Source organism: Metarhizium brunneum, chromosome 5 (genome assembly GCF_013426205.1).
Source record: "Metarhizium brunneum chromosome 5, complete sequence".
NCBI lineage: Eukaryota > Fungi > Ascomycota > Sordariomycetes > Hypocreales > Clavicipitaceae > Metarhizium > Metarhizium brunneum.
Genome location: NC_089426.1, coordinates 2,921,114 through 3,142,029, shown reverse-complemented (window position 1 = coordinate 3,142,029; position 220,916 = coordinate 2,921,114). Strand labels below are relative to the sequence as shown.

At 52.0% G+C, this 220,916-nt stretch overlaps 70 protein-coding genes across 70 annotated transcripts; 32 read left to right on the top strand and 38 right to left on the bottom strand.

Moving 5' to 3' along the window:
• Positions 1-6,305: 6,305 nt before the first annotated feature.
• On the top strand, positions 6,306-7,355 carry adhA_0 (5'-hydroxyaverantin dehydrogenase; the record flags this gene model as incomplete). Its single annotated transcript, XM_014686188.1, has 1 exon — positions 6,306-7,355. One exon carries the CDS (start codon positions 6,306-6,308, stop codon positions 7,353-7,355), a length of 1,050 nt encoding a protein of 349 aa, XP_014541674.1.
• A 903-nt stretch (positions 7,356-8,258) lies between these two features.
• Positions 8,259-9,083, bottom strand: RSR1 (Ras-related protein RSR1; the record flags this gene model as incomplete). Its single annotated transcript, XM_014686187.1, has 5 exons — positions 8,259-8,440; positions 8,497-8,754; positions 8,803-8,831; positions 8,894-8,916; positions 8,973-9,083. 5 exons carry the CDS (start codon positions 9,081-9,083, stop codon positions 8,259-8,261), a joined length of 603 nt encoding a protein of 200 aa, XP_014541673.1.
• A 4,223-nt stretch (positions 9,084-13,306) lies between these two features.
• On the bottom strand, positions 13,307-14,023 carry G6M90_00g090140 (uncharacterized protein; the record flags this gene model as incomplete). The annotated part of the gene is made up of 1 exon (XM_014686186.1): positions 13,307-14,023. One exon carries the CDS (start codon positions 14,021-14,023, stop codon positions 13,307-13,309), a length of 717 nt encoding a protein of 238 aa, XP_014541672.1.
• Positions 14,024-16,370: 2,347 nt separating this feature from the next.
• Positions 16,371-19,870, bottom strand: EFR3 (the record flags this gene model as incomplete). Its single annotated transcript, XM_014686185.1, has 2 exons — positions 16,371-19,533; positions 19,656-19,870. The coding sequence occupies 2 exons, from the start codon at positions 19,868-19,870 to the stop codon at positions 16,371-16,373; spliced, it is 3,378 nt and encodes a 1,125-aa protein (XP_014541671.1).
• Positions 19,871-23,527: 3,657 nt separating this feature from the next.
• PRY1_1 (Protein PRY1) lies at positions 23,528-24,145 on the top strand (the record flags this gene model as incomplete). Its single annotated transcript, XM_014686184.1, has 2 exons — positions 23,528-23,749; positions 23,828-24,145. The coding sequence occupies 2 exons, from the start codon at positions 23,528-23,530 to the stop codon at positions 24,143-24,145; spliced, it is 540 nt and encodes a 179-aa protein (XP_014541670.1).
• A 607-nt stretch (positions 24,146-24,752) lies between these two features.
• GTPC1 (GTP cyclohydrolase 1 type 2) lies at positions 24,753-25,183 on the top strand (the record flags this gene model as incomplete). Its single annotated transcript, XM_014686183.2, has 2 exons — positions 24,753-25,036; positions 25,129-25,183. The coding sequence occupies 2 exons, from the start codon at positions 24,753-24,755 to the stop codon at positions 25,181-25,183; spliced, it is 339 nt and encodes a 112-aa protein (XP_014541669.2).
• A 313-nt stretch (positions 25,184-25,496) lies between these two features.
• On the bottom strand, positions 25,497-28,536 carry G6M90_00g090100 (uncharacterized protein; the record flags this gene model as incomplete). The annotated part of the gene is made up of 5 exons (XM_014686182.1): positions 25,497-25,729; positions 25,797-26,615; positions 26,688-28,005; positions 28,062-28,372; positions 28,461-28,536. 5 exons carry the CDS (start codon positions 28,534-28,536, stop codon positions 25,497-25,499), a joined length of 2,757 nt encoding a protein of 918 aa, XP_014541668.1.
• A 713-nt stretch (positions 28,537-29,249) lies between these two features.
• Positions 29,250-30,430, top strand: atp12 (the record flags this gene model as incomplete). The annotated part of the gene is made up of 2 exons (XM_014686181.1): positions 29,250-29,550; positions 29,631-30,430. The coding sequence occupies 2 exons, from the start codon at positions 29,250-29,252 to the stop codon at positions 30,428-30,430; spliced, it is 1,101 nt and encodes a 366-aa protein (XP_014541667.1).
• Positions 30,431-30,681: 251 nt separating this feature from the next.
• BVMO (Baeyer-Villiger monooxygenase) lies at positions 30,682-36,110 on the bottom strand (the record flags this gene model as incomplete). The annotated part of the gene is made up of 9 exons (XM_066131367.1): positions 30,682-30,896; positions 30,973-31,173; positions 31,238-31,473; positions 31,563-31,964; positions 32,041-33,090; positions 33,167-33,368; positions 34,386-34,703; positions 34,800-35,825; positions 35,945-36,110. 9 exons carry the CDS (start codon positions 36,108-36,110, stop codon positions 30,682-30,684), a joined length of 3,816 nt encoding a protein of 1,271 aa, XP_065987517.1.
• A 1,402-nt stretch (positions 36,111-37,512) lies between these two features.
• RED2_2 (Dehydrogenase RED2) lies at positions 37,513-38,802 on the bottom strand (the record flags this gene model as incomplete). Its single annotated transcript, XM_014686179.1, has 3 exons — positions 37,513-37,650; positions 37,726-37,956; positions 38,056-38,802. 3 exons carry the CDS (start codon positions 38,800-38,802, stop codon positions 37,513-37,515), a joined length of 1,116 nt encoding a protein of 371 aa, XP_014541665.1.
• Positions 38,803-39,844: 1,042 nt separating this feature from the next.
• On the top strand, positions 39,845-41,268 carry G6M90_00g090060 (uncharacterized protein; the record flags this gene model as incomplete). Its single annotated transcript, XM_014686178.2, has 3 exons — positions 39,845-39,847; positions 39,996-40,110; positions 40,169-41,268. 3 exons carry the CDS (start codon positions 39,845-39,847, stop codon positions 41,266-41,268), a joined length of 1,218 nt encoding a protein of 405 aa, XP_014541664.2.
• A 648-nt stretch (positions 41,269-41,916) lies between these two features.
• G6M90_00g090050 (uncharacterized protein) lies at positions 41,917-43,686 on the top strand (the record flags this gene model as incomplete). Its single annotated transcript, XM_014686177.2, has 3 exons — positions 41,917-42,218; positions 42,278-42,712; positions 42,771-43,686. 3 exons carry the CDS (start codon positions 41,917-41,919, stop codon positions 43,684-43,686), a joined length of 1,653 nt encoding a protein of 550 aa, XP_014541663.2.
• Positions 43,687-45,494: 1,808 nt separating this feature from the next.
• Positions 45,495-46,610, bottom strand: AIH_1 (Agmatine deiminase; the record flags this gene model as incomplete). The annotated part of the gene is made up of 1 exon (XM_014686176.1): positions 45,495-46,610. One exon carries the CDS (start codon positions 46,608-46,610, stop codon positions 45,495-45,497), a length of 1,116 nt encoding a protein of 371 aa, XP_014541662.1.
• Positions 46,611-47,162: 552 nt separating this feature from the next.
• On the bottom strand, positions 47,163-48,523 carry G6M90_00g090030 (uncharacterized protein; the record flags this gene model as incomplete). The annotated part of the gene is made up of 2 exons (XM_014686175.1): positions 47,163-48,411; positions 48,477-48,523. The coding sequence occupies 2 exons, from the start codon at positions 48,521-48,523 to the stop codon at positions 47,163-47,165; spliced, it is 1,296 nt and encodes a 431-aa protein (XP_014541661.1).
• Positions 48,524-52,037: 3,514 nt separating this feature from the next.
• On the top strand, positions 52,038-53,771 carry SAP2 (Candidapepsin-2; the record flags this gene model as incomplete). Its single annotated transcript, XM_014686174.1, has 3 exons — positions 52,038-52,260; positions 52,371-53,464; positions 53,541-53,771. 3 exons carry the CDS (start codon positions 52,038-52,040, stop codon positions 53,769-53,771), a joined length of 1,548 nt encoding a protein of 515 aa, XP_014541660.1.
• An 820-nt stretch (positions 53,772-54,591) lies between these two features.
• G6M90_00g090010 (uncharacterized protein) lies at positions 54,592-55,086 on the bottom strand (the record flags this gene model as incomplete). Its single annotated transcript, XM_014686173.1, has 1 exon — positions 54,592-55,086. One exon carries the CDS (start codon positions 55,084-55,086, stop codon positions 54,592-54,594), a length of 495 nt encoding a protein of 164 aa, XP_014541659.1.
• Positions 55,087-57,076: 1,990 nt separating this feature from the next.
• Positions 57,077-59,170, top strand: AKT1 (Acyl-CoA ligase AKT1; the record flags this gene model as incomplete). The annotated part of the gene is made up of 6 exons (XM_014686172.1): positions 57,077-57,116; positions 57,180-57,415; positions 57,490-57,855; positions 57,956-58,376; positions 58,438-58,772; positions 58,838-59,170. 6 exons carry the CDS (start codon positions 57,077-57,079, stop codon positions 59,168-59,170), a joined length of 1,731 nt encoding a protein of 576 aa, XP_014541658.1.
• Positions 59,171-59,873: 703 nt separating this feature from the next.
• On the bottom strand, positions 59,874-62,009 carry G6M90_00g089990 (uncharacterized protein; the record flags this gene model as incomplete). The annotated part of the gene is made up of 1 exon (XM_014686171.1): positions 59,874-62,009. The coding sequence occupies one exon, from the start codon at positions 62,007-62,009 to the stop codon at positions 59,874-59,876; it is 2,136 nt and encodes a 711-aa protein (XP_014541657.1).
• A 6,697-nt stretch (positions 62,010-68,706) lies between these two features.
• Positions 68,707-69,165, bottom strand: G6M90_00g089980 (uncharacterized protein; the record flags this gene model as incomplete). Its single annotated transcript, XM_066131366.1, has 3 exons — positions 68,707-68,733; positions 68,789-68,937; positions 69,015-69,165. The coding sequence occupies 3 exons, from the start codon at positions 69,163-69,165 to the stop codon at positions 68,707-68,709; spliced, it is 327 nt and encodes a 108-aa protein (XP_065987376.1).
• Positions 69,166-71,464: 2,299 nt separating this feature from the next.
• On the bottom strand, positions 71,465-73,456 carry G6M90_00g089970 (uncharacterized protein; the record flags this gene model as incomplete). The annotated part of the gene is made up of 2 exons (XM_066131365.1): positions 71,465-73,344; positions 73,414-73,456. 2 exons carry the CDS (start codon positions 73,454-73,456, stop codon positions 71,465-71,467), a joined length of 1,923 nt encoding a protein of 640 aa, XP_065987303.1.
• A 7,002-nt stretch (positions 73,457-80,458) lies between these two features.
• On the top strand, positions 80,459-82,948 carry G6M90_00g089960 (uncharacterized protein; the record flags this gene model as incomplete). The annotated part of the gene is made up of 8 exons (XM_066131364.1): positions 80,459-80,536; positions 80,636-80,664; positions 80,737-80,811; positions 80,887-80,962; positions 81,026-81,735; positions 81,787-81,948; positions 82,001-82,561; positions 82,618-82,948. The coding sequence occupies 8 exons, from the start codon at positions 80,459-80,461 to the stop codon at positions 82,946-82,948; spliced, it is 2,022 nt and encodes a 673-aa protein (XP_065987453.1).
• A 6,247-nt stretch (positions 82,949-89,195) lies between these two features.
• Positions 89,196-90,819, top strand: lolP1_3 (Cytochrome P450 monooxygenase lolP1; the record flags this gene model as incomplete). Its single annotated transcript, XM_014686168.1, has 3 exons — positions 89,196-89,382; positions 89,455-90,629; positions 90,700-90,819. The coding sequence occupies 3 exons, from the start codon at positions 89,196-89,198 to the stop codon at positions 90,817-90,819; spliced, it is 1,482 nt and encodes a 493-aa protein (XP_014541654.1).
• Positions 90,820-91,833: 1,014 nt separating this feature from the next.
• On the top strand, positions 91,834-92,286 carry G6M90_00g089940 (uncharacterized protein; the record flags this gene model as incomplete). Its single annotated transcript, XM_014686167.1, has 2 exons — positions 91,834-92,023; positions 92,117-92,286. 2 exons carry the CDS (start codon positions 91,834-91,836, stop codon positions 92,284-92,286), a joined length of 360 nt encoding a protein of 119 aa, XP_014541653.1.
• Positions 92,287-92,737: 451 nt separating this feature from the next.
• G6M90_00g089930 (uncharacterized protein) lies at positions 92,738-94,902 on the bottom strand (the record flags this gene model as incomplete). The annotated part of the gene is made up of 2 exons (XM_014686166.1): positions 92,738-94,340; positions 94,397-94,902. 2 exons carry the CDS (start codon positions 94,900-94,902, stop codon positions 92,738-92,740), a joined length of 2,109 nt encoding a protein of 702 aa, XP_014541652.1.
• A 3,314-nt stretch (positions 94,903-98,216) lies between these two features.
• On the bottom strand, positions 98,217-98,899 carry G6M90_00g089920 (uncharacterized protein; the record flags this gene model as incomplete). Its single annotated transcript, XM_014686165.1, has 2 exons — positions 98,217-98,555; positions 98,639-98,899. 2 exons carry the CDS (start codon positions 98,897-98,899, stop codon positions 98,217-98,219), a joined length of 600 nt encoding a protein of 199 aa, XP_014541651.1.
• Positions 98,900-101,588: 2,689 nt separating this feature from the next.
• Positions 101,589-103,658, top strand: PDH1 (2-methylcitrate dehydratase; the record flags this gene model as incomplete). The annotated part of the gene is made up of 3 exons (XM_014686164.1): positions 101,589-101,858; positions 102,158-102,935; positions 103,045-103,658. The coding sequence occupies 3 exons, from the start codon at positions 101,589-101,591 to the stop codon at positions 103,656-103,658; spliced, it is 1,662 nt and encodes a 553-aa protein (XP_014541650.1).
• A 286-nt stretch (positions 103,659-103,944) lies between these two features.
• On the bottom strand, positions 103,945-105,773 carry BGLR (Beta-glucuronidase; the record flags this gene model as incomplete). Its single annotated transcript, XM_014686163.1, has 4 exons — positions 103,945-104,496; positions 104,562-104,850; positions 104,945-105,560; positions 105,620-105,773. The coding sequence occupies 4 exons, from the start codon at positions 105,771-105,773 to the stop codon at positions 103,945-103,947; spliced, it is 1,611 nt and encodes a 536-aa protein (XP_014541649.1).
• Positions 105,774-107,062: 1,289 nt separating this feature from the next.
• Positions 107,063-108,391, bottom strand: G6M90_00g089890 (uncharacterized protein; the record flags this gene model as incomplete). Its single annotated transcript, XM_014686162.1, has 1 exon — positions 107,063-108,391. The coding sequence occupies one exon, from the start codon at positions 108,389-108,391 to the stop codon at positions 107,063-107,065; it is 1,329 nt and encodes a 442-aa protein (XP_014541648.1).
• Positions 108,392-109,592: 1,201 nt separating this feature from the next.
• Positions 109,593-110,493, top strand: ABP1 (Actin-binding protein; the record flags this gene model as incomplete). The annotated part of the gene is made up of 2 exons (XM_014686161.1): positions 109,593-109,655; positions 109,720-110,493. The coding sequence occupies 2 exons, from the start codon at positions 109,593-109,595 to the stop codon at positions 110,491-110,493; spliced, it is 837 nt and encodes a 278-aa protein (XP_014541647.1).
• Positions 110,494-111,021: 528 nt separating this feature from the next.
• CSM1 (Protein CMS1) lies at positions 111,022-112,010 on the top strand (the record flags this gene model as incomplete). The annotated part of the gene is made up of 5 exons (XM_014686160.1): positions 111,022-111,247; positions 111,320-111,497; positions 111,564-111,609; positions 111,668-111,773; positions 111,829-112,010. The coding sequence occupies 5 exons, from the start codon at positions 111,022-111,024 to the stop codon at positions 112,008-112,010; spliced, it is 738 nt and encodes a 245-aa protein (XP_014541646.1).
• Positions 112,011-113,709: 1,699 nt separating this feature from the next.
• G6M90_00g089860 (uncharacterized protein) lies at positions 113,710-114,042 on the bottom strand (the record flags this gene model as incomplete). The annotated part of the gene is made up of 2 exons (XM_066131363.1): positions 113,710-113,868; positions 113,926-114,042. 2 exons carry the CDS (start codon positions 114,040-114,042, stop codon positions 113,710-113,712), a joined length of 276 nt encoding a protein of 91 aa, XP_065987462.1.
• A 49-nt stretch (positions 114,043-114,091) lies between these two features.
• Positions 114,092-114,823, top strand: G6M90_00g089850 (uncharacterized protein; the record flags this gene model as incomplete). Its single annotated transcript, XM_014686159.1, has 1 exon — positions 114,092-114,823. The coding sequence occupies one exon, from the start codon at positions 114,092-114,094 to the stop codon at positions 114,821-114,823; it is 732 nt and encodes a 243-aa protein (XP_014541645.1).
• A 515-nt stretch (positions 114,824-115,338) lies between these two features.
• G6M90_00g089840 (uncharacterized protein) lies at positions 115,339-116,352 on the top strand (the record flags this gene model as incomplete). The annotated part of the gene is made up of 2 exons (XM_014686158.1): positions 115,339-116,093; positions 116,160-116,352. 2 exons carry the CDS (start codon positions 115,339-115,341, stop codon positions 116,350-116,352), a joined length of 948 nt encoding a protein of 315 aa, XP_014541644.1.
• Positions 116,353-117,312: 960 nt separating this feature from the next.
• Positions 117,313-118,346, bottom strand: RAC1 (Ras-related C3 botulinum toxin substrate 1; the record flags this gene model as incomplete). Its single annotated transcript, XM_014686157.2, has 6 exons — positions 117,313-117,373; positions 117,442-117,734; positions 117,795-117,975; positions 118,053-118,111; positions 118,205-118,237; positions 118,317-118,346. The coding sequence occupies 6 exons, from the start codon at positions 118,344-118,346 to the stop codon at positions 117,313-117,315; spliced, it is 657 nt and encodes a 218-aa protein (XP_014541643.2).
• A 3,055-nt stretch (positions 118,347-121,401) lies between these two features.
• Positions 121,402-122,060, bottom strand: G6M90_00g089820 (uncharacterized protein; the record flags this gene model as incomplete). Its single annotated transcript, XM_014686156.1, has 2 exons — positions 121,402-121,870; positions 121,936-122,060. The coding sequence occupies 2 exons, from the start codon at positions 122,058-122,060 to the stop codon at positions 121,402-121,404; spliced, it is 594 nt and encodes a 197-aa protein (XP_014541642.1).
• A 4,168-nt stretch (positions 122,061-126,228) lies between these two features.
• cnp20 (Inner kinetochore subunit cnp20) lies at positions 126,229-128,017 on the top strand (the record flags this gene model as incomplete). The annotated part of the gene is made up of 3 exons (XM_014686155.1): positions 126,229-127,001; positions 127,095-127,793; positions 127,855-128,017. 3 exons carry the CDS (start codon positions 126,229-126,231, stop codon positions 128,015-128,017), a joined length of 1,635 nt encoding a protein of 544 aa, XP_014541641.1.
• Positions 128,018-128,137: 120 nt separating this feature from the next.
• shy1 (Cytochrome oxidase assembly protein shy1) lies at positions 128,138-129,276 on the bottom strand (the record flags this gene model as incomplete). The annotated part of the gene is made up of 3 exons (XM_014686154.1): positions 128,138-128,237; positions 128,323-128,428; positions 128,508-129,276. The coding sequence occupies 3 exons, from the start codon at positions 129,274-129,276 to the stop codon at positions 128,138-128,140; spliced, it is 975 nt and encodes a 324-aa protein (XP_014541640.1).
• A 729-nt stretch (positions 129,277-130,005) lies between these two features.
• Positions 130,006-133,941, bottom strand: lys2 (L-2-aminoadipate reductase large subunit; the record flags this gene model as incomplete). The annotated part of the gene is made up of 8 exons (XM_014686153.1): positions 130,006-131,551; positions 131,613-132,118; positions 132,169-132,869; positions 132,923-133,047; positions 133,121-133,348; positions 133,417-133,480; positions 133,537-133,748; positions 133,814-133,941. The coding sequence occupies 8 exons, from the start codon at positions 133,939-133,941 to the stop codon at positions 130,006-130,008; spliced, it is 3,510 nt and encodes a 1,169-aa protein (XP_014541639.1).
• Positions 133,942-134,594: 653 nt separating this feature from the next.
• On the top strand, positions 134,595-136,088 carry UBX7 (UBX domain-containing protein 7; the record flags this gene model as incomplete). The annotated part of the gene is made up of 4 exons (XM_014686152.1): positions 134,595-134,673; positions 134,735-134,787; positions 134,852-135,991; positions 136,050-136,088. 4 exons carry the CDS (start codon positions 134,595-134,597, stop codon positions 136,086-136,088), a joined length of 1,311 nt encoding a protein of 436 aa, XP_014541638.1.
• A 514-nt stretch (positions 136,089-136,602) lies between these two features.
• har-1 (Hemiasterlin resistant protein 1) lies at positions 136,603-137,210 on the bottom strand (the record flags this gene model as incomplete). The annotated part of the gene is made up of 2 exons (XM_014686151.1): positions 136,603-136,849; positions 137,002-137,210. The coding sequence occupies 2 exons, from the start codon at positions 137,208-137,210 to the stop codon at positions 136,603-136,605; spliced, it is 456 nt and encodes a 151-aa protein (XP_014541637.1).
• A 713-nt stretch (positions 137,211-137,923) lies between these two features.
• On the bottom strand, positions 137,924-138,610 carry G6M90_00g089760 (uncharacterized protein; the record flags this gene model as incomplete). The annotated part of the gene is made up of 3 exons (XM_014686150.1): positions 137,924-138,115; positions 138,197-138,363; positions 138,430-138,610. The coding sequence occupies 3 exons, from the start codon at positions 138,608-138,610 to the stop codon at positions 137,924-137,926; spliced, it is 540 nt and encodes a 179-aa protein (XP_014541636.1).
• Positions 138,611-139,273: 663 nt separating this feature from the next.
• G6M90_00g089750 (uncharacterized protein) lies at positions 139,274-141,490 on the bottom strand (the record flags this gene model as incomplete). The annotated part of the gene is made up of 4 exons (XM_014686149.1): positions 139,274-139,645; positions 139,745-140,512; positions 140,587-141,309; positions 141,431-141,490. The coding sequence occupies 4 exons, from the start codon at positions 141,488-141,490 to the stop codon at positions 139,274-139,276; spliced, it is 1,923 nt and encodes a 640-aa protein (XP_014541635.1).
• Positions 141,491-145,191: 3,701 nt separating this feature from the next.
• On the bottom strand, positions 145,192-145,518 carry G6M90_00g089740 (uncharacterized protein; the record flags this gene model as incomplete). The annotated part of the gene is made up of 1 exon (XM_066131362.1): positions 145,192-145,518. One exon carries the CDS (start codon positions 145,516-145,518, stop codon positions 145,192-145,194), a length of 327 nt encoding a protein of 108 aa, XP_065987459.1.
• A 960-nt stretch (positions 145,519-146,478) lies between these two features.
• On the top strand, positions 146,479-148,071 carry G6M90_00g089730 (uncharacterized protein; the record flags this gene model as incomplete). Its single annotated transcript, XM_014686148.1, has 3 exons — positions 146,479-146,820; positions 146,900-147,221; positions 147,317-148,071. The coding sequence occupies 3 exons, from the start codon at positions 146,479-146,481 to the stop codon at positions 148,069-148,071; spliced, it is 1,419 nt and encodes a 472-aa protein (XP_014541634.1).
• A 218-nt stretch (positions 148,072-148,289) lies between these two features.
• On the bottom strand, positions 148,290-149,731 carry RTN4IP1 (Reticulon-4-interacting protein 1; the record flags this gene model as incomplete). Its single annotated transcript, XM_014686147.1, has 5 exons — positions 148,290-148,765; positions 148,890-149,021; positions 149,109-149,279; positions 149,344-149,459; positions 149,547-149,731. 5 exons carry the CDS (start codon positions 149,729-149,731, stop codon positions 148,290-148,292), a joined length of 1,080 nt encoding a protein of 359 aa, XP_014541633.1.
• A 1,326-nt stretch (positions 149,732-151,057) lies between these two features.
• Positions 151,058-152,622, bottom strand: G6M90_00g089710 (uncharacterized protein; the record flags this gene model as incomplete). Its single annotated transcript, XM_014686146.1, has 3 exons — positions 151,058-151,152; positions 151,257-151,942; positions 151,994-152,622. The coding sequence occupies 3 exons, from the start codon at positions 152,620-152,622 to the stop codon at positions 151,058-151,060; spliced, it is 1,410 nt and encodes a 469-aa protein (XP_014541632.1).
• Positions 152,623-153,166: 544 nt separating this feature from the next.
• Positions 153,167-154,855, bottom strand: terJ_0 (Efflux pump terJ; the record flags this gene model as incomplete). Its single annotated transcript, XM_066131361.1, has 3 exons — positions 153,167-153,710; positions 153,764-153,997; positions 154,050-154,855. 3 exons carry the CDS (start codon positions 154,853-154,855, stop codon positions 153,167-153,169), a joined length of 1,584 nt encoding a protein of 527 aa, XP_065987494.1.
• Positions 154,856-156,220: 1,365 nt separating this feature from the next.
• PANE (2-dehydropantoate 2-reductase) lies at positions 156,221-157,231 on the top strand (the record flags this gene model as incomplete). The annotated part of the gene is made up of 1 exon (XM_014686144.1): positions 156,221-157,231. The coding sequence occupies one exon, from the start codon at positions 156,221-156,223 to the stop codon at positions 157,229-157,231; it is 1,011 nt and encodes a 336-aa protein (XP_014541630.1).
• A 337-nt stretch (positions 157,232-157,568) lies between these two features.
• DNBP (DNA-binding protein) lies at positions 157,569-158,102 on the top strand (the record flags this gene model as incomplete). The annotated part of the gene is made up of 3 exons (XM_066131360.1): positions 157,569-157,592; positions 157,649-157,749; positions 157,823-158,102. 3 exons carry the CDS (start codon positions 157,569-157,571, stop codon positions 158,100-158,102), a joined length of 405 nt encoding a protein of 134 aa, XP_065987486.1.
• A 237-nt stretch (positions 158,103-158,339) lies between these two features.
• On the bottom strand, positions 158,340-159,092 carry COQ4 (Ubiquinone biosynthesis protein COQ4; the record flags this gene model as incomplete). The annotated part of the gene is made up of 2 exons (XM_066131359.1): positions 158,340-158,986; positions 159,044-159,092. The coding sequence occupies 2 exons, from the start codon at positions 159,090-159,092 to the stop codon at positions 158,340-158,342; spliced, it is 696 nt and encodes a 231-aa protein (XP_065987356.1).
• Positions 159,093-160,472: 1,380 nt separating this feature from the next.
• Positions 160,473-161,647, top strand: set11_1 (Ribosomal lysine N-methyltransferase set11; the record flags this gene model as incomplete). The annotated part of the gene is made up of 2 exons (XM_014686141.1): positions 160,473-160,592; positions 160,649-161,647. 2 exons carry the CDS (start codon positions 160,473-160,475, stop codon positions 161,645-161,647), a joined length of 1,119 nt encoding a protein of 372 aa, XP_014541627.1.
• A 322-nt stretch (positions 161,648-161,969) lies between these two features.
• Positions 161,970-163,154, bottom strand: G6M90_00g089650 (uncharacterized protein; the record flags this gene model as incomplete). The annotated part of the gene is made up of 3 exons (XM_014686140.1): positions 161,970-162,085; positions 162,150-162,697; positions 162,763-163,154. The coding sequence occupies 3 exons, from the start codon at positions 163,152-163,154 to the stop codon at positions 161,970-161,972; spliced, it is 1,056 nt and encodes a 351-aa protein (XP_014541626.1).
• Positions 163,155-164,407: 1,253 nt separating this feature from the next.
• On the bottom strand, positions 164,408-166,280 carry G6M90_00g089640 (uncharacterized protein; the record flags this gene model as incomplete). The annotated part of the gene is made up of 4 exons (XM_014686139.1): positions 164,408-165,209; positions 165,264-165,525; positions 165,581-165,703; positions 165,800-166,280. The coding sequence occupies 4 exons, from the start codon at positions 166,278-166,280 to the stop codon at positions 164,408-164,410; spliced, it is 1,668 nt and encodes a 555-aa protein (XP_014541625.1).
• A 765-nt stretch (positions 166,281-167,045) lies between these two features.
• On the bottom strand, positions 167,046-169,300 carry LE14B (LEC14B protein; the record flags this gene model as incomplete). The annotated part of the gene is made up of 5 exons (XM_066131358.1): positions 167,046-167,200; positions 167,279-168,407; positions 168,474-168,802; positions 168,858-169,019; positions 169,114-169,300. 5 exons carry the CDS (start codon positions 169,298-169,300, stop codon positions 167,046-167,048), a joined length of 1,962 nt encoding a protein of 653 aa, XP_065987465.1.
• A 1,678-nt stretch (positions 169,301-170,978) lies between these two features.
• On the top strand, positions 170,979-171,408 carry G6M90_00g089620 (uncharacterized protein; the record flags this gene model as incomplete). The annotated part of the gene is made up of 3 exons (XM_066131357.1): positions 170,979-171,118; positions 171,172-171,218; positions 171,272-171,408. 3 exons carry the CDS (start codon positions 170,979-170,981, stop codon positions 171,406-171,408), a joined length of 324 nt encoding a protein of 107 aa, XP_065987507.1.
• Positions 171,409-173,276: 1,868 nt separating this feature from the next.
• G6M90_00g089610 (uncharacterized protein) lies at positions 173,277-174,950 on the top strand (the record flags this gene model as incomplete). Its single annotated transcript, XM_066131356.1, has 3 exons — positions 173,277-173,879; positions 173,944-174,301; positions 174,355-174,950. 3 exons carry the CDS (start codon positions 173,277-173,279, stop codon positions 174,948-174,950), a joined length of 1,557 nt encoding a protein of 518 aa, XP_065987415.1.
• A 155-nt stretch (positions 174,951-175,105) lies between these two features.
• On the bottom strand, positions 175,106-176,929 carry roqT_2 (Efflux pump roqT; the record flags this gene model as incomplete). The annotated part of the gene is made up of 3 exons (XM_014686136.1): positions 175,106-176,475; positions 176,542-176,622; positions 176,695-176,929. The coding sequence occupies 3 exons, from the start codon at positions 176,927-176,929 to the stop codon at positions 175,106-175,108; spliced, it is 1,686 nt and encodes a 561-aa protein (XP_014541622.1).
• A 3,941-nt stretch (positions 176,930-180,870) lies between these two features.
• G6M90_00g089590 (uncharacterized protein) lies at positions 180,871-181,626 on the bottom strand (the record flags this gene model as incomplete). Its single annotated transcript, XM_014686135.1, has 1 exon — positions 180,871-181,626. The coding sequence occupies one exon, from the start codon at positions 181,624-181,626 to the stop codon at positions 180,871-180,873; it is 756 nt and encodes a 251-aa protein (XP_014541621.1).
• Positions 181,627-182,990: 1,364 nt separating this feature from the next.
• Positions 182,991-183,820, bottom strand: hhp1_1 (Casein kinase I hhp1; the record flags this gene model as incomplete). Its single annotated transcript, XM_014686134.1, has 2 exons — positions 182,991-183,376; positions 183,454-183,820. The coding sequence occupies 2 exons, from the start codon at positions 183,818-183,820 to the stop codon at positions 182,991-182,993; spliced, it is 753 nt and encodes a 250-aa protein (XP_014541620.1).
• A 1,456-nt stretch (positions 183,821-185,276) lies between these two features.
• Positions 185,277-186,449, top strand: G6M90_00g089570 (uncharacterized protein; the record flags this gene model as incomplete). Its single annotated transcript, XM_014686133.1, has 1 exon — positions 185,277-186,449. The coding sequence occupies one exon, from the start codon at positions 185,277-185,279 to the stop codon at positions 186,447-186,449; it is 1,173 nt and encodes a 390-aa protein (XP_014541619.1).
• Positions 186,450-187,678: 1,229 nt separating this feature from the next.
• GDT1 (GCR1-dependent translation factor 1) lies at positions 187,679-189,392 on the top strand (the record flags this gene model as incomplete). The annotated part of the gene is made up of 3 exons (XM_014686132.1): positions 187,679-188,290; positions 188,372-189,257; positions 189,322-189,392. The coding sequence occupies 3 exons, from the start codon at positions 187,679-187,681 to the stop codon at positions 189,390-189,392; spliced, it is 1,569 nt and encodes a 522-aa protein (XP_014541618.1).
• A 3,201-nt stretch (positions 189,393-192,593) lies between these two features.
• On the top strand, positions 192,594-193,251 carry G6M90_00g089550 (uncharacterized protein; the record flags this gene model as incomplete). The annotated part of the gene is made up of 2 exons (XM_066131355.1): positions 192,594-192,691; positions 192,861-193,251. 2 exons carry the CDS (start codon positions 192,594-192,596, stop codon positions 193,249-193,251), a joined length of 489 nt encoding a protein of 162 aa, XP_065987307.1.
• A 1,414-nt stretch (positions 193,252-194,665) lies between these two features.
• Positions 194,666-197,516, bottom strand: G6M90_00g089540 (uncharacterized protein; the record flags this gene model as incomplete). Its single annotated transcript, XM_014686130.1, has 2 exons — positions 194,666-197,160; positions 197,237-197,516. 2 exons carry the CDS (start codon positions 197,514-197,516, stop codon positions 194,666-194,668), a joined length of 2,775 nt encoding a protein of 924 aa, XP_014541616.1.
• A 4,762-nt stretch (positions 197,517-202,278) lies between these two features.
• On the top strand, positions 202,279-204,317 carry MET3 (Sulfate adenylyltransferase; the record flags this gene model as incomplete). Its single annotated transcript, XM_014686129.1, has 5 exons — positions 202,279-202,447; positions 202,572-202,599; positions 202,663-202,845; positions 202,911-203,059; positions 203,122-204,317. 5 exons carry the CDS (start codon positions 202,279-202,281, stop codon positions 204,315-204,317), a joined length of 1,725 nt encoding a protein of 574 aa, XP_014541615.1.
• A 1,968-nt stretch (positions 204,318-206,285) lies between these two features.
• G6M90_00g089520 (uncharacterized protein) lies at positions 206,286-208,904 on the top strand (the record flags this gene model as incomplete). Its single annotated transcript, XM_014686128.1, has 1 exon — positions 206,286-208,904. The coding sequence occupies one exon, from the start codon at positions 206,286-206,288 to the stop codon at positions 208,902-208,904; it is 2,619 nt and encodes an 872-aa protein (XP_014541614.1).
• A 764-nt stretch (positions 208,905-209,668) lies between these two features.
• Positions 209,669-210,849, top strand: npcC_1 (Hydroxyquinol 1,2-dioxygenase; the record flags this gene model as incomplete). The annotated part of the gene is made up of 3 exons (XM_014686127.1): positions 209,669-209,902; positions 210,032-210,513; positions 210,579-210,849. 3 exons carry the CDS (start codon positions 209,669-209,671, stop codon positions 210,847-210,849), a joined length of 987 nt encoding a protein of 328 aa, XP_014541613.1.
• A 47-nt stretch (positions 210,850-210,896) lies between these two features.
• TRM44 (tRNA (uracil-O(2)-)-methyltransferase) lies at positions 210,897-212,361 on the bottom strand (the record flags this gene model as incomplete). Its single annotated transcript, XM_066131354.1, has 2 exons — positions 210,897-210,953; positions 211,072-212,361. The coding sequence occupies 2 exons, from the start codon at positions 212,359-212,361 to the stop codon at positions 210,897-210,899; spliced, it is 1,347 nt and encodes a 448-aa protein (XP_065987399.1).
• A 2,043-nt stretch (positions 212,362-214,404) lies between these two features.
• Positions 214,405-215,198, top strand: SUI1 (Eukaryotic translation initiation factor eIF-1; the record flags this gene model as incomplete). The annotated part of the gene is made up of 4 exons (XM_014686125.1): positions 214,405-214,432; positions 214,650-214,724; positions 214,878-214,970; positions 215,050-215,198. 4 exons carry the CDS (start codon positions 214,405-214,407, stop codon positions 215,196-215,198), a joined length of 345 nt encoding a protein of 114 aa, XP_014541611.1.
• Positions 215,199-215,974: 776 nt separating this feature from the next.
• G6M90_00g089480 (uncharacterized protein) lies at positions 215,975-217,134 on the bottom strand (the record flags this gene model as incomplete). The annotated part of the gene is made up of 4 exons (XM_014686124.2): positions 215,975-216,217; positions 216,289-216,436; positions 216,505-216,560; positions 216,634-217,134. 4 exons carry the CDS (start codon positions 217,132-217,134, stop codon positions 215,975-215,977), a joined length of 948 nt encoding a protein of 315 aa, XP_014541610.2.
• A 2,589-nt stretch (positions 217,135-219,723) lies between these two features.
• Positions 219,724-220,589, top strand: G6M90_00g089470 (uncharacterized protein; the record flags this gene model as incomplete). The annotated part of the gene is made up of 2 exons (XM_014686123.1): positions 219,724-219,735; positions 219,840-220,589. The coding sequence occupies 2 exons, from the start codon at positions 219,724-219,726 to the stop codon at positions 220,587-220,589; spliced, it is 762 nt and encodes a 253-aa protein (XP_014541609.1).
• Between the last annotated feature and the right edge of the window lie 327 nt (positions 220,590-220,916).

Genomic DNA, 220,916 nt, shown 5'->3' with positions numbered 1-220,916 from the left:
TCTTGCTTGGTCTTTTGCTATCACCCTCGACTCTAGGCTCTAGATTCCAGAGCTTGTTGGGGGCGGACACAGTCGATTCACCCACCCATCGACTCCGAGACGGCTTCGGAAAGTGAGGCGTTGACAGGACTGGGAACCGGGGGGCGTATCTGTGTCTCTGCCCGGCCCCAGACAGCCAAACCTTGCCAGCTAGCCAAGTGTCTTGTTAACCTTTATGAGAGGTGTGTGTTGGTTTGACGCGTCGAAAACACCAGACCCTAGGTACATACAATATTGTTAGCAGAGTGCAGAGCCATACAACCGTCATCGCCACGACGGCAGGTCTCCAGTGGCCATCAGAACCGGCCCGGGGTATCGATGATGAACAAGCCCTTGGCAGCTCTAGAAGTAACTTCTCGGTAACTACGCCAAGAGCTGGCCGCAGCTCCAACGTTCAGGTGCACATGTCGTGATGGAGAGGGCGGGAGTGCCAAGTCAAGCACCGCACACGTGCGCTGCCCTGCCATCAAGATGTGAGCGGCACAATGGCACTAGCTTGGCTTCAACGTACCTTGGTACTGGGTGTCCAAGGTTCATCACCCAGGCAAGTCCCAAGTGTTTCTCTGATGCAAGTTGAGCGCAAATCACTTGTTGGCTGACGGACTGACTGACACATGCACTAGGACTCCGTACCAGCACTTGAGGCGCTAGTCCTGGTCCACTCACCTGAGCCTGACCAATCGGAGCACGAGCGCACTTGGTGTGAACGCCTCTTGGCCAAAGGTCAGCCTAAAGCGCAAAAGGCCATTTGATGCAATATTCTAGAGTTGCCAGGGCCAATTCTAAAATTGCGAACCACGACGGACTGTCCTTGCCTGTATATGTACATATGTATGGCCACCAGCACCCGGTCGCAAGCGCGTTCGTATTGTACAGAGGCCACTTGGAGCTTATGGTTCCGTGCCAGAAGTCGCTCCAGCACTATTCATGGTTGCTGACGCGGGGTTTCACCGCAGAAAACTCTCTTTTCCTCCCTCTATTTGTGCCGAGTGCTACTCGGCAGGACCAGGGACCGGACGAGCCATTTCGTCGTCCCAGAGCCAAGGCTGGTTAGGGCAATGCAATGCTGGGGGGATGTGCTGCTTTGGTTGGTGGTGCCTTGCTATGGTGGTCGGGATGATGGTGTTGAGCATATTACAGAGTACTCACAGCAGACAGGCTGAGGGCTGCTGAGGGCTGCCGAGAACTGCCGTCGACATCAACTAATGAAAACAGCAAAGCTTCTTCCACTCGGTACCACTGCGTCAATGATTGACGTGCTACGAGGGGGGGTGGGCTACGTCGCCAAACAGACTTTGGCTTGGTTGCTGCGGAGTATTCAATGCCCAGTGCTCGAGACAGAGCTAGATGTGCGCTTGAGTTGATGGGAAGCTCGCCACCAAACTCTATGACCTGAGCAGCCCCGGGTTGGCTTCAATGTTGGGGATGCTTCAGAATGGAGTCGCCCAGAACGGAGTACTAGTACTCGGTAGTTTAGGCATTGAATGTTCTAACATGGCGCGCCATCAGGAAAATGTGGGTCATCAAGTCCATGTCGCTTGTTCCTCTGGCAGATACCCAGGTACTTGATTGAGGCACGGCGCGCCCAGCCAGCGTCAAGTACCTCGCCATGAACTTTCAGCAGCTGCATCGGCCCACGGGCGATGACGGTCCATGGCCGATGGCGCCCCGTTTCCGTTCTGACTGTGGGGGATCATTGATCGATCAAGACATGGTCAACAAGGCCGTCTTGGAGTATGGAGCGTGAAGCATGGGGCCCGGAGCACGGGGCACGGGGCATGGAGTGCAACAATGGGGTTGTGGCTCCCAAGGCTGATGCTGGTGATAGATACAGATAATGGCGGCATCCTGGCGACGGTGAGTCTAATGATATGCAGCATGCAGTTTAATGCACATAATCTAAGTACCTGGTCCAATGTTGATAGCAGCTCGGCACTGGTGGTTCTCGCTGTTTCCCTTCATTTCTCGTCTTTGTCATTGGTGGCGGCACCTGCCGTTCTATCCGTCGACGCCTTTACGAATTGAGGGCATATCCCAGGTACGAGGAAGTCAAGAAGGCGCGAACGCTAGCTCCTGCAGACAAAGCACATCACGTACTTGCACTGGAGTGCATGCAGGTGCCGATTTAACATTTCCGAGCATTTCTTACCAGATACTAGGCAAGTACTTGAGTACCTGGGTTATTTTTCCCCAAAGCCATGTACCTCCCTAGTACAGGCTATCAATCCCACGCTCGCTTCTCGTGTGTCGCAATAGCGGGGATGGAGACAGCAGGCAAAAAGCAGAGTAGCCGTCGCCATTCCCATTAAGTTTTCCAAATTCGACCGCCGTTTTCTTGCACATGTTATGCCCAACCATCAAATCGCCGACATCAGATTGCTGCCATTAATATGCATGGCGCTTCTCAGGGTCGGTCCAGGTCCCTGAACCCTGCCTGAGGACAGACAGAACGCGAGGCCAGAATGGGCTGATGATGAATCTTCGAAACCACCACGCACAACGCGGCTTGCTTCAATGTTCAGGTAGCTGGCCATGTAGAGACCACCAATGTTCGCTGCCCCGAATTGCTGACCCCAACAAGCAGGATGCCATCCAGCCATCAACTCCGCCCCAGATGCCAGGCGACAAGTGCCAAGGCTTTCAACAGCCATTAGTGGTGCCTGGCATGTAATAAGGCTCGTCGAAAGCAGCGCCTGTTATAATCCACTGCTAAGCCGGCGTTGAATGCTCCCCATTGCATTCAGTAAGCTCCTTTATTACGGAGTATTTTATGTACAGTACCGAGTACTCCGTACCACAGGGCTGTCTGCATCCTCGTCTTGGACCCAGGTTGTTCGCCCACCCGAGATTACAGTTGCCAGGTCCAGTCTGGTTCGGCGACAGAGCTGCGCATTGGAGCCATCTGCAGCCATGGCGCTCCATAGGGGAGTGAAGATACCGACGCAGCAGGGGAGACCAACATGTCTGATGGGAATCCGAGGTACAAACAGTGGGCGGCGATCCAAAATGTCGGCAAGCTTTGTCGAATCGGCCTTCTGACAACCATGGCCTTTTGCGATACCCCTGTGTACCCTGTTCCCAGACTGGGTCACTCACCGGGCTTTCACCTCGCCCGGATTTGACCAGGGTCAGCAACTTCGGCCAACAGGGTCCACGCTCTCGAGCTTGATGGTAGAATCACAATGCCATGTGTGGTGCGGTCATCCACACCCGAAATCGTATTGTCAACGACTATATATGACTTTGGTGCGCCTCTTTCGTTGTCTAGAACCCTCCAATGTGATGGGCTCATTGTCCGGAACCAACTCGGGGAAATCACAGCATTCATCACCACAATAAAACCGCTCCGCCACGGCTACAATACAGGTCTGCAGTCCTCCGTATTGAAGGTTTGACTGTTATCAGTTCCGAAGGCCTTGGTGTCCGCCCCGCCCCGCCGCCCAGCCCCCAAGCAGGGCCGCCTGCAGCATCTCTTGACAAGACAGGAAACGGATTAAGATCAAGGCGCCAACTTGATTTTCGCAGGAAATCAGAAAGAGTTGCGCCCCTTTAGTTTGGGATTTCTATCATTCCACTTTTCGGTAAACTTCTAATAGCCACTGCGACACTGCGATACACACTCATCACAGCGAACATCATATACTGAATCAGTCCGGATTCGACCCTCTGTTGCATACAGATGTCGAGGACTCCCTCACCCGTTGGGTTTATTGGTGTATATGTACCTCTCTCTACAGGGTCCTGGAGACTGGAGAGGTTCTGAAGAATCCTCCCCAGGCCGAATGTTTGATACTCATAGCGTACCGATTAGGGCTGAGTATCTATTAACTCAAGTCCTTGAAAGATACCTCCTCGAGCTCTTAGCATACCTTCCTACCAATAGAGAGGTGCTACACATCGCCCGCAAGGTTTGGAAGCTTTGCTTGTACCCGCAAGTTATCTTGGGTCAACTGAGAGATATGCCAAGTATGTACGATCCATCTTCACGCTCTAGTCTTGCTGGTCCACAAAACCAATACGCAGTTGAGTACTGTACGGAGCAACTATTCTGTACTCCGTACCTCTTGGCGGAAGAGTTACCACACTACTGAATGGGCCTGCGGCTATTGGCCGACAGGCACTCGCGCTACTGTGGACGGATTTTCGGACATTGCATCGTATGGAGTACTCACAAGCCACAAGCCAAATCAACTAGATGTTGCGGGTTTAGATGAGTAGCCTCTAAGTTAGCTGTTTGCTGATTCCACGAAAATGGTCCTGCCTGATTGTCACGCTTCCCGAGGCTGACCATTTGCAGTGGCCTCTGGATCACCTCGACGTTTGCGGATGTTCAGAATACATCCTTGGAACGGTTGAAGACTCGTCAAGGTGTGCTCGGTGCGCCGTGAAATGTTACAACGTGGTTAGTCGCTCGTGGTTCGCACATGCCGTCTGACCAGACAAGCGCCGGAGCAAGTTCCGAGGCCAAAGGGAGGGGCCGAGTTTCTTTTCTGGCCAGGGTCTGAATTCGTATACCATGATCAACAATCTGCGACATAGTTGGGTGGTGTAGGGTGCGGTTCTTGCGAAGTGTGGAATGACATGCTCGTTTGAGCCATTCCACCCATCTGCTGCTTGGCTCATGTCCAGATCGTGATTGAATGATTTTGCTTGCTCTAGTGGCAAATGTTTCCCGCAGTCTGGGGCTTCGTTGATGTCTCAGACTAGAGACTGACAGGTCTACCAAGCAAAGGCGGCAGAACACACACCCTTGAGACATGGGTTCTTGGGCTGGGGCGTAGAATTGCCACTAACGTATGTAGGTACTTGGGCATTAGCCAAAGCTTGGCCACCATCCGAAAGGATGGCATCTCTGCCTCCAACAGATCTCGATACCATTACCACGTCAAAGTTTCAGTCTCATCTGAACAGGAACGAGTCAGAACCGCAGGGCTTTGGGCTCAAGCTCTCTGTCGTATTACCCGTGTCTCTGGGTCTCTAGGTCTTTTCAACCTGCACTTTCGACGGCAACGCCAAGGGCCAAAGAGAACAGTACATACCAGGCCGTTACGTCGGACTCGGTGTTCATAGAATTCAGGGGGTGCTTCAAGAACACATGTACGACAACTGTCTTGATCCAATGACTGCCAGGCATGGTGAGGTTGGACGTAAAAAAACATGCAGGCGGCATGTCTGCTCGCGATTCCGCGCATCTGCAGGCTGCAGACGGGCATAAACTGCATAATACACCCAAGGACTGATGACATACAGGGGCTTGTAGTATCACCAGACGGGTATCATAGACGGGTATCATCTACGAACCGATGAACTCACATTGTGGGGGACAGACGCAGACCCCATGGTCTAGCGGTACATACATTTACCATTGTACCGGAAGTCGATGTCTTGTTGCTTACCCTGCAAGTGTCTATTTCTTGGAGCGTTCTTATTGCTGCTGCGAGAAAAGAATGCAATCCCGCGGAAAGAACAATCTGGCGCCACGATTTATCGGAGGCTGGCAGGGTCGCATGGAAGATTCCGGGCCATTTTCTTGAAGCCCCGAGTGCTTGCTATTTGCCCATGTCTTGGGCTACCCTAAAACATGCCTCGGTGGAAAGCGACACGGTGATATTTCCAGCAAGATATTCAGCGGTCAAAGGATCATCAAAATCTCCCACTTACCTCTTCCTCTAGATGCCAGCTGTTCGCTTTCCTTGCCATAGCCTCGAAAATCGACGATGTTGTTCCAACATGATGGTCTCCGACCCCTTTCTCATATACGGCTACGCGCACGGGGCTCAATCGATGCTTCGGGTTGGGGTGTCAAATGCGTGTGTGAACTTGGGAAGCCTAGGTGGTGGGGCGCAAGCATAGTGCTTGCTGACGTGGTGCAATGTGTGGCATGATATATTAAAAGCAAAACCGATATATGATGGGATTCGGGCGACTTGTTACATGACATTCTGTCAATAGGCCGGCTCCCGTTTGCAGGAATGCTTTGGCCATCCCGTGGTTGGTGATGGTGGTGTTGTTCTGGTGCAGCCCGAGGTGTGTGGGTCCAGTCCTGCGGGAGCGGGAGAGCAACAATGCTGACCCACAACAGCTCGACGCACTCGGGAAGAAGCTCCATCTGATACCGTTGACACCTCCACGAAGCGAGACCACCATGTTGCCTGGCATTACCGAGTACCAAGGCCCAAGGCCCAAGGCCCAAGGGTGCAATAAACCGCCCCCTCCGTCTCCATTCACGCACACAAAAAAGTAAAAATAACCCCAAATTTAATACTATGTCGACAGAATCACCGTGGTCCATCGCCAAAACGATCCAGCAATCTCCCCCCGTCGACCTCACTAAACGCTACGACCCATCCACCCTCCGTAACAAAACCATCGTCATCACCGGCGGCGCCAATGGCCTCGGATCACACATGGTCCGCCGTTGGGCCTCTCACGGCGCACACATCATCATCGGAGACGTCGACTCTCCGTCCGGCGAATCCCTCGTTGCACAGCTGCGCACCCTCCACCCATCAAGCACATTCGCCTACGTCTCTTGCAACGTAGCAAGCTGGGACGACCAGACATCCCTCTTCGAAGCTGCCATCCGCCTCTCCCCCTACCGCAGGATCGACATTGTCGTCCCCAATGCGGGAATAATCCAGAGCTCCGAGGGCTATAACTTTGAGAATCCGTCCCTCGTCAACGGCAAGCTTCCCAAGCCCTCCACGGCAACCATAGACGTCAACATCACCGGCGTCATATACACCACCCACCTCGCCCTCCACCACTTCTCCCAGGACACAAGCACCACAAAATGCCTCCTCCTCATCGGTTCACTCGCCTCCATCGCCCCGCTGCCCGGCCAGACGCACTACACCATGTCCAAGCACGCCGTGTGCGGGCTCTTCCGCTCCCTACGCACGACCTCCTTCATGCAGAGCGGCAAGTTGCGCGTCAACATGCTGGCGCCGTACTTTGTCCAACAGAGCCGCATGCTCCCCCTACTAGCGGACGTTGTTTTTCTCGCGGGCACCGCTGGCGGCGCGACCATCCCAGACGTAGTCGAGGCCGCCACGCGCCTCGTGGCAGATGAATCTATTTCGGGGCGCTCGTTAGCCGTCGGCCCGCCGTTGAAGGACGCGCCAGAGGGAGAAATCCCCGTTGCGGAACACGAGGGCGACGGGAGAGGCCGGGCAGCGTGGGAAATCTACGCCCACGACTATGATGAGGTTGATGCGTTTACGTTTCGCTATATTCATATGATGAACCGAGTTACTCAGCTTCGTGGGGCGTTTGCCTTTTTTCTAGATATTCTTCTCAAGATATTCGGACGCTGAGACGATGGACATTTGATCAAGAAGAGAAGAAGAAGAAAAAATAATATGCAGAGCGGTCACTCAAGCAACACTGCGAATCCTAGGTTTGGCATTCGTGTTTCAGCACCATGGTCTCGCCTGGTCTTGGACACATGTCTGCAACCACCATTTGGATGGACGTGCTCGAGGCATAGAACGGATAGGCGGTTTCATCTTGTCCGTCTCTTCGTAACCCAGCGGTTGCAAAGCCAAAGATCTTTATTCATATACCGACACTCGGCAAATGTACATAGCCCGGAACAAAAAAAAAAGAACAGTCAAGTTGGCCATGTACCAGATCTCCGGCCTCCCAATCGAGTATATCCTATTTCTGACACGTGAAGATATGCAGGTATGACATGGTTGAAAAAGAAAAATAGAAGCAAACAAATTGGAACCCCGTCTAGAAACGCCGTCTACTCCGTACCCATGTTTTCTTTTCCTCATCTTCTCATCAGGCAATCAACCACTTGTGACACTTTGGCCTGTCTCCTCCCCGCTCCCACCAAACATTACCACATGTTCTCCCGGATATCATTCGAGTTCTTGTGCCGGTATAGTTGAGTGTCCTAACTAACCATGGCAAGTGTTCCCCCAGTAAGTTGTGTGTGACAAGAGTTGCTTCGTCGTCGATATTGCTGAGTCAAATGGAAGTCATGACCAGGGAAGGGGGAGTGACTGCGAGACCCAACCCCATAACCATGACATGCCTTTGTTGGCGAAATGCTTTTGAAAGAGTAAAATGCGATCTGTCATATCCCGTCAAATGGTGCCATTCCCTCCCTCCACTCGACCTTCGTGTGGTCAATGAATTCTATGCGGGATTTCCTCCCCCTCTTGCAAAATAAATAAATAATAATAATAATGCAGGCAAGCCTGACAGCTCTACAGAATGGCGCATCTAGGATGGTCCTTTTCTCGAGTTCTCATTCGTCGTCTGCGCTTATGCCCGCCACGGAAGCCATCAAATTTGAACCCACTGTCGTCAGTCTCAGTGGTCCCTAGGTAATCGTCATCCTTCCGCAACATTTGTCGACATAAATCAATAAACACTTCTTCGACATTGGCTGTAGGCTCTGTTAGCTTAACAGAGGGTTGGGTGAGGCGGCGAGTATGTTCTCACTTCTCGTTCTGGCGCTAGCCTCATAGTAAGGCGCGCCCCATCGTTGTGATATCGAAAACCCTTTGGCTCTCTGCACGGCACGGTTCTCTTCGAGGTCTGCCTTGTTGCCGACAATGACCATCGGTACATTCTCGTCGTCTTTGATGCGAAGGATTTCCTCCCGTAGTCCAGCTAATTCGTTTAGTGACGATGGGGATGTTATACTGAATACAAGAAGGAACCCTTGGCCAGTCTTCATGTATAAGTCTCGCATTGCAACTTGTCCGTGTCAGTACAAATCATGTAGAACAACGCACGTGAACATACCAAACTGCTCAGTCCCTGCAGTGTCAAGACTAAAGTATATCAGTCAGAAATCATCTTTGGGCCTGCGGTCTACAAGAGCGACAATACTCACATTTCTAAAACGACTTGACGGCCCTGGTTTCACTAGTCAGCCGCGAAATAAATGTTTCCATCCACCTGACACAACTCACATCTACTTGAATATGCGTTCGATATGAATCTTCTATAGTCGGGTCATAACTCTCAATCCACTCGTTGTGAACGAATTGCGCTAGCAAAGAGCATGAGAATCCAAAGTTCATCTGTTTTAGTAGTCCTAAACAGGAGACGCTCACCAGTCAAACAACTCTTGCCCACGCCGCCTGGAGAAATAAATCACAGTTAGGACAAGATTGATGCGGTTGAGGGGTATTAGGAATGAATGAACGAACCGGCCCCAAGAACCACAACATGTAGCTCGCGACTACACCAGAGAGGCTAGTTAGTTGGATGATTGAAACTCGAGTGAGCCTTTGCAGGAAAGACCAATTGCTATGTCAAAAATACCTGGCTGGATACTGATACCGCGGTGCCATGCTCAGAACTAAATCTGGATTCTCGGAATTGGCTCAGTGTGCGGAAGCGCAGAGCTGCGCGGCAATGAACTGGTAGCAAGCCTGGATGATCCGACAATGCGCGCCGCAAGGTCTACAAAGCCTCAGCAGCGGGTCGTAGTTATCAGGCGGGCTGGAGTTGTCCTGCAACAACACGGGCGCAAGACCGCGTCCTCCCTTGGAGTCAATGAAGAGCTCGGCCGAAGTTTGGAGGTTGAAGTAAGGTTTCAATTGATGGCGTTCCAGGCAGACAAGCAATTGCCCAGGCAGGCTCTGTGTACGTTTCTGGTGGTATCCGAGGGCGGTGAAGGGGGGATAAGAACCACAGGCGGATGGGGGGTTGCGGGACTATGAAGACACTGGAGGCGCAAAGGGTTATTACTAGGGTCTGCTGGGTGTGCTAGGGCCTGCGAGGGACTGAAGATTTCTTGGTTCTCGCAGTTCCTGAGTTGCAGCCTGCTAAGACAGAGATGGTTGGAGCTGCAGGTCTGGATCGCCTTTCAAGTGGCGGGTGGGGGGAAGGAGACGAAGACAACGTTTTGAGTCGTGCCTTGCTGCCCTTGTCTTGTGAACAAGCCAGTCCAGGACCGGTACGACTTGTTGGTGGGAGCGCCCGAGAACACTTGTGTATGCCTCGGTGAGTCTGTCGTCCGTGTCGGTGCGGCTTGGGGTCCCTTGCGAGGGGCAATGGCCGTGTTTCCTGGAGTGCCAAGACTCGAGGCGGCTATGTGGGAGTGGCTTGAGTCGATGTCGCAACGAGTCAACACGTCAAGGCAGAGGCGTCCGTTGGCGCTGGCGCAGCCAGCATAGTTATACTACTCGGGCCTGGAGTGGCATATAACGCAGAATGCTGAACCCAATCTCTCGCGACAACAAGGGCGGCACGGAGAGGCCAACGATGGAGCCGCGGTGGGGCGCCATGTGCTGAAAGGGGGAGGAGAGAGAAAATGGTTGCGTCTCGTCAGAGCACAACTGACTTGTCGACGGCGTCGCTAAGTTATCTCTCGTATGGCTTTCTGTGGTGTACTCCGTACTCCGTACTCCATACTCCATACGCCGTCCGGGGGAAGAGAGTCCTAAACCAATGCCACCAAAGGTTGAAGGCACGTCACCTATTTTGATTCAAAAGAGGCGCGAGTGAGCCCAGTAACCTTTGGACACATGCCCTTGGCCGAGAAAAATGATTATTTAGTTGCTTCTTACAAGTCTCAGCCCGGGGAGGCTCCGGAAGGCGGGGCCTAAAGCTCCCACATGAAGCGCCAAACCGTCATAAATAAGTCGCCCGATGTCCAGATAAGGCCTCAGAAGCAACTTTCAGTCAACCTGGACCGACATCTGGCAAACTGTGGATGTGCCATGTCCTCCTCTCCACGTCTTGTATTGTACAGAATACAATTCTCCATTCAGCCCAAAAATTCGAGCCATGTCAGCCCCTAACCAGAAGGTGGGGATGTTTGGTTGATGCAGACCTGGTCCATGCGAAGGGCAAAGACGGGACGGAAAGAGAGGCAACCCAAAGTACAACTTGTCATCGAAACCTTGTCCAAGGGAACGCAGGCAGAGTGAAAAGAGAAATCGATTCCGTAATATTGCACTGCGCAGCAGCGGCTTTGACGGACGAGTACGAGGCACAGCCTTAGTCAGAATGGTGTGTTGTCAGTTGCGTATGTACTTTGTTCTGCGAGCTGCCCTCCTTGTCAGTCGAATGTTAGGTCGCCCAAAGCTGGTGTATCGGCCAATGCCACAGGCATCCTCGTTAATATTCGCCGCCAAGTCCAAGCGTCGTTGGTATTACACAGCAGCAGTTGCTGGCAAGCCCCTGCTCTCTCTCCATGCTGCTGGGTGAATTAGCTGCATATCGATGCCTAGTAGGCAAGCACCGACGGGATAATCAGGTACGGCGGCTTATTCCTGGATCCAAAGACGGTAAATTATTGGGCCATGCGGCGCTGTCCCAGCGTTCGGTGGCGGGTGCCGAGCTGCAGTCCTCTCTGGTCAACTCGTCATTAGCTGAGGCCTATCGAGTTATCCCACGGGACCGGAGTTCGTCGCCAACACCACGCTTCGACGATGCCCGGAGCCGTGGCCACTGCTTCCGCTTTGATTGATGCCCTAAAATCAATCTCTACAAGGGTCTCGACTTCCAGAAACACGGGCGCCTGTGCCGGTGGCGCCGTCGATCCTGGGCATCAGTAACCTCCATTTGGATAAATGTCCACCACCATGCAATGCCACCATGCCAACCCTCACGCAGTACTCGGTAGTCATGCACTCTTTTCTAGCTTGGCAATATGATAGGGGTTATGACTCAAGGATTCCTCATCCATAGGACGTGATGCAATCGGGCGCTGCCCTTGCGGTACTCCGTATAGACCTGTTAGTCTCTTATATTGCAAGATTGAGAATTGAATTTGAGGCGCGCACCATGAACACGGTGGCGTCTGAATACCACACATCAGTTGACTCTTGCGATGGCGCCACGGTGGGTCAACTCGGGCAACGCAAGTCATTGCAACACCGACCCTACAATGTCTGGTATGCTTCCTTCAGCGATCCATGGGGGGCGGTAGTGCTACATGTCCCACCAGACCTGTTGCATGTATAAGGTGAGGGAAGTCAGCACGAGACTCGGTATCGCAGAGCAACCAGACAAGCTGTTGCCATGATTGTATTTTACTGCGCTTGGTTTCCCCAACAAATTCGTAGTATTTCCAGAGGCAGCTGACGGAAGGTCGATAGGATTCTCTGTCAGTTGAAACAAAACAAGGAAGAAATCGTATGTAGTTGCTCCGTGCAGGTCTCCATCTCGCAATAATAGCCGTGACAGTCCCATAGCCCACATCTCGGCAGTTGACATTGTCACCAGAGTATGCAGGCGACGTGCCTACTAGTGCCATCGTATGTCAAGGGAAGCTCGCAAGAAGGGACCAAGCAAACGCCGCGGATACCATGTAGGCTTGCCATTGGGAACGGAGAAAACACCATTCGGAGCGGGCGGTACCGATCCCGGTGATATCAAACGCCAAGTCCGTTGTTGCTTTGCACCAAAACTTCAAGTGTTGGGCAAAGGGTGGATGATGCACAAGCCGCAGCCGCCTTTTCTCCTAATGCCTGGTTAGTGAATGCAGGGGAAGGGCACGTGGACAGCCAACGCGAGAGTCCTCCCTCTCCAACGCCATCACAGCATCATGAATTTGACGTTTATCATGTCTGCCATGTTGATGTTGGGTTGAAAATGCTTTGGTCGTAGACCGGTGAAGATGCGGATGCTTGCTGATCAGTCAGAGGGTGGCGTTACACAAACAGAGATCAGGTGTCGTCTACGGTCAACGGTCCCAGTGCAGTTGAAGGCAGATGCAGGGAAATGCATGGAGTAGTACTCCGTACTCCGTAGCAAGGCTCAATTGCTGGTGCAGGTCGCGACTTCCACGTAGCGCGGCTGAGTGAGCGCACCTTCCCTGTGGGAGCTACGAAGCCCAGAAGCCAAGAATATTGAATTGGGCAAAGGTCCTCGGGCTCTCGGTTAAGTCTTACTTTTTTTCACCCTTGAATCAATTGTATGTCAAACTTAATTCAAACGCTGCAAGTGCATGATAGGCTCAGTGCAGTAATGCCAATACACAATACCAATTCGCTGTCCCAAGTAGTCCCCAATTTGCGCCGGCCACCCTATGTATACAACAAGCGTGACTTTTATCACCAGCCAGCATTTCATGTTCCATGGCCCTGGCCCTGGCCCCAACCACATGCCCGCCACAGATAAATGCAGGAAACAACCCAAGTCCGAAACCTAGAATGCAGTGCAGTGCAGTGATGGCGTGGCGAGGCTAGGTCAGTGCAGAACCCTGCCAGTCAATCGATTCATGGCATATGCCTGCATGGCAACGCGGTCCGGTGGTTTCAAATGCCACCGACACTCCATACACGAGCACCTATTTCACGACCGGGCCGTTATTCCTATCGTCCCGTGCCGTGTTTTTTAAGACCCCTAGAGCGATTCCTATGGTCAGGGCCAGCACGAAGACGATGACGGCGGCCAGGAGGACGAGGCAGATGATAACACGTCGTCTTCGACGCCGCCGTGCCTCCGCTACCGAGCCAAGTTTTACGGTTCGCGTCGATGCAGTGATGCTACCACTTCCAGTAGTATAAGCCGACGGCAGTTGATCGTGTTGTGCTATGGATGCTGCTGATCGTTCCCGGTAACACTGGGATGATGCTGCTGGTGGTAGTCTTTGCAATGGGACAGAATCCGGTTGCTCAACCCGCCGGTTGCTCTGCGTGCCGGTCCAATGGGATGCTGGCCGTGTCTGTGCCGTTATGTAAGGACTTGAATGTTGGTCACGAACATAGGGCGGCGGCGGGCTGTCTGGCATAGAAGTGGACAGCACTGCAGTTTGGTGCCACGACGACGGCCCAGTGTGGGCAGCCGATTGGTTTGGAGAGGCAGTCGATGATGCCGAATAGGACGTGGTGTTGTTTCCGGTTACAGAAGTTGCGAGGCTTGTCGATGCCGGTGTGCTGGCATCTCCATGGAATCCACTCCCCGGCTGGTACGGGGCCTCAGGATAGGCGGCGTTTGGTATAGACTGCGACGGATGGTCAGGGCTTTCTTGAGGCGGTGCGAGATCCTGCCATGTGCTGCTCATGATGGCAAGATTGGAAAGTCCAGGTAACTGAACAGAGCCCAGTTGTGCCGGGCCCGGGTTGTTGTGTTGGGAGAGATTTCGAGGATCTGGCGTCCCAAGCTAATCACGGACCTTTGCCAGCAAGATCTCGACGATGTTGCTTTCGGCCAAAGGGCGCCGGTTTCAAGCACGGTGGTGAAGTCGGCCTCTTTCAAAATAACGGTACGTATGCCGCAGCAGCTAGGTTCCTCCCAGGTCGATAGGTGAGAGCACTGGGCCAGGCAGTGCGCGATCCAGGTCCAGGTTGATGCGAAATTTCAAACCCTGACGGTTCCGTCGTTTGTGTCCCCAGGCGGTCTTGGCTGGCTCCAGGCGCCGATTCGGAACAAAGGCTCTCGTCGGAGCTGCCGTCTTTACTTGGACGTGGGCGGCATCTGGAATCGATTCAATGCAGTAATCCGGGAAAGAGACTGCTGCGAAGAACCTTGAGGCTTTTGGAGTCGTGGATTAGCCCAGGAGAAAATGGCAAGTCGTCAAAAGGGAAGGCTCGGGCAGGGCGAAGACAACCATCCAACTCGGACACGGACCGCTGGCTACTGCTACTACTACTACAGGGCCTCACGCCAACAAACAAAGAGTGCCGGGGTTTTCAATGGAAGGGGACTGATTGTACGGGACACTCCGTAGATGGTACATGTACGTACAACGGGACCAGTTTGTTCCTGGTATGCATGCCGTTTGCCCCACGGCCAATCTCGACTCCAGTCGCCCCGCCCCGGCAGTTTGGCAGCGCAGCCTCCATTGTCCAGTTAATTCAATGTTCAAAGGTCTCGGCGGTCTTGCCCGCGCTGTGTGTGCTGCCTGGCGGGTTGGCATTGCCCCGATCGGCACAGCCCCAGTGCCGCCTTCCGCCTCCCGTCAAGCATTGCGCGTCTTTGAACCAGACCAGACCAGACGTCTTGCAAGCAATTGATTCCACTCTCCAACGCTCCGTGTCGAGACCCAACTACTTAAGTGCTTTACACATGGACCACATGCCGTTAGTTGATGACAGTCCACGATGATTCCGCTGGCTAGCAGCAACCCTTTCCCCTCATTCCCCCCGCCTCCCCGCCTCTCCGTCAACAACTGGGCAGCCGCAGACGACAAACATCATCCATCAATTGACCACAAGACGATTGACTCGATCCACACCTGTCACCCACCAGACACGACTGGACCCAGTCAACCTCAGCGGTGCCCGTATCCGACTGACGCCCAGGCGGCCAGGAATAGCCATCTGGTCCGCCAAGCATCCCTCGCCAGCAGCACCGACTTCCCACTGCAAAACACCAGACATCATATGCGCAAGCCTCGGCGCTGCTAGCACCGCTCGTGGGCAAACCCCCTCCCCACGAGCAGGCCAAATACGCAACACTCGCCAATGGCACCCACCCGCGGAGCTTTTTTAAACTCAATTTCTCGCCGTCAAGGTGATTTTCACGGGGGTGGGCAGCTCTCTCGGTGCTCCACGTGGAAGGCAGACGCCATCCGGAAAGTCATCGACGCCACTCACTGGGTTTTTTTGGTTGGCTAGGTATTCCGTAGAGAGCATCATCATACGTCCATGTTGCAAACAAAACACTTGACTTGACACACAAGGTACTGCTTGACTGTAGCCAGGCCAGGGTGGTGCCCGGAACAGATTGACGAGTCATTGAATCAACCACGTGCTCCAGACAGCAATTGTCAGTTGCATGCGCTGCCAGGTACACCGTACAGAGTACAGTCACGTATCTCCCTGGTGTCGAGTGAAAAAAATGCCGTCACCATCAACATATACTTGTCGAGGTACTCCCCAATCAAGTCGTCAGCAAACTAAGCCTCTCTCCTTTTTTTTTTTTTTTTCTTTTCGCCCGTCCCCGTGTAGCACAGTACAGTCATATCAGCCCATGCAGCTGACATCACATCGCCAAGGCGGCACATTCTCGTCATCACACATGTCCAAAACTGTCATTCAAACGGGGAATATGTATTCGCTGTCGCTTTTGTCTAACGCTCACAGCGCTCCGAGCTTACCATGCATGCTTTGTTCTGCGGTGACATGCTGCTGTGCTTTGCTGTGTCTGCTGTGCGGTGCTATGCTGCCTTTAATACGCTGACCCCTTCCAACCACCAATGTCTCGCCCAAGATATCTTTTCTCATACTTGATAACTTCCTTCTTCCCTGGTACACATCACCCTCCGTAACCTAGATACTGCGATATTACTCCCTGCTGTAAATACATTTGCTCCGCCATCTCTTCCAGCCATTCATTGGCTATTCTGTACCATGCTTGTCGTACAGGTGGTATAATAAGTGAATTACATTTTTCTTTAGCCGCGTTACCTAATACGGCGGTTTCGTAAGATTGCCCAAGCTTCCTTCGCCTGATCGGCTATCTATTCCCCTTAAAAGTTCCTGCAAGTCTATGCCCTTACTGCTGCTCTCTTCCCGAACCCGCATGGAATGCGATCGTAGACTTTCACCTCCGCGGCTGGCAAGCGTGCGCCTGCTCGAGGGAGACTCAATGGATTGCATGCCCACCCTGCTTGATAGCGAGCTCAGGTTGGGTAATGGTGGGACGGGAGGCACTTCGTCGTCATCTTCCCCGTGTCTGTGGAATACGGGTAGCCCGCCGCCGTCTTGGGAGGCCGGATTGGATGACAGCGGTCCCCCCTTAAGGGACGCCGAGGCAGAGAGTGATCGTGCAAGCGCCTCGCCTGTTGTGGCAGGAGCATCTGCTTGCGAAGCAGCAGGGTTAAAACTGTTCTCAGACACGCTGTACTCGCAGCTGATCATGCTCTCGTCGCTATCGTCCTCCGTGCCGGGAATACCAGCAGCCTGTGGGGTTGTCTTGCCTGCTAATACCATCTTTAACTGCTCTACGGATGCTATGCCTGCTCTTCCCGACGTCGAGCCTGCCGGTGATACTCCTCCGGTAGCGCTCGACTTTCGCAGTTTGGACACGGACGTCAAGCGGTCACGTTGCGTGTACGAGGTATGGGGCCGCACGTTCTGATGGCTTCCGCGCGGGGAGGCAGGGGCGGGCAAGTGGCCATTGCCATTGAGGGCGGCGCCAGCAGTATTGATGGTGAGACGGTTCTGCGTCGTACCAGTGGTGCCAGTCTTTGATCCATTAAGCGATTCAGACTTGCCAGCGGCAGTGATGGCAGCCAGAGCAGAATCCCTGGACCAGTCAGCCACCATCTGCGCCCTAAATTCGGGTGGCAGCTCCGAAAACTTCTCGGGAGATGATTCAGCTCCAGCGTTAGAACTAAGAATAGGCCCGTTGAGGTTCCGGCTGGGTGAGGCCGTGGGGCTGGTGGGTGGTGACAAGTCGGTGTCCTCGTAGCTAGTGATGATGCACTCAACCATTGAGGATCGATCGTCAAATGGCAGGATCTCTTCGGTTTCTAGGGCACTGAGGTCCCAGTTCGGGTGCGGCCTTGCTTCTCCGGGAGTGCCAACCTGACTGGGTGTAGGAGCCGGGACATGTACACCCTCTACCCAGAATCCCTTGCTCTTCCGCCTGGAGATTTCGTTGTACACTGCGCGACCAACCACCGACGACTCAAAATCAAACTTCTCAGTCAAGGCCCAAAAGTAGCCGTGACAGAGCGAGGCGATGCGCACTTTGTGAATCGGCTGTACCAGCTCTTGGATGTCCTCCTGCAGTCTGTACACCATGGGAATACCGCATCGAGCCGCATTGACTCCGAGCTTGAAGACAAGCTTGGTGAGCAAGCTATGCAGGAGAACAATATCGTTGTCATAATCCACGAACTGCAATGCGCTGTCATAAATTGCGAGGTGAAGAAGAGGCAGGAACTGACAACGATGAACCTTGTGGTGGCGTTCACGGTTTGATGTGTTGGAGACGGCCCTGCGAGCGCTCGGGACATCACGGCCAATCTTGCTATTGCGATGCGAAACAATGACATCATCGGTAGCAATCAAGTCCGTGTACGCAATTTCGCGATCTAGCCAGACGCTCAATGCATCCACGTATGCTTTGCGAACGTTCCCATTCGGGTCTCGGAGGAGCCATTGCGTCCCTTCCCATACTTGAATGGGAACTCGGTTTCTGGTCAGATCCATGTTGCCACTGAGGCCCGTCTTAGGGCTAGCGACAAGTAGGATAGCTTTGATGATCTTCAACGCGGACAATCGACCGGATGAGTGGGCAAAGTAGGTCTCTTGCAAGGTCTGGCTTCCCGACAGGTCAACGACAGAAGCGGCGTTGGCATCAGCCCCAGCATCTCCCTTTTCCATGAGATGCGTCAAGGATGCCACACTTGCAGCTCGGCTGTGTTTGATACGGCCAACCAGGGCCGCAATCATGTCAGAGACTTGGTCGGCATAGTAAACGTGATTGGCAAGATCACTTGTGCAATCCTCTAGCCTCTCGAGGAGTTCGTTTTGCTGGGTGCGAGTAGCACTGTCCAGCTCCATCTCAGTCTTCTCTTCACTCTGGCTACTGTCATGACCGGATCCATTGTGTAACTGAAACAGCTTTTTAATCTGTTTGACGAGCCCAAGAAGGACGTCCATGACACTGAGGCCAATCAAGTTGACATCTGAGCGAAGCAGGGACTGCATCATGGCCGTGAAGGCCAAATGCTGCGGCAAGCTCTCCTCCCGCATGGGCGTTTTATTCAACATGTCAAGAGTCGCGAGAAGAATGACGTATCGATCCTGCACGGGTGTCCAACGGGAGATGATGTCGTAAAGCTGAATAGCCCAACCAGAGTCGCGGCCACTTCCTCTGTCAACGGTGACGGGAGTCTCCCCTTCTGCAATCCTCGTGGAGACAAACTTGAGCAATGCATTGGTGGCTCCGTAGATCTGGGCCCTGTTAGGGACGATGAAGATGCTCTTCAGGCATTTCGTGGCCAGTACTCCTGTTTCCTCCTCGGCAAGATTGTCAACGTCCAGCGCGGTGCCGGAGAGTGCGAGGGGGTTTGTGTCGCCGGCGGTTTCGGCAGTTCGGACGGTGGCTATACTCGTTCGGCGATGCAGCCTCTCGGGTTCGGATTTCTCGCCCATCTGCACGCGCTGCAGCACCGTGTCAAGGAATACATCGTCCCTAGTCCACATGTTGTCGAGAATCTTGGGCACGATGACGTCGATCTGCCTACCGGATTTGGAAGACAGGGCATCCGAGGCAGCAATATGCTTGATGGCGGCGAGGCCCGCGTTCCGCCAGCGAATCTGCAAAGGTTTACTGACAGGACCCTTGGGTGGTACGCGTCGAGTCCAGGCCAGTTGAGCGTAAGATTGGACCACGGATTGGTATTGTTGCAGGTAAGCATTGTCACCAAACAGCGAAGATGCGTCGTGGTGTTCGCAGAAGGCTTCGAAAGTAGGCAATGATGACTCGACCATGGTGATTTCGTCGGAGCGTAGAATCAGGTCGAGGATTTTGAGAACGCACGGCGCGATAAGAGCAGCTTCCTTGGGGGGCTTCTCGACGAGGGCAGCCAGAATACCCAGCGTCACCTGAACATTTCTATATGCGGCCAACACATTTGTTGTCAGCAACCCGGTTTGTTCGTGACCACGACAACACGACAGAGGATGAAAATGCAACAACAAAGAGCCATGGGTGTGGTGTTGAGGAGGTTCACGTACCCGATTCGCATGCGCCAGATATCGTGAGCAGTCTTCTTCTCGAGGAACGCGCCAATCTTTTGGATCTTGGAGCGACGGCTGGCGGCATAGAAGAGGAGATAGCTCAGCTCACTGCTATTGGGGACGACATCAACCGCGCCCTTTGTAATCCTTGGATAGCACTTGAGCACCAAGACCTGGTGTTTCGGCCGGCATCTGTCATGGATGGCCTTCATGGCGCCTGCGTTACACGGTGTTGTCGCCTCCCCTTGGACGACAGGAGAAGATGGTGAGGTGAGGGTCAGAAAGGGAGGTTTCTCCCGGGGGGGGGAACGCTGCGCACAAAGGGGTGGCAGTGAAGCAGTGAAGCAAGAGCTGCAGCGAGGTACCGAGGTGGGAAATTAAGGTATCATGGAGAAGCGGGAAACAAGAAACGAGAAACGAGAAACGAAAAGCTAATGGAAGGATGCGGAGAGGAGACGGGATGTCGCGGCTGCGGATCCGGAGGGAAATGTACAATGACGAGCTGCAACGACGATGTTGGTTGACACACGCGCGCTGGCAGTCCAAAGTTCAATGTTGCCAGTTGCCAGTTTCCACGGCCCTGTCGGGCCCTGTCAGGAGGTGGACCAGCGTGGCCAGACGCGGTTTAGTGCCTTGAGGGCTGCGTTTGTCTCCAATCAGGCGCCATGTCGCTTCGGGTGCCCAGGGCTTCAGTCCTTTCAGGTTCTGCGGAGGGCCAAGAATGATACTTGGCATTTGTATAGAGAGCCGGGCGTGGGCGAGGTACCTGGATATTTGAGGATCCATGCATGCATGTATCATTCTTGCTCGGATAAAGTCGCCAGATTGACCAGGTACGTACTTTAGGCGCCCAGATACCTGGGACGCTCTGCCCAACCTGGCGCAGATGGAACGGAGCCGGGCAATTTTTGGGGTCATTCAGTCCTGTCCGAGCCTGCCAACCCAGGGGCTAGCAGCGATGCTGAGGTCTCTCAAGTACTGCTACAATGGGCCGTCAACAAAAGACTTGGACAGGACGCGAGGGTGACACTGGCAGGGCGGCCATGCTTTCATCTCACACGGTCCAACAGAAGTCTGTTTCAATTTCAGGGTCAAAGTCCCTGTGCCTTTATTCATTTTCATCTGGATCTAAATTCAGACGTTGAAAGGGTCGCGCACAAATCCAAGCACAGTTACGGGGTATGGTGACGGAATGCAATGCAAGCAATCCTTTGCGCTGCGGCAAAGCGCACCTCACCACCCGCACCTGCACCTTCCGTCCCATCTTTATCACCATCTTGATCTCCGTCTCCAGCCTCGCGCCTCATACCTCGCAATAACCACCAGCTCTTTCGGGCGCCAACTGCAGCAAGGCCGGGCGTTTGATCCTTGTCACCAGCGGAATGAAGCATGGGACATGTCGCTCGCTCCCTTTCGCATGGCCGATACTACTAGTACTGCATCCGTCGCCCGCCAACCCAAAGGTCAAAAGTGTCCAAGTGCCAAACCCCTCCGTTCTCTGTGCAATCCGTGCTTCACATGGGCAAAGACGACGCCAAAGGAGCCATTTCCAAACACTGCCTCGGCGCGCCTAATCGACTACTTACTTACATGCTTACCCAGGGTTGCCTGCACCAATTTGTTCAACGGGATGCACGGCAACTGGGGCCATTGCATTTCTAGCCTGAACTGTCTTCCCCAGCCAGCCTATCGGATTCTCGCTGCTCTTCTGGGATAGCTCAATCTGGTTGTCTCGGTGGTTTCCCTTCCTCGCTGGCTGCGAGATCCGGTTTCCCACCCACCGAAAGCGTCCTCATTCGCCCAACGCATGGCCAAAAGCGACCAGTTGACGTCGCGTCTCACATTGCTTACCCTATACAGCACGTGGCCCCGGCTGCGAACCACGCGCATGCATCCCGCGACCTCTTTTTTTTTTCCCTTGCACAAACATAACTAACCCTCATTTGTCAGAATATACATCTTTTGTCGTTCTTTCATTTTTCTGGTGGGCTGAGAAATATGGGTAGGGGTTGTTGCGATTTTAGTGAATGTGACGATATTCCCGCCGACGCCATGCGCAACCCGGCAGCTCTCCCCGCGAAAATGGGATGAGCTATTCGTTGGACAGAGCCCCAGGTTTTCACACCAGCACTTGACCTGACTAGACCCGTGATCGTCTGTGGTGGCAAGTGATCCATGGGAAACCACTTGACGAAATGTTGGGGCACAACAAATCTGGACGAGGCTACCTTGACGTTCGCGTTCTCAGTGAGATGGACGGAATAGTTTGCAGCCGCTCGTTTTACCAAATCCGGATTCAAAGTCGGCCATTTGGTGGCGCCCACCCCAAAGTCCGTTGTTCCCGTGCTCGGTATGAATGTCCATGGCATTCACATGTATACAACGAAAAGGACTAGCATCTACTCTGTATGTCTGTACGCTTTGTTGCCAAGTGGTCCAAACATGGTACATGCAGTGGGAGGCAAATATATTTCACAACAGTCTGTAGTCCACGTATCGGCTGCTTTGGGTCATCCCCCGGGACACCGGATAAAAATCCATACTCAACAAATGTCCAGTACTACAAGAAACACGCAAGCTGTGCGACGAGCCTCGAACTCCCAAAGCCTTGTGCTACGCCTCCTCCATCCATCGTGCTTACACAGCAGCGCGCCGTCACCACTCACCATCCCAGCCTCATGACCGTCTCACCGGGCCCCAAAGCCTACGTACCCAAGCCAAGAGGGTGGCAATTCCAATTCGTCACTTTTAGCTGCTGTCCGAGTGGCAAGACATGCCTACATAACACGCGAGTGAGAAAATCGGGTAGATTTGGGAGTCGAGTAGTTCGGCCCAAGCCGTGCTCCGTACTGGGCATGAGGAAGGACTTGTTGATGTTTAGACTTGAGGCGTAAGCACATTTTTTTTTTCCAATATTAACCTTTGGTAATGGGAAACAGTGGAGGTGGAAATCCAGACTAGCAATCCAGTATTTGCTTTATTTGAAATGCATTGTTCAAGGTTGTTTAGACATGTGCCGTCTCCCCGGAGTAGTCGGTGTATATGCGTCCAGGACGAACAAGGCCGGGGAAGCCGAGTTGTCAACAGCAGTGTTTATGAAGAGCAGGCATGCGGCAAATGAGAAGGGACTCACGGTAAGACAGTGACACAAAAAGAGGACTCGACCAAGCACGCCTGCCATGGGTGATGGCAACGTGTCTACCAAAAGGGGGGAGCGTCTATAATCGACGAACCCTCGACTCGTTCTCTCTATCAGCACGACAGTAGCATAATCCTTAATATACCAGTAGTATGAAACTTCCTAGCCCTCACAAAGACACTGCCACCTTCATCTCGGCAGCCTCGCCGTCTGCTTGTGCAACCCCGTCCCCCGTGGCCCTAGCTTGTTCCGGTCACTGTTCTGTGAACAGAAAATATCTGCTGAACCCAACCAACCCCCCGGGCCGCCAGCAAATGTTTCAGACACACTATTGTCGGGCCCTTTTCCCGCCAAAACTCCCAACGGGGGGGCCTGCAGAAAAAGCTCTCGCCACCAAGGCCACCCGGCGTCGTCCCGGCCAGCAAAAACACCACACAGCTCGCCCGGCCAGGATCATCGCATCCTCCCACAGATCCTGCAGGAAGTTTCCGACTGGCATCCCTCAGCCGAATCAGGCCAACCAACCATGCGGAACGAGCTCCCTTTGCTCACCGTCTTCTTCGTGGCCGTGTCGAGGTCAGCCCCCCGTCTCGAGGTATAAAGCGGACGTCGTTTCTTGCCATGAAGCCTGAAGAATTGTGTAAATCAAGCGGTGAAAAAAGAAAAATCCACCAACAGCGTACACCATCTACTTGTACATCTCCGGCTATACAGCACGACTTGTCGCAAAATGCGTCTCTCTAGCATCAGCATCCTCACCCTCGCAACCGCGGGCATGGCCACGGCCGCACCGGCGGAGCTCGAGCAACGACCACGCGGCAACTTCAAGGACGAGATGCTCGCCGCACACAACTTCTTCCGCGGCCAGCACGGCGCGGAACCCCTCTCCTGGAAGGGCAACCTCGCGAGCAAGGCCCAGGACTGGGCCGACACCTGCCGCTGGTCCCACGATGTAAGTCGGCCCCGGCGCTCGGTCTCACCAACCACGCACAGAGTATACATGCTAAAACAGAGCTGACACGACGTACAGAGCGCCGGCGAGAACCTCGCGGCCGGCACCGGCCTCGCCAGCTGGGGCAGCTTCGTCAACCTCTGGGGAGCCGAGCGCACAAAGTACAACTGGGCGGACCCGGGCTTCTCCCCGGACACCGGCCACTTCACGCAGGTCGTCTGGAAGGCCACGCAGTCGCTCGGGTGCGGGTGGAACACGTGCCGCGGCGGCAAGGGCAAGGCCAGCGGCGTCTACGTCGTGTGCAAGTATGCCCCTGTGGGAAACTACGTGGGCCAGTTTGCCGACAACGTGGGCGAGCAGACGGAGGGGGAGGCCAGCGACGTGTGGCACAAGTAGTAGACCCGGCTTGACTTTCGGGCACGAGACATAACCATTTTGTTTTAAAAGGAGAAAAGGAAGTATATAGTTGCCGTGGCGCTCTTGCTTCGAAAAACGTGTAGTTTGCTGGCAAGGGAGTAAGCGTGGAGGTGTGCCCCTCGGGAATCGATACCGTATATAAAGAACTGACTGGTCGCCATGTTGACGGTAAAGATGGACATGACGGTTGATTATGGGGCTTTGAGAAACGGTGTGGGTGTAGAGTAGATGGCAGCAATACAAACCTCGGGATGGAATCTGACCACCGCCGCCGCCCTCTGTCAATGGTTGACACGGCATCCATACGTGAAAGAGGTGTTGACGGCCAAAATCCACGGCCCCAAGGCCAAAAAGCACAACACAGGACATTGCACACACGCCCAGATCCATCTGGACAAATACTCCCCGCGTACCGTGTAAATATCACCTTGCCAGTTGACACCCATCCTACTTACACGGCAAGCATCAAGCCGCAGGTCGGCACAACCACCAACCGATCTGCTGTCCCCGCGCCATCCCCGCCTCGCTCACATCACACCAACACCATCCCATCTTCTCCCAGGATTTAGCGACAAAAAAAGAAACCATGGCATCCATCGCCCGCTACAGCCTCATCTTCTACGCACCGCCCGCCGCCGTCGAGGCCTGCAAGGCTGCCATCTTCGCCGCCAGCGCCGGCCGCTACCCCGGCCCGGGCAACTACACCGAGTGCTGCTGGTCCGCGACCGGCACGGGCCAGTTCCGCCCCGGCGACACGGCCAGCCCGCACCTCGGCCGCGTCGGCGCCCTCGAGCACACGCCCGAGGTGCGTGTCGAGACGCTGTGCCTCGGGCTGGACGTGGCCAGGAAGGCCGTCGCCGCGCTCAAGGGGTATGAATTTGCCCGCCCTGTCTGTCCATCTCGTCTGACTGCACGCTTGCTCGTGCCCTGGCCATTTGATTGACTTTTTCGCGTCGTCGCAGAGCGCATCCCTACGAGGAGCCGGCGTACCAGGTCGTCAAGTTGGAGGATCTGTGATGACATAAATCTCTTGCAGCTTCAAGTTGCGCACAGGGGAAATCCGTCTTTCAGAAAAAAAAGGAAGGGAGAAAGAAAACGCTCTTGTTCACCAACGTCCAGTGATTAAATCGAAAAAAATATGGTGCATTTGCTCCTCATTTGTCATCTACTGGCTCAATGTAACAAAACATGGGACATGATCTAGTCACTCCTGCTCCTGCAACCTGTATAGTGTACGCATGTCGATTCGATTGTGACCGTCTTCTTCTCCCCGACATAGGCTCTAACCATCAACGCATTAATACCCTCAACGCCGACATTCCTGCTTTTTTTAAGCCACCGATGCAATCACAAGTGCCGCCACGTTTTCTTCCTCGCTTCTGACTGTAATCTTTGTTGTCACCCCAGACTTTGATGAAAACGCCATTCTCACACTGGCCGCCACTCTGCCGCCAGAAATAGTCTTGCCCAGCAGCTTGAGTGTATGTGTGCTCTGGTTGACCGGCACGTCTGTGCCTTCCAAGGGCTGCAATGAAAGAGCCTTGGCCAGTTGTTCCGTGGCATCTGCAACGAGTCCATGTTAGTTGACCAACAACATCTTCATTCGTTTGGGAATCTCGAATCCACTCACCGGCGATGCTCTTCATGCCGCTCAGCTGCAGAGTCTCCTCTGCCTGCTCTCCCGAGGCCCCAATCTGTTCCCACAGGTGACTGAAGTTGCCGGCAAATGTGGGCACAATGTAGTCACTACCACTGAGATCAAACTCCGATACCTCATACTCGTCATCGTAGCCACTATCTTCCGGCTCCCCGGTCGACGGATCAATCTCCTTGCTTGTGAATTTCAACACGTTGGAGAACGAAGTAACAGGCATGGATCCCTCTCCATTGACCTTTTGGAACGCAACATACACCTTGCCAGGCTCGTCGGTGGCAAGTTTCTCGCACTGGATGATGAAGACTTCCTCCAGCTCGTCCTCCTCCCCGGGTGTAGCGACGACCGACACATTCTCCAAGACTGTATCTGGCAGGGTGTTCTTTACTTCGTATTGAAGAACAATGTGCTCCTTGAAGATGTGTTTCACAAGGGTCACAACGTATTCGGTCTCGGCCTCTGTCAACTCGACGACTGTTGAAGACTTGAGAACATTGCCAAACTCCTTCATCTCGGGGATCTGCATCAACTCCTCGGCATATCGCTGAGCCTGAGCGGAAGCAGAAGCCGCAGCCTCGGCGCCGCTGACAGGAGCCTTGGCAGCGCCGACCTTGGGTGCTTTGATGGTGGGTGCAGTAGCTGTGAGCTTCTTTGTCCTGTCCTCGGCATCCGCTTGCTCCCGAGTGACGACGGGAATTTTGGTGATATCGAAGGGTTCTGCGAAGGAGCCTTTGTCGTCGGAAGTGACGTACATGACAAGCTGGTGCTCGAATACTGGCAGAGAGAACATGTTTTCTAGGTTGAAATTAGCTTTCATTTTCCAACTCAGTCATCGGCGTAGAGTTTTTTTCTCTTCTTTTCTCTTACCATTTTTGACAAAGTTCTGCGCCATCTCGTCATCTTCCTCACCCATGAGTTTCAAGTTCAGAGCTGCACGGTCACGGACCTCGTCATCGACATCATCCAAGCATCGAGTGAGAAGGACCTTGACGCTGGCCTTGACATCAGGATCTTTCTGTCCCACACCAAATTTGGCCAAAGCCGTAACTGCAGCAGCCCGCACAATAGAATTCTCGAGAACAACTCTGTTGTAGATGTATCGAATATACTTGGTGGGTTGAGAAGTCTTGGGCCCTTCCAAACCAATAAGGTGTAGAATACGGACAGCAAGCTTTGTGAATTCGCAGTCCTCGATGAACTCGCAGAGGTGGGCCAGGGCCTCATCCTTGGAGTCGGGAACAAATTTGATCAAGTCAAACATGCTTTCAACAACTGCACGCTTAAATTCGTATCCACCCTCGTCTCGCAGAATGCTGCTAAGGAAGGTCAGCATGCCCGCCTGCTTGCTGGGGAACTTTAAGCAGAGCGTTCGGATGGCCTCGACAATGGTGATCTTGAACTCGTCGGTGATCTCAGACATGAAGCTGGAAATTTGCTTCATGAGTCTGTCGACACTCGCCTCATTTCCAGTCTTAAGGAGAGTGGTGATGGCGAAAGTGGCGATGGATCGGTTCGCATTTGAAATCAGGAGCTCGATGTCGGGGTTGCAGACACTGACAGCAGAAGGCTTGAAGGAAGCAAAGCTGTGGAGGATTCGGAGGGCGGCAAACTTGGTCACGGCTCGGGGAGAAGTCAAGAACATCTGGAGAACATGGACTGCCTGGTTGACCTCGCTATCGGTGACGTCGCGCATGTCGCAAATGGCCTTTGCGGCCTCGAAATTGACCATTTCACTCTTGTGGCGCAACCAGCCGTCAAGGAGCTGCATCATGGGCTTTCGGAGGGAAGCATCTTCCTCAGCAAGCTGAGCAGCCAGTCGGACAAGCATGACCGTGGCAGCGGGGTTCTTAACAGCGCCAGCAGCGCCAAACTGCTGCACCATCTTGACCAGGGCCATTCTGTCGTGCATTCGCATCTGGTATAGCAGTCCGATAGCGTGGTACTGAGACATTGTCGAATTGTTCATGGGCATCTGGCTGCTTGACGAGGAGAATCCGAGTGAGAATCCGCCAGAGGACTTGGTCGAGGCGGCGGCCTCTTGAACCTCGCTCTGCCAGCGTCGAACAACGTCCTTGGCGACGGGCAGCAGGTGGTATGACGAGACTAGTGCGGCCGACGAGACTGAGGGGTTCTTATCGACGATTGCTGTCTTCATAACTCGCTCGATCGCTTGGACAGAGGTGGCCTTTTGGGGGTTAGTTTTGGACATTTGCGGAACGCTCGAGATTCGGGGGCACAAACGTCAATGATGCGGCACAAGGCCCGAATAGCGTTGGGTCTGAAGATGGCATCACTGCTGCCACCAGTATCCTTCATAATTGTGGCGGTAACCATGATGATATCCTCGGCAGAGCTGGCCAACTCCTTAATGACGAGGTGGACCATCTGTCTGAGGCTGGCATCCTTGTTCTGGAAGAGCTTGGAGATTCCGAAGAAGAGGGTAGTCGCTTCGTTGGTCGGGAACTTCTCCCCAGTGTAGAGGAGAAGAGCAATCTTGGTGAGTAGGATTCGGCATCGTCGCGGTTGAATGGTGCCTTCGTTGAATATACGTGCTGCAATGTGGCATTAGACGTTATACAAAGGGAGCAGAAGAAGGCGGGCACCGCCAGATTGGAATCAGGCGAATTGACTCCAACTCACCTTCTTGAAATACTTGGGTTCGGTCCACCTTGACCAGGCCCAGGTCGGCGTCCTCGTCCTTCTTGCCGTAGCTCATTTTGGGCGCTGCGTCGGAGGAGGATTGGTCGTGAGGTGTCCAGCTTGGCTTCAAGCCCAGCACTGGATAATCAACCACGTTGGCACTTGGAGTCTCAGGGATGGGGGGCGGACCTCTCACGTGATACCCCACCTTTCGTCGTAGTCGACGTGCCAGACAATTGGTGGGCCTGGTCCAGGTTTAATGTTTGGGCATGTGGCATTTGCAGCAATGTGTCTAGCTATTTGGCTTAATTCATTGTGAAAAAAATAAAAAATAAAATAAACTTCAATTTACGCCCAATTTGCCGGCCAGAGGCTGAAGATGCGTGGCCCAGATAATCTGAGTGGACAGTGTCCGAAACGTTGATATCGGTAATGCCGTAGTACCCAGAAAGCTACGTCGACCCAAACCCCTGACGCATTCACGCTCAGGGAATAGACCACCGCAAACATGATGACTTTCAAATATAAATATTTCAATGTTGTATAACTACCTAGGTATATAAGACCGATAATAGGGACACTTCACGCCTTTATCGAGACCTACAATATCTCACCGCACATTGCCCACGTCACACTCTTCGTCGGCCTTGGCCATGTGGCGTGTCCAAGTGGGTCACGGTCCGTTGAACCTGAAGACCGACTTACATCATTTTCAACCAGCCAAAGTTCCATGCCAAATTTCTGACATCAAACCCGCAAACCCATCAACACAACACCACAATCACCATCATGCGGCCAACCACCCAATTGCCGCTGCGGGCGGTCTCGCGCATCATCAGCACGCCCATCCACACCCGTCCTCTCCATGCCACGACATACAAAGCAGCCAGCGTCGCCTCCGTCCTCGGCACCGGGCCACCACCGGAGCCGCCGACCGCAGCCGTTCGCAACATGAACGAACGAATCGAGCGCCGGCGGAAACAGGCCGACCTGCTGAAGCAAGCCAAAGTCATAAGAAATGCAAAGGATGGCAAGACCACGGCCCTGCGGAAGAGGTTTTGGAAGGATGTCAGCGTGCAAGAAGTAGACGGTAGGTTTCTCACTCAACCGCAAGCCGCTCCCAGTGTCTTCTTTCTTTCTTTTCGCTAATGGCCACGGCGGAATAAACAGGCGCTCTCCAAGTCCACCTCGATACACGGCCGCTGCGACACCCGCAGACCAAGGAAGTCATTCGACTGCCCCTCTCCAAGCCCAACCTCGCCTTCGCCATCGCCCTCGAATGGGACACCATGACGTCGTCGCTGCAGGCCACCAAGCAGCACTTCATCCCCCTGACCTCACTGGCCTGCCGGGCTCTGGACATTGAAAAGGACGACGCGTCGAGCGCGCCCGGCGCGGCCACGATCCGAAACGACATCACCACCAGCGTCCTGCGGTACCTCGACACCGATTCGCTGCTGTGCTGGGCGCCGCCCGCGGGCGAGTATGACCTGCGCAACGACGCGGGCGAGTCTCTCCGCGACGTGCAGAAGCGCACGACCGACGAGATTGTCTCGTTCATGACGACGCACGTCTGGCCCGGCATCAGGCTGGAGCCCGTGCTCGACGGCCACGCCATCATGCCCAGGAAGCAGGACGACGGCGTGCGGGAAGTCGTCCAGGGGTGGGTGTCTGGCCTGAGCCCCTGGGAAATGGCAGGGCTGGAGCGAGCCGTGCTGGCGGGCAAGAGCCTGGTCGCCGCGGCGCGCTTCATCACCGAGTGGAGCGAGGGACCTGTCAGGAAGCCCAACCTGTCCGGCCATGTGCAGTTTGGCGTGGAGGAAGCCGCCAAGACGGTCAGTCTGGAGGTGGATTGGCAGGTAACACAGTGGGGAGAGGTTGAAGACACGCACGATGTGAATAATGAGGATGTGCGCAGACAGTTGGGCAGCGTTGTGTTGCTGGTTTCGGGAACGGGCAAGCATGCCTAGAGTGAAAATTAGGGGGGATGTAAAATGTACTTTTCGAGCATTGGCATTGATGTATACTATAGAACAGTAGACTGCGTATACCGTATTGACTCATATGGAACAGAAGTGGTCTGAAGCTTGATGAAATTGTGTCCAGCTCAAAGTTTAGATGCAATATGTATAGTACCATGGCCACTAAAATATCCCCAAAATAATCATTTGTTAACGCAAAAACGCTCCTTATGCTAGATAAACAGCCCAGTCCATCAAACTTAATTCTGTATCGGCACTCCCCCAAACGCATCAAAACTCGTAGTATCCCAGTTGAAAAACGACCCAATCATATCCAAATCTCCAAAACCCTGAAACTCAGGTTCTGTCGACAAGTCAAAATTCGTCGCGGAATCAAACGCCACCGACTGCAACAGATCACATTCTTCCGCCGCTGGAGTGGTTTGGGGTCGCAGGTTGGGACTAGCTGGGCTGCCTTGAAGGCGTCAGTGTTTGTCGAAAAGAAATTGGTGCAAATGGGGGTCGTGGGATGAGGATGAGAAAGGACGTACTTCCTGATTTAACCAAGACTTTACTATGGATGATCTGAAGCATTTTGAGAGACTGTCGCCCAGACGCGTTGAACGAAGCAACATGCTTCAGAATCTGTTGGCATTCGTCCCAAGCCGTTGACATTTGGGCTTGATTGAGTGACGGGACGAGGGTGGGACATGTCCTCGCTATGATAAGTACGATGCCAGCCGTGCAGGCATCTATCTAATATGAGCGACTAGAATTTCAAAAGTGAAAAAAAGAGTTTGGACGAGCAACACCTACACAGGACATCCCACCACCATGACCCTGGAACCTGTGGATTAAAATTGGTATGAAGTAGTCGCAACAAATCTATCGCCGCCTCGACACATAATTTCGCACATTGGAGCGATGTCCCTGCTAGAATAGGATCCGTGAACGTAGTTGATTCTAGCTTGGGACCTACGGATTTTGGTTGCTCGTGTGTTGAGAGGTGTGTTAGAATGGGTCGAAGCAGCATGATGCGAAGATATATAAAACTGTCTTTCTGATTAGCCTACCACAATCGCTCCAATATAGGGTTGCCAAAAAAAATGTGAATTTTTTTGAGACATGTAGCAAGACATACCGACCATGAAGCAGCAGTCTCTGAGCTTTAAACAGCGCAGCATATTCAGACGGAATCTCTCCCTCTCTCTTCCACGAAAGCGTCTCGTGCACGGAATTTTCAAAATCAGACAACTTCCTATGTAGCATGACAATCGTATCGAGGCTGTAATACGGCGAGGTATTCCCGCCCGTGATAGGAGATAGATCAGGCGACACGCGATTCATCCACGGCTGGTATACCTTGGATAGAATATCCTCCAGTATCCCGCAGAGGCGAATGTTTTCTCTGTAGAACCGAAATCTAGGTGCGACCTGATGTGGCTCCACAGGCACCGAGAGATTCTTCTCAAACCCGGACGGGAGCGGCAATACTGAAATGTGTGTTGTCATAGCCGGGCGGCCGTATGTCATGCTCACCAACCTTCACCGCACACGTATTTGCGTTCATTAGCTTACTCAGTCTCACACAGTCACCAGCCATGACGGTGGAAACTCACATATCCATTACAATACAGCCATACCAGGTCCTCCTCCGAATCTCCTTCTCCAGTGCGCCCCTCGTGTCCTGATGGTGCTCTGCATGCAAACCCAGCCCCTGAGCAACTCTACATGCGACACCGCTCGCATTCCAGCACCGACTTGGATGCGGCGTGCCCTGCAAATTCAACGCAATGAGCAACAAGGTCTGTACGACACTTAAATTATTCGCCTCCAAAAGATCAATATTCACAAAGGGCTTTGTCCTGAGGAAAAACGTCGTCGAGGCGGCCAGTCGCTCGGCGGGCGGGAGGTCCGAATAATGACACGCAAGTGAAAAAATGGCATTCAGTGCAGCATGAAACGAAATCGTGTTTGCGTCACCGTCAGGATAACAACCCAGCCCGAGACTGGTTGGTGAAGAGGTGGAAGGACGCTTTGGCTCGGCTTGAGGCTTCCAGAGACTGCGATATGCAGCCTCAAATGAAGGCAAGTGAAAGAACGGATACATGTAGTAGACCTTTTCACGAAATGTGGCGACCAGGTGGTCTGCGAGGTCGCGAGGCGGCAGGGAGAATTGATGAGAGGGCACGAAGTAGGACGAGCCGCGGCGCCAATCGCGGCCTGCTTCTCGCCGGGGTTGCGTGTGATGGTGCTTCTTGTGGTCCTTCATGGAGTCGAAGGCTTCTTTGAAGAACGAGGCTGTAGAGGAACTGCCGTAGAAGTCTTCGGAGACGGAAACGTCGTCATCGGTGATAACGGTGCCCATGGCTGAGACGCTGCTGTTTGGTTCGGCGGTGACGATGCCGTTGTCTGCGGAGGCTGCCGTGTTTGGTGGCTGGGCTTGCACGAGAGGCGAGTCTACTGACGAGGATTCCTTGGTGGGCGTCAGCCGCAAGAAGCTATAGTCCGAACAGATTGGCGTGGATGTTGGTGTTTGCCTTGTGTCGGCTTCAGTCTCTGCTTCAGCAATGGGGGGAAGGTCAAAGTCTAGCGACGGAACTTGGACATGCGAGTCCCTGCAGACTTGTTCTAGTTTCCGGATACGACTGTGTAAGACTTTGATATATCTAGGCCAGACAGGGTTTCATGTCAGCGTTGCTGGTGTTGGCATTCTAGTCTGCCCAACAGGACAGAGAGACATACTCATCTGTGCTGGCCGTCCTCGCATTCTCCAACTTATACACGCATCTTTCTAACCCTAGTGCTCGTCGCCGACACATGGAGCAGATGGGCTTACCGCCATCACATCGTGACTTGCGTTCGCGACACGGCTCACATGCAAGACTTATCTTGCGGCGACGCTGGCGTTCCTTGCCCTGAGGTACCATGTGGACGGTGCGAGCTCCTATGTGTTAACAAGTCAATTACTTCCCGAGGGTTCGTTATGGAATAATTGGAACCCATGATAGTGCACAGCCAGAGATGAAGCTTTGACAGGGTGAAGGGCCGCAGGACGGTTGAAAGCACAAGTCGATCGGTTGTCGTTGAGCCGAAGCCCCAGAGCGACATGCGCCTTCCTTCTTGGCACAGGGCATTATTAGTGGGCCACTAGCCCGAAATCCATGAACCGCCGGGGACACGCTCAATTTGATGTTTCCACATGCAGCCTTTCACATCCCAAAAGCCTCTGAACCCGTCGACGATGCCGACGCCCGAAACCTGGCTAGACTGACAGCTCATTGTCCGATGCCAGGTGGTGTGGGGAGTCCTAGTTTCCATGGAGAATGGAGACTCCGAGATGCCATTTTGCCCCCCCGTGGACTGGCCAGTTACAACCGATGGTTTGGGCTGTCAACGACCAGCCACTCGGCCGACTTCACTGCTAATCATCTCCCAAGTATGACTGTTGCACATGGACTGCTTGGTAACTATGTGCACATCTCGACAACATATTCGGGCTGTCCATGACCAGTCACTTGGCAGACTTCACTTATGAATCTTACACATACCATACCGCGTGGGAAACATGTACTCATCTTAATGTATCACGGCCAGCTATCACCAACATATCTTCAACGCCAAAGCCGCAAAACCCATAAAAGTCATCGAACAGCAAGCTCAGTCTACCAACTACAAAGGCAAATGCGCTCTAAACATTGTACTTTTGTCTCAGCTGCATGATAGAAAGCCTAGTCAGAGGCCCAAGCTGGGACAAAATGTGCCAATATTTCCTCGCCGCGAGACTGACCCCGAAACCGGTCACAAACACCAACGCCCACCGCACCAGGCCCAACAACCTTCGTCGGGCTCTCAAACGAGCGGCAGCAGGAGTAGGCTGAGGTGAGGAAGACTCTTGTTAGCGAACATGCGTCAAATAAAGTACGAGAGCAATGATTCCAAAAAACTAAAAATAGACAAGTACCTACCTCATAAATCCAGTCGCTGTACACGGGGAACATGCTCTCCCACCAGAATTGCGGCTGAAACTTGGGATACGTCATGGCATTCCACTTGTTGCCGTCCGCATCCTCCTTGTTATACCAGCTGTGGCAGCCCGAGAACCAAACAGTGTTCTTGAGCGCTGCTTGCATCTCTCGCGAGTACCTCTCCTCGGCGTCGCGCCTTACTTCGGCAAACTGGGCCTCTCCATCGAGAACCGGCTTGATGACTCGCAGGGCGTAGTTGATGTTGTTTTCAGCAGCCAAGATGGTGGATGTGTGACCCGTGGCAGTGTTGGGACCTACAGTTTTCTCCCGTATAAGTACGTCTGCGATATTCCCCCATCAAACGTGACAAACTCTTGAGGGACAAGGGGGGAAAAGGGAGGGCAACTTGCCTAGAAGCATGAAAAAGTTGGGAAAGTCATTCAGAGCCGAGCAAGCGTAAGCTTCTGGCCCGTCCCAGGATTCCCAATGCTCATTGATGGTCTTGCCGCTTCTGCCGACAACCTCGATGCCGGCCATGAATTCATTGGTGTCGAAGCCGTTGGCCAGGACAATGACATCCGCCTCGGTCACGTTGCCGTCCCTGGTGCGGACACCTTCCGGCACAATCTCTACAATGGGCTCCTGCGACACAGTCAAGTTGGTGGCGTGCAGAGCCTTGCAGTAGCCGGGGTCGTAGATCCGCCGCTTGCACCCCAGGGAAAAGTCGGGGATCAGCATGTCGTGGTATTTGGCGGGGGCGGTCTTCTTTATGTATCTGGTGGCAACGCCCTCGTAGTGCTTCCTATATGCCTCGCCGGCCTTGGTCATGAAGAATCCTCTCATGTCGTTTTCAGCATACATGAAGATGCTGAAGCGGAAGAAGGCAAGCACGCCGGGGACATGCTCGAACAGGGTCTGCCAAAACTTGGTGTATGGGACGTTGATGGGCGGGATGATCCAGTGCTTGGAGCGCACGAACTGGCTCAGATGCTTGGTCTTGTTGACAATGGCAGGGACGATTTGCGACGCCGTGCAGCCGTTGCCTACCAGGACGACATTCTTGCCCGTCACGTCCACGTCCTGTCTCCATTCGGCGGAATGGAACAGAGGACCCTTGAAGGAGTCGGCGCCGGGGATATCGCACGGTCTAGGCTTCACCAAGAGTCCGGTAGCGCCAAAGAGGAACTGGCACTCGTGGACGAGGGTTTCGCCCGTGTCCAAGTTTCGAATGTACATCCTCCACCGTTTCGTCTGTTCCCTCCACTCGCAGCGGGAAACCTCTGCCCGAAACGTCATCTTGCTCTCCAAATCGTACTGGTTGGCGACATATTTCAAGTATTGCCAGAGCTCGTCGGCGGTGGCGAGAACTTGGCTCCATTTGGGGTTTGGCGCAAAGGAAAAGCTGTACAGGATGCTGGGAACATCGCAGGCACATCCTTGACAAGGTGAATCAGAATCAGCCTGGTAGCTCGACGGTGCGGCGGACAGTTGGCAACAGAAGAAGACCAGTACATCCCACAGAGCAAAGCAGAAGTAGAATAAGCAATCGGCTCACCTGGGTATTTGTTCGCCCACCAAGTGCCCCCCAAGTCGGAGTGCCTCTCGAAGAACTGGATATCGGTGATGCCGTACCATCGCTTCAGAGTCGCGCCCAGGCCAATGGCAGAAAAGCCAGAGCCAATGCAGCCAAACTGGCTGTATGTGGGGGTAGTCTTGCCCATGATTTGTGTTTATGACGACTTGGAGGCGCAGTCAAGCGTACGAAGACGACGAAGAAATAGAGGTAGAAAGTGAAGTATTGTCGGCACGGAACTAGGAGAGATGGGCGACTGTGAGTTGGGACGACAGACGGCGAACAGCTACTATGCCTCACCCAGTGGACATTCGGCCAGCCACCCCTTTATGATCAGCAGAGATATACAAACAGGAAGCACATGCCAAAAAAAAGGGAGTCGGGCGTGTGTCAACAGTCCAAAGCTTGCACTTTGCCAGTCGACGCGGGTCAGAAAACACTATATAAAAGCTCAGGTCTATTCGATTGGGCTCGCTCTGTTATTAAATAGCAGGTAAGATTATAGCCACTTGAAATGCTCCCCTCACGTCTGATACTAGTAACCCGGTAGCCTGTTCGAAAAGTCCGGCGTTCGGGTATGGTGGCTATTTAGCGCGACATTTTGACGGGGTTCAGGGGGATTGACCTTCGAATGAGAAGACGGAGAAAGGCGATGGGAACTGGGGCGGGGCAACCCCAACTTTCCGTTCAGCAAATTGACAGCAGACTACTCCGTACGCCGTAGCCGTTTTCGATTTCCGGGGAGGGAGAGAAGGTTGGGAGGCTGAAGTGGTGAGAAGCCGCGGAGGGAGGTTTGCCGAGATGACTGCCCGGTCGGTAATGGCACGCTGACGAAGCCGGCTGCAAACTCGGCCTACCCTACCCTGGCACCCGTCAAAACATGCAACAAGGATCGCCGGAAATAATGTGATTCAACGGTTGGCAAATGGCCAAAATGCCAGGACAAGAGCTGGTTTGCGACACACGACATGATGGTCGCGGCGCGGTTCCATGGGAGCGCATATCGAATACGCCAACTTGCGGGGACGGCAACAGCCTTTTTGCCCAGGCAAGATAGCCGAAACGGGCTACTACGCCATCACTGATAACTGTAACAAGCCGAAGGTGAGAAGCTAGTTGATTGGCGCCGCCATGGGTTCTTCTTCGACATGCCGAGGTCCACAGACCACAGCGTTCAATGGCACGCCACATACCTACTCCTTCACCAACCCTCCGCTTCGGGGCGCGAAGACGTCCAAGTGTCCGGGTCGGTTGTGTCCTGGAGCTGGTGACAGTTTGAAAATAGGCGACTCGGTGCCTGGTTATCGCTCGCTACACCAACATGTATAGCAGCGTGTTGTTGTCTACTTGGGGTTGGCAACCAAGTGCCTCTTGTAATGACATGAGGCTACCATCAATATTGTGTGGCCAAGTTGCCGTTCGTCCAAGTATTGTATCTCGGTCATGTTAGCAGAAATGTCCAATGATGCCGCCCCCCTAACGCCTATATACTCATGCACTCTCATCACTATTATTCCCGAGGCACCTTTGTTTCCTCTCCGTCAACACTCCTACTTGAGCGGGTCAAGGGCCGGCACAATGCGCTTCCCAGTCTCCTGGTCATAGCGGCTCTTCTGTCTCTCGAAATCATAGTCACCCCGCAGCGAGCGCTCCCGAATACGCCGGAAGAGCCATTCTGGGCCCCCTTTCTGCAAAGACATACGCGCCCAGCGTTAGCAGATGCTTAACAAGGCATGAAAATATGACGGGAGAGGTCGACGTACCAAGCTAGTGATGTATCTGCATATGCCCGGCAGATAGATGGTGCCGCCGTAGCCGCTGTACGCCGCATCCACGAGCTTGTCGCTCACGGTTTCCACGTTTAGCAGCGGGGCCACGAAATTGGATTCATTCGTCTTGCCGGTGAAAAGAGGCGTGCGGATGAAGCTGAATATTCCCAGCGTAAGACGCACCCTAGGGGCTTTATGCAGGCTCTTGAGCTCCAGTTGCAGGCCCTGTGAAAAAAGTGAGCAGCGTGAGGAGAGGCAGGAGTGTTGGGCAATGGCAGTATCGCTATATAAAGCTCCCCTGTGCTGAATAAAAAAGAAACATACCTCGTGCAAAGCCGTCAAGCCAGCCTTGGAAGCAGAGTAATCGACAATGGTAGGGGCCGAGACGACGGAACTCAGGGAGCCCGTATTCAAGATGTGGCCATGGTCCCTGCGCACCATTTCCGGCAGAAATTCCCTAACCAGGAGAAACGGCGCAATCAAATTCGTCTTGATGGTGAGCTGCACGTCGTTGGACGTCCCTTCCATGACGGTCGACCCCCGGGCCAAGCCGGCATTGTTGAAGAGGACGGTAGGATGGCCGACCTCGGCCTTGACGCGGTCGCATACAAGCTTGATGGCGTAGGCATCGCTCAAGTCGCACTCGTAGAAGTGCAGTCTCGCGCCAGGCGGCGGCGCCCACGACAGCGGAACGTAGTCGAGAACGACGATGCGCGTGCGAGGGTTCCTGGCGACGAGTTTCTGGCAGATGCTTGCGCCGATGCCGCTGCTCCCCCCCGTGACAACGACAATCTCATCGTCCCAGTTCCACCGGGAGTCGACGACCCAGTTGTTGGCGCTTTGCTTGTTGAGCTGGTCGTTGAGAGCGAGGGCGAGACTTGCGGCGGCGAGCCAGTAGACTCGAGAGCGGATGGCTGCTGCCCGATCGCGCGAGCTCCGTTGGGCCAGTCGAGCAAAGAGCGGTTCCCATGTCAGGCCCAAGGCCAGCGGGAGCATTGTCGTCGGAGTGAGGATCCAGTTCCGTACTGCTCCGGCCACGACGTCGAGGGTGAGGCCTTCACGAGAAAACATGGCGAGGGTATTTCTCTTCTCTTTGCTTCAGCCCCTCAAGTGCCATGACAGGAACTGCAAAAGATAGAGGGAGAAAAAGGAAAAAAAAATTAAATTCGGACACGCGATAGGTATCGCTTCATGTTTACATAATGTGTCGCTGGTCAACCAGAGTGGTCACTGACGTGAGACACAAGGCTAGATTGGATGCTGACTGGTGATGCACCGACGCTTGATTCTTCAAACCCACGCGTGTCAAATCCACCAGCACTTCCAAACCCACAACTCTCAACCCACACCCACATCCACATCCGCACACGGGATGACGGGTCAATTCTTCACACACTCCAACCGATTACACTGGCGGGCTAGTCTTTCAACTCCGTTCCCTCTTGAATTTTGGCTTCCGCCCCACATCGCAATGGAGTGACTTGGTTCGCGAGCTGCTTGTCCTTGTTGCCGCTTCGTTGGACGTCGGATAGGAACCATCGATTGCCTCGAACAGAAATCGACCGCCACCGGGGGCTGGCTAGAAATAGTCTCCGCCTCTGCCAAGCATTTCCAACAGCCTGGGCCAGCAGTTTTACCTTCGTCGAGTAACAGACAGAATCACCGGCCTGGCTACTGGAGCAAGACGAGCCGTGACGCGGGTTGGGGTTGATTCCTCCGTACCGAGGCTCCAATTGAGCTCCCCCCGCACATGGCCAACCCCTGACCAAGGAGCAGGAAAAAGACGAATGGAGGAGGGATCACCATCATCCTTTGGGGTTTGGCGCGACCAAGCTGCCAGAGATCCCCCTTTTGGACCCTTCGCTTGGACAATCCCTACCTATACCCAGATCCATGCGCAAAATGTACTCGATTTGGGGCATGGAATTACACGTGAAAGCGCTCACGTCTTGTCGCCCGGCCCCGTGCCATCCGGCGACAAAAAGAACCTCGAGACCTCGAGACGGCGCAGCACGGGCAATTGGCTTTGGTAGATGATTCTCATCGTGCAGGGCCAGTTGGTTTCTTCCAGTATCCCAGCTCGGTTTTTTCCCCCGAGTAGGTTGTTTTCAAGATGGTATGTCGATTACTCGGTAGCGCGTGAGTTGGTCGTGCATGGGGAGTTTTGCTGGCGTGCGTGGCTGGACGCCCTTTGCGGCCCTCCCGCGAATTCAAGCCCATCGAAATACATCATGTTCCTGATGCTAACGTACATGTTCCACTAGGCAGTACAAAGCACGCTCGCTGTAGAAGCTCAGCAAAGTTACCCGCACCAGAATGGGCGGCCAAGGCTTTCAATATGGGAGTATCTGAAGCTGTTGACCAAGGCCACAACAATCGGTATGTTTTGCATTTCCACTTGATGAGACCCCATGTTGTTAACATGTCGGGATGACAGTGCCTTTACGCATGGCATGGTATATTCTGCGAATCGTGTACTTCTCCGCCAGGCGCAGGTTCAACATCAAGTACTACGTCTTCTGCGCCATTGTGGATGCCGTCTTCACCTCATTCAATGATCGCGAAATCCAGATTTACTCGCAGCCTACCGTGGATGCTTATTACACATGGGTCAACAGCAAACTGGGACGCACGAGGGAGCCCGCCCTTCGTCAGCGCCTCGTCCACGACATCCAGCCTCTGGGCCAGACGGGCGGCTCGCTCCTGTGGATAGGAAACCGCCGCAAGGCTAGCAAGATTGTGCTGTTCCTGCACGGAGGCGGATACATCGCCCCTGCTCTCCGCGGCCACTACGACTGGTGCTGGAATGCCTACGTGCTGGCCGGCAGAGAGGCCGGCGTCGAGGTCGCAGTCGGCTGTCTCCAGTACACGCTCTTGAACGATGGCAGATTCCCCGTCCCTTTAGTACAGGCCACCGAGGCTCTGGGGTCGATTCTCGATTCAGGCACCAGTCCATCAGACATCTACATGGGCGGCGACTCAGCGGGAGGCAACCTGTCCATGCAAGTCTTGAGCCACATCCTCCACCCGCACGAAGGAATCCGTCCGTTGCAACTTTCGGAACCTCTGGCAGGCGTCTTTCTAGTGTCGCCCTGGCTGAGCAACAATGTATTCAGCGATTCGGTCAAGCGGAACGACGGCAATGACATGATATCCACGGGGGCCTTGGATACGTTGGGCCTTGCCCTCTACGGGGAGGACCAGATCAAGGCGCACAAGGCAGATGTCCTTGCGGGGGACCTCTCTGCCGCCAATCCATACATGACACCTCTGGACACTGAAGAGGCCTGGCTCGATGGTATCGGGGACGTTACTTCTAGGGTCTTCCTCACCGTTGGGAAAAATGAAGTTCTGTACGATCAGGGCGTCAGGCTGGTCAGCCTGCTGCGGCGCAGGAATGCTACCTGCCAAATTAGACTAGATGAGTCGGAAAGGGAGGCTCACGATTTTATACTTGTTGAGAACATTTTTGGGAAACCGGGCGATGCAACGTCGAGGATGAAGAGTTGGTTCAAGGGGACCATCACAGCTAGCTGATGGAATTGACGTGGGGGGAATGACTCTCCAAGGTAATTTTTTTTTGGATAGAATTGAATGTACTGCATGTGCCTCTCTGTATTACTCAATCGTTGCATGTTCTGCATGTAGTTGCTCACTGGCAAGGTTAGGACGCCACGTCCGAGGAGCTCCGGAGGTGGAAGCGGGCGTCACTTTCGGCACGCAGAAGAGCGTGCATCGTGCAACTATGGTACGAGGGCAAACGCTAGACCGAGAATAGGATTGTTCGGAAAACCAAAAATAGAGGATGATACCGAAGTTCACGTTTTTCTTGACGATCCAAGCCAGTCTCGTCACCTTGGCAATTCAACCATACTCGCTCCTCCGGACCCCATTCCGTGTCCGTCCGGAGCGACTCTTGAGCCATGTACATCATTCGATGTGCACAAGGGTTCATGCGGGTTATGTGAGGGGAGGATTTTGTCAAATCTCCTAGTCGGACATGCCTCATCTTTATAAGAGGTCATGAATTCTTCGACTCTTGGTTTCGTTGTCGCACAACGAGCTGCTCAAGCCAACCTTCATACCCGAGCTAGCAACGGCTCTCAGGAGAAGAATCTACCTGGAATTCTTGGAAACCAAAATTATACACTTGTACGATTCCGCTTCCCCATACGATTAGCAGCCATGGCCGCCGCTCAGTCGACCCTCGACACGCCCCTGGCCACAGCAGATTCCCTCCTGATGGGCACTGCCAATGCTACCGTCCGTGAGAGTGGAATCATCGCTGCTGCCGTCGCCGAGTTCCAGCAGTCTCCCATTCGATATACCGTCTCGACCCTCCTTGTCACCGTCCTCGTATATCTCTACAGACGGTCGATTCCAGCGCTCGACGCAAAAGAGCCACCGCTGATGCTTCCCCAGATCCCGTTCGTTGGCCACCTCATCGGTCTCATCAGGAACCAGGCAGAATACTACACAAATCTACAGTAAGCAGTGAACCCAACCCCTCATGACGTGGAACCTGCCGGCTGACTCCGCGGCGCAGCAACAAGACTGGAGCTGCCATCGCCACGCTGCCCATGCTCGGCGGCAAGACATATGCCATCTGGGATCCTGCCCTTGTCCAGTCCGCTCTCCGCCAGAAGACTCTCAGCTTCGAGCCATTCGCCGTCGACTTCCTGCAAACCATGCTGGGCATGAAGGAAGAGTCCTACAGGGCCTTCCGAGAGATTCCCGAGCTCGTGGTCGAGTTCTTCGACGCCCTCCATGTGACGGTCCGTGGCGAGCCGCTGCACCGCATGAATGCCACGGCCCTCAACTACATTTCGTCTCGACTAGACGGGATGAAGGGAAGCAGCGAGGTGCCCATCGACAACTTCTACCTCTGGCTGCGCGAGCTGATGACCTCGGCAACAACCACCGCCCTCATGGGCCGCCAGAACCCTCTCCTCAAAGACCCCCAGCTTGTCAATGACCTGTGGTGCGTACCAACGCCGCGCCGGCCGCTCTAACCGTTTTCACCACTGACCTCGCGCAAGGACCTGGGAAGCGGCCATCCCCACCATGCTCATCACCCCGTGGCACCCCGTCACCAACGCCGCGGGATTCCAGGCCCGCGAGAAGCTCCAGAAGGAGCTCGGCAGATACTACGCCGCCCGGGGCGACGAGGACGAGACCGCGGCGGCCGTGACCCGCGAGCGCGCGGCGGTTCTCCGAAAGTACGGCCTCCCCGACAGCGAAATCGGCAGGTTCGAAGCCAGCCTGCTCCAGCTCGCCACGGGCAACACCATCCCCACCACCTTCTGGATGGCCGCGCACGTCCTGGCGCGGCCCGGCGTCGTCGCCCGGCTCCGGAGCGAGCTGGACCCCCTCGTGCGGCGCGAGCCCGGCAGCGACGTGGCCGCGCTCGACGTGGCCGCGCTCGAGGACGCGTGCCCCCTGCTCGTCAGCTGCTACCGCGAGTCGATCCGGCTGTCCAACCACGCCCTCTGCGTCCGGCGCGTCATGGAGGACACGGTCGTCTCCGACGGGCGCGGCGGCGCCTCGTACCTCCTCCGGAAGGGCGCCGACGTGCAGATCCCCGCGGGCTACACGCACCGCGCCGAGGAGGTCTGGGGCGCCGACGCGGCCGAGTTCCGGGCGGACCGGTTCGTGGGCCGGCAGGCCGACAGGGCCAGGAGGGCGGCGTACATTCCGTTCGGGGGCGGCAGGCACCTCTGCCCCGGGCGCAACTTTGCCTCTGCCGAGATTCTGGGGGCCGCGGCGGCGCTCGTCCTGGCATTTGAGGCGTCGGGCTACGGGGAGGGCGGAGCCGTGCGGCTGGTCGGGATGGCGGGCTCGACGATTTTGGGGGGCGCGTCGAAGCCCCTGGGGCAGGGGGAGGGTATGGGCCTTGTCCTCCAGAGGCGGCTGGGGTGGGAGCATGTTAGTTTTGAGTTTGGGGTTGCGAAGTAGGTTTGAGGGGGGAGGTCGGCAAATGGAACCGTACGGCGTCTTTGGCGGATGTTTGCGGTGGCTCGACATCAATATGCAAGTGTCATGTAATGAGAACATGCTGTCTCTTTGAGTGTTGTACATGGACTTCTTGGGCGGTTGGTATATTTTTCTCGGCCTTGAGAGACTGGAGTATACGCTGGCGAAATATATAGCACTGTAAGGTGTGGGAAGTAGTCGTGGCTCAGTGTACTTGGGCTTAATCGGTGTTTATACGCATAGCATTATTTGTATAGATGCAGAAGCATACTCCAGGGAGTACACGAGAGCGAGGGAAGATACGGAGCTCCCATGACAAGACTTGGCCCTCTAACCTCTAGTTCATCACTTGTTTGAATCTACAGCCGCCATGAGCTGGTCGTTTTGGTGCACCCTGTTTGTATTTAGCCAAACCCATTCGCCTAGACGTCTCGAGCCCGGACATATATTGACTCGTTCGGCTCAAATCAAGAAAACCTCTAATCAGCCTTTGCATCTTTCGCCTGCAGAGCCTTCGCCTGCTCCAGCTCCACGCGCAGCTTCTTGTATTCCTCGTACCACTCCTTCATCTGCGCTTCGTGCCCCCCGCGTTGAGAAGCCCGGTGATATGGGCCAGTTTCGACGCAATGTCCTGTGCGGAAGGCATGGCAAGTACCCAACGGCTGGGAACGCGCACTATGTCGGAGGTGTGAATGTGCCGAGAAGAACGGGTCGCTTGATCCGGGGACCAGATGTCTATTTTGCGTTTGTGCTGGAAAAGAATGGTGATGCTTGACGGCTGGTGCGGTGCGCCTGCTAGGCAGAGTAGACGGATATGGAGGCGGCAGGTTAACTTGGAGTGCGAAGTCTGGCGAGGAGAGATTTCAAGATGGCACGTGGAGACTGGAGAGGGGTATTTTTATATTTGTGGCCGTGCCAAGTTGCAACCATTTCTTTTGCTACTTTATACGACCAGACTTTAAGTACATTTCCAACGCCGCTGCCAGTAGCTCGTTGGCGCCCGACTGGCCGCTACCAGCAATTTGACTTAATTGAAACATCAATTGATACATATAGGCCTAGCGCCATGCCGTTACATGCTTCAGTATATCGACGCTTCTGCTCATGCGCTCAATTGATCGCTTTCAAAATTGCCATCAATGATCTATGTACTCATTTTGGTACAGGCCTCGGAGCCTTTGAAGGTGCCTGCCACCGTAAGACGAGATCTAACATCCGCCCAGAACGAATGTACAACGCCGTGGCCCTCGTTGGTAAAACAACCGTCAAGTTCATTTCCTCTTGTCTTTGCTCCATTTAGCGCCCTCTACTGCTCTTTCTCTCAAGTTGTTGCTTCCAGCTGGTCTCCTGTCAATTCTCCGCACAAAGCGAGAGCACACCATCCATGTAGACAGCACCTATTCGGCACGGCAGCAAAGTAGACGCTGGCAGACACGGGCAGAAATTAGAAGTGGAACGTGAATTCGCTCATGGCAAGCCAGACTACGTACGAGATTGGACGTGCAGAAAGACAATTGAGACAATTTGGGCAGAAGCTACAGATGGCACAGGAAGCTGTCGAAAGGTCATGTACTCTCCAGTGCTACGTTTTCGCCAAAGAGCGGTCGCATATATCGACGGCACATGTTGAGAATCAACCCACACTCATGGAAAATACCCAGAAATATGTACAATTTTCCCAAAGGAGCAGTTTAGCCCCTAGACCAAAGCTCGCGCAACGTGCCTTTGTTCATGCAGAGCTGAGAGTTTGTGAGAGACTACCACAACCACAACCACAACCACATCTCGTCTCAAACGGAACCGCCATCTACACACGGCACCTCCTGCGAAGCGCAATGAATCCCACCCCCCAGAAGCGGCAACTCGCGAATCAAAACGGGAACCACCTCCCTCTCTTCCCCAAATACCCTCCTCGCCGTCTCCGCCGCCCTCCTGTCCGCCATCCCGTCCCCAAACTGGGGCAACACCACACCGCCATTCACAATCAAAAAGTTGACATAGCTGTGCACCGGCCTGTGCCCTTCCCCGTGCTCGACAGCGGCTAAATCCCCCCCCGGCACGACCTTTTCCACCCTCGGCTCCTGAATCTCCACGATTTCCAACTTGCGCCCCCTGGCGTCCGTCGCGGAAGCCAGCACCTCGCGGGCCTCGGCGTACGCATCCGTCCACCGGCTCGCCTCTTCAGTCTCGCTAGGCGCCGACACGACAACCACGCCCGGCCTCGCGAAGAGCGCGTAGGCGTCGACGTGAAAGTCCGTCGAGTCGCCGTCTTCAAGGCCCGGTATCCATATGAACTTTGTCACGCCCAGTGTGCGGCGCAGCTCGGCCTCGATGTGAGACCTGGTCCGGCCCGGGTTCCTGTTGTCGTTGACGAGGGAGCTCTCGCTGGCGAGCAGGGTGCCCTCGCCGTCAGTCTCCAAAGCGCCGCCCTCGGCTGTGATGCACGACGAGACCGGTCGGATCCCCGCGTCGGCGAGGTACGCCTTTGCGAAGCTGCTGCACGCCTCCGAGGGGAATCTATTCCCCCACCCGTTGAAGTTGAATGCCACGCCGCGCAGTTCTCTTCTGCTTGTGTTGTTTGTCTCGATTGTAAAAGTCGGCGCCATGTCGCGCATCCACACGTCTAGCCCGCCTCTGGCCAGGGCATGCACATGTATCCCGTGGCTGTGCGTTGAGCGAAACCGCTTCTCGGCCTGTGGTAGACACTCGCGATCGACTAGGATGGACACGGGCTCGAAACGAGCAACGGCCTCTGCGATGGAGCTCACGTCGTCTGTGGCGCGGCGCAGGGCTGCGTCGTCGTCTTTGTAGGGGGCGGCTTTGGGAGACGGCCAGGCAAGGATTGTGCGTGCGTGTTTGGCCCATTCCGCTGGGCGGCAGACTGAGATTCCGCGGCTTGGGACCATTGATGCCGAGACTAGTGGAGAGCTGGTCAATTTCTTGATGGCAAGGAAAGACCTAGCGCCTGGTGGTGAGTTTGATTAGTAGTTCGGTTCACGTTCAAGTGCCTGAAGATGAGAACTGTGCGAGTTGTGGGAACTGGTGATACCTGAGGTTCGAGGAGGCTGTGCATCACACATGCGCAACGACATGGCCCCTTGGAACAGGAATGTCTCGGAATATGCAAAATAGGAAAAAAGATGTACAATTGCATCCGGTCGCTCACAACCTCAAGGCCCTCCTCCAAATCGCAACTCCCCAAGTCCGAATTATTCTACAACCTCACGTTGGCCTCGAGTCCTTGACACTTCACATGTGAAGTTGCTGTGGATAACTATGAGGACCGGCCTAGTTACCAAATTCATCATATCCAACAAGCTTGGCGAAAGCCTCAACTGTCAAGTACCCATTGTAAAATTCCTATATATTCGAGCTTGAGACACAACTGTTGTTCCCCATACGTAAATGATAAGCGCCGCAACACCTAGAAAGACATGAATGGACCTGGAAACACGTCCTCATATACTATTTCTGGAGCGTTTATGCTCCGGATCGCCACCATCGTTGTTTTTTCCCAAGCCCTCACTTTGGAAAACACCAGGCCTCTTGCTACAAAGAGAACCATCCCAATGTCGCTTGCGTCGCGGACTGTGAGTAGTTGGCCAGGGCTTTCCAGTAGCACTGATGCGTCCTTGACTCGTAGCAGAGTTGGCAGCAATTTGAGGCTCTTGAAGTAGAGCCCATCGTAGGATGAGGTTGTGGTGATTCGTTTCATTGGGTTCTCCAGTAGCCGTCCCCGTTCCATCGTGTGTTACACCACCACCCGAGGCAATCAACCCGCCTAACCAAGGTCTGATACCATCCACTTTCGAAACTGCACCCTCATCTGCGCCATATTCGTCCTTCCTAGATGCGTGGGTGTCGTATTGACCCTCTTGTGGTGAATTCATCGGGCTGTCACAGTTGCTAGCATGATGGGGGGTCGACGTGCCATCACGAGAATAACCGTCAATCCCACAGTGCCTGCTCGTGTGCTCCTTTTCAACCAGAGAGGAAACATGATCTAGGCTAATTGCAGACTCTACATCATTAACTGAAGCAGGTTTGAAGTGTGAACGAGAATGGGCATCGCAACAATAGCACTCGAAACTTAAATACTCGATCCAAGTTGTCCACTCGTCCTGTCTTCCCAAGTCCATGTCGAATGTGAAACATTTAGTAAAACCGCAGTGATTGAGCCGTCTTCTGGCCATGGCTAAATGCGCTGCAAACTTTTTAGATCCCGAGCTGTAGCAACTACTGGATAGGGGGCGATTTGCTCCATCGCTGGCGGCTTGTAGCAATGTCTCTGGTGTATCTGTATCCGGCAAGGCCTCCAATTTCCTGTTGGATTGCTGCCAAGCCTTAAAGTGTTGCCAATTGGAAAGTTGTTTCTCAAAGATGCCTTTCCAATCTATCGCCAAGTCGACCAAGGGGGCCTTGACCCATGGGCCCAGGAGTTCAAGGTGCTTTCTGGGGTGTTTAGATATGGATGCCGTCTCACTAAGCGGACATATCGGTCTGCCTCCAGCCTTAATCAAAGAGTTGTACGCTTGCAAGATCTCAAATTCTTCACGGCCAGGACTGTATGTAGTCCGAATGTCTGCCGACAAATTGGGAACGACCAGGTCATCGATTTCAGCAGACATCTCATCCAAACTTTGTAGTATGCTGTCGAAATTTGGCGGAACATGCTCTCCAGCTTCTCGATCACTTTGAACAAGATTTCTATGGAAGAGACATCAGCCATACGATGCACAGTTTTGGGGTGAGGGGGAATGTGAGATGCCTACTTTAGGGCTTGTAATAGCGCCCTGTTGTCTTCTTTGCAAAACACCATTGCAAATGCCTATGATGTTCGCATCAAGTTGGAAACACAGGGAGAATCTCCAACAGGCAGCACGGAGGCCGTATGAGAGCTTGGCTTCTCCGTCTAGAAGGTCGAGACCGATAGTGCACGAACGAGTTCGAGGGGTCACCCAATTTCTTGGCACAGGCTTTGTTGCGAGGTACAGCTTTCTATGCTTCTGCCGTAGGTGGTGTTTGTCAAGGGTCATCAGATGGTTGCCGATTCTCGTTACACGGCGCATAGCACTCCTGTTTTTCCTAGGAGGTTTTGTCGCCTATCACTCCTTCATGATGGACGAGAAAAACTTGGTGTGACGCAGCTGGGTCTTTTTTCAAGCGATGCTGGATCAACTTGTTTTGTATCTGGGCAAAATTCTTGCTCGACTGTTCATGGAACGAACTCACGAAGCTCTTACTCACGCCTAAAAACGAGGAAGAGTCGTACATCCGGCCAACAAGTCTCGATGTTAGACGTCATTCTGGGGGGGGCCAAGCAAGTAAATAGTACTCTGAGGTGGTATGGTCAGTATACTTTTGGTTCCTCGAGTCCGAACACGGTGAGTCAGCGCTGGTCGACTTGCCGTGCCTGCAGACCGGTGTGGCGACAGACAGGCTTCAGCAATGCTGCATTGCTACTGCATGAAGCCAAAGACGGCAGAGTTGATATTTAGGCCAGAGGTTTTATTGATTGCCGTTGGCAGCATCCACGGTCACTGGCCTTGTGGCTTCCAAAATCCATCAAAGGGTGGCGCATAGGCAGGTAACCGGTGAAGACGCACCCTTGCACACGGCTTGACGGCCTACAAACAAAATACCAAATTTGGTATATGATAGCCGATCATCTGGCTCCTTGACGCAGGCCATGTCCAGGGGCACCACCGCGGCCGTAGCATTGGGTGCGAGACAGACCGATAGTATAACCTGCAACTCATTGCTATGGACCTGGTTTAAAAGATGGCAGAAACTAGGGAGCAGATATTCCGTAATAAATACCAACACGCGCGGGTCGTGTGTAGGACACCGAGACACCGGTGAGAAGTTGCATGAAGCCATCCCGGCTGGTTGCGCCCAACAATTGTGGTTACCGTGCATTCCCGCCCGTGATACCGGAGTCAATTCAGAGGCACAAGGCAATCTTTGGCCGATATTGGTCGAACTTGGAGAGAGCCCTGACCCATGGAAGCTTCGGTTGCAACACTCCAGGACGGAAGCCTTGGACAGTGCAAGGGGAGGGGGTCTGCCAAGGTAACCACATGTCGACTTGATATCTGGTACGTGTCTGCACTCTGTAGCTTGAGTGGAATTGCTAATGGCAATCTGACCGATCTTCCGTCATGTATGTACATTCAAATCGATTTTTATGGGCCGCTTCGCCCTGGTCCGAAAGTGGTGTATAGTAATAGCCGTGTTAAACTAGATAACATACGACTCGTGGACAACGCTCCTCCCAGCCCAGCAACAGGGTAGTCGCTAATCGAAACGAAGCCTCAATGTCTCGATGCTGCATCAATGGCGTCCCATGTGCTACTCTGCGTTCTGGTTTGGAGAAATTTAGTGCGATTCAATTCTTGGCCGAATCCAGCAGACTGGTAATAAATGTACAACATGTACAATTGGTGCCACGCCATCGCCCGCCGCGCAGAAAGGCCACGAAGCACTCCATATTTTCGGAGTACTCTAACGGCCATGTCTGGCAAGCGAGTTGAGGCGAACCATGAGTGACGAAGCCTCTGGCTCGTTTCTGTCGCTGATGGCGTTCAGCCTTGTGGGCTCGGGGTTTCTGCTGGCACAACTGGACCCATGGGAGAAGCTCCCTTGCTCCGCTCGCGGTAGTGTTCGCGAGGCTTGCGATAACTTTTGTTATCAAGGAAGCCCAAAGGAAAGCCAGCTTCTCCCCTCCGAACTGGATTCCTGTATCCTGTCTTGCGCTTCATTACGAAGGCAGCAGTCACAATGCTCTCACGGGCCGAAAATCTAGCCCGAGGCGGGCCATGACACTCGCCGGAGGATTCAAGGACGTGTGCCAGCTATTTTTAAAACGTCTTTTGTCCGAGTCGTTGATCTTCCTTTTTGGTGGAGTCGCATCGTCTTGAGTCCTTGACAAGGGTTTTGACTGAAATGAGCATCACATAAGAACATGGTCACCAATAAAAGAGAATGGTAGCCCCTCTATCCCAGGAATACTAGTAGTAGTATATCGATCTTACTGCCAAGGAATTGGCGATTCAGCTCCAATTTCGTTGGGACGCCTCAGCTCTAAATCGTTCTCAAACGTGGGTGAAGCCACCGGATCCTGCGGGCTGCTTCAGGATCCGTTCATGCTGCGTGTCGGGAGGGAAAAAATTCTATTCCTAGAAAGCAGGAGTTGTAAGTCTCCGATTCGGTCGACAGTGTGAGACATGCCTAGGGGCAGTGGAAAGAAGCAAACAACTCAGATGTTTGTGAGACTGTAGACACCACAGGCCCAGCGCCTATCCCACTTCATTTACCGCAGCACTGTAACTCCGTAACTACTCCGTATTCCGTCGATGCTAGCACTCCGCATTGTTCGTTGAACTCCGTGGCTGTATACTGCGTGGTCGCGTCTTGTCGAGACCTGTTGAAGGCACGCCGGCCCTTGGGCTCTTTGCTTTGTGGAGGCGAAGTTGATTACGAAGTGGCGTCACCGCGGACCATTATCATGCTGCGTGGCTCCTCGAAGACTGCTTGCTTCCTGCCAAGGTTGCCTAGATCCTTTTTGCTCCAAGCACCAAGATTTCTTCTGACTGCCTGTGGGAGGAAGCAAGCCAAGACGCGTAATCCCTCGCAGCCTCGACCAATCTCCGTCCCAGTATCGTGAAGAAATGGTTCTGTCGTAAAATTGCTTGCCACTGCGGCATCCATAGCCGCCCAAAACGGTTCGCTGGCAGCGCTTCGCCCTCTCCCAATTAGGGAGCTGGACAAGATATGAGTGCGTCGACCACAGCCAAACGGGTTGGGCGGCTAGGCGGGTCAGACTATTCGTCGAGTTGTACGCTGTAATGGCATACGGAGTATTGGGCCATGGTTCGCCATTTTAACCCTGTTAAACCCTCCCCTTGGCGTTTCGTGGCGGCGTCCCATGGCCAGCACTTCAGCACTGGGTTCTCATGCTCAAAGTTCCGCGACGCCAATAGGTTTTGAGCCGAGACGCAGCATCAGCCACCTGGGCGCGGCAGGGCGCCTGGACGATGCTACTCCCAAGATGAATGTTCCCGTCATCCGGTGAGCCGGTGCGATCCAGCGGCTGGTTATCGTTGAGAGAAGTCGCGAGTTTTGGATGGTTTTTGGCTGAGACAACTTTGCTCGATATTGGGAGTCGCCTACTTCGTCCGCATCCTCACCTCTTTCCTTTTGGGTGACGTCCTCTCAACTCAGTCGCACCTGCCTCCTTGGCCTTTAGAGGTTTTGCTTCTGGGAAGCTTCTTGCGCGGAGCGGCCTCTGCTCGAGCTCCATTCACAAGGTTACCGCTTCTGGTCGCCCGGCGATGCGGTCCATATCCTTGGGCACCGCGGTGCTCGTCTTACTCGGAGCCGGCTTGTCTATTGCCGTGGACAAGACCCTCTTGAAGGGCTTCTCGCAATCCGTCAGTGGAGATGGCTTCCTGGCGATGCCTGTTGGCACCGTGAACCGACTGCCTGGCGTAAGGCGAGCTGCGAACGCCTTTGAGGACCAGCTCAATAACATGGACTTCTTTTATGCCACAGACGGTGAGTCGCCGGGACAATTGATCGACTGATATCTCCTCCATCTCATACTTGGAGATTTAGTACTCTTTGTGTAAGAGCTTTCCCGCTGATTCGTCCCAACCACTTGACAGTCAACATTGGCAGCCCTCCCCAACGAGTCACAGTACTCGTCGATACTGGTTCAAGTGAATTATGGGTCAACCCTGATTGCACAACGACCAAAACTCGACAGCAGGCAAATCAGTGCCAGCAATTTGGCCAATATAATCCCCAACAGTCCAATAAGTCCTACGGACCCTTTGGAAAGGAGCAGCTCAATTACGGAGACCCTTCCGATCCCAAGACCCAAACGTCAGTCTTGATTCACTATTATGCCGATACGGTTGCACTTGGAGATGCCAAAATCGACAACCAAACATTTGGGGTCGTGGCGGAGAGCAAGGGCCAGGCCCAAGGTATCATGGGGTTAGCACCAGACTTGAAGGGCGGTTTTACTACCGACGAACCATACAGCTTGGTCCTGGACTCCATGGCCCAGCAAGGCGTCATTTCCAGCCGGGTATTTTCTCTAGACTTGCGCCACTCTGACGATCAGTACGGCGCTGTTATTTATGGTGGTCTGGACAGGAATAAATTCATCGGTGCACTTGAGAAGCGTCCAATCGTCAAGGGCGTTGGCGGTGAGTGGCGGCTCGCGGTTGAGTTGACAACGATTGGCGTCACCATGTCATCATCATCCAGCTTCGCAGTCAACAAATCCGATGCAAATGTTATGCTGGACTCTGGGACGACAATTTCCCGCATGCATTCCACCGTAGCCGTACCTATACTGCGCGCTCTGAATGCCACGGATGACGGCGAAGGCTACTACCAGGTGCCTTGTTCGGCCAAGACGTCCGGAGGCAGCGTAGACTTTGGATTTGGAAGTAAGACGGTTCGCGTGCCATTGAAGGACTTTATTTTGGATTTGAGCGGTTCTTCCGACACGTGCTACGTTGGCATGGTCCTCACAACAGACCAACAGATCCTGGGAGACAGTGTTCTCCGCGCTGGTTATTTTGTATTCGACTGGGACAACCAGGAGGTGCATATTGCCCAAGCCGACAACTGCGGCAAGAACGATATTGTTGCCGTTTCGTCTGGTACAGATGCGGTTCCTTCTGCTACTGGAAATTGCAAAGCAAGTGACACTTCTGCTACTGTTACTGGTACTAGTAGTGCCCAGGTAAGAATGCCGAATATGGAATGTTAAGGCGGGAGACGCCATATGATTTTATCAATGGCAAGCTAACAATTCGCAGCCAACTTCCACGACGGGCAGCGTCTCTACCAAGACGTACACGACGGCCTATACCATCACTTCGTGCCCGTCTATTGATCCCGCCTGCGTGACTGGCGTGGTGACGACACAGACAGCCCAAGCGGTATCCACGGGTGGCGGCGGTAACAAAAACGCTGGAGTGCGAGTCACGGCGATAAGTTCTCTGCTTATTATAATCGGCGTTGCGGCCATGGCATGCAACATTTTATGATGAGCCGTACATATAATCTTGGGTTTTTTCGCTTGGTGTTTGATGTTTTAAGGCGTGTTTTCCATATAGACGACTGCACACACAGCATTAGACGTCTCACGATACCCTACGAACTTGAGAAGTGGCACATGGCATTAATGAGGTGGTCACCCAAGTTTTTTGCCGCGGCGATAGGTTTTGTCGATTACTGGGGTGGATCTCTAAGCTCACTTTATGACAATTTTCCATTTTCAGGATCTAATTTATTAGTAGCCCTGTTGTGAAGGCGAGGGCTACACAGCAGTACGAGCTAACAACCGCAGCCATCAGCCAGTAATCGCACTCGTCATCCGGGCTCCGAAATGGAAGCAGCTGTAGCCGAGGCTCATTCACAAAATCACGCATTTACGCACGCATCTCTCAATTCACGAACAGACCCTGCCACTCAGATGTCGACCTTGAGGGGCGTCTACGGTCAAGCCCTCTCTACGACTACTAGCGGCCGCTGAGTCGTACTGGCGCTGAGTGGCATCATAGGCATCGACTTTCTTCTCGGGCAGTTGATGGTCTTGCACTTGGCAACATACTTTCGAATAGATGAAGCAGTAGCCAGGATACTTGGGGATGGCCAGTGTCCAGATTTGAACGATAGTCATGGCAAGACTAGAAGCGGCGGTGCGAAGAGCCGTGATTGACGGAACCGAGTGTGGCGCAAACAATTATAATATAGAATAAAGGTAATTAAAAATAATAATAAATAACTCAAGTACATGCTAAACTATAATGTGTCTGTTAGGCCCATCACAAACAAAGACAAAGCTACAGTTGTATCCCCGTCCCGTTACAGCTCCCATATATTATAGTACAATCCCCTCTGGGCCGAGCACAAGGTCAAGATGATATCGGCCTCCGAATCACGACAGTTATGGACATGGGGCTCCACAGGCACGCCCTGGGGCCAGACATTAGACGGGCACGAGTCGTCGGTGCTGCGCTGGACAAGACGCTTGCCGGCGAAGATGTTGCCGCGAACGTCGTCGAGATCGTAGTAGATGAAGGGCTCGCTGAGGGTGTACCCGTAGACGGTCTGCGGCCTGGTGGGATCGAACACGTCGTCGGGCCCCAGGGTGATCTTGAGGGCCTGGCCGAACGTCGGGTCGCGGGAGTACGGCTCGGAGAACCTGCCCCCGCGGGGGCGGAGGTAGAACGCCGGCGAGACTTCCCTGCCGACGGACCGTAGATAGACGGGGAAGTCGCAGTTGTTCTCGACGACGGCGTTGCCGATGGCCAGGACGGCGTTGGCGAGAGCGAAGCCGAGGGCGAGGAGGTTGAGCATTGTGGATGGGGTATTTGGGCTGGGAGTCTGTTTTAGGGTTTGACTGTGATGTGAGAGCCAAGGTTTTGTGCGTTGGGTGGTGGATTGCTTCGGGAGATGGGCCTGCCTTTTATGGTTTGTAGGACGGCTCGGTGTTTTTATTACGTTGACGGCTGTGCTAGATGGCTTTTGTGGCAGTTTGGTATTGCGGATTTGATACGTTGCCGTCGTGTACTTGGGTAGCTATTGGCGAGGGTCAAGCCTCATGTTCTCATTGTGAGATGCGAAGGGATAATGGCGGCCGTGGCAGGTGTTGTAGCAAACACCACGTTGGTGAAGGGGAACATGTTATTGGGTATGAGTGAGGTGTCAATACGAGGCTGCTAAAATCGGTTTACTGTAATATACCTAGGTAGATTGTTAGATCTATTGTATTGGTTGAGCAGAAACCCGAGCAGCTAGAAAGGTAATGGCCACATAATTGGCTGTGGCTGAGTGTCAAGTATTCTAGATGTCTACCCCTCTCTATTCCCAAAGTTTATCAGAAGGAAGTCATTGTAACTGGTAGTGTGGTAAGGTTCATAGCAAAATTTACTTTCATGTGATGGCATTGCAATTTACAAGCAATGGCAAACGTGGATTGCGGGTTGAGTGCTCAATTCCTTATAATAGCTGCTAGTTGCATTGAATGGTAAAGAGGGGAAGACTTGTGTAAATCTAGCCGTAGAGGCAGGAGTCCTGGAGCTTCTTACAGGGCAGATATTTGCCACGCAGAATTTCCTCGTCGAATGCGATAGTAAAGATTCTATTAAAGGCAATTGAACTTGATTATACCTGTTAATAAAGGTGGGTTTCGTTGAGCACGTCATTACTGTCACATTCGTTATTTACCGTTGCGTGGATAACGGCGACTTGGGCCAGTAATGTCTGGTGGACCAACTATGTACCACGCTAGGCTTTTTCTGAGCAAGGTATTTCCGTGAGGACCAGGGATGACGCACAAGCGGCTTGAAGTTAATTGCCGCGCTGCGATTAATCAGTCTCAACAAAACACTATAGATGGCTGTTTACACCAGAATTAAAGACCTGGAGTTTCTATTGGGAAAGTAAATTTCCAGAGGCTTTGGGACAGGTCACAGCAGTGCATCCCGGTGCATGTGTGGGTTGGTCTTGGTCTTGGTCTTGGTCTTGGTAGTACGGAGTACAAGGGCACGAGCAAGGTTGAGTGCGAGTTGGATAAAGCGATTGTTTACAAGGCGGAAAAGAGAGCTCCAACTGAAGCTATTCACACAAAAAGCGAGACACCTTTGCCTATGTTTTGTGCCATCAAACGGTCAAGTACATAGGCACGCACCTGAGTAGACAAGCAAATGGCAGTGTCGGGCTGCAGCTTCCGGTTTTGCCTCGTTAAAATAAGGAAGGAGGCACTCCCCGTCCTCCGTACTCTTGACCAAATGGTCAATAAAAACCTGGCGTAAGCTACCCGCAGAAGACAGTAACTAAATAATGCGCTTGATAATATAGAGCGGCGTACCCCCTTTTATAAAGGCATTTGTCATTCTGCCTCTTCTTGTCCAGCCGAGGCTGCCGCGCCGAGACAGAATGGCCAAGATCCGCAAAACGCGGAGGTGGAGAGGAACATGTGGATCGGCTCGGGGCCGCCCTGGGACCCCAAGCCCATAACAGGGTCCAACGGCGGGCACGCCATCCAATGGGGAGCGCTCAATTGCCGTGCTCAATGCGTAGACTTGCCTGGTGCCTCTTGCTTGGTGCCTCGGAAGACCTGACGTGATGGAGAACCGACGGCAGTGGAAACCGGCACAGGAAACCGGCAAACTAGTAGAGATGAGAGAGTGCCGGATCCGAGGCTATATACGACAATGGCCCTCCCACTTCACCGGCTCTTGTTTCTCTCCCGTTTGCTCTGCATAAGAAAGAGCCGTGAGCGGTCGTGCCTCAAGTTCCACCAGTCTTGCCCGAGTGCGTGCGGCGTTGCAATTCTTTGGGCGCCATGGTGTTTCTCCCGCCTCCGTCGTCTCCCACCCTCCCAGGTTTGTAACCAAACATGGACCCAAGACTCTGCAAAACTTGTCCCTGACACCCGACACCTGCAGGGCTCCCCGACTCCATCACTCTCGAAGAGTTCATCAACAACCCCAAATATGGCCGCCATCCCATTGCCGAGTCCAAGGACCCCTACACATGTGGCATTACGGGCTTGACCAGATCCGTGGCCGACGTGGCCCAACGAACCGACTACCTCGCGCGAGGCATCGCAAGACGATTGGCATTCAATCCGCACGAGGGCACCGAGTGGGACAGGGTCGCGTGTCTGTACTCGCTGAACACGGTCAGTCCATGTCGCCCTCTTGGAAAAATACTACCTGACGGAGTACTGACGTGCCATGTTGTCGGCAAACACAGATTGACTACATCCCATTCGCACACGCCATCCACCGCCTCTCGGGAATCGTCACGCCCGCCAGTGCTGCCTACTCCCACCAAGAGCTGGAGCATCAGCTTCGCTCGTCGGGTGCCACGGCCCTGTTTACATGCGTGCCTCTTTTGGAAAATGCCCTCAAGGCTGCCGATGCGGCCGGCATCCCCCGCGAGCGCGTGTTTCTCCTGGCCGTTCCCCGGGTTGCTTCGGATCCAAGGTTCGAGACCATCGACCATCTAGTCGAGCAAGGCAAGAGTCTGCCTCCGCTGCCGCCCTTGCAATGGGTCACGGGCCAGGGCGCGAGGCAAACTGCGTTTCTCAGCTATTCAAGCGGCACTTCTGGCTTACCGGTAAGACTGGCACTGCCCTCTCTGAATACCTGCTTTTTTCCTCAATGAAAAAGAGAGACAAAGGACAAGAAGAAACAAAAAGGACTAACTGTTGCTGCAGAAAGCCGTCATGGTCTCGCACCTCAACGTCATCGCCAACATCATGCAAATCGCGGCCGTCGATTCCGTCGCCCGCGAGCAACTCGGCATCAAGACCCAGACCAGCGTCGGCGTCCTGCCCTTCAGCCACATCTACGGCCTCACAATGGTCGCGCTGCTCGGCCACTACCGCGGCGACCAAGTCGTCGTGCTGCCCAAATTCGAACCAGCAACCTTCCTGAACGCCATCCAGCGCTTCAAAATCGAGCAGCTGAGCATCGTGCCGCCCCTGCTGATACACATCATCACCCACAGGGACACCGTGTCCAAGTACGACCTGAGCAGCGTGCGCTATGTGTTTTCCGGCGCCGCCCCGCTGGGAACAGAGGTGATTGAGGGCATTCTGAAGCTCTATCCGAGCTGGAGCATCGGCCAGGGCTACGGTAAGCAATCCTTCTCGACCACATCCGCTCCTCAAACGTGAGAGCCTAACCCACGCGGCAGGAATGACAGAAGCCTCGCCCGGCATATCCTCCACCAGCGAAACCGACCGGCTCGTCGGCTCGTCGGGCTGCCTCCTGCCCGGGTCCAAGGCCAAGCTCATCGACCCAGACGGCAACCAAGTCACCGCCCACGAGACGCGGGGCGAGCTCCTCGTCCAGTCGCCCTCCGTCGTCCTCGGCTACCTGCACAACGAAAAGGCCAACGCCGAGACATTCGTCCACCACCAAGACGGTCGCTGGCTCAAGACCGGCGACGAGGTGCTCGTGAGGAAATCCCCCCAGGGAACCGAGCACTTTGTCATCACCGACCGCATCAAGGAACTCATCAAAGTAAAGGTACATACATTTCCATGACTATCCCCCAAAAAACAAAAATAATCGCTCACCACGAATACAAAAAGGGCCACCAAGTCGCCCCCGCCGAACTAGAAGCCCACCTCCTCTCGCACCCCTTCGTGTCCGACTGCGCCGTCATCCCCGTCCCGGACCCGCGCGCCGGCGAAGTCCCCAAGGCCTTTGTCGTCCGGGCCCGCGAGTCGGACGGCCGCTCCGCCGAGGAAGTCGCCGCCGCCGTCCGCGAGCACGTGGAGCGTCACAAGGCGCGGCACAAGTGGCTCAGGGGCGGTGTGCAATTCGTCGACGCTATTCCCAAGAGCGCGAGCGGCAAGATACTGCGCCGGGTGCTCAAGGACAAGGACCGCGCGGACAGAAAAGACACGGCTGCCAAGCTGTAGAGTGTGCTGTTTGCCATGTTACTTACAAGACTTGTGGAAGGTACCTGCGTATGCGTGTTCTACCGCCATAGACAATTCTTGCCGTTTTGTATAGCTTGTTTGTTTTACTCTAGTCCTCTTCACACATTGATTAGTGTGGATTGGGCAACTTGACGAATTAGAAATGGTGGCCATGGTACGAGTTTGGAATCGACTTCGGAAACTAGGCCTTGACCTCCTTCTTGGACTACAAGTTACCAGTATCATGGGAAGCAAGACAAAGAGATACATACTACTAGATAGACGTGGGGATAAACATTCACAAAGTCAAGTCGTGGAAAATGCAAACGTTGAAATTTCAATATTAAGATTACAGAATGCCAGCCCTGCGTTTCAATTAACTGGTTGTTGAGCATGTGTCAGGCTCACTCAAGACTCGAGTCCGACAATATCCATGTGATCCTCTTAGTCTCCAAGATTGCCGTAATGTCCACATGCTTTTTCGTAAGGATCGTGTAGAATGATACTAGGCATAAATTTTTTCCCTTCAGCTTCTCCTCAAGTCTCCTTTATTTCCTCCTAAGCTTTTTTCGATTGTAGCATACACGTGTCTGATAAAATCTTGAGACAAAATAAATACAAAAGTCTACCTTGAATAGTTACCAGAATTCGCCGCAGCTCAATTCATAACTGCTTAGCACAATACCGTCAGACTCTCTACCGCTTACAGAGCGGCGACGAAAGCAGCGACGGCCAGGACCATGCCCAGGCCGGCACCGACACGTCCAGAGCCGGCAGTAACAGGCACTGAGCCCGTGGGCTTGGGAGGAATCACACCACCAGTGCCTGTCGTGATAGCGGGGGGAGGGCTCTGATCGGTGACAGCTGGGGGAGGGTTCTGGCCAGTGACAGGAGGAGGGTTCTGCCCAGCTGGAACAGACGCGGTGGCGGCGGGCTGGTTGGGGACACCGCCAGTGGGAGTAGGCATGACGATGTTAGGAATGGTGACCTCCGTCGAGATGGTCTGGGTGCTGCTGTTCTCGGTGATTGTGGTAGCGACAACGACAGTGGTATAAGGAACCTGGGTGATGTGAGGAGTACCAGTGACAGTGATGATCTGGGTGATGGTCTCGGCACCAGTGGCAATGACGGGGTTCTCAGGGATGTAGCGTCCGCAGATACCCTGGAAGAAGGAGATAGCCTCGGAGATGACGTTGTCGCTCTCACCGTGGGCGTAAATGCAGTCGAAGATGTTCTTGACGAAGTCCTTGTCTGGGCAGAAGCAAGAGGCATCCTTGTTGTCCGCGCACTTGGCCTTGAGGTCCACGAAGGTGTTGAGACATCTGGGAACAACAGGAGGGCAAGGAGGAGTCTGAGTAGACTGAGGAGGCTGGCTGGTGACCGGGTTGGGCTTCTCACCGGTAGGCTGCTCGGGGGTGGGCTGCTCCTTGATGGTAGTCTCAGACTTGGAGGGCAGAATGACAGTCGTAGGGACACCCTGGGACTGGGTACGGGTCTCCGTAACTGGGCAGATAGTGGTGCTCACAGGGATAGTAACAGTAACAATGTGAGGTCCAGTCTTGCCAGGGCACTCGGTGACTTCAGGTCCACAGCTTGTGATGGTCTTGGTGGAGGTCGTGAAGACGGTAGAGGTGGTGTCGTAGGTAGTGACAAACGTAGTGGCAGGAGTGGTGGTGGCGGCAGTAGTCGGCTGGCTGGGTGTGGTCTGCTGTCCAGGAGTGGTCTGCTGGGCGGGAGTAGTCTCCTTGCCGGGAGTAGTCTGCTGAGCAGGCGTGGTCTCCTTCCCAGGTGTAGTCTGCTGGGCAGGAGTAGTCTCCTTGCTGGGAGTGGTCTGCTGGGCGGGAGTCGTCTCCTTGCCTGGGGTTGTCTGGTGAGCGGACGTAGTCTCCTGGCTGGGGGTGGTCTCTTTTCCAGGAGTGGTCTGCTGAGCAGGTGTGGTCTCCTTGCTAGATGTGGTCTGCTGGACGGGGGTAGTCTCCTTGCTGGGAGTAGTCTGCTGGGCAGGAGTGGTTTCCTTTCCAGGAGTGGTCTGTTGAGCAGAGGTAGTAGTCTCCTTGCTGGAAGTGGTCTGCTTTTCGGGAGTAGTCTGCTGAGAAGGAGTGGTATATGTCTGCAGAGTGGTGACAGGAGTAGTCTGGATCACCTGGGTAGAGGTGCTAGGCAGTGTGAGAACAGAGGTGCTGGGCTTGGGAGTGGGCTTGCCGCAGTGCCACTTGATCTTGTGGCAAGAAATCTTGCACTTCTTGCTGAAGGAGATTCCCTTGTGGATGATCTGCTTGGGGTAGATGACCCGAACCTTCTTAGCACCGCCGCACTGGTTGTTGACAATAGTCGATCCACCTCGCTTGCAATCCGAGGTCTGCTTGCACACACTTCCGTCAGGCATATCGTAGTGGAATTCGAGACGGGCGTCGAACTCGGTCGACATGTCGAAGCTGTTAATGGAGAAGGCATCAATACCAGCACTGGCACCAACACCAATGGAGAGACCAGCCTCATCTCCCTGATTGCAGGAACCGGAGATGACCTTTCCGAGACCGAAAGTGCGGCCCTGGATATCACCGCGCTTTCCAAAGTTGCTCTCGCAAGACCAGCCGCCACCGAAGTTGAAGCCAGCGTAGGTGTTGAGGGAGCCAGTCGCAACGTCACTCCAGTCCCAATCATTTTCCTGCTCAGGAGTACACTTGTTGACAACGTTGCCAGGGCAAGGGAAAGTCTTTGCACCAGACCAATCCAAACCAAAATTGAAAGAAATGCCACCACCGCCCAAGAGGCCGAAAGTAGCAGCAGCCTGCTGCACGCCGGCAGCGGCAACAACAACAGAAAGAGCAGACTTCATCTTGCTCTTTTGCTTAATGATTCCCAAGTATAGTGAGTGTGTTGTTGGATGTCAAGCACGTAAACTATGAAAGTACTATCAAAAACCAGTTGTGATATTAAGCGAATGGTAGTCGAAGGAAACGAATGACTTCGACTGTAGGACGACGAAGACAGCAATGCCTCGAAAAGGAAATAGAAAAGGAAACAAAAGGTAAAGACAAAGATGATGAGAGAGTGTAACAAGGCAGCAGCCCAGTGTCGGGTGGTCACGACATCTATATACTAGGCGGGCGAGGACTGGTCCAACGATGCTCTGGGCGGCGCACCTTGCACTTACACGGGCTCCCTTTGTCGCCAACACACCAGGGGGTGTGGTTTTCTGGACGGCTGCCCATGCACCGATGGCTTTGCCGAAGAAGCCCTTCAGGGCACGTCCTTGGGACGCATGTGGACGGGATACGGTATGTACATGCTGAAGCCTGCAGACAAAGACGCCATGGAGACAAGACCATCACCAGACTCCATGACAGCCAGACGTTGGTGGCAAGTGGGGTGGTCTGTGTAAAGCGGTGGTGTGGTGGATGGCGCTTGTTGCAATCTCGAATCCATGTCGTCGAGCGGTCTGAGTTGAGAACCGGGGCCGGACTACGGCCGTGAAACCAGGGGCATGGCTCCAGGCCTGCGGCTTGGTCTGAAGGCCGGGCGACTAGGAACAGTTGGACGGGACGACCATGGGCAATCGCGTGGCTGCGCTGCGCGTCGAGTGAGGGTTTGATTCGCTGCTCCTGGGTCGGAAGATGCAGTCGTTCGACGGAACCGCTGGATGCGACTCTCTCACACAAGGCGGGATGCAGGCGAAAGTCCGCTGACGCTACCCGTCGGCCATTCAGTTCACTTGCAGCCAGATGATTAGCTTACAAGACGGAGTGCTTTTGGTGCAGCCATACGAAAAAGGGATTGCTCACCGACGAGGTACAACTACTAGCCCGAGGCCCAGGCACCCGGCCACGTTAGGATACCATTGGCAGGGGTCTTCAACGCTGTACACCTAAAAATGGCAATTGTCGCGCCACAAAAAGCAACGTTCCTGAAAATGACAGTTCCGTCATGATTCGACAGCCCCAATTGACCCGTAACCCCTGCAACAGGGGAGTCAATAGCTCCTGCGATGGCCTCTTTTGTAGCAAATTGGTGGAAATATACTCTGTACTCCGTACGCCACGAGGAAATGCAGCGCGGTATTGGGCAATGGCTGACCAGATTTTTTGGTTGGCAAATCCTGGGGGAGACAAGTTCAGCCGGCTGACTGTTGATGAGATTATGTGCCGTATTCGCAGTCATTTCGTTTGGCGGCATCGCCTTGAAAAAGAAAGAAGCCGTCTGTTCTTCACTACACACGGAGCTTACAAGCCCCTGGTCCGTTGTTTGTTGTTTCGGTGCTGTCCGCAACCATTTTCCCCGCCAAAAAGATGAGACAAAATGTCTAAGGTCATGTCAAACGTCCTTTCCTTGTTTCTCCAGTCAATGGCTGATGCTTCCTCACCGAGAAAGAGATTCGGCAAGACTAAGCAAGGTCCGCCCGCCTAGTTGGCTGTCCAGACGCCGTGGATGATAATCAATGAGACATCAAGTGTCTATCGGGTCCTCAGATGCACCAAATGAAGCCAGGCATGGAGTCGACATCAAACAGGGCTGTTGGCGGTGGGCGACAAGGACAGCGCTTGGAAGGCAATGGAGGCAATGGAGGGTCGAAAGAAGCAACTTGTTGGGAGGATGTGACGAGACAAATCGAGGCGACTACTGCAGGAACACAGGCCACGAGCAGCAAGAGCCAATGAGGCCACAGCTGCGTTGAACCATGGAGCCTCATCTTCAGGTGGCGCTAAACTGTCCCGGGGAGTGAAGACCTGCATTTTGTGGGAAGGAAGTGTCGTCCGGCGGTACCGGACCCTTCTTGCCCTTTTCGCATCTGGCTGTTGTTGCGGTTTCCCAGCGCTTCTGGCCGTCGTCTGGCACCGTCGACCATTTTTAACAATTTTGTGTTTCTGGCTTTGCAGCCCAGTTGCTGTTGACTCTCGCTGTCTTGGCTTCAGGACCCGTTTCTCTTCATGCGTAATTCCCTATTGCTGCGTCAAACGCTGAGCGCCCGCCTGAGCGCCCGCAGTCTTCGAAGGCGGCTGCACCAGTGCCCGATTCAATGTTCCGACTTGGATCGGCGGCAATGGTCCCCTTGCCATGCCAGCACATGAACACGGCTCACTCTGGTTCCAAGAACGCACAGCCTTGCTCGAGGGGGGCAGATCAGCCAGGCACCAGGGACGAGATGGTAGTGCTCCGTACTCCATGTCCGTACTAGTACAAGATTTGAATCCTCATCCATGTGTCTATCACATTCACGAGCTCATCGGGTGCTCATTGGTTGTCCCCTCACTATTCGTGACTGAATCCAAATTTGGCATATGGTAACTATGCACTAGGCAACAGTGTCTCCACGGAAAATTCGCTCAGTCTTATCTTTTCCGAGTTCTCATCATTGACATCTCCATTGTACAATACGAAGTAGATTGATAATTGTTGCCGCAATCTAACTCCCAGAGGCAGGTTGGTGAGTACCGTTTTGACCACCACATTGACCACATTCGCTACAATACTACCTCGCCGTCCACCGTGTCCGTGATAATGCCATCAATGGGCCTCACTCAACCGTCCATAGCCTTGGCTCACCGTTTCTTCACTAATGCCAACTAGTGACTACTTGTCTTGTTCTCCATGCTCCAAGCGTCTGGGGCCGCACGATCTACAACACGGAGCTAGTCCGTCCCCCAACAAGACATGCCACTAATGCTTCGATACGATGTATGGACCTGTGACGACTCATCTTCCCAGTTGGCGCTCAGGCATCCTTTTGTGGAGTTTTATGGGTTCCGTCAACCGCCATCCCAAGGTGCCTCGACTATCCGCGGCACATCATGCACCTATTGTTCAGCAAACTTTCCGGATGTAATTTCCGACCGCATTTATGTGGGTTGATAGTGTTAAAATGTCGATTTGACTTTTGACCTAGCGAACGCGTACCTGCGCTATCTTGTTGATTCCGGAGCGTCAGAGCCAACGGTGCGCCGACTCACTACAATGTCATAACTGCTGGAGAGCAGCATAAGAGTCTAGCGTTTTTGGCATTGACGCCGAACCTGCCAGGGGTAGGTTGAGATGAACCGTCATGCGGCATTCGGCGAGGCGTCTGGTAGCTTGGTCAGTCTGATACGCATAATATCGAGTACTTTTGAACTATTCACAGCAACAAGCAAGCTTGACAAAGCTACGAGCTGAAGGACTTGCCCTGGACAGAGCTGCCAGTAAAGTTGAGCATTCGCTTATTAGTATATTGCTGCTCCCGATTTAGCTGCTGGTCGTACCCAGGTCCATGTCCAACCAGGTCTATGGCGTTGCATCCATGCCCACGCGGAAATCCACGCTCTGGTCGCTTTTTCGCTCCCGCGCTAGTTTTGCAAGCGAAGGTCTCTGTCGATTGTTAACCAGGGTGGTGGCATCCCCAAAAGGGGAACAGACGAGGGGCTCCCAGCCATAAGGCTTGCTCACGTTTGAAGTTCCGGTGGGCGCTTTGACGCGGTTGACTGATTGATCGATTGGGTGCTACGTTGAGCGACTGGCTCACGTCTTTTGAACCCCACAAGAAGCCGTGGTGTAAGTAAGCGGTCATACCGTCTGTTATAATACAAGTACGTATACGGAGTATGTGCAAGCCAAAGATGGCATTTTATAAGATTGTGCCACTTGGTGGTTTCATACTTGGAGCATATGAAAGCCTGGGATTCTGTGCTAATATGTCGCAAGCACCTGTCTCTTGACAGTACGCTTAGGAAGTCCGGATTATACACACAAGACCAACTTCTGACTTCTGCTCAATTGGGGTTTAGTCTTGACCAAATAGTTGACCTGAAACAAACTACCCACAAAATACTCCAGCATTTTGCATCTTCATCGCTCTCAGCGGCCCCTCGGCCCCACAAGCTGAATTCAACTCTCGCATCGAGAATCACTCGCATGAAGGCCCTCGCCAGCGACAGAACTCCAGCCGTCACGACGGCACGCTGCGAGTCCCTACCACAAGGCAGGCTGCCGAGGAGCGGGCATCCGGAGCGACCTGGCCACCCCCGGAGTGAGCCTGTGGTTTCAAGATACGAACGCCAAAAATACATACGTCGGGCTGAAGCCACGGAGGTGGCGATGCTTTGCAGCAGCCAGGGCGAGCATAAGCATAACGTTCCTTTTTGTCCTTCCAAGCCTGATTCAATATTCAGTCTTCTTACAACGCTTGTTGTTTTCACGCCGTGCCCAGGCCAACGGCCCATAAACATCACCAAGTGCCAAGTCATGCCTGGACATGAAGCACGCCATATTGCAGAAACCATGCCGCTGATCATCAGCCTCTTTTTAGAACCCTTGCCTTCTCGGTTGAGGCAATACAGTAGCTATACTATACGCCAATGCCATTATTAGTTATGCCATCGCTACCACATTCCCGGGTGGCACAAAAGAGTCTTGGCGCAGACTTTGCTGTCATTTCTATGAATGATATGGAGATGATCCGTATTTTTTCCTACTTGCGACAGCTCACAGTCTCACACCAAAATTTGTAATGCCTTCTTCTTTCTGGGGGATCGACGCTCATGTGATTCACACTTATTTCTAATAGGATGAAGAGAAGCTTCCCTCCATGAACCACTATTACGGCATGAAGCTGCATTAGTTGGCATTCAATACCATGGCTAGGCTGAGTCCCATGACAAGAATAGGGGCAGCAATGTTGGGAAGGGTGCATAATGTCACTGCATTTATGCGTTGCAGCTTATGGGCTTCTTCCATCACAGGCTTGTCAGTCCAAGCTCATGGAGGAATCCTAAGGAATGGAGTACCCGAAAATCCAGACAATCTGTTTGGTTTTACCTATGAGATATCGGTTACTATTTCGTCGAGTGTATCGCCCCGCAACAGTCTTTGAATCCGATCCGTAGAACGCGTATTGGGGACGACCTGAGTCAGACACAGTTTGTCCAACTGTACCTGTCAGTGTCCAGCTGCGTCCTGACACCTTCATTCTCTCAGGCCTGAAAAACGAGTCGAGCTGACCTAGAGGAATAGTAGTACCACGTTGAATAAGGCCTGTCCCACAGCCATCACTGTCACATGGCGCAATAGAAGCCCGGTCACCAGAAAACTGTCCCAGATGCATGAAATGCGTGGTATTACTGTCCTCGCATGCTTGATACGGGTCCATTTGTGAATTGGCATTTGTCACGCTCCATCAATGGATTGGCGTAGCTTCTCTGCCGATACGCTGACGTCCCCGGCTGCCAGAATCCCAGCTTTGTCCTGGCACGACGGGCAGTTCAACGCCATGCTTGATGCAAGTCACGACGCATGTGATGCCGCGGCTGGTGACCTCTAGAACAGCGTTGGCGAGGCCTGCCAATAGAAAAGTGCCGGTGGTCTTGACGGTGCGAAAGAGTACAAGTCTGTGTCTTTGTGCATTTCGAAAGATGTAAAGAGCGAAACAGTAGCCAATATCTCTGGTGAGCTACATCCAACTGAAAAACAGCATCTTGACTGCACCGTTTATATCTTGAAATAACAATACGTCTTAAAAGGTCGTCATGAGGATAAGAAAGCCAAAGCATCTCGACTATCGAGTCAACCTTGCCGGGCACAAGGCTGCGATACGGCACGTCGGCGTCAAATCAGGGCCACCGCACCATCATTATCCGATCTGTAGCCAACGGGCTTCATAAGTCGTGTCCTCCAGTCGGCACTTGCATTCTTTTTTGTTATTATTTTTTAAAGGCATCTAATGTCTTATCTCGTGGCTGCAGGTTCTGACGTCGTGACATGGCGTCCTTTGGAAGCGTCTGCAAGAACAAAGACATTCTCAAACGTCGTGAAAATCTAGAGACGCCGACGCGGTGCAGAGTATGCGGTGACTGGAACACGTACTTCTCTGGGCCGAAAGTAGTGTTGGCAAATTACCAAGTACTAAACAGATAATTGTCAGATCAGACCACTTCAATATGAGGGAAAAATTACCACCGCTCAAAAACGGGTCGCCACGATGCTGAATACAGGGTTCTTATGTCAGGTCCCGTTGATATGTCATAAATACAAGCCAAGCTTGGGCGAATACCGGGCCGTGGCCGTATGCAGGGGCTTCCAAGACGGGTATCTATGCGCGACGGCCCCTTCTTGCGGGCGTGATATATCGAATGTTGCGTCTGCACCATGGCTGCTTGTCTGAAGCAGCGCATCTGGATCACGACAATCACCCATCAACCCAAACATGATAGCAAATGTTGTATTGTAACAACGAGCTTAGATGCATCAATTGTAGAGCTTTATCCTATGACAACTAAATCCGCCAATCAGATGCTGTAGCATATGGTTCTCAAATGATAGATAAAATTGTACAATAGAAAGAAAAGATAAAATCCAGATAAAATCAGTTTCAATGATACTACCCTATACGCCTCAGGCTCCCACGCAAAATGTATCCAGATCCCAGACGCTCCGTCTCAGTCGTGAGGGTTGGCGATTCATGCAGTACCAGAAAATTACGCATTAAAAGTCTCTCCAAGGAAAAATTGGTATGATTTGAAGATCGAGGTGGTGCAATTTCGATTCGTACGAAATTATTGATCGAATGCTCAAGCGCCGTTGCTCAACGGAGACGACTAAGCAGGTTAGCGTGCGAGTCACGTGAGGCCCGGCCAGTAGTGTGTCACATACCTTGGCAGCAACCCCGGGACGCTGCTTCAATGTAAATACTTTATATCTCCGGCGACGGTCAGAAGCAAGCGGCATCCGTTCCGGCGCCGTCTTGCTAGCGCCGGGCCGGTCTTGGTCGCCGGGCGTCCGGTATGTAACGCCGTCTTCATCTACAACGGCGCATCAGCTCTATTGCTCCTGAGCCAGCAAGTGGCGAATGGTTTCTTAAACTACATTAATAACCTACCTTGCATTACCATCATGGACGAGACGGTTACCTCCTCCATCATGATCATGTCCGCCTCGACGCCGAGGCGGTCGACTCCGTGCCTGCCAAAGCATAGGCAGGGCCGGGCCGATCCGCAGTGGTTGTTGTGACACTCGCCGCAGACAGTCATACTGGGCGAGGTGAAAGGATTTGTGTATTGTGTCTTTGAATCGAAACAGTTTTGTGCTGGTCATGACAGATGGTCAAGAGAGCGCTGAGGAGAAGAGCAAAGACACGGAGGAGGACAGTGGCGAAGAGCCATCTTTATAGACTGGGCTCGAGACTGGGCTTGAGACGATGCTCAGTTGGTTCATTCTGAAGAGCTATTAAACAAAACATGAACAGACTGCAAAGCTGGTTTCCTGGCGAAGCGTGCGTCCAACAGTGCTGATGGGACCCATTGCGGACCGCATAGGCGGCAGTTGGTGCGTATGGAGGAATGGCATCTGAACACTGCTCCAGCGAGACCCAACTGCTGCTTACAAGTTCACTGCAAAGCTTGAGACTCTGCAAAGCTGGTTTCCTGGCGAAGCGTGCGTGTAACAATGCTGACGGGACCAGTTGCAGACCGCACAGCCAGCAGCCGGTGCGTACAGAGGGAGAGGAGCATCTAACACTGCTCGAGGCCCAACTGCTGCTTACAAGTTCACTGCAAAGCTTCAGACTCTGCAAAGCCGGTCTCCTGGCGAAGCGTGTGTGTAACAATGCTGACGGGACCAGTTCCAGACCGCACAGCCAGCAGCTGGTGCGTATGGGAAGAAGAGCACCTAGCACTGCTCGAGGCCCAACTGCTGCTTACAAGTTCACTGGAAAGCTTCGTCTGAAGTCGTCGCCGCGTGATGGGAGTGAATTTCTGTCCAAATGAAGCCCATTGGCGTGTTGGCAAAGCGGTGGCGTAGGCAGAGTCGTACGACAGGCCTCCTGCGGAGCCGTCAACGGAGTCACTGTCATCTGTCATATGCACAGGGGAGGCCTCATGTACAGAGAAAGAGAAACTGTGATGCTTGGGAAATCGAGACCATGGACAGAGCATGCAGTGCTGGAAAAGTCGCCGCTGTGGGCGGCTCAGTCAGAGCTCTCGATGAAGACCTTTTCTCTGCGGAAGAATTGGATATGGGTATTGTATTAGGTGAGTTGATCCATTGTCCGGCATGGCTTTGATGCTGCCCCTAACTTGTGGGAGGATAGTGTACGGACGGCCGAGACGTTGCGTCGATGAGTACGTCGATAACTCCTGGACTGTAAGCCGGCAGCTTATGAAAATCGACGGGCCCCGTTTGCGTAGCAGCGATATCGAGTAATGAATACTAGAATAGCGTTGGAGGGCACTGCGGAACTACGGATGAACAGAGGGAGTGCGTTGATTCCATCGCTGATCTGGTCTCCCTTGATCCATCATGTGCCATCCCATTTTATGGAATTCAGCGGCTTCGACCACAATCTGTGCTCCAAATGGGGTCTAAATGGGCCGTGCTCGATCGTAGGGGATATGGATTTTACAAATGTATACAGTCTTTGCGGGTGGTCGTAAACAAAGCCTCAGATACGCGTTCTGTGTAGAGACCGTAAACGGCACTAGGGACTACTCGCTACATAACAGGATTCATTCCTGGAAGGGCTTCGGATGCAACAGTCACAGCCGTGACTAGAGTCAGAAGTCAAATGTGTAAACTTGGGATTGTTGTGATGATTGTATTGACAGCTAGAGACTAGCCTCTATGCATAATGGCCAATTTGGTACCCAATGGTTTGCTTGCGGTACACGCGATTTGTGAGTAAACTATCGCAATGCGATGTAGTTTACTTAAACAGGACCTGCAGTGAATAACTGATGTGATATATAACATTTTGGCTTGTGGTCTGGTGTCCTGTTGTGCCCCCGCCGTCCGCCATGAACAGCTTGGCGAGTCACCTCGTACGTGTGCCTATCCCGGCGTAATTCAGAATTCACAGCTTCAGTGGTGCCCATTTCGCAGACGATCTTGAGACTTGCAGCGACAGGGGCAAGTAACGCTGGTTGACGAGGGCCTGGAGTAATCATTCGATTCATCTATGATAACGGCTTTGGGTATGAAAGGTCCTTGGCTTCTTCAAGGACTAGATGATCCAAAGAGCTCTACATACAAGAAGCCAGCGGGGGCCTGATGTCCTAGGTCTCGTGATCGTGGCCCTCGTGTAACCGTGTGCCACAGTAGAAACGATCCGGTGACAAGTCTAGTCTTGTTATAATCTTATTACACATGAGGAGAAGTACAAGGGGAGGCGCGTGACCGTGAGCCGCGCGTGCATCTAAATGCTTACTGAGGGTTTTCTTTAGTTCTGCTGGATAAGCTTTCTTCTCTGCCCTTGTTCCAAGCCAGCACCTCGAGAATCCATCACAAACTGCTCCTCGTGTTAAGAAAAAAGGCGCAAATGGGCTGCCAAATCTATCAGCTCTTCATCTTCCGCAACCGCTCTTCCGCAGCTCTCGCCCTCCTCTCGCGTTCCAGCTTCATCCTCATTTCGGGCGTCAACCCCCTCGACTCTTCCTCCCTGCGTTCCTGCGGTGTCTTTGCCATACTAGATCCAAGTGTATTTCCCTTGGGCCTCTTCTCTACTACCTGGGGACCTTCGGTTCGCAGCCGCTCCTCTTCGGCTTTCCTCCTCTCAGCTTCTTTTTTATCAGCTTCTGACTTCTCACGCTCTTCTCTACGATCTGCTTCAGCCTTTGTCATCGCTGCGGGGACCTTGGCCGCATCCCATGCCCATCTGGCCTCTCCCAGTTCCGAACGAGCCACCCGAAACGCGTCACGGGTTCCTCTGTCACCAGCTAGTTCGAACGGCGTCTTACCCTCGGCGTTTTTTACGGACGGATCCGCGCCCCCGCGAGCAAGAAGACCGAGAACAAGAGGTGGCGAGTTTTGAGAGGCTGCGAGGTGAAGAGGTCGAGGGGAGTGATAGTTTTGCTCGATGGGCCGAAATTCGAAATCGGCTGGCAAGCCGTTATTGGAGAGGTACGATAATAATGCGGGAAGCTTTGAGCGTCGGATAAACGCTTGTAGTTGTGACGTGTGCAAAAGAGCCGTCTCTTCCTCCTCTGATAGCTTTGGCTTCGAAGGTTTAGGGCTAGCAGATTTAGTAACTACTTGTGGCTGTGCCTCTTTTGCTACTTCCTTTGCTGGGTCAATCTCCCTGACCTTGAGCCGCGTCAACTCGATAAATGACCTCATGAGTTCATTCTGAGTGGCGCGTCTTGTGCTGAAAGGAAAGCCTCGGAGCCGGGTATCATTATGCTTTAGGACCTGGCCTTCGTACGGCCCGAAAAGCGTTCTTCGATTCGTAACACCAGTGGCCCTAATAAAGAGCAGTTCTGAAGTGTCTAGAAGAGCTTTCCAGTCACGGAGCAGGGCCCGCACATCATCTACCAAAGCCTGCTCGTTGTAACGACGCAACGTTGAGCCAGCAGAGTGTGCGGCTCCCTTGGCATTGTCGTTTGCAGATTGTGAGCCACCCTGCTTCCTTCGAGTGGTATATCGATGGAAGGTCTTGTGAGCTAGGACAGTAGCTTCGCGGTTCATGGACGTGTTTCCCTTTGCTGCCCTTGGAGCTAGAGAAACAACCATGGCAGCAAAATGTCCACCGCCAATCATACACAAAAAGACGTGAGGTCCTTTGTACGCGGTAGGCGCTAGCGTCCCGTCTTTGGCTGGCTTTGGTATTGAAATGGGATCGACTTGCTTCTTTCGTAGTACATCAGTAAGGTCAGAATGCCGCTGATCTTCTCCCGTCAATATGGCGCGGTACAGCCCGAAGTAGTGGTTCTCCGGCAAGAGTGGCGAACTGAACCAAATCAAGGGCGGCTTGCCACGATTCCCTCTCCCCAAGCTTGATTCATTCGAGGGTTCTTCATCGCCATCGCCTTGTTTATCGACCAAGCGAGCCTGCTTCTTCAGCAACGCGGTCAAAGTAGAGTCCTGTCGACCATCGTCTTCCTCCTCGTCCTCGTCCTCCGAGTCCGAACCGGAGAGCGATTCGTCAAGGTCCTCTATGAGCTTGTCGAATTCTGTCTCGGAAACAGGCTTGCGATTCCGCATTTTTTGCTTCAAGTTATAGTTGTGAAAGTCGGACTTGAGATGACTGCGCTGGTCCTGCAGCGACGAGAAGGTCATACCGCAAAGCGAACATGACTGCGATCCAACGAGGTTCTCGGTCGACGCATCGGGGCTCTTCTCGCTCGGCGTACGGGTGGGTTCTTCATCGACGACATGCGTGCTGTCTGTATCTGCCTTGAGAGTCAAGCTTTCTAGAACTGTGCCAGGCAGATCGTACACTGGGGAAGCTGGTTAGCTCTTCGCATTCGTCGGGTGACGTTTGGATGGCGGGTTTGAGCAGAACCAACCGTAGAGAGGCCGCCGAAGGATGTCGTCGCTTTTGGCCGCCATGACAGGAACTTCAGCTCGAGGAAGATTGGGTTTGCTTCTTGCAAAAGCTAAACAATCTTAGCCGGTGTGGGCAACGCGGTTTTGCAGAAACGGTCGTCGACTTTTCGAGTCGTAGATTGACGCTGGCGGGTGAGTCAAACGGCCAAAGCCCCACCATAAACCATTTCGCTATGACGCAGGGAAAATCAACGCGATGCGCCTGCCTCGCGACCTTGGGTGCCGAGGTCGCCACTGCCCGTCTTCGCTCGGATTTTTGCATCATGGTATTTCTGTTAAAATCTTATGAATACCTTCAAATGACTCAAAAGTCCAATTCCTGGCTACAGGACGCCGTTTCTGTATTCTCGACGCCTGGATTGGCGTGTAAACACTCCGACGCTTCGAAGGAGCCGCCATGTGGGATTTATTTCCTGGAAAATTGTCCAAATATGTTCTAGTCCAAACCCAAATGACACCTCTTTACACCCACTCCTGAGATCTTCCCTCACAGCCGGCCCACAACCCTTGGTACCGACCTTCACGCCCAGTCTCAACATAGTTGCATTCTCACCTACAAGATCTGGAGGATGCCTAGTAGGCTGGATAGTTTCCGTAGTACGCCTGTGTGCAACAAAGCTAAACCCATTGCCGTTTCCAATACGCCGAACCCGACTACCAGACAGCCGAGGCTGAGACTCTGCAAGCGTTACCTGGCGAGCGTCACAGAAATAGTAAAATACATATGTATACTTCCTTGCTCCTGAACCTTGTTACACTATTTGGAAAGGGAATTCATGATGTAGAACCAGGTTCTATCGATGGAAGATGGGGGCGATCTGGATGCAACCTTCCACGTTGGTTAGATTCTTCGTTATGAATCGAGCAGCTTGGGCAAAAGCTAAGTTCGCCAGTTTTTCACAGTCCATGTCTCGGGAATGTCCAACAGCAGCGCAACGGCATCGTAAAAGTCGTGGCATTCCAGCTCAGCCTGGTCCATGTCCTAATCCATCACACCCAGAGTAACTGGGTGATTGGGCTGATGAGAACATCTTAGAACGTTGAAGTTGTGCCTCTTAATGAGGATGGGATCACGCTTTGCAAAACCTAGGGGACAGGGCGACCAAATTGAGGATGGTGCTCGTGGCGATTTGTTCTCCCCAGATGAGTCCGAACATCATTTACGGCCATCAAGCCGTTCTTCAGCTCAACCTTTCGAAAGCCAATACACTGTCGCACGGTCTGATGTGCAGCAGTCTCATTGCTCAGGTTTATGTCCACATTGTAGGAGTAGGTTGTGTTTTTTTGGCAAATCTGCCAAAAGTAGAGGCCTCACACAAGTGCGAGGTCTTAATTTGGTAGATCTTCTGTTTTTCCTTTCAATACGTCCTTTGTGCAGTCCACTTTTGAAGACTCTGAATTTTCTGTCCTAATGCGCATGCTGTTCATTGACCGGAATGAACGCAGCTGACTTGAAGATTGCCAAAGGTGCAGGGGATCAATATGGTCGCAGAAAAGTCGGCCAGCCAGTCCAATTTTGTTGCATTTTGCACGCCCCTCCTGGCCACCGGGCTTAATTGCATTTCGTAGAGCGGATTTTACGTCGATTCTGTCAATTACTTGTCTCGCGATTTCACAAAACAGCCGATCATTCAATAACGCTTAATCCAGTCTTGGTATCCAGTTTGTTGATGGCTGTCTCTGTGGATATAAGCAACTCGCCACCATTCTGTTCACGCTCAGAACTGCAATAGATAATTTCCCCTGGCTGGCGGTGACATTATCGACAGTAGCATGCAAGGCGGCGTGCTCATAGTTCTCACCCAAGTCAGTCCGTAGAAACCAGTCTTCAATCCTGCCATCTCTGGGAGGCGCTATTAAGTGAAAATCTCGGAATATGCCTAGTTAAAGTTAGCGGAGGCATCAACGGGCTACTGGAAAAGAAACTTACCAGAGAGCCACCACTGATCTTGGTCTTTGATAGAAGTGCCATCGCCCCATTGAACGCCTTGACAACCACTTCGTTGGGCTCATTCCGGCCAACAAAACCCGAGATTTCAAACTCGGAATGATTTCTGGAGCCTTAGGCATTTCAATCCAAGGATTCGTTAACCCAAACATGACCAGCGCTATCAAAGACGTCAAAATTTAGCCTCAGCTGAGAGTCTCCAGCCCAGGTCGACAGGACATGGAATATGTGTCGACTAGTACCCGTTGGGTTTTCCGTGGGCACATATGGCGGACAAACAGAGATGGGGTACCGAACATTGGAGTACCAAGGCTTGCCATAGCCTTGCAGCAGCTGTCAGTGTCCTGGTACCATCAACCTTTCCCAAGGGGATCGGGCGAGATCTTGTTTGATCTGGTGATTCGACGGTAGAGGAGGTCAAGTGGAAGTCCCAACTGCTATCCCATAGTAGCGACGTCTTAGGGATTTAATTTTTTCGAATAGGTAAACAGTTCTTCTGAACACAGTCTTTTTGCAATAACTTGGACGAGACTTGTGTTCTTGGAGTGGCAACCTCTTGAGCTGCAATCTAGTGTCTTCCCATGTCGGCTGGTTGACGCTGTACAAAGAAAAACGTTGTATAGACACCATTAGGTGAAGCTAAGAATGGAATGAAAGGTAAAGGGAAAAAACAGACGACCGTTTTTGAGAATATCTTCTCTTCTGCCGGTAAGTTCGTGGCAGGACCTGGTTTCTTTTCTACCCAACTGGATGGCAAACTGATGGAGTAATCAAACGGCCATTGCCACGTACATGTGGAGACGGGTACCAAAGACTCCGGAAATAAACTATGAATGAGACAGTGGATGAATATGTAATGACATTACGTGGTGAGGAAGATTACCCATCCATCTTCCACCCAGCAAGAATAGCCCACGAGGCGCGAGGAAGTCTGCAAACCTCTGAGCGAATCTCCGCTAAAACGCACCACAACAACACTACTATGTTATGGGTGGTTATGGCATTATCCATGGAACAATAGCCAATGAAGTTTATCAGAAGCTATGTGTCGACATAACGAACTTGAGCAGGAGCGTGTCAATGGCTTGGAAACTTCCTGAGTCGTCTTGCGGGGAGGTCGGGAACAAGACGCGAATGGATTGCATCGTTTCGACAGACAGGCTACATGCCACGATCATGAGGAGTAATGGAAAGAAACAAGAAGCGCACCAACAAACCAGTGGTAGCACTTTAAATTAAGAGCCGGTGGGGAAACCGCTCCTGATGTGATCGGGATTTTTAGAATGTTACAAGGGAAATGCTTGGTTATGCCAAGATAAATCTGTCGGAGATGGTGGAGCCGAACTTGAAATAGGGTCCACGACTCCACGCAAGAGCAGGAAGTGCGTGCCCGTCGCGACTTCCAGAACGATGCCAAGTTGCCAAGTTGCCAACAAGCCACATCCATGCTCGGTTCATATCGCGTCCTGCCAATCCCTTCATCGATCCAACGCTATGTATGTACTACCCTCGATCGATTCCCCATACTACATGACTGGGACCTGGCTCATCTGCCCGTGGGGAAGTTTTGACACCAGTAACCCCAAATACGTAGGCTGTGTGTAGGATAGCCACCATTTCCAGGGTTGTTGGGCTAAGGCCTCCGTCGGTTCCTCGGGCTGCACAAACAGACTCCTCGCCAAGAGTCTCCAAGACTGGCACCGAAGACTGCGTTGGCACAAATCGTTGGCAGTGTCAGGCTCAACCCTCTGTGGAATCATGGCCTCTCTGTAGTCTGTTGCTATCTGGCATTCTTGTGGTCCATCACCAGGGCTCTGCTCTCGGCGCCACAATCTGGTGAACTCGCTCCTGGCCAACATTGGACTCGTCACCTGGATCATGATGCGAGTAGTGTAGAGTCATCGTTGGACCCCTATCTATTCCCAGTCGGCATTGGCCACACTTCGAAACACAATTGGCCTTGTACTCTGGCAATTTGTTGCTGATTGGCTCTAGACTTCACTCACCGATGCCGAGGAACCGAAAGGCTAGCGTTCGTCAAATATTGAAATGACAACCTCCGAAAAGACCAGCCCAACGTGGGCCATCGTGCACAGTCCCCACGTGTGAGCACTGTTATACAACTCACTGATGAGCTTGATCAGAGAGAGAGCCCGCCATGCATGCCAGCCATGTTTCGTCTCTATCTTGTCTTGTCTTGTGCCTACTTGTGTGGACGCCTGGTATGATTTGACATCCATATACAACGCCACGACAGTAGCTGACACCATTTTGTATCTAGAACGGATATGATGGTTCCCTCATGGGTGGTTTAAACGCCATGCCATCCTATCTACGCTATTTTTGGCATGTACGTTTGATAGAGCCACTCGAGACCCTGTAATAATCCCCAAGTACTAACAAGAGAGAACAGTAAAAGCGCTGGTTCTAGCACAGGTTTGGTATTTGCTATGTACAACACTGGTTCAGTCGTGGCAATCTTCTTCACTGGCCCGGCCAACGACTACTTCGGCCAGCGATGGGGCATGCTCACTAGAGCTCTCATAATAGTTATTGGTACCTGCGTGCAAGCGCCATCTACAAGTCACGGCCAATTCCTCGCTGGTCGTTTCGTACTTGGATTCGACGTCGGCTTTTGTTGCGTATCGGCATCATGCTATCTCAGTCAGCTAGCCCATCCGAACTGGCGGGGAACGCCGACTGGATTGTATAATTTCACATGGTACATTGGGAGCATCATTGCAAGTCAGGTTGGCTGTATACGGCTACAGCTTTATCAATACAACACGGCATGGAAAATTTCCATTTGGTGACTTGTGGTGACTTCTGGTATTGTTGTGTTGGGCGTCTTCTTTCTACCCGAATCCCCTCGCTAGTTGATGGCAAATCAGCGGTAATAGTTTAAGCTCTTACCATTTACCCCTCATGTTGAACAATACCGGAATCACTGATCCACAGAAGGCGCTTGCTCTCAATGGCATCAACACAGCACTTTGTTCAATAGGAGCCATCCTCGGCGCTCGCATGACTTACGCCGGCCTCTGCTGCTTCACACTATCGTCTTTGCGCCGTGTTGCTTCACTGACCTGACGGGCACCAGCAAATTGTCAATGGACAACCCGTCCAATACGGCAGCTGCCAATACACAGTGGCATCCATCTTCAACTTCGGTATCATCTTCTCGTTTGGCTGGACACCCGTACAATCCATGTATATTGCAGAAACTTTGCCGACAGCAATGCCATCCAAGGGCACGGCAAACGGCAACTTTGCTAGTTCTGCTGCTTCTACCGTCATTCAATACAGCAGCGGGCCGGCTTTTGAGAATATTCGTTATTACTTCTATCTGATATTTGTGTGTTCTGGGACCTCTTCGAAGCAGTGTTCATCTATTTCTTCTTTCTGGAAACTAAAGATGGTACACTGGAAGAATTAAGCGGAGGCGTTTGAGGCTCCGAACTCAGTTAGTAAGAGCTTAGACAAGAGAAGCGCGCAAACCGTGGTGAATACTCTGCATGTGACGGAATACTCAAAGTTGGAGGAGAGCGTTTGAGTTTGACACTGGTTCTACGCATCATATGTACACTTCTCTTTAGTTGGGAAAAGTCGACTCAGAGTGCGCTTATCATAGTGAACGGAAACGGTAGTGCAATGGTATCTTATTTGACAACGTTGCGTGTAAATGGGTTCTGACGTCCTATCCAAATTGACGCAATGGTAAAATAAGACAGCGGTACAGGCTACGCGTATCATTCCTTGGGGCTTTGGCACAAAAGTGAGTTATGAGATGACCCAAAGTGGACCCGGAATTTAATATGTAATTATTAGTGGATATTGCAAGAATTTGCAGAAACTGACGAGTGTATTATATATCGCAAAACACCCCGAAAACTATCGGCTCAGTCAGTAGGCAAACTTGTCGTCAAGTCGGCTTGAAACGACACACATTCATGACGCCGGCTTGAGGGAAAAGCCTACAGAGTGTTGGAAACAAGTTCAGGCATGTAGAATCAAGATTTCGAATAGTTGGTGTAAATAATCCCGGTGAACAAAGTCGACGCATCCCGGTATTTGGATGGTGTACGCCGACAAATGAAGATGAAATGAATTAAGAGACCCCAGACTGACGGGCGAATCAATAAAGCAATGCGTAGTGCGTGCATTTTCTTGGCTCCCGAAATTAGATTGTTGGGAGAGACGACGTTGGTCCGAAGCCTCTCCGTCAAGTTAGGGCCAACTGCTGAGCAAACCTGCTTGAGCATGTGCATGAGCGCATTGGTACGTGAGGTGATACGAGCGACTTCGTGATTTCAGAAGCTGCCTAGACTCGACCTGCCCAAGCCCAAGGACCAAGGGCAACCAGTGGTGTTATCTGGACTCGTGGCCAAGGCTTTTCTATGATGCCATGCGCCATTTGAGCGATAAATGACAGTCTCCTTTCTTCGCAACTGGAGGCTTCTCTATGAATCGCATCAGCTCCGCGATGCGTGTGTGAGGGTGAGAGTGTTGACGGTGGGATGAATTGTGTGAGGGTGCGAGTTGGTTGTGTCTGGTCTGGTAGTTTTGGCAGCCGAGGCGCGCGCCTTCCCCACCCCTGGATCAATTTGGTGCAGCTGTCTGCCAGTTGACTGCCGGTTAGACAGTTGTTCATCCCCAACTGTCTACATGACATTGGACCTCAGGAGTCAGAGGACTACTCCTTTATATCCTCGAGAGCCTCAAGAGCAAGCCAGTGCCATGTACCTAAGTAGGATTTGATAATCGGGTGAATCTTTTTGCGCGGATTTTTCACGGACGATATTGACCAGCTGCAGGTATTGTGTTCTGGTTCAGTTCCTTCCATACGAGACAATCTCCGACTGGGTGTTTAGCGCTCGACAGCGCCCACCCTTTCTTCCACCAAAGTGGGATTGACGTCGGAATCTTTGCTGACTTCTAGTTTTACTTTTATCCTGTCCACGCAGCATTCGCGCACTCGCCCGGACTGCGCAAGGGGAATCTTCCGGCCTTCCCGGAACTTCATTGACTTCGTGGTTCTTGAATTAAGACAGCCAGTCATGAATATGCAAGATTTGGTGACGGTGGACCCGCCAGCACTATCTGAATCAAGGAAGCGATTGCGAACGTCCCATGCGGTAAGGACATCCAAGACGTGGGCAATTCGATGCCATGGTACAGCTACGACTGAAATGTGAAGGTGGACCTGGCTAACTTTCGACTGTTTCTGGCGTTAGTGCGACGTATGCCGCGGTCGTAAGATAAGGTACGTCGATATGTTGTCGATATCTGCATCCCAATACATGCTTGGCAAACGAGGTGACTAATATTCACGTAGATGTGACGGCAAGCGTCCCTGTGCTACTTGTGTAGCTTCGGACCAGCCTTGCGCATATGGTTCTGAGGCTAGCTCGTATGTAGGCCATCTGGCAACTCTAGGTGGAAGATGAAATTGCAGTTACGACGAAGCTAACACGGGGATCAACAGGCGTGGCAAGACAGACTTGGTTCTTGATGGAGTGTTACGAATCGAGAAGGCTCTCAATCAACTGAACTCGACTCTTGTAAGCAGTTATCTGCCAATTGGCTGTCTTTGTTTGCCCAGATTCTCCAACTAACTCTCGCAGGCTCAACATACACACGGACCTATCCCAATACATGGAGCAAACGTCGCATCTCCAGCTACAGTCCCAACCTCAGCGAGCCCCTATATAGACTCACCACCAGTTACGGAAGCTGAGCCTGGTCGTGCGTCTCATCCAAATCCCAGGACTTCGACCACTGCAAACAACGCTCGCAATGCCCAAAGAAATAGTTTCGAGAATGCAGTTCTTGACTCTATGCACACATCCACGACCGAGTCTGTTTTGTCATGGCACCATTTTAACATATTCCCATCTCTACGCAATGGTTACACATCCATCTTCCAACTAGAGCAGTCACGGCCCGTATTACCTATTAAACAATCCACCATATACCCTTATGTTACCCCCGAGGACGTCAATTGCATATTAGAGTCGTTCGAGCACAAGGTCAACTTTTGGTATCCAACCATGTCTCAAAGACAAATTGAACGAACAAAGCTGATGTTGAACTCCGGGGTAATGTTTGAAGATAGTGTGGAGGCGTGTATCGCTTTGTTGACAATGGCTCTCGGGTGCGCTAGTCAAGTTACAACAGATATGGAGGTTGGCAGTAGTGTGTCAGATCAAGATGCCAAGCGGAGGGCATCCAAAAGACAAATGGGCGATGTTTATTTTGACGCAGCGCTGAAAAAGTCATATGTGGCGCATCTGGGTGTTACATCATTGTCAGCTCAGTGCCTGTTCTTCGTTGGGTGAGTGCCTTTCATATGACCATGCTTTCATGTTGCTAACGGATAGTGTAGGCTATACTTTGCCTTCCTCGCGAGGCCGCTTCAGGCTTGGGAGTACATTGGTGCAACTGCTGCCAAATGCATGATGCTTTTATCCTATCCGCCTGATGAAGCATCTCATGATGATAGAGAGCGTATACGAAGGATATTTTGGGCGTGCTATATCCTCGAAAGGTAACGGGCTCATCTGCACCATCTGTTGCAATTTGATACTGACAGATATAAGTGATTACATTGCCGAATTATCTGCTGGCCCCGTCTCTGGCATTTCCCGGATAGAATCCTCCATCCCTCTCCCAGGCACCTACAACACGCATACAAATCCGACCGAAGAAGAGCAATCTTCACTCTACTTTCTTGCGTGCATTAGTATACGGCGACTATTAAACCGGGTGCACCAACTCCTCTATGCCAGTGGCACTGGTGCTGCTCTAGACACTGCTCGCTTTCCCTGTATTGTTGCCGAACTCCAGCATCAACTGGACGAATGGCGGAACTTTTTACCCCCCGCATTGTCCTTCATCGTGGACACTCATCCGACATCGAATGCAGCCAGTGGATTTTTGAGACAGCGATATCTGACCTGCAGGAGTGTCATCTACCGTCCGTATTTGATGTGGCTGCTTAGTGGAAGTCGTGGCGGCAACGACGACTTGAATGTTAGTTCTCCAAGTCAAGAGGCTAGAAAGAACTGCAAAGAATGCCTAGATGCATGCTTGATGCATATTCTCAACATCAGAGGGTTTCCACAAACCGTCCTCGTCGACACGTGGATCTGTTCGCTCTCGTGGGTCAGCTCTTTTCAGGTTTGTTATAATGGTGGCAGCGCTAACAATTTTACAGGATGGCATGTGCGATGCTCATTCTCTTGGCCGCATGTCGTGTCCCCTCACTAAGAAGCCTAATCGACCCCGACGTTCTAATTGCTGGTGACCACTTGAAACAGCTTCTGTTGGGATGGCAACGAATCGTAGGTGGACAAGGAAGTCCTAGTGTTGAGCAGAGTATACGGATTATTCACGAAGCGGATAAGTTCATTAGAGAGACGTATCTGCCAAGCCCGAGAGAGGATTATACAGCGCCGAAGAGACCAAACGATTCGCCTGCTAGCTATGATGGAAGCAATTACCCACGGCGTCAGTTTCAAGATATTGAAAAGAGTATATTGCAATGAGCAACTTTCTACGATTTTTGGATCCACATGCAGATGAACAAGAACATACATACGACATGTCTCCAAACAGACCTGCCCATTTGTATTCACCTGCCGTGATTCATTTTGAGAGACGAATCTAGTAGCTACATTTTCAACCAAATCAAACATCATTTTTCAGCTTGTCTCTGTGCTTTCGATCGTTTATACGCTGGCGTATTGCTGAACAAAGCCGAGGTTGCCTTAGCAGAATCTATTAGCTAACTACGTCTAACAGCCTTTTATTGCCAGGAGAATTCGGACATACCAATGTCCGCTAATATACTGAATTATGATAGGACATATACGTATATTCGATGCTATTCCATTTGGTAATTATTGCCCCAGGATCCAATGGCACCCACAAGCCGCCAGGTGATGGAACGGAGTGTTGGGCCGACATCTTAACTGCTACCCTCCAGTTTGCGCATTATTGCGTGCTTTCAAATTGGTCCGAACAACATATTCCGTGTTAGTTCCCCAAGATGACAGCAGAGAACATGACGACGGCCGTGCCAAAGTTCTCAAGTGCCCCAGGCTGGCACGGGCACCCATAGTGGTGATCACGAATCCCGATGCTCAGGTGGCACCAAGCTCAGTCCAGTTTTGACCGCACGTGCAAAAAGAGGACGAATAGTTGTTCAAACTTGACCTCGTCCCCTTGTTGGCCGTGTATATTGTTACACAAAAATGTTTCAGAGAAGCGACTGTTTGTGCGTCGCATATTAGGATTACAAAGTACGCTCCCCTATAGTTTTGTGCCAATCGAATCCTCAAGTGGCACTGACGCACACTGTTTTTATTTCAAGATTTCAACCAGAAATGTTCGGCACCCAACACGAATTCGGCATCTGATGCCGACTGCCACCCAAACCAACACCAGGCCCTTGTTCAATCTTTCCCCCTCCTTTCCGTGGCTGCGACAGGGTTCTCCTCGGAGTAGTTGCTACTCGGGTACCGTCTTCGCCGACTCCCAACCAAGCGTTGACCAACTAATTTATCGGTGAAAGCGATGTACATCTTGCCCCTCAGAGTTACAGTCTGTGGCAGAATCTGTCCCAGCTTTGTAAAACCGGGCGTGAAAAATATGAACACCAGAAGGTCATTGAACTCTTCGATGCGTTTATTCTCCAAGGACCAAATGACCGCTAAGCAATCAAGATAACCTGGTCATTGAGAGCAATACGCCAAGTTATACAAGGCTTTGCCTACTTACCTTCATGAAGAAGGCGTAGTGCATAGAGGTGATTAACTGGTACAGCCCACTACTCTTGCTTGTGTGAACCGATAATTACCTAGATAGATTCTCACCTCGGCAACTCGGGAATCGCCTTGCCCCAGCTAGAACAATTCACGGAAGACGAAATCACGGAACACTATACGAGACCCGAATGTATTCCTGTCGTTCCATGTGATCCAACATTCCTATTACGCTCGCTGCCCCCCTATTTTGTTGAATCAGTAGGGATGGCGAGTTACGATTCCGCGACGCTTTCCCTGCGAGCTCCGAAATATCGATTAAGATACTAGACTTTGAAGTATTCCTTTGTGGCACAGTCAACGACGTGATATTCTGTTATTGATAGCCTACACGTCGAGCAAGACAATACCAAATTTGTCTAGAGCACTTCTATTGCAGATTCGTCCCCCAGAATATATAGTCCATGACATATCTAGTGGCAAAATAGGCTCTGCTTGGAGCGAAATAGCGGATATCTGGGCTCTTGGGTGTATGGTACGTCATTCTTGACAAGTCTGAAAGGTATAGATCTGATTGTCTATAGTTGTTTCATATCGAGATAGGAGGTCGGCTCATTCCAAGATGGAGGCCCCTGAATGACCGCCACTCCTGGGCCATTCAATTTGGCGGACGCGCACCGGAATCTTGGCCTGAACTTGACAAAACTCAGGCTGAACAACCTGGAAATTATTAGGTTTATCAATCATTTCTCGTGTAGCCTGATTTGTACCGACGTTTCAGCATCATCCTCGTACGACCGAAGAAATATGTGGCAGAAACGCAAGGAAAAGCTCGCTCCGCGTGAGGGGTTGGATTTTCTCAACCTCGTCATGAAAATGGTTGTGACAAGTTCTGACGAACGGACTCTGATGGCGGTGCTTTTGACTGACCCGTTTATGAGAGCGGGGAGGCCCAAGAGAGAGGAAAGCACATAGACGATATGCTCCGGCCGTTGAAGACGAATCTTCATCAGGCTATGACCAAAGTTACCAATAAGTCTGGAACGAGGCTCCGTCTCTGAAAGGCACGATGGAATATATTTCTTCTCACAATACTGAATATTCAAGCGTACATATTCAAGCCTACAATGGCGGCATGCGACTGATGAGATTCAGCCGACTTGGTCATCCACGGCACGGCATCACTTGCGGCAGACGGCAGTCGGATTGCACGCTTTACAACAGCTTATCGGCCCCAAGCGCCGAGAGGCGTCCCAAGTATCTGTGGTGATCACTACATTGGCCTAGGATGTTCATAAGCCTTTGGCCAAGTTGTGCGTGCGATGCGCCAATGCTGTTAGCGTTGGCTAATTATGCCCTTCTCCTACCGAGTCGGGGGATTTCCATCACGTCATGGCACATAAGATGTCAAGCGTGAGTAAGAAAACACACAGTAAATATTCACTCGAAAATTATTCTGCAACAAGACAGTAATGCGCGCTCTTGAATGCCGCTTGCCATGATATCCAAAAACCGAAGTAAGCAATTATTACTCTACTTTGTGCCAGGGTTGGACAATAAAGAATGTGAAAGAAAAGCTAGATAGGGCTACCTACCCAGGGCGATAGCAGCTATCGAATTAGCTGCTCATACATAGTTGCAAAGCGCCACGCGTACAATCCTGCCAACACTGGCGAAGTTTTTGCGGCCTGTGGAACTAGTCAGCACTCATTTTTGACCATGACATCAGTAAATCGCAGAAAGCACGGTGTCGAGGGCGCGATTACGAAACGCGAGAGTATTAAGTTTGGACTAAGTACAGGCTTCTGGAAGTCGGCTGGAAATTGTAGGTCATCAAAACCAGACGATATAAATAGTTGTCGAATCCCTCGAGGGCTGGATGAGAACAATGACTAGCCCACTTCCATAGACCTCAAATACCATTCGTGGTGTGTTGTTGCTTCTTTGCTTATACTCTTCACCTGTATTAGCATCGCCAACGCCATCGAATCTACGCAAGATATATTCCCCATCCTTGACCATGTACCTCCCGATTCTGTCCATAGCCTTATGTGCGACTCTTGTCTCTGCTTCTGCGCTTTTACCTAAACAAAAACGCCACAACACTGGCCAACACCATGGCTCAACCACTGGGGGCACGAACATTATGGGGATTCCTGCGGTGAGTTGCCACGTATCCGTCTGCAACGCCACGAGCTAACACGAGTATTTCGCAATGTACCAGGCAGTAGTATACCAGCATGTCAAATTCGAGGGCAGTTACGTTATTATCCCGTTGGACGAATCCATCTGTATCCGTCTGCCAAAATCACTGTATGGATATCAGCTCGGGCCCAATATGCTCTATTGGGTCCAAATTGAAAAAATAAAACGAATGGCGAAACAAACAAACGCTAACAGCGCGAAACAGTGTATTCAAGGTGTCTTCTTTAGCGATTGTACACCCGTCAGCCGAGTGCTCTATTTTCGAGTAAGCTGATATGTGGACTTGAATGCCTTTTCCCCTTCTCGCATGGTGCCGTGCCTGACTTGAGCTCTAGAGACATCTTTTGCGAGGACATGATTTGGGCGTCGATTAACCGACACATCCCGGATTTGAGCGTGATTGGGTCCAACGATGTCACTGGAAGTGTCAGGTGCCAATGGAGGAAGTGACCGGTTCGAGATTTGCACGACGACGTTTTGCGTTGGAAGCTGGACGGCGTTGGGCGTGTCTGCGCTTGTGCGGATTTTGTTCTATGTAAATAGGTGTTTCCTATGCCGCCATGTGAAAGGTCAGAGGTTGGAAGCCACGGCCACTTGGAAGTGAAGGTGGATGTGACACTTCGAAGCGATCAAGACGGATCCAGAATGGGATGGAAATGATAGACCTGTTTTGGCGTCTGGCTCATATTGACGTTAGCTTGACGGCGCTTCTCCGTTGGGCGGTAGGCATTCCTATAGGAACAGCGTTATATTCAAATTAAGGTCGTTTAATAGCGTGATCGGACAGCAGATAATGCAGACCTCGACCTCGGGGCGCAATGTTCTCAACACTGTTCATGGCTGGTCACCAGCGTCTCGATAAACGTTGAAGGTCACAAGCATGGCCCACGCGTGGGACGTTGAAACAATTCAAAACCAAATCTCCGATGACGGAAAATCCACACATGCCATAATGGTTCGTCGGCCGCCGGAGTGCCCCTGGTTGCTTGTTTGACCTGGGTGGTAAATGAAGCTCACGTGGTGTCTCGGGGCACGTGGATGTACTTGGTACTCGTTCGGGTTTACGCACACACCTTGAGCCTTAAGGCTCCAGTCCGCTTCAATGTTGTCTCAGCAGCCAACTTCGTCTGCTCAGAGCTCAGCGCTGCAAGATATGCGATTGAAATTTTCAAAATATTAACGTCCACAATGGCGATTGCGCGTGCAGATACTCTCGGATCTTCATCTTGAAGTCGGTCGGCAATACTTGTCCTTCAAATTCCCCGTGATAGCGCCATTTCTGCTACTGGCTGGCGATATCGGCCGGCTGATTGACTACAATGATTACAGAACATTCCTCCGAGGACAGACATCTCGTTACGAAAAGGGTTCCCTAGTCCTAGGAAACCACAAGTTTGACGGCCTTGGCCATGGCTCGGGCCTGGCAACAGCCCAGCGTCTCTACAAGGAGTCTAGGACCCTTTGCTTGCGGATCGTCTCGTGCTCTTAACCCAGTCTCGATGGGATAGTCCAGATTCCGACATGAATATTCTAGACTGCACACTCTGGTCCTCAATACCAAATCACGCGTACGATATTGTACAGTTAAAGATCAACGATTTCAGCAAGATCGACGATTGGAACCCGCAAAAGCACGACGAGATTCATCAAGTCGAGGCTGCTTGGCTACGCGAGCAAATTGCTCTTCTGGCAGCGGAAGGAGGGCAGAAGCCTAGAAAATTATTAGTGGCGACGCACCTTGCACCGTGTATAGAAGGCACTTCCCATCCCGATCATAGTACGGAGTAGCAACCCTTGAACGGCGGCTTTCGCTACCGACCTCATTACCCAAGATGGTGCCCAAGATGGCTTGGACCATGTCAAAGTCTGCGCTTTTGGCCACCCGCACTATTCAACCGACATAGTACGAAACGGTATTCGAATAATTTCTAATCGACGTGGCTATGTGGCTCCCGGAAGTACGAGTCGGAGAGGAGCATCGAAATGCGGGCGTTGCTTCTCACGACTTTGATATTACCATGACGGTTACTTTGTAGTCTAGTAGAATCTCTTTTCGATGCTACTTCATGTCTACTTTACTCTCGCTTCCAGCAACCGGCCGGCCCAAATGTCGCTTATTCCGCCTGTCCTGTGGCAAAGGCCACTACTACTCTAAGCCTATTTCCCCTTCTTCCAGATGCTCCACCGTCAACCTAGGGGTGCCCATATGGAGTAACATCGTACGAAACGGTCCAGGTTGATGCTCAGTTTCGCAGCTCGCAAGCGCAGCAATTTATATGGCAATTGCAGGCGCCAAAGATGGCTTTGCCGCGGTTGAGCTAAACTGCTTCTCAGGCTTAGACATGTATCAATTGGCGAGAGACTTCCTCTTGGATCAGTATCATGATCGGCACTAATTTGACCCATCGAGGGATTAAAACAGCATTTATGCATAGGTATATCCCGAAGAGATAAAGATGCCAGGGACCTGCTATCCCCTGTTGCTGAGTTCATCGTCGTACAAACCCGTTTACCCACCAACTTCGTTCAAAGATCCGCACCGCGCGCAGACATGCCTGAGCATCGTACACTTACTCCGTATACAGGCGCCAAAGGAATATTGTCTCAAACGCCTTGTCATTTCGGGGCCAAAAGGCGACGGTGCGTACGACAATAGACTCGGGATTATGCATCGAGACGCATGAAGCCGGGCGCCTCATCACGCGGCACGTGATTCAGCGTCCCAGCCGTGTGGTCACTGGTGATATATCACATAATCCCTCCGAATCCTTGCCACCGCGTCCCGCAGCAAAATCTTCATCATACTAGTCTGTAACTGCCCGCAATGTCGTGGTTCTCGACAGTGGCGGCCTCGATCGTGACCTTGGCCCTCGCCTACCAGCTAACGTCGTTCCTGCGCCTACGCCATGTTCCTGGCCCCTGGTGGGCGGCCTGGACGCCGTTTTGGCTTGTGCTCATGCAATTGACGGGACGGATGCACTGTATCCTGCACGACCTGACCAAGAAATACGGTAAGTGCCATTAAGGCCGATAATAAGTCAAGAAACAAGCCGTGAGCTGAGACAAACCCATTGTCTCCATAGGGCCCGTTGCGAGAATCGGCCCCAACTGGGTCGTATGCGGCGATGCCTCTGAGCTCCGCCGCATCTGGGCAGTGAGATCCAACTGGACGCGATCATGGTGGTATCGCGGAATGCGCATCGACCCTTACAGGGACAGCTCGTTTTCCACCATAGACGACAGGGTGCACAATGCTATCCGGAACAAGCTGATCCCCGGCTATGGTGGCAAAGATGTCGACAACCTGCACCAGCATATCGACGACCAGATTGCCAACCTGGTCAGGCTTATAGACACAAAGTATGTGTCGACTGACCAGAGCCGCTACAAGGCTGTTGACCTTGCACAAAAGGTCCAGTATTTTGCACTCGACGTCATATCCACGCTTGCGTTTGGCAAAACCTTGGGCTATCTGGCCGAGGACCAGGACAAGTTTCGCTACATTGAAACTACGAACCAGACCGTGTATATCCTGGTGTCCACTACACTCATACCCGGCATGATTAGTGTTTTGCAGTCTCCCTACTTGAAATGGATCATGCCCCGGATCGAGGATATGGCTGGTATCGGCAACGTAATCAAGTTTGCCAAGGAAACCGTTGGCGAGCGGTATGGCGCTGATCCTCTCGTTAAACAAGACATGTTGGGATCGTTTGTAAAGCACGGGTTGGACCAAAAGGATAGCGAAACAGAGGCACTGGTACAGCTAATTGCCGGGTCGGATACCACTGCCACGGCCATCCAATCGACCATGCTGTTCGTCATGACTTCACCACAGGTATATGCACGTCTGCAAGCTGAAATCGACCAAGAAATCGAGAACGGACGCATCTCGTCTCCCATCACCGATGCCGAAGCACGGGGGTTTCCATACCTCCAGGCCGTCATCCTCGAAGGTTTGCGCATGTTCCCCCCAGCGGCAGCCTTGTATCCCAAGGTTTCTACCCAAGATGAAGTCTTGTGCGGAGTGCCCATTCCCGCAGGCACAAACGTCGCCTGGTCCCCTTGGTCCATCATGCGAGACCGGGACATATTCGGCAACGATGCCGATATATTTCGGCCAGAGCGCTGGCTGGACTGCAATGAAAGGTCCAAGCCCATGGAACAGACTGTCATGATGGCCTTTGCAAGCGGCAGTCGCTGGGAATGCCTGGGGCGGAATATCGCCATGATTGAATTGAACAAGGTCTATGTCGAGGTGAGTACGCGAACTCGGTATTGGTATTTTTTTTCTTCGCCTTCGAACAAAAATGCTAACTTGGGTTCAGCTCCTTCGACGATTCGACTTTACGCTGCTTAACCCATTGAATCCGTGGAAGTCGTTCAACGCAGGGCTGTTTAGCCAGACTGATCTCAATGTTAGAATCACCCGGAGGGCGGGCCGATGAACATCGTCCTTGTTTCAAACGTTCCCACCCCGAGGTCTTGCATCTGCGCGAGGACGTGGACGCGGAGCAAGTTGTTTTGCTTTTAGCAAACACTCCTGATTATGTAGGATACCAAATTGATGCAGAATATCCCCGGAGCCCACAGTGAAATATTCAATACTACTGCTTGGTGCAAATAGAACCAAGCAAAATTCCCGATCCATGATGGTATAAGTCGATGGCAACGTAGTCAACACCACCAATCGGGTACCAAACCGCCCACACCCTATCAGACCGACCTTGATGAGACACCAGAAATCTTGCAGCCTTTTTGCCCACCTTTTCCCAATACAAGGCTATGTTGCCTCTTTTCCCACGCACCATCAGACCACAAAACTAAATCAAGCTCTGAGCACGTATCCCGAATTTGCTGCAGAAAACTACTGCATTGAGCATCTTGCGCATGGATCATCCCGGCGCCCACTTGGACAAAAAAAGCAAGACAAAAGCCAGACCCCGGTGCATCCCAATCAAAAACAATCAATCTCATCCGAGACGGTGGGTGGGAAAACCCTGTCAAGCTGAACTTGCACCTTGATCCTCGTTTCCCCAACCGCCATGGCGACCACGCTGAACCATCCACGCCACTTGAGACCTGAATCGGCATCCAGAACCACAGACGCGCGCGCAGCAACTAGCATTTTCGCCATGTCGCTGCGGGAAAAAAAAAATGCCATGGCCATTAAGCTCACGGCCGGAAATGGCGCGGCCCCCATCCTCTGCGATGACGCACCCAGCCTATGACGTATCCCCTCCAATGAGGGCATCTCCTGCGCGACCGACTTACCACCCCTCAATCGGAGCCATGGCTCATCTTGCAGCATCAATTCATCTCCGCGAGACAAGTCTTTGATTTTCTGCTCGAATCTTACATCTCTCGCGGCGTATTCGGCATCGCATCCTGCACGACACCTGTCAAGGATATCATTCGTCGAGGCGTTTTTCCTCCCCCCTTCTTTTCTCGCCCCTCCTACAATGGACTTTGTCAAGAAAGTGGCCGACGGGATTGGTGGCAGTGGCAACAACCAGTCGGGTCGGGAGAATGAGAACAACCAGGGAAGCAACGGTAACAACAGCGATGCTGGAGCCAAGCTGATGGATTCGTTTAACAGCATGGCTGGTGGGGGCAAGCAGGGCGAGGCGAACGAGGATGGGCTTGATAAAGGTATGTGAATGCATCGGGTTGTAACACAGCATGGCCGTGCCGCTCCATACGCTTCTGGGTTGATTGGACTCGAGCACTAACTCTCGATTGCAGCCGTCGACTTTGTTCAAGAAAAGGTCCTCGGGGAAGGCGACCAGTCCAACGAGAGCGCGGCAGAGCAGGCCAAGGACGAGGCCATATCTGATTTCATTCGCGACAAGTACAAGGAAACCACCGGAAAGGACTTCTTCATCGCCGACAAGGATAAGAAATACGGCCTCTAGATTCGTCATGTTACGCGGCTGTCTTCTCAACTTATCGACGCTGTGCTATTGCATGTTTTATTACTACTCATGTACTGTTTCGTGTGTGCATGTATCATGAGTTACCTACCTAGGTAGTCAAGAGGCAAAACGCAAAAAATAAAGAACCAATCATCAGGCATTAGGCTTGCCGCCCTTTTTGGGACTTGCTCATGTCCATCTCTCCCAACCCCCCTTTTCTCCCTCGTGATATGCTGCTGCTGAAATTTTCAAGTTTCCTTGCCATGTGCTTGGTTGTTGAAAAAGTTGCTATTTCATATCCCAAAAACTAGGATTGCTACCGAAACCCATTACACGAGGCAGCTGCCTTATATTGTCAAGCGTGAATCTCCGTTTAAACTCATCTCCCAACGGTGTCGGTGAGAGGCTGTCCGAAATTCTTTGGGCTCGTTTGCTGATCGGCCAGCAGTCTCTACTGCCCTCCGCTGGGAAACTGCTGATAAGTCATCTGGTGCCCATATGGATATCTTCCTCTAAACCCTCCTCTTTGTCCATACGGGCGCCAAGTACCCCGGAATTGGCCAAAGTTTCCGCGACCCCGGGTGTGGTCGCCACATTGCCAACCTCTGCCGTGGTGCGCCTGCATATTCACGGGCTGACCTCCTTTGTGGTTTCCTCTCCATGATGAATCCTGGAGTTGATGTGGCGTGCTATCCGGTCGGGTTTTATTCTTAGCCTCTGCATCCGCGCCTGAAGCACCAACCGACTCACTGGCGGCTGCGTCGCTTGATGTTCCAGATCCATTGTGATGCTGATTGTTATAATTGCCACCCCGGCGGCCACCTCGGGGTTGCCCTCGTCGTTTGTTATTATAAGGTCGTCGAGTTGCTCTGGGTTTGCGGTCCACGTAGAAATCAATTTTTTTAACAGGATCCGTGGCCATGATGTTTTCGGATAGACCACAGCTCTCTAATTCAGCCGCTTCGGTCGTACACACCTGAAAGACGTTCTCAAGCTTCTCGAGCCCTTGCAACTCAGGAACCCACATTCGAACGTAGATGCCCTCTTTATCGTAATCAAAAGCCTGTTTGACAGGGTTAAATGTGCGAGCGTCGCCTCGAGGATCGTTTCCTATGCCAGCCACATACTGCCAATTGGCCCAGTTGGAAGATACGTCATAGTCCACAAGCATCATTTCGTACCACTCTGCTCCATATCTCCAGTCAATCTCCAGGTGCTTCGAGAAGAAACTGGCTGCATTTTGCCGTGCTCGGTTCGACGTATATCCTGTGTGAAAGAGCTCACGTTGCGATGCATCTATGAGTCCCATCCCTGTGGTTCCGTTTTGAAATCGTTCGAGGATCTTCGAGATTTGAGCAGGATCTGGTTCTTGCTCGAGGCCCGCTTTCTCCTTGTCTGCAGTTTTCCATTTCTTGTCGTAGCTTCTGTCCTGTCGAAATCCAGAGAGCCTGAAGAGTTTCCGCCCAAATTTGGCCGTGCAGAGCCGCATGTAGTCCCGCCACAGGAGTTCGAATCGAATGCCTTTTGTTCCGTCATTCTCGCCCTCGCCATATCCAACAGCGTCCCTGTATTGTTCGTCGGTTCCGTCTTCCAGCTTCAAGAGCTCCTCATGAATCTGCCTGGCGGTGAGACAGCCCAGTGACAAATAGCCGGATAACTTGAGGCTATAATCCACACCAACGAGGCCGTTGCGGGTATCCTTATACGATGTCATGGCACTAGACTTTCCCAGGTGCCTCAGCCTTGCCCAACCGCTTGTCTCACCACCAGTGAAAGGATGACCGTCTGTGGAATCCTCGGGGCGTTTGGGAGGGTTGTCCATTATGTTCTCGACTGGCTTCACTAATCTTTTCTGCAGATCTTCCAAAGATACTGGCGAAAGGAAGGGATGTGCTTGGGCAGGGATCGACCCTTCTTGGGGGAATGCTGGAAGCGCTGATTTAGCTGGACTTGGTAAAACCTTGCGAGGCTTCTCTCGGAGAGGTTCTTGAGACTTTCGATAGGTTGTGAAAACATCGGGTAAATCCGCTGGGTTTTCCAGGCCAGTGTCACGGCTAGAAGCATGCTTAGCGTGACACGAAGCCAGTCATGTATAAGAATGACAACTCACTCGTCGACAAAATACTTTTCATCTTTCCATAGCTTGAATTCAATTCCTCGCTTGGAGCACAGAGAGGATATTGATTCTTGCTCCTGCACTTCTTCCCAAGAGGGTTCTTCTGTCATCCAGACACTGCTGACGCATGGTACTGCGTCTTTGAGCTCCTTGACGAGGTGATCAATGACGTCCTTTACGCTCCCGCATCGAATTACAAGTCCACTGCCCAATTCTTCAAGGCCTCTCTTCAAATTCCAAACTGCCTCTGCGGTAAATTTGGCTCGATGAGGTCCACAACGCCAGAACTTGCCCACCTGACTTCGAGCTGGGGGATACGGTGACTGCTCGCCGTCCTTAATAAACCCAGAAAGCTCTACCTGTTGGGCAGGAAACACATATACAGGCAACAAATGGGTGAAGCCATGGTCGGAAGCGGTGGCCAAGTGGTGCAAGATAGGATTGTCAGCGACTCTCAAGTCCCGCCTCAGGAGGTAAACCAAGAGTTTACCTCTAGACATGTCTCGTCACCAGCTGAGGATTCGGGCTGGGCTTGATCTGTTCCTATCTTTGCAGTAAACAGACTGGCTAAGCCAGGTTGTCGGCGAGCGGCTACGATAAAACCAGCTGCGATTCTCGATGGTGCGTGAAATTGTAAAAGAGCCAGGGCTTTGGGACTGGGGCTATTTTGAATTGTGAACAGGTATGTCTGTTTTTTCTCTCCCTCCCTTTGAGCTGTGAGAGCCCACTTCAGGCACCACGTCGACAACAAAGTGCGTCAATGGGACCGATAAAGCTGACAGGCCCGAGGTAGCCGTGACGAATTCGCAGGGGACAGAGCTTGGCTCGGGGGGAAACAAATAGTATCTGGTGTCTAGGGGCTGGTGGGTCAGACGATCTGAGATGCTGCAGCGCGTGAAATGTGCCTTCCGAACAGTGAAGCCCTATCTATGATACGTCATGAAGCTTGTCTCGGAAGAGCGGATGGAATCCTCGAGTGGAAGATGGGTAGACTGCCAGCCTAGGTTTCTACCTACTGGTAGGTAGTGGATGCCCTGAGAAAAAGAGACAGGGAAGCAAGCGGCTTCAAAATATAGAGCAAATCGGGCAGATGAACCAGACCAGACAGCTGTGACCTCCCCCACTAGCTGTACATCGGTGCCTAAAAGACTTCTACCAACGACCATTCGAGCCTGGACCGTTCACTGTGTTCAGTCCCAGGGTAACCGTTTGAGGGCCTGCCAGGGTGTTGGCATGTGTGTACCTACACCACTGCAGGTAGTTACTAGACAACCAATGTAGCGGATTTTGGGGCTCGTAAGGTCCTCGTTTGGGCAAATCTGCCCGCTGAGGAGCCCGGTATGGCGGTGCAGGGGCCCGTTGTCTTGGGATGGCGTAGCCGCGTACTGCCGAGAGTATTGGTGGTGTATGTATATCAAACAAAAGCTGCCGGAAAATGATCAATTGAGTTTGCAAGCGTCGTCCCTATGTATGTCCCTCCACAGACAAAATGTCACGCCGGCGGAGCGAATCCAAGCTAGAATAATTGTTCAAACGGCACTTGCATGGCGCCAAGTTGCGTGCGAGGAGTGCGAAATTGATCTCGAACGACCAAATAGAATACAGAGGAGTTGAAGGGAGACAATGCCGGATACGAGGCAGGGGTCCTCGACCAAGGTTTGCTAATGCTGGGGTTAGTTCCGGCCCGTGTTGTAAGTATTTCCTGTATCGTTGACAGCTTGACTGGCACTGACTTGGGTACTAGCTTCTCTGGGGGACCCGAGTTTATCAGAGTTTAGACTAACACCAGTTTACTCCCCGATTGGCCCAATGCGAATCATAGATAACTGACTGTTGACCCTCGAGCCGTTCAGATGGGAGAAGGACCGGGCCAGAGCCCGAGAAGTGTTGTCCATGTAGGCGTCATTGCGTCAAGACAAGGTGGCAGGAGCCATGTCGAGTCGGGTTCGGGGCCAGCAGGGCCCAGCACCCGCACCAGACCGGGTGCACATGTGCAGATTCGACGTTATTGTGGCCGATGTCAGAGGCCGTCTCCACGCAGTCCAGATCGAGGCAGCAGGGGCGTGCAGCCCACTCTGCCGGAGTCGAACCAGGTCGAGCCGGGGTGACGAGTTTGTGGCGGCTTAGCGGCTGCGGATGGGTGGGTCCAGACTTAAGGATCTTTCTTCCGACTTGCTCCTGCCCGATGTTTCCATTGTTTAAGTCGGCGTCGCAGTCAATAGTGGTGGAATGCAGTAGTACATCTCGGCAAGCTCGTGGGGACAACCGAGGAGCACCTTGGACACACTCAGATGACTGGACGCCGGCATGGACCAGACCAATAATTCGGCTGGTGATGGTTGCGTGCAGTGCGAAGCAAGCTGAGCCTGGTGGGAAGTTGACGGCAGGTACCTTGGCGGCCCGGCAGAGTAGCATGTATACACGATGCTGGCGACGTTCAGGATGTTGTTGTCTGGGGCTTGTAGAGGCAGAGCTGTCACATTGCAACATTTGAAGACTTTTCGGGTTTCAGCGCTTCACAAACTTTGTACCTGCTTTCAGCCCACGCGGTCGTGCTTGCCTGCTTAAGAGTAGCTGGCCAAAAAAGCAAGAGCCGCCGCGGTCCTACGCGCCACGCGTGGAAACATGGAAGGGGCGGTGTGCCACAGGCAGCCTCAAGATTGTCTGCCAACTGCCCAGCCACGCAGCAGCCTTCCCTCCCTTGCACGTGTACGGAGCACCGAGTAACTTGGTACCTGCAAAAGACCTTGTTGAGCGCATATGGTGAAATTCAAATTTCCCATGTTCTGGTAAAACGAATACCACTTGGTGCATTGGCAAATCTGCATGCTGAGCAAGGATATTGCTGGATGACCTGGTGGCCAGGACGCCGCTTAGAGAGAATTGCTCCGCAACTTAACGGCTTTTCCCTTCCAGCCCGTGCCGCGCTCCTTCCTTGCATAGTGACGAGCATAGTTCAGACAGGTCGGAATCAAGGGAGGCAGGTCTACTCTAGTCTTGCCAGTCCAAGATTCATCTTGACTTCCCCGCATCGATTTTGATGGCTGGGGCTGCACCCATCGGCATCGAACACTAACTGACCCAATGCTTACACCGTACGGAGTAAGCAGGCTGAGGCATTCCGACTCACTCATGCATTCGTTGTGCCATCACTTTTTTTCCTCACTTCTAACCTCGGGGTTTTTTCTTTTTCTTTTCTTTGTTTTTGTTTCGGGGGCTGGCCTGGCCTGCAGCAGGTGCTCCGCACTCCTGTGCAAGCAATTATTACTACTGAGTACTAGCAACCAAGCTGACTTGTGCTACTAGTTGGGATCATCTCATTAATGACAGGCGTCATTGGCGTTGTGAAAAGGCTCGCCCTCGCGTCATCAGTGGTGGTGGTTGGTGAAGAATGTCTCGCACTTTGCAGATGCTTGTCGTCGCAACAGACGTGTGGCTTTTGAGTGTCTGACTGTCCTGTCGCAACTACGACTAGAATCTTGACAGCCGCTTCTTCTCTGCCCTTGTCAACATCTGACTGCCATTCCCACACAGCAAAATGTCACCTGGGATGTCGACTCTACTCTCATGAAATGGCAGGATTTGCTGTTGGACGCGGAAGCAGAGAACATTCCAGCTTGAGGCACAGAGTAAATTAAGTTCAATTGCAAAGGTGCTATCCACACTACCCAGTCTTGAGGCACGCAGAAATGAAGCATGCTTCCAGATCAGACACGAATGTTACATGGCCAGATAATCAGTTCTCCGTTTTGCCATCGCCTTAAAACTATCAAGTACACAACCACGCCCACATACCAGCCAAACTCTCTTTCATTTACATGAGGAAGGCAGCGAATCCGAGAGCAGCGGCACCGATGCCCCCAAGAGAAGCCTGCATATGCGAAGCAGCTCCCGATTTTGTCGGTTGGGCACCAGAAGCTGTGCCTGAAGCTCCGCTCGGCGATGTCGCTGAGCCTTGGGCCATCCTTCCACCGAACACGGCCGGAGGAGCCTGGTTTGTGGAGGCGCTCTTCGCCGTAGATGTGTACTTGTCGAGTGAATCCGTGGATGATGGATTGACGACGCCGACCATGCCGTTCTGACAGTGGCTAGCGACAGTACAGTAGAAGGCCATTGGGTTTGTGTTATTCACCATGACCTGGAAAACCTGGTCCTACAAAAAGAACACTAAAGTCAGCTTACAGCCACGGGCACGCCATTATCAACCACAAGACCAGCAGGAGGATAACAGCTTACATTTTCTCCGTTACCCGAAGTTCTCATTACACCAGAAAAGAAACCACCTTGGGCAGCCGGTCTGCATCCGTTTGCAAAGTCACCCATAGCTACGCTGTGCTGTTTGTAGAAGTGGTACTCCAACATGTCTCCGTTGGCAGCCGTAACCGAATCAGGAGAAAATGTCAGGCCATCTTTACCGACATCAATTCTGATTGTCTTTGCGCTTGCCTGGGCAGCAAGGGCGGAGAAGGCAGCGACCTTGACGGCTGTGAAGAGCATTGCAACTGCTGATATGTGTGGATGGCGTTATAGGAAGTTTTGGTTTCCAAATGTCGACAGCTGTGGGTCTGATGATGGGAGACTAAAGATCAAGGACAAGATTCAATCGAGTCAAACACGTTGGCCTATGAGAAGAGATGGGATCTGTATTAGTCGTGGAACAATTGGATGGGAAAGCCGACCCCTTTATACCCAACAAGCGTTGGGGGATTTACAAAGCAAGGCGCCAAAGGAAACGAACCCGATACACATGATCCTGTCGGAGGTCAAGCTCAAATGGCTGAGTGCCATTCGTCAGTACGCTGCAGGCTGGCTCACTGATCCTCGTGGGCTGTTTGTCACCGTCGTCTCGGGTTGTGCGGCATCGGTGATGAGACGCACAATGTCAGGATGGTCTGCGGCCTGGAGTTGGTGGCGGCCAGAAAGTCCGTGTTTGACTTTAAGACAAGGAACCCGTGGCTCTAGGATCATGCCGCATGTCTTGCCCTGATGTATCATATTCATTAAATTAATTAAATGTTGATAATAATAATCAAGGCCGGATGAACATGTACGACATCTAGTCACACTATATTCCGGCTGTACCTAGATCAAGGAAATGTACCATATTTAGATTTACTAGCTAGATTATTGGCTAGGTTCAGTCGCAATAACGAGAGAGGTCAGCAAGAATGCCGAAATGCAAGCAGGAATCCAGCCAGGGGCGATTACAGCATCAAGCACCAGGAGCAAAAGCGACCTAAGCGACTAAAGCAACCAAAGGCCAAGACTATGAGCTGCATGATGTCGGTTTGTCTGATGTGGACGCATCCATTAAAATCCGCAGTTGACATGTCGCAGAATCCTCAGAGTCCGGGGGCACGCTGGGCCGGTTTGGGATTCCGGGTCTTGAGCCATACATTCATCTATGCGGCATCGATTGGCGACGGGTCATCTCTTTAGCAGGAATTTCGACCTGTTTAGTCTCTGGTTCCAGGTTCAGTCCAAGGTTGGTTGGGTGCCCAGTTTGAAGGGTGGCCCGCGGATTTCCTTGTCCTGCAAGGGTGTCTTGTACAACAATGGGCTTGGCCGTACTTTCTTTGCGCTTGAATGCTTCCGTTTATTTCGGGGATGGAGGACCTGCGAGTTTCTGCCATGGTGGCGCGTTTCATCCCGCAACCTTGGCGGTTAACGTTGCCGGATGAACCCTACCAGCTGCCTCTCCCTCCGCCGCCCTCCGGGGCTTGAAACGTCGTTGAAACGCCATTTTCGGTGTCGACCTTTCCGGGAGGTTGCCAGACAATACTATTTTTGGACGACGTCTTGCCAGAATAGGGCGCTCGATGAGGCCGCCTGCGGGGTGGCAAAACGTGGAGCGTAGGGGTGTTGTGTGTCCTGATGCTGGGAGGTTCAACTAGTTGCTGGGAGGAACAAACAGTGTCCAGGTACAACAGATAACTATTTACAGTCTGAGTGGCCGAAGAGCTGGGAGAACGGGTTGGTTGTCCGGGATGCCCAACTCAACTCTACTATCATGGCACGGACGGCAATAGTCGCGGCAATGAGATGGACCTGTGGTGCATTATCCAAACGCCAAACTCTATAAAGGGTGTAAGGGGTTTCAGGGGAGAAGTCTGGCAATGGGGACTAGGTTCTGAATGTCTGGTACGGTCCAAGATGTAAACTTAGTGTTGAAGCGCGAGACTTGACTTGGAGTGGGCACGGGCGGGCCTATGATTTCTGTTTAACGACTCTGCCAAAAGGGGAGGCCTCCTTCAAGAGGAGGTCTTGAACAATGTCAGCTTGGATAGAAGAGGTCACGGGTGCCTGCTTGGCCCCGTCTCTCCAACATTGAAGAGGCGATGCCTTCGTCTGGTACTAATCAACTTGGTGGTAGTCGAGCCATGCCGGACTGTCTATCGCTCCTGGGTGACGACGCGAGCTTGTTGGAATATGTGCCAAAGACTGTCCCACGCGTGCAACAGCCTGATGCAGCAGAATGATGCAGCAGAATGATGCAGCAAAATGACGCAGTCTTTGATCGAGGGTCGTGGCGAGTATTTATACTCCAAGGGCGTCGTTGTGGTGGTTGTGTTGGTCATGACTCGCCACGGCTTTTGCAGATACATCTGTAGAGCGCAACGGACTCGAGATTCGAGATTTAAGACGGAGGGAGCACCCGCTGGCTCGTCCGCAATGCCATCCATGTTACAATATTGTTGAAAAGTGGGGACCAGACAACAGCAGCTCTGCTGTCTTCATTTATCTTCACCCAACCCAGGGAGAGGGCACCGACCAGTGGTGTTGCACCGTCTCTCCGGTTCAATTTACCCCATCTATTCGAGATTGGAGCGTGCCGCCACCCTGAGCAGCGAGAGACAGACCAGGCCAGAGTCACCAGACTGTTTGCGGCTCTGGGGAAGATGGGGGGGCACAAGCAACGCAACCGTCCCCTTTCGGCTTAACCGAGGATGCAAGCGCGGCATGCAACGGCAATACAGCAACTGGCAACGCACCAACGGCTGGCTGGGCGCCTGCCAGACAAACCATCACCATGAGCCGAGCTGGCTAACATTTTTTTCCCTATCCCTTCCTCCTCTTCCCGCAATTGAACTCTTTCTTCAACTCCCCCTTTTCTAGTTCAATTGTCAATTGAACACCGCTCCGCTCCGGATCTCTGTGCAAGGCCTCATCGCGCTCGCCTGCAACAATGTCTGCTGTCACCCGTGGCCTGCGGACGGCATCGAAGCAGCTTCGCGTCTCTCGTTCGTCGTGGCTCTCCGTGGGCCGCTCGGCCTCCGTCGGCGCTGCGGCTCGTGTCTTTGCGACTCCGTCCTCGACATTGCGCAGCAACTTTTCCACCTCTGCCACAAGACACTCTGGTGCGCCCGTCATGGCTTCTCAACCGCGCGAGTACGATCCTGAGATCAAGGACATTGCCGACTATGTCGCCAACAAGGCCATTGACTCGGACCTGGCTGTGAGTATTCCTATTTCTGCCGCTGCTCCCCTTTGCTGTTACTCTGGGGCCCGTCTGTCGAGGTCCCTGCTTCTCCATGGTTCCTTCCCCCGCGATTCGGGGTGGGCTCCTCGGCAAAAAAACACATCTGGAGCTACCCCGCCAACAACAAACGTCGAGAGCGAGGTTTGGAGGTTTGCTTGAAGATTGACCAAGACGACTGGACGCGGGGGGGTATTAATTGCTGTCATTACTCTAATTTTCTTTTTCTTTTCCCACTTGGCGGCATCAGACCAGACACTAACGCGCTGTTTGCTCAGTTCGATACTGCCCGATGGATCCTCCTCGATACCCTCGGCTGTGGTCTCGAGGGTTTGAGATTCAAGGAGTGCACCAAGCTCCTTGGTCCCATTGTCCCTGGCACCGTCGTCCCCAACGGCACCAAGGTTCCCGGTACTCCCTTCGTCTTGGACCCCGTCAACGGCGCCTTCAACATTGGTGCCATGATCCGATGGCTCGACTTCAACGACTGCTGGCTGGCTGCTGAGTGGGGTCACCCCTCGGACAACTTGGGTGCCATCTTGGCCGTCGCCGACTGGATCAACCGCACCAACAAGGCCGGCGGCAACCTGGCTGGCGGCAAGATCTATACCGTCAAGGATGTGCTCGAGGCCATGATCAAGGCCCACGAGATCCAGGGCTGCCTGGCCCTGCTCAACTCCTTCAACAAGGTCGGTCTGGACCACGTCGTGCTCGTCAAGGTGGCCTCCACCGCCGTCGTCTCCAAGATGCTCGGCCTCAACGAGAAGCAGATTGCCGACGCTGTTACCCAGGCCTGGGTTGACGGCCAGTCTCTGCGAACCTACCGCCACTCCCCCAACACCATGTCCCGCAAGTCTTGGGCTGCCGGTGATGCTTGCCAGCGTGCTGTCAACCTGGCTCTCAAGGTCATGAAGGGCGAGCAGGGTGTTCCTACCGTGCTGTCTGCTCCTACTTGGGGTTTCTACGATGTCCTCTTCAAGGGCAACAAGTTTGAGTTCCAGCGTCCTTATGGCAGCTACGTCATGGAGAATGTTTTGTTCAAGGTCTCCTACCCTGGTACGTCGTTCCTATTCCCGCCCCTCTCCCCCCAGCCCTTCTCGGGAGTGCCCCCGTAATACTCGTATTACGTGAACGGTCAGGTCAAAAAACTAACCCTCGCGTCCAGCCGAATTCCACTCTCAGACCGCCGTCGAGGCCTCTGAGAAGATCTTCCACCAGCTCAAGGCTTTGGGCAAGTCCGCTGCCGACATCAAGGCCGTCACCTGCCGCACTCACGAGGCCTGCATCCGCATCATCGACAAGCAGTTCAAGCCCATGGACAACTTCGCCGACCGTGACCACTGCATTCAGTACATGTGCTCCGTCATGCTCGTCTTCGGCCGCCTCGAGGCCACCGACTACACCGACGGCGGCGAGGCTGCCACCTCTGAGCTCGTCGAGTCCCTCCGCCAGAAGATCAAGTGCGTCGAGGACACCCAGTACACCCAGGACTACCACGACCCCTCCCTCCGAACCATCTCCAACGCCCTCACGGTTGAGCTCAACGACGGCACTGTCCTTGACGAGGTTTCTGTTGAGGCTCCTCTCGGCCACCGTCTCCGCCGTGACGAGGCCAAGCCCGTCATCCTCGCCAAGTTCAAGCGCCACCTCGAACCTCACTTGTCCGCAAGCCGTGTCGCGGAGCTTGTTGAGCTCAGCCAGAACAGCAGCAAGCTCGACAACATGTCTGTTGACGAGTATGTTGACCTGTACACTGTCAAGGAGAGCAAGTTCTTGTAAGTGGGGAGGTTGCGTGTGTGGGAAGTGTCGCCAGAATGTAAGAGCAGAAAAAAAATGTAGAGGACTCGTGTTTGTAGAATCCAGGAGTTCAATTGACATAATGACCAATCACTACCCACTGCTTGTAGCGCGTCTTCCAAGTGTGTGTGCCGAGCGCATATATAATGGCAACTAACTAACTAGACTTTTCAACTTGTCCTATGGGTATAGACAAACTGATGCAGACCCAGGCAAAATCGGTCAAGTGTCGCCATGACTGCCTCCCCTTTCAGCCCTGCGCATAAAATCAGCAACCCGTTGCAAAACTCAAAATAACGGCCGACGAGTCTGCCACATGGACCACCACCTCTCCGCCCTCGACTATAATCTTCTCGCCAACCGTGACATTTGTCAATCTCACGCCCCTGCCCTCGTCCAAGTCATAATTGTAGCTCCAGCCGTCGTACGTGATGCCCGTAATGGCGTCGCTCCCATTCGCCATCAGCCGGTGCACACTGGCGCGCACACCGTCCCTCACCCCTTCCACACGAAACTTGTACTTGCGGACCGTCCTCGGTGGCGGGCTGGGGAGTGGTTCCAATCCCGCCCCGCCAACGGTAGTATTGTACCCGTGCATATTGACCACCATCAGCCGGGCGAGGTGTTTCTCTCCGCTGCGGGAGGCGCAGTGCGCCGCGTACGCGGACTCGGCGGCGTCCGAGGACAGCGGGACGTGGGAAATGGAAACGGGGGCGCGGGCGGCGCGGCGCGTCATGTGGGCGGCCGTTATGGACGCGTAGTAGGGCGCTTTGGTGCCGATGGCGGCGAGGTCGGTGGCGACGGGCTGCCAGGCCTGGTACTGCTTCACGGTTAGAGCTGACATGTTCGTCTGTGCCCGGGGGCAGGTAGGGCCGGCGTACGTACGCGGTAGTTGGTGCCCTGGTGCATGTGGACTCGTTTGAATCCCACGGCGGCGGAGTACATGTTGAAGTCGACGCACCACAGGGCGGCGCCGAATGTGTTGGAGAGCCCCGGCCGTCCCTGGTTGTAGAGGGAGTTGGTTTCGCCGAATATGAGGGGCGGCGGCGACCCGGCGGCGCGGAAGATGGAGTTGTACTCGGCGACGTGGTTGTTGACGGAGAGCTTGGTGCGCGTGTGGTTCATGAGTGTGCCTTGGAGCGTTACCCCGGGTACCTTGGCGCCGTCGATGTAGCTGTTCCCCCCGTGCTCGTCAGTATCGACCAGGAATTGACGGGGAATGGGAAAGTTGTACGAGTACTAGGGGTAGAACCTGGGGGGGGACGTACTTGTGCGTGGAAAACATGGCGATGTCGCCGCGTTTATTCAGCCCAGCTGCCCACATCTTGCTTGCCTTTAGGGCATTGCTCACGCCGGCATTCGACGGCGCTATGAAGCTCACTTGGATTTCTGGACACTGCTTCTTGACTTGATTCCTGATCTCGTCTGTTCCGGCTAGCCACTCGGCCACCATGTCCGTCTCGCTCCACCCCTTCGGCCGTGGTGCATACGTCCCGGACGTAAATAAGTCGGGCTCGTTGCTGTACTCCCACGTGTAGAGGTTGCCGTGCCGCAGGGCCTCGCACGCCAATGGTGCGGTATCAACCAGAGTCTCGCGTCCCCGGGCAGTCTTGCCGCCGAGTCCCATGTTGAAGCCGTGAGAAAACCTGACGCCCGGCCATGTCCTGTAGCTCTCGAAGTAGGACTTGCCGATGGTGATGGTGGTAGGATAATCAGGGGACTTGTCGGGGTCGACGACGCCAACGAGGGACGTGGGCTGCGAGGCGTTGTAGAGGGCAAAGTCCTGGGTGTTGCCGCCGACGCGGATGACGGGGTAGTTGTTGGATATGGCGTGGATGTTGTTGATGAGGTTGTAGGAGTATTTGTTGGGGTGGGAGTGGTTGCCTGAGAGATTGGTGTGAGCACGACTCTTCCGTGGCTGGGGAATGAGAAGCAAGACGGACCGGCAAAGTCTGGAAAGGACGAGAATTCAATAGAGTAGCTGACGAAGCTGTCGAAAGGTTGGCCCGAGACAGTTGGGTTTGACGGGATGTTGTACGTTTCTGCAGCTGTACGTGTCAATGCGCTTAGAAGCGCTAGGATATAGCTTCGACTCATCGTGGTGTTGTGGCTTGACAGATGTTGATGACAGAAATGCTGAAAGTGTGAGAGAGGCGGCTTTTTATTTGAGCCTGGCAAAAGCTCACTCCGTCCGATACGACTCTGCTGCCGTCATGAAGATGTCGAGTGCCGGATTCAGCCGACAACACGCCGAGCACAATTGATTGTCACCGGGGCGAATTTTTGCCAGATGCCGTTTGGAAGAATAAAGGCGAAAACCTATACACTCAACAGTCAAGTCCCGTCCGCATCTATTCTATGGTTCGATCCATGTATAGAATACCGCCGACCGACGGTTCGGCAATAGCCTCGAAGGCGGAAGCCCCAAGTAACGGCAAATGAACATTGCGAGGGCCGAGGACAGGGCAGGTTACATTGGGACGGAATTCCTCGCATTTGGTTTACGGGTTGCAGGTTCGTTTGTCTGCGCGAATAGGCAATGGTTCCGGTTGTGCTACCGTGATCGGCCTGGCAAGGTGCATCCACCTCCTTGTCGTTTTGTTTTCAGGAGAGACTCGGTGTATTTTTTTACCCCGCGAGCTGTTGTCAATGTCACAGCCTGATAAAAGGAGAATCCGCAATCCGGGGTTTGAGCCAGAGTCATCGTCGTACATCGTTCGCTTCATCGCCGTTCGCACGCTCTTTGAATGCAGCGAAGCATGGGCTTGAGAATGTAAACGAGCTTTTCCAAAGTTGATTGCGTGTCTCAATCGTATCCATAGCCGGTCGCTTGAGACATTCACTGTTACCGCTGGTAGTTCGAGATAAGTATTTGTGCCTTGGACTGTCGTGTCCATATGCGGACGAGAGGTATTGTGCATGAAGCTGTTCTTTCGATATTTGAGCTCATTTCTACCATCAAGCAGCCCACCACTATGACGAAATAGATGTTACTTTAGTCGAGCTGGCGACGTGCGTAAGCCGAAAGGGTGTGAGAGTCGGTGATATATAGTTGCTAACATGTCGCCACTAGTCGGGGTTTCACAGTCTTCTCGGCCCCCGACGGAGGCAGTTATCCTTTCAACAAGTTCAAGACATTGTTCCTGATCCATTCCACACCAAACAGGTGAATATTAAGTACGTGGCTCTGTTTCAAGCATGCCGAATCTATCCATCCATATGTTGCTTCGTGATATGGAAGCGCTCTTGGTTTAAGCGTATACTTCGTTAGTGGTGACAAGACAATGTGCGAAACCATCTTGGTTGCTGCGATGGATAAACGTCCTGGGCTCGGAAAGGGCGTTATACCATGATATCCAGTGCTCTGATGTTGGCGAGCCTGGATACTACAGCTTTAGTTCCTGCAGCCCAGCGTCCTGCGTCTCTTCAACCAACATGACCACTTCTTCCATGCGCGAAAGGTATTCGTCACACATTCCTGGCTCGGCCCACGGCTCCTTAGAGACCTCAATGCAATATGCCTTTGCTTCAGTTCTCTTCTCCTGTGCTAACATCAATGGGGTCTTGCCGTCATGTGCCTTGGCCGAGGGATCGGCTCCGGCATTCAAGAGCAACCTAGTCGACGTCGGAGAACCATTCATCACGGCGACATGTAATGGCGTTTCTCCCGCATCAGTTGCAGCGTTGGAATTTGCTCCAGCTTCTAACAGATACGCGACCACCGAGACGTCGCCTCCTCCCTTGGCTGCAGCAACTGCTAGATGTAACGGCGTCTCTCCGCCCAGTTTAGGCGTGTTAGGATCGGCACCTCGGTCAAGTAGAACCTTGGCTCGCATGTCTGGAAACGCAGCTGAGGCTAGGTGCAGTGCCGTCTCTCTGGCATTGATGGTTTGGGCAGATATGTCAGCACCAGCATCCAGGAGTACTCGTATCTTTTCTTCAGTCCCTCTCTCCGCCGCGCAGTGAAGGGGCGTTTGGCCATCATTGGTTGCCAGAGATACGTCGACACCTACCGCAATGAGTTGCTGGAGTATGCTTGCACTGCCCCAAGCCGCAGCTCGATGTAGCACCGTTGTTCCATCGTCAGTGCGAGCCAAGACGTCACCTCCTGCAGCGAGAATCAGCTCGACCATGTCCTCGGATGCTTCTGCAGCCCTGAAAAGAACCGTATCTTCTCCTTCACCTCTTGAATGGACATCCGCCCCCGCATCGAGCAGCATCTTGGCCATTGCATAGCCTCCTGATATAGCGCTATGCAATGCTGTGTCTCCATTGTTATTTTTTGTCGATAGGATTTCGGACAGTTTCATCCTGTTCTTGGCCTCGTGTATGAGAAGCCGGACGACGTCTTGATAGCCCCGTGAGGCGGCGACCTGAAGCGGTGTTTCGCCATAGCAGTTCCTTGCCAAGATATCTGCTCCCGCCGCAACTAGCTTCTGTGAAACCTCGTCGTGTCCAAAATGCGCGGCAACGTGTAATGGTGTTTCGAAATCGACGTTCACAGCCGAGATATTAGCCCCAGCATCAATCAGTAGCTGTGCTGCTGCTCGAGATCCCGCTGCCGCTGCAACATGCAATGCAGTAACACCATCATATTTGGCAAATGTATAATTAGCGCCAGAGGCGAGGAGCTGTTGCATGTCTGTATAGTTGTCGGCCCATGATGCGTTGAAAAGGGCCATTGCCTGTTGGGGCATATCGTCTGAGAAGGCCATCGCCAGCCGTGTGGCTGGTAAAATCAACAAAGTTATGGGAAATAACATGTTCATTAGCTAGAAAAGAAACTGCAAATTTGACGTTTTATGTCGTGAGGGGGTGAGAAAGTCGCCGAGTGAGACAAGGAGCAAGGAGGCGCAAAGAACCGTGAACTGTAACCGGAAATCAAAATTAACGCCGGTGTATCTGACAAGAAAGTCAATGTAGTGAGGGGGTTCTGCGCGCCCAAGGGACAAAACAACAAGCACAAGAATAATATGTACAGACAGTTTCCACATCAACAATGTTGAATGCAGCAAGTTTACCAGTTACCCCTGTCGTGAATGAAGTGAGAAATTGGGCATCCAGTGTCCACGATATGGAGTTACCGATACAAGGATAGTGACAGGGGTATAGGCCACAGGGGATGTGCTCTAAACGGCGAGAGGAGACAGCAGGACAATGCACAATATACGCCAGGCCACATGGCATGGTACGATACAGTATCATATAACTACAGATAGGTTGTACACTATAGAGGAGGGTCAAATGAAATTTCTAGAAACTATCTTCATGTCGGATGCGCATCGAAGGAAATATCGTGGCATTGGTTATGAAATACTGCCAAGACTTACACGTCACGCATACCAAATGCACAAGTCGGAATGCACGGACTGACGGTGAATTCGGGGAGCCGGGGCACCGCAATACTGTAATTATGAATGGAGGGCCGATTGTGCCACGGAGCTTCGAACAACATGAAAATCACGTGTTGTCTGCACAACGCAGCGGTCGGCGTGTCCTCCAACCTTTCAGAAGTTTACGAGTCTCTAATGTTGATCAACTGATGGATTACGGCTGCACAGCATTTTCGAGCATGTTGGCATTGGGGATTGGGCACTCGCGGCGTGTTGTGTTCCCGCAGCAGCAACGTTATGGGCTTGCCAGTCAGCACAGCCTCAACGGCCTCCCTTCGGCCCCAATCATTATGCGCCACTCCGGAACTTTGAAACGGAAGCCAAGACGCTCAGTCTGTTCATAAAGCTTCTTGCCCCTCCGCGCCATCCTCGCCTTTCATCTTCCGCCTCCCTGCCTCTTTAAACACAGTGCCCTTGAATCGCATACCCGTCGGTCGATACATCAACGGCAGCCTAAAACATTGCAAATCGTGTCATACACCATCTCAACCGTAGGCGAGCCGGCTCCGAGCCAGACTTCAAAATGGTATCCGCCGACCGCCAGCTCATCATGGAGACCAACCGGTCGCTTCGGAATATCAAAACAGTACGACTCCCTCTGCGCACCTTGTCTTTTTCTTTAAACCACCGCGCTGACCATCATTCACCAGGAACTTGAGAATCTCCTCGAGAAAGGCGTCATCGACGAAGCGGTCTTCGACCAGATCCACGCGGCTCTACCACAAGAGTCACCCCTCTCGGGACCTCTCCGCACAACAAACGGCAACACATCAACGACTGCCGCTCGAGATAGTCCTGCCCCCGCCGCAAGCAGCACTACTTCTCCGCCCCCGCCCACCCAGCAGATGCAGAACCTGGGCATAAACAACGGCAATCCTAATACCACATCGCCTTCGCCAGGGCCCCCTTCATACGACCAGACGCCCGCGCCAAGCTTACCCAGCCGATCCATCAAGCCTGTGCTTGCCCATGCACGGGCTTTGTACCGTTATGTCGCTTCTGATAACCGCGATGTGTCGTTCGATAAGGATGACAAGATTGTTGTGCATCAATACATGAATCAGGACTGGTGGATGGGCCAGAACACCCGAACCGGCCAGGAGGGCATATTCCCCAGGAACTATGTCCTCGTTGAGCACGAGGAGCAAAAGTCTGCCCCGTACGCTGCCGCCCCGTACGCGCAGCCTCAGTATGGATATCCCCCTCCTGGACAGGTCCCCCCGCAGCAGCAGAACCCGTACAACTCTAATGTGCCGCCTATGGCTGTTGCTGAGGGTGGGCAACCTGCCAACGGAGAACAACAGCAAGGCGGAGATAGCAAGGTTGGAGAGTATGGTAAGAAGTTTGGCAAGAAGCTCGGCAATGCTGCCATTTTTGGTGCGGGTGCCACTATTGGTGGTAATATTGTCAACAGCATCTTTTAGAGCTTGGATGGAGATGCAGGAGATATAGACATCTACGTGGGTATAATGGACTATGATGTTAGGCGTTTGGGCAATGTGGCATATATTTTTTGGCATCAGTATATCCGGAGGTTTCACAGTCAAATTGAAGCGCACTATTTTCTCAGTTAGTAATTGATGCCACATCAGATACGGGCCTCCAAATATACACATGTTTACTCCGTACTTCACTTCATCAACGCTGGAAGGGAGGCAGCACCATCTAAACCACCACTACGGAGTATGCAACTGCACATGCATGTGCATACATTGTACATGTAAGGAAATGCCCCACTAATTTCGACGACCAGTTAGTTGGCTAGCGTCTGGTCTGGTCGATGAAGCCGACTCCACAGAGTCCACACTCCGCTGCCAGTGTTGGCTGCTCAAAAATTCTGATGAGCGATTCAAGACATGAGCTTTCCTTGACCAGAAAGACCAACCTAGCCTTTTAACTACCTTGCACTTTTCTATTTGGAATACGATATAGTCCTTTGCTCCTGGCTAATCATGTCGAATTCGAAGAAGCGCGCCGCGGAGCCTGCGCCCGAGGCCAAAAAGAAGAAGAAAAAGGCCAAGCTTTCAAAAGACGATGAGGCTCTGGACATGGAACTTGGCCTGAACACACTGTTCAATCGCCTGGACAACCAATTGCTCGCAGATCACCTGGCACAGAAACTTGGCCGATTCGGAAGCGACCTCAGCTCGGTTGAGGTTTCGGATCTGACCGTATCTGGTATGTCTGTTGGCTAAGAGTGGATGATTCGGTGAGATGAAGTGAGAGGGACAGTGCTAATCAGCCCCATAGCCAACTCAATACAAGATACCACCTCATGGGAGGAAAATAGAACGCTCGATAATCTGCCTGGCTTCCTTGAAAAGTTCTCAGAGGGCGAAGAGTCTCTCAAGAAAGTCCCAAGGAAGAAGGGCTCACCTCACACTCTCATCGTCGCTGGTGCCGGACTAAGGGCGGCCGACATGGTCAGGTATGGTGATCTCCAGGCGCTACAGTTGCACACTCACTCCAGACATACTTATTGACTGTATCAAAGAGCTGTACGAAAGTTTTCGAGCAAGGACAACACCGTGGCAAAGCTGGTAGGCATGAATGCCACTGCGTTAACTTAGTCGTGCGAAAATGCTAATCACATTACAGTTCGCCAAGCACATGAAAGTGGACGACCAGGTGACGTTTCTCAAAAATAGAAAGACGGGAATTGGTGTCGGTACGCCCGCCCGTCTGATAGAGTTGATCGACAATGGTATGAGCCCAGATGCCGTATCGGCTGCAACTGCATCCTACTAACACTGGCGCAGGCGCTTTGTCATTGGATAATCTGCAAAGGCTTGTTGTAGATGCCTCGCATGTCGACCAGAAGAAGAGAGGCATTATGGACATGAAGGATACCATGATGCCACTTGCCAGATTTTTGACTCGTCCAGAATTCAAAGAGCGTTATAGAGCCGAGAAGAAGCCCTTGGCGTTGCTCTTCTACTAGATACCCTTCTGCTTTTGCGGCGTTGGCACCATTACATTTCAAAGGGGGGGGATATACTTGCATTTCTTCGGCGGTGCTAATTGTACGTATCTTCGAATACTGGGAATAATAATCCATGTCAATGCCACTGAATGGTCAGTAACCGCTATCCGCTCGCACTCTATGACGACAGTTAAGCGAGGTTGACTTTTGTTTGGACCCGTGGAAGGAAGGTCACAAGTCTGGAAGTGTCTGGTAGACTCGCATCGGTTGATCCGAATTCACCTTCTTCCTCGGCAACCAACACCCTTGCAGTGAAATGCCGCTCCTGCCTTCAATGTTTTGACTACAGCAGCCGCTTGTAATCCATCAGACTTGGCTCGGCCCTGTTTTCTTCTGCTTTTTTCTTTCTCTTCAACCTCAACCTTCGTCGCTCATTGCAACTATCCCTTCTCATTATCACGCTTCGGCACACTGTCACTCATTTTTGGATTTCCTTCTCAGCCTCTTTCGCTCTACCCATTTTTTGGTGACCATCGTTAATTACGACTAGCCATTTTGACAGCCTTTCACTTTTAGAGTACGGCATCCCCAACATGCGGATCACATTGATTGGTACACTTTTGCTGTTCTCAGCCTTAGCACGTTGTCAACGTGTTGTAGGGAGAACGGTGCCTGGTAGGTAATCATGGTGCTGGTTTGGCAGATGTTGTGAGGCTAATCGTGTCCATAAGCCTGCGTCACAGACTGTCAGAGGTCTCTTGCTGAACATGGGCTACTCACTGATAGCATGAAGAGCACTTGTGCTACTCCCAAACTTCAACGAGTAGGTTTTGTTCCACCCATCTCAACACGCATGCTTCTAACAGGTTGAAATAGGCACACTTTCAGTGTCTCATCAATCTTTGCAGTCCTGAATCCTACGGTCGAGCATTGGCATACTCAGTTTCTGCTTGCTGTGATACTGGCGTCAATATCATCCCCCTGCATCCCATCGAGATTAGCCAGCCTGCTCAGCACAAGCGGAGCCTGCAATCAAAAGTGTCCGGCAAGACGCAAACTGGTGACAAATTCACAGCTTTCAACCAAGAGATCGATTCGAAACGCGACCTTGCTGTTGCTTTAACATGCAATACTGGGCAAGATGGCGTTATCACAGTATCTCTAGGATCTCCTCGGGCATCTATAGCTCCAGCATCGATGGCTGATGATGAGGCTTTGCTTTTTGCGGATGGATTCAAGACCAGTAGGTGTGCCCATGCGTCCCCGATAAAGTATCCAAAGTGTCTAGCCAGTTAACACCAAGCACAGCCGTTTTGTCTCACGAACGAGCTACACTGTCTCTGCATACGGCTACTTCCATGGATGAATCTCGGGGCCATGGGAGTGACTCTACAACTGACTGTGAATCTTCCAACGACAGCCCCCGAGCGACTTCTGGGACAACAACTACGCCGACACAAAGTATTCCTTGCAAATCAAGTGGTTCCCGTTTCGGCAGCACCCCCACGTCCACAATCTGTAGTGGTTTTGAACAATACAAGTCTACGACGAGCCAAACGCATTCATCTGCTTCGTGTACGTTGTCTGGTGCTTCAAACTTTGGAGTCAGTCCCCACCCAGCACAGGTGACTGCCTCTACAGAATCAATCTCTCAGACTTCGCAACATTCGACATCTAGCTGCACTTCGTCATCGTCTCAGACTGACGCTAGATCTCGTCATTTGCCGTCAGATAACCCAAATACGCCAACGACGGACTGCTCTGATGATATAGGCCGCTGGACTATGTCGACAAGACTCCAAACGTCGACACATGAGTCCTGGACCTTAGACTCTAACGAATTGAGCACGAGCAGACTCTCAAGCTCGGATACACCCTGTTCGTCAGATTTGGCGCGTTCCAGCGTGTATTCAGGTCAGGATCAGAGCTTTACACTGACTTCGGCTATAAGTCGAAACAGTATCACATCCACCTCTTGCACAGCTAGTAGTCCAAGCTCAAGCTCATCCTTTGCACATTCCGGCTCTACCTCTTCCTCCTCATCTACCATAGCTAGGACATCTCGTGACCAATTTGAGACGGCTTGTACCACCAATACTATGTCTAGTACTACTAGCTCCACATTCACTACATCTTCCAGCTCTGGAGGAAACTTTGCCGCTACACCGGCCGCTTATACCTTTCCATCTCCTTCTTCCTTACCACCAGCATACAACCCGCCATTGGAAGAATATGGATACGGCACCCCACCACCAGTATATGACTTTCCAAGCCAAGGAAATGGTGGTGACGAACCTCGATCATCAAGGAGCTCGTATCCGACGTCGTCGCTCGATCAACATTTTAGCTCCGGATCAGGACGACAAGATGGAAGCCCAGCTGCGTATGATACCAGCATGGCCAGACCGACACGAATGGCACATGCTGCTCCAGCTCATGACACAAATACAAATCGCGACAAAGCAGCGCTTCAGGATACGTCCAGCCCAGTTGAGGTCACCCTCATATCTTCAGTCCTGGGAGAAGGATTTCAAACCACAATCATTACGGTAAACGAGGCTCAGGCTACTTCGCTTGCCATGCCTTTGGCCTTGGCCTTGAACAGTCCGGTAGAGGGGAGACCCGATTCAAGTACATCAGAACCAGAGGGTTCTGAATCAAGTCATCAGAATTCTGGCCCAAGTGATGAACTTAACAATTCTAGCAGCGTAGGCTTCGAGACGCCAATGCCGGCATTTTTTGCCGGAGGATCGGCGACGACCGACCCTAGCATATATGTACTAATAAGCACCGTGTCTCTTGCAGCTGGTTTCGCCATTTGCATCTTGTAACGCATATCAGAAATGGATATGGGATAGCTGCTTTTTGCAACGATTGTGATGGATTGCAGAGCAAGATTAGGGATTTTATATGATTGCGTTTTCAATGTATATTGTTAGACATTGGCACTCGCCCTTTCTGTAACATTGCAGAAGTCAATAATCTATAACAAGTTTTTTCTAAGGACATAGGCGTTTCTGCAGTGAGAACATGCGAAATTGGCGTCAACAAAGAGCCAGGCTGAAAACATATGTACGGGGTCGGTGATTGAAAGTGTTCTTGATGCAGATATCACTAGAGCCCTTGATTTTGTAGTGGAGCCAGGTGGGTCGAGCCAGCATTGAAGGGTCCGGTGAGACCAACCTCGACAGGTAAACTACGTTGTACACTCCGTATGGGGTACCGGCTCCGCTAAAATTTCTGGCAAATCTCTGTCTCGACTGAATAGTCCAGGTTCTGGCAATTCAGCACTTCGCAACACACGCGCAAGCCCCAAAATCCACGAATTGTTTGTAATTAGACGGCAATGAAAAGCAAGCGAGCTCACGAAGCCACTACGGCTGCCGAAGACTTCCTCCCCGTCGACGACGCCCCAGTAGAGAAGAAGCGAAAGAGAAGCGACGATGAACCTGCTGAAGTGAAGCAGAAGAAGGCTAAGAAGGCTAAGAAGGACAAGAAGGATAAAAAGAAGGATAAAAAGGAGAGCAGAAAAGAGAGGAAGGACAAGCGAAAGGATCTGCAGGATTTACCCGAGGAGGAGAAGGAGGAAGAGGAAGACGCTGTAAAAGATGACGCAGACGTGTCGCAAACCCCGGATGTAAGCGACGAGAAGAAGTCCAAGAAGAAGGAGAAGAAGGAGAAGAAGGAGAAGAAGCGCAAGGAGGCAGCCAACGGAGACGTCAGCGACGAGCCAAAGAAAGAAAAGAAGGACAAGAAGGATAAGAAGGACAAGAAGAAAAACTCCAAAGACGAGGCGGCTCCCACCCAAGAAACACCAGCACCAGCGGCATCAAACGACGCCGAGGACGCGCCAGACGCCAAGTCCTCCCGCCACATCGTCTTCGTGGGCAACCTGCCCTTCACGGCGACGGCGGACAGCATCAAGGCGCACTTTGCGTCGCTGAAGCCCATTTCCGTGCGGTGCATGAAGAACAAGGACGACGACAAGCCGTGCCGGGGCATCGCATTTGTCGAGTTTGCCAACGTGTGGACCATGAGGACGTGTCTGGACAAGTTCCACCATACCGAGTTTGAGGGGCGCAGGATCAACGTTGAGCTGACGTGAGTTATGCTTTTTTTTCTAACCGTGTATAAGTGGCACGGGGATGCTGACTGTTTTTTTTAAAGGGCCGGCGGCGGGGGCAAGACCAAGTTTAGAAAAGACAAGATTCTCGAAAAGAACCAGAAGCTGGATGAGAATAGGGCCAAGAGGATCGAGAAGGAGAGGGCTGCGAAGGAGGAGAGCGGTGGCCAGAGGGAGGAGGGCTCGGCGGGCATTCATCCCAGTCGTTTGGCTAGGATTCCGGGACTGGGGGAATAAAAGTTGCCTCAGTGAGATGCTGTCTTTTTTTTTTCTATTTTGTGTGCAAGAACGTTTTGTCATCATGCTAGAACCCCTTCACTTAGATACCCCCCTTTGTATGGATTAATTCCATCACATCACATGCATTGGAGCGGAACATATCATGTCGGGCAGGAAAATAGGTTCTGACAAATTCACTCCCGTACGACTTCAATACACATCTGAACATGTCTTGGTGCTATCTACGAGCAAAAAAAAAGAAGAATTTGGGTTGGATATCCTTGACACTAGGGAGAGACGAATACCGAGAGATTTAATAAAAAAACAAAAAAAGTTTTAAAAAAATTACAGGAGACAAAAAGACACCCCAATCATCTGAAACAAGACGCCTCCGGGTGCCTCTTTGCTCCTTCAAGCATACTCGGCTAGCGATGAGGGTCTCTGTGCCTCCCGGCGGCAAAGTAGACGAGGAGCTGGATATGTACAGGTTGACCAGTCGACGAGGTACAATATCGCAGTTCTGCTACTTGTTGTTGCACTTGCACCCACCAGCCAGTGTAAAAGTCAATTGACTAGTGACAACGGCGACACGTGATGAAACAGGTTCAAGCCCAAACACATACCTGCACTGCAGTCAACTGGTTGTTTGTGTGTGTCTCTTGGCTTTCGTCTGTTATTTCGCGCCCTATTATCGGTCTATTTGTGCTGGAAATGAGAAACACCAATTATACATCGAGTGTGCTGTTGATTCCGCTAAAGATGTTTCATTTTTGCAATTATGCTAGAGCGAGAGGAAGAGTAGCTTCGGTCGGAGTCGAGAGTCGTCTATCGAAAAGTCCTTCATCTTTGCCGACTTAACATTTGTCGCTTGAGTGCTCGTTCTTCGTTTTGCCACTTCACATAGCCAAATAAAGATATTAAAGTGTATCGGTGGCGGAAAACGTCCCTCTGCCTGCGGCAACTGGTCTACGCAGAGGTTTACAAAATGGTGCATTTAGACTTCTTGGCCTTGGGTGGCGGCCGCGGATTCAAAACAGCACTGGCATCAATCGAATTAGGTTTCGTACAACCAGGGCGGGAAATAATCATGCAATCGCATCTACTCACCGAATGGCTTCATCGAACACGCCTTTCAGGTTGCTTTGGGTCAGTGCGGAGCACACGAGGTATTTGTACGCGCCAATTTCTCGAGCACAAGCCAATCCATCCCGAAATTCTATCGGTCGCTGTCTCTTCTTCTCCTTCAGTTCTTTTACTTCTTTTGAGGCGTTTTCGAATGCATGTCTGTCTCCATTCTTTTCGGCATCTTCTCTTCTGTCGTACTCTTCTTTCAAGTCAAGTTTGGTACCGACCAGGATGATAGGGATATTAGGAGCGTGGTGATCAATCTCAGGGTACCACTGTATCAACCAGTGGTTAGTACACTATGCTTGGAAGTGCCAGCAACAAGGTGAACCTACCTTGGATCGGACGTTGTCAAATGAGGCCGGATTTATGAGAGAGAAGCAAAGCAGGAATACGTCAGTCTGGGGGTATGACAGCGGCCGCAACCGGTCGTAGTCTTCCTGACCAGCCGTATCCCACAGTCCCAGGCTGATGGGCTTGCCGTCGACCATTAAACTAGTCGTATAGTTATCAAATCTAGGGTTGCACGTCAGCGCACATTTCTTCTATCCATCCAGCACGTGTGTCGGGAGCAGCTCGCAGGACAAACTCACACTGTAGGAATGTACTCGCCGGGGAAGGCATTTGTCGTGTATGAAATGAGAAGACATGTCTATAATACTGCATCAGTCTCGATGAGATTTTTGACGGCTGTAGCGATAGAATTGGAACGAGATGAGGAAAGTGTCGGTTTCGAGATGCGAACCTTGCCAACAGCACCGTCACCGGTCACGACGCACTATTGAGAGGGGTTGGCGGTCAGCACAGGATCAAATTGAAATCACGGATGCAACCCGAGCTGGACAAGGCAAGCAAACCTTCAAGGATTGAACGTTGGGCTGAGCCATTCTGCCGTGACGCCGAGGATAGAGTACCGTACTATGCGGCTTTGTCGTGATGCGGCGAGGCGTGGAGGGGAAAGCTGAGGAGTCAGGAGGTGGTTGGTGTGGTTGGTGGTTATTGGTGGAGGATGAGGAGAGGAGGAGGAGTCGAGGGCTCGTGCTTCAGACGGCTGGTGAAGATTCGGCCAGCCGATGATTGTTGTATCGCAGGGCAGATCGAGGCGGACAGCTAGCAAAAAGAAGGTGGAAATAAAACAAGAATAAGTTGGTCAGAGATTCGGGGGTCGCGGTCGAGGAGCAGCCAGGAGATGTGGTGACGGAAAGGATCGAGCGAGGCCAGACGCAAGTTTCAAAGGCTGCATTGAAAGCGTTGGAAACAAGTCGACACAGCGGAACCACTCTAAGCCGCACTGCTTCAGGCTTCAGGAGCACGAGGGGGACAAGTGGGCGGCGGGTGGGCGAGGGCGGCCAGACCAGAACAGACCAGAACAGACGCTTTCTTCGCTTGATGGAGCCTCCCAGAGTCCCAGCCGTATCCTGTGAGTAGTTCGCTTGACGTGGTGTGTGTGTGGTGTGTGGTTGGGCTGATGATCCAATCGTCGATGGTCGTCGATGGCCGAATCGCTCAAGCAAAGCAGGGTTAGCTGAGCAGCTGAGCAGCTGAGCAGCAGATGGGGAGGGCTTCGCTTGGGGTTTGGACTGCGTTTCTGCTTAGCGCCAACGCTCGCACAGGTCGAACTCGAGACTCCCGATTCTGTGTGGATGATGTCTCAAGGGCTGTCGGTTTGGTGCACTAGCGCCGACGGTGGCTGCTCAAGCGGTGGAGATGGAACGAGGTGACGGAGATCATAAGATGAGGCCGCACGAGATCTGCCAAGGACTAGTTGCCCACTCCGTAGAAGCGAGGAATTTCTTCGTTTCATCGAACCAGCGAGCAGATTTATTCGCATTTCTGTTTGTCAACCACAAGCGCGGCGTCTGACCTGGACTGACTGGCGCAGACGGCAGTCAACACGTCCGCCGCCCACACGTCACCTTAAACTTAAAATAAATAAATTGTCCGAGACCGCCAGCACCGGATGAGCCTGCGTCTGGTTCTTTGTCTTTGTTTCAGCCTTTATTCGTTTGTGTTCTAGTTGGCATCTGCATCTCATTGCTGCACATTGCATCCGGCCTAGATTTGCCTGCCATTCATTCCCTTTGTACTAGAGCCTGAGGCAACCCTCTCAAGTATCCAATTGGGAAGGCACATCCAGTGACAGGTCGATTCGCCCCGCTGCTATTCAACTTGACTGAAACACCATTCGAGTATCGACCTGAAGCAAAACGACACCTGGCCGGCTGAGTCAGAGATGGCAATTGCACCGTCGCTTCCATCAGTAACACACTTGCTTGACTCCATTCGCGTGCCTTTCTGTCACGATGAATAGTCACAATGTCACCAACCAAACCCATCTCGGTCAACCCCACAAAAGGGCCAGAGAGTCCTTGGAGCATCCAAGTGGATATGAAGCCAACCTCTAAGCACCGCCTTAGCATCCTGCTCCCACCAAACAGTTATGGTAGGTGGCTACGTATTATCAATTTCTGCCGACAAAGGTCCATGCTTAACAGACCACCAGGTCGTTTGTGGCGGGCCCTAGGCATTATCTCTCTTGATTGTGTCGCCACGGCCGTTCGAGGACGCGATGAGTGCGAGTCGTTTGATGCCAATCTGTGACGAGGCACGCTTCAATTATGACAGCCACACACCTCACGGAAACAGGGCGGAAACAAAACGAGCTGTCAAACATCTAGGGCCCGAGGCAACGACGGCACGCCCCTGTAGGCATTTTCCCATTTCATCACCGCCTCTGACGTCGCAGATAGAGCATGGTCCAGTTCTCCCAAAAGTCCTATGCAACGAGTTCGTTCAATTCCGGAACTTCCGTGAAGTCGGTTCCTACAAACATCTCTCTGGGTGGCTGAGAGCCCGCGATACGGGACATTGTTTCCGGTCCGCCGAGCATTGACTTCCGCATCAACTATACGTCTACTGCCATCCTAGGGTAGGTATTTAATTACTTTCGCAACACATCCTTCTGCACTGTTAATATAAGATGCTGTTTTTATCTAGACCCACTGCGGCTTTGGTACCGAATGTCGCACTCACTGGCCCTGCTAAAAGCCCTCGATGTCTCGGGGACTGGTTCACGGTGTTTGTGGGGCGCTCATGGGCCAGGAATTTCGGAAACCAGAGCCAGATCGTCCAGCATCGGTTCCAGCATCTCGGATCTCCAGGATCTTTATTGACAAACCATGAATAAAAAGACAACAAACCCACCAACCAGGCGCGAACTAGAAATATGGGTGATGCTCGGTGTGATCCAAGCTTGTTCTGAGGAATTCTTGCTTCTATTTATTGTACTCGACTTACCCTCCATAGTCGCATAATTTCTTGCCAGCAACCGTGGCCACTAGCATCCATCAATGGGGACATCCAACTCCACAAGCAGCCGCGGACCGGTCCCGAAAACGATGGAGGGATTGCGGCCAGGGCTAGTCTAGCTCGGGGGTTGCCGACCGCCATCCAAGCCGTTGACGCCACAAAGTGCGACACCCAGTTCAATACCTAGGGCTGTCATAAACGACGATAGACGGCTAGTTGTACAGATATGCTGTCCGCGTCTCCGCCATCTCAACCTTGGTGTGGCATGTATCATCACGCTCGTCTTTATCTTCTTCGGGTTAAATGAATCTCCTCGTTATTACGAACATGAAGAAAAGTATATTATATGTATTTTGCATAATTGCACGGCTTTACTGCCTCTGCCAACTCCAACTCATTGACAATCATCTATCATTTGATAACAACTTTGGCAAGTATAGGCCACCGACTCCATGTCCCGCCCCGACTACAAGTCTCGCATCTCTTGGAATTCTTGGACCAAAAACAAAAAAAAAAGCTTGACAAAAAAGCCAAGACTAATGAGAGCATGGCCTTCAACCGAGTGGTAGTGGTTGCTCTCTCTTCTGCTTAACAGAAAACGAAGTTGACCTCTGCCCGAGAGGTTTTTTGATGCTAGACAATTATCTCTTTGCCCTGAAGCATGTCCCATGTAGCTGGTTTCGAAAGATCGAATCTACCTAAGCCATCGAACCGATGCTTGGCCTTTTTCTCGTCGACATACGACATGGCAGTCTGTCGAATTTCCTCCCAGTCTTCCGTATGAGAACCCAGAACGCCTGGTGCGATTGAAACAAGATGGAAAGCCTCTCGAATCCAGGAAATAGAATTCCACCCTTCTTTATCGCTACGAACAGGAACGGATCGCAGGATGTTCTCAAGTCGATGGATGTCACGGATCTTTCCCACCACTATACGAACTAATAGCATTGAAGAACGGTCCGATTCAACTGAGTATTCCCATACTGAGCTGGCAGCTTTTGGCTCACCCTCAATTACCAACTTGTCCTTGACATGGTACATGGTGTGCTGCAAACCTGGCTTGACATCGTTTTTAGGGCCTGACAAAAGGGCCCAATGGTAACTGGGAGAATCTGGTTAGCGGGCGCTTAGGTTCCTTGTGCTTCCGAGTATTCGAGGTTTGCATACGAGTCTTCTCTGCCTGGCATCTTTGCTGAGCTACCACGGACATAGAGCCCGACATAAAGTCGAGGCTTGTTGCAGGGAAACTCATTCGCCCGAAGCGACGACGAGAGACAGCAAAGGCCAGCCATTTTTTGCACCCGACAGAAAGATAGGAACTGCGTCAGATGAGGAACATTAATGCCTTGTGCAGAAAAAGCGGTCCAAGACAGCGAGCCACATAGGATATATACTATGAGCTTCAATGACAAAATTATCTACACGGGAAGCGCCGGCAATTGCAATTAAAAAAGCAATAACGAGGTAAAATTGGAACCTGGATCTTGAGTTACACACAGAGAAAAAAATGGCACCGCCTGTCCACATGGAGTACAGAACCGCTTGATCGGCCAGGGAGCGAAAAATGAAGCTGGACAGGGGCACACTTGCCTAGCATTGCAAAAAGGCTCGAACCAGGCTGACCATGTTGACACTTGCCAGCAATGCCCCGCTACCTGGCGAGTTCACACAGTAACACGAGGCTTGAGACGGACATGGGAGCAATTTTGCACCTTCCCTGTGCGGCCAAGGCAGACCCGGTCTGGTCAGACCAACATGAAGTCCGAGTAGTTACAAGCTATGTGTATGTACATATGATGTTGGCACGAGTTGGTTAAATCAGACCACCTGCAGAAGGCCAGGAAACAAATCATGGAATGGGACTCCAGGACTCCAGGACTCCAGGATTCCAGGATTCCAGGACTCCAGAATGTGCCAACAGGGCTGTTGTCCAGTGGGATTGCTACGGAAGACGAGTGTGTGACTGGAGACGTGGAGAGTGGTGGTAATACCTGAGTGGGTGTCGTTTGTCCGGGCTTTCGTCTGAGACGTGTGCACTGTGCAATCTCGGTAATGACCCGACTGTTGGAAAGATTTGACACATGCATGCTGTAGGACGGATTACGAAGCATCCCGGTATGCAAGGTGTGGCGGTTGTTTTGGGAATCGGATGGACTGGCAACTGATCACAATCTGGAGTCACGACGCGCGGGAGCCGAGGACGGGAATAATACATACGTGCTGCGGCTGCGGAGAACCTGGGTCATCAGTCGATTGACCAATTTGTAAATGCCGTTGGCCCCCCTGTCTTTGTTGGTGGGCCGAGTCGTCTCCCATGTTGGTCAGATTGGTTTGCTGATGGATGATGGATGTTTTGGGGCGAGCACAAATAGTTGCGCTGTGAATAGCCCAAGCTAATTATGGCAGGGCGTGGGCAACTCGGGAACGCAGGCCCAAGGCCGGGGGGGAGTCAATGTCGGAGCCATGTCCGTCGCCTAACATGGATGGAATTCGACTCTTTGCACACGGAACTAGGATCTATTGCATACCTTCGGGCTTACGGAGTAGGGATTGCTTGTTCATGGTTCGCTGGTTCGGCAGTTATCCCGAGGTCTCGAGAACACTCAAAGGGGGGCAAGCGCTGAGACAGGAACGGGCCACTGGTTCATACAATGGAGAATGCGGCAAACGTCAAATTCTAAGAATAGCTGTAGCTTTAGGGTTCAGCGCAATGGAGGAATAATAAAGAGCGTTGGATTGTCTTGGACGTGCGCAGGTAGGTATACGGCAGATACGGATACTGGCCCTGGGACGGACGGCATTGCATGAAGCAAATTTCGGCGTCTTTGTTGCTTCACAGGCCAGCTTTTCAGCTACAGTAGCCTTTGACATGTCCATCTACCCAAGAAGCCGGGGCGTGTGAATAGTACACATTACAGAATCCTATGTCATATCTACGCGCGCTTTTTGCCGGAGGAAGGGAACCGCATAGTGTTTTCGCTGGGTGTGAGCCTTCGTTTCCACCCTTGCTCAATATCCCGACATCTGACCCTGCGAGCCTTCAGCAGGCCAATCAAGCCATCGCAGGCCCTTTCAATTGGACTCTCGAGATGTTGTACTGAGCAAGCAAAATGTTCTTTCATATCTTTATGTGCTGCAAAGTGGGGACGACTCACAATTGGACAATACTTGTATGCCAACCGCCATAGTTGCATCTTGTAGGCAGCATAAAAAGATGAACTGCCACAAACTCCGACGTTAGCCGCAACTACCAACTCGCATTTCTGGCACGCCAAGTGTGACTTACCGCGACCAAATTCGAGGGTAACATACCGAAATTCGTTTTTGTTGACTTTTGGGCTTCCAAAATGGAGGCAAGGCTAAATTCCAGTACCTTCTCAGCAACTGACTGTCAGTACTGATGGTAAAGGTAACATTCAATATACCTTGCAGCTGGATCAAGTATTGTGTTGCTTCTGCCACCGCCTTTAACTACTCGCTGTAATCGAAACACACCGACATGTCTTCCTGTTCAACATCTCGACTGTTTTGAGAGTTCCATTCCCCAGAGCTGTGTTTGCCGATATCCTGCTGGTCGACATCCCTATTGTTCCCTGTTGGCCGAAGGACAGGCTCGGAATTGCTCTAATACGTGGACGTTGGCCAGGAGTATCGAGCGGAAGTAACCAACTTAATCGAAGAGGTTGCAAATGGGCGATAACTGAAACCCACACTGTCTCTTAGTGGCGGACTGCAACGGTATCAAGAAGGAGAAAAGAGAGGATATTTGTTTCTCCCGCGTACGTGAGTCTGGCTCAAGTAGACCAAACGCTGCTTCGGACGGAACATGGCTTGTTGGTGAGACCGAGGAACCCCGGTCACTCGTAAATCCTTTCTGCTTCCCAACGCACACACATGATCCCGCTAGTGCCGGATTGTGATAGTGAGCCGTCTTTTAAAGTAAGCTACTACCCTCCCCATTATACGTCGGTCTCACTTATTAACACTGGCCCCAATATACTGTACATGCAAAATCCGTTTCACCTCTGCCGTCATTGCCATGGCCTCGTACGTAGATGGGTGACTCGACGCATTTGCACTTTGTATGGTAGCATGCCGTGCGGGAAATCATAGTGGTGGTATTTTTGAGTACGAGTGGGAATCTTCAGCGGCAGAGAATCATACTACCTTCCGATATCATATTCCAGTTGTTTCAACTCGGTCGGAAGTTCTCCTGCGGCGATTTCAAGATGTCTATCAAAAGCGCTGGGCAATATCGATCTCTAATAAGCGGCAGATATATCACAAAGGACTTGCCCGCTTCTCGAAAAAGGCTTCAATGCTGTTCGATGGTCACGCTGTTGAATCGTAAGCTGTGGCGGAGTCTGATGTTCTGTTTTGTCACTGTGTCGAAGAAGTTGGCCAACAACTGGAATGTTTTGTTTCAATACCGAAAATGTAGTGGTGTCCATTTGAGACTGTCCAAGGAGTAGACCTCGTATCTGGCTTCAAGGGTCTTTTCTACATCTCTACAACTATAAGATCCGCAAGAAACTATGGCAGCGTGTAGACAAGTCCAATCCCAGCCTCCTTCTGCAGGAGTGTACGCCCAGAGCAGTTCCGTAAAAGCCGGAAGGGAAATTGATCGTCGCTTGGGGATATATCAGCTCTCACCTGAACGTATAGACTGATCGATCCGTGGCAAGGGGCGAGCGCCTAAAAACGGTCTTGCGGGTGGTGGATGGAGAATATCACAGTTGTGTGCCGAACAAACTGGACTTTGCCGCCGGCCCTGGTCCGCTCCCTGATGTGTCGAGGCTGCAGTGCCTGGGATTAACGAGGGAAATCTGCTGCTAATAATAACAATCATGCCTTTCTTGCGGAAGCCCGGTACAACGTTGAATGTACCACTGAAACCATATGCTCAGCCTGAAGAGTCATCTATGGCTGGCACACCTCCTATTTCAGCTTGCAGAATGGCAAATAATCAGATGTACAGTAAGCTTGAGTGCCCCAAGCTCCATAGCGGTATGAGCATTGAATCCTGGGGTACGGCTGATGAGGGCGGCAAATGGATGAATTATCGAGTGAGTTTGAGGTTGATAAAAATAGCAAGCCGAGTTTGTCGTCGTTTCTGACAGGGCAGCAGGGCCAAGCTGCAGGCCCCGGGCAGGCAACATTGAAGGCAGGAACCAACGTTGAACCTTCATTGTTGGTTAGAGGTACCCACCTGGGCAGGTACCCACGCAGGCACGGCAAGTGCCCCGCCTGTCGTGGCTAGTTAGTAGTAACTACGGAGTACGGAGGACTAACTGTCAAGTTGCATCTGGTCTTGGAGCCCACTTACTCAAACGTCACGTCGTCTCCGCGTCTTGCATCCACCATCCACCATCCACCATCCGCACATCCGCCATCAACAACAACCTCCTGTTCCTGGGACATGGCCGTCTGCTTATGCCAACTGCATCGGCCTGGCCCACCATGGACTCAATCGAGTCGTCCCCCCAAAATGTAGATTCTTCGCGTACCAAGACTCCATCACGAACGCCTGCCGCAGCCCGAACCCCAAATGCCCGTCGCGCTGTCAGCGCCGATCCGCCCTCATCACACCGTTCCGCTGTTCATACGCCTCTTAACCGCACTTCCACCCGGGAATTCCTCAACTCTGTCCGACGCGGCGTCTCAGCATCCGGAGGGCATCGCAACAATGCACCAACGCCCCATGCGAAAGCTGCGCGCCAGGCCCTCGACCAGCGTCGCAATGCCCTGCTCACTCCGGGAAAGATTAGGCGCCAAAGCCTGGTAGACCAGAGGGAAACCCCGATGGGTCTTTTGGGACGCCTGGCTGGAGTATTGGCAACCGGTAGCAAGCCCATTGTGTCGTCGTCCCCGCCGCAGGATAAGCGCTCGAGTTTTGCGCCCATTCAAGAGGAGGATGACGACGATGCTGACTTGCCCAGACCACGTCTGTCGCTGCCAATTGATCAGGACGACGATTCTGACTTGATACCACCGCGCTCTTCGGGTTTGGAATCAGAACACACTCTCCCAATTGTTGAAAAACCTCGGCGAGCTTATAGTGAGCAGCCGAGCAGACTTTCGGGGCCTGATTTTGGCGGCGGCTTTGACAGTGATGCTTTTGATCCCAATGAAGTCACTGGGGATATGGGGAGGGTATCGGATTTTTTCCCTGGCTCGTTGCTAGACAACATTCGAGCTCAGGCGATTGCAAGTGGCAACCAAACAATTACTCGGTATGTAGCTTGCTGGCTATTTTCTCTTCCCTTCCTTTCCTTTCCTTTCCTTTTTTTTTGGTGTCTGTGAATGAGACTGCTGACACGAATTAGAATTGATGACGAATCAAGGCGAAATACAGTCACTGGGCGAGGGAGTGAGTTTGGACTGCAAATACCCCCTGGTGCGGAAGAAACAACCTTCATGATGTCGGAGCCGCCCGCAGATGGCGGTGGTACATCTCCCCTTATGGTTGAAGAATCCATAGCTGAGACAAGGGCAAACAATGCCGCCAATCAAGGCGGCATCGGAGACGTCACTCCGACAAGGCCGTCCGGCCCCAATGACGGCGCAAGCGACAATATGGTTGACGTTTATAACGACCCCGACCCGGTTCCAATCATGCAAACGGAGGAGCCAGAACCTGTTGGGGGGGGTGATGAAGATGACGACTTTGAACCATACATGGAAGAAATTGAGGAGCAATCCGTGGATGAGGAGGAACCAGTCGAACCCTCATCTGCGGCAAAACCCTCAAGGGAGAGATTAAAGCCCAAGAAGCGCCAACGAAGGGTGTCAAAACATGGTATAGAATACCCTGCGCTGCCGCCAACATTTGTCAAGAGAGTAGCCCAAACAGCCCTCCAATCTTCGGGTCTCAGTAACCCTCGGGTATCGGCTGATACCCTCACCGCGCTGACCCAAGCCTCAGAGTGGTTCTTTGAACAGCTGGGTGATGACTTGGGTGCTTACGCAAACCACGCAAAACGGAAAACTATCGAGGAGAGTGACATGGCTACCTTGATGAGGCGGTAAGTTAGGCACAGTGTCGAAAATTTGCTTCCATTTGGAACGATTTCTAACAGTGTACAGACAACGTCAAATTACTTCGGATAGCACCATGTTCTCACTCGCGCAGAGACATTTACCGAGGGAGTTGCTGCAAGAGTTGAGGATGCCTATACAAAGTGTAGGCGCACGCCGCAAAAGATTACGAGATGATGAAACAACCGAGGCTAGCTCTGAGATGTCCTGAGCCCAGACTTGGGTCTGTATATTACAGTATTATTGAAGGGTGTATGCTCTGTTTATGATGTACCGACACGTGGCTTTTTTTGCTTTGGCTAATGTTACAAGAATACCCATACTGCTACTGCTAGAATTTTTTAGTAGCTTGGACACGGCGTGTAATGCTGGATGCAGGCTTTTTGAGAACCATGTACAACATGATTGCGGTGGCAACAGATAAGCCATACCTACACAATGTCAGCAACGATGATGGTACCACGAGTTTCGTACCGGAAAAGGGAAAAAGAAACAGTATCACATTGTGCGGCGTACCATGTAAAAATGTACTGTGCGTGATTATTCCTCAAGTTGACCTCTGCCGGTCGCCCGTAGGGAATGCCCCTTGCCTCAAAGTCCATCATTCGCATAAACTCGGGTTCTTTGTCCAGTTAGCGACTCAGCAAGCGCCGTTCCCCCCAGTGGCTCACGCATGGGGGTTGGGAACTCTCACGACATACCCATTGTCACCTCGATCCAAACCGGCTGGCTGCCCGTCAGCTCGGCCATCTGCTTGACGTCTGGGAAGTAGAACATGCCCCGGTCGGGCCGGTTCTCGGGCGTAAACATGTTCTTCTTCCAGGGCTCGCGCAGCAGTCCCTGGACGGTGACCTGCCCCGTGGGCAGGCTGTCGGGGCGGGAGCGCTGGTCGCGGTGCGCCTTGCTGATCCAGCCCCTGTTGACGAGGACGGTGGTGCCGCCGTCGCGCTCGAGCGGCGTGACGACCATGTAGCCGTCCTTGCCGTCGCGCATGCGGGGCCCGATGAGCATCTCCTGGTCGTGGCGGAAGGTGCCGGTCGCGCGGACGCGGCGGTAGTCGAAGTCGTGCACGGCGGAGGGGTCGACGGACGGCGGGAGCGGGAGGGGGTCGCGGACGAGGCGGTCCTCCAGCTTGGCGATGAGGTCTGTCTTCCACCCGAGGCGCTGGACCTGCCACGTCCCGAGGGCGAAGGCCGTGATGGGGATGAGGGCCAGGAGGATGATGCCCGGGCCGTGGCGTTTGCCGGCGCGGACGATTTGCGGCGGCGCGTCGAGGATGGATGTGAAGCCCGGGTCGTCGGCGGCTTGCTTGTCTGCGAGGCGGCGCCGGGGAGTCGTGGTCAGTTGGCGATGGCGATGGTGGATTGGCCTTGTTGGGGGGCGGCGTGTCGCGAGGGCTGTGGGTTGGCTGAGCCGTGGGGGGATGCTGCCCGCGCGAAGGCCTCGCTGGAAACTGCTCGGGCAGTTCATGTTGTGAGGTGCGGCCTCTACGGCGTTGAATGTGACGGAGTGGCGTGTCGAGGGGACGATGGATGAGCTTTCTGCGGCGGCTGACGTCGTGGTGTTTGAGCTTGGCCCCACAAGGATGGCCGGCGACGGATCGGATCGGCTGACAGCTTTGAGTAGGCCCCAGTTTGCAGTTTATATATAAGTACATGGACTCCCTTATTCACTGATTATATGGTGCATGTATCTTGTATCGAGGTTGATGAGACCTGATTTGATGTATTCTATTTATTGTATATACCCGTCATTCCCTTGGTCATGCATCGCCAACTCCCGACATTGTCTATGGTCCGAATGTGAAATGTAACCAGAGGTTTTAAAGTATCTGATCTGCAATGATCCCGAGGTATTACAAACACAAGCCTGTGATGAGCTTATTTTATTTGGATCTTGAGGTGCAGCAGGGAGCAAGGTATCTGATGGCCCTTGATCCGAGAATCAGCTGTCAATGTACCCGGTCTCATGAGCGACTGAACAGTCGCCTGCCGTCAAACCGCAACCATTATATTGCTCTTTCCCGGGTGTTGCCATCTCTGGATGTACTCAATTCCTCCTTATGACAAATGCTGTCCTATGCTCGTGTTCTACACGTGAGCGCCCCCCTAATTTGTTTTCCAAGTCACACCCCCTTTGAACATGCAAACATTTTTATCAACAAAACACAGCCTCATATCTCTAGCCAAAAGAGCCTTCTCAAGAAGCACCCCCGCGACCACCGACTCCCCACTGTGCCTGCGCCTCGGCGATCGAGGTGTCAATCGCGGGCAACTCACGACCTCTACCCGTGGGTGCGGCCATGAACTTGATCTCAACGAGGTACCGGAGATACCTACCGATATCCTCACGAGTGATGCCCTCTCCCGCACTATCATCGACGCCTGTCCAGCGCTCTGCATCAGCCTTGAGAATAGCCACGGCGTTTCTATCATCCAGCTCAGGAGCACGAGTGGTGCTCGGGAGGTTTGACGTAGCCATGTGGAACAGCGGCATTAGCGCGCTTTGCTCCTGATCCTTCTCGACGGGTCCAGCTGAGACAAACTCCTCCAGCTGCTTTTTCCAGTCATCGTAGTCGACCTCGGGCACCTCGTAACCATAGTAGTTTAGTACAGAGAGGAACTCGTTCATCCGCAGACGCGGGTGGGCAGTAACGTGCACAACGTTAACGCCGGGAAGGGGGTTCAGCGCCGAAGCGACAACAACGCGAGCGACGTGGTCGACAGGGACGGCGTTGACCGAGTTGACAATGCGAGGACGAGCACCGAGTTGGACACAGCCCTTGCAGAGGCGAATAAGAAAATCATCTGTGTTGGAGACACCGCCATTGCGGCTGCCAAGGATATAGCCTGGTCGGACGACTGCGCCGCGGAGACCACGGCGGCCGGCCTCGCGGACGAGTTGCTCAGACACCCACTTCGTTTGACCGTAGCCGGTGCCAAGACCGGTGCGGCTACCAGTCATGGCGTCGGACTCGAGGATGGCGCTGCGGCCGGTAGCAGTCTGAGCGTTGGATAGGTTAATATAGTAGTCTGTGTCGAGGGTGGAAGTCGAGGATACAAAGGTGAAGAGCTTAGGCTTGCCCTCGTTGCAGAGCTTCATAGCGTCGATAGTAGAGAGAACATTAGGACGCATCATCTGCTCGTAACGAGCAATCCAGTGGACATACGCAGCATTGTGGATAAATACATCAGCTGTATTAGCGACATGCTTCCAGCTAGCATCATCGAGGCCAAGATGAGGCTTAGAGAGATCACCAATAACGCAGGAGATCCTATTGGCCCAGGAGTCTTGCCAGAGACTGTAGCCCTTAAGGGACCTTACAAGACGCTCCTTGGCGAACTTCAGGTCCTTGGCTCCACGGATATGGGCGATAAGCTTGGTGTTCTTCCTTTCTAGTATGTCCTTGGCTAGGTATGCGCCGAGAAAGCCAGTAGCACCGGTAAGGAAGAAAGTGGTGCTGTTGGAAGGGCTCAGAGCATCGGGATCCGCGCTCTGGTACTTTGCATCCAGGGTCTTGGTAAGTTCATCGAGGGAGTTAGAGTAGACAGTATCGTCAGAATGGTCGACTGTAACGGCCTGGCCGCTGCGAAGACGGTCGACTTGGGTGCTCAGGCCGCGAAGAGTAGGGTTTGCATAGAGGACACCGATGGTGATGTCGACGCCCAGGTTCTTGCGAATGTCAAGCAGGAGCTGCTGGGCAAGAAGACTGTGACCACCGCAGTCGAAGAAACTGGAGTCTGGCCTAAGAATCGAGGGTCAGTGTTTGAACTTTGTAGAGAAGTGAATCATCAGCAGAGGCATACCTGACGGTCTGGGCATTTAGACCCGGGATCAGAGTTGACCATTGTGTCGCAATAGTCTTCTCAGTGTCGGATAGGCTCTCCCAGCTCTTCAGATCCTCCTCTGAGGCATCCTCCATCATGAGAGAGGCATCGGGGAAAGGTAGATTAGGAGAGTCAACCTTTCCGTTCGGGTTGAGAGGCAGCTTCTGTAACACAATGTAGATCGAGGGAACCGAGTGCGCTGGTAAGCGAGACTTGAGGTGGTCTCGCACCTCGGCCTGGATACGGCGGAACCTCTTCTTGAGGTAGACAATACAGGGTCCCATTTCCACACCCTCCTCTTCGATATCCTGGAGGCCCTGAGTCTCAAGCCAGCGCTTCCATTCAGCGATTTCAGGCACGATGTAGCTGACGAGCGTCGGCTCCTCGTTACGATCTCTTCGAACCAGGGTCTTGCAGTCTCGGATCAGAGGACTGCCACCGAGGTTCGCATCAATCTCGTTAAGTTCAACCCGGAATCCACGGATCTGCTGAGTTAGCTTTGAAAAACCGAGTGAATGAATGGATCATTAGCTACCTTGACTTGTGAGTCGATACGGCCTGAGACACGCACAGCCCCGTCCGATCGATATTCTCCGAGGTCCCCTGTGACGTAAAGTCTGTCTCGCGGTCCCTTGTAGTACTTGCGCCACGGTTCGCCCTTGTCGTTGGCCTTGTCTGCTTCCACCCACTTGTTGTTGTCGACGAACCAATTGTCAATGAACTTCTCCTTGTTCTTCTCAGGATCATTAAGGTATCCTTCGGCAAGACCAGCGGCGCGGATATAGATCTCTCCAACCACACCAATCGGACAGATCCTGGTGCGATCTTCCCGATCCACGACCAGCACCTGGACATTCTTCATGCCCCAGCCAGCGGGAACAGAGTCGCCGAGTGAATCCAGGGCTGTCGGGTCTTCCTCGGCGGAAGGGACCTCAAAGTAGGACACGGCGCGAGAAGTTTCAGTGGTTCCGTACATGTTGATGATAGTGCAGGCAGGACCAAGCTTACGAAGGGCCTTGCAGTCGCGAGTGGTGAGGACGTCACCAACGAAGAAGACCTGGCGCAGGTTGGGAAACTGAGCTGTGGCGCCACCGACCAGAATCTGTCCCATAGCAGGCGTAAGGTGAGTCGTCGTTGGTGACCACTCTCTCATCCATTCACTCAACCTCTCGTGCTGGATGTCCTCCTTGGCGGGTATCAGGAGCTGAGCGCCCAAGAAAAGGGGCGTCATGATATCTGAGGCCACAATTAGTAATAGCTTTTGAACTACATGGCAAACGAATTCGCACCTCGCTGAATTGGGTCATGGGCAATCCCAGAAAGACAGGCGTACACGCTCTCTGATGAGAGGCCGAACTTCTCAGCCATCCATGGGAAATATTTTGCCAGGCTGTAATGACGGCCAAGCACGCCCCTGTTGAACATTAGTAAAAGCTCGACTTTTGACGAAAAAGAAAGAAAAAGAAAAGAAAAGGAATTGCTCGCACTTTGGCAAACCTTGAGTTCCGCTCGTAAATGACAGCGTACAGTTGGAATCGGGTCCGATGAGCACATCAGGAGGTGTTGAGGCCCTCTCCCTAACGTTGGCGAAGATATCGCCGCTGTCTTGGTCGCCGCCAGTCAACGCGCCATCGTCGGCGAAGCGGAGGTCTGGAATCTTGATCTTAATGGCAAGGTCATCATCAATGTACTTCTGGACCAGAGGAGCAAGAGGACTGTAATGTAACAAGATGTCAATATTGTGAGTTCTCAGATCATGGAAGAGTTGGGGGTTTGCACTTACCCACTCTCCTCCGTAGCCTTGCGAATGGAGATCAGCGCCTTGGGCTGAGAGACTTGAAGATAGACTGGTATGATACGTTAGTTGATTCTCGTTCCAGTTCTCGTCCGAGGTACATCATACTTTGTTGTCTCTGTGGGGGATATTGAGGATCGAGGACGGTGACGATAGCACCAGCAGCCAGGGTTCCCATGTACGCACAGACCAACTCAACTGAGCGGTGCGCAAAAATCATGACTGCGTCTCCATTCTGGATGCCAGCATCGCGCAAATAGTTTGCGATGTTGTTGCTTGCCTCATCAATTTGGCGGTAGGTGTATGTTCTTGTTGGCGCCCTGGATGCGTTGTCAGTGACTGACAACAACATAGCCCTGTCTTAATGCAAAGGGACGTCACTCACTTTGGCGTCTTGGTCTCTGTCACACACGGCCTGTCAGGATGAGCCACGGCATTCTTGTGGAATATCTCATGAATGCCTCCAAGGTAACCTCCCCAGTCGAGGTCTTCGGTAGGATCAGGTAGGGACATTATGGCGGTCGTACTGATACACAATATCAAAAAACTACTGCTGACTACGGCCGACGAAGGCTGTGAAGAGATTGGGCGGCTGAGGGAGTTGATGGATTGAAGCTCTCGAGATTTAGTGGATTCAGAGATCGTCCCTAGATTTAATGGAGCGGTCCGAGGCCACTGAGAAAATAGTGGCTTGAGGCTTCCAATGCGTCACACCAAGAAATTTCTGCCGAGCTCCGAGAGTCGGAGTGGAGGGTTAGGGTTGGTGACTTCCTCATGGCTGCCGATCCCAGCTTCACCGCCTGCCCCACTCATCGCCCACCCAGCGTCGTGTCCCCAACTGCAGATGCCCGAGCTCAACTGTTGACGTCGAAATGTTAGGTTGAGCTTTCCGCGGCAGCGTTGGCATTGGCTTGTTTCCCTGTACCCATTTGTCGTCCGTATTGCCATGGGATAACGCGCCTTTTTTTTTGTACTTATTCATTTCTTCTGCATGTTGAATTCGTCTCGTGATAGCCCATTTGCGGAGCTGACCAGCAACTGAACTTCCTCACGCCCTCCTTCATCCACCAAACGTGGCGTTGAGCATCCATCACCCACGCACATTGCCACATGGCCACATGTGTTTCATGCGCACGCCTGCCTGAATCCCGTCGAAATTAGCCATCATGTTTTACCAAGGGTCTCTCCAAGAGGGAATTTCCACGGCTGTTGGCCAGCAAAAATCCGTCTTTTGCTTTGTTACGAGTAAGCGTGCTTGGTAATCGCCCATTGACGCATGGACGAAGCTACGTGCTGACCTGGCCAGATGACAATGACGAGAGCCAGACTTGGGAGCACGAGTTCTTGCAGGATCCTTCAGTATGATGCCTTTCTTCCAAAAGGGGGGGTTTTAATTGATTCGAGTGTTGACATTTCGTTCAAGTTGGTAGACGTAATTGCCAAGCAGGCCGTGGCCTTGCGGTTGACACACGGTTCAGAAGAATTCGGCTACCTGGCGCAAATCTTCCCTCTTCCTCAGACACCCACCATCGTCATCATGAAGAATGGCGAACTCAAGGAGTACATTGCTGCCGGAACTTCGAAAGAGGATTTCCTCCGCCGAATCCAAAACTCGTTCAATATTTCACCACCACACACGGCGCAACCAGCTTCCGAATCGCTTTCGTCCTCGTCCCCCACCTTGTCTAGCTCGAGTGGAATCCCACCAACAGTAGAGCGATCAGATAGCGTACGCCGCGTCCTAGAAGAGCGAGCTGCGAGGCTAAAAGCCGCCAAAGAGGCCGCTGAACAAAAGGCCAAGGAAGAGTTGGCCAAGAGGAGGGCCAAGGCAGCCGCGGAAGCCAGCGAAAGTACGCAGAAACAAGCGGCCTTGGTCAGGAAGAAAAAACAGCAAGAATCAGAGGAACGGAAGCGAATCCTGAAGCGTATCCAGGATGATAAAGAGGAACGACGCCAGCGGGCGGCCGAACGAGAGCAGCAAAGGAAGGAAATCCACTCAAAAAGTGACTCTTCCTTGCCAGTGGGCACCGCATCTTCATCGACAATGTCGTCTGCAGCCAAGAACAGCAGTCTTGCCTCCATCCAAGTCCGCCTGTTTGATGGCTCGACTATTCGATCCCGTTTCAAGACTTCGGACCCTGTGAAGGAGGTTCGGAAGTGGGTCGACGAGAACAGAACCGACGGCGAACTGCCCTATACATTCACGCAACTGCTTACGCCGCTGCCCAACAAATCGATTGACGAAACAGAGGAGGGAAAGTCTTTGGGAGAGATTGGCTTATCTCCTTCGTCAACACTTATTTTGATCCATGTCCGAAGCTATACCTCTGCATATAACAACTCATCACAAGGACTCCTCTCTTGGATTGTCGGCTCAATATTAGGTTTTTTCACCTGGGTCCTCGGCTTGATCGGTCTTGGTAGAGGCGGTGGCAACAACAGCCAGGAGACAGTCGGCGAACAGTTAGATTCGGCCTCTACACAAACCAAGAGCGGTCGTGTTCAGGGGTTTGAGAATCCCAATGATAAGCGACGGGACCACCAGTTGTATAATGGGAATTCGGTAAGCAGAAGTTAGAAATGTTGCTGGGATGAAACTGTGCTGGCTAACACGACCGTAGTTAAACTTTGAACCCAGACCTGACGAGGATGAGAAATAGCTGTCTGAAATTAAAGTCAAGGCATACTGTGTATCAGCTCAGAAGATGTCAATATTCTGCACGAGTAATAAAATGCTGAACTTTCGTATTCCGCCACATGAAATGGTGAAATGCGTTGGATATATCTGCAAAGCAGACCCCATCTCGTAATCGTCCCTGAGCCCGCAATGGTGGCAGCATATGCTGGAGCACGTATGATCAGTCAGTATGTACACATTCACCATGCAACACAGCAGAAAAGAGCCAGATAGCAAACCGAGAGGTGATTGGATTCTCCCAGAGCGGCAATTCCATCTATAATACAAGAACCACCGAGCCATTTCGGTGTAAGTCTGTCAGACAACCCCCAACTCAATGACGATGCTGTATAATCCCGTACACTCCCATAGCGGCCCAACGGATCGAACGTGAACGCGCTTAAATCACCCGTTTCCCTCAAGTCTCATGGTTACACTGCCCCGTGCTCTCTTTCCCGTGCTCCCTTGCCCCCTCCTTTTGTCCTTTTCAACGCCGTCTAGTACTGGCTCGCAGCGGCCTGGCAAGCCTTCAGCTGCTCGAGGTACCAGTTGCAAATCTGCATGTTGCCGCCATTGTCGTCCATGCACTTGGTGAACTGCTGCGTAGCGGCCTGGCAGTTGTTGCCCCATTGCTGCTGCTGCTGGGAGGCCTGGGCCTGCACCGGCTGCGGCGCGGGCTCCGACGAGCCGCCCGAGAAGAGGCCGCCGATGGCATGGCCGACCGATGAGCCGATGGCGACGCCACTACGTACAAAGTTAGCATGTTACCCCCCTTCCCTTTTGTCGTTTTCAATCCCTCATGGTGCATGCGGGAGAGTGAATCGTGCTTGTTGGGTGCAACCCTCACCACGCTTGCTCTGGGTCGGATTCTTTTCCCGGGGCGTGGTCATACGTACGCGGCGGTGCTGGCCATCTGGCCAAACAGCCCGGGGCCTTGTGAGGCGGCCGGCGCGGGAGCCATTTGCTGGGGAGCATGCTGGGGAGGAGCGGCCATGGTGGTGGCAGGACGCTGCTGCTGAGGCATGGGGTTGGAGGCAGGCACCGTGGGACGGGTGGGTGCCCGTGAAGGCGCGGGGGCGCGGCCGACGGATCTGTTGCGAGGCATCTTCTTCGGTGGTGAGGTTTTTGGCGGTTGGGAACGGTGGAGGAGGACGAGGAGGAGAGTTGTGGCGGATGGGGGGGGATATAAAAATGGGAGAAATGGGCAAAGTGGAAGCTTGGAGAAGAGTTGGCGATGCTCTGGAGCGGCTGGCGGACGTGGCCAATGGGAGGGGACGGGTTTGCAGGCGTGGGCCGGGTGGCCTCGGGAGAGTGGCAGGGGTCCAGGTACCTAAGTAGTCATCGTGCCTTGGCTGTTTATAGCCCATGGGCGATTCAATGTTGCTTTTGTTTTATTAATGTTCAATTGTTTCGCTCTGTAGTCAAATGAAATTACACACATGATACAAGTATCGTGCAAGCGTAAAATCTAAACAGTATTGGGCTGTATGCTTTTGTTTTATATTCATCTTGCTGGTGTTTTGTAAACCACCATGTTTTTCCAGTTGCAGCATCATGGTTTGACGAGGAATTCAAGCATTTATTCTTGTTCAGGTCCATCTAATCAAAACAGTGTATCCCGACGCCATGCTCCGTGACTATGAATGACCATAATAAACCCAAGGATGGAAAGGGAACAAAAGCGTCATCCGTGTCCAACAAAATACCCAGTTTCCAGCCGGTCAGCCAGTAACGCTTCCAGAAAAAGAAGCCACCAAGTGCCAAACACCACATCTCCGTGGCTCATACCACCACGATATGTCATCCACGATACCCCCATCATTTCTGCTTCCCCTTCCCCCTTCCCTTCTGCTTCCTCTTCTTGTTCACCTGCGCATCACTGCCCGATCCCCCAGACGCAGCCGATTCATCAGCAGGTCGTTTCCTGCTCTCCACCGACTTGAGCAGCGCCTTGGCACGCTCTTCAGCAATCTTTTCAGCCAGCTTGCTGCTGATAGACTTGTTGTCGGCCTACATTTCAAAAGAGGTCAGCTCTCGTATGCTCCCCCAGCAGATTTCCCATGGATAAAAGGGGGGCGTGAATCCACGTACCAAATCGGCCTTCAAGATCCGAGCCGCGGCTTCCTGGTTCACCACCAGGCTTCTCTGCGTCTCCGGCTCCTCGGCGGCTTTGATCTTGCCGAAATACTGCTGCACACGCTTCAGCTCAGCGTATACGGCATGGTTCTGGGCGTCTAAGCCCTGGAGTCTCAGATAGGCTATTAAACAGCCAAGTCAGTAACAGCCCGTCGCTCATAAACAGAGGGCGAGTGGCGCATGCTCACAGAAGAGAAGGGATTCGATTGAATAGGCCGTCAGGGAAAATAGCTTGGCCTTGTCGAGGAGCGGTAATTGAGAGGCCTTCTCATTGAGGTTGTTGAGCAACGGCGCGAGCGCATCTTCGAGGTTGTCAAGCTGCCGGTCCAGCCTGTCCAGGTCGGGGCTGATGTCTTTGACGTCGCTCATGCTGAAAGTCGAGACGGTTCTTACGCTGCTGATCGATTTCGATTTATTTTTCACCCGTCTCGGCTCTAGTGGAAGTCTTGGATGGCTCGTAAAACCATTTTGCAAAGTCAGGGTGCTGGTGACGCAGAGCTTTTTTGATGTTCGACTGTCTACGGAGTATCGCGTTGCGTCTCCACTTTAATTTTGGGTTGCTTGCGGGCTAACCTAGAGCATTACTCAGCGCAACAGGACTTAAAGAACAGCACATTACTGAGGCAGCTTTGTGGAAATAAAATAAAAAGCCATCACTATTTCATTTATTTGTTTATTATTTTGTGGCCGGCTTCGTTAACTCCATGGTCTTTTTTGAATATCTGATATACTGGTCATGGTTCAACACTAGCATGGATGTCAATAACTGCGGGTGTATGAAACGCAGGCCGAAACTTGACGAGAGACATCGAATCCCTCAAATTGCACGAGCAGTAGAAGTGGGACGCCCTCCTTCCAGGATATTTCTATCCATCTTCTCGATTCTTGTCACATCTAGGACAATTGATTCCTTCTCGCAGCCCGATGCCTAACGCTGGCATCGTCCAGAAACATATTGTAGTCTATTTCATCTGCTCCGTAAACTTGCACCACTTTGTTGCTCCTATTACCGTTACGCAACATATCGGTACACTATAATTGCAGCCACGTCTTTACCGTCCAGTCATCAAGCTTCCCAGGTTTCTCCACAGCCTTTGTTACCAGTTCTTCCGTTTGACGCTTAAGCATCTGCTTACGAATGGCTTCCTGATTCGCCAAAGCATCCGCTGAAGCGCCAGGAGCTGACGGTATTTCGGACATCCCGGGGATTGATATCCCCGGGTTTGACATGCCGGGTAAGCCCGGTGGCATAGCTCCTCCAGCCGTCGATGCGACTGGGCTTGGAGGAGAGGCGCCGCTAGCTGCTGTGCCGGCCATAATAGCTGCAATGTCAGCTGGCATCTCGTGAGGATCATTCTTCAGGCGGTCCCGGAGAATCAGCATAGATGGTACCCGCACGTTTAACTTTAATTGAGAGTCAGTATACGAGTGCTACAACACGTCATGTGCCTCGATCAGTGCGAACGTAGCGACAGTCCTGATACAACAACTAGCTTTACGTACCTGAGACAGCAGGTTGCCATATCTTACACCAAGAGTGTTGCCAATAGACTTCAAGCGTCCCTTCACCCAAGTCCTCTGAGAGTCTGTGAGATAATCCTGGCCCTGAATACAGGCCAACGGCCAAAGTAAGAAATACCCGGCTAAGCCTTTCTCTGATGTGTCTTCTCCGCAACCAAACACGGAATGCGTCGCGTGACTCCGCAAGTCCTTGCGCTTTGAGAAGAGCCCCATTTGGTAAGGCACCGAGGCAATAATATCCGAAATTGCCTCAACGCAAGTTCTTACTGTCGTCGCGTATTCTGAAGTCGTACGGTAATCAGCCGGGAAGTTGATCCAGGCTGTGCAGCGTATCGTGAGTGACGCCAGTACAATACGCATACAACGCATAACATTCCAGAAGTTTACAACCCATAAATCGACGTAGGCGTCGATACGGCCGGGAAAGACCTCGGCCTTTGAATAATCGCACCTTGGATTGTACGGCTCCCATGCAACTGTTTTCCACATATATTGCTCTGGCAGTTCTCGAAGCCAGGTAACGATTTCCTTGTCCAGAGACTTGCAATTTTGTATCGTGTCTTTCATTAACTCCATATTTTCAGACGAGCGAGTCACTGTGGCGAGAAGGGCATTGACCTCGCTCTTGAGCTCTCCCACACGACTACTGAGTTGCTGGAGCTGCATGCTATACTCGTTACTACCCGGATCGGTGACCCACCAGTCTACGTCGAGTGTTGGTGGTTTGCCAGTACTAAGGGAATGAATAACCTAGTCATGACCCATTAGAGTTGCTTTAAGAAGGAGAGTGGTTGGGAACAAAGACGGGCGATACTAGTACTTACCATCTGGGTTCGGACAGCAATGAATAGGTCCAGGCCTATTTTGCTTCGTAGTTGCTCCTGACCTCTGGACTTGACAAGCTGAATCGCACCTTCGATGTGGGAGCTCCATGCTAGCATTCCAAGTGTCTTTGCAGTGATATTCTCAAAAAGTCCAAGTAGCAAGATGGCAGCCAGAGTGTCGTCTCGTTTTGTCAAGACTGGGTCCTTCAAAGCTGTGAAGGTACAAGCCAAAGCCTTCGTGTAGCAGCCCAGGGCGGCCCGGTCAAAATCATTTCCAGTTCCAACACGGTTGTTGAGAGACGCTAGAGAACATGCTTTGAACGCATAGAGAAAGTGCTGCGATGGCTCCGGTGTTTTTAACAAGGGGAGTACGAACTCCAAGAACCCACGAGTAGTTGCTAAGCCTTGTTTAGGAATCAAAACATAGTTGGAAATGAAGTGACAGGACGCAAGCTCGTCTACAGCTAGCGGTGGCGGAGCTTGAATCGACTTGTCGCTAGACGAGCGTGGAGAAGGCGTGCCAGTGCCTTCCAAAGATAATCCGTCGCTTCTTCCTGACTTGGGTGCGAGTGATGGTGTTGCTGATTGCTGAGGTTTGTCCGGAACTTGTGAGCTTGCACTACCTCCTTCGGAAGCGGGATGAGATTGGTTGACGTCTCGATACCCGGGACATACGCGCCTCGCCTTTGCGCACTGCTTGCAAGTAGGTTTTGTTTCGTCACACTGTATTATGAACCAGTTAACGAGTTTTTCGAGTGCAATGACAACAACCCGCCAATTGGTTTATTCCAGGACTGTACAAGCAGAAGAGTTGAGTATGGGCATGGGCAAATCATGTATGTACCTTAATTCTGCGAATTCTGCACATTTGGCAGCCCCGCGAAGGCTTGCCACCGTACACCATGGTTGCGGTTCATCCAATTTCTATCTTCTGATAAAATGACAGCATGATGAAGATTCGTGAGCTTCCAGAAAGAGGCGGGCCACATTCCATGATAAAGGAAGAAGTCGGAGGCTTGCTGGCATGGGCCACTAATTATCAGTCCGCCGATGTCAATGATCATGGATTATGGCGTTTCTCCACACATCAGTGTCTGGGCCTCCACATAATCCCGGCTGTAGGGAACCGCATTTGTGGCGTTGAGTGGAAAAGTGGTTTTGTGTTTGCTACTGAAGTGAAGACTGACTCCCAGAGGCGTTTGATGGTTCCAAAGCCAATGCTACACAAAAGTAACAATCAGAATGCCGCCTTAGTCCATCATGTACATACGGGGAACGGGGTACTTGGTACGTGGTGAGCTACGCCAGTGGCAAGGTGGCCAGGCTCAGTTGTTGCTTCAAGGGGTGGTGATCTTTTCTGCTGTCGCCGATTGTGGGGCACTGGAGCAAGTGCAGTGGCTAGCCACTTGGTCGCTGACAGGTACTCGGTAGTATTTATTATTATTAGCAGGATGACGGAATCATTGACTGATGATGTTGGTGCTGGGGACCGAGTGGACGGAGTCCTCAGAGTCTTGTAGGGCTTGTTGAGCTTGGTGAGTACATAAAGTCCATGCGGCCGCAGCGCACGTTTTCCGTGGCCAAATTTGCCGATGACTACTTAAGTACTAACTCAAGGTACTAGGTACCTACCTACCTAGGTACTTAAGTAAGTAAGGTACTTAAGTACTTAGAAGTAGCCAGGCTAGGCCACGCCGCTTCCTAAACTTCGATCAAACAAGGATGATGGTCCGAGGGTTTCATGAAGGCGACGGGCAGTAATGTGGTGATGCAGGTCCGTTCCGCCCTGTGGTCCTTGTGTCTCACAGCGCAAGCAGAACCAAAATGGGCATCGCTTGTAGCTCCGGGAGGCGATTGCATGTTCGTGCATTCTGTGCCGTGCCCTTGCAGGTGGCATTGCGACAACGGCATGAAGTAGTTACGGGATGGTGCTGAGATGTGACCTTGCCTTCGGGAAGTTTGGATCACGTAAAGTTTTGTGTCGGGGACTTGATGTCCTGCAGGAGCGCATCATGACGCTTTGGCCAGTCAAGTGCTTGTTCCTTTTTTTGTCATCAAGGCCCAAGACTGTCCTGTCCGCTCTTGCCATTTGATTGCTTGGACTCCAGATAGGTACGGTACTCCGTACTTGCAGAATCTACATGCACGCAGCACGGCGACAATATTCTAGGCACTTACCACCAGTCATCTTAAAAAACCAAGGTCGAACCCCTCTGTGGTGTCATTGCTGCGCAGCCATTGGAGTGTCCTGGACTAGGAATAATACATGTCGGTTTGTGCCTGGACCTTGCTTCGTAAGTCTCGTATTTGCATGGTTGTCACATTTGATATCCAGAGCTCCTGACTTCTTCAGGCAGGCGGGACCGAGCATCTCTTCTACGGAGTAGCGAGCGCTGATTCTTGGTCGTCCTTTAGGTTGATTTGGCGACACATACTACGCACTCACCCAAATCAATTCCACAAGTCACTGCCGTGTTTCGACTCCGAGCCGTCTCTCCCCCACGCCGATGGCTTTTTAGTTTGGTCCGGCTGCCGTTGCCGCATGTGATGATCGACCGGCAGTGCTGAGGAAGGGTCTGGTGGGCATCAAGCGAGGCTGTCCGTCCGAGGCGACGTCTGGACCCCTGCTCGGCCAACGTCCCCTAGTAGTACCAGACTACTAGTACTAGAGCCTACTGGGTGCCGCAGAGCTGGGTCAGACTAACCATCAGAATAAAAACTGGCGGGAGGAGCGCTTGCGTCTCATTTCGGCTTCGGGAGCTACCTTCAAAGGCTAGCAAGGGCTAGAACTTAGAAGGCTTCAACCGGTCGCCCATTGGGCCTCGGCCCCTCAACTTTCCCCGCGTTACATGTTGGGAACCCCGTTGTCTGGAATGAGGCAACTAACTTGACGGTATACTCCGAGATCCCTACGCAAGCGATAGTACCCAGAAGATCCTCATGCCTTGCAAGGCGACGACCAGACCGTGCCGTTCGCCGTTCGCCATTCTGCCTATCGAGTAGCAAACGCCGAATTTTGTCCGAAGGGAAGGACTGGATTAGTGTCCCACACTCCTGACGGATGCCAGTGCCGCACAAGACGCCCCCAAGAAATGATGCCAGCAATAGTAACAAAAAGTATTCCCAAAATAAAGAAAACAAAAGACCCCGGCACGTGTCAGTGCATTGAAGAGCCCTGGCCCGAGTCCGCCAGTCTACATGACATGAAAGCTTGGCATGGTTGCAACAAGGCCGTCCTATTGCTAGAAAATGTCAAGCCCTAAACCCTGCGCGAATCCTTCATGTAATGGTACGTCTGCGCATGCAGCAACCTCCATGCCTTCGGCCCGCCAGCTGAAGGCTGCATACAACCGGCAGAGTCCATGGTCCTCGTCCTAATACCAACAAGATACCCGGCCGTTTGGACTGAGAATGGCAGTTAGAGGCAACAACCCAAGAGCATTTTCGCCCGAAGACAAGGTTTCGCCAACCAGCAACCGTACCAACCTTGCTCGTTATTGAAAGAGATTGCTAGGGATGCCTGCTTTGTCGAAGGGATAGTGACCTATTTATTCCTTCGGTTGTGGAGCCATTAAAGCGTGAATGGTTCAATGTTGCCATTCGGCCCCAGGATGGCACGTTGAACAACGATGCTACATAACCTAGGTACCTGGGTAGTTCAAGGACAAGTGCGATGGTCACAATTGTTGAACTGCAACCTCAGCCCGAAGCTACGTATCGTCAAACATCAGCTGAAAGAGGTGAAATCAGCAAACAAGGTCCTGTGTAAAAGAATAATATGACTACAGTCCGATGTGTGTACTTCGAGGACAAGGGACCCCAGCTACAGCTAGTCACGATGCCTTGGCTTTGCGGATATACAATTATCTATGTTTATGCACGCGGGTATATGAACCAGGTGGTTGGTTTCGCTGGGCTCGATGAAATGTTTCAAGTCTTCAGTTACGGCGGAACCCGCAGCGTTGTCTTTTGATATTGCTGACACTCTGACAGAACAAGTGATGCAACGCCTACACTGTAGTATTCTGATGAAAGCATGACGAGTACATGGCCATGGCCCCATAGCATGATTGACTGGGTTCGGATCTTGTAGCGACATCAACGAATTTCGCTAGCAGGCAACTCAATGAGAGAATATGCCAGTCAGCTCTCTGTAAGTGTGGCATATGATTTCTATCTCAATTCTTGGTCATCCATAGTAATGCTTTATACAAAGCTGGAAGAAACGTACAGCTCAATGAAGGCCTTGTTTAGTTACACAATAACCAGGCCAAGGCCATGTTTCTGGGCGACATAGCGTAAACCAAACGGCCCATAGGCATGAGTGTCATCATCCGCCCAGAGCAACTGCAAGCCTCGTTGAACAACTCGCAGATGCTGCATTTGGTACCTGCTATTCTTGAGACCATAAATGAGTCCTTCACGCTGTTTTGTATCCTCCTTGCAAGAGCCTGCAATGAAAATCGCCCATAGAAGATTTGTTGAGCATGGCGAGTTCCGCAGGTATGTCGCCAGGCGGATTGTGCTGTCAATCCTTTGCTGAACCTCCCTTCTGAGACCGTCACTAGGAGACGACGAACCAAGCAGCGACAGCGCAGCATAAATTTATAATGTCTGGCGTAGGCATTCTGCCGCTTTTCTCTTCTGCTCCGAGTCAAAGATGCGAGCCTCGAGGCTTGCCGTGTCCCTGCTCGAGGCTACATCTGGCAACGGATCCATGGCCCACGCCTTAATGCACTTCACCAAAGCTTCGTTGGCTATATTTAAGTCTTTGGACGGAGAATTTGCTCCCTGTGCTTCTTCCGCAAGCCTGTAGGCGAGATGAGAGCCACTGACAGTGAGTATACTATGCATGAGCAACGGGTTGGTCAGCGCCAGCGGAAGTAGGTATGTTATGAATGGGTTCGGAGACAGCACGCCGGCGAAGACCATGGTAGCCGTGTCTGTTAAGTAGTGTTGGAGGAGGAGATGCGATTGCGAGGTCAGACTTGTCCTTGCCTCCATGGGAAGCAAGAAAACTACGTTCAAGTGCAACGGGGTCTGATATTCTTCCGTCTGGAACGCATATCCCCGACTCTGCTGGCGTCTCTCTCTGCCCCGACATTGGGTTTTGGCAGGCTCATCAACCTTGGGCCAGCAACCCAGCCCGTTTCTCATACAACCAGTACAGCGAGGCTGGGATTCGTCGCACTTCTTCTCACGGCAACAACATGTCGTACATCCGGTCTTCGTTCGCGCATGCCTGATATGGAACTTTGTGGGGAACCTGGCTGGCCGATCTGGTGTCCGGAGTCTCCGGAGGCCTCGGCGACCGCGGCCGGCGATGGACCCAGCCCATACCGTCCATCTTGTTCAGATCCAGCACAAGAATGAGATGCGGAGAAGCTTCAGCCCCAGAGTTAAGAGTAAGCTGCCCGGGGTGGTAAGTGGGTGAAGCGGGACGACGTGAGATCTGAGGGGCGCGGCAACTGTTTTCTCTTGCCGCGCTTGGTGTGGCTCGAAAACAAGGTTGCTGATGCATATCAGCTGTTCTCATAGGATGTGAGTGTGTCTGTCATTGCTGGAGCCATGGCTGAATCCATATACATGGCGGTGCTTAGGCCCTTGCCATCCTTGCCTAGGACGCGTGGACTGTGGCTCACAATGGTGTTTTGAGCTCCGAGAATTGGGAGCCAGCGATTCGATTCGGTCACATCGCGGCTAGATTGTCGATATCTCTCGGCATTTTATGTGGTAACCATCGTGTTTGAAGACATGGTGACATTGAAAACATTCATTTTCTGCTATATATTGCCCAGCTCGCCTCGACATCTGGAACAATAACTCAATCACTCGTCCTTCACTTTTCCAAGAGGTACACCCTGAATCATTTTCCAAGCACGACATCTCAACATGGCGACAACCCAAATCAACAACTTGGACGTTGTAATAGTTGGAGCTGGCCTAAGCGGTCTCCGAGCAGCAAGAGAAATACACGCCGCAGGCCTGAAATATGTTGTCCTGGAAGCTATGGACCGCGTGGGCGGCAAGACGCTCTCGGTTCCTGCATCATCCAAGGGCACTGGCGTTGTAGACCTGGGCGCGGCTTGGATCAACGATACAAACCAGTCTGAAATGTATTCGCTAGCCCAAGAATTCAGCTTTGATCTCGTCAAGCAACGAGATGAAGGGGACTCAATGGTCAGAGCCCCAGATGGCAAAATTGACAAGGTTCCCTACGGAATGCTGGCAAACGTACGTTTACGTTATACAATGATACCAAGAAAAGCGCGGCATTCCTAATCTCGTAATATTAACCATGCGCGTGTCATAGTTGGAGCCAGAACAACTCGAGCGGCTCATGCATCTTCTACAAAAGATCGGAGAGCTTGCCGAGAAAAGCAATACCAGCGATCCTAGCCTCACACCCCACGCAGAGACACTCGACTCGGTGTCGCTGCACGATTTTGTGGCAGACAAGTTCAAAAACGAGGATGCAAACACTCTCGTGAACGAGCTGGTCAAGGCACTTGTGGGGTTGGAAAGCAGCTATCCCAGCGCATTGTACTTTCTGGACACCATCAAGCGCGCAGCCGGACTTGCAAACATGATTTCTGATGGGAAGAACGGGGGGCAGTACCTACGAAACCGCCAAGGTGAGAATGCCACCCATCTCCAACGAAGACATGCGTAGATGTATACATCAACACAGTCACAAGATCAAGACGTAAACTAACGTCCATGGCCTCAGGAAACCAGAGTTTCAGCGTTGAAATAGCACGAGGGTTGACACCCGGTGCCGTCAAACTCTCCAGCCCAGTCACAAGCATTACCCAGTCCGCCACAGGATGCGTCGTCGAATCCAAAACCGGGGACAAATACACGGCCAAGAAAGTCATCATGTCCCTTCCAAGCTGTCTCCTCCCCACTGTCCAATTCTCCCCCAGGCTGCCGCAGCCCAAGCAGCTTCTCAGCCAATCCACCAAGCTGGGCTACTACTCAAAGACAATTCTTGTATTTTCAGAACCGTGGTGGCTTGCCGCCGACCTATCGGGGGTATACACGTCTACTGGTACTGCGATTTCCTTCACGCGGGATACTTGTGTCCCTGAAGATGGCCAATACAGCATTACGTGCTTTCACACGGGAGAGACGGGGCGCTCCTGGTCTCGTTTGTCCGCGGAGGAGAGGCGGACCGCTGTGCTCGAGGAATTTAAGACGGCGTTTGAAACCGCGACGGGGGAGGGGATTCCCGATCCCGTCAACGTCATCGAGAAGGAGTGGACAAAAGACCCCTGGACATTGGGTGCGCCTAGTCCTGTGATGCCTCCTGGGCTGCTTACAAGCGAGGCCGGCAAGGCGCTGTATGAGCCGTTTCAGAACATTCACTTTGTTGGGACGGAGACGGCGGATGTGTGGAGGGGGTATATGGAGGGCGCGGTTCGTTCTGGACTTCGGGGTGCGAGGGAGGTTATTGATGCTTTGGGGGGCTCGTCCACACGTTAGGGGTTGGTGCGCCGACATGTTCAAGGTTTTCCGATGACTATGAAATAATTACGAAAATGCCAAGTGGTTTTAGCCGCATTGTACGGACATAAGTGGTATTATGAAAAATTAAAAACCCAGCCTTTGTGTGAAGGAGCCCAGCAAAACAGATTTTAACCGCGACAAGACCATGACCAAGGCGAGCCCATTCGAGAAAGACTCGGGAAATTGACAGAATCTCACTTGACGTCCATTTTAATCACAGTCTTCCCGATGCCGCCTTTTCCCTGGTATGAAGTCATGGCAGCCTGCCTAACGGCCTCGATGTCCTCAAACTTGACCGTGAGTCCTACAACAGGCTTCAGCTTTCCGGCGGCGACATGCTCACGCAGCGCATCGAGGTCAGCACCGCTGGGGTCCAGGAACATGTACTCGTAGCTGACGCGCCACCGCTTCGCGCGCCACTTGCGCATAGAATCCAGCGTGTTCAGCACGGTGGAGGCTACGAACGGAATCTTGCCCGAGTCGGACGACCTGGTGACGGCCGCGTCCTGCATCTGCTTGCCGGACGGCGTGGTGGAGATGGAGACGACGAGGCCTGTCTCCGGGACCATCCGGCTCAGGAACTCCATTGCCTGGCCGGTGGTGTCGAGCATGAAGTCTACCGACTTGGCGGGGATGCTGGCTGCCGGGTTTGCCTGGGTGTAGTCGATGACTGTGCGAATTGCCCGTCAGCAAGGGGCCCGTCATGAGGGGAGGGATTTGGAACTGAAACTTGGGGCATAGAATCAACTCTCTGGGAAGTTGTTGGACATGTAGGCGTGAAAAAAAATACATACTTTCGTCAACGACGCCTTGGCCAAGGAGTTCGGGGACTCTGGCTACCTTGGATGTCGACACGGTGGTAATGACCTTGCCTGCTCCAAACACGTTCTTGGCCAATTGGCACGCATAGGAACCTGTCCCGCTGACTAGAAGGTGCAATCTCTGTTAGCTAACGTATTATACTGGATTGCTTCGTGCTTGTCGGGATGGAGTGGGAGGAGGGAAATACGCACGGCCGGCAGGTACAAATACCGTCTTCCCGGCTAGTGAGCCGTCGTACTTCTTGAGGGCCTGGAAGGCCGTCATGGCAGCGAGAGGAAGCGAGGCGGCTGCCTCGAAGGACAGGGATGCCGGCTTGAGAGCCACGTAGCTCTCGGGGCATTTCGCAAACTGACTCCAGGATCCTGTGTCGCCAGAGTTAGTAGTGCTGCGGCGACTAGATGTACCAAGTCAAGAGGGACTCTGTACCTCGATGAGATTCAGGCAATCGGATGTACACCTCGTCGCCGACTTTGACTCGCGTGACGGTTTCCCCAACGGCCAGCACGATGCCGGCGCAGTCGTATCCGACCTTGTATGGAAAACTATGCGAGACGTGTAACGTGTAAGCGACAATTGGGCCATCACATGTGGTCATGGGAAAGGGGCTTGAAATGATGGATACAACTCACGAGTCCTTGAGCACCATCTTCATGGCGCCGGCGGCTTTCTTCACATCAATCGGGTTGATGCTGGCCGCATGAACCTGGATAACCACATCACCAGGATCGCTGACCTCGGGCTTGGGCAGAGACGATAGCCGGTACCCGGAAGGGTCCGAGTAGGCCGTCGTGTTAATAGACTGCATCGTGGCCATGGCGAATGCAAATGAGCAATGTTTTTAATGCGCGGCCAAGGTGAGTGTTGAGCGGCCCGTCGGGTTTCTTTTTAGGTTTCGGTGAGGAGAGGTAAGCTTCCACGTCAGCCAAGTTGACATCCGGGTTCGATGCTGCAAAAGGATAAAGTCTATTTGCGCGTGATTGTCTTTTTGTATCGCGATGGCAGGTCTTCATTGCAATTCTCTTCCCTTCTTTGAGAACCTCCTCTGTTTAGTCATCTGGATCTACATGGCCAGATCCATTCCGGTGCTTATGTCTCGGTGCAACCATCATGCCGGTAAGGTCTAACCCGCAACTGCACGACAGTGCCGACGACTCACGAGTGTGGCAATCTGCTGGAGATGCGGACTCATTTTCGCCTAGAGTTGTATTTCGTGGGAGCAGCTTGACAAGTCTACCCAATTAAGCCACGCATTTGCCAGCGATTTTTGATTTGTCAGTGGAGATGAGGCGCCGAGGCTGATCAAGGGTCGGAGTTTTGCGTTGAATCCTAATTTCACCGTTATCGTCCGTGTATGGAGTATTGATCGAGAGAGAAGAAAAAAAAACAAAGAAAATAAAACAAGTCCGCACTCTAAACTCCGTAGTCCGCAGTCCAAGAGTAGGAGTTGCACAAAAGACCAAAATGGCGTTTTCATCGAGTTTGCCGACCGACGCAACCTTATTCCGGACCTGACCCTGCCGAGATTCAAAGCTGGTTTCGATATTTGTTCTAGAGAATCCGTCCTACATCCACTGCTCAAGTTTTGCTTTCAAGCATAGAGTGTATGGTACGACACTGACCAGACATGCGTACAGAACGGTTAACTCTTGATTGTGGCTCACCTCACTAGGACTGAATAACAATTTTCCACTTGTGTGCGTGCTGAATTCCTTGTCTTTTGTTTCAGCATGGAGACGGCTGGGCAAAAAGGCCTTTCTTGACCATGAGGCCTCTTCAAATAGGTCTGCAAGGACCGTCGCGCCTGTAGAATCGCGTCGTGATTGCAACTCCTGCTTTCGAGATCTGAGTGTAATTACTCATATCAAAGGACATCCTCAAGGCAAGAAACGTAATGGCCAAGTTTAAAGAGAGCCCAGATTCATACTCACAATCCCGGCGTTGAGTTACCAGGGCCAGGCTCTGCAACCACAGGTAATGCTATTAGGGAAGTACAGCAGTTATACTAGCAGCTGCAAGTTGATCGGAGAGTAGATGATCTATTACATACTAACATTGACCTCTGTAAATAGCGGAGTATGTGCTGATTTCACTAGCTCATGTTGTCCCTATGCCCCAAGAGTAGACACGAGCGCATATAGCCTTATGACTTGACATGTAACACCTTGTATACCTCGGAAGCAATATCGTATTCCACCAGCTGTTTCAACGGCTTCGTCATTACGTTTGGGAACCACCCTGTGCCGTGTCAGTGTCTCAACAGGATTAAATCACTAAAAAGAAGGGAAAACGAGAAGGGAGAGAAATGTGACAAAAGGCTACAATCTCGGTGGCCTGCTTACCTATCATCCACATAAAGGCGTACATGATGTATTCCTCGATGACCGTCTTGTCGCGCTTGCGGTTCTGTGACTGTTGAGCGTGATCGAGAATCCTCTTTACGTGAGGCTGGCGGAGATCCATGTATTGTTTCGCTGCCGCCCTGATGACCTCTTTGTAGTCCGTGGGATCATGCCCACCAGACTCATAGGCTTTGCCCAAGTGGTGGCCGAGAAAGAGAGAGAAGCACTCGACGTCTTCCAGCGCTTGGGAGCTGCCTTGGCCGGAGGTAGGGGGCAGCGCATGCGCAGCATCCCCTACCAAGACGACGCCGTCCCGCTCCCACGTTGGCAGCGGAGGCACGATCCACGTAGGATACATGCTCGTCACCTTTGAAGTCTCAAGGACTTTGCATATAACAGGGTCTTTCCAGTTCTTGTGACGCTCGCGCAGCTGTTTGAGTATGTCTTCCTTGTCCACCGACTTTGGATCGGGACACTCGTCGACAGAATATGTTGACCACCAACCGACGCTCTCGCCTGGTGGTGAAACATGATAAGGAGAGTCGCGATGGGGTGCGTCGAGTGCGCTCTCTGCGATGAAATACCCAAAGAAACCGTTGCCGCCCATGACAAAGTTCATCGATCCAATCTCAACGTGACCTTTGACGAGCGAGTAAGGGGCGAAGCCACCAACTCCGCAAAGACCCCTGCAACACTGTCAGATGCCGAGTTTCAACTAAGTGATGCGAAATACTCACTCATAATGCGGGGGGAATGGATCTGTCTTTTCACCCGGAAACAATGCCTTCTTGGCCAGGCCCTTGAGCCCATCGGCGCCGATGACTAGATCTGCCTCCGCAGAAGGACTCCCATCGACGAAACTCACCACATTAAGGCCATCAGACCTTGCGACCACTTCAGAAACTCTCCTTGTGACAATATCGTCGTCCGGGACCCTCTTACGAAGTTCCCGCCACAGCCCATGGCGACTACACGCAACGGTATTCATGGTCCCTTGTCCCTTTCCATCTAAAGCTGGCTTACCGGCGGGCTGCATCCGTGCTAGAACTCTGCCATTTTTGCTCTTCATGTTCATCGTGGCACAGCTATATCCGCCGCGGACGATTTCACGCAGCATGTTCTCATCCAGCCGCTTGATGACGTTGAGTCCGTTGGCAGCAACCCCCAGACCGCCGCCCACAATGAGGGTGGAGGAATAGGTTGGACCATTGCCGCGATCATCAGCAGTAGTGTCAATATTTGTGTCGTACGCCTCGTAGATTGTGATTTTGTGCGCTTCTCCAGAGGGTGGTTTGGGAAGATGCTTCCGCAGTTCAAGGTAGATTGTGCAGCCTGCGATTCCAGCTCCGATGATGATAATCTTCATATTTGTGATGTTGGTCTGAGCAAGTTAAGTATGCGAAAAGAGGTGTTTGTTCGTCATCTAACTTTTTTAAACCAAGAAAGAGACGTCCCATCATATTTTATACTTTTTTTGTTGAGCCATGACGTTCCGTGTAAAGAAACCAAAAAAACATACCTGATCGAATGACTTCAATCAAATGTTCCCAATTCGGCCTGGGGGCCCGATGAGGCGCCAGGTGGCTGACAGGTGCCAACCAGCCAGTGGTGAAACACACGCGGCAAGTACGTATCCTTCGCTTTAGGAATGCCACCTCGGACTTCTGAGGATTGCCGAGCTGACCCGTTCAAATTCAGTATGCAGTTTTTGGAAATATTTGCGACGAGACAACCAGACGTACCTTGTGGCGTATCATGGCTGTGTCAAAGACGAAAATGTGGTATTTGTCGCTTGCTGTCACTAATTATGCTATGTGATGACTTCATATGACATGTGGTGCATTTGACTTTTCTACTTCTTCCTTCCTTCCTCTTGTGACCACCACAGTCGCGCGGCGATGACCACAAGTCTAATCTCGCTTGAGCCCAACTTTCCCCGTCTTTCGTAGACCGACTGCTCCCCATAAAGTGCAGACCATCATGAGGCCAAACATGGTCCAGAAGCTTGCCCTGAGTCCCTCCATGACAGCCATCGGCATGCTCTTGCCACTGTTGTCCTTGGTCACAACCGTTGACACAATTTGCATTATGCCCAAGACGAGCGCCTGGCCAAATTGAGATGCGGTATTGAACACGGCACCGGCCAGTGCTTGCGTGTCATCAGGGAAGTTATCCGAGATGATGATTAGACCCACTGTGAAGAGTACATCCGTGCTCACCGGTGACAGCAGCTGGGCAATGAAGGCATTGGTCCAATACGGGGATTGCACCTTGATCGCGGCCATTAGGAGAGGAGAGATTGAACAGATCACGGATGACCCTGTCACAAGCCACAGAGCTGGGACTCTGTCGACAAATAGACCTGTAGTGAAGTTAAGAATAACCCCAACGACTAGACTGGGTATGATTCTGAGGCCAGTTTGAAGAGCAGAGAGGTGCTGGACCTCCTGGAAACTGGAAACCTTGTTAGTACAGAAATGCTGGCTACTTACGGGCTTCGCACTTACAACAGACTGGAGAACAACTCCATGGCTGTTGTTACACCGAACGAAAGAGCCACTGTACCACAAATGCTGGAAAACGCAGTATTCTTCCACAGTGAGTTGGGAATCAATGCTGGTTTGCCTAGCCGGACTTGGCGATGAACCCAGCCAATAAACAGCGGCAACAAAGTCCCAATCAAGCAAACGAATACAATACTTTCCGGGTTTCGCATCCTTTTTAGATCGACACTAATAGTTCTTCAAAGACTGTAAGCTTGGGAAAAACTGGTGTAAACAGGCATGAACTTACGCAAACAGGTAGGACAGCAACGCCATGAAAGCCGATGCGAGCAATGCGCCAACCCAGTCTACTCGCTCCTTGCAATTGCGCAAGGTGCCCCAAAACGTTCTTCCGTAGAGGGACTTTGGCAACGCCCAGGTGGCAACCGCAGAGAGGACAAGAGTCAAAGATCCGTAAATATACCAGCCTGCTCTCCAACCGAGGAGATCTTGAAGAACGCCCCCAATAACTAGGCCAAACGAGAAACCCAAGGGTTGGCTAAGACCAAGGCAGGAGAAGGCAAAGTTCCGTGGTCTTCCACGTGGAAGGGTGCTCGTGACAATGGCGACAGACGACGCAAGATGCATGGCATAGCCAACGCCCTGCAAGGCTCGCATCACAACCAGCTGAGGACCTGTTTTACTTGCACCGGAGGCGAGTATGAAGGCCCCTGTTACAATACTGCCAGCAAGATTAACCGTTCGTGGGCCAATCGAGTCGGCCAGAGAGCCGGCAAGCAAGATGGTAGAGGCATTGGCCAAGTTTGAGACCGAAGTTGGCCAAAATGCCAACGAAGGATCTAGGTTGACATCGGCAGTAATGGTAGGTAGGCTGACGACGACAAGGCCATTGACAGCGCTGGAAGCGAAGTTGACTCCAGATAGTTGTATGATCACGGCCACCTTGCGGAACGGAGACATCTGACGAGCTTCGTCAATCGAATCACTGGACTCACTGGCGCTGCTGGTTTCTGACAATTGCCGCTGAGCAGTATCGTGAGTGTTGAGGGTCACAGATGGCGCCAAGGCCACTTGCGTTTGAGTACAGGTTGCCATGATAATCGACTCATCAACGGCGAAATGCTTTAAACTGTCTTCTTCAACTAGTGAAATGATTTTGTAGTTTAAACAATATCCATAAACATATGCCGGTCAACGAGGGGCCGGCCCTTATTTATATTGGCCCAACCATGCTTGGCACGACATTCACTGTCTGGGCTGGAAATTCCAGTTAAAACCGAGAAAATCCTCCAACTCAACAAGGTGACAAGCGACCCACTCCAAAGGCGTAATTTATCCCTCGGAAAGCGATGCTTGTTCTCGTCTGTTCGCGGGAGTTTCTTCCGATTCGCCTAGTCACTTAACGGCAACAAGGTCAGCCATGTTGGCAACTTCTGGCACATTCTTGGCTCTGCATTGCCGCGACCGGAGTCTATTCCGAGCAAATCTGCATGGTTTCAGTTGACGTAGGACCGAAGAGTAGGCAACAGGGCTCGATACAGTTGTGAAATTGAACGAACAGAGATAGAAACTCCCTAAATAGGAAAAAGCAAAAGCTATCCAAGTGAACCTCACGTCTTCACGCCAAACGGACAGCCCTGCAAGCCATCTGCGGCTCTCGCTGTGCTGTCTGGCTGCGGTCAGGTGTGGCCAGGTCTGTGATCGACCTGTGATGGTTTGAGTTTGGCAAATCAGAGGCTGTCTTTTGCAGAATTTATGGGGCTATTCTGAGTAGGAACTGCTGGCTCCTGATTGGCTCACGTGATGGCGATTTTTCAAGGAGCCGGAAAACTCCATCATTTCCCGGGCCGGGATCTTCATCACCTCATTCATTGCCTTGCTACTCTCTAGCGATTGAGCTCAACTCGACGTTCGACGCGAGCTTGCGACCTGTCAACAAGACAGCCGATAAGACAATCCATTCTACTTTCCTGTTGTATTGTCTAATGTGAGCGATAGCTGGGTACTTCTTCGGGACACCCGCCTTCGCCACACCTTCCCCTTGCGACGTTCGCGAGCCTCTTCATAATAGCCTTCAAGGTGGCTGGACTAAGAAATTTGCGGTTATCCGCACGGATATCTCAGAAATACACATCATGCATCCGAGGTAGTCCCTGCGATGGCCGGGTGGCCAGGTGTCGTTACGGCACTGTTGCTTCGAGCACTGATGGACACAAATTGCGCGAGCCGGCGCCTCCGAGCAGTACAGCAAGCCCGCTACAACGGCCATGGTCGATCTCATCTCAACCCGAGCCATCAATAGCCAAGCCGCGGCCAACACCTCAGTTCTACGTACCTTCCGTGCTGCTCCCCAAGGAAGCGGCAAACTCAGCGACTGTACACAAAATTCATATTTTGGGCGACGATGAACGGTCCAAATTTATTGCCCATGCGTTGTCAAGCGTATACGATTCCGTCGAAATGCTTGGATGGAGAAGCAGCCCTTCCTCAAAATATCGAAACATCCAGAAAGTCCGTCCTCACAACCGACGGTCAGCTGCCAACGTCGAAGCCAACCTCGCTATGCCTCGGGCCATTACCCAGAGCGATGATTCACGGATTGACCAGCTTGTGGTATCAGGCCGAGGTCAAGAAGCTGTAGAGGCTCTCCAATCGGTGAAAAATCGAATCGATGGAAATACTACAGTATGTTTGATGAACGATGGGCTTGGTGTGCTGGAGGATGTGAGGAAGAAGATTTTCGAGGGATCGGATGCCGCACCAAACTTCTTGCTAGGCCACATGAGCCACCGCCTGGCGTTTAATCGAACCTACGACGCAGTTACCCAGCTTAAGCAAGGCCAAACAAAGTTGACCTTTGCCGAGGCGCCTCGTATGCGCGTCAAGGATATGCACAAAGTCGAGTCGCGACCGAATTTTGTCAAGACATTAGAAGAAGCAAAGGACCTGCATACGACACTGACTCCGTTTGACCAGTGGCTCCGATTTAAGCTGCCTACAGTCATCTTCGACTCTGTCGTTGAGCCTGTATGTGTGCTCCTGGAGATGCCATACCAAGGCCTACTGCAAAACCCAGCGGCACAACGCATGATGCATAGTTTACTGTCCGAGATAATCCAAGTTCTCGAAAGCATGCCGGAACTAGAAGGATCCACAGTTATCAGAGACTATGTCCAAAGCAAGGGCATTCGAAAGTTTATGTACAGCAGAATAATGGGGAAGCGATCACAGCCAAGCCAGCTGGTGAGGCGAATTGAGAACGGATTACCAACAGACGTGGAGTATTTGAATGGATATTTCCTGCGGCGTGGCCAGAAGCTAGGATTGGACCTGCACATGAATTTGATGATGCGCGATATGATCAAGGCGAAGCATTCTCAAGCAATCGAGCGACTCAACTCATTTATACCGGTGGAGGAGACATCCATACCGAGCCATTTGGCATTCAGATATAGGACAATGCCACGGTGATGGCTGTACAATAGCTGTATTGTTTTTATTATGTATTTCAGCATAGCAAGGGCGTGTATAAAGGGTTACATTTTCAATGGTAAAGTCTAGTCAAGTCTAGCCAACTATGCCGTGACCTGCCAGCATGTCTTGCCTGAGGATATCGTACCAAAAATAGGGTCACCTACCTAACAGACTGCTAAACAATGTCAATATTCACGCAGTCCGTCATTTTGCGTTTCGTTCCATTGTTTCTACCTTGCTCACGTGATGCCCACTGAAGCTATCTAGGCTGCCCCTCCAGCAGCAAGCTTGCCCCGCCGTTACCTCGAACCATCTTCAATCCAAACAAGTCACCATGGACGACTCCGAACTCGAGCAGGTACCTCTGCTTCGTACCCTTCTCCGTTGCAAGCCCATCTAACTAGCTCGCGATAGATCAGAAGGGCTCGCCTCGAGCAGCTCAAGGCGCAGTCCGGCGCAGGCAGCGGTGGCCCATCATCCAACAACGGCGGCCAGGACCAAGAACGCCAAAAACAGCACGTCTCCCACATCCCACATGTCCCCCTGACAACCGGGCCCAGCGCACTAACCCTTCTTGTGCATGTTCAGACAGCAAGATGATGCTCGCCAGCACATATTGAATCAGATTCTGCACCCCGAGGCCGCCGACCGCCTGGGCCGCATCAGGCTCGTGAAGGAGCAGCGTGCGACGGATATCGAGAACAGATTGATCACGCTGGCGCAGACGGGCCAGCTGAGGCAGAAGGTCACGGAGACGCAGCTGAAGGAGCTGCTGAATGCGATGGCGGACAACAAGGAGGAGGAGAAAATTGTGGTGAGCAGACGGAAGGGCTGGGACGACGACGACGACGACCTGTTGGACTTGTGAAGGGGCAAAAGAGCACATTGTGCGCGAGGTGAAACCCGGGCTGGATTATACTTACGATACCATGATTTTTTTGTCAATCAATTCGTTTGATGCTGCGGGTGATTCGTACTGATTCTCTTGCGTGGATTGGTGCTACTGTGGTTTGGTTGATATAACGAGACAAGTCCATGTCTATTTGAAACAAGCGCTTACTATGCAATATACTCCAACAAAAAAAGAAGTTCTAATATGTTACACTCAGATGCCCTTGGCCTTGATCTCGTTCAATCTCTTCTTCTCCTCCCTCGCGGCCTTCCGTATCGCCCTCAGATCAGGAGGCTGCTCAATGCCCAATTCCCCCCTCAGCTCCTCGACATCCCGCTCCAGCTGCTCTTCCCAAAAGACATTAATCACCTCCTTGCTTCTGGATCCATTCCGCAACGCCCAGGGCAGGTAAATGTCCCAGAAGCGCTGTCTCTCCTGCGGCTTCATGGTCGCGGCGGCAAACATGCTCAAGCCCGGCATGGGCAGCAATGTATTGGCCCATTCAAACGCCTTGAGAGCAACTTCGCCTTCGCGAACAATAGGCAAGCCGGTGATGGAGTGGTAAAAGTCGTGGCATTCGCGGTAGCGCTGCATGACGTATGCGCACTCTTCGTCGTCGATGTAGCGGGTTTCGGAGCGGGTGTCGGGCGATACGCCCTCGCGGTCGAGCCAGCCCACGTAGGTGCGGCCGACGGTGTTCTCGGGGAGGGAGCGGAGATAGGACATGGAGAGGGTTTTGGATGTAATTCGGGGCCGGAGACGGAGGATGCGGCGGCCGGTTGGGTCGGCAAGCATGGCGTCGCGGAGGCGGTAGATGAAGTATGGTGTCGCGGTGGATTCGCCCACTTGCGCGATGAGGTCTAAACATGTTAGGTACAGAAGCTCGGGAGAGAAGCCATGACGGATAGATTTCATACCGGCACGGTAGGGATTGATCAGTGCCATGGCACTGGACCCGATTGCCATACCGAGTCGCTCGAGCTTCGTGAGAGGCACATGGCCAGGATAGTTGGGCGGTGGTCGGTTCAGCACCGAGAATTGTCTAGAATTGGATTGCGAACAGCTCGCGCAGGTTACAGCGCGGACAGCATGGCGAGCTGTCGTAGCTGGCTGAGCTCGTCGCAATGCCAGATCCATTGAATTGTCGAATTGGGAAGCCGGCGATTATACCAGCGCCAGAGGTTGTGAGACGGAAGTTCATGTAAGAGATGTAGCCTTGTACATAGGTGCCTTGGTGGAACGACGATGGGACCAGACGCTTTCCTATTTGGTGGGTCCAAGTACTCAGTTACCTTCATGAGTTCCTTGCAGTGACCTTTATCCTCAACAGCAATGCCTCCAGGCGTCTTGATCCTTGTCATGCTTTCAAGTAAACAGCGGCGTAGAGCGTCTTGGCTCTCTATCTCTGCGTGAGTCTCGGAAGGCTGTGTGTACGGACCAAAGTGTCGGTGTTGTGTTGGTTGCACAACTCGCAAAGCGCCGACGCACGATGCAATCTCCAAGTCATGCGATTTACAACTTCAATTTTCCGGTGGTTTGTTACCATCTACAAGCTCTTAACAGACAAGCTCGTGTATCACTGGTTAAGTCAGTCCGGACCAGTGCACTTCATATGTCCGCGGCTATGCATCAAATCAACACCATTCACAACCCTCTCTGAGGCAGAGACCACGCGATTCGTCTCACAATACACCATCGATTCGACGTAATTCTCGGCTCATAAGGGCTCGCAGAGCTCTTCGTTTTGCCACTCCAGATGATGTTGCTTTGCGTGATAGCGCGTTGGCATTGCATTGGCACCGTCAGACTTAGGACCGGCAATGCGCCATTCTATAGGTGATTACTTTGATCGCTTTAAATTGCAAGAGATGAAGCTAGGTGTTGGGAGGGAGGCGACATGGTCGGTTAGGCTGAAGCTCGTCTGGGTCAACTCCCCATTGTTGTCTAGCACTATGAAGAACTCGGGCAAAACAATGCGACTCGCCATGTTGGATGCCAGGCATCAGTCGACGTCTTGTTGCATCTTGTTGTGAGTTGTTTGCCTGGAGCTGATGATTTTGACTGGTTCCCCACTTCCACCATTGCTCGATGCTCATGGAGTCATGGTGTGCTTCAACCTCACTTTGAGAGCTTACGCTAAGCATTTCCAATTTTATACATCACCCTCAAAAGGCTGCACAGCGCACATGTCCTACAACCATGTTATATTCAACCTCTTGAAGCCATTGGCTCACTCATGCCATTGCCCAAAATTCCTACCAGGAACATCCAACACTCTGTAGGCAAAAAAAGAAAGAAGTAACCTCGACGCCATTGCCAAACGGGCAGTCTCACCCATTACTCAAAATGCAGGAAATCGAGCGCCTGCTCAACTGGGCAGAGATAAAGGGCGTAACCATCAACGGAATCGGCCCTAAACCGCTTCCAGGCCGTGGTATAGGTATCGTCGCAACTCGCGCCTTGAAGGTCTTTCATCTCCCCTACCCCCATGATCCATCCAACTCTAGCTAAGCATCCCACAGACCGGCGAAGACATCCTCACAGTCCCATTGAACATGCTCAGGACTCTAAAAAACACACCCCAACCCATCCTCCACAGCCTCAAAGGGTCAACCGTCCACGCCATCCTCGCCACATCCCTCTGTCTAGAAACCGACCCCGAATTCGCCACATGGAGAGCCGTATTCCCCACAGAAGACGACATCAGGACCTGCATGCCGCTGAGCTGGCCCTCAGAGCTACAGCATCTCTTGCCTCCCAACGCAAAAGCTCTCCTTGCCAAGCAAAAGACCAAGTTTGACACGGACTGGGCCCTCGTCACGGCCGCGCACCCCTCCATATCCAGGACCCAATTTCTCTACTCGTGGCACCTAGTCAACAGCCGAACATTCTACCACGTCACCCGGGCGACTGAGAAGCTCCCCAAGGCAGACCACATGGTTCTCCAGCCCGTCGCCGATCTGTTCAACCACTCGCCCGACGGGTGTAAAGTTGCCTTTGACGATGCCTCATTCACCATCACCACGACGCACCCAGTCGAGCAGGGCGACGAGCTGTTTATCCGGTACGGCTCGCACTCCAATGACTTCCTGCTGGTGGAATACGGCTTCACGCTGCCGGGGGCCACGAACCCCTGGGACGAGATCTGCCTAGACGACCACCTGTGTCCGCTGTTTACGAAGAGACAGAAAGCGGAGCTGGAAGAGACCGGCTTCTGGGGCAGGTACATGCTCGACTCGGAAACGGCCTGCTACAGGACGCACACGGCGCTGCGCATGCTGTGCTGCTCGTATACCCAGTGGAGAGACGTGCTCGACGGCTTGAGGGACGAGGATGTGGACCGGGACGCTGTCAACGACAAGCTGGTGCAGGTTTTGAGGGCGTGCGACAAGGACCTGAGGAGCAAATTGACTGAGCTGGAGCGGTGTACTGCCGGGAACGAGGTTTCTAGGAGTGCTTTGAGAGAGAGGTGGTTGCAGATGGGTGAACTGGTTACCGCCACCATAGTGAGACTGCAATAAAAATGCCATGTTTTGCTCCGTAATTGAGGACATGAATCGACGATGACGTGTTCACACAGCTGGTTGAATGTCCAGATAGGCAGTGACAGATGGTGAAATTTTTTTTTTCCCTTTTGAATAGATGCCATTAAAACAAACCCATCCAACGCTATTCGCGCCATTTCCGTAGCAACCTGTCCGTAATTTGTCTATAGTACATGAATGCAGCTAGTCCCGAGGCCTCCAAAAAATTGTGCGTATATTATCCTACCCGTTGCTGTACACGGAGCAATTTCATGACGAGTTAACGTGATCCCCTGCAGTTTGGACGACCAGCAGCTCTTCACTCTGGTCGAGGACGCTTCACTCCATGCGGATTACCCCAATCGCCGCCACCACCGCCTTGGTTCTGGCCGAAACCGAAGCCACCTCCAAAGTTGGGACCCATGCCTTGGAAGCCTGCTGCGGATTAGAGGGTGACTTGAAATACACGGCGTGTTGGCGAGAAAAATTGTGCACATACCTGGCATCCCACCACCCATGCCCATCATGCCCATGTTACCAGGCATACCCATCGGCATACCGCCCATGGGGTTCATTCCCATCATGTTACCGCCGCCGCGATTACCTCTCATACCTCCAGGCCCGCCGCGCATGCCGCCACCCATCATATTACCGCGGTTGTTGAAGCCAAAGTTACCACCCATGGGGCCATTGAACCCACCGCCCATGTTGTTGTTAAATCCCATGTTGCTATTGTTATAGTTGCGGTTAGTGTTGAAGTTGCCCTGGTTCATATTTCCTCGGTTGCCAAATCCTCCACGGCCGCGGTAACCTCCACTGTAGTTGCCGCGTTCGGCATAGGGGCCTGGCGGGGAGGCTCTCGGCTGTTCTTTCACTCCTCGTGCTGGGGCATCCTTGGGCAGCGTCCTGAAAGGGTTCACTGCCGAGTTCCAATATGTAGGCAACAACTTCTTCTGCCAAGACTGGCCACCATCGTTGGCTAGCTGATCTATGCAACGTTTTGCCGACGTGGCGGCTTGGCGTGAGTAGAACTCAATATATGCTTGTCTGCAAGACTTGTGAGCGGGTCGCTCCTCACTTCAGAACGTGTGTTACATATTGGATCATCTTACCCTTTACTTTTTCCATTTACCTTGTGCTCACTAAATGTCATCTCCTTGATGTCGGTTTCGCCGTCTGCTTTCCGAAGCCACCCTCGAATATCATCATCCGTGGTCCACCAACTCAGTTCTGAGACCATAAGTGCAGAAGTGGCGGCTGGATCAACTGGTCGGTCATCCTCTTCTGACTTTCGTTTTATGCCTTGTTGATGGGTATGGCTTTCGGCTTGCTCGTGATGGTCATCGTGATGGCCTTTGTGGCTGTCCGTATGTTCATCTCCTCCATTGGTTTCGTCATGGCCTTGGTAGTCACTTTCGTTGTGTTGGTTTCCATCCTGGTGTTCCGACTGCTGGTCGGTGGCAGTATCTCCGTAGAAGTCGATCTCAAAGTCAGCTTCCGCCATGTTGAAATACGCAAGCCGAAGAGAGCAGAGCGATGCTTATTTGCAGGCAGTATGAATCGACGGAACAGCAGCTGCCTATGACCTTATTATGTGATCGAGTGATGGTGTGAGGAGGCCCTTGGTCTTTCGTAATCATATTTATTAGTCTCGAAGTGATCGTTACTACCTCGGAAATCAAGGGAGGCTTAGGTACAAAACGAAGAAACCAGAACCGCCAATAGAGGAAGATGACTGCAAAAGACAGAAAAGAAGAAAAGAAAGAGCAAAAAAGTGAGAGATACAAAAGCTCTAATACGTACAATGTAGTAGAAAATTAATAAAGAACAAAGTAATCGCATCAGCTTAGAAGACGGACTCCTGTATCATATAGTCCCTGGTAGTTCTCAATCATCAACCCAACGAGACCAGGTGAACAAATCCGTTCCTGGAATGGTACAGGCAATGCGGACCAACAACCCGTGATCCTATGAATATCTCCTAGACCTCAATCGTCTAGAGCCAGATACTACAGTCCTGCAAGAAATACGTGATCCTCTTTCGGCCGTTGGTGCTGTTACGCGGATCACCTCTTGCGGTTCAGCAGCAGGACCATCAATCCGATCGCGTCGTAAGCGTCACGATGGCAGATTTCGGAGCGAAATCAATGGTGGAAATAATCGAATCTTCGCACTTGGTCGTTGAGTGCACCTTGATCGACTCGATGTGGATGGCGGATGACGAGCAGGTGACAAGGGCGACGGAGGAAAGAGGCGAAGTTCTGGAGGAGCTTTCCGTCCGAAGGCGAGGCTGCATAGGCGGCGCACGAGCCATGACAGCTGGTGAAGCTTACTGGGGCAGGCAGGCTACTCGTCATCGGTGACGGAGCATTATTGTTCCGCCGCCATCTGGCGAACGGTGGGATTCAATGGGAGCTCGTGCGGCACTGGAACCTGCAACCGCTGCAGAACGCAAGCATCACGGGACACGAAGTTTGGCAGCAGATGGGAAATCAACGTAAATAGATCGCTTTTTCTTCTTCTTTGACAGACGTGCCCCATCGCGATGACATCATTTTGATGGGCTAACTAGTGCAACGTTTCTTGGACCCCGGACGCATCATGGTGGTGCTCAAGCTTCCCCAGCTCCGGTGGAAGGCGACAGTACCCAGGTAGGTATTTCACCAGACCCGGTACATGGCCATTGGTTGTCATACAACGATATACGACAACATACTTCGCACTGTTGAGTGGTATACTCGTATATATCTTTGGCACCTAGTGGATCTTGCTGAGATTTGCTCTCAAGCCCAGGTTCCGAACCCCAACTACCCGTCCATTGGTGACCTCAAAGTCGAACTCATCAACCGGCAGCGTCGCCCAGCGCATGGAATCGGTTTGAAACCAATTCGAACAAGCGTCACTCGGCTTCCTAGCTACGTCAACCCGTCGCTTCAGCGTCTCAACGCTCAGTTGCCATCTGTTATTCTCACCAATTGGGTAAAGTCGAAGATCCGTCCCCTCCGGCTTGACTCCCTTGTGATCTGCGATGGCCTTGATTATGGATTTTCCGTTGTTGAACCATGACTTGACCTTCAATCCCGGCCCCTGGTCAATGACTAGCTCGAGATGGGCTGTTTCATTCATGGGTTTATTGTCGTTGGACGATGCACCATATTGTCCCGTGTAAGCTGCTTTGGCTTGCTGTCGTGCAAGAGAGTCGACAGCCGGAACGAATGTAGCGGCAACCATATCAAGCAGTGCCAAACTAGCCGCATCTCCATCATCTCCAGAAACAGCAATGGCGCCTCCGACATTGTAGTCGGGGACAAAAAATACGTATGTCCCCCAGCCGGGCATGCTACCCGACTTGGTGTAGATGTCAATGGGTCGCTGATCAGGCGTGAGATGGGCAACGCGGAAGATTTCCCATGGCGCGCCAACAGACATGGAGTATGAGCCAGCGAAGCTAGCTGGGCGCATCCACTCTCTTGTGTTCGCGGCAGACAGAAGCTCGTGGTTCATGATGCCGCGGACAAACTTGCCCAGCTCATTGGGAGTCGAGAAAAGGCCGGCGGTCCTTTGACGCAGTCAGTACACGGTGCGTTTCGGAGAGGGCAGTGAGCACTCGTACGCATTGTAATTCCCCATGTCCTGGTCCCAAAGGACTTTGCCTGCCCCATTCGGAATGATGCCCCGTGAATTATCGGGCGTGTTCAGCCCAGTGAGTGACATGCCAAGGGGCGTCGTGACGCTATCCCGTAGGAGTTGAGCGAATGTCTTTCCCGTTATATTCTGCATAGCCATCCCCAGAAGGGTGTACGCCTGGTTCGAATACGCCGTCTTGGCCCCGGGCAGCCAAATCAACTGGTTGCTCTTGAGATTCTCAAAGAACTCTGCTCTCAAAGGTCAGCAAACATGTTGGCAAAGCTTGGACGGTGGCACCCATACGAGCACGATTACACACTTCTCCTCCGACCACGTCGCACGGTGGCATATCCCCCTTGGGGGGAACCGGAAAGCCGTCATCTTCCCAGCTCTTGGCGTCTGTACTGGCCAGGTCAAATGCATCACCTAGTAGACAAGTTAGTTCAACCGCCTTTATTCTAGGAAAGAAGGGGATGATGCATCATGGAACGGCACAAGATTGCCATGATGGAGCCGACTCACCACTTCTCGGTAACCCAGACACCTGGCTGCTCAGCATCCTCAACGTAATACCCTCGTACACTTGGTCTCCCGCCAATTCGGGAACATACTTGGTAATACACGTGTCCAAAAGATCCCCCGCATTCAACAACACCGTCAACACATTGAACAATTTCGTAACGCTACAGAGCCGATATACTGTATCGCCATCCACCTTCTTGACGCCGGACGGGTCCCGGACCGCAGCCGTGTGATGGTACTGGTATACAGTGGCATTTCTGGAAGTAAGTAGTATAGAGAATGAGTTTTCGGTGGCATTGAAGGACCTCGAGGCGTTTCTCACGATACTGTCGAGCTGAGAATCGAGTTTGGACAGGTCGAGTCTTGCAGATAGTTCCGGCGGCGGTAGGACCGGGCCTGCTGGCGGGCAATGGCCTCCTACGTGGGCGAGGACTGCAGGGAGTCCAGCAAGAAAAAGGAGACACGGAAGCATAGTCATCATCTTGAATCTTTCTGCTTGGATCTGCTAGCGTGTGTCTTTTTTCCCAGGGTTGTCTTCGCCATGGATTCAGTGTTGCTTTATACACGGGCATCAATGCATCATCACGGGCATCACACGGGCATCACTGTGCGACAGGACGCGACCTCATCACGGACCCATCACACGTCAACGGTCGGTTTGTCTTGGGCATTGAAATCCTTTGTTGCCTATTGTTGAATTGCAAAAGCAACAGTCAATGGCAGGCGAATCTGGCCGCGACCCCCAGAGGGCTTAGCACACACGCTGACGAATGGCGGTGTACTGAGGCTCGAGCTGTCTCAGCCACCATTTGACGCAATAAGCCATCTACGTGGCAGGTGCTTGTGCATGTGTGACGAATGAGATTGCACAACAGACAGATTCAAGGAACTAGATAGGTGACTTGGGGTTTCTTCGGTGACGTTTGCTTACGAGATTGAGACTTGGTGATGACGACTGCCCCCCTTCCCCATACAGAGATGCGACGAATTGCATCAACGATCCTAGGAAGCACTGTCCCGCTGTTAATGTGAGAGATGGCAGACAGACAGGCTCCTGGGACGAATCTCGGGATACTATAAAGGGCCTTTGGGCAGGATCACTTGACTTCTCCGTCATACCTGAACGACCTTTGATCCATTGTTGGTCTCGTATCAGATCCTCGGCAAGATAATCAAAGCCTCCAACACCAAATGCCTAGCTATATTTACTGGTGAAATAGTATGTATGTGCACTCATTATACCCATTTAGTAGTTTGACATTTGGTATACATCTGGATTAGGCCTCAACATGGCGTCCACGCTCCGGCGCATCTCAGGCTCTCCCTCGTCATCAGAAGACTCATTAAATGCATGCAAAGTGCACGTACCCCGAGCCATGCTGTACCCATTCCAGGCCGACGCTTTGATGCTCCAGTTAGCATTGTCCCTCACGAGTTTAAAATTTTAAGCCTAGCTTCGGAGAAGCAAGAGCCACTTACCGACCATGACAGGAGCACTCGGATGCCAACTTGCATCACGCACACACGTGCCCCAACCAGTAGGTTCCTCGAAATACAGTCGTGTATGGCGGTCCACGCGGCGCGTCCCCATTGTCGCCTTCTTGACATCGATCTTGCCCGCCAGAGTCGCGTCCATGTTCCAAATGTAGGCTTTCCCATCGGCGCTACCCGAGTACACATATCGAGAGTTGGTCGCAGAAGGCGGCGAGAAGTGGCATCTAATCAAAGTTCGCAAGACCTTGTGGCCCCTGAAAGTCACGACAGAGTTGTCGTGAGGATGTACGTCCCAATCCTCGTCATCGTATAATTCTCTGCGATAATCGAAACCACTAGTGTTGCTGTACTGGGCCGGTTCGGTTTCCCGAAACCGGTTGGTAGACATGACCATTCGCAGATCCCACAGTTTCATGCTCTGATCCTTTCCGTTGCTCAGAATATATCGTCCGTCGCCTTTACTATCAATGTACGTCAAGCCCTCGATGTGACCGACAAACGCGCCGGCTTCTCGCCCGTCTCCCATACTTCTCCGATCCCACACCTTTATCGTGGCGTCGTCAGAGCCAGAGTATAGAACGTGTGGTGAAGACTTGTCTGCAAAGCAGACAGCATTTACATGGTCATCGTGTCCGTCGACATGATGTAGGACTTGACGCGACTCGATGTCATATACCACAAGCGAGTTCGAGCTCGTGCCCGCGACGAGCTCTCGTCCGTCGCCTGAAAACCGAATAGACCAAATACCGAACCCTCCGCGGTTTCTCCAACCCCATTGGGTCGGTCTGCCGCGGCCATCGTCCAATTCCAGAGTATAGGGGTCTCCAGTGTCATTCGGGTCGGTTGGGGCGATTGACACCATGCTCTGGATGGATGTGTATGCCAGCCAGCGGTTGTCTGGGCTGAGCGATGCGTCGGTCAAAGTCCATTGGCCCCAGGGATACGAAACTGTCTTGTAATGTTTCCAGTTGTATGGGTTGGATGTGTCATACATGCGAACCTTGAAGTCCTGGCAGCATGAATAGAAGAAGTTGCCATCATCGGAGAACTGCCCAGAGTAGACTGGGTCGTCGTAGTGAATGATCTGTTCGGTCCTCGTTCCCGGTATCATTGCCTATCGACAACGTGAGCGACGATGCATTGGGGTTATGGAGATGGCCGAATTAACAAAAAAACGTACCTGAGTTATCAAGTCGCCATTTCGTCGTCTTTCTTCGTCGTCCCCGACGCCAAGCTCTCTCTCCAACATGCGCCTAGCAATGTGCTTTCGCATGCGGAGCTCGTAGTCGTTTGTACCAAAAGCACCAGCACGCATGAGCTGGAGTCCTTCTTCACTGGGTACTTTTGGAAACCGATTAGGATCCTTGGGCTGACGGCGTCTACGGATCCCCCAGTGACTTAGGATGCCTTCGTCCTCGGCGTTGTCACTGAAGAGGACATTGGTGAGGTCACGATTCCGCAAGAGGGCCATGAGTTGAGTTCTCGTGAGCAATCCCGATCCTCCGCCTTCTAAGGTGATGTTAGTGCACAAATACGTTGACCGAGTGCAAGCAGCGGAGCGCACCTCTAAAGAGAGACATGATGTGTCGAACCGCATCATTCGCGTCGTCGTCGTCGTCGTCGTCGTTATCCTCATCTTCATCATGCCCGTCCTCATCTTCCTCTCCATCGTCATCGCCGCCTCCTCCAATAATAAATTCAAGCTCTACCTCATGAGTCAATGCATCTGCGAAAAGCGATGCATTAGTAACCAAACTTCCCGGAGAACCCGCAGAATATTAGAGAGAACGGATGTCACGTTGCTCATTTTCCACACGTACCTTGAAAATCGTCATCTTCGTCATCGTCCTCGTCGGGTTCATCTCTGTAGTCCGGATCGTCATCATCTGCCGTATCGTCTAAATCATAGTACCAGCTGGCTGTATCCCCAGCACTGCCCTCGTCTGGATCAGGTTGCTGAGACGGATCTGAGGAATCTGAGTTCCGATCAGGATCATTCAGATCCATGGACAAATTCGGTTGCCGAAAAAGCGGAAGATGGCTTCAGCAGCCGGTGCAGGTATTGGATAGATTATTCAACGGGTTGTGAAAGGCGAGTGAGGTCCCTCTCGCAGGGCTCCAGAACTCCTAGATCCGAGGATACAAGGATGGTTTACGATATTGAAGCAGCAGCAAGTAAACGGGTATATGTACAGGTATATTCTCAATATTGGCTAGATTGGATATGATGGATGGCAAGCGCGCAAAGACGGCACCACTGCTGATGCTGATGGAATGCGATTGAAGGGTAGAGGTCGGTGTACGGAGTAGCAGTGACGCCATCCACGGAATACGCAGATGCTGGCCTTGAGCATTACTCAGTGGCGGGGCTCAGCGTTGGTTGTGCATCACGGCCAGCCGGAGTTAACATTGGTTGTCGCCGACTCCACAAGCACCGGTCCAGACTTGACTAGCCGACCAGACAGTTAACCAGTCACCAAATGCACTCGATCTTGTTTCCGAATCGCCGGGACTCACCACATTCAATGTTTCATGCACCAAGGCGCCGGCATTCCATGAGCCAGCTTTGACACGGTTGCCGGCAATCAATCAATTGCATTGTCCGTCGTCTGCAAGTCGCTACGCTCCAACGGAGTACCCTAGGTCCCTAGCCAGTCCCTTCTGATGCCTGGGCGCCGAGGCACTACAAGCACGCCAACGAATGACCGTCTCAACTTGGATACGCTGCCCAAGCTAATTCCATGTTGGTTTTGTGCATGGCTGGAATCTGCCCTCGCCTATGAGTACTTGGCATCTCCGTTGCAGTGTTCACGGATCTAACCCTGTGCTAGTATACACGAGCCACCTAGGTATCTCGCCAAGCCCTGGAAAAAATCGGCAACTTCGTTGGCGAGAAGCAGCATTCAGGCCTACGTGAACCTGTATTCTCGCATCACCATTGACTATTTAGAGATATGATACTTTTCACCACGCCTATCCAGTCTAGAACTACTTCTGTTTCTTACATGGGAGACCGAGAGTATGGTCGGCTCACTGTGCATAACTCGAGATCCGTCTAGTCTTGACAATGGGATTAAGGAATCATGATGGAAGCAAACGACCTGGAAAGACTCAGCCACCCAATTTTTCAGGGATCCTAGCGGCATGAAACCTCTCTGGTGTCGTGTTGCGTAATGTCGTGCTATCATATTGTTCAGTGAGATCAATTTGCAAGGCCCAAGTAGGCATCTCAAACGTGACAGAGATAGCTGGCCATGCCCGTGGGCAATAATCGCAAAGGCCTAGAAGACTCCATCCCTTTCATTCGCCAACTACTAGTCGTTTCTCTGACATGGAGCCCTCAAACTATAGTCGAGCTTGGACCGACTATAAGACCCTGCCCCGGATCACGGCCCCTATTGTTTTCCTTCCAAGACAAAGAGCAGAAGGTATCGTGAAACTAGAAGCACAGAGGGAGCTATGACAAGCTCCATGCGCCAGGTGGACAAGAGGCCCGTGTCAATTACTGTAATGGGAAATAGATGTTGTTGACAGCTACCTCGAGTCAACAACGCGTTTTATACTAGGAATAGGTATTTAGGGATTCCCCTGTCCACGCAATGCTAGAAACCATTTTTCATTCTTTATTCTCTTCATCCCCGGATCAATCTCACTTGGCACAAGCTTACGATACATCTCAAGAAGAATGAAGAGCCGCCATATCCTTTCCTCTCTCGGCGCTCTTGCGGCCGTGGCCTCGGCCAAGCCCACGCCTCCGGAGAAGGATACAGGGCGTCTCATCCCCGTGGCTCAGGCGTCAACTGCGAGCGGCTGCTACCCATGGCCGTCTGAGTCCCCTTTATATCCATACCTGTAGCAGAAAGCTGACACGCGCCTAGGGCATATGAGCCATGCTGTATCCCGGCCTACTGCTGGTGCCGCAACGGTACGTCTCCTTTTATGGCGAAATGCTTAGTATTCACTCTCATAAAATTATAGGCTGGTTCTACCTGCTCAACACGGAGAACGAGAAGGCTGGCGGCAATGGCTGTGAACCGCCATGGGGCTTCATGGGCAAAACACTGAGGGAGTACCCTGGCTTTTGTTCAAAGAAGCTTGGATGTGATAGAGTCTGAGTTGTGTGTTGGAAATATATAATGAAGCTATTAATAGCCCGATAATCGTAATCGCATTCAGTTGATGTCGGGGTTTGGACTCTCAACAATCCTTCTGCCCTGCTGGAAGTGAATCGACGGTGGAAAGATGTGTTTGTCCTCAAACCACTGCGCCTGGTTCTGTTGTTTCATGTACTTGTTCCGGCTCGCAGTAGCCGTATTCCATATTCCTCGAAATTAAACCTTGCCCGCCAGTGTCGGAGTGTCGGACCGAGATAGCTCACAATAGTACCGATTGGGATCTCGATATGCGAAGGGCCGTGGGGAATAAGAACTTTTGGACAAAATGAGATCTGCCATCATGTGCTCCTCAGTCAGTTGGGGCTAGTCTTCCGTTTAAGGAACTGGGGTTTCCGCCGTGACAGACTCCATGATGATGGAGAAATGCCATGGCGCTGCTATTATTGGCACGCCTGGCCAATAATAGCCAAGAACTAGAATTATTAATACAGATTTTAATTTCTGCCTATTGCTAACAGGTGAACTAATATAAACTAGTAATTATACCTACTCCGAGAAGCTCACGCACAATGCTTGCTTCCATGCCAACAACAAGGCGCATACGCCGCGGCACGGCTAGGCCTGACGTGTCAAACATTCGGGCAACACCGATTTCTGCCTTGCAGGCTCGCGTTGGCTGCAAATGAAAATTTCTATCTAAAGGAGAAATTACACACACATTCTGCAAGCCTTTGGTAACACCGACTACCGAAGACTGAAGCCGTGACATTGCCCTTGCCCCTGAGACAGGGCATCATAGGACGGGACAAGTTTCCCTAAACTGGCAAAGTCCAAGTGCTATATTATGAGTTGTATATATAAACCGAATGGAATGGTTGAATGAATTCGTCCGTGGTCGAATCTATCTAGCTACGGAACTGAGGTCTCCGGGATTGTCAATGAATGCAATCCTGGTGTTTGACCAGCCTTCTGCCTGGTTGGGTTGAGGCCGTTGGAACCCTTTAATATATACTGTATGTCTTAATCGTGAAACCTGCATTGGCAAGGGCTAGGATGACGTGAGACGACGGCCCGACCCGGGTTGAGTCGAGTTGGTTCTTCCTGTTTGACAGCGGGGGTCGTACAACATTAGTCGCTACGGGTCGGCGGTTCGGATATGAGGATTTGGCACTCCGTATAACTAGGTATAACTATTCCGTCTTACATCTGTATAACTGTGCTTTCCACTCCAACAAAGCCAACCTTGGCTCGGAAATTTAAACATCTAACGAAATATGATGTTTCAGGAACTACCTTGAAATTTCTAATTCAAAATAAACAACAGCCCTCCAGCCTTTGGACTTGAGTTCTAGGCCTTGAAGTTGCTTCACGAGCTACCAAGATGGTGGGTAGTACGAGGGCTCACCGAGCGAGGTATGCATCTTAGACACCAATGGCATCTACGGACCTATCATTTTTCATGAGGAATTATGACAGCTCTCAAAGCTCAAACCAGGCTCAGCCTCGTTCTATTCCGCGGGTCGCGAGTAGCAGTTGAATGGAGTTTGTCGGATGCACCTAAGCGCCTGGATGTGAGACATCTCGCACCAGTAGCAGTGCAAGGTGCGTCTCTCAAGAGAATTGTAGCGAAGTCATAAAAACAGCCATGTTGTCCTCAATCATATGTTATATAACGGGCGCATCAACCGCGGAAACTACACATTTCTACGGGGTTTCCAACCAAGGTAGCCCTGAGCCGTAAAGTTTGCCAACATTTATTCACTTCAGGTTGCTACCTTGCCCTCTTTCTCATCATAAACCTTCGTTCAGGTTCATCTATTCCGACTTTGCCGCATAAAATCTGCACCTTGTAGCCGACTTTGGAAATCATGGTGTATCCGGAAGATCGTAACGAGGAAGCAACAAGCGATGAGGAAACCGAGGCTGAAAGTCAGACTGAAGAAGCACCAGAGACAATAGAAATCAAGCTTCCACAGAACTTTCGACGCAACGCAATCCTGGTTCTGCTTCTTCAGTTGGCGGTTTTTATATTTCTTGTCGTGGCAAGATGCATCCCGATTTCCATACGCAAGCCCGGATACGGGGTTCTCGAGGCTAAATGCCAATTCTTATATTCATTAGGCGTTGGAATTGCCTCAGTACTCGTCTCTATGCCTGCTGCCACCACACTAAGGATGGTATACTTGAAAAAAGTACAAGCCCGAGAGTCGAGTAAGCCCATGTTACGGCAAGCCACTACCGTTGTTGGTCTATCCTCTCTACGCAACATGTTGAGGTATTGGTACATTTCTGGTACTTTTCTCATTGTGAGCTTGATATCGGCAGGCATTATACTGGCCGTCACGCCATCCTTGTTTCCATTCAAGTATCCCGGCCTTACATACTTCTTCCCTGAACACGTCATACAACTAGATGACTACGCCGTCGACCGGTGCTTCACTGATGGCGGAGCAGGTTCTGTGGATGGGTTGGTGTGGAAGTTGTCATCTGGAAAAGTTACTCGGTGTCAACGCCACGGGTTCATGTGAATTGCAGCGTGTACTCCCGTTCCTGGCCCAAAGCATTGCCTTCACGCTGGATGATCCTGATCTAGCATACAGCATGGGAGGTGTACCAGTCAACAAGTCCGCCATGGGCGTGCCGTTCGAGGTGCTGTACGAAGCCTTTGTTGGTGCTTTCGGGCTTCATACTTTGGGTGAGCCGGTAGGATTCTGGTCCGAGTTGGAGTCTGTGTCGATCTGCCTCCCGATACTGGAAACCAAGCCTGTTTCCTGTTTCAAAACAGGTAGTCTCCTCCTTTCCGGAAGAAACCTGACCGTCTCGTCCAACGGATGCGTGGCGAGTACCATGTTCTATAGTGTTGACCCGTCTAGTCAAGGTGCTACAGTTGCTGGTATTTGTGCCAACGACCAAGAGGGACTTCAACGATTGTTTTTGGATCCATAGGAACACATGCCACTGAGTTTAGTGACTTTGCAGGCTTCGCAGGCCAGACACAGAATGACACCTTCGCTTTGACGTGTTCCATCGACCTCCGGCCCTCTATCGCGATACGCCGACTCAAGTTAGCTCGCTACTCGCGGAAATATCTCGATAAGATCAACTACAATTTCCAGTTTGCGGTCACTAGGGACAGGTTCAATGACTTACCATGCCAAGGCAACATGTCGCTTGATTGGATGTCGACATCCACCGCTCTGGCGGTTGGTGCTTCCGCTCCCTGGCAACTCCTTCGGGAGCGAAGCCATCTCGACGGACACCTCGACACGCTTCTTGCTACAACGGTTAATTGGAATGATACAGTATCTAGAGTTAGCAAGTTGGAGGCAGGATTGTGGGTTACCGTGGCCATTGGAATAGGGATGTACTGGGCTTCCGGGCAAGGGAACGATGGTGAGAAGGTCGTGTCGATGGGCGAGTATATGTTGGAAGGACTACGAATTGGACCTTATAAGTGGTGGGGTCTTGTGTATACTTTTCCTCTGCTGTTTTCTATTCTTGTTCTTGCTGTTTTGCTGTGGCAGACTCGCTCCCGGTCATAGTTTAAGTTGATGGTTACTTTGGATCATGAAATAGCCCATATGGAAAGCACAAAATACTCCTTGACGACATGTATAGCGGACAGTATTTCGTAGAATGAAATGTACTTTATCGAATTATGACAACTATTGAACCTCAATTACATATATAGCGGACATCATAATTTTGATGACGCGTTGCTTGCTCTGACACTCTTCCACTCCGCACTCAGTGCACCCAATATACCTACAGCAGAGACAACGGCAAAGACAATAAAAGTTTTACTAATAGCTCCGTTGTATGCCGCGAGCACGGCCGGTTGGTCAGCAAGGGAGACAACGTCCCGAAAGTTGGTGGCGCCCGCCTTGAGAATGACATCCGGGTCTAGGCTAGGCACATTTACCAAAAGGAGCTGCCTGAGATTGTTTGTAAAGACACAGTCGCTGATGGAGACAAAGATGGCACTGCCGAGTATGCGGAAGAAGAATACGAGAGCAGTACCGGTAGGTATATCGTCCGTGTCGAGGACAACCTGAACAGCAATAAGACACTGGTTCGTCGCAAAGCCGGCGCCAGCGCCAGCGAGAATCTGATAACCAACCCAAGTAAGCATGGAGGTGTCCGGGGTAGCCGTGCTCATCAGGCCGTACGCAAAGCTGCAGAATACAGTGCCAGCCAACATGAATGGCGTGTAGTAGCCGGCGACTGTGACCAAAATACCCGAGAGGACGGACACAAGAGCGAAGCTTATGAGTATAGGAAGCATCATGAAGCCAGAGACGACAGGGCTCACACCCTTGACAGCCTGGAACCAGATCGGTAGGAAGTAGACGGAACTGAGAGCCGCGCCGCCGAGGCAAAAGCCAAAGAGAGAAGAGGACCAGACAGTCCGCTGAAGGAAGATGCGTGGCGGGACGGTAGCACACTCCTGCCGTATATACTGGACAAGCACAAAGACGAGTATCAAGATGCCGAAACTGCAGAATAACACAATGACACGCCAGCTATTCCAGTCATGCTGCGTGCCTCCCCACTGTAGGGCGAGGAGTAGACAGACTGTAGCAGCAATGAAGAGGACACTGCCGAAAGGGTCGCATTTCCTCAGGCGATTTGCTTTCGTGTCTTGTTCGCCTGGATGCCGCGTCGGCTCGAGGAGCGTGATGATGACGAGGGCGGCGACCGCGCCCAGGGGTAAGTTGATAAGAAAACACCAACGCCATGTCAACTTATTGGCGAAGAGGCCCCCGAGGACCGGGCCAACGACAGACGCAATGCCGTACATACTCCCGATAATACCAGTGAAGAACGGCCGGCGTTCAAGGCGTACCGACTGAGACAGGATAACAAGTGAGCCTGTGAATATACCGGCGGAGCCGACGCCGGCAATGGCGCGGCCGATGATGAATATTGAGCTCCGGTTGGCCACGCCGCATATTAAACTTCCTAGTTCGAAGATGACAATGGAAGAGAGGTAGACCCATTTTATGGTAAACTGGCTGTATATTCGGCCGAAAAGGAGTTGCAGTGAAGCGCTGGTAAGGAGGTAGGCTGTGCGTAGGAACATCATGTCAGCACAAGGTTTGCGACGCAGAAGAAGCCGCAGATTAGACATACCACTGCCGTACCATCCTACATCCTGTAAACTATGAAAGTGATCCGTTATCGTTGGAATAGCAGTTGTAACGATGGTGAGATCTGGGGAGTTGTGGCCGCCGGTTAGTTGAATTCGAGCAGCTGCATCTTATAGTAGGTGTTGGGAGCATATACCGAGCGCTTCAAGGAATACGCTTAAACAGAGAGCTAGAATAATCCAAAAGAGTTTCATCCCTGTTTGGTGTTTGGCCCCATCATCGCCCAGCACAGAAAATGGCTTTTCTTGACTGATCTGACTATCTTCAGGCTCTTCAGTCAACGGTGGCATCTTCGGACCAGTCCCTGCGAGGGTATTTCGCGCCGTAAAATTCCACTCATGCTTCTCGGAGCGATGTACGACATTTGGCATTGCCATTGAACCGGGTGGCCGATCAAGTGATGCCTCGCACACGGGGGGTTGCATGTTCGGCCACGAAGCGAAGTTGGATGATTTTGGTTTTTCCCGGGCAGAATTCTGCTGCCGGATTCTCGGAAATGAAACGAAAGTATGCAATAAAGGACAGTCTGGGGGTGCATAAATACCAGCTTCTTAACTATCCCTTGAGAATACCGTAGCTGGTAAATCACAACACGAACCTTGCTGAACTGAGACACATACCACAGACACCGGGATGAGCGGCTCGTGATGCACAAATATGGATGATTTGTCTCATGGATGTAATTACTAACTCAGTTTGACCAAAAGTAGGAGACATGGGCCATGAATTTTATCATCAACGGTATACAACCAGCTATGCCTATGCTGAAGGCGAGATTTGGATAGATCGTTTGCTAGAAGAGGGCAAAAGAGTTTCGTGCCTCATTTATCAGACTCCCTTGAAAGCTTCAAAAGGAGTCCCGAGACACTGTTCTAATACCAATATCCGCTTCTTTGTATTGGCTGCGATTGCTAAGTGAGTCAGACAAGTTCAAACAATATGACGGAATGGTGCCGGGTTACCATAGCACCGCAATGCCCACCATTGACACTTTCTCCCACTCAAGACTCTGCTTGCGGTTTGAAACATAATGTATCATTCGTCTTGGAATGAGTCAGATGGCCCCTCGAAGCACAGAAAAAGGGTCTGATCTGTTGCTTTTTACTCTTCGAGTATCTCACCATATTCGGCCGTAGATATAAAGCATTGTTTCTCCCAGGACATGTGTAAGCAGTTGTTTTTGTATTCTACTTTGGTTTTAAAAACCCTTCTCTCAACAGAAGTATCAATATCCTTTTAAATGTGTTGAGGTGGCGCCTTTGTATCTACTCCAGAATACCCATGCCCGGTATTTTTATTGTATCTTGGCTTACAACACTACCAAGTCAGAGACAATTTACAATACTTTTATTATTAGAATAGATGTATATATATGTGTGTGTGGTGTGTGTATATTTAATTAACTGGTAATTCTTACAATGTATTCTTCTTGTAGGAGACTTTACTGACACGTTAGCACACTCAAAAGGATGCGGAATACCGTCAGATTTCATGTCTTTGATCCTCTTAATAAATGACGTACACGCTCCTAAGATCGTCGTCTCCCTGATAATAGTTCGATGACGATAAACGAAAAACCGAGACATCCAGGGGAAACAAGGGAGCCGAGGGTAGGTTCCAGAAATCGATCATCTAATATAAAAAGCAATCATCGAACCCATGTCATCATCAGACCAGCTTTACCAAGAGGATCCCTTTGCACCCGGCAATGAGTACGACTGAAGAATTTCCCCTCTATTTGCTCATCTTCGACATGGTCTTCTTACCACATTCTTAGCCTCTGCATGGTCAGGCAGCTTCTCCATCTCCAGAATGTCCAGCAATCGCCAGAACATGTGTATGTACGCTTTCTTTACCCGCCCGAATTTCGATCCCTATCAAGGCATAGAACGAGATGGTGTTATTGCTCATCACATTAGCATCTTTCTTCCTTGCTCTCCGCTTTCACGGAATGCGTTGCAAGCCGCAAGGGGTACTGGCATTGAGGAAATTAGTGTCTCACTCCTGGATTTGTCTCACACAGAATCAAATCCGTCGTTTGTCATAGTAGATCAGTTTGCTGGAGAGGGCAAATCCCTGCCTAAACCGTAGAAGTTCAGAGGCCCCCGTCATTTCCTTGCTATTTCCGCTCAGTTACGTTCATTATCTCCCGGTACTTATCACTAGAAATCGATTATTCGCCATCAAAAAGCCGTCATACTCTCGCATCACAGCGCCATCTCCAGTGCGACGTAAACTGCGGGCGGGGGGTCAGGAAACATTTTATCTCTGTGTACAGGGTTAACCGCGTATAATTTCCCCATCTTAGTGAGAGCTTCGATATCCCGAAAGGTATTGCTACCATGAAAACAGCAGCATTGAAGTACGTCATTGTAGAGGGGGCAAGCAAAAGCCATGCTTCCAGCATTCTTGAAATAAAGGAACTATGAGACTCCCTCCTAACTTATTGTCTTCTCAGTTATTATTATTATTTCCAGTAGTATTAGGTGCGAATGACCTGACCTCTTTCCGTATCGGACGTTGACATGAGCCGTTTTACCTAATTCTTTATAGAGATTTCAATATTATTGGAGCTGTATATTTGCTGCGGCTTGGAATTTATTGAAGCTATTGTACAAGATATACTACTCTCCAATATTATAGTATAATTAAAGATGCTAATAGGATCAAGAATACCCTAGTCTTTGAGATAGACTCAGTCTCCATTACTAGCAGAGGTCAAAAGAGCACTCATATAAGCCAGGTATTCCAGGTATTTAGCTGATGGTCAATAATGCTTGGACCTTTTGCTCCACGGCTCAACGTCCAACGCAATATCCGTCGTATACTATCAGCTCTGCTACGCTTATCGAGCATAATATCTCGCTTGGATATAGTAGAACTGGACCACCAGTAGTGCGCTTTCTTGTTAAATATGGTAGCAGACAAATCTAGATGTCGTTTTAGAAATCGTGGCATACAATAGCGAGTATAGGCTAAAAGGTGCTTGAGATCCCTTCTAGCCGAATCCAAAAGACGTGATGGAGCATGCTTTTAGGCCCTTTTGATCGCGATTTCACAGTGTTTAGTTGGGGAATCACAAGTACCGGTTATGTCTCAATTCTTATCTACACTATCGGCATTCCTATTGCCGAGTATCAGCCCTGAATTCATCATTCGAGGACAGCCGTTAATCATCCAGGCTCCTGCCGCTCCCTTTGAGCGCCCTGTGAGCCACTTCTAGCATATACACGGCAGGAGATTGCCTTCCTGGCATCGAGCTTCTTCCTTCATGGCAGCGGCCTGGCTCTGTCAGTACTGGTTCACGTCTTTTGCAGAATTTCCAAGTTGGACTCTTTCAGCTGATCAACTTGGCATTGAAGTTGATCTAAGCTATCGTGGACATATTCGGCAATCTGTTCTTTTCCTCGCAACAGCATCATACGTCAATGATTGAAATCCCATAATGGCCAGGATATCGCGTCTGCTCTGAGCTTGGACATGCCTGGGAAGGCTCACTCTCAGGCATTGCCAATGACCCCTATTCCAGGTGCTGCAACCGAGGGACCAGACTTGTCCGCCGACAAGCCTGTGTATGCGACAATACCGAATATTGGCAATCCCATCTCGCGTTCTAATTCTTGTAGTGTCAAAATCTGTACACCACAGCCTTGAGCTTTCCAAAGAAGGGAAAGAAATGTCTCACAGTCTATTCCACACGCCGGATTTCGATTGAGCCCCATGGACGAACTGAATCTGAATATATTTCCGTACCAGACAAGCGCATCTCTATGGTCAATGTCCAAAAACCTCCAGTAGAAATGGAGCGTATGGAAGCTAGGATTGTCGCTGGCGAGAAAGCGAATTTACAGAAGAAATCAGCGATATGCTTTGCATGTGCATATCAAGCACTTTCTCGTCGCCATGTCCTCAAGCCCAGGTTGGGGGCCACCAGAGGCTGCGTATACCGCCATTGATAATTACAGAAAAGCCACAAACTTACTGGATGCGGGTCAAGGAAAGAAGAGTTTTTGAATGAAAGCCACGTTTGCGTAATTCTGGACGGCACAAATATAGAGCGTGTTTGAAACGTTCAAAATCAGACTATTTTCCTGCATCACTGCTTCTATTCTTCGTCGAGCTTGCGGTTAAAGAAAAGAAAATGGTTGACGAGCAAGTAGTTATAATTAGTGAACTGCTTTGAACTTTCTCTCTGCCCATGCGCGTCTGTGTCTCTTTCGCCAGGGCACGGCAATCTTGAAGATGACGGCTACCTGTATACATGTAAGCAAGTGCTTCAAAGCAACCCGTTGTCTAATGACGGGACTATACCTTATTGATCTTGCCGTAGCAAAGGTGGCATCACCACTTCCTCACAATTCTTCAAGAGCCACTCCCTACATCGTTCCGTGTTATCGGCCTCTCCCTCCAACATGGCGTTAGGTCCGGCAAGTTCCCAAAACGCCATTTCGAACCATATAGGCCAAAAGCCCCCAGATTCCCAGTTGAGGATGGCCACAATCTTCAACGACATGGGGTTCACGATGACATTATCTTGTCTCAGATCATTGTGGCAGAAGACGTAGTCTTCTTTCGGGAGGTCTGCTCGCGGCTTCCAGCAGCTATTCACTCTCCACTTGCCGGCGTTGACTCGGAGCGGAGGGCAGAGCAGCTGCTGGCCGGGAACTCCAGGAGTGTCTGAGTGTAGGTTCTGTAGGGCTTTGACATGTTGGACAAGTTGCTGCTTAACGAATTGTTTGTTCGGCTCGCTGAGGTCGCTCATGGCAATGCCGGATACATGCTCAGTAAGATGAAAGAACGCCCCTATCGATTCGAAAGCGCATAGCGAACGAGGAAGAGGTATGTCAGTCTTGGCAAATAGGTATTGTAAGACGGCCTCATCCGTCCGCAATCGCTGTGGAAAAGTTGTCGGGGGGATATAGAGGTCACCTTGAGTGGTTATTTGGCGTTCATAGTGGCACAGCGTCCGCTTGATGCAAGAGCTGTTCACCCTCCAGGATACTTTGTCAAAGAGAGTAACGTCGGAGCCTTTAGGTTTGCGATCATGGATCTCTTGAGTGGTTGCCATCTTGACGAATATGGGGGATTCTGATTTAATGGGTGGCAGTGTATATTGAGGAGTTTTAGGAATGCTGTCTCGGGCTCGAGGTAGATGTTGTGAGAGGGCAAGGGAACCATTTTAGCACATGGAAGAGGCGTAGTGGGTGATAGAAACTATCTTGTTTGTATGTGCTCAATGGGTATTGCAAGCATCTGATTAGGGGAGGGGTGGTTGTTTATTTTTTACTGCACATACACCACTGAGGATAGCAGCCAAAGTGACGAAGTCTTGTCCAGAATTTGCGCATCATGGCCAACAACCTCTTCGCTCTTTTCTGACTGACATGGCCGCCCAACAGGGGCAAGATAGTCCCAGAAAACAGGAAATCTCGTGTTGGTTGATCAATCGATTTTCCGAGCCCACGGCTTGCCACCACTCTAGTAGCCAATCCCGCAGTTGAGGCTTGATAATATGCCTGATTTTGGCCCGGTGGACAAGGGATGATGTCGCATCTAATAAGGTTGCGGAGTGCTCCTAAGACAAATCCGGTAAAATTCGTTGGCACATCACCAACACATCCAACATCCGCCAATGATTCGTCTCGAAGGGTATGACAAAGGTTTCTCCAAGCGTTGGGACTGTCAACCGTCAGTCATTGTGGATGGTGATACGGCGGCCAATACTTACATGCTCAGGCAACAGCAACAAACAAGCCGATATTCCCTCATCCGTTCCTACTGGGGTTCCGGGGCTGCACTGAGTCACCGACAGGACCTTTGATTTGTACGTAATTTCCAACTATCAAGGCAACCGACCAACACCAATTAACACATGATTCCCCCAGTGCGGTGGGCGAATTAGTTGTACAGGCATCCATTCATGATGTGTGTGGTGTGATGCTTGACCCTCTAGAAAACTTGGTGACTGGGATTTGCAACCTCAAATTCTCTTTGATACAGACATGGACTGTGAGGGAATAAGGTATTCATTTTTGTTCATGAATCGACGCTTTCGGGTCTCGCGGGTGCCCAGGAACCCCGGCAAGAATCAATACAAGGATGACTACCGACACCAGTGAATTTTTCAACCTGTAGTGTGTGCCACACAGCACGCCAATGAGGTCGGTATTTAATATTGCAATACTGGCTGCTCTTGTACCTTGACCTCCGCTTCACACCATGCTAAACATGATCAGGTATACAGGGAAATGCAGATGAACTAACCAAATTTCTAGAGGATGGATTGGCGGTTATTCTACTTCTGGAAGATGTCAACCCGAACAGAGCCCCCCAGGACTATCCAGCCATAGAATCTATGACATGTAAGTTGCCTTTTGGTTGTTTCTGGACATGCGTCACTGGCCTAAATGTGACCGGTTATTCTGAGAGTAGTCATGCATCATTTGAGTCCGACCCTTGTTCCATTATCGGCTCCTCAGCTTTGTCACGTAATTCGTAAAATCTTTTCTCCGTCCAATCGAATACGTTGTCATAGTTGAAACCCTTTGACGTGAACAGGCGGCGGAACAGTCGACGAAGATATGCATAATTCGGTTTGTCCTGGAACCCAAGCGACCGAGTGTAGTTGATGTATGTGGAGAATTCCTCCGGAAGCCCACTGCAAAGCTCTTCCACTGATAAAGTCTTCTTGTAGTTTTTGACACGTTCTAATTTTTCCTTATCGGTCGCGGCTTTAATGCCCTGCCATGGCAATGAGCCACGGGCAAAGTAGAGGAGTACATAGCCCAGGGACTCCAAATCATCACTCCAGGATTGTTCTGTGCGAAGCTTAGTAGAGAGAACGTCACGGTAATATGTGATCAAACGCGGAAGAAGAAAAGGAAAGAAAAACGACCTACCGCGTCCATTATGGTTGTTGATGCTGGCGTATCGAGCAGTCCGCAAAGAACGCGACCTTCCAGAGTCGGATAATGCTCTGCGTCGCGGAACTCCTTCGCCAGGCCAAAGTCAATAGTGTACAATATGTTTCCTCGTTTGCCAACGCCCAAGAGGAAATTATCAGGCTTGATATCCCGATGCAGAAGACCTTTGGAATGGATATACTCGATTCGAGAAATGGCCTGGTCCGCAATGAGGAGTATGGTCTTGAGCGAAAAACTCCGGTCACAATAGTTGAGCAAGTCCTCGAGTGAAGGACCGAGAAGTTCGTGGATTAGTGCAAAGTAATCGCACTCTTGTCCGAACCATAAGAATTTTGGCATTCCAACACCGCCAGACAAGGCCTTGTATGTCTCTGCCTCGCTCTTGAGAATGTCGTATCATCTCGAATGTGCATGAGCTTCATTGCAACCTCCTCATTTGACCGGATGTCCGTGCCTAGCTGTCTATCAGCATCTGTAAGTATTCAATATCAGAACAGCTGAATCTGTACCCAGGTAAACGAGGCCAAAGCCTCCTTCCCCAATTTTGCGGTCCACGCGGTATTTCTCATCAATGATGATATCCTAAACAAGGGCACTTAGTGTCCCGCTGTTATAAAGATGCATTGTTCGTACCATCATTATGCATGGCAGGAGCTGAAGGCGCTGCGAGTTGCGTCTGTGTTTTGTTGGATGAGGCCAATCCAAAGCACATCAGTGTTGTGTGCACTGTGATACCGGACAGTGATCAATGGGTCAAATCGGCCCGCATATTAGGCAGTTGGACCAGGCAATTCTTGGGGGGGGGCCAATGGAGAACATTGAAGGTTCAAGGAAGCTGCTTGGTCCTGCTGCCCACATCCACATCATCGACTCGTGACCCACAGACCCCAAGCTGCCACAGCGTGCCCCTGCACCCCATTCTGTGGCATTTGCCAAACAAGAAGTACCTTCGAGATAAAGTACCTAGGTAGGTAATACATATACAGAGTATACGCTAGTATATTATAGTATACAGCACGTGGATTGCTCAGGGCGCGGTCGATTTTGCTACGGGCGCGGTCACCTCTACTACTACCTGGTTTTAGGCTGGCAGCTAAGTTATTATACTTTATAATATATTTTAATATAGGTTTTTAGTATTAACAAATCTTAATTAAATTATAAAGTTAGTACCCTTTTAAATAGACTTAAAAAAGCTCAAAAAAGCGATATCCCTTGTTAATTAGTCTTTTCAGCCTCTAGTAGTAAATTGCTTAGGGCGTGGCAGTCGGCCCAGCCATTAAATCGAGATTGAGGCTTGGTGGGGCGTGCCGCCCACCTAGCGAAACTTGCTTGGTCTGGTCTGGACGCCCCTGAACGCAATTTATCACCTCTTCCTCTTCCTACAGCAAACAGTAGGCGCGTCACTAAAAACATTTCTAATCCCTCATACATATGTTGCGACAATGGGCCCCTCATGGCGAGGCCACAAAATCAAAAGCGGCGGCGTACATACGAGTCCCTACAAGAAACCTCGGTTAAAAAGGCTGACAGAAAATATAATTTCTCCCCATCTTTTTGGGATGATTTATCTAAAGTCTCGCTTACGCCGCGTGCCCTAAGAGAACTTGACCGCCGTAATAGCACGCATTCTCACCTAACGGTAGGAGTACCTGAAGTGTATCGGACAGAGCTTGCTCGGTTTGCAAGACACGGGGGGGCAGATCTCCGTCATCTCCGACGCGTACGACTTTCGACCCTTGCTGAATTACTGAGGACTAACTGAGTTAAGTTTACCAAACATTCAAATATTGATATGAGCTCCCTCCAGTCGTCGATTTCGAGAAGTCGGCGGCCACAATCCTCGAAAGCGACTAGCGTTGGCTCTAGAAGTGGAAGATCTTCAGCATACGGCAAAGACTTTCAACAGCATCTTGCTGACTATAATGTGCACGTGAACAACTGGCGTTCAAAAGCTCTAAATGCTACAGAAATGCAATCAGAGCTAGCCCATGAAAGGGCATCATTATCTCCATCTCAATTCTCTGAAAGTGATTTTGAAGAATTCCGCAGAAAAAATGAGGACCCGGCCTTGGAGAGCGAGGTTATAACCTCTGTCCTTCCCATTCTATGTGGCAACTCGAGCATTCATAACAAGCAGAACGTCCTATTTACTGAGCTGGAGCCCATCACAAACTCAGGTGCTGTACAGCCGAAACCAGATTTTTTTGATGGAGCTCGCCTAGGTGATCTTGATCAGAATATCAGGAATGATGAGGGCATACTATCAGCAGCCATTCCTACCAAGCATCCTAACGTCCCGGTAGTGCCGAACTTCTTCTTAGAAGTCCAAGGCCCTGATGGAAATGCTTCCGTGGCCCAGCTGCAAGCTTGTTATGACGGGGCCTATGGGACTCGCGCTATCCACGCCTTACAAAACTACAAAGAGACCGAACCAATATATGACGGCAATGCCTACACCTATAGCTCGACCTATTACGCCGGCACGGGTACTCTTCAGCTCTACGCCCATCATGTTACGGCGCCTGCGACCGTCAATAATGAGCGACCCAAATACCACATGATACAGATTGATGGATGGCAAATGACAGGTAATATTAATTCCTTTCGGCGCGGGGCGACCGCTTTTCGAAACGCTAGAGACTCGGCGCAACGATACCGAAATCACTTTATACAGGCTGCGAATGCCAAAGCCACCCAAACTATGCCAAGCGTGCAAGAAAACCTGAATGACTCTACCCCCCACGACTCCAGAGAAGATCCAGCATACACAACCCTGCAAGACGCGGACGACGCGCTTCAGCAACAGCTCGCCTTGGAAGACGAAGACGAAGCAATATCTTATGGGAACGAAGGCTCGTCAAATCCCGGCCAGGGATCCCCAACTCTCAAGGCTCCGATGCAGAAACGTTCGAGGCCTTGCACAAGCCCCCCGTTTTATTCCAAGTATTCCAAGAGGAATCACTAGAATTTGATCCAGCCAATTGCAGAATATATTTGCCCGTTAGTAAATACACACTAATATACTATAGTATATTACGTAATAAAAAAATATCATAGTATATCCTGTGATGGTTAGATACCTCGTCCTTGTCTACCTATCTAGGAGGCATGTATCCCAAGTATTTATTCTCGTCTCATGAAGACTAGCCAAAGTGATGTCAGATTCTATCTCTTTTGCTTCCCAATGGCTCATGGAGACTCGCTTACCTAAGAAAACTGTATGGCAGAGGAAGCCCCGTGAACCATTGGGCAGCTAAAGAGATGACGTGCAGCTAGTATTGGTTCGGCCTGGCATTAATATTGATCTACACAACTCGCATTACTTGATTTGACAGCTGGCTATATAAAGAAATGGGCGGAAATTATGGCAAGATTTTATGGGGTTTCGGATGAGAACATGCTCGTGCGCCGTGGCTATGTTGATCCTTGTCCATGGGCGTTGTCCGCGTCCGGATCCTCGTCAGTTTACTCCGTATCCCTGAATATTTTCTCGTTTTAGAAGCGGCCGGGTGCTCTTCAGCCGACTTGCACTTGCTTGTTTGGTACCTTGTACTTACTACCCGTCAACTGGTCTGTCTGCTCTCTCCCCTTTCTTTCTTCCTTTTTTCCCCCTCGTGCACTGTCGAACCTGCTGTAGCTGAAGAAATTCATTTTGTCAACCAACGCACATTATTTACGGGTTGAATTCTCCCTTTATTTGTGTATTTATTTGCGCGGCATTTTGGTTCATCTTACAATCAAGTCATCTTCGGTGCTGGCTTTGGCGCAGCTCCTTGGACGAACGCTAAATCTACTTGGCAATACTATTTCCCGGTGGACGACACGCAACCGGGACCACTCAAGGCCACACAAACACAAACCACGCAAACGGAGAGCGGAGAGCGCCACTCGCGACCAATCCAGAAGCCCAGAAATCAGACCAGCCTAAAGCGACCAGGGGCCCCCTACGGAGTAAGGGAGTGCCGAGTGTTGGCACCAAGGGTTGTCGAGGTGTAGAGGCTGTGCTTGCGTCTGGCTTTTTTTACCTTTGGCTGCCTGTTGACGCAGCTACAAGTCATTCAGTCCACCCTTCTCTCGTCGCCTCATCATTGCCTCCCCGTGTTGCCATCGGCAGATTGAGCCATCATCACAGATCCATTTCGATTAGCAGGATTGCCAGTTTGACAACGCGCGCCGAGGAATTGAGCTGCCGTCATGAAGTTCCAGACCGGCCATTCACCCCTGCTGCTCCTACTGCTGCCTTCGCTGGCCGTCGGCATCTCGCCTCGCGCCGTCGCCGCAGCCAAGGACGACAACTCCAAATCCATCTCCTCTTCTTCTCGTAATGCCGACGATGCTACGAATGTCGAAGCAGCCGCTGCAGACCGACCTTTCATATCCACTAGAGATGGCCCCGTTGAGGATGGGAAGCCTCATCTCGGCCCCTTTGTCGAGACTGACGGTGTGGCTGTCGATGCGGATGGCAAGCAACTACCGCTATTAAAGGGCCGACCCAACGACCCAACCCGGGTTGGGGACCAGAAGATCCCCGAGACGAATTCTGGTGTCATGTTCGATAAGAATCGTGATCGACCTGAAAAGGGAATTTCTACGGGCACCGAAGGCGGCGTCACCGAGAAGTCAAAGGCACGGAAGGAAAAGGAGGGAAAGACCGGCGAGAAGGTCCTCACGCAACCAGAATCTCCCAAAGAGAAGCCACCACTGCCACATAGCGAGGAACGGAAATTGCATGGCGGCAAGGACGAAGACACTGACAAGTCGAAACTGCACAAGCAGGACGGCAGCAAAGACTATACAGGTCTCGATGTGAGTCGTGCTGTTACGGTTCAGTCGCTTTTTTTTTTCGCCGTCGCAAGACGTATAGCTAATCGATTGTTGATTTATTAGAAACCCGATGATCTCCCCGATACACCAAACAAATCCAAATCATCGTCGACGACAACAAAAGATCCGCTCGAGCCCCCACCACCGAAAACCAAGGACACATCCCAGTCCAAATCCCAAGTCCCCGTCGAACAAAAGGATGACAGCATTATCCAGCCATTCCATTCATGGATGCTATCCTTTACCATGATTCTTGTCTCTGAAATTGGTGACAAGACTTTTCTTGTGGCTGCACTGATGGCCATGAAGCATGATAGAATGGTGGTGTTTTCTGCCGCTTTTGGTGCCTTGCTTGTCATGACTGTCTTGTCTGCTGTTCTGGGACATGCTGTTCCTACTCTGATTCCTAAGCGCCTCACAAGCTTCATGGCAGCGGCCCTGTTCTTTGTCTTTGGTGCTAAACTCCTCAATGAGGGTATGAAGATGGACCCCAATGAAGGCGTTTCAGCTGAGATGCACGAGGTAGAACAGGAGCTAGCAGAGAAGGAAAAGGAGATGGGCAATGGGCATAACGGTGTTTCCGCTTACAACCTAGAAATGGGACTTGGTGGCAGGAATTCTCGGTCTAAGAGCCGTTTCCCCTCGCCGCCTCGATCGCCATCACAATCCCCGTCACGCAGCCCTTCCCGACGCTCCGGATCCATGGGCGGTTTCATGCAGGGAGTTGGTAACCTCTGCTCTCTGCTCTTGAGCCCGGCCTGGGTCCAGACCTTTGCCATGACGTTTTTGGGCGAATGGGGTGATCGCAGCCAAATCGCAACTATTGCCATGGCTGCTGGCCAGGACTACTGGTGGGTGACTCTCGGTGCAACGTGCGGACATGCCATTTGCACCGGTGTGGCTGTTATTGGAGGACGGGCCATCGCCGGAAGAGTCAGTCTGAAAATCGGTATGTCTCCCCTGCGTCGACATGCATGCTTTGACCCCGTGATTTTCCTAACATGCGTGTCTAGTCACCGTCGGCGGGGCCGTTGCCTTCCTGATCTTTGGCTTCATTTACTTCCTCGAGGCTCTATACGCATAGACCTGGCTGCATTTGGCCAACCATTCACGCCCTTATTTTGTAAACGACGCTATATTCCAAAAAGTCGGAAGCCGGTCCGCGACCCTATAATCAACCAGCCATGTATCCCCTTGTAATTAAAAGTAGCACGCACGCGCAACAACGTTTCATTGCCGTTATCCCTCTTACCCCACAAATTCTCCTTGTTGCTAAACCTTGTTCCTCACAAGGTGGTGCCAGTCATTCGTCGTTCTGGGCATAATCAGCAGAACGTCTACATCTCATTGGCCGTATTGTACAACACATGGTGGTGCATTGCACACGTTTCAGTCTGTTTCTTTTTTGTTATTCATGTTGCCCGGTAGCAGGCGACGTCGCATGAAAAAAGGAGAAGGCGATATGGGAAGGGGCGTGGGAAAACTGCGAGGCAAGGTGAAATGGAGAAAACAAGTACGGGACATTGGCATCTGCATGGTAGAAATGGAGTTTTAATTGGAGCAATAGATGGGAACGAGGCTCATGGATCTTCTCTTGGTTTACTTTTCCACTCTGGTGCTCTGTCAAGTCTGACAGGGTTCTTAATACTACAACAACCATGCCAAATGTTAACCCTGGTCTTTTGTCATGGATATCTTGTCTCTCTTGACTCACAGCACGCGGTCCGAATGTTGGCAACGTACCAACGAAATGCCACGTCCGGCAACCAGAAGCGTTGGCCGCAGGCTCCGTCGTGCGTGTTCGGGAAGACGGCACAGCTGCCACTTGTTGGCCGGGAAAGAGGACATGGAGCTTGTCGTCAGATGCAAGCCAAGTCTGCTGGTTTGCATGCAGGTGGATGACGGATGCTGGCCAAGGCTTCCAAGGCTGCGGACAATGCTCGGTGCAACCTCTACGATATGCCGCAAATGGTCTGATGGCTCTGCCCGGATCGAATCGATCAAATGTCTCCGGTGGGAACAGGACGTGATTTGTTCGGACGAGGCGGGGGTCGTCGGGGTGCGTTGGCTTGTTCACTCGGCCGAGATGGCTTTTTCGCCTTTGGCCCACGTTCACCTTCACGAGACTGGGCCGGCCTGCTTTGTTTCTCCACACGTCAGACCAAACTCTGCCGCCACAAGGCTGAAGCGAATTGTTCTGCGAGAACCCAACCCGTCTTTGTCCATCGTCATGTCTGCTTGTATCCCGAGATCCGAGCCTCGGCCGTGTGTCGGTGGTGCAGAGTTTAAAGAATGGGGTTGGTGCAAAACTTCAACATCGTGAGGGCCACAAACAGGCCGTCTTGTGGACAGGGCCAGGAGTCCAGGGCAGCTGTGTTGATCCTAACTTCGTACCAAGTGGTTCGGCGGCATACATCTCCCAGGGGAATTATGCAGGTTGCAGCAGGTCGCGTCTTTGGGGTCCAGGAAGCAACGCAGCCTCGTGTTGGGACGCACATGTTTGTATCATGTTCGAGATGGTTAGTCGGCCCCTGTTGACGAGAGACTTTTTAGTAATGGATTGGTAACCACGGCAGTTGGACGAGGCTTCCGAGGCTGCCAGGAACATGGTTACTGCAGGCCGTCAAACTCGTGGGCCATGATAGAAGCTAAGCAGGCGACGAGATGGAATAGCAGGGACTAGACAACCGCACCCACCATGGCGCTCTAATGCCAGTCTCAGGTACACCGTCGGCCTTCTTTATTCTGCTCAGCGTCGCATTCGCTTCTTTTTACCCGCTTCGACAGGCTAGGACAACGCTACCGGCATGGCTCAGCTAGCAGAACCAACATGCGCTGGGTTGGGATGCCGTGTTGGTGGGCGCGCAGAGCACGCAGAGCACGTCGCTTTCTTGCTTGATCGGATAGTTCCGCTGCCAGAAGGGGCCGTATCCACTTTCTCGAGTCTAAGCATTGTGTGTGTTGCATGACAGCTCTGAGATACGGGGGGGAGAAGGCTTACGAGGCATGCGTGATGTGTGAGGGAGTATTGGGAGGAGCAACGTCGGGATCATTTGCCGGTCCGTGGCGACATGAGATGCCCCTTTTGGGGGCCGTTGACGTCCTACTCCCTGGATAACGTGGGATTTTGCATGGAGAAGCGAGGAGATGTCTGTTTCAATGCTGAGGTGCTGGGCCGGTGTGGTTGCGCTGCTGCCTGTCAAACCTTGTTCTCATCGCCAACACGAACCAACCCCCCCTGGCCGAGGGCTTTTTTTTTTTTTCATTCGAACTCGAATATTCCCCGCCTTCAAGCACAAACCATTCAGCGATCTATCATCTGCAACACAATGATGATGAGAAGAGACATGTGAAGAAGGAGAAGGAGGATGTCGTTCGCTTCACACCACCATGACTGAGCCCTTTGTCGACGTTGAGTTCGCTTCCCACCCCAGACAAACTTTGACACCAACACTTCGCACTACGCCACCGGAATGAAAAAAAAAAGAAAGACGGAGCTTTCCGCTGAGACAGGCAGTTCACGACACCCTTGCCTGTTCCGATATCCTGGGGGTGGTGATTCACCTCCACCCCCCTCCCCTTTTGCGTTGTCTGATGGAGAGAATGAAAATCTTGTCAGCGGCAACTAGCCCGTTCCAAGACGGCCTTGTAGTCGGGTCGATAGTTTGATACCCAAACAAGACGGTTCTACCGTTTCTGTTGCCTGCCAACATTGTTCGCGGCTACAAGGGGGGGGCGAGGAGGGCGTGAGCGAAACGCTCGGAAGCCCTTTGTGTTTGGCCTCGGAGCCGAGTCAGGGACGCATTATTGGCTGATTTTGTGATGCGTGGTTCTTTTGCTCTGTCTAGTTTTTTGCTTTCCTCGTTGCTGATGGCTTCCTGTTGCTCGCATTCGCACTAAACATGGCAAAGATGCGCAGAGTAGGTTGGCAAAGGCCCGAGAAGTGTGGACTGGCACGTATCTGGTGAGTTTGGTGAAGGCTTGCATGTTGGTGACGGGCATGGTACAATAATGGGCATGGGGATAGCTGTACGTGACGGCATACGACTGGGCTTGGGTATAAAGAGGGCTTGGGTTCGTCTTTCAATTTTCTGATTATACAAGTCGACTCCGACAATTGTCGCTCCTGAATCATTCAAACCTATTTTCTATTTCCTCGATTAGTCTTGCCAGCTTCATCTCCGTTTCGTGTCGTTGCGTTGAAGCACTACACATTGCCTCTTTTTTTTTTTTTCAAACGCTACACCAAAAATCTCAACATCACCATACCCTTGAACAAAGGACCATGGACCGCGTCTGCACCGGCGTATTCTACTACTGCCCCGTGTGCGGCCAGCCCAGCGGTTCAAGCATTCCCCAATCCGAATGCCTCACCTGCGCGGCGTACGTCTCTGTCCACTCCCCTTCCTCCCCCTACCCCCTTTTCCTCCAATAGCATTTTTCCATATTCCCCATTCCTACTCCTCCCCCATGAGTTCGAGGAGGAAGGGCAATCAATAAAAGGGAAAAAAAGCAAGGTTTGCTGATAAGTCACGGCCTTCCATGTAGACAGGAGCAGATCCGACGGTTTCGCGACCTCGCCGCCACCCATCCTGCGCTCTCCGGGCTCGACGACGACGACATTGTCTTTGTTGTTGTCCGACGACGACGAAGACGAACTGACTGACTTGCTGCTCTGGCACGTCGACGAGCACAACTACGGCGCGCTGGACCTCGAGTCCTCCCGCCGGTGTCACTGGCACAATGACTCCAGCGAGGCGGATTCGACCGAGCGCCTGGCTGCCACATCCACAACTGCCTCCGTCGACACGGACGCCGACACAGACGGGGAGGGCCTTGTGGCTTCCCGACATCACGGATGGTGTCACACTGTGGTGTGGCTTGTCGTGCTGGGGTTGTTGACCGTGATAGGTGCGGGTATTCTGGTCCTGGTTCTGTTATAGGGTGGCCTCTACCCCGTAATGTGAGGCTTGTTGCATGCTTGTGTCACCCCAATCTTCCTTTTTTTTCTTCTCCTTTCTTCTCGTTTGTCGTATGCCAGTGGTATGGAGTACTTCAGACATGAGGCTGCGTTCGCTGGGAGGGGGGCCTGGCCCTTGATGTTTTTTCGCTGTTTAAAATTACCATGAAAAAATCCTAAAAATACACCGAGCATCCCGTGTTGCTCGATGAAACAAAGAAAGAAACCCGAATACATAAACGTGTATGCCATGTGTGCTTGCTGTAAAGAACGCCCATCCCGGTTCCTCCGTCGCCATCTACGGAGTACCAAGTATTCAGTACTCGATACTCGCCCTCTCTCTCCCCCTATCCTATCCCCCATCCCCCCTCCCCAGACTCATGCCAACAGCACGTCTGTACTTTGTGTCAGGGCAAGTTGGGTACCGTCCGTGTAACAACAGAGCAACAAAGAGTCTCACATGCCAACAGTAAGGGAAGAAGAATCAGGCCACTTTGCCCTGTTCCTCGCAACTACCGGCCCGCGCTTTCAGTTCCGTGGCGTCCTCCTCGTCCCACGTGTGGATAAAGGCTCCAAACCGAACGGGCTGATCGACCGCATGGCTGTCGTTTGCGTACAGAGCCGTTGGGGACCGGTGTTGGTCGAACTGCTGGTGGCTGTTGGAGAGCCACGGCTCCCAACCTCTACGGAGTGTGCGTATGGAGCAGCTGGTCCTTTGACCCCGAGTCCAAGGTTGAAATTAGGTCGACGACGCGACATGCAACGAGGCCGGAAACCTTTTTGCCCAACACCGACGTGACCGAAGCCTCGAGAGGCCCATCCATGGCCTATATTCCGGTTTCTTCGAGCCTGGGGAATGAGTGGCGTGCACGCCCTCGACAGCGGAATGGGTCATTTCCTTCAAGAACACATCGATAGTGTTTCTAGCCAAAGAAAAAAAAACTATACATCATTTACGAGCCTCGGCTCGACCAAATACATATTACATTGATTCTCATCAAGTCGACCTATGAATAGCAGAGTATCGTCAGATTGGTGCTGGTAGGCAACAAAAACTGCTCCGCATCCTCCTCCTCTGACCACCATGCAGGCCACCCAACATGAATCAACCTTCCAAAGCAGAATGCTATGCCATGCCGTGAAAATCAGTCGCCAACGCCGGGTCCCATACGCGTCACATATCAGGTTCGCTAGGTCCACACATCCATCTTTCATGGCAGAACTTCCAAGGTAGCCTGGCCTCCCAGCCCTCGTTCCTCGTTTTCTGATCCGCTGTATCCTTCACCCAGCTTCTAGATTGCGCTAACACGATAAAATAAACTATGATTGAAGTAAATGAAGGTCATATCTCGCTTTTGTTCAAGGCTAAATCCCACATGAAAACACATCAAGGTCATCTATGATGCCTCCTTCGCCTCGGGCTCCACTCTTGGCTTTTCCTCTGCCTCAGAAGGCTCTGTATCTGTTGCGGGTGTTGAAACCCCCTCTTCTGAATCTTTTGTTTTTGTCTCCTCGGGATTGGAAGCTTGACTGCTTTCGGTGTATTCTGTTGGTGAGCCATCTGACTGCTGCATTTGTGGCTCTTCTAAAATCTCCTGCTGTGGTGTCATGGGTCTCCGAACCGGTGTACTGGTCCCTGGAGCATCTGCCACATAGCCTGACAGCCTCAGGGAGCTGGCGCGCGAATGGCCCACACGCTGTTGGTCCCCTCTGTTCATTTCGGAATCCCACAAGGGAATGTCCTTGGAGCTCCAAGATGCCCGGTGAACACGAGCGGTCCTGGGGAGACTGTTGACCGAGAATCTCGAGCTGGCGCTGTTTGCTCGACTCCGGCGTCCACTAGCCCCGACGGTAGTGAGTGATATGCTGGGCGGGTCCAAGTCTGGGAACTTATCGACGCCCTCGTCTTCGATCTTGGGTGCACGTCGCACGTCTCTAACCTCAAACATGGCCTCGCGAGGCCCTTCACTCGTCTCTTCCTTTGTGTCTGACTTCTTCGGCCTCGGCGGGAAGTCGTCCGAACAAGCCTTTGCGTGCTCAAAATACTTGATGCGAACTGGTTCCAAAACCTGCGGGAAGTCTTCTCGGTTGCGGGAAAGGGACATCCACGTCGAAAGCACCCCTAATAAGATCAATACCAATACTGCAATTGCAACAAATCCTTGGACGACGATGATTATAATACCAAGGACCGTGGCGGCAATTCGATTAATAGAGAACGCAGGCAGGAAAGCGATCGACAAGCCAGTGGTTACAATCTTAGAAATTGACAGCATCCAAACGGCAACTGCGGTGTTTCGGTTGCTTTCAAAGGGGTTCAGCTTCATGATTACGACGAGGGCAATGATGTCAAATATGAACAGTCCGTAAACTTGTGCCAGAGGCGAGCGTGCTGCTCCGCCAACAAAGCATGCTCGGATGAATTGGTAACCAAGGTAGAAAGCGAAGAACCACCATCTTGATCGTCGGTACCGGGCTGACAGCCAACCAAATCTCTTCACATATCCTTCGTCCAGGTGAACAGGGTCTCTATTCGGGTCGTCGTCGACGTACTTGACCTTGACGAATGGCATAGTGCCAAATAGATACGGTCTTCGGCTCGGCTCCTCTTCGCCTATTCTGCTCTGTCTCGTCGTAGCAATGAAAGGAACCTTGCCAAATACGGTGCCCCGTTCGAAACGTAGACTATCCGGCCCAGTCTCGTACTTTCCATGTCGAAGTCGGAAATAGCAGGCATAGGCTGTGATCCCTCCAATGCCCAGCAAGAAGATCAACCAGACAATGGCTGCCACAGCAGTCGGCCCAGCAGATCCACGAAGTGAAAACTGGTACATGGCGAGGGTCATGACGGTGAAGAAGGCAATGAACAGTGTTCGGAGGAGGGCTGAGGCAGTGTAGCCCCAGACGTGCGACCGGAAATAGTCAAAGCCATCAGATTTGAGCCACCTCAGTCGTATCAGGAGATCCAGACTCAGCTTCACTGCCCCGACAAACAACGCCACAGCAGCCAAAATGACAAGCAGCCATATGAGGGAGATGGTAAAGGCTTCAGCTGGAGGGATATTAACCATGGATAAGGTTCCACTAAACCCGGGCCAAGTGCCAGGCATGGGCATACCAGGCATCCGTGGGCGACCGCCCCAAGTATAATCGTATGGATCGCTTGCATTATATGCATTTCGTTGAGCGAAAGACTTTAGTGAGCCAGCAGTGTTCTGGAATGGGGATGCGGCAAACAACGACCGGCCATAAATTTGTTGTAACAGGCCACCGCCATTATTGATCTGGACTGAACCAGCGCCACCTACTTGAGTGATGTTGACATTGTTGCCCGTAAAGGAGCTCACTGAGCGAACAATTTGCTTGTTTGCAAACATGCCTGCTGTCCATGCAAAATTGCTCCACCATGCGGGAAGCACGCTAGGCCAATTGACGGACAGGGCACCAGAGAAGAACATGGACTGAAATGTCTCAAAGATGACGAGAACCGAGAATGAATGTGCATAGTGAACACGCATATGTGGGATGCTCAAGCCATATATGGCAGTAGCAAATGACGCCAGCACAGCAATGAACACCATTACTCCAAGGAACGATGACACAGCTTCCGGTTGCGAAAAGCTGTTGCCGTTGGTCATGACAGCTTGGAAACATCCGATTTGGGTTTGTGTCGAATTGGCGAATATTTGTAGACGAGCCAAGCCCTCTAGATCGGGAATCCCCAGTGCGATGGACGGAATGCCAGATACATCGTGTGGAGCAATGGGGATAGCTGCAAATGCTGTTATAGGTACGGAATTGTTCAACGGGCACATGCTGTGGATGTTGGCTTTGCACGGATCATACGTCATGTTAAATCTATTCTCCCCGTATGCCTCGATCGAGATGTGAACTGTGGCGTGAAAACAATGTTAGCCTTGAATTGATGTGTAAAATGTGAGGTCTGGCGGAGGGCAGGCTGATCATACGAATGAGATTTTCTTTATGAATATTGGTGGTTCCATCCAAGTGAAATAGGACCGTGAGATTATCAGCATAGTATGCAGCATCGAATTTGGTGACATTGAACAAGCTCTCTCCACCAAGGCAGTCGTCGAAATCACCCGTATACAGGGCGGGATATCGGCTAACTTCAAGGTCACGGTTCACACCGTCGATTCCTAATCCCTTGATATAGACGGGTTCTCGCGCGTTGGCTGCCGCGGAATGGCATAACAGCAAAGCTAGGAGCGGCAGAAGAGCCGACATTGGGGAACGTAATCGCAGCATTGTATCGCAGGCGTGAAGACGGAGTGCTGAGGGGAGGGTTCGACTCGATACGGAGGATTCTCAGGGTAGCCCAGGGCCCCTTCCGGGTGACGATGGTAGTGGTGATGTTGTCCCGACACAAACAATTGCTGGCGATGTAGGTTTCAAGAGTTCAGCCGTGGCGAGGCGGCGAATTCGCAATATGCAGCCGAAACATCCGCCAGCGAACAAGACGAGACATGGGACGCAGGAGAAGGATACGAGTCGTGAATCGAAGGTCGAAGGTCGAAGGTCGAAGGTCGAAATTTTTCCAAGCATGAGCAAGCTGTCTAGGGTTGATTTCGAGGGCGGTCGGGGGTTTGTCTCAGCCGGCAGGCGCTACCGGGCGTTGATGATGGTCGGTCACTCTGGGAAACTTTAGGCTTCGCCAAAGCGAACAAGAGAAAACCGCGACTCAATTTCTCGTCACGACGCCTACTTGCCCTCGAATCGGCTTCAACCGATGATGCTGAGCAGATCGCCTAGCCCCCAGCGAGGACGAAAAACGGATGGGTTGCACAAGAGGAGGTGGCCGTTTGAGATGGGCAAGCAAGCTCGTATTTTTGGGCATCCTGGCCGGATTGCCCATGAGTCCGCCAACGGCACTGCCAACGGCACCAACCACACAGCGCGGGACCGGAATCGCCAAAAGGACGACAAAAATGGCCTTGATCGATAAATGAAGTGGACCTCGACCAGTTGTCCTGGGCGAGATTGACCGGACTAGGCACCGCACCGCACCGCAACTTTGAAGCCAGACAAACGCAAGTGGCGCTAACGGTCTTGGCTAAATTCTAAACGGCCAGACCTTCGAATGACGGTAGCCAACAGCCCGCCACAACACCACACCATCAACATCAGCATCAGCATTAGCATCAGCACCAAGCCGACCGTCTAGATTGGTCGTCTTGCAGCTCGGGTGCCCTTGCCGTCCGATACCGTGCTGGCGTAGTTGCCAGCACCCTCTTGGCCTCTGTGCCGCTTTGGTCCGTCGCCTTCGGGATGAATCGAGCACTCGATTCACCATGAATCATGTTCAATCGAGAAGTGTCTCACGGACCCCAGCAGGAGTTGCACACTACAACGGAGTGCTACTAGTCGTCCCTAGCATTGACTTTCCCAGCTATGCCTCCACCCACCGGAACAACCTACTCCTTGTCCTTATCAGTTGACCTTACTTCCAAATGCTTGTCCAACAATCTGACGGACTGCTTGCCTCGGAGGCCGAACGGAAGGCCCTCCCCCGGCCTTATCAATCATTCGACTGTGTTGTGAGGCTGGGAGCGTGGGAGGCTGGGAAGCACCATTTGGGGGGAGGTGGCGCAAGCTTTGTTTCGTTTCCTTTGCCCATGAAGGGGGCAGTCCAGGCCAGAGTGTCAAACACGCTGCGCTAATAACGCAACAAAATGGTGGAAACGTGGGACCTGGTGTTCTAGTACGGAGTAGTACATATTGGTGTAATGCACCGCCTTTCCTTTAGACTGGCCATCCTGGTTTATCTCGGGTACTAGGCAAGGAAGGTCGGAACCTAGCGGGAAGAGCCAGCTAGGACCTTGTGACTTTATCGCAAAGAGCAGGTCACAGTGATGATCGGGCACAAACGACCGACTCTCTGCCAGTGGCGCTGCCTGCGAACCCTTCTCGAATATGCATTATTCTCATCTAGGAAACCGTGGAAGCCACCACAGGCCAAAGACGTCTGCGTGTATCGTGCCACAACGTCGGTGTTCGCAGCGGTATCATTAAGCTGAACAATCACGCAGGGGCGTCATTTGCACTAGAACTTCATTTACTAAGAGCCCGTCTGATGGTTACCACTTGGTCTTGCGAAAGTATGATGACGTCATTACTGGCAATCACCATCATCCAAGCCAGTTTTCATTAATGTTACTATGGAAGTCATACAATACATAGGCTCGGGGCATCGTTATATCAACATCTCTTCATGCTGCCAACGATGCATGTGTAATACTTCGTATACGTCTCTCTTTTTGCAGTCATCATTGTGGCGCGCTTGATTCGGAGCCATGATCGCCGTTAGAAGCAAACACAGCCGGGTCGTCGCGCAAACCTGCCACTCAGTGGTTCAGGTCCAATTTGACGTCAGGTTCGATCGGACCTGTGAAGAGAGTAGCTCCTATCGCTGGCCCAGGGGTATGTTTTGTGAACAAGTTATGTAAAGCTGCCGCTTCCGGAAGTCTTGCATGTTCTATGTCCTGCCGAGCTGTTTCAAGTTTATTGAGTCTTCTGTGAGGTCGCTGGAAATACGATGGCTTATCAGTTGTGTCTTTGATCAATTCTTCTCTGCCCTTGTGCGACTGTTACAACTCGTGGCTTCCAGAAGATGTAACATGATCGTTGTAGATGGTGAAGCGCGGTGAAACAATTAGCTGATAGTATGGTTCGATTAGTCGGGTACCCATGAGAAAGGCTGCCTCGGTAGGTGAGATGTGCTTAGCTCTGGTTCAATAACTGATCTATGTGAGATCATTTTTCATGTTATCATATTTTCCATTTTCCCCTGTAGTGCCTGGCCGCAGTCAAATGCTTGACTTAGGAGAACCGTGAGTTGTAACAAGCAACTACAGTTTAATTTAAATAGGGCTGAAGATTTATATTAAAACATCTAGTGAATGTCCACATTCGCCGGGATGCCCATTGGCTCCAGCCTTTATTATTCTGAAAATACTCCGTACCCACGTACTCGATTTAGCATACAGGGTAGCTTAACCTGGTAGCATGTGAATACATCAACATTGAGAGTAGAATACTGTCGCAGGTGATTCTGGGTGGAAACCAAGGGGTCAAATGACCACACTAGTAGTCTCACTTGCGGCTTGTAAGATGTGATGTGGAAAACTGGTCAGACATTGGAATCAAGTAAATGGTGCATTCAAGAGTGTTAATTAGTTTGCTTTCCCCTGGGCATCTCCAAGTTACTGTCGTCATGATGAGATGTATAGCTTAGCCATGAGCGCGATACTACCTGAACACGTAAATTTGCAAGACGCCGAGTGCCTGACAGGGAATGTGTAATGTTTGAGCATCTCCAACTTGCTAGCGAATCTGCATTGCTGACAAACTAATTGTCCTGAGAGGTACAAACGACATACAGCGAGACAGACAAAAGCACGGAGATATATGAAACATGCTTATTAGTATCAATTATCGAAAGGCGAGTGTATGCGAATATGACTTCCATGATTGGCCGCGTTTTCCAGCATCTCACTGTGGGGAGATCGCATTATGCATCATCTAGGGCCCCGATGGGCCGAAAAGGTAGGGATAGCTCGTGGCAGATTCAGCGCCACATATGTAGTCGAGGGCTACATCGCGGTAATGGGAGAGGCGAAAAGAAAACATTGAACTCTTTAAGCAGGTAGTTTAAAATCGCCGATGACTCCGCGTCGTGGCATAAGCGTACACAATATTTTAGGTAAGTCGTGCATTTCCTCCGGCCGTTAGTGAAGAGATGGCGGAGATGCCTGTGGCCGACGATCCGACCTCCGGCACGTCGCACCAAGCGGGACAGCAAACTCCACCAACCTTTGGCCAGAGCATGGCCGGCCAAAGTAAGTCAGGAAAATCTCAAATGGATGGAGCAAAGTGTGGCAATGGGTAATAAGCAGTTTCAAAGGTTTTTCGAGGACCTGATTGTAACCCGCGCGGACATAAACGCAGCGGCTCAAGTCGGTCGGGTAGAAAGCGGGAGTCGGTCGGTCGACCGTGTCGGAAGGAGACCCAGAAATAAGGTGTGATCAGACCTTGCCTGATTAAGAAGCAGAGCATGAAAGTGTACAAGTCGCAAATCGCATTCTCCGGACGCCCCTTCCAGGCGCGATCTTGTTCCGTTGTTCCTTCTGCAGCAGGTATTATTATTACGCGAAGAGTTGACTTGAGCGTCCAGTGCTGAACTTCAGACGAGGGTGAACAAAAAAAAAAAACCTCACCTGCAAACAACTGTCAGATGGCATATTTCCGCCCAATAATTATGACATCCTTGGCGGCTCGTCATGTGTGTTCAGCACATGCAATGGTTGAGTAACGTGGGCGAGCGAGCACGTCATCGTCAGGGACCGGCCCCGAAAAAAATATCTCTTCCCACCCTCTTTTGCGCCTACCAGCGGAAGGAAGGTGGCGGCCAGGCTGGCAGCTGCGCGTGAGTCTTGGACATGTTGGAAGCGGTACATCACGACGGCGGGGAAACACGGATTCTTGGAGATGCATTGTTCCCGACGTTTGCAAGTCTGTCAGGTGTCATAGTGCATGTGTGTTTCAATCTCTGGCTTCTGTCCTCAATGCCGCCTGACTTCTAGAAATTCACTCTGTGTAACTGCAACTAACTCGACTGCAGTCAGAAATCGGCGTGGCGTAACACTCAAGCACTTAGAAACCAGGGCCCCTCTTCTACATAAGACGCATTCCGAATTTCTGCTCTCTCATTCGATGCCCCAGACACCAAGCCGCTCGTCTTTTACCATTTCCACGGATCCCCCACCATTGCGTGATCGTACATGTGGGCCTGGGCTTTAACTTGTAGACAATTATAGCTCCGAACCCGGGTTGGATACTGAAGTATTAACTTCAGGCTCCTCGCTCGATTTGCTCGTCTTGCGACTGCCCGAAATCTTCTTCTTCCATCCCTCGTTGTCTGTCTGCCTCTGCATGTACGTCTCAATTGGAACATTTCTGTAGCGTTTGCAGTTCGAGACATTAGAAGAAAATGGCAAACACTCCTCATGGTGGCGTCCTCAAGGACTTGTTTGCTCGCGATCTGCCCCGCCAGGCCGAGTTGCGCGATGAAGCAGAGAAATATCCCGCCATCGTCTTGTCAGATCGTCATCTCTGCGATCTTGAGCTGATCCTCAACGGCGGCTTCTCTCCCCTAGAAGGTAAGTCTCTGGAAGGGCCAGGAGGATACTAGACTACTACGAGACCAGCAACTGGCTGCTCTTCATCTTTGCGACACCTTGCGCCGAAAGGGAAAAAGGCACTGACCTTACTGTATTAACATAGGTTTCATGACCGAAAAGGACTACAATGGGTAAGACTCGAAATGGCAATCAGAGGACGAGTCTTGAGCTTAGGCTGACGTTTTCTTTTATAGAGTAGTTGAGAACAACCGTCTTGCCGACGGCGCTCTTTTCAGCATGCCCATCACCCTCGATGTTAGCCAGAAACAGATTGACGACCTGGGTATCAAGACTGGCGCTAAGCTGACGTTGCGTGATTCCCGCGACGACCATAACGTGGCCATCCTAACTGTTGAGGATGTGTACCGACCAGACAAGTACGTTGCACCTTGTGTGGCGTTGGCCCGATCTCTCATCAAATGTACTAATTCGAAATGCTTAGGGTCAAGGAGGCCAAAGAGGTCTTTGGCAGCGACGATGACACCCACCCTGGTACCAAGCACCTGTTCAGTGTTGCCAAAGAGTTCTACGTTGGCGGCAAGCTTGAAGCTGTCGCTCGCTTAGAGCACTACGATTTCCTCGACCTTCGCTGTAAGTCTACAAAATCCACTGCTTGCCATACCGTCTGGACATAAGCTAACTGACTGAACAAGTCACTCCTGCCGAACTCCGATCCCACTTCAACAAGCTCGGCTGGCAAAAGGTTGTTGCTTTCCAGACCCGAAACCCAATGCATCGTGCTCATCGCGAGTTGACGGTCCGCGCTGCTCGCTCCCAGCAGGCCAACGTTCTCATCCACCCCGTCGTTGGTATGACCAAGCCTGGTGACATCGACCACTTCACACGTGTTCGAGTTTACAAGGCTCTGCTGCCCAGATACCCCAATGGCATGGCTGCTCTGGCTCTTCTTCCTTTGGCAATGCGTATGGGTGGACCTCGTGAGGCCTTGTGGCACGCTGTGATCCGAAAGAATCACGGTGCAACTCACTTCATTGTCGGCCGTGACCACGCTGGTCCCGGCAAGAACAAGAACGGCAAGGACCACTATGGCCCTTATGATGCCCAGAAGCTTGTCCAGCAGTACCAGGAGGAGCTTGGCATCAAGATGGTCGAGTTCCAGGAGATGATCTACATTCCCGACAAGGAAGAGTACATGCCCGCCAACGAGATCCCCGAGGGCACTCGCACCATGAACATTTCCGGAACTGAGCTGCGAAACAGACTCAGAACCGGCAAGGAGATCCCTGAGTGGTTCTCGTACCCCGAGGTTGTCAAGGTTCTCCGAGAGCAGAACCCATTGCCACGAGAGAAGGGCTTCACTGTATTCTTGACTGGTTATCAGAACAGTGGCAAGGACCAAGTTGCTCGTGCCCTACAGACTACTTTGAACCAGGGTGGCGGACGGCCAGTCTCTATGCTGCTTGGCGAGACGGTCCGATCGGAACTCTCCCCAGAACTGGGCTTCAGTCGACAGGACCGAGACCTCAACATCTCTCGAATTGCCTTTGTTGCTTCTGAGCTAACCAAGGCTGGCGCTGCTGTGATCGCTGCCCCCATTGCTCCTTTTGACCAGGCTCGTACTCAGGCTCGCGAGCTCATCGAGAAATCTGGTCCCTTCTTCTTGGTCCACGTGGCCACTCCCTTGGAGTACGCCGAGAAGACTGACAGACGTGGCATTTACAAGCGTGCTCGTGCTGGCGAGATCAAGGGCTTCACAGGCGTTGATGACCCTTACGAGGTTCCTTCTAAGCCCGATCTCACGGTGGACTTGCAGACACAGAACGTTCGATCGATTGTGCATGAGATCATCTTGTTATTGGAAAGTCGCGGGTTGCTGGACCAAGTGTAAGACTGATTTCGAAGCAGAAGTAAGACGACAAGTGATGAAACAGGGATACTCTGCGTGCGTGACTTGACGCGGGTTGGGAGGAGACGGGAGTGACATATGGCTCTGGCGTTTGGGACTGTGTGAGTGTTGCGTCGTAAAATTGCCACGAGACAGGAAAGAGATATTGCAAAAACAAAAACAAAAAAATATGAAGGCCAGAACGTAGTTCGCAGCACTTGAGCACGGTGTTGGAAGGATGGACCGGGCATCTGAGTGCATCTAGATACCTCGAGATAGAATTTTGCGTTCAAAATAGAGCAAAGACAAGATGAAGGTACTTGACTACCCACGTAAGGTACTCTGTGGAAGCTGCGGCGCGGACGGTGAGAGAGCGATGCGATGGGATGGCTGCAGAGTTGGGCGACAGTTTGGAGGCTGGGCGCTTAAAACCCTGCATGAATGTATGGAGGTGCAGCGAGGTGGGCATTTGGCGCCCGTCGAGCAACTCCAGATGAAATGGAGAAGGGATGCGAATTCCTGCTTGTCATGCATGCGTTGCTTGTATCGGGCGTGCATGGGCTGCTTACGCGGTGATGGAGATGCCGATTGGGGGGGGGGGAGATGTGTTCAGGCAAGGTTAAGCCAACAGTTGCAGGCACATGATGGCGGATGGTGGTGATGCGATGACGAGGCAAGACGTGTTGGATGAGTCGGCCTGGGAGATGGTCTGGTTCGCGGCGCAAACACGTAGCTGCGAGGACTTGAGTACTCTTGGTGGTGACTGGGTGAGAGCCGTTGACATGGAGAGAAGAAGAATACATATGTAGCTTTGGGCGTCGATGCTGCAGCCTAAACAAAGCTCAAGCAGCCAAGCTCGGTGAATTGCTCGGCGGGCAGACTCTTTTTGCTAGGTGCGCATATCCCCCTAGTATTTAGGTACCATAAAGTATACGGTAATATACTGTATATAAAATAAAAAATATTTACGTAAGTATGTATGCACTTAATATATTTCATTTAGATGAGTATTCTTGTGGGACGTCGGCGCACCTAGCAAAAACAGTCCTTGAGCTGGCCGAGCAATTCACCCCAGCCAGCTGGAGCCCCAACTCAAGCTCGCCCCACGCAGGTGCTCGCTGGAAACCAGAGGGGCATGTGCTGTCTTGACAGACGAGACGTCTGGGAGGATTGATGAGCTGGTCGTGGTCCTTATGTTTGGGAAATGTTGGACGCCACCCGCAAGCCTGGAGTCCCAGTTTTTTTCTTTTCTGAAGGCTGGCTTGGCTGTCTTGTGAATGGACCAAAGAGAAAGGATGGCGAGACGGGACCCTGAGAAGCCGCCCCATAGCAGCGGCTACACCCTTGGGTGGTGGTGCAGCTGGTGGTGCAGGGTCTGGGCCTTGTGCCTTGTAACTGGCCAACAGCTCAAGTGAATATGAACTGGCAGCCTGGTGGACTGACGCCTCGAGTGCTTCAAGCATTGAACTTTGGCATCCCCGAGCTGCTCCCAGCTGCTCCTGCTCGTGCTCCTGCTCGATGCATTTTTGCCGCTCGTCCGTGTCGATTCTCCTCCTCCACCTCACATCACCTTTTTCTCAACCGTCCTTTTCCTCCTCCCTTAGCATCTTCTGCAGCATCTATTATTATCCACATTTCTCGTCTGCCGTTTCCAAAGACAGCCTCCCCCACTCCCGGAATCCAGAGCTGCAAGCACACCGCATCCTCATGGGCACCCAGTCCCGCATAGTCCCGCACCCAGTTACTTACCTCCCACACTGAGTGAAGTCATCGGTGCCTGAACCTGACGAAATCCACCAGACCCGACTCGACATTCTTCACCTTCTTTTCTCCCTTCATTCAAAACAGCGAGGCAGCGACTGCAAACGAATTCTCGATTCCAACCTCGGAACCAGCAAGCTCGGACACAAATTTGTCGACCACTGCTGTCGTCACCCAGCCGCTTGGCCACTTCGGCCCCAATGCTGAAGCATGCCTTCAAAGGAACGTGACGCCGACGTCGACTCCGTCGCCGACGAAGGCCATCGCGACAAGACCCGACGCCCCAAGTCGGAACGGAGTAAAACAGATCGAGACAAGGACAGAGACAAGGACCGTGAACGCCGCCACCGATCTTCCAAGTCCTCGACTTCGCGCAGTAAGCTTGGCACAGATGGCAGTGAGGCCTCCACCAGGCGACATCGCAAGAAGGATCGCGACAGAGATCGCGAGAGAGACAAGGACGGGGATGGGCCTCGCGAGAGAAATGGCTCTACCAGTGACATAACCGCAGATGCAATCAGCATATCCCTCGATAAGCCACGCATCTCTATGCCTTACCCGAGCTTCAGCAAGGCCCACAGCAAAGAAGCTGTCATGAGCCGCGACGACTTGGGTGAGCCACGAAAGTCGCACCTCTCCAACCCCCCAACCCCTGAACCTACCGACGTTGGCGACGAAGAACGGAGATCAAGGTCTGCTGAACTGCACAGAGCAGCATCAACCTCCAAAAGGGGCTCCAGACCGCCTACCCCACCCGAGACCGATGTCTCTGCAGACAGGAGGAAGAGCGGCGGTGATATCAAGGGCTCTGACGGTGGACGCCCCAAATCTACAGTTTCTGGTCTCTCCAGATCCGCATCCCATAACGATGATCGGTCCAAGCTGAGCAGAAAATCTGCTTCGTCCAGCCAAGCCACCTACATCAAATCACGCGAGCACAAATCACACGACAAACTTCGTTCATCTGGCTCTGTCAGGTCAAGTTCATCGCGGCATTCTGTGAGAAGATCCGACTCTGCCAGGTCCAGCTCCAAGAGGGTCGAGTCTCGAGACGACGGATCCTCACCGTCAAGCGTCCAAGATTCCTCCCCACGAACACCGACCCAGACAGCGAGATTTCCCTCCCACTTGTATGACGGCGGCAAGGACCCATCTCCGCCCGACTTTGCAGACAATGAATCTGCTTTCCCGTCCAAGACGGCGACCCCAGCTTCCATGGCCGGACCACCACCTCCACCTCCGCCGCCCCCAATCGATATCCACGACATCCCTCGAGTCGACTACCTGCTGCAAAATGGTGGTCTGCCCTACCCCGTCCCTCGACACTTTTTATCAGTCCTGCCTCTTCAGAATGGATCTCGAACATCGAACCCCCCCTTGACTGGATCGGACACGTTGTTTGCGCCATTCCTCAACCTACTTGACCAATATTCCAACGTTTTGGCGAAGCAGGGCTCTGTTGCAGTTGCGACTGGCCATCGCTCCGTTGCCCGACGTCTGTTGGACAGGCTGGAAAATGTTTTCTCACGGGACTTGCCGCCTCACGGCTGCGCATGCGTCATGTGCGATCGATCTCATGAAATACACAAGGGCCTGACATGGGGTGACGTGCTGGAATGGGTCAGCGGGCGTATTGAACTTCCAGACTGGCCGCCGTTTGATCTTGCTGAGATTGGGACCAAAGCCGCTGAGATCTCCGCAGAAGTACCACCGCGACCTGCATCTCCCTTGAAAATGGACCCGGATATCGCAGAAGAATTCAGAGAACATTACCTTCGACAGTCGAAGAAGGTCAGGTCGGCTGTAGATAAGTGGCTAACTAACACGGGTGAAACTCCAGTACCACCTCCCCAAGATGTGGACGATGAGACTCTTACATTTGCCATTCTGACAAACATGGCCGCTGATGATCGGCCATTCTTCAATGCTCTGTTGTCCGGTTCACGAGAATTAAAGTCGTCGACTAGGGCTCCTACACCAGTTCATAGGCCACGGAACGACTTCATCGTCAAGTCCGGCTTGTCCCTTCAACGCTTGTATCGCCTACAGCAAGTCCCTCGAGATGCTGAATCCGCCAGCTACCTTGTCAAGAACCCACATACTCACGATTTGCTCGTCACTATTTCAAATATTAATAACGCCGAATGGGAGATTTTGACCTCTGGCCGATTTGACGGCTTCCTCTGGTCAGGAGCAGATGCAGACGACATGAATCCAGGTCTCGAATCTCGTGCTGAAACGCCCGCAAGCGGCTACTTTGGCTCCCGCTCCTCAATGAGTCCGCTGCCTAGAGGACCATCAGCCATGGGATCCAGGACTACAACCCCATTCTCGCCCTACTCCCGAGGCGCGACGCCTGCATCCTTTGTTAGCCTGGCATCGTCAGGCGTCCAGGGAAGTAGCAGACAGCCTGTATCAAATGACGAGGAAATGGAAATGGCAGCCATTGCTGAAATAGAACGGGAGATTTACGCAGGCATGGAAAGTTTAGAAGACGCGTTTGAGAAACTGCACCAAAAGGCAGAGATGGTACGAACAGCCCTGCGGCTGCGAGGAGCCGGCCTCATGCAGAACTTGCAGAGTCGTCGTCGCATCGATGTGCTGTCCACCCCTGGATCCGGCAATTCTCAGCACTCGGGATACGAACGGCCAGCCTGGGCTGCCGGCAGTGATGTCGAAGGCGCAAGTGACGATGATTGGGCCATGGACGACATTGACATCATGCCGGATGACTCTGCCAGCAATATCAGCAGCTCAAGACATCGACGACCCAAGAGGCGCACCGAGCGTCGCACGCCTGCACCAATTGAGGAGGACGAGGAAGAATGATGATGCCGCATGCATTTACTCAATCCAAGTGGTCGAATTTTGACGCCCACGGTTTTCGTTTGTTTCTAATTTTTCGAATATGATGGCATCAGTAAATAAGTAATGGATGTTGCGGATGGCAATGTTTTACAGTTGTCGGATACCAAGTTTTTATTTTTCTTGTTTTGAGAACATACCAACGGGAAATGATGGATGATGTGTTGTTCAAGTCTGCATGAGGAATAGTCACTATATTGTGTGTTTTGAGGATGGACGAGCATGGATATCAAATACTACAGAGAAGCTGCTGCATTTGCCAGATTGGTGGAATTCTGAACTCGGTAGAGAGTGTAAGGAGGTCGATCTTCCGCATAGGGTGCATAGTTTTGGCGTTGGCAGCATAATGATGTATCTTGTTTCGATCCCATTGACTTTTTTAAGTGCACTAGTCAGCCATGTTCCGTGTGGATGGTATTCAGTGCCGCTGAGGCTGTTTCGGGACATTGGCGCCGACGATAACTCCCTGATTCGAAGCAAGATTTACAGGTGAGCCATCTCGAGTGTATAAATACAACCTACCCCGCCAAAAATGACACCAGGACGGCGGGGATAGTCGCATCACGTTGACGAGATGGCAGACCGGGAAGGGGAGGCGGGATGAAAGGGTGCGGCCGAAAGGAGAATCTACAACAGGACAATCATGCCACCGGTCGCCTGGGCCGAATATATAAGAAGACGGGGTCCTGAAGTCCGGCCCGCACGATTTGACGAGGACATCGTACAGCATGGCACAACCTACGCTGCCAGGGCCCCTGTTGGACCTTACAACAGATAACATTACGCCCAATGTGGTGCGAATCAGTACGCAGAGCGGGAATGCGCGTGTTAATTACCTCGTGGAGAGGCTGATTACGCACCTGCATGACTTTGCGAGGGGGACGAGGTTGAGCACGACGGAGTGGATGGCGGCGTTGGACTTTTTGGTGAGGTGTGGGCAAACGAGTAGCGATGTGAGGCATGTAAGTCTCGCTCTTTTCACCTGGCTTGGTATCAAAATAGATGGCATTTGTGAATTATTTCTCTTTTCTTCTCTAATCTCTAACTCTTTGTCATGTCGTGAAAAGGATGGGCCGTGCTGACAGTGGTAGGAATTCATCCTCCTTTCCGACGTACTCGCCTTATCGTTGCTGGTCGACTCTATCAACCATCCTAAACCGCCTGCTTCAACAGAGGGGTCTAACCTCGGTCCGTTCCATACCCACGACGCACCAACCATTGACTCTGGCAGCTCCATGACATCTGATCCGAATGGCGAGCCCCTCCTTGTGCTTTGCACCGTCAGCGATACGGCGGGGAATCCTGTATCCGACGTCAAGGTGGACATTTGGGAGACTGATTCATCGGGCCAATATGATGTGCAGCACGACCACCGGGAGGGTCCCAGAGAGAGGTGCATCATTGTGAGCGACGCCAAGGGCAAGTTTTGGTTCAAGGCAGTCAGGCCCGTGAGTTATGCCATACCCGAGGACGGGCCGGTTGGGCAGTTGCTGAAGCTGCTGAAACGGCATTGTTGGCGGCCGGCGCATATGCACTTCATGTTTGAAAAGGATGGCTGGGATCATTTGACCACGTAAGTATTTCAACTTGCAACTGCTAGGAGGGCCGACGGCTCTTTGCTAATATGACTTATCCAAGGGCATTGTACATGTGTGGCGATCCTTATGAGACGAGCGACGCCGTGTTTGCTGTCAAGAGGAGCCTCATTGTTGATCTGGAGAAAGTTGATGCCGCCACGGCAGCCAAATATGGCGTGAAGGAGGGCACACTTCTCTTGAAGCACGATTTTGTGCTTGTCACACAAAAGGAAGCCGATGAGCTACGAGATCGCAATGCCATCCAAGCGCTTCGAGAGTTGGGCTTGAGTATGAAGCTGGTAGATCACTTGCCAGTTCCTGACCTAGACTAAGGGGGTAAAGTCTCAGTGTGATCGTGGCCCCGCCTTGACCAGTTTCACTACATTTTCATAGTATCCCTCAACACCGCCGTACTTGTGTAGTATGGCGTGTATGTCTATGTCAGAAGCTGCCTTGATTCGGTGACGACCTAGGATTCCCGTATTCCTTGTGCTCGGGATGCGTAGCATTTCAGTTTCTGGTTGCCAGCCACAATCTTCTGCAATTTGGGACACCCAGTCAACCAGCGAGGCATATGTTGACTTTGGCTTCGACTTGTCCCTTGGTGGGGGCGGGCGGTATTTCTCCCCAGTCAGACTGTGGCTGCAGCAGGGGATCATGATGTAGGGGCAGTTGGAGATTGTGCCGAGGATAGGCGTCCAAGGTGTCAGTTCGTCGGCGTGATTTGAGACGATGAATGTACCTGATCTGAAGACTCCATCGTGGATATGAGCAGAGTGTAATAGTTGAGAGGGATTGTTTCTGTCTCTGTGGGCGGGTATTATGCTGGGCAATAGAAGCTTTTCCTCAAGAGATTTCCCAGACGGTGACATGGCTGTTGGAGTTGTGTAGTTGGCCCATGATTTTCGCGCCCGCGCATCGAAACCCCAACCGTTATAACCCTCTTGTGTAAGGAGATACACGAGCAGACCATTTCCACACCCTATATCAACGAAACCAGGGAATTCTTTGCCCTTGTACATGTCTGCCCATAGCTCAATCAAGAAAGCAGCAATGCCAAGATCTTCAAATACGTGTTTGCCAGGGTCGGTGCTCTCAGCCCAGGTGTTGACCAGTCGGCGCGAATATTTGCTCTTGAGTTCCGCATATCGATTTTGAAATCTTGCCTGGGGTATAACGCGATCGTGATGGACCCTTTTGACGTAACCTTGCACAGCTCCTTCGCCATGTCTGTGAAGAACCTCAAGAAGATGAAAGGCAATTCGACCTAGTTTGGGATCCAAAAGGTCACTTGGCGAACCCCCTAGAAAATGAACCGATATTGTGCCAGAGCGCGAAGTAGTGCTCCACTGATGAAGGTGTGCAATTCCTCGGACCTTTGGGTGATAGAAGGGTAGATGCTCCATAGACACCACATGAGGAATATATAAGACCAAAGATGTGACGAGTGTTTCTGACTCATTCGTGAAATGGAAAGTGCAAGTTTGATTGAGGGGATTGTCCCTTCTTTCGCTCCTGGGGATCAATCGTCGTACTAAAGTGCGCTTCAGGGGTATATGTGGGATACTTCGAATGACGGGTTGGATGGTGTCAGGCACACCGTTGGAGATGTTTGTTGTAGTGGCCTCGTCCATGTTTCCGTCGTCGTACAAGATATCTGCGCGAAATAGCCAAGTAGAATTGATGTTAGGGTTGTGAACCATATTCATCATGATGCTAGAAAACAGCTCTGGCCCAAAAGTACAGCCATGGCTATAGTACGGCACCCATACGTCGGTCTCGGCGGTAGAGTCTTCGAAATAGGGCAACGCTGTTGAGGGCACCCCCTCAGGTTCAAATGGCATAATGAGCTGGCCGGCCCTCGACAGCTAAGTCTAGTAACAATCTCGCATATCAAATTCGTTTGCTTTTGTAAGGTGTCGCAAGAAGACGGTGGTGATTGTAACAATTTGGTGTCAGGTGTACCAAACAGATGACGTGACACGGTGATACCATTCACCCAACGCTCGAACGCTCGCAATTCTTTGGATGCGTACTATCACCCACCTAATTCGACGGCAAGCATGCCCAATTCATTGACCAACAAGGCGGTCATAGGCGAGAAGCGTGAGGCATGTTAGAGATGCCAACACAACTGGTTGAAAAATCCGAAAAGCCAATGACGGTTGCGCCGGTGGTGGAACAGGCGAGTAGCCAGCGGGGCTGAAAGAATGCAATGGAGGGGCAGTGGAGGGGCAGCAGACACCAGACAACCACGACATGACGAACCTGAGAAACCCGAGAGGCCTCGAAGCAGGCCGAAAGCCTAGTGACTGCAGACTTGTGTCTTGATGACTTCATAGCGCAAAATCAAAGATTGAGCTGACAGGCTCAGATGGCGGAATGACAGCTCCCCTCGCTGCCTCCCAGCCGGTGTCGCCCTCGCCGCTCGGGTTGCTCCTGCCATTTAATGTTCGGAATGCCGCTCCCAAGAGACAGTATTGGACCGTGCCAAAAGGAGAGTCAATCTATGACGCAGTACGGATTATAACTACCAACCGCTATCTAGTACTACTAGTACAAGAGTGCCCATACAGAATGGACCTACCGTCGACCTCTGCCTCCAGAGTTCTTGTGGCGGCACTAGACCGCGACGTGGAAGCTAGTGCTTGCTCACGTGAGTGAGACACATTTGTGCTCCAATCCACGAATTTATCATGCTGCAAGGCTAGGAGAAAAGAGCAATTATACCAGACCTGTTGGGGCGAACAGCCAGAGGCTGCGGCGATGACACTTCACATTCACTTTTTTACCTATAGGCAGCCAGTGCTTGAAGAAAGTTCATAGGTTCCCGCCGGCATTCCCTTGGCTCGGCGGCACAGGTGGCGCGGTGACGCCGCACCTAAACACAGCCTGATGTCGATGACCTGCAGCAGCCAGACCGCCAAGCAATGATTGAGCCTCGCAACAAAAATGACAAAGGCGCACTGTCTTACTTTCAGTCCCATCTATTTCGCTGCCAGCCAGATGCCTGTCTCGCTCCTGCAATTTGCAATTTGCAGGAGCTGGTGGGTTGTCATCAATCTGAAAGAATCCAGGCATTTACAGGTCACTGGGCCTAATGGGCCTAATGAACCCTGTCGCGATTGGCTCATCACGCTTGAGCGCGCTTGACATGACCAGGCGCTGCAATGTTGGCATCCATGTCACTTGAACGCTGACCTCAAGCTGAGACTTTGAAGGCTGGCACACCGAGACACACACTACAGCTCTCAAGAGCACGAAGGCTATCAGTCATAAGTCGTCTGATAGCCAGATTGCCAGGCCCTTCTGCGACCTTCTGTGGCTGTGCACACCTCAAATCTAAGGCAGCAATTGCGCCTCATTCGCCCACCCTACCCTTGGTGGGGCACTTGGCCGCTACTCGCCGCCCGTTGTCCGCCAGTTGCAAGCTGCTCCCGTCTCTGTAGTATGCCACCTGCCGCCGTCTGCCCATAACCTACCACCGCCCGCCCACCACCTCTTGCCCACACATTCCGCAGCCCGCAGCCCAAGCCCCGTGCCCCTCGTCTTCTCGGCCTGCATCAAAAGGCTCCAGACGAGTCTTCTCCCATTTCCCGCCCCTCTTCCCATCACCACTAATCCGGCCTCTTGTCGCAAACGCTCTTGTCAGCCCTTTGCCTCTCGCCACGCACATTTAAACCTTTTCCCTCGCCAGAAGCACAATTCTCCTTCTCGGATTTTATTCTCCCCCCATCGCCTGCTGCTTCAACTTCGCCTTCACGAACCTACAACCCGTCCAAACAAACTTCACACAGCGAGGCACCTCTATCTGCAGCCTTTCGCTGAAACATCCCGACTTCGTCAACAAACCCATTTCCCACAGTCACCCCTCAACGTCCGAGTTTATGTCCATCGAAAATCTTAAGACCTTTGGTAAGTTATCCTCTGGCCTCTTCATGATCGCCCCTTACTCCCTCATCACCATCTTCTTTTTTTTCTCGTCCTTCGCCCATGTTTTCCCCTGTCGCCCACAAACCCGCTTTTTCATCGCGTCTTGATCCTCTGCCAGCTGTAGGCCCCGCCATTTCCCCTGCCACGGCGCTCTGACTCGCAACTTTGAGTAATGATGCTAATTTCACGCAATTTTTAGACCCCTTCGCCGAAGCCGACGAAGATACAGGCGAGACCAAGCAGTCACAGAATTACATACATATACGTATTCAGCGTACGTCTTCCACGCTTGCCTCACCCGACTTGATGTTATACCCACGTCTTCACGCGGAGCGGCAATCTATGTCACAATCTTCCTCCATATGGCGTGACAGAGAGGGGGAGCAGCACATGCACCCTGAACGCACAGTTACTGACAAATATATAGAGCGTAATGGACGTAAGACTTTGACCACTGTGCAGGGTCTTCCGAAGAAGTTTGACCAGAAGAAGATTCTCAAGGTCATCAAGAAGAAATTTGGTACGTTGAAGGCTACTTCCAAACGCATCCATTGTTAGCGACACCGGGCATAGACATGGTTACTAACAGCACTCTCCAGCCTGCAATGGCACTATCGTCAACGATACGGAAATGGGCGAGGTGATCCAGCTCCAGGGTGACCAGCGCAAAGATGTTCAGGAATTCCTCGTCGACAAGAAGGACGGCCTTGAGCTAGACGCCAAGACCATCAAAGTCCACGGTTTCTAAGCTAGCAATGCGCCGTTGCCCTGTCAGCTGCTTGCTCATCACGAGGCATCCGCTGACGTAGAGGACGGTTTGGGACGAGAACGATCCCCCGCGTATTGCACCTCTTTCCAGATGTATCGATAGCCAGGGGCTCAACTCGGCTCCAATCGAACTCGAGGACGACGGCCACCATCATCCACTGATGCGTGAGAGATTTTTTTGCTTTTTTTGGTTGTTGGGTGAGGATCCTCGGCAAGAGCGAGTATTGGCCGCAGCGAAACGGAAAGCACGGCGAGCTGCCTTGCTCAACCCAGGGATGAGTTCGGCTACGGGCCAAGTTGATGCGTGGCTTGTCAGTCACTCGCTAATTTGTTTATCAGGCAAGCCGGGCCGTAGTCTTGGGCAGAGTAGTGAAATGAGAGTTTTAAATTGCAAAAAAAAAAAAAAAAAAAAAAAACTACTGAGCAAAAGTAAAGTGACTTAATGTTAGAGTGCGAGAGGAAATGATGGTATGAAAAGGGTTGGTACTAATTCATGTGATGCGTGCTCCAAATTACTGTGATGCGACTATGATACTGCCGTGCAACCGATTAATCATTCGACGCTCCGAGGCTGGTCAAACAGAAGAAGAAATGTAGCCACTAAGTAGACACTACTAAGTAGACAATGGGGTATTTTTTGAGATTGAACGCCCGCCAAGCACATGCCATGTAACAATAGATTTCTCAGACACGAATCCATCCACCCTCTTGCTTCTTTGCTTCCCTCACCCCCTCTGTGTCCTCTCCGGGGTCAACTCAGAGCTCTGCTCGTTCAATGGACCCCTTGATTTGCACCAGCATACCATATACATCATTCCATAACCTTTTGGCATGTCCAATGAACGGCATGGCAGGATAATTGAGTTGAAAGGAATGCATATGTACCAGCAGAGTTACCATGCTAATGTAACTTGCTATCGAGAAGACATTGATGGACGTTGACGTCTCCTTTCGTATGTTGATCTTTTGGTGCGTGATGTGGTAGCACACTGTCAGCGTCTATCGTCAAACAAGGCGAGTCAGTAACAATCCATCCTAGGCGCGTTGGTATATATTCCCAAGTGACATACGGTTGCTATGCCGATCCAGCCCGGGAGCATGAGCCGGGGGTCTTCAAAGCCACCGGCACACGAGAGCACGGTCATGGTCAAATACGCATTGACGGCGTTGATTGTGAGCAGACGGACGATGGTCGCTTGGGGAGTGTAGTGGATGAGCCTGTTGGAGAGTTAGTTGGACTGCAGAGTCTGACTTGTCAATTTGTCGCGCGTTGGCATGTGACTGACCATCGTGACATGAGGCAGTCGGTAAAGAAGAAGGAGAGATATCCACAGGCAAAGCACTACATGTAAAAGAGGACTGGTATTAGCGAACTGAGAGTAATGCCGGCTCGAGGGGGGCCCCAGGTAACGAACCCATATTGTCGCCAGGGCGCCTTCTGTCAGGGCGAAGGGAACGGCATCGTCACCGCCGTTGCACGGCGCGGTTGTGCAGGCTCGATTCGGGCGCACGACAAGAATTCGGTCGGGGCCGGGGAGAAGTCGTAGAAGAAGCTGCAGGGCGCATGGTAGACCCCACCAGACCGCGGGGAGAATAGAGCAGAGGCGGAGAGCAAAGAGCCACGGGTGCCAGGGAGGAGGGACGTTGAGGACGACGGCGACTCGAGGTTGGAGGAGAGACGGGTGGACGGGCGCAGGGGACGAAGACGAGGAGGACGGGTTGGAGCGGTGGTTGAGGTTGTGGGTGTGACTGTGGCTTCGTTTGTGGTTGGGGTTGGAGGAGTTGCGATGTGAAGCTCCGGCCGTAGCTATGGGGACGTGTGTAGATGTTGAAGATGTGGTGTTGGGCGGCGGGTGATCGGTGGGCGATGAGGATGCGGTGGACAACGCCCTGTGGTGAGGACGGGCCATCGCCATTGCACTCTCAGGCCATGGGGAGGAAGCAGTCGAGTATTGGTCGAATCGGTCGGCAGTCACTGGATTGTGGTTGGCGCTGTGCTGAAGCTGGACCTTGCTGCTCGATTGTTGGCAGTGGAGGCGGCTTGAGGGTGCGGGATGGAGGCACGGCGGAGAGCGGAGAATGGAGGTGTAGCTTGACTGCAAACAAGAAGCTGGCGAGCAGGCGAGTGTCACGACGGGGGGGGGACAGGCCAGTGTTGTGCTATGTCCCGTGGCGGCGGGATGGGATCGATGGTTGGAGTCGTGCTCCAACGGCGATGTGGCAGAAGCAGAAGCAGAGGCCGAGGCGGAGAACGGCGGAGCTACCTCGATAGGTTGGTAGGTCGATAGGGGTCTTGGAGATGAGAGATGAGAGATGACACAAGAACGCATGCAGACCAGGGTCTTGGGGTACTGCTGCCGCCTCTCTGGTTTAACACATGCATCCTTGATCTTGATCCCACTCCGTACTCCAAGTGTCACCTGTCATCTGGTCGGAAGGTGGTGGGTAAGGGGAGTCGAGCTTGGCAACGCCGACGAGATGAGAGCTGACGGCAATCCCAAAGAGTTGATCAATTGACTGGATGACTGTGGAGAAATGAAGCCCTGTGGATCATCCATGGCCTGGACGACGGGCTGATCCAAGCTCTCGGGAAATCCAACGTCATCTTATCAGAGGGGCGGCGTGGTAGTGTCCTCCTGCAAGAGGATACGTCAAATATGGCCTTTATCTGCAGCACGAGCACTGCCTTCATTATTGTCTCGGATCTGGTTGCAGCAAACATATCAGAACCACCATGCGTCAGATTGGCGCGGCATTCGAGTCCCGATTTCTGGACTGCGCCATTCCTGCAAGCCATTATCTACGACAACGCGGTTTGCCCCTGTGCGAATCGCATGCCCTGCCGCTATTGGCAATCAAATCACCCTTCTATTCCCATGATATCAAGATACGAGCCCTCGTGCCGTCAACGCACGCTGGATGAGAATGCCAATCAGCTTTGCCGGTGAAGCAATCAATCTAGACATGAATGTGGCGCGCTGGGATTGCCTCTTACGTTACTAAGATGGAACAGAAGCCATGTTTGCTCCCTAGATCACTGGTCCAGCAGAATCCAGAGCAAGGAATCCGAGTCATTGGATGACAGCGCCTTGTATGCAAGCTGCGTCTCATTCTGCGCTATTGGAGTCCGTCATTGCATAGGCATACACCTTGTTCGATATTCCCGTGTCTCTCAAGTCTTCAGCATCCCGCTGCGTTTCTCCAAGTTAGAACTCGTCTCCATGTCCTGGTGCTCTCAATCCTTCTGGGCCCATGGTTAGAACCATATATGATTGGTGCTTGCTGAGGTAGCTATGGCCGCTATGCGTGGCTTCTTGATACATGACATGTAATACTGTCGAATATTTGCCATGTCAGCCACCGCAAGGTGTCAGGCTATGGGTGATGATCTTCACGGTGTCGTCGGTGGCTGGAGTTGTCCCGGCTTTTCAAGAGGACAATGGAGCTTCTACTACCGTAGCATCCACACATTTTATACACTCCATCCGTCTTGTTTTCCTGCAATGCTAATCCAGAACCAAGCATAAGTCTTGTCCGCGATAGTAGTGGCTGCGAAGCTGTGAGAGTATGGTTTGAACTCGTGACGGCTGTCTCATACTCGGTGCAAGCGCATCTTACGTTTTAGTACCATGGCGTCGGTGTCTAGATTTGTAGAGCAATGCCAGGTCCCTCTTGATTGTCTCCATTGAAAGAGCCTCAATATTAGATCCGCCGATGTCTATATGCAACTTTGCCAGGAAGAGCCTGAAATCCTTGTAGGTAGTCTCATACCCCTTTGGAGAATCGTCTCAGACACCTGCTGAAGCGAGCTGGGCCTGTGAATTTGACGTATTCCCTCTCCTTCAGAAATCATGAATCGCCTTTCCTGACCTCTCTGAGGCTTTTCGCCCTGTGGAGAAATTAATCTTCTACCGCATGGCAGCAAACAGGCCGCCACTGACGCATTTGCCCGGCTGAGGCTGAGAACATCCTGACCTGAGTGGAACTCATGACAAGCAACTTCGACCGTCATCATCGATACAGGGGAATCGTCTCGACATTTGCACATCTGCCGCTCGGCTTCTCCGAGAGCACAAAGTCCCACAACTGAGCGGGATCATGTCCGGACATTGACGTGTGGGTTTGCCTCGATGTTAGTAGCTAGAAGCAAGGTTCAGAGCCATTGAAATCAAGATCTAAGCTATAAAGAAGTCATTTTCGTCCAGCGCAGTCCATTTTGAGTATGGGAAGAAAATAAACATGTTACACCACAGACGAACTGCAGCACAACTGTGACACGCACGAAAGTTTGTCTATCTGACACCTTATTCTTCCCGAGGCCTTGTGGGGTTGTCATGCCAGCGACTCGTTATCCGGAATTGTTCAGTCGCGGAGTGATCTTGTACAGATTCATTCTCTTGAACGAGTCCTTCACACTGCATGTTACCTTTCGGCTGAATCCGGTCCACCACCGTGTCACTTGTCACACGCGTGTTTTCACCAAGTCGGGGGATATGGCTTCACCAATGGTCACTGTTGTAAGTTGGAGAAGCCATGATCACTATTTCCCACACCCAATTTCTTGACGGGTTAGGTCTATCACGTGTGGAAGCATGTTCTTGGTGCTGACCAACGGTTGCAGGGAAGCCAGGAAATGACAGAAGTAGCTGCTGCAATTACAGCTATACGGCGAGACATTAGTGCTCTGCGCGCCGAGATCAGTGAAGGCCTTGAGAAAATATGCACTTCAACTTCTGGATTTGACAAGAGTCTCCTAGATATCGATGGGACCTTGATGAGAGACGTCAGTGCGCGGCTTGACTCCCTAGCGCTCGACATCATGACTACGAGAGTCGACATACAGGCTCTGGGGCTGGACATTGACCAGGCCCACGACCGTGTGTGCACCACTCTCGACGATCATCGCAGTGGAATATTCAAGACTGTACAAGACTCGCACAAGGCCACGTCTGGCAGGCTTGAGGATTTGTCAAGGGCTGTTGTCGACGTCAACAGTCGAACTAAACATGGGCTTCTTGAAACCGGACATGGCCTCGATGTGAACCATGATGCCTTTGTAACAAAGCTCGACAAGGTATCCGAGGATATCAATTTGACTGTTTGTAGAAAGATCGACATCGCAAACGGCCATATCAATAAACTCATTGTTGACACGAGGGACCACTTGCGAGGTCGGCTTGATGAGGTCCAGGAGGAGGTGGAGAGTTCACGTCGCCGGACACACGAGAAATTGAACGATGTGCACGAGGCTCTTGCTGGCATCGTGAATACTACACGCGACAGACTTCTTCGAAAAATTGAACAGGCTACGTCGTTGTTCAGCTCGGTGCAGCCGTTGATGCGTGAGCTCAGGAGGAACCACAAAGGGTAGCTGGCAACTCTTGGCAAGGTTAATGTGCTGATTCGATTGGCATACCCACGCCAAGAACGGTGCTGAGATCGAAGGTGAGATGGTGTAGGCTGCATTCTATGCCCCAGGAGCTTGCACTGATGTAGACAATTTTAGATTTTCACGATCCCATTGGTCGTCCATCACCAGGTGACGGCAGCGACACATCTCATACCAAGAGCGGCCCAGGGTCAGCACTACGCTTTCAGAGTGATGATGATTCCATAGCATCAGTGGTAAAAGGGCTGTAAGGAATGTCGGGCAGCGGAACCTGTTACTTGTATCCTTGCATGTTGAGAGGGCGAGGAT